We start from the raw sequence: 288,358 nt of genomic DNA on the forward strand, positions 1-288,358 counted from the left end.
GGCTGGCACTGTGGCATAGTGGGTTAGCCCACTGCTTAGGATGTTGGCATCCCATGTTGGAGTGCTGAGAAAGAGCTGAGGATCGCCCAACTACTTGGCACCCTGCCAGGCTTGTGGGAGTCCCAGAGAGTGTTCTAGGCTCCTGGCTTCAGCCTGGACCACCCTAGCCAGGGAAGCCATGTGGGGAGTGAACCCATGCATAGAAGATGTCTCTCCTCTCCCTCTGTTACCCTGTCTTCCAAACAAATAAAATAAATCTTAGAGAGACAGACAGAGAGATAGAGAGGGAGAGGGCGAGGGAGGGAGGAGGAAATAAACAGCGACAGAGAGGCAGGAAAGAAAGATGAAGACAGGAAGAGAGGGAGGAGGGGAAGGGAAGGTGGGAAGGAAGGCAGGAGGCAGAGACGTCAGGTACACAGCACAGCTCCAACCACAGTTTCCTCCTCAGAGGCGTAAGCCGGGAAAGTGCAAGACTACGCAATCCATATGCATTCACTGTGCAAACTGTGAGGCTATATAAAGTAACAGTGGCATTACCACATCAGGGTTGCACCGTTGTTCCCATATGGAATGCACAGGGAATATCACTGACAAGTCCAGAAGAGCCATATGCAGTGCTCAGTGTCACTTCCAAGTACAAAACACAAATACAAGAGGCAACACACTCACAGCGCGTCGCGCACCAAATGATCAAGCAATTTACTGAAGATTAGCATCTAAGAAACAAATACTCTACAAATACCATATGCATGTATTAATGATTTTTTTTTTTTACTTTGGTGCTAAAAGTATTCAGAGAATTTTCTGTCCTGGGGCTGTTGGAAGTGAAGTGAAAGGGAAATGATGGAACCATTCTGCTCGCAGGGACGTGTGAGAGGTCATGGAGTCTTATTTTTAAACAGGGAAACTGAAGCCCAGAAATGTCCAGGTGCTGGCCCAGGATTACAAAGCCCGTGGACTTCCTGGCTCTCGGCAGACCAGGCCCACAACTAAGGTGCACTGATGAGCTCCTCTGTACTAAAACACACGCACACGTGTACACACAAACACACGTATACGCACATACACACGCACACACACACATACACTTCACAATCTGGCTCGGCACCTTTGCCGCTCAGCCCCCACAGAGATGCCCAACTCGGGCTGATGAGCAAGACCACCCAACACCACCACCCACGTGTGCCTGGGGTGAGTTCCCTGCCTCTAGCTCCTGCTTCCCCTAGATTCTCTGGGGAACAGAAAGAGACAGTGAACTTAAAAGAAAAACAAACACCTCTTCAAGGGAGTCATAAGAGAGCCCCAAAGTATTTAATTCTAAAACAGGCTCCACGTAGAATGCCTTGGAGGGGATGTTTTGTTCTTATCCACCCACTTAAGGCAACACCCCAAAGTGTGCCTGGCCTCAGGCACCATTGCCACCGGGCAGAGAGACTGCACCCCTCGGGATCATGTACCTCTGCTGTCACAGAGAATGGCTCCCGCCCCAGCACCCTGGGAAGGTAGGGAATCACCCAGAGAGACTTCCACACCTGTAGTGACACGTGAACCAGCACCTTGAAGGGAACGCGGCCAATCACTCAACTCCTACTTTTTTCTGCAACAGAACTATGGGACCTTTCTCTGTCCTGAAATGTCAAACATCCAGACAGCTCCTTAGCGAATTAAAAAAACAGTGTAACAACTCTTTCTCCCTGAATATCTTTTCCATTTCAAGGCAGACACAGATCCAGCCTACATGATCCCCTCAAAGCCAGGATTAGAACAGGAATTCAGTTTGTTCAACTTGAACGATCACACCAGAAAGCCTCCAGCTTGGACTAGCGGGAAGGGAGAGGTTGTTGATGCTTAAAATATTTCCAAAACAGATAATTTGCACATCAATCACAGAAGCACCAGGCTTTCTACAGATTGCTGAGATGTGAGCTCCCAGATAAGGCTTAAGAGGACTTGTTAGTAAGTTTAAAATCATTCCCCAACCATCAAATTTAATAATTCAATATTCAACATTGTTCATACAGTCCTGAACAGTGCCATTAACCAGACATATAAAAGGACTCTGCTTCCAGATTAATTACTTTAATTCCATCCCTGGCTCCATCAACCCCCACTCTCCCATCGATCCAATTACAGTGGAAATCACCCCATGTTATTTTAACTTTCAATAAAACTTATTTTAAAATAGATTAAATGTAGTATATAGGAATATCATTATGAACCAAGCTATTCACTAGCCATGTTTTCTTTTGTTGTCAGTTTCCTAAAAATGCATAATCACTATACCTAGAGTCATAGCAGTTACATGATTACAGAATGTACCCACTGTATCACCGGTACAATGCAGCAGCTGCACAAAGCAAATTTAATATCATTCATCAGTAAGGAGACACTCATCAGTTTACCTGACAGTGGTACTACAAAAAGACGTACAGCTTCGGCTCAGAATTTTCGCGAAGGATGGCTGCCCCATCTCTTTTGGACTTAGTACACAGGATCTTCAAAAGTTGATGAAAAAATGCATACTAGGAAAACACAATACAGAGATTTCAGAAATGTTTTGCACCAAAATGAACTTACAAACTTTGTGTAGGAACCTCATATAGGGTCTGTTACACCTAGGATTCTTTAAAATCAAAGTCCTCAAGGCAACAGTGAAATTAAGGGTCTGCTTTTAGCTACTTGGAAAAAATCCAGCCATGGGATAGATGATGGCAACCCTGTTGGAGTCACCATGTGAAAGGCAGACGCTTGAGCAGCCAGAGGCTCCTTCACTAAAAGGCAGGTGCTAACGCCTTCCCCAGGTCGGGACTGATAGACCACCAGGCCAATCCTGCTGAGGGTCTCCTTGAAGAATTATTGAGCAGTAATCATTGGCTGCTGGGCATGGAGGACTGGCAGCTAGAAAACTGCTCTGAAATAAGGTGCGGGAAGTGAGCTGTTGTGGATGAACCTCGTTTCCCACTCCCCACCCCAACCATGTTCACCATCTCCCTGTACCAGGACCAGTTTCTCACAGCTCTGCCCTTGTTTCTGCATGTTGCTATAATACTCAGCTCCTCATTTCCATCAACCACAATGGGTTAGGCAGGAATAGTTCTTAAATTCACCAAATTTCTGGATGGAAGATAACGTTAGCTTCAAACGATGTTTACATCATGAGCACCTTGTATATCAAGTACATGTACATCCTAGGGATCAGCACCATGGCCATCACCTGTAGCTTGGTAGTCACAGGGCCTCAAGAAGCAGAATCCAACTGCATCAGGACCCCCACGATGACTTACATGTACATCAAAATGTAAGAAGCACTGACATAGTTATTTTTAAGATGCTAGAAACAAAGAGATGAATCAAACCCAACATAGTATCTTTTTTCCTTTAGTCCTTAGAATTTGCCAACTTGAATTTCATATATATGTTAGAAAGTCTTGGGGCTAACCAAGTCAAGACCTGGGAAATTTTTCTCACATCTCCAAATCATCACTTGCTTTGGATTAGAAAATATAAGAATAGGAGCCAAGAAGTCCAAGTACTAAGTCTTTCTCTTGCGTATTTGTGTGTCCTTGGGTAATTCAGTCCACTCTGTGTACCTTCCATGTTTGACACTGTTCTGGGTTCCTGGGATTCAACACTGGAAGACAGAGACATGGTGTCTTGGCTGCAGTTTTCTAACTAAATGAAACAGACTTTTAGGGAAAAAGTGGCACAGATATAGAAAACTTCATGGTAATTTCACAGAACTGTAAGTAAGCAGTTTGTGCCACACAGAGCAGGAAATGTGGGGAGTGTTGGGGAGATAGCCAGGATTATCTGTGTATCTTTTTTGGAAGTCTGGTCCCTGGACTACCTCAAGCATTTGGGAATGGAAACAAAAGGGGACCTGAATTTTAGAATATCTCTCTGGAATTGAAGGAAAGGGCAGATCTAAGAGAGAAAAGGCTGAACACAGGCTATCCAAGGAGAGGGTATTAAAGTGCCCAGTGAAGAGACAACACGACCCTGAAGTTCTAGGAGACGTAGATAGAGCTATAGGACAAAACTGCCAGAAGCTTGTGTGTGCCTGATTGTATACATGTACATGTGTGCATATGTGTATATATTGTGTATGTGCATACACATATTCACTAAATCCCTGTGTACATGTGTGTACATCTGTGCCTATGAATATTAAACACACATAGAACTCATTAAATGTCAATAATGAAAAGAAAAATGGGAGAGAACACTGCAGGATAAGAATGCGCTTCTCACTGGCTGCGTAGCTGGACAGGAGAGTAGAACCTTAGAACCCTTTACTTCCTGGATCCGGAGTCGAAAGGAAGCCCAGCTTAAATACACTGATGTTCTTTCAGCTTCAGGATGGTTCCCTACCCACAGTCTGAGAGTGAGCAGGTCAAAGAACAACAGATCTGAGCAGGGGCTGATGTCATGGCATAGCGGGTGACGCCTGTGGTGCCGGCATCCCACACGGGTGCCAGTCCAGTTCCCACTGCTCCATTTCCCATCCAGCGCTACGTTGATCACCTGGGAAGGCAGCAGAAGATGGCCCAAGTGCTTGGAGTGCTGCATCTACATGGGAGACAGAAGAAGCTCCTGGCTCCTGGCCTCACCCCATCCCAGTCCTGGCTGTTGCAGCCATTTGGGGAGTGCATCAGAGGATGAAATATATTCTCTCTCTCTCGCTCTCTCTCTCGCTCTCGCTCTCGCTCTCTCTCTCCCTCACACACACAGCCTAATGCAACAGCTGTCCAAGAGGAACAGATGGGAGCGGTGGGGAATCAGAGCTCTGAGTGAGCCAGCCCGAGTTGAGAAGAAGCAAACAAGGCAGTCAGGTAGAGAAGGTAACCATGTAACGACCGCAACTTCAACCCGGGGAGCAAAGGCAAGAGTCATCCCCGCAGAGGGAATTCACAATTAACGTCGAGGCCAGAGGTTGTTAGGGATTAGCTGAAGGAGGAAAATGACTTGAACTCGTTTTGCTAACCACCGATGAAACGATGAAACTGGTGGGAGCCGACTCCCAGAGTCACCTGCAGGCCGGTGGACTTTCTCCTCCTCCCTCTGCCTTTGTCTTCCCGCACATCTTGACACCAGTGGGGCTTCCAGCAGCCCTGGAGAGCTGGCGGGACCACATGGGATGTCGGGGGAGACCCAGCGCTGGACTTGGGTTCCTGCTCAGTCACTACAAGCTGTCGGACTAGGAACTCACTTGGTACTGAGCCTCATTTTCCTCGTTTGTAAAACGGAGGTAATTATAGGATGTCTATCATAGGCTTGTTCTGATATTTTTATGAGATATAAATACTACTCAGCCCATTTGTGGCAATAACGTGAGCTATTCCATCAGTGATAGATATTATCAAAAACATAGGAATCAGAATCAGAATAGCAATAGCTTACATCTAGAAGTTACCTGCATTAGGTGAGTGTTTTATACCTACGAGCTCTGTTAGTGGTTACCCCTTTTATTGCCAATGGCCCTGAAGTACAAAGAGGTTAAGCAGCTGCCCAAGGATTCCAGCCATCAGCACTTCACCTGCAGACTCTGGGCTCCAAAACGTATTACAAGGGGCCAGCATTGTGGTACAGTAGCTTAAGGCCCCCTGTGAAATGATCACCCCGTATGAGGGCTGAGCTCGAGTCCCGGCTGCTCCACTTCTCAGGCATCTCCCTGCAAATGCGCCTGGGGAAGCAGCCAGAGATGGCCCCAGTGCGTGGGCCCCTGCACTCATGGGGGAAACCCAGATGAAGTTTCTGGCTCCCAGCTTTAGCCTCGCCAGCCCCATCTGTTGTGGCTGTTTGAGGAGAGAACCAGCAGATGGAAGATCTCTTTCTTACTACGATTTCTCTCTGTCATGTCACCTTTTGTTCTGTCCTTAATCTAAGCTAACTTAGCGTTTGAATTAATTACTTATAACTGAACTCCACACTTTCAGATAAATCTCAAATAAAATAAAATCCACTACAAGAAGGGTCCTTGAAGCAAATATGCAAAATATGTAAAACGTCGGCATTTTATAGACAATACTGAAATTTGACAATAGTGACATGCGTTCTTTATTCATATCAGATTCATGGTGAGAAAGGCGTCTTTGTGACACAATTCATACATTTTTCAACTTACAGTATTTGTTATTCTGGTAAATATTAGGGAATGGGACATGAGGAAGGGAGCCAACTGCTATCAAGTAGGCATGAAGCTTCGCCCTACAGAAACTGACAAGCAGCAGGTATGGGTCCTGCAGCCAGGGGGTCTAACTGGAGTTCGTAAGAATAAGATTCTGAGGGCGGGCATTTAGCACAACTGTTCAGACTCTGCTCGGAACACCCACATCACATCTTGGAGTGCCTGAGTTCAAATCCTAGCTCCATTCCAATTCTAGCTTCCTGCTAATGAGCACCCCGGGAGGCAGCAGGTGTTGGCTCCAAGTGGTTAAGTCCCTGCCATCCATGTGGGAGACCCGGATTAAGTTCCAGGCTCCTGGCTGAGACCTGGCCCAACCCAGCAGTTGTGAGCATTGGGGAGGAAACCAGCAGAAGAAGATCTCTCTGTCTCTGTCTCTCTCCTTCTCTCTCTCTCTCTCTCTCTGTCTGCCATACAAATAAATAAATAAATGCACATTTATGCTGAAGTAGAAGTCTGATATCACAGGCTTTGGATTTCACTCAGAGCTGGTTGAGCACTCACTGATTTGGGAAGCGAGGCACAGGCTCTGCTGGCACGTGGCACATGTTGTAAGATCCCTGCTAAAAGTAAATATTAAAATAATATTATAGTAAAGGGTTAAAAAAAGTTTGGCTGCTGACAGTAGCCATTCCTTGGGATAACTGTGTCTCCACCTGCCTGCAAAATAACCTTGGGAAACTGCTCTGTGTAACTGTCTCACGCGATAACACTTGCAGGAGTCCGGAAAAGAGTTGCAATAAGGTTCTGTGACCATTGTATAAACTTACCCCTTCCCTCGCTAAAATCGCAACAAGAGTTTGCCCTTCAAAATAGCCAATCACCAAACGCCCCGCATACATATGTTAATCAGGTGGCTATTGTCTTTAAAAACTGCTGTAACCCCTGCTAGGGGCTCTCGCTCTCTCGACTGCCTGTGGTGCTGGGGAGCCCATTTGCGCAAACGTTTTATTAAATATCCTCTTGCTTTTGCATCTTCTGGTAGGGAGGTTGGGTTTTTGGGCAACCACCCGAGCGCGTTGGATTCCCAGATTTGGGGTCCTTCAATGTCTTGGGACTGAACGTGCTGCATCACTTAGAAGTCCCTTCAACTGGCCCCTCGCCTACAAGAAGCCACTCGTCTTCCCCACAAGAGTTTGCCCCAGACCACAACATAGGCAAAGGGGCAGAGGAGGGGTCAACTCCATATAAAGAGCCACTTGACCCCAAACTGCCTTTAGTCCAACAATTCCAAGTAAAGAATTCTCCTCAAGCTACTTCTCCCCCAGCCTCAGTGTGAACAAAGAGCACCTCTCAGGTGCAAGTGGTGATTTCCTAAGATGGAGCCACTGAGGTTCAATGTCAGAACCTCAGGCAATACTTCCCAATATTGATTCCAATACTATTTCCCAATAATTTCCCAATATTGACTCAAAAATAATGACTGCAGCCCCCCCAGCTAAGACTGGCCTGGTGCTGTCTTGACACTCACGCACTCACCCTTAGCCTGCATCTCCAGCTCTTACAGGTGTCACAGCTGTGCAGTCCTGTTTCCCAGGGCTGCTCTGTCTTGCCATCCACCCCAAGGAGACCCTATCCCTTCACTGAGCCTTCCTCTAGGTCCCCTTGATTCCAGCCCATGAGGAATAGCCAGGGTATGGTTGAAGCAAGACTGCGGGAATGCAACGCACCAGTGCCCTGGACCTCCACCAGCACGGCTATCACCAGTCTGGGTCCTGGCAAGGCAGGGCTGCTGGGGAGGGAGGGGCAGCCTGGTCTCTGCCCTGTGGCGCCCTGTGTCTCCTGCAGTGATTGCCAGTGCTGACTCTGCTGAGGCTGCAGAAGGAAGTGGGGCCAGAGTTATGGAGAGTGATTGATTGAAATTCAAGGCACTTTGCAGAATGATTTGTTTGACATTCCCAGTAGGAAACTCTTGTTTGTTGAACTTATTATTCATTCATGTATTCATGAAAAAAATACAATAAATGCATAATCTCTGCATAGTGCCTCAATGATCACATTGAAATGAACTCGGAGCTTTGCAGCGCTAAGCAAGGTCTTTAGTTTGCTACAGAACAGTTTTACATTGCAATATCATTAACTGTGTCTAGAGTTTACATTATGCTTATAAATCAGCAAGGGAAATTTAACCTGCATTGTAATTTAAGGTTATACAGAGAATCAGACATTAAAAATGCATATGCATAATAACAGCTCCTTATGTGACTTTTTTTTTTTTTTTTTGGTTTTCCTCCTACTGAGTGATTTAACAATTACCATGTTGAGATGTAACTGAGTCTGCTCAGCTAGTGTTTGTGTTTTGACTTTTTGACAACGAGAATATAAGCCAGAGGAAATGCAAACTGATTTCCAACATCCGTGGGTAACCTGGGAAAATGGATCTTTAAATAACCTACTAGGGAAGGGGAAAACATGCTACATTATTTGGAAAACAAGTGCCATTAACTGCTGTGCTTTGAACAACAGCTATGACTGCGCCGAAAACATGAGGTCATGGTGCATTCTCAGTCAGGACCTCACATGCTTCCACTTACAGAGGCTCCACTGATGGTCTCTGGCCTTCCTCCTGAAAGCGAGTGCAGGGACACAATCAGGGACCATCAGAGCACAGTGACATCTTCCCAGACGTCAGCGTTCCTGCCAGTCATGAAAAGACAAACAGGAATTCAAGAACCTCATCTTTTCTTGCTTCTGAATTTTTCCCGTATTGATCTCTTTGATTCTTAAATGCTCTCAATCAAAGCTTGTCTTATTTCATTCAGAATATTAAAAGGAAAATAAAGAGAACAAACAGGGGCAGGTATTTAGCCCAGCTGTTAAGACACTGGTTAAGATGACTGCAAGTGGCCGGCGCCGCGGCTCACTAGGCTAATCCTCCACCTGCTGTGCTGGCCTACCGGGTTCTAGTCCCAGTTGGGGTGCTGGATTCTGTCCCGGTTGCTCCTCTTCCAGTCCAGCTCTCTGCTATGGCCCGGGAGTGCAGTGGAGGATGGCCCAAGTGCTTGGGCCCTGCACTCGCATCGGAGACCAGAAGCACCTGGCTCCTGATCAGTGCAGTGCGCCGGCCGCGGCGGCCATTGAGGGGTGAACCAATGGAAAAAGAAGACCTTTCTCTCTGTTTCTCTCTTACTGTCCACTCTGCCTGTCAAAAAAAAAAAAAAAAAATGACAGCAAGCACATCAGATGCCTGGATTTGCATTTCCTACTCCACCTCCTGACTCCAGCTGCCTGCTAATGCAGACCCTGGAAGACAGCACTGATGGCTCAAGTCGCTGGGTCTCTGCCACCCATTTGGAGTTCTTGGCTCCCAGCTCTAGCCCTGGCCCAACCCTGGACATTGTGGGACTTCGAGGAGTAAACCAGCACACAGAAGATCTCTCTCTCTCGATAAATAAATAAAAACAATTTAATTCATCTGACCTTTATCCTGCTCATATGGTTACATTCATCTGCAGATATCATGCCTCACTCTATTTTAAGGTTAAAAGAAGCCACAAAAAGAAAACCATCATTCTGAAGGCCACTGACCCATACGGTTGGTGGAACCCAAGACCTTGGCCTTGTATTCCACTGCTGTCTCTAGGGCACCTGTAGCACGTCTGCACGTGAAGCCAAGCTAGCTCCTCACACCCTCTCCCAGGCGCCCCTACCCCATCTCTTCATCAACGTTCTCAGAATCTCTCCACTTTGCAAAGTGCTCCCTATTTCATGGTTCTCTCCCACACCTGGTCCCAGCACTATCGTCATACACCGTGTTCGGTCATTATACACCACGTGCTCATCAATAGCATCTTTGGGTCTGCACTTTGTTTTGTCAATTCCAAAGCAACCGATCTCAATCAGTCCTATGATCTCACCTTCTTCCGAACCTACACCAGCAACAAGACTTCTCCCCCTTCAATATCTGCACGTGGCCACACATCAAAGCCCCTGAATATTTTTTTTCAATGTCTAATTCCACGATAGGACTGCGACGCTGATAAACATTGTCCTGTTGCCCATAACCTACTGTTTGCACTCAGAAATCCCTCGCTGAGCCTTCTGCACATTCCTCAAAATGCTCCCCCACCCCCTTCCTTCATGTCTTCGGCCCACACTTGCATTCTTGGCTGTGCCGCCTCTCTTGTCTCCCTCGACAGCGCTGTCTCCTCTCTTCACCCTTCTCGTCTCCTAGACGTCACTTGCCTCACTACGAAAACATCACAAGGTGCTCTGGGAAAAGACAATCAAAGAGGCAAAAGTTCAGCCAAGGCAACACAGAAAGTGAGGTTTTTGTACTTTAAAGCATAAAAAATGAAAAAGGACCATAGAAAATTGGCAAAGATTTTTGAAATGTGAGAGATCTGTAGGTATAAATACTTATGAATAAATTTAAAAGCATAGATGAAACCAAAAACATTTTAGGAAGACAAAAGCAGAAGCAAGAAGGGATTAAAAAGAATGCAAAAGGCACTCCCAAAAATCAAACTCCTTCCTCTATGTCTGTAAAAAAAAAAATCATGTGATGTAGATATTTTCATAGGATATTTAAGACACAATTGTATAAATTCTGTTTCTGAAACTATTCCAGAGTATGCAAAAAGTTTTAAAACTTCCTAAATAAAGTACACATGATCGTAACTCAGATATTACAATCATGAAAAAATTAGAATTTTAAAACAGCATTAATTAACTTCAATTAAGGATACAAATACAAAAATTAAAATCAGAATGTTAGTGAAATTATCCAAAAAATGTATTAAATGAGAAGTAGGTTCCAAAAACTCAGTGCAGTCATTAGCAGCACAATTCCGTACAATAACAGAATTAAAACAGGACGAGAACATCAGCAGTGCAGAAGTCACTGGTACCGGTTCTGATTCCCTCACCAGAAATACATGGAGAACGGGACACATCGCAGGAAGCAGGTGTTGTCAGACGCTGGGTAACAGCACATGTCTGTGACCACCAAGGGAGGCAACACAAGGTGGCCACAGCGGCCCCACCTCTGACAAGGGCCTTCTGGACATGGGTTTGGAAGGCGGGACACAAGCACACTGCACTTGGCAAGCACTCTGAGCCTCACCAAGCCATAAGACAGAGAGCTCTGGGGGCCTGTGATGCGAACACTTCCCAAGGTCACACAGGGCTGAGACGGCCAAGGTCTTAGACGCTGCAGTGAAGGGGCCTCAGATAAAGTCCAGAATAACAAACAAAAAATCTACACTCTTTAAAGGAAAATGAGCAAGTCTAGAAATTCAACCAAATGACCAACATATGATTAAAAGAAAAAAAAATTAAGAAAATGTTGCAGGGGCTGGTGCGTGGTGTGGTAGGTTAGGTCTCCGCCTGTGGTACCAGCATCCCATGTGGGTGCCAGTTTAAGTCCCGGCTGCTCCACTTCCCATCCAGCTCCCCGTTAATGCACCTCGGAGGTTAGTGGAAGATGATGCAAGTCCGTGGGCCCCTGCACCTGAGTGGAAGACCCAGAAGAAGGTCCCAGCTCCTGACCTCTGATTGGCCCATCTCTGCCGTTGCAGTCATTTGAGGAGTGGATCAGCACATGAAGTCTGTGTGTGTGTGTGTGTGTGTGTGTCTGTAACTCTGACTCTCAAATAAATAATCTTTATTAAAAAAAAAAGTGCTGCACACCTGAGAAAGCAGGAAAACGTGACAAATAACCAGGGAGCAATCATTCAAGAAAAAAATAGAAACAGAGCCACAGTGCCAGACATGATGGAATTATCACACAAAGATGTTAAAATAGCTAAACAGACTCAAGGATTTAAAAAAAACATAAAGAAGAGGAACATGGACATTATAGAATGAAATGACTAAATGAAGTTATAGATGGGAAAAGGATGCTACTGGGAATGAAAAACTCAGTAGGATTAGCATCACTGTGGGCACCATATAAGGAAAGATTCATAATTGGCTACTGAGGGCCAGAGCCAGGGCCAGCACTGTGGTGTAAAGAGTTAAAATGCCACTTGGGGCCAGTGCTGTGGCATAGCAGGTTAACACCCTGGCTTGAAGTACTGGCATCCCATAAGGGGGCCGGGTTTGAGTCCCAGCTGCTCCTCTTCCCACCCAGCTCTCTGCTATGGCCTGGGAAAGCAGTAGAAGATGGCCCAAGTCCTTGGGTCCCTGCACTCACATGGGAGACCCGGAAGAAGCTCCTGGCTTTGGATCAGCACAGCTCCGGCAGTTGTGGGCATCTGGGGAGTGAACCATCAGACAGAAGACCTCTCTGTGTGTGTAACTCTGACTTTCAAATAAAATCTTAAAAAAAAAAAAAAAAAAAGAGTTAAGCTGCCACCTACAACATCAGCATCCCATATGGATTATGGTTTGTGTCCCAGCTGCCCCATTTCCAATGGAGCTCCCTGCTAATGTACCAGGAAAGCAATGGAAACTGGCTAAGGTCTTGGACCCTGGCCACCCACATGGAAGACGAGAATAAACGCCTCAGCTCCAGGCTTTGGCCTGGCCCTGCCAAGGTTCTTACGGCCATTTGGGGAATGAACCAGCAACTAGAAGGTGTCTCGGTGTTTCTCTCTCTCTCTCTCTCTGACTCTGCCTTTCAAGTAAATACATCTTTAAAAAAAAAAAAAAAAAAAAAAAGGCCAGGGCGAATCATACACTGTCTTCAAGAAAGTCATGCATAGGTAGAAAATGAGAGAATGGAAACAAATATGTGAAATCAACAAAATTAAAACATATAGCTACGATGGCTATAATAATATTAGACAGGGGCCGGCGCTGTGGTGCAGTAGGTTAATCCTCCTCCGCCTGTGGAGCCGGCATCCCTTATGGGCGCTGGTTCTAGTCCCGGCTGCTCCTCCTGGGGAAAACAGTGGAGGATGGCCCAAGTGCTTGGGCTGCTGCACCCATGTGAGAGACCCGGAGGAGGCTCCCAACTCCTGTCTTCACCCTGGCCCAGCCCCGGCCATACCAGCCATTTGAGCAGTTAACCAGCAGATGGAGGACCTTTCTGTCTGTCTCTCCCTCTCACTGTCTATGACTCTGCCTCTCAAATACATTTTTTTAAAAATCTTAAAAAATAAATAATATTAGACAAAATTTTCAGGACTAAGAATATCACTAGGGACAAGTAAGGGCATTTCATAATGATAAAGTAGACAAAAATCAAGAGACCCTAACCATGCTGAACTTTCTCTTGATCTCATTTCTCCTGAGATGTATTTCTATGATGCACCCCCTGTGAGATGTGCCTCCCCAGCTCCCCTACAGGAACCAAGGACAGAGCATCCCACTGCTCTGAGTGGCGCCAGCAGCCAGCCTTCTGCTGTAGCCAGCTTCAGGTTTAACGGAAGCAAGCAGCCTGGTGCCAGGGCACGCTCCCTTCCCAAGGCATCCACATGAGGTGACCTGACGTGGCACTCCGAGAAGACTGTCACATCTTCACAACACCCCAAAGGGTCAGCACTGCAACTCAGCGTCTCCCTTCTCCTCCTTCTCTTCCCTCCCAAGCACACGCCCTAATAACCCTGAATGCTGCTCTCATCAGAGCCAGCCAAACCCAAATCAGCACAAGGCCCTCTTTCCTGTTGCCCCATTGTTTTCCTTTATGACAATGTGTGAGTGATAGCAAGAATAATAATAATTTGGCATTTACTTAATGTCTGCTTAAATAGACTATATGCTAACTACAGATTCTGTTTGATTTAAAATTCTCCTATTTCATAAGCATTTCTGAACTAATTTTTAATAACACATTAAAATATCATTTATCTTTTAAAAAAAGACTGATTGATTGATTGATTGATCTGAAAAGCAGAGTTACATAGAGAAAGAGAGAACAAAATATCTTCGATCTGCTGGTTCACTCCCCAGATGGCTACAACGACTGGGGCTGGCCAGGCTGAACCCAAGTGCATCATCCAAGAACTCCATCCAGATCTCCCTCGTGAATGGTAGACACCCACGCACGTGGGCTATCTTCTGTTGCATTCTCAGACAACATTAGCCGGAGCGGAATCAGAAGTGGAGCATCTGGATTTGAAACAGAGCTCAGATGTGCCGTTGTTAGGGTGGTGGGTTTACCCACTGTGCTACAACACCAACCTCAATGTCATTTACTGTGATGCCGAAAATTTCCAGTGCTTCCTTAAGTTTTGTGCCTAAGGTAAATATTTCCTTTCACCTCATCCCAGTCTCAACTCTAGCAGCAATCACATGATTTTGCTATTATTATATTCCCAAGTGAATAACTTAACTGCAAGGCTTTTCACTGCAATGTTGCTTATTGAATTTTAAAAATGTAAAAATTAATCAATCACAGAAGGTTTAAATTATGATACATCCATGATCTGTAATACATATTGATGAGTTAAAAACAAATTGAGGCCAGCACCGTGGCTCACTAGGCTAATCCTCCACCTGTGGCGCCAGTACTCCAGGTTCTAGTGCCGGTTGGGGCGCCAGATTCTGTCCGGGTTGCCCCTCTTCCAGTCCAGCTCTCTGCTGTGGCCCAGGAAGGCAGTGGAGGATGGCCCAAGTGCTTGGGCCCTGCACTCGCATGGGAGACCAGGAGGAAGCACCTGGCTCCTGGCTTCGGATCAGCGCAGCGCCAGCCGTGGTGGCCATTTGGGGGGTGAACCAACGGAGGGAAGACCTTTCTCTCTGCTTCTCTCTCACTGTCTAACTCTTCCTGTCAAAAAAAAAAAAAATTGAAGGATAATTTATATAGCCTGACCTCATTTGCTCCTTTATGGACACCCGTCTAGATCTACAGTACATTGCAAAGTAGGAAAGCTTACAGTTACTTTTAGGCAAGTGTGTAGAACTGTATTTGAATATTAGAGGTAATTCTGAATTGTTTAAATTTTCAAAGTGTTTAACATATATATTACTGGGTGAAGCTACTGAAAACATTTTCTTAAGGGTCAGCATCATAGTCAAGCAGGTTAAGCTGGGACGCTGGCATCCCTTAAGAGTGCTGGTTCCAGTACTGGCTGCTCCACTTCTGATTCAGCTCCCTGCTAATGTACCTGGGAAGACAGCAAAAGATGGCCCAAGTGCTTGGGCCCTGGACTCCCGTGAGTTACACCCTGATGGAGTTCGAGGCTCCTGGCTTTGGCCTGGTCCAGCCCCCACAATTGGCATTTGGGGAGTGAACCAACAGATGAAAGATATCTCTGTCTATGCCTTTCAAATAGATAAATAAATATTTTTAAAAACACACAAAAAAGTTCTTTAAAACAGATTTACTTCCTCCTGGAAGTCTAACAAGAATACTTTGAATGCCACGTGACCCATGAGCCTCCTCAGCATGTGGGAGAGAAGTCGACCTCTATTGACCTGCATGGTGCATCGTGAGCATCAACTGATTGACATCCATTGCATTCTGTTTCGCCCGCCAGGACAAAGGCAGCTCTGAGGCTGAGGTCAATAGCTCTCATTCTAATACCCTATTACCTTGCCAATCATAGGGCTCAACGCTATTCTACCTGGAGCTGTAGATGGCCATTCTAGAACTGTAGGGTCATGGGGCTGGCACTGTGACATAATGGGTACAGCCGCCACCTGCAGTGTTGGCATCCCATAGGGCGCCAGTTCAAGTCCTGGCTGCTCCACTTCCAATCCAGCTCTTGCTTTGGCCTGGGAAAGCAGCAGAAGATGGCTCAAGTACTTGAACCCCTGCACCCTCTTGGGAGACGTGGAAGAAGCTCCTGGCTCCTGGCTTCAGATCGGCCCAGCTCTAGGCATTGCAGCCATCGGGGGAGTGAACCAGCAGATCAAAGACTCTCTCTCTCTTTCTCTCTCTCTCTCTCTCTCTCTCTCTCTCTGCCTCTGCATCTCTGTAATTCTGTCTTTCAAATAAATAAATAAATCTTTTTAAAAAAGGAATGTGAGGTCACCTTGGTCTTTCTCATTCTATTAGTATACAGCCTACAAATCTTTATCTGGGACTTCTCTTACACACGTCTCTATATTCATGCAAGAAACTATACTGAACACTTAGTGTAGCCAACATTATAAAAAGCAAGTAAGGGCCACACTTAGATAGTCTGCAGGTTACCTTTCCTTTCCATAGAAGTTTCTATGCACCAATTGTAGTTTAAGCTAAAATAGACATAATATCACGGGATACTAACTTAACACCCACTTTAAGAGGAAACAACTACAAAAAGAAACAACTATGTGGCAATCACTACTAATTGCAACATTCTCCAGAAAGTCTGGCATCAGATTAAACAGGCAACAAAGCAATGACAGGCTTTGGTGAGGTGCCTTCTCCTAACTCCTGACTCTGGGGACAGCTCAACAAGTTCTTTGAGGGCCAGAATGCCCAGGGGAGTCCATGGGTTGGGCTATGATGATTTAAAAAACAAGGCTACAAAAGCCCATGGAGATAAGCCCTGATGTTTCTTTTTCTGCATCCCCTGCCGTTTCTGTGTATATGGAGTTACAGCACCACATGCTTCATAAAAATTGATTTGTGTTTAGATTCAGTCAACTGAATTGAGTAGGTCAAACATGAGTTCCAATTCCTGAATGCAGAGACATTCAATATAAGTCAAAGTCTTACTATAATATTACTTGTTGAAGCCATTTGGAGAGCAACTACATTTAAAATTTCATGACTTCCATGATTGCATTCAGATGTAGAATCTAATGCTCTTACCTACAGACTGAAAACCATTAGCATTCTAACATTTGGACTGGAGAATGAGAAACAGGAAGAGTACATTTAAAAAAAAAAAGTAAGCAGGGATTTTTTTTAATCCAGCATCTGAACATAATACATTTTAAAAGATTGCTTTAGCTTTAACTTCCAGCTAAAAGTGATCGTCGTTATTGAATGCACCTATTAAAAATGAAGGTGATGCCTCTCCACGCAGGTTAGATGAACAATGGCTACCGAGGAGGAAAGTGATACTCACAACCTGCTGGCTCACACGAAGTGAACAGGCTTCAAATTCTTTCTCCTTTTAGAAAACAAAACATAGCTCTTGAAATTTACCATTTATTCATTATGTATCTATCATCACTTACAACCCCTCAAATAAGCCAAATTTCTTTGTGCATGTTACATGTCTCTCCTGCAGGTCAGTGGCAATGTCAATGGTAAGTAAACATATCATTCAAGCAGAGAGAGGCAGCCAGCCCCCAGCATGCCATGGAATAGCCAAGGCCAAGGTCAGCTTGGGACCCCTCACATCCGGTGTCAGCTCAGAGCAATGCCGGCTCATGGTCATAAGAGTCAGAATACCACCAGGCTGGAAGACAGAGGAATCGTGCCAAAAATAAATGCAGGATTCATCCACAGACTGCTGAAAACTCAGACGTTTGTCAGCAAATAAAAAGGCAGACTACAAAGATAATGCTTTGGATGAATCCTGTTTTGTGGGACAGTATCTTTTTTTTTTTTTATTTGACAGATAGAGTTAGACAGTGAGAGAGAAAGACAGGGAAAAAGGTCTTCCTTGATAGAGTTAGACAGTGAGAGAGAAAGACAGGGAAAAAGGTCTTCCTTCCGTTGGTTCACCCCCAAATGGCTGCTACACTAGAAGAACAGCCAGGACTAGAACCCAGTGCCCATATGGGATGCTGGTGCTGCAAGTGGAGGATTAACCAAGTGAGCCACGGCACCGGCCCATGGGAGAGTATCTTAAATGACTTAAACAAGGCCTGGGGTTTGAGTTGTTTTGCTTCCAGAGAACACAAAGTAACAACTGAGATACAGAAACTCCACCCATTGGGAAGATAACAAATTCAGCAAACCAACTTCTAAGTAACACAGCTCAGAAAACGTTTCTAAGGTTTTGTTCCCTGCCTCCCTCCCAGTGGAACCCTGAGGAGTAAGGAGTCCCACCCACCATGTCCCCAGAAACTAATTCTGAAGGTAAAACAACAGGCAGATTCTCCAACAGCAGCCCACTCCCCCACCCCTGCCCCGTTCGGGATTGGCTGCGAAAACACCACACAGCGAAGGCGTTGGCATCAGAACATGGGCTTGGGATGTTCACCTTCCTGTACTTCAGCCAGGTATCGACCTTCCTCGGACTTCAGGGCCCTTATCAGAAAAAGGTCACAAGGGGCCGACGCTGTGGCGTAGTACGTTAAGCCTCCACCTGCAGCACTGGCATCCCATACGGGCACCACTTTGAGTCCCGGCTGCTCCTCTTCTGATCCAGCTTATGGCCTGGGAAAGCAGCAGAAAACGGCCCAAGTCTTTGGGCCCCTGCACCCACGTGGGAGACCCAGAAGAAGCTCCAGGCTCCTGATCAGCCCAGTTCCAGCTATGGCAGCCCTTTGGGGAGTGAACCAGTAGATAGAGACCTCTCTGTGTCTCTCCCTTTGCCTGTCAAATAAATTTGTTAAAAGTCTTTGAAAAAAAAAAAAAAAAAGGTCAGCACCTTGTCCTCCCCATTTGAGGATCAAATGACAGGTCTGCAAAGTACCGTACGAAACGTGATGGCATCAGGCAGAGGCGCGCTCGGGGCACGAACTCTGTCCTGTGATTTCCTTTGTGTGTGATCATCTCTCTTTGTAGTTTAGGCATATTTTCTATATCGTAGGGGCTCCTGCCGGGTCTGCCGCACTCGGAAGGTTTCACGAGAACTGATCAGCCTCACTGATTACTAAAATCCTGAACCAGCAAGGTGTGCAGTCATCAATGACACAGTTAGGTCATACATACATCGCAGAGACCAAATCAAGTTCACTTTTCTAAGTAAACAAATAATTGAGTAAAACCACTGGGGCAGGTTGAAAGAAATTGCTGTTCAATATGATGTGGATCAAAGAAACTCAGCTTTTGCAATTTTTATATTTTCTGCAGAAACATACATATCAGTCCATTAGTGTCGGGCTTCTTAATGTTTTATTTTGGGGATTTTTTTTCAAGTATCCTTTTCTTACAAAATTCTGATTTAAGCTCGCTGCTTATAGAATCCCAGTGACAGCTGTAAAATATTGAAACTCTCCATCTATCAGAAAGATAATAAATACCGCCAATAAATTCATAAATAATACAACCCTGAAAACATTTCTATAAATCTCTTCCTACCCACATTCTCACTGAACCGTCAACTTGCTTCCCCAAGGCATTTCAAAGAGTGGCCAAGGTATTAAAAATGAAAAGTGTAGCAAAGTAAGCAAAAAGAAGACAGCTGATTCCTCCAGGAAAAAAAAAAAAAGGGTGTCAGCACTTAGCGAAACCTGTATACCCATGCAAGCACAGAAACTTCTACAGATCCTGGACTTTATAAAGACTGACAGGAGGTGGAAAAGCACAAGTTAACCACTCGCACCTCCTCGTTACAAGCGGTTTGGCGGATGAAAGATGCGCTCTTGGCAGAACAGCAAAAAGACCTTACCTGGCCTGACACCCAAAGTCGATGGGACACGAGGGGCCACAGCACACCGCTAACAGGATGTGCTTCCTGCCTCAAAACTGGTGCAGAGGGCAGGAGCTGACTGCACACAGCAACAGTGTAACGGCAGGCTCTGCCGGCTGCTTTATGGGGTAATTGTTCGGGAATAGGTCTCTAGACTAGCTACATAATTTCTCGCAGGGATGCTATATCATCCCAGGGCTTCAGTTCTATTCACCTGGAAAATGTAATCTACAAAGAGAGGGAAAGCGACTGCAAGAGCAAGACCATGATGTCTCTACAAGGCGAAAACGCCCGCAGTAAAGAACGACACACTGATTTAAGTGCTGCTGTCAACATTTGCTTCCCGTAGGCTCCAAGGACCAATACACTCCTGCAGGAAGCAAATTTGGGTCTTACAGACAGACGAGGCTCCTAGAACTGATCATTCAGTCAAGTCCCCAGGAACTCTTAACACATTTCATATTTTTCAATTTGAAAGAATGTACTACTTATCTCGAAACCTCCTATCTCCCAGAAATGTAATCCATCAACAAAGATATCCCATCAGCAAAAAAAAAAAAAAAAAAAAAAAAAGTGGAATTCAATGTCTTCTTAGTTCCTGTTGCCTTCCCAGGGTTCTATACATTGATGTATGTCAAGTCTCACTGCCCATATAAAAAAGCATCCCTCGGCGGTTCTATTCTCACCCTTCATGGTAAATGACTCGGTCAAATGTTGCTGAGTCAAGCTCTCAAACTCTACCGGCTCTGATAACCAGCATCACGCGTTTCCTCCCCAGATAGTGTGTGTTCAGAGAGCGGGTCTATGATAAATGCCCTGGAGAGATGGACATAAAAATCCAGATGGGCTTTAGCTCTGGTTACAAGCTCTGATATATGGGTAAATTCACAGTTCTCACCATGTCCTCTGATACCATCACTTGCAATGTGACGCTTGTTTTAATGTTATAAACTGTCCTGGCGCTCTTCACCAACGACTCAGGCAAGACCAGAGCTAGACGGAACCTTAAAGAAATCATTGCTCTTTACAACTGACATGCGTGCCTGCTCTACCCATTTCTATCACCATTCAAAACGTGGAGGCCACTAGAAGCAAACAACAGTGAAAAACTACACACACGAGTAGAAATGGAAAGAAGCGGATTAATCGCAGGCGCCTAGTCTGGGTCATCAGAAGCTGGTGTGGCCCAGCCAAACGGTCCAGCCCCAGCGGACCTGGGAAGCATCCACCTGGCTCACGCCCCAGCCTCTGCTCCCACCTGGTTGGGACACTCTCCTAGGCCCCTGGATGCAACAGTGACGCCGAATGCTTGCTCTCAGAGACTCTCGAATTTATTAACAGGGAGGAGATAAAGTGCAAATCCTTAGAAAACAAGGATCTTCAGGGCGGGGCATCAGAGGAGTCAGGGAACACTGGAGAAGGGAAACCTGACCCCTCCCCGAGTCCTGGCAGGGTAGGAAGAGTGGAGCCAGTCGCCAGCACAAAGGAACTCAGAGCGCTTCCATGCAGGTCTGGCTCACACCTGCAAACCTACCCTCACACTACGTTCTCCTGCCAGGACCCCTTCCCCAGCACCCAGCAAGCTCCTCCCACATCCACTGCAAGGCCAATCTTTTACCAGTGCTTCCTGGGGCCCCTGCCTCCTCTTATCCTTGGCCCCTAGCCCCCTGCCCAAGCAGGGTCCACTGCTCCCTGGGCTGGCCCCTGTGCCCCTAGCTCCCCGCACAGGTCTTTCATCACCCTGAGATGCATGCTGGCTGCCTCTCTGGGGGAATTCTCTGGGTGTGTTTCTCCACACAGACATTACCCAATGTTAGCACAGAGTCAACTACCCCTATGTTCAGGAAGGAAAATCAAATGAGGGGTAGAGGGGCTCATGCTTCCTTCCTACCTCCTGCACCCTTCTTTTTTTTTTTTTTTTTTTTTTTTTTTTGACAGGCAGAGTGGACAGTGAGAGAGAGAGAGACAGAGAGAAAGGTCTTCCTTTTGCCCTTGGTTCACCCTCCAATGGCTGCCACGGCCGGCACACTGCAGCCGGCGCATCGCGCTTATCCGAAGCCAGGAGCCAGGTGCTTCTCCTGGTCTCCCATGCAGGTGCAGGGCCCAAGCACTTGGGCCATCCTCCACTGCATTCCTGGGCCACAGCAGAGAGCTGGCCTGGAAGAGGGGCAACCGGGACAGAATCCGGCGCCCCGACCGGGACTAGAACCCGGTGTGCCGGCGCCGCAAGGTGGAGGATTAGCCTATTGAGCCACGGCACCGGCCCCTACCTGCGCCCTTCTAACTGCAAAAAGACTGAAGATGGTACCTGTATCCTCGGCCAGCCCAGAGCACTCCATCCCTTCCTGCTCACACCGAGCAGGCAAGCACTCACGGCCCAGCCAGTTCGTGTCATACGATCTGTGAAGGTTCCTGCCTTGGACGATTGGTGCGGGATTCAAACAAGGTCATTGGCTGCAATGGGTGGGCAAATTGCTGCTTGCTGACACAAACCCTGGGAACGCTGCAGCACCAGCACGTTGTGCTGGTCTAATAGAGCAGGAGCTGGAGCCCCTTGTTCCCACTCTGATGTCCTCTGAGCAGGTGCATCACCAGGTTCAGCCATGGCAGCAGCCTGGCCAGCACAGAGAGGGGCCTCCCCGCCCACCACCATGCACAGGCAAGGAAACGCACCTCTGTGTGTCTAGGGGAGCCATGGGACCTCCCTGGCCGGGCCCCAGTGTTGTGTAGACCATCTCACTACTGGCAGCAGACTCCAGCCCTCAGACAGCTGACTTCTCAGACATGGCAGTACGGAACTCACTGGGTAGACACGCTCACTTAAAGCCCTCCCTTCAAAGCCAAGTTCCTGCTCAAAGCATTCATGCCAAAACTCTCTTTATGGGCTCTGCTCAGTGAATCAATTACTTAAAACCACTCCATTTGTTTCTCCCTATGATTTTGCAAGAACAAAGATGCCCTTCACCAGTCACAAAGGATGAAACTGAACTCAAAACCCTTTGGTTTTAGACTTGAACAAAGTCCCAGAGGACACGGTTATGGGCCATTTCCTTGGAATGGGACACACATGAAGCACGCTCATCACCTGACAGTGCCCTCTCTACCTGCCAACCACTTCTCCCAAGACAACCTCAGTAAACCACTAGGGCCCTGTGGCGAGTGAACCAGCAGATGGAAGACCTCGCTCTCCCTCCCTCCTCTCTCTCTCTCTCTCTCTCTCTCTCTCTCTCTGTAACTCTTTCAAATAAATAACTAAAATCTTTAAATTAAATAAAGCAAGAAGTGCAGGTAAAAGTCCCTTGTGCCTAATCAATCAGATGTCCTCCTTTATCTTTCTACTCTCAAATCTGAACACAACCACGTAACCAGGTTTTAAGGGTCCCTGTAATGGGTTCTGTGGTATATACCGCGTAAGTGGAACATTCACGTTTCTTTAGAACAGATGCAGTTCATGTGGCTGTTGTCCTCAGAGGAGAAATTCTCAGGCATCTGGGATCCTTCAGAGACAGGGGCCGCTCTCAGGAAGTTGACGAGAGAGCAACGAGCACCCTAAATGTCTGCGTAGAGTCCCTTTGCTCAGAAATCCTGCTGGCTGGTGCTGCATACCAGAAACACCATGCACATCTTCACTGGCTCACCAGTGAGTGTAAAATCTCCTAGGTGCCAGCCACTGCCCTTGTCCGTGAAGACACCATGATCCCTGCCATCACGGGTCTCAGACTCAAGCAAAGAGATATTGAGCTTAGGACAGATTGACATTACCGCGAGAACAAAGAATGAAATGGAAAATGAAGGGTGTTAGGACCACTGTCCATCCATTTGCAATAAAACTAGATTTCTATCTCACATTAGACACAAAATCAACAGGTAAGACCTTTCAGTAAAACTGTAAAGTAATATCTGGAGAAACTTAAAGTGGGAAGTAATTTCTTAATCAGGACACAAACCAAAATCCATATCACATCTGACCACATAATAGTGAAAAGCTTGTGCAAACAACCATAAACATCAAGTCACAGATGGAGAGAAGGCACACAGGCAACAAAGAATTTGTATCCTGCATAAAGCATTCCTATATACTAAAGAGGAAAAAACACGAAAAGCCAAATTTTTTAAATGGGCAAAGAATATGAACAGCAATTCAAAGACAAAGTCTGGATAGCCAACAACTTCTGAAAATAAATTCAACTCTTGGAGTCAGGACTGTGGCACAGAAGGCAAAGCCTCCGCCTATGGCACTGGCATCCCGGTTCATGTACCAGCTGTTCGTCTTCCCATCCAGCTCTCTGCCTATGGCCTGAGAAAGCAGTAGAAGAGGGCACAGGTGATTGGCTCCCCTACCTGCTTGAGAGACCCCAAAGAATCTCCTGGCTCCTGGCTTCAGAGCGGGCCAGCTCTGGTCATTGCAGCCATATGGGGAGTGAATCAGGCGATGGAAGACCTCTCTCTCTGTCTCTCCATCTCTCTGTCTATAACTCTTCCTGTCAAATAAATAATTTTTTAAAAAAAGAAATTTAAATCCTAGAATTACAAGGAATATGTAAATTATAACAATGTGACACAATGATGTACCCATCCAATTGGCAAACAGTTTCAAGTCAGACAAGATCAAATGTTGATGAAGAAGGGAACAAAAAGATTTGGAAAGGGGAGATTGGTACCAGAGAGTGATCTGGAGATACCCAGCAAACTTACAGATATTGAGCTCTTGCTCTGTCCTGCTGGAAAACTTAGATTTAAGCACAAGGACATCTGTAATTATGTTATTGACAGCATTTTGCTTCAGTTGGGGAACAAATGAAATGCTTATTAACAGGTGACCAAAAAGTCCATGGAAAATGCATACAATAACAAAACTGTGCATGGATTTCAACTTTTTGCACCTAAATGAATTTATCTTTTAATTCCCCTTTCCAGGGCATACTCAATAATGGAAAACCACAGCGGCTAAAATGAATAAACTGGGGCCATTTTAACATGGAGACACATTATGGTGAAAATAAAACTAAGTCACAAAAAATACAGAATAACATAGTTTAAAAGTCTGCCAGTGGGCCAGAGCTGTGGTGCAATGAGTAAAGCCGCCATCTGCAGTGCTGGCATCCTATGTGGATGCCAGTTGGAGTCCCGGCTGCTCCACTTCCGATCCAGCTCTCTGCTATAGCCTGGGAAAGCAGTAGAAGATGGCCCAAGTCTTTGGAACCCTACAACCACGTGGGAGACCTGAAAGTAGCTCCTGGCTCCTGGCTTTGGATCAGCACAGCTCTGACCGTTGCAGACATCCGGGGAGTGAACCAGCGGATAAAAGATATCTCTCTCTCTCTCTGCCTCTCCCCCTCTCCCTCTTTAACTCAGACTTTCACACAAATAAACAAAAATATTTTTAAAAAATCTGCAAGCATATACCAAAACTTATAGAGAAATGCATTTAAGAAAAAAAATTTTTAAACTGAAATCAAAGACATTCAAATTCATGATGGTAGTTATTTCTGTGTTAGGGACAAGGGGGAAAGGGTAGGAAGAAGGCATATGACTTTTACAGTTATCATAAATTTAGTCTAGAGCTTTAATTGGCTTTATTTCTGGATTTCTAGATCTAGATTCTAGAACTGGCCAACATTCTAGAGTGAGATGTTCTGAAGCACACAGCAGGGGTGATGGGATTTATAGGAAGAAACCAAACAGAACAGAAAGCAGCTTGGTCATTTCAAACTGGTTTTTGTTATAGGCTGAAAACCCAGGGGATGTGCTCACCCCGCACAGGCTCAGGGTGACGAGCCTCCACTCTCACCTTGGGCTTTCGTTTCTTTATAAAATAGCTGGAGCCTGGAAACTTCAAGATACGCAGACAGGTTAGCCTCCACACTTCACGACACAGGTGAAATAGCTCGCTTTTAAGTGAAAGCAAAAACAAAATAAAATGACATGAAATGTATGCCCTTGTACTAAGGCAAAATTAGAGAACATGGGTTCCTACCACTTATCCCGAATATAGTACTTTCCAAAACCAGGCCATGCTCTTCCCACTTCTGACTTCTTCCTGCCCCGGTCCCAGAGCAGCTCTCTTGCCATCCCCACAGTTGTTGGCAGCTGGGTGCTGACCACAGGCCAGACCCTCTGCCATTGCCACTGCCCACAGACCACGTCAATCTGTGGAGAGGACTTTGTTCAGGAAAAGGCTGGAAGCAGGACCGGAATTGGTCCACTATACTCAGCCTTGTAACCAGCAGGGGATTCTCTGACACAAGGCACTGGCCATTGTTGTCTTTCAGGGTCTTTGTAATCCCCCCTTTGTTGCATTTAAGAAATAAACAAAAAGAGGCAAGGAATGATCTCTCCCAGAGAGGATGGCCATCACCAGTGTGGGCTAGCCATGGAACATTAACACAAACAAACCTAAACAACTGCTTCCACTTCTTCTGTCCAGAAGTGTTTTTCAATCCAAGCTTATTTTTTCTTTTTTTAAAGATTTATTTATTTATTTATTTATTTGACAAGTAGAACTACAGACAATCAGAGAGAGAGACAGAGAGAAAGGTCTTCCCTCCATTGGTTCACTCCCCAAATGGCTGTAACGGCCGGAGCTATGCCAATCCGAAGCCAGGAGCCAGGTGCTTCCTCCTGGTCTCCCATGCGGGTGCAGGGCCCAAGCACTTGGCTCATCCTCCACTGCACTCCTGGGCCACAGTAGAGAGCTGGACTGGAAGAGGAGCAACCGGGACTAGAACCTGGCGCCCATATGGGATGCCGGCACCGCAGGTGGAGGTTTAACCAAGTGAGCCACGCATCGGGCCCTCCAATCTTAATTTTTTCAAAAGTGGCTTACTTTATTCACTTTAATTTCCATAGCTACTAAGTTCATGTCTTAAGCACTTCATGTCACTTTCTTGGTAAAATGATACTACCCTTTTAAAGGCAAGGAATACAACACAACTTTTTCCCACACTGACCAATAAAACCTATAGATTTAAACAAGAATTATTGTTTTACTATATTTTCATGTTATATATCATATCTTTCAAAGATAATTTTTAATGCACAAGGAGTATTAAGATAGCTGTACATGTTAACATGTATCCATGGATATTCCAGTCTTTTTATAGTCTGATGTCCCATTTTTCACTACTTTTATTTTGATCAGCAAGAACTGTACTTCCCAAACTTTCATATGCATAGCAATCACCTGGGGGATCTTGTTAAAATGCAGATTGTAATTTCAGCAGGTCCGGGGTGGGGCTAGAGACACTGATTGCTAACGAGCTCCCAGAGATGCTGATGCAGCGCCTTCCACAGCACAAAGCTCCATCACAGTTTTCAAGGGGGGGAGGGGGGAGAGTCGCAGTTTCAGACTCCTTGCATATTTGAAATGGCACTCTGTTGTCTATACATATGAGTAAACTCTTTCCTGGGAAAAGACTATTGGAAAAGCAGGCTTTTTCTTCAAATCTCTTAGGGAGTACTTTGAATCCTATGGAATACAGCACTTTTTTTTTCCTGCCTGGAAATGTACAGGAAGTTATTTTAAACCCTATAATTTGAAAAACTTTCCATAATAAATTTAAATTTGTTTCCATATTCATTTAATGTGGTAAAAATACACTGAACACCTTTAATTTGAAATTAAGAACTTTTTTCAAGCTTACAAAAAAAATCTTTTCTATAAATACATTCACAGAACTCAAACATGTATAAAGAACTCAAGGACCCAGAGAATGAGAAGATAAGCCACAAACTGAGAGAAAATAACTTGCAAAAGAAATATCTAACCTAGGACAATTATCCTAAATATTCATAAAGCTTTTAAAACTCAACAAGAAATCAAACATTGTGACCAAAAAATGGGCCAAAGATTTCAATATTTCACCAAGGAAAATATGCAGATGGGAAATAAGGAAATATAAGAACGCTTCACATCAAAGAACAATAGGGAATTGCAAATCAAAGCAATAATGAACTACCACTATACATCTATTACAAAGCTGGAAACCAAAAATGTTGACAACACCAAATGCTGGAAGGTTATGGAGAAACAGGAACTCTTACACAGCTGGTGCAAACACATGTGCTACAAGCTATTTTGGAAGACGGTCTGCCAATTCTTACAAACTAAATATACTTTTATCATAAAATTCATTAATCTCACTACTTATTATTTATCCAAATGTGTTTAAAACATGTAATACTCAAAGCCCAGAACACAGATGTTGACAGCAATTTTATTCATAATTACAGAAACTCAGAAGCTTCTAATATTTCAATAGGTGAATGAATAAATAAATCAAATATGGAAGATGATTCAATTTTTTATTATTTTTATTGAATAACGGAATATTATTCAACATGAGATATCAAACCACGAACACTGAAAGAAAATGAGGCATCAAACCATGCAACAACACAGATGAAACTTAACTGAATAACCCTGAATGAAAGAACTCACTATGAAGACTACATACATACCATTCAACTATATGACACTGCAAAATGCAAAAACTGTGGAGACAGCAAAAGGATCTGTGTCTGCCAGGCATCCAGGTTGTGGGAGGGATGAAGTTAGCAAAACAGAAATGACGTTATGGTAGAAAAACTGTTCTGTATAATACTGTAACGGTGGACACATATATTTATACATTTGTCAAAACTCATATCCATACAACACTATAAGTGAACCCTAATGCAAACTGTAGATTATGGGTGATAATGATATGTCAGTATTGGTTCACTGATTCTAACGAATGTACCATTCTGGTATGGGACAATGGTAGGGGAAGATATGTGTGGGGAGCGAGGGAGTGTAGATGCAAACTCTCTATACTTTATGTTCAATTTTGCTATTAACATTAAACTACTCTAAAGATAGTCTATGTGTTTTTTAAAAGAATTAAAGAGGAGAAAGAACAATGTCTCACAGAATAGCAAATATCAGCAAAGAATTAGACAACTTAAAAAATTTAGAGTTGAAAAGTATAATAACTGAAATGAAAAATTCACTAGGTGAGTTAAACAGTAGATGCAAAATAGCAGAGACCAAACCAACAAACTTGAAGATATACTGGTAGGGATTATCTAGCCTAATTAATGGGAAAAAGAAAGCAGAAAAATGAATGGAACATGTGAGATCTTTAAGAAGCCATCCAGCACACCAACATGGGCCCACAGAAGTCTTAGAGAGGAGAGAAAGAAAAAGACAGACAGAACACAGGAAGAAATAATCGCTAAAACGCTTCCCAAACTTGACGTAAAATATTGATACAACCCAAGAAACTTAAATCAAAATAAACCCAAGGATACCAATACCCAGACATATCACAACTAACTTTTTTTTTTTTTTTGACAGGCAGAGTGGACAGTGGGAGAGAGAGATAGAGAGAAAGGTCTTCCTTTTGCTGTTGGTTCACCCTCCAATGGCCACCGCGGCTGGCACACTGCGGCCGGCACACCACGCTGATCTGAAGGCAGGAGCCAGGTGCTTCTCCTGGTCTCCCATGGGGTGCAGGGCCCAAGCACTTGGGCCATCCTCCACTGCACTCCTGGGCCACAGCAGAGAGCTGGCCTGGAACAGGGGCAACTGGGACAGAATCCGGTGTCCCGACCGGGACTAGAACCCGGTGTGCTGGTGCCGCAAGGCAGAGGATTAGCCTATTGAGCCGCAGCGCCGGCCACAACTAACTCTTGAAGACAAAGCATGAAAGCAGTACAAGAAAATGGCTCATGACATCCATGGAGATTCTGTAAGATTAATGGCTGATTTCTTCCAAAATCTATGGATGTCTCAAGACAGTGCGTTGACAAGATAGGTGTGCTTAAAGAAAGACTTGCTGATCACAAATTCTGTGTCCAGAAAATCTACCCTTCAAAAATTAAAGAGAAATTAAAATACCCCAAATAAGCAGATACTGAGAGAAATTAACTACTCTGATTATAAGAAACACTAAAGGGATTCCTTTAAGCTAAATGAAAGGACACAGTGTAGCAACTTCAATCAACACAAATAAAGGGCATTGACATTATGGGGGCAAGTTTAAATGTATTTTTTAACATTATTCTTCCATTTGATTTATAGGACAACTATATAAGACAATAAAAATGAAACTATCTTTATGGGCTTACAATATGCAAAGATACAATTTGTTTGACAATGATCACACAGTGAAGTGGGTAAAGAATGGAGTTACACTAGAGCAAGGTTTGGTGTATGACTAAAATTTACTTGGTATTAAGGGGCTGCCATTGGGGTATAAGGGGTTAAGCTGGTATCCCAGTGGGGCACCGGTCTGCATCCCAGCTGCTCCACTTCTAACCCAGCTTCCTGCTATGATGTCTGTGAGAGCAGCAGAAGATGGCCCAAATTCTTAGACCCCTGTCACCCACGTGGGAGACCCAGAAGAAGCTCCTGGCTCCTGGCTTCAACCTGGTCCAGCCCCAGACTTTACAGCCATTTGGAGAAGTGAAGCAGCAGTAGGAAGATCTCTTTCCTTCTCTCTTTCTCTCTGTAACTCTGCCTTTCAAAAAAATTATATAAATCTTTAACTTAGTATTATTACAAACTAGAATGTTTTCCATTAAGATATTTATTTTAATCCCACTGCAACCACTAAGAAAATAACTCAAAAAATATAGTAAGAGAAATAACAAGGCAATTTTGATCCTGGAAGTATTACACCCAGAGTTTCACCCATACCTGATTAAGATAATTTAGAAGATGATATTTGTAACTTTTGAGCTGATGATAATTAGATGATATTAAGCAAAGTTGAGACTCTCAGGATTACATCAGCATGGGGTGCATGGATTTTTCATATGAGAAATTACAAGAATTTGGGGGGTAGGGAAAGGAACCTAACAGCAAACTGCACTGGGTTGAATGGTGGTTCCTTAGAAAGTATGTCCAGGCCCTGATACCTTGAACCTATGTATGTTAGGTTACTTAAAAAAAGGAGCTACATAAAAGTAATCAAGGATGTTGATATGAGATCATAGTGGATCATCCAAGGGGCCCCTAAGTCGTAAGATAAACATCTGTGTAAAGAACGGAGGAAGAATGTGAGGTACAATGGGAGACCAGAATGATACGGCCATGAGTCAAGAATTGCTGAGTTGTGCATTGGAAGAGGGAAGGAACCAATCATCACTTAGAGCCAAAGGGAGCATGACCCTTCTGGATCTCACTCTTCTGCTCTCCAGAGCTGTGATAATGAATTTATGTTCTTTTCAGGACAAATTTGTAGCAGTTTGTTTCAGCTGCTATAAGAAAGTGTTATACACTCTGGTCAAAATGCAGAGATTGGCATAATGGATTTTAAAAACACACACACACACACATTTAGGGTCAAAGACACGAATGATTTGAAAATAAAAGGGTACAGGAGCTGGCACTGTGGCATAGTAGGCTAAGCCTCTGTCTGCAGCACCAGCATTCCACATGGGTACCTGTTCTACTCCTGACCGCTACTCTTCTAATCCAGCTCCCTGCAAATTCACCTGGGAAGTAGTGGAAGATGGCCCAAGTCCTGGGCCCCTGCAAGAACCCAAGTGAGAGATCCAGAAGACACTCCGGGCTCCTGGTTTTGGATTGGCCCAGCCCAGCCACTGCGGACATTTGAAGAGTGAACCAGCAGATGGAAGATCTCTCTCTCTCTCTCTGTCTCTCCCCCTCTGTGTCTGTTACTCTGCCTCTCAATAAATAAATCTAAAAAAAATAAATAAATAAAGGGGTGGTAAACAATACTATATAACAAGAACCAAGACAGATAGAGATTATATTGTAATATCAAGCAAAATACGCTTTAAAAAAATAATTCTTCAGAGACAAAAAAGACATTTTCTAATGATAAAATGCATAGTCATCAATAATTTATGTTATAAATCAATGTGCCTTACAATAGAAACCCAAAATACATGCAGTAAGACAGACAGAATTAAAGAAAAAAACAGAGTTGAGGAGTAATAATTGCAGGCTTTGATACTCCAGTTTCAATAATGGATACAGCAACTGGACAGACCAAGAAATTGGATCATATTAAAACATCACTCTAGGAAAGAAGTGGTCATCAAAGAAGGAGCTACTTTTCTCCAAAGGGAGGAGAGAACTTCCACTTTGCTTCTGGCCTTCTCTAAATACTGACGGAGTTTGTGGACTCAAAAGGCAGCCTAAGCAGCTCATGTCAAGCGCCTCAGGTGATCACTGATGTCATACATAAGAGTGCTAATTGTTAAATTAACAAGAGTCACTGTGCACTAACTTCCCATGCAACACCTCTGTCCTCAAAGAATTGTATTATAATTATGTCGAAGTACTTGCAAAAGATGTATCATTCTTGGGTGCTTCTTTAATGGTAATCAAGTTTTGAAAAAAAGAAAAAAATAAGATGTGAAATTAATTTTTCAAGATGCAATGCCTTTGAACAGCCCTTGTCTCAACTGCTGAGGAACAGGTTTTTGTTGTTGTTGTTGTTTTAATTTGAATTGCTAAACCCTTTACTTAGTGTAGGGTTGGTCTTCTGTGTATAAAGTTAATTGAAAATAGACCTTAGTGGAGAATGGGACTGGGGTTGGGAGAGGGAGGAGGAGGGAGTGGGAGTGGGGGTAGGGAGGCAGGTATGGTGGGAAGAATCACTATATTCCTAAAGTTGTACTTATGAAATACATGAAGTCTGTATTCATTAAAAACATCACTAGAAACCAGTTAGACCGTCGACATCTACACACACCACCCAACAACAGCAGACAAACACTCATCTCAAGAGCATGTGGAGCGCCGTCAGCATAGACCACACACTTGGTTATTCAAAAACCTAAATACATCGAAAATAATTGAAGTTATGCAAATATTATTTGACCAAACTGGAGTTAAATGGAAACCAGCAACAGAAGAAAAATTAGGGGAGTCGGAAATATAAGGAGGCCAGAACTGTGAGGCAGTGGGTTAAGCTGCTGTCTGCAATGCTAGCATTCTGAATGGATGCCAGTTCGAGTCCCAGCTGCTCCACTTCCCATCCAGCTCTCTACTAATGTGCCTGGGAAAGCAGCAGAAGATGGCCCAATTCCCTGGGCCCCTGAACCCACATGGGAGATATAGAGGATGCTCCTGGCTCCTGGCTTCAGCCTTGCCCAGACTGGCTGTTGCAGCCATTTATAGAGTGAACCAGCAGATGTGTAATTCTGACTTTTTAAAATAAATAAAAAAATCTTTAAAAATAAAGAAATATATGTAAACAAAACAGCACACTCCTAAATAACCAAGGGATCAAAGGAGAAAGCACAAAAGAAACTAGGAAATACTTTGAGACTAGTGAAATCAAAAACACAATACACCAAAACTTACAGGGCATGACTACAACAGCATTTAAAAGTACATTTATAGCTGTAATTACCTATATTGAAAAATAGTAGGGGCAAGTGTTTGGCCTGGTGGTTAAGGCACTCATTAAGACACCCATGTCACAGATTAGAGTGCTGGAGTCCAATTCTTGGCTCTGGTTCCCAAATTAGGTTTCCTGCTAATGCAGACCCTGGAAGCAGCTGGTTATGGCTCAAGTAATTCAGTCCCTGCCGCCCTGTGGGAGACACGGAGTGGGTCCCTAGGTCCCAGCTCCCTGACCATTGCAGATATTGAGAAAGTGAACCTGTAGATTAGAGTTCTCTCTGTCTCATCTCTTTCTCTCTCTCTCCCTACCTTCCTCCCTCCTTGTTCCTTTCTCTCTCACTCTCCACCCCTCAAATAATAAAGAATAACTACATTACTGAAATGATAATTTGGAAATACCTACTGCACAGGTTGCTCCTAGCTTTTGCGGCTTCTCCTTGGATTTCCCCCCACGTATTTCTCAAGGTATTCAGGGTACCTGCACTCGTTAATTTATCCTTCCTCAATCTTTCAAGCACCACAACTACCTTGAGCTGTAGGATGGTTATAATCTCTAGCTTACACAGAGAACTTCGCTAACTTTCCCAAGGTCAAAGAGTTTACAACAGAGATACAGCAAGAGAAAGTTGGGAAGTCTGGAGAGGAGATGAAGTCAGAGAAAAGACCTGATTCTTGATTTCTGAGTTTCAAAACGAATACTAGCCCCAGGCAAACCATCGTCTACAGCCTACAGGTTTTGTATGGCTCATGAGCTAAGAATGTTTTTTGAATTTTTGAACTTTTTTTTTTAAATCCATAGAAAGCTGTTATGTGATTGATGAAAATTACATGAAACCATTGTCGGGCCTGTGATGTTGACAGAACACAAGATGAACGTCCTCACTGTGCCACACAGCAATTCCGTGGCTCAGCAGTGGCCAAGTTCTATTGTTATTTTCTGAACACAGGGTTCAGCCTGAATGGGAACCACCTTGAGCTATGATAATCGGACACTGAATGGCTTTTGAAATCGGTTTTGTTGAAGACTTGATAATATTCGCGTCTTTACAGCTTCTCTTGGCGTTTCTAGCTCTGGCTGTGACAGTGTAGATGGTACGGGATTAACCTCCCCACTGAGCCAGCCGTGAAAGCGGCACAGTTTATTAAAAAATGGTTTGCAGGCATTAGAGAGCAGCCGACGCAGGCCGCGTGGAAGGGCTGTGTGTTCCTTCAGAAGAGGGAAATACAGAAATTGAACTCAGTATTCACCTCGGCTGTTTTTCACCTGAGCACATTTCCCAGGTTACAGAGTCGGGGGATAAAGGGAGCCCATGCAAAAGCAGAGGTGCAAGTCTGAACAGGCCAAGAGGCTAAAATGCAAGAGCAAAGGGTCACGGAGTAGAGGGGCCCAGAGCTGGATGACGACTAAGCTGTATGTGCACAGGGTTACACTACACAAGAGGCCACAGGCTGCGCTCAGAGCGGAGCGGCCTCCTGGTGCAGGGGAGACAGGGCTTGGAGATCAAGGCCCCACCTCATTATGGGAGCTGGAATTCCTGCAAACCCACAGACTCACCTCTGAGGCATGAGGACCATATCCAAAGATCAAGGTAGAAGTGTGAGCCCTAACAAACAGCTATTTCTAGGATCCAAGGGATTTGTCACACTCACACCTCTGCAAAAAAATGAACCTCCTTCGGCCCACTTTATGACACTGCACTGTGTAGACTCTCCGTTACCATCCATGTCTTCTTTGCAAACGGACACGGAGTGGAAGAGAGGTGTGCAACAGACCCCCACCAGCGCGTGAGCCAGCCCCAGAATGCCACTGTGATGACACAGCCCCGGCCCCACCTCTCTCCTCTCCCAACTCAGCGAAAAGCCAAGGACTACGCAAACCTAAGTGCATGGTACAATTTATTGCCTGTTCTGCTATTTGGAAACATGCATTTATCTGGCTAATCCCCACTTTTCAAGAATTCTCTTTTCTTTAAGGGGAGACAAGGTAATATTATTCTTGAACATAATTTCTTCTTGGGCTGCAGCAGGAGTCTCTCTCGCTCACAGACAAACCTAAGAAGTGGCCTGGAGACCAATGAATAATTTTCCCATTGATTTGCCTTAAACAGATGTTGATTAAGCTAACTTGGATTCAGCACATATTTATGGAAGGTGCACTCCTTGTTCTGCAGCCCGCAACATGTGAAGGATTCCCCATGTCTTCAATCATTCTCATCAAAACAAACACTCGGCAGCCTCGGAGAGAACCTGTTGTAAGGAAGTACTTTTTTCTCAAGATCGCAGGCAGGCAGACAGGAAATACCCAAGCAAAGAGCAGGATGGAAGAGCATCCCTGATAAGAGCAGCAAAGCTCCGTATCCCCAGTTTTCCCCTCTTGTCCGCCCCTCTGGTGGTATGCAACCCCTCCTGACATCATCCCTCAATGACCCGGGACAGAAAGCGATCACATTTCCATCTGGACTTCATGAACTTGGGCTCTCAGCACCTTACTCGTGGCTTTTCTCATCTGTCCAGAGTTAGCCCAGCTCTTTTGAGTGGCCACCTGATCTTTAGCACCCAGCATCATCTTCCTCCTGCAACCACGGCCTTCCAAAGCATTTACTCCATGACACGATCTCCCTTTGGGGAAGTCGGGTCCTGCTTAATTCTCCAGAGGTGAGGCTTGACTTTCCCTTGTGTCTCATTATGTTAAAATGTATATTCCTCTCTCTCAGCCTTAGCGCCATCTTCTCAGAAGCCTCCACGCCATGACAGCCGAGCAAAGGAAGAAGCGAATGCACAAACTGGACTGCAAACGAGGAGGCAGAGGCACAAGCAAACTGCTGGCCCGTGTGCCCACGATGGCCAAGGACCCAGAAATCAGAGATGCTGGAGGCCGGGGATGCTGCTCCAAGTTGTTGGCCTGCCTGCTACTGTCTGCATCTTGTCTCTCAAAGGATCTGAAGCTCCCATCACTGCCAGACCACTGAAGCCACCTCTGAGGGCCCCGCCTTGCTGACACCCAACAGCTCCTGATGGCCCTCAGTGGGAGACGTTCTGCCCTCGTTCTGTCCTCAGCTGTGGCGGAGTGTAACACATGGAGAATAAATCATCTCTTCTGCTGCCTTAAAAAAATGCACATTCCATGATAAATGATCCAACCTGCCAGTGTGGAGTCAGATCTTTGCTTCAACCTGGTGATGTTCCTTGATCCAGAGCCAGCGCGGTTCTATTGCACTCCCTGTACCTGGTATAGTAATGTGGGAAAACATCTTAGTTGCTAACGCCGTTATGACAAATTAGCACAAATGTAATAGCTTGAAACAACACAAATATGTGCTCTTGCAGATCTATGGATGTGCGAAATCTGAAAGAGGTCCCACTGAGCTACAATCAAGGTGTCCACTTAGCTGTACTCCTTCTAGATGTTCTATGGGGGAATAAGTCCTCACTTCCTCCAGCTCATCCAGGCTGCCTGCATGTCATGGGTTGTGGCCCCTTCGTCTTCAAGGCCAGCACTGACCAGTCAAGGCTTTCTCAGCTCACATCACTTGGACTCTGTCCCCCTTCCCCTCTTTACCTGCAAGAACCCATCTCAAATAATCTTCTCATCTCAAAGTCAGCTGATCAGCCATCCTAACTCCATCTGCAACTTAAAGGTCCCCTTGCCAGCTAACACAACACAGTCACAAGTCCCAGGCGTAGGATGTGGGCATTTCAGGAGGGCCCTTTTGCTGCCTACAGTAGAAGGTGGGAGGTCACGGAGAGATTCAGCTGGAGAAAGACCAAAGAGTATGCAAAACAGTTTCACAAGGCCATCAGTTCTCCAAAGACAGTAATGGTCTGCTGTTGTTCTAAAACCGAAACGCCTCATTTTCCTGGACAATGCCTCCATCCTGAGTATGAAGGACTGAGGCCCTGGCTTTGCAGATGGCAACGTCTACATTTCTGCAACACAGCGATCGTTAATCTACTGGCTATGCTCAGATATCATCCATGTGACACCCAAGTTGCAGCATGAGAGCCACTCACTCACAGTTAAGGAGACCAAGGCCGGAAGACGAGATGTAACTCACCAGGACTTCCACACTGAGTCACGTCCCTCCACTCCCAGTTCAGGGCTCTGCTCTTACACAAGGCTACATCCCAGTGACTGGGAGCTCTTCTTCATACCTCTCTTACCATAAGCATTAGGGAGAGGCTGAGTACAGAACCTATCCCTTTAGAAAATGAAGAAAAAACCCAGACGTCTAAATATTTACTGTTGTAAGGAAACTGCAACACAGCCCAGTTCCCAACATTCCTGTGCAAGACAACATCTACTGGCTGACCCCACTGTTATCCCAAACCCCCTGTTAGACCAGAAGTTACAAAACAGAAATAATCATTTTTCCCTAGCATTCAACAGGAGACAGGAACCCTGCGAGGGGGAAGGGAAGGGTACTGAGCAGTCAGACCCAGTCACCTTCCTTTTGATTCCTACTTGGACACAAGAGCTTTTCTGTTTATTGTTCTGTCCCAGGCCTGAGAAGAGTGCTACAAGCACATGTAAGTATTTACTGAATAAATAAAAACATGGTTGAAGGATGCCGTAAGTTACAGGAGCCATTTAGCTGCTACAGAGGGAAGGTCAGAAAGGTTTGGCAACGGCATCCCTGACGTCACTGTGTCACTGAATTGACCCCAGTAGTTGCCCCCTCCAAGCTTCTCCTTTGGTGATCAACTCTACTCCATACTTGCCGCATGTCCAATTTTCTGTTTCTCGCAGCCAAAACATTCTTTGTCAATAAAGTCACTTTGTATTCTGTAATTCTGTAAACTGGGCATATAAAAACAGACCCCTAAGGTGTGAGGAAAAATTTATGGGATGGTGGATATACCCAATGACAGGAATGACAGTGTTCCATATCCTTGAGGAAGTTCAAGCAGCCATTTTTTAAAACCAAGTGCTTTTAATGACATCAGCATTTTAAAGAACAAAGACTACAACAAGTGCTGAATTCTAATTTATGATATGCATGCTGAAGCCGCTATACAGAAGTACACAGATATCTGAAAATTACCTTGAAATGCATCAAAAACTAGGCCATGAATTAAAAGAATCGCATAAAGGATAGTAGATAGATGATAAAGCAAGGACAATAGAACATTAGAGATAGAGGGTGAGTATAAAGGTACTCACCCTCAAACGTGTTCAACTTTTCTGTCCACTTGAAAATGTTTGTAATGGCCTCGTTTATAAATGTAAGTGTCAGATCCGGAGGAAATGATGGTTGTGAAATGTATATTTATCCGAGACAAAGTAATTCTCTGCTTGGGAATGAGAGGAAGTGGCTGGTGGACATCTCCTGCCTGTGACAATCCGAGCAGTAATCCACACATAATGAAATTCTCAATGGCAATATCTTTTCAAACTTGACAAAATTAGTACTAAATTTTCCTGGAAGAATGAACAGACAATAATAGTTAACTGTTAAGGGGGAGAAAGGGGTAATAATGGCAAATCCATTCAGCTATGTATTAAATAGAAGAGTAATGAGAAAGCATTTATCCTGATTGAAATACAATACACTCCATTTCTGGAACTACTATATCGTTATGGTTTGAACAAGATTTGGCTCTCCAAACTCACACAAATGTTTAAACCCCAAAGTCTTATGTTAACAGTCAATGGATTAAGGGTGGAGTCTTGATCCAATTATGTGTCTGGGAGGTGGGCCCAGGGGGAGTTCTTTTGGTCACTGGGAGCTTTCCCGAAGAAGGGAGTTCTCAACAGAGCACTGATCAGATTCAAACACCGAGCTTCCTCTGTCGCCCTGCTTGCTGGCTTGCCGTGTGGTCAACCCCTCCACCCTGCTCTTGCCTCACCAGATGCCTGAGCCCACAGGGCCACCTGCAAGTGGACTGTGAACCTTCAAACTCTAAACCAAAATAAGCCTTCTCTCCCTCCCCAAATGCTCAGATATCACAGTTTAAGTACCAAAAAGCTCACTAATAAATACATATTTTTTAAACTCCTAGAAATAGTAGATGAAAAGTAACTAACTTATTAAAAAGATTTTATTTAATTTGAAAGTCAGAGTTACAGAGAGAGAGGGAGAGACAGAAACAGAGATCTTCCATCTGCTGCTTTACTCCCGAGATGGTCACCAGCAGCCAGTGCTGGGCCAGGCTGAAGTCAGGAGTCAGGAGCTTCTTCAAGATTTCCTAGGTGAGTGAGAGGGGCCCAAACACAGGGACCATCATTGGCTGTTTTTTCACAGGCTACCAGCAGAGAGCTGGATGGGAAGTACAAAAGCAGGAACACAAACCAGAGCCCATAGGGAATACTGGTGTTGTAGGCGGTGACTTAACCCACCCACTACACCACAACTCCGGTCTCCCAGTCAACATGGTTTAAGGGCATAACTGAGATATAAAAACTAAAAGAAGTCTACAGAATCCAGAACCCCAGACCTCAACGAGGAAGCTCTAGCAGACCACACCCCATCTGACATAGAACAACATTTGACTATGACAGAGAGTGAGAGGCACCTAGAACTTAAACAATTCCATTAAGAAAATACTGCACCAAATAGTTAGAAAACAGAGTAGCTTCACGAAAAAGACACAGATGATCACCTAGACAAATCATCTCCAGAGTATCTGACATGATTGATCAGAAACACACAACGGTTGATCTTGACCCCCACATGGGTTTGTTTATATATTATACTTGAGCATCAAGTACTAACATATGGTATATACATACCATAAAAGCTTGCCCAGAATTGTAAACCTAAGCTAAGAGCTTGTGTTTGTGTTTGTGTGTGTGTGCATGTTTTTGGCATGTGTATGTGTCCTACGGTGCACTGCCTAGAGCCCATCCTGGGATGCTCACACCCTCCTCCCCAGCTTTGGAATCCCTTGGTCTATGTGAACGTACGCTACACAGAGTAAGGATGGGATGGCTAAAAACCGCCACACCCTTCCTTCGACCCCTGGCTGATGACCGAATTCCTTTCACTTCTTTCATTGCAGCCTGCAGCATAAATAACTTCCAGTTCCCTTTCTGAGAACACATTTAATTACACAAAGTGGAGACACAGCATGAAGGCAACAGCTAACCCAGTGGGAAACAGACCAGAAAGCAAAGCAGAGGAGAGGGACAGAAGTGCTGAGGCCCCCGGGAAGCAAACAGCCCTCTCTTGGGAACATAAAGCCACTTATTCATGCAGGTTTTATAGCACACACTTGACAAAACTGGAAAACATTCCAGCTACTACAAGGCTTTTGTCAAATACAGTATTTAGCAATCGGTACACCTTCCTTCTCCGAACAAACAATAAGTCACAGGGTATTCCCACCATTGATCCACAAGGCGAGCTCAGTGCACCCCAGGGGGCTGTTGGACCAGCTCCCTACCCCGCACCTCTGATCAGTGGAAATCAGCCTCAAACAAAGGAAGAAGTTTTTGGCCAAGAACTTCCGGGTATTCAGTTGCTGTCACAAACACAGCTTTGTTTTTTCTAATTCTGGAGATTTCCACGTTTCCAATCCTCCTTAATCACAAAAGCAATCTTTTCAGAAAATATTATTGGATTCTTTCAAATCTACACTATTATGTCTGCTCTTTCCTAATCATCTTATATTCTTGAAGACATAGAACTTCGAGTTTTGAGGAAATGTCTTGTATAAGATCGAAATAAAATCCTAACAATGCTTCCTGGCCTTTCAAGAAAACTAAATCCGAGACAGACAAGTGAGAAAAGGGGTTGAGTGAGGACAGGGGCGGCGATATTGCTGAGCTGTGTGTGAAAGTTCACACTCACTGCCTCAGGGGCCGTCCTAAAGCAATATTCCCACTGCCCAGACATGGCCGTGTGCTAGAGTTAGGGTTCCAGGCTCTCTACCAAGCTTCCTCACCACTGGATCACATGTATGTGTAGGTTGAACACCAGCCACAGGCTAAGATTTTCAAACACCAGCCACAGGCTAAGATTTTCAGTCTCCTCCTTAAAAAGAAAGAATTGTTGAGAGCACCAGCTTTGCAAAAAGTGGAGAGTAGAACCCTTTGTGTACCACAAGGCTTAATATTTTAATTACTGATGGACAAACTTAACAAAAAATGAATTTTATGTTCTTAACCCAAAGAGAGCAAATATGTTTGGGCATCTTTTTTTTTTTTTCTAAGATTTACTTTATTTATTTGGTAGACAGAGTTAGAGAGAGGTAGAGACAGAGAGAGGTCTTCCAACCACTGGTTCACTCCCCAGATGGCTGTGCCGATCCGAAGCCAGGAGCCAGGAGCTTCTTCCAGGTTTCTCATGTGGGTGCAGGGGCCCAAGGACTTGGGCCATCTTCTACTGTTTTCCCAGTCCATTGCAGAGAGCTGGATTGGAAGAGGAGCAGCTGGGACTTGAACTATTACCCATAGGGGATGCCGGCACTTCAGGCCAGGGCTTTAGCCCGCTGCGCCACCGTGCTGGCCCCTGGGCATCTTTGTGCTGTGTTCAGGACCCTGATGATGAGCACCAACCCCAGCATAAGAACACAATAATGTGCTCCAGACCTATGGGACAGTCGGATCAGCCCAGACACGCGGGCTTCTCAAATTCATGTTTACTTTCTGTCTTGTTTTAATCCCTTTCCTCGCAAGCGGCTTTCACCTTTCATGCTTCTCTTGTTAGGAATCTCCTGTGGCCGCGTGCCTAAATAGCTCTTTTATCCATGTGAAACCCTCACTGCCTAACTGAAATAGCTTAGAAAAGAAGCCATCTTCCCGGTTGCCCCTCTTCCAGGCCAGCTCTCTGCTGTGGCCAGGGAGTGCAGTGGAGGATGGCCCAAGCGTTTGGGCTCTGCACCCCATGGGAGACCAGGAGAAGCACCTGGCTCCTGCCATCGGAACAGCGTGGTGTGCCGGCCGCAGTGCGCTACCGCGGCGGCCATTGGAGGGTGAACCAACGGCAAAAGGAAGACCTTTCTCTCTGTCTCTCTCTCACTGTCCACTCTGCCTGTCAAAAAAAAAAAAAAAGAAAAAGAAAAAGAAAAGAAAAGAAGCCATCTTATTATAAGAAGTATGTACAGGCCTCATAGGAGGATTGGAGAGATGCTGCCATTAACAGTACGAGGAGCTGCTAATTCAGTTCTTTATCAAACTCCTGGCTACATCCAGCTTTTTCTGGTAACAAACTGTGAGTGTGAGGTAGGTAAACATAACTTACAGCTCACACTCAGAGAATTCCTGTAACCACAGAGTGCATCGGCATCTTGATTGGAAGAGGGGGAAAAAAAAAAAAACACTCCAAGCCAAAATCTCTTGTCTAGCTCAGTTAAGTCCACGAAGGTACTGAAAAGTGAATTCACGCCCATACTGAGTAGACCTGGTTCCACTTGGAGATTAATAGACACTCGGAATTCCAATTATTTATCACAGTCTGCTATTCAAGCCCACTGGCACTATCTCTACCTCATTTCATTCTGACTTGGAATTTCAGTTTGTCAAGAATTCCTAAGTCTGTGTACAATGCCAGAAAGTAAGAATGGCTGCAATTTAACCCCTAAAATGGACATCCTTAAACCAAAGACACAAAAAGCAGCATATACAACCAACCAGAAATAGTCACGTCCCCTTGAATCCAAGGTGAAAGTCATTTTTCAGCTGCCTGAATTACCAAGAAAGTAACTCCTATTCTTCCCTTATTTTCACTTTACAGGCTTGACCTCAAATTGTGTGGCACTGATGTCAAACTGCATGATGTCACACCACAGAGATGTAACTTGAAATGCAAGTCTCACAGCAACAAGCAAAGAAAAGCAAAAACAAAGCAAGCTGTTGCTATTCTCTCCCAGGCTTTCTAGAACATATGCTTAGTTAGAGATTAAAAGTCCAGACAACCCCTGTCAGTGGTAGAACTTTGTCCTCTAGGGAATTTCCAGAGAACCAAAAATAACCCTGTGACAGATCAAAAAAATAGAACCAGTTTGCAAAATCCTACAGTAGACAAGAAAGCATCAGATGTTAACAGCATCACTGAGGTGCACAGGTTCTGAGGACTCAAACTCCTGAATTTTGACAAGTGAATGTTGACAAGTCTTCTGTTCTCTGTAGTACTGTACTATGTCCCTAACAAAATACCTAAATAAAATACTTCACATTCTTCACTTTTGGAACCCTGGATTTTGGAGGGGATCAGGCACCCCTTGGTCGTAGGGAAGCAGATTCTCTGGGCAGCACCTGTTCACAGAGACAGGGACTTGGCCACAGAACACAGGGATTGTCCCCTGGAAACCACACACTGGCCTCTAAAATGGCTTCATGGCCATATTTTGTTTGATAACAAGACTTGAAACTGTTCCGCAGAGTCTTTGGTTCTTCCCTCACTGAAGAACTATTGGCCACCTCTCCTTTCTGCACGGCGACAATGAATAAATTAAGTATGACAGAACCACAGGTGGAGCCAGATAGGTCCAGGAAAGCAATGCGGCTGTATCTCAGGAAGCTGGGCCGTCCAGTGCTCAAACACCTGCCTCTGTGTGCCACAAGGCCACAGGCACCCCGCCACTGGCTCAGTGAACCCAGCAGGGTCTTTGCTCCTGGAAGAGAGATCATGTTGTGCAGGAAAAGCCAACACAAGGCCAAGGTCTCGGGAGTGAAAAGGATGCCTTCTCTGAGTGCTAGACAAGGTGGCTTACACACATCTGAGCAACCCGCAGAAACAGGCTGGCTCCTGAAAGGGGGGGCGGGGAGCCACAGACAAGACCAGCAAATTCCAATTTCATGAATCGGATGCTAGAGAATCAATGCATTTTCTCTTTCTTCTGTGGACCACTGTAGAAGTGACTGCAGGAGTTTTGACCTGGGGCTCTCACAGCACAACAGGAGCTTGGAATCCCAGCATTGCTCTCTCCTCTGCCACACCCTCAGGACAGCTCTGCCACGCACGCTGTTAGGTCGTGCTTATGTCACGACCCTGTTCCTCGTCTTCCCTACAACTTTAATAAGTAGATTCTTGCCTATTCATTTCTCACATGGCAGAATCGAATAGCTTCATGAGAGTCGCCAAGGAAAGGATCCCCTGGTTACTAACCACAATGCCTCCGATGCAGCTCATCTCCCATGAATGGGTACAGAGTCAAACTTTATTGAATCAACATCAGTCTCAGGCAAGTCAACATAAGAGGTGGTCATTGAGGTCCAGGCCTACCATTTGACTTTGAAAGAGATTCACTCCTGGTGTAGTACAGAGAAATTATAGCCATGAATATTATATATGCTCTGCCTTTTAAGGAGCAAACAACTCAAATGAGAGCCAATGGCAGCTACTTTTGAAAACCTTACTCTCTGCCGGTTTTTCAACCTCCGACAAAAATCCTATCCCGTCATGCAGCTTACACACACATCTCGCCTGCCCGCTCCATGACAACTGTTGTCAAATTTCTCTCCTCTTGGAATTCGCTTCATGGCCCATCGAGGTACAAAAGCTCAGGACTCCACTGGCTGCAGTTTAACTCCACTTCCACCCATGACTGGTGGGGGATGGAAGGCAGCCCTTGGTGCAGTCACGGAAGGTTTGCACTTTTCTGTTGCAAAAACAGGACAAGGCTGTTGTGTCTGCTCCTAGCCCCATACATGCCAGGAAGCAAGGCCACAGCAGCCAGGCACCTCCCAGCACAGGCACATCTGGCACTCGGGGAGCCCTCCACAAGCATCAGCGTGGCTGCTCCTCCAAGGTGCTACAGAGCTCTGTTGGCTTGATGGGGGTGTCCGAGGGTCGCTCTGACTTCCTCTGGGAAGCTGAGCTGCAAGCTCCACCTTGAACCCTGACTAGCTGCTAGCACTGCATTGCTTGCTGGTTAAAGTTGCTTCTCAGTCACTTCCGCACTCACATCCTCTTCCTCCTGTTCTTTCTCTGAGCTGTAACAGTCAGGCAAGTTAAGAGGGTGCAAGATTTTCCTGAGAAACTCAGCGCTTCACGTATCAAGGACTAACCAAGTGTGCACAGCTGTGGCACACAATTTTTACAATGAACCACTGAACAGGGAGAACAGAATCGTGGTGGAAAGAGGTTACTGCCACACAGCACACAGCAAGCTCTTCCGGGGGTGTTTGTGGAGCTCGTGGGGTAAAGCAGATGTGGGCAGACATCATTCAACCCACTGAGGGCATGACTGGAGCAGACAGGAGGTGGAGCGTCGCAGTCCCTCTGACGTGGCTTCAGTACTGAGCTGAGAAATCAAGCTTGTCCTTGGCCAAGTGCCTGTGCTGCTGAGCGCTTCAAACGGGGACCGGAAGCTACGCCCTGAGCTCTCCAAGCCTTGGGTCTTTAATCTACTCCACCGGTTCTCAGCTTGCAGACAGGAAATTGTGGGACTTCTCAGACTACACAGTCACGTGGGCTGCTACCTCATAGTGAATACACACACACACACACTCACACACAGCCCAATACCACACACACATAGCCCAATGCCTGATAATGAATACACACACCCTAGTACTGCACACACACACAGATACCTCATAACAAATACACTCACCCTAATCCTTGATGGATATATATACTTCCGAATCCTATAATGAATACACAAACCCCAATACCTGATGAGTACACACACCCCAATACTCAGTACCACATATACATACATACACACACACACAGAGATACCTCATAACAAATACACTCATCCCAATACTTGATAATGGATACATATACTCTCCAATCCTATAATGAATACACAAACCCCAATACCTGATGAGTACACACACCCCAATACCACACATACACACACACCCCAAAACTCAGTACCACATATACATACATACACACATACACACACAAATGTACTTCAAAAAGTTCATGGACAAGTTGAATCAAAAGTTTATTCTTAGGCAAAAATTTTGAAGCCTGTGTCTGTGTGTGTATATATAAAATAACTATATTTTTTCCCCTTCTCTTGGAAACCTTGACTAATACATCCCAGAATAGATTTAACATTTTAATATTTACTGTCAAGAAGGATTAGGAATACAGAGTGAGACAGAACTTACAGAAACACAGTAAAATTATACATGAAGTTGACTGTCATTTTCCAGAAACCAAAAAAACCTTCAAGACAGAATGGAAAGAAAGAAAATATTTGCAACAATAATTTTAAAACGTGATTTTGGAAGGAGATACGCATTTTTCTGCAGTGACGTGAGGACTCATGTTGGCATATAGTGACTTCTACAGATTAATTATAACAGGGGCCAGTGTTGTGGCCTAGCAGATAAAGCCACCACCTGCAGTGCCGGCATCCCATATGGCTGCTCCATTTCTAATCCAACTCTCTGCTGTGGCCTGGGAAGGCAGTGGAAGATGGCCCAAGTCCTTGGGTCCCTGCACCTGTGTGGGAGACCCAGAAGAAGCTCCTGGATCCTGGCTTTGGATTGGTGCAACTTCAACCATTGCAGCCAATTGAGAGTGAACCACCAGATGGAAGACCTCGATCTCTCTGCCTCTCCTTCTCTGTGAAACTCTGACTTTCAAATAAATAAATAAAACTTAAAAAAATAATTATAACAAAGTCTATCCTTACACTTCATTTCCTACCAACAAATATTTAAAACAGTGCCAACTTTTGACTAGGAACTACCGTGCAAGTTAGCATCTTAATAGGACCTGGCTAGTAACTTTAACTTAACACAGAGAACTAAGTTAATCAGACTACCAAGTTCAAGACAGAATCATCAAGTCTTGCTATTTTTTATATTTTTATCATCTTTCTCAGTCTGAACTCCACTCCCTCTACCCATTAGAAACCATTCTTACATGTTTAGCATTGTTCTTGGATTTGTAAGTATATATATTTGTAAGTATATATTACTGCATTTATGTTCTAAATTTTCTAAGTATGCAGCACAGACCTTCTTTTATTTTTTTCTCCAGATACTGCCTGAAAGACCTAGCCACATAACCTTAGCCTTAACTTGTTACCTCTGTGAGTATCCACACGATCTATTCCCTACAGACGCCTAGAGTACCTACCACCATACAAATACTGCTTAGCCAAATATTCCTACACCTGCCCCCTAGAACAAGAGTCCCCCCAGGAGAGGCGTGGAGGGAGTGGGTCACAGGACTGGCACATGCTCACTGAAGCCAAGTAGAACCAGACTGTTCCCAGGTTAACTCTCGGAGTCCATAGGTTCTGCTTCACTCACTTCTCTGTTGCTTTCCTTGGTTTTAGAAGGCTTCCTCTTGTTAGATACCAATCCCTTCTCTGTCTTTGACTCCTCAAATAACTTCTTCCAATCTGTTCCAATCTGTTGGTTAGGTTTATTTATGATACATTTCATTGAACAGAAATTCCCTATTTTTCATGTAGCCAAATTCATCATTTTTATCTTATGTCTTACATTTTGGATGCCTTATTTAACAAATATTCCACAACACAGAATTACTGAAGTACTTTCTGATATATTTTTATTCACTCTAACCTTTTATCATATATAAACCTTTAATCAATATGAATCATGTATCTGAAAACCAACTACACTTTTCGATACAATGGCCTATTTCCCCAATATCATTTAATACAGAAATAACCCTTATCTGCTAGATCCACTTCTATCAGGGGTCAGGTGCCTGTGTCAACATGGACTTAGTTGTAAGCACTCAATTCTGCTGTTTAGATGGCATTGTTGTAATCTTCCGTTTCATGGCTGAGATTTTTCTGAAATAAACAGCTACATGCTGGAGTACGTGTATGTGTGTGTGTTCATGTGTGTATTAGTTGCTAGATTCAGCTAGCTAACAGTTGTATAAGGAGTTTTGGATCTATGTTCCTAAGAACTATAGGAAAGTGTTTTCTATTTATAGCAGTTAAAATCCCTCTGGTTGGGGCTGGTGTTGTGGCATTGTGGGTAAAGCCACTGTCTGCAGAACCAGCATCCCATATGGGTGCCTATTTGAGTCCCAGCTGCAACCCTTCCAATCCAGCTCCCTGCTAATGCACCTGGGAAAGCAGATGACCCAGGTGTTTGGAACTCCACACCTATGTGGGAGACCTAAGCAAAACTCCAGTCTACTGGCTCCTGGCTTAGGACTGGGCCAGCCCCAGCCCACTGCAGTCATCGCAGGAGGCAACCAGCAAACAGAAGACTTCTCTTCCTCTTCTTTTGCCTCTCCTTCTCTGTAACTCTGCTTTTCAAATGAAATAATTATTTTTAAAAATCCCACTAGTTTTCCCCAGCCTACAGAACACCAACTCTGTAGCGAGCATACACCCCTTGATGGCAGTGGGGAGTAGGTCCCTGATTTAGACCACTGATGCAGTCCTAGGATTTCAACCCTCCTCTGCCAGCGACTGCTCTAGGAATCCCTGTGTGACCCAGTTCTGGCCAGCGACACACATGTTCTAGAACTCCTCTTCCACGCTACATCAATGACCTCAAGCAGGAAAAGTCTTACCCCTCCTTCTTGCTTTCCTAGGGACTCTGGTTTAAATGGTGAGGCTCTAAGTCACCACACTGAGTAACACCCACAAAGATTTTTTTAAAAGCCCCAACAAAAATTATAGAGAAAAAAGAAAGAAATTGGATAAACTGGATTCCTGTGGCATCACTGAGCAAATGAACCAATTTTGTCAACTTTAATAATGTCTGTATGTGAGAAAATTAACCACTATTTGTTTAAGCATGGCTGAATTTCTTGCAATTTGAAGCTAAAATCTTGCTAAATTATACATTCTCTGTATTACTGTGGGCTTACCCAGAACATATCCAAAGGAAAAGATTCAAGATGTGAAAGTCTTATATAAATATTAGCAACGTACAATGATAAATGAAAAAGGTAATATATCAAGATCAAATTAGGCTTACTCTAGTAATACATGGCAGATTTCACATTTGAAAATCAATGTAATTCACTACACCAAAAGATTAAATTAGAAAAATCAGATGATCATCGCAGTAGATGCAGGAAAATGATTTTATTAAATTAAGCATTTATTCATGACAAAAATTGCTACAATCCTAGAAACAGATGAGAACAGCTTAGCATCTGAGATGATGTCTGTGGCTGCTACAGCAAACTTCACACTAACAGTCAAACCGTGAAGGACACCTCTCTGAGAGAAGACAAGAGCTGGGTGCCTGCTGTCCCATGTCTAATCACCACCGTCCACGGAGACCATTCCGGCGGGTCCGGTCCAGTACAGGAACTAGCTCCCCTTCTCCCTCCTCCTTCTATGGTAGAATTGTCTTAAGCGCGTCCTCTACATGCATTTAGAACCACATCAGACCCTGCTTGGATTTTTGCTTTAAACTCAAGAACAGAAAGAACACCTACTGTCCTTCCCCACGTTTGTAGGTGTTCTTCTGCTTCTGATGCTACGCAGCTCATCCTGTTCACTGCTGCTGTTTTCTCTTCCTTTCAACACTCCAATGAAGGAACTGAAAGCCTTTTGGGCGAGTCCTCCAAATTCCTTTTTCTTTTCAAGATTCCATTGGCTATTCAGTGTGCCTTGCCATTCTCTAACTCTCTCTCTCTCTCTCTCTCTCTCTCTCTCTCACACACACACACAGCTGGAATGTTTTAATTATTGTAATGACTCTGTAGACTGCCTGGAGGAATGTTGACATCACAACAATATTGAATCCATACATACACTATCGTTTTCCATTTATACAGATTTTCTTGTTTGTTTTTCATAAATATTTGCAGACAGTCGCATACAAATCTTGCTTGTTTATCTTCAACTTTTCGTCCTGCATCTGATTCTTATTTGATACATAAATTCTCAATGATAAACTTCAACTTCCAGCACTCATGAATAAAGACTTTGGCAGGCTTACTTTTCCTGTCGCCTCTTCCCCTCCTCTACTCCAGCTCTTGTTCCTTGTTTCACTTCAGCATCACTGGGAAAACAGCACTGTATCATGTCCGTTAGCATACTCACATCTGTTTTAGACACAGTCCTCTAGACAGACAGCAAAACCCAGGAGGCACTGCTCCGGTGCACAAAGACTTTTCCTTCAGAACCCCAGCCTGACTTTCAAAACCATAGCCTTGTCATTTTGCAGGATGGCTTGGCTGAATGAAAAATCTCTCTTTTTTTTTTATTTGAAAATGTTGAATGTGTATTTTCCATTACAAGTTGTTGAAAAATCCAAGTCTAAACCTGTTTTGTTTTTCTCAGATAAGTGATTTGATCCTTTTATTTGACTTCTCAGAGAATTTAAAAATCAACATCAATTCTAGGAATTTTCTACTTTAAAACTGACAGTTTAGGCCGGCGCCGCGGCTCACTAGGCTAATCCTCCGCCTTGCGGCGCCGGCACACCGGGTTCTAGTCCCAGTTGCCCCTCTTCCAGGCCAGCTCTCTGCGTGGCCAGGGAGTACAGTGGAGGATGGCCCAAGTGCTTGGGCCCTGCACCCCATGGGAGACCAGGAGAAGCACCTGGCTCCTGCCATCGGATCAGCACGGTGCATCGCCCGCAGCGCGCCAACCGCGGCAGCCATTGGAGGGTGAACCAACGGCAAAGGAAGACCTTTCTCTTTGTCTCTCTTTCACTGTCCACTCTGCCTGTCAAAAAAAAAAAAAAAAAAAAAAGAAACTGACAGTTTAATAAGGTCAATTTTTATGGTACATAGAATGAACTTTTAGTATACTGATTCAATTATACTGATCTTAGAAAAACTTCCTGAATGACAAAGTTTTTGAAAATCTAAATCTTTATCACATTAATAATTACTAAAATTTTATTGGTTTTCTTAGTCTTATGGTTAGTTCATTCTTTGATTTCTATATGTCTAAGTTCTATCAACAGAAAGACTTTGCATCTAGTTTTGTGCTTCTTCATGATTAAGTGGAATTATAACAGAAGACAACGTAGGCCATAAAAATGTCGGGTTCACCATTTTGGGCTTCTTCAAAGTCTCCAATTATGCTCATATTGTATCCTTTTTAACTGTCATTTAGAGTTATTTTCTATTTAAGTGTTTTTAATTTATTTTCTATCTAGTTTAGAACTATTTTCTATTTAATCTCTTCCCATTTACACTTAATTTTGCTAGGTTTTCTTGTTTATCGTTTTTACACACCTCTCATAGCTTCTCCAACATTTATTGCTTTTTGTGCTTCTCCCACTTTTGTCATAATTTTCATGACTACAGTTTTTGTTTCAAATAATCTATTTGGTTGGTCTTTAACTCTTCTTCCCATTTCTTCAGATAGCTAAGCCCTTCAGAATCTGAAACATGCTGCACGTATAGTCTCAATTTCATAACAATGTGCATCTGAACTTCCAGGTGGACTCTAGCGAGCAGCCATTGATCCCTGCGCACGGCTGATGCTTCCCATGCGTCCTGGGTGCCTGGCAGGTCCTCATCTCCTCAGGGTCACCTGAGCCTCAGCATCCCACTGCGATCTGCTCTTTCTGAGTTCACGTTTTCTCCATCAAGCTTATTTTCTGAAGGCTGGTTTTATTAATGTCACTTAAAAGTGCACAGATGCATCAGAGCATTCTGCAGTTAAAATTACTTAAGGGAAAAAAAAAAGAACTTTTTTTGTTCTATGCTGGGGAAAAAAGACAAGAAAATTGCAGTATTTTTCTATTCCTTTGTTTGCACTCAGAGCACAGCCCTTTGAAGGTTTAAACATCCAGCCTCCCACATCACAGAACCTGTTTGGTTGGACCACCTGGATCAAGTTCCCTGGTTAGTGACCAGGACCCATCCCTAGGGCGGGGATATCATCTCATGCTTTCTTTTGGGATATCCACAACCCCACTCACCTCCGTGTTGGACCTGTACTGATGTCCTTTAATTTATTGGAGCACAGTAATACATTTAAGTTGATTTGTTATGCATTTTCCAAGGTTGCAAAATATTTTGTAGTAGAAAGGCTTTCACTGCGTTTAGATAGACAAAATACCAGCTATTGCATTTTTATTGGCTATTAAATTCTATTCATTAACATTTTACTTAGACTTTATCATCTAGTCTCATAAGTAAAAGAGGTTTATAATCTAATTTTTTATACTTTCATTTGGCCTGTAACCAAGTTTATGGTAGCTTCTAAATGAGTGAGGTGACTTTAATTTTTTTCTATTTTCTAGAACAATCTGTATACAGTCCAGAGATATTCTATTACTCCCATTTTTGGTGAAAACTCTCCTATTAAAATATTCTGGGTGTGAGACTTTTTTGGCAGAAGCCCTTTAATATCCACTGTTAACTTTTAAAGGACTATTGTTCTATTCACACACAAATTTTGACATTTCCAGAATTCATCCATTTCAACTATGCTTCTAATTATATGCATGTATTTCTTAGTAGTATTTGTATTTTAAATCCCGTGTCATCTGTAACCACTGGCATTTTTTACATGTTTTATCTCCTCCTCTCTTCTTGTCTAAGGTTGATCAGTCTTGGTAGAGGTTTACCCTGCATCAGTCTTTTCATAATGGCTCTTGATTTTGTTTTCTTTTGGAGAAAGTTAATGACCTCCAGAAATTTTGGTTAGAAAGATGCCTTACATAGCCTTAAGTTCAAAATATCATCAGGCAACTCAAGAATTTATTTACATCTAGGTAGAGCTCAAGACCAGCAAAGTGTCTTTCCTGTGACCAGCATTTTCATTTGCCAGCCCTCTTGCCCCAAACCATATCACCCAAACCATATCTTTGTCACCCGTTGTTCAGATGGACAAACCACAGGGACACTCAAGCTATCTGGGCTGCTCATCCAACAGCTGTGTTTCAGCAGCCACCACCTCATGACAGACGGCGTCATCCCTATTATAAATCACATTCCCTAAGAAAACAAAAACACCACGGCTACTTCCATGGATCACAGTGTATCCTGCAGGCGAATTTCCTGTCCTTGTTTTTTTTTTCCTTGTTTTAAAAAAAGGAAAGACAGAAAAAAAAAAGCCGAGTGAATTTGATGGGGTGTAACTAGGTAGCTAGTTTAGGTCTACATGAGCTTAAAGTCCCTGCACGCCCCCAGTGTCACCCAATCCCTCTCCCTGTCAATCAAAACACTCCCTTTCCCAGAATGCACCTGCTTCATCCTGGATCTAAAGAAGGGAACTTCATGAAAACATTGTTATTCAGCTCCATGTGGAACTTGTGGAGGTATCAGAATTCCCAGGTGGCTTCACACATGTAGGGGTACCACTCTCCACCTCATAAAAGGGGCCAACAAGTGGCGGAAGCTCCGTCCTTCTCTTTCACCATGGACCATGGCTGGAGGTGCTACACACGTGCTCTGTCTCTCCCTCTCCCTCACCCCTTCTTCCACCAGGTAATAATCGTCTAGCCAACTCATGATGGATGTTTCTCTGTGTGGGACAGCCCCCATTTGTACCTGAGTGTATCCTTTGTCTCTCGCTGTTAAATAAATCCTGTTCCTATTTGTATACCTTCTATGTGGCTGCACTTAGAAATCTTACCTTTGTGTCAAGTAAAATTAGTACTTTCATACCCATTCCTGAAATTTTTCATAAGAGCAAAGAAACTAAACTTAGAACCATAGGATTTAATGTTAGAAGTGACCACAGCAATCAGGTATAGTTCATTGCCCTCAGTGTCGAAGTCCAAGACCAGAGAGGTGATTAAGCAGTGAGCAGGAGTTACTAAGAGTTCTGATCACAGCCCCAGAATACACGGAAGCTCTATTCCTTACTAAAATGTGCTAGAAAAGGAGCAGAATTACTAGAAACCACAAACTCTATGGTGATCGTAGTGACTAAGGGAGTGTGGCAAATAGCAAAGGTAACAGAGGAAACAGAATTTAGAGGAAGAATCCGCAGAAATATGAATATGACAACACTACGTTACCATATGATAAAAAATGGTAACTGACTTTTTCATGTCATTTTACAAATCTAGGCCAATGTTCCCATTTCTGTTTTATGACTTACCTTGGGATTATTGTTCCGAGTGTTAAAACAACAGGATGTTTACCTCTGAGTGATCTTTGCAATTTTGGAGAACAGGATACCAGAAAGAAGGCAAAGGGAAACTGGCATCAGCATTTCTTTTATTAGGTAATGCTCTCTTGTGCCAGTGGTTCCTGTCCATCCCATTTACAGGCTAGATGAAGGAAGAGAAAATGTAATGCAATTTAATTGAAACTCACAGCCTAATCATCAATGGCCTTTACACTCTGAAACCAGCGCTACTGCCCACATGCTAAATGCAATTATGAAATTTGATTTCCTATATGTAGGAGGCTATGTAACTGTTTTAATTGACACTGATATATATTTCTAATAACTTCTGTATAAATTAAAAATCAATGCCAATTTCAACTCTGTGGGCAATTTTTTTATGAAGAGATAAAAATTTCACAGGAGTAGAACATGGGCACACGGCAAAACAACACAGAAAACAACAGGGAGATGGATCCAAAATGACCAAATAGTGAGAAGCCACAGTGACAACAGGCACAGAAAGATACCAGAAAAACAAAAAGTGGGCCAGCATCGTGGCATAGAGGGTGAAGCCACCGCTTATGGTGCCAGCATCCCATATGGGCACCGATTCAAGTCCTGGCTGCCCCACTTCTGATCCAGCTCCTTGCTGATGCGCCTGGGAGGGCAGCAGAAGAAGGCCCAAGTCCTTGGACCCCTGCACCTACATGGGAGATCCAGAAAAAGCTCCTTGATGCAAGCTTCAGACTGGCCCAGCTTTAGCTGCAGCTGCCATTTGGGGAGTGAACCAGCAGATGGAAGATCTCTCTCTCTCTCTAACTCTACCTTTCAAATAAATTTTAAAAATCTTTTTTTTAAAGGAAGGGCCATATTCTCAGGGAACCAATTCAGATAAACACTCAGGAGAGAATGGACGTAACAGAAAAAAAACACTCTACGGGGCAGCGAGGATAGTCACCAGCTGCATGCTACCAGCTGGCTAGGAAACACCATCTTATCAGGGTAAGGTAAGAGGGGGCTGCCACAGACCCTGCCACTGGTGGCTTTGTCTGAGGGGGGATTCTCTTGTCCCCGCTGGCTCCGAACAGCCTGAGGAACTGGCAGGCATCTGGGTGAACACCTTTCTTTGTGAAGGGAGGCCACATTGCCTCTCTCCCCTCCCTGACCAAAGCACCAGACTCAATTTGCTGTGATTGTGGAGTCACAGAGAAATCTTGCTCTGTCTCAGGGAATGGTGGGCAATCCTATTATTGATGAAGGTCACCAGGGGTGGGGCAGCTTGAAGAGAGGAGCACAGATCCCTTGCACTCTCTGACTGTGGGAGTTCTAAGCATAAACCAATGAGAAGGTTGTGGCTGTGGCTGGGTTGCTGCTGACAGCAGACTTGGAGCTCCCTGCACACTAGGGAAGGGAACACACTGTGAAGTAGGTCAGTGCACTTGATCATGCCCGTGCTGGGGGGTTCAGTCCACTGCCACTGTGAGCTCACTCTAGGGAGTTAGTCAACTGGTTTACCCTGGCAGAGAAGGGCAGGGACTATGAACATACTAGCCAGCTGCAACACTCCTTCCACCTATGGACTGTAACCAGAGGTGCTCCACTATGCCCGTTTGGACATCCCTCCAGACTTCAGCCCCACCCACAAACAGTGGCCGGAGATCCCTGAGCCCACCCAGCAGACACCTCTGAAACTCAAGGGCAAGCATTAGGTGCTCACTGATGTGAAACACATTTGCAGAAACAAAGTCTTCAATCAACAACAAAAAACCCACCCTCCAGAGGCTGGAGATCGAAACAAGTAATTCCCCAAATGCATGAAAACCAATGTAGAGGCCGGCGCCGCGGCTCACTAGGCTAATCCTCCACCTGCGGCGCCGGCACACCGGGTTCTAGTCCTGGTCGGGGTGCCAGATTCTGTCCCGGTTGCTCCTCTTCCAGTCCAGCTCTCTGCTGTGACCCAGGAGGGCAGTGGAGGATGGCCCAAGTGCTTGGGCCCTGCACCCCATGGGAGACCAGGAGAAGCACCTGGCTCCTGGCTTCGGATCAGCGCGGTGTGCTGGCCGCAGCGGCCATTGAGGGGTGAACCAACAGAAAAAGGAAGACCTTTCTCTCTGTCTCTCTCTCAGTGTCCACTCTGCCTGTCCCAAAAAAAAAAAAAAAAAAACAATGTAGAAACCCAAGAAACATGTAAGGAGAGCAATAGGACTCCCTAACAAGAATAGAGGAATATATTAATATTAGGCTGTGAAGCAGAGGAGTTTGACAACATGGCTGAAAAGTAACTCAAAAGAATGACTGCAAGGTTACACAGAGAATAGTTAAAGGAAAGAAGAAGCCAATATACAAGATGGATGAGAAATTCTGCAGAGATAAGAGATGCTGAAGAAAAATCCAACACATTTTAGACAGGAAGTAACAAATAAGTCAAATAAAAAGCACAGTGGAAGGCACTCACAGCACACTTGGTGAGGCAGAAGAAAGAATATCTCATGTAGAAGACACGTCTTTTCAAATATCTCAATCAGACCAAAAGAAGTAAAACACTTAGAAACACTGAAAACAGCACTCAGGATCTATGGTATACCAATATGCAACCAAATACATGAGTCCTTGGAGTTCCTGAAGGTATGGGAACAAAGAAAAGAATGAGTTAGAAAACCTATTTAATGAAATCATAGCAGAAAATTTCCCCAATTTGGAGAAAGACGTGAGAATCCAAAAGAACCCCAAGAAGGCATGATCAGAAAAGATCCTCACCATAACACATTATCGTCAAACTATCAGAAGTAAAACATAAAGAGAATAACCTAATATGTGTGAGAGAAATGCCAGATCACCTTAAAAGGATATTCCTCAGATTAATACCAGATTTCTCAATAGAAACCCTTCAAGCCAAGAGAGAACAGAGAAATATAGTTCAAGCCCAAAAAGAACAATCTGCCAACCCAGAATACTTTACACTGCGATGCTCTCATTCATGAATTGAGGTGAAATAAGACTTTCCAACACAAGAAAAACTGAAATAATTCATCATCAACTAACCAGCTTTACAAATGATACTTAAAGGTTATACTACAAACAGAAACAGAGGAACATTCAGCATCATGAAAGAATGTGAAGGCAGAAAACTACCTAGTAAAATTAGAAAGGAAATTCAAAATAAACAATAGGAATTTTTATGGGAAAATGATTAGGAAAAGTCATTTTTTATCAATGATACCCTTCAATGTAAATGAACTAAATTCTCTAATTAAGAGATACAGACTGGCTGAATGGATAAGAGAAAACAAGACATCTATATACTGCCTACAAGAAACACATTTCACCAATAAAGATAAACACAGACTGCAAGTGAAAGGATAGAAAAGGATATTCCATGAAAATGGAAATAAAAAACTAGCAGGAGTTCTCATATCAGATAAAAGAGACTTTAAGGAAACAACTGTTAAAAGAGACAAAGAAGGTCATTCTGTAATGATTAACAGATAAATTCAACAAGAAAATGTGACTATAATAGAGGTATATGCACCCAATGCCAGGGCCCCAGTTTTATAAAACAAATGTCAATGGACCTAAAAGGAGACAGACGTACAATACCATAATGGGAGACTTCAACCCCACACTTTCATCAATGGAGAAGTCACCCAGACCCAAAAATGAAAAAAAATAAAGAAATAAACAATTAACAAAGAAACAACAGAGCTAATCAACTCTAACAACCATATGGGCGTAATAAACATCTACAGAACATTTCCTCCCACGGCTGCAGAAGAGCTGCAGAAGACACATTCTTTTCATCAGTACACAGAGCATTCTCTACGCCAGATCACACACTAGATCACAAAATAAGCTTCAACAAATACAAAACAGTGAAATCATAGCATGTATCTTGTGCTACCACAATGAAATGAAGCTAGAAATTAACAACAAAAGAAATTCAAGACATGCTCCTGAATGAATAAACCAAAAGAGAAATAAAAAATTCCTTGAAATGAATGCAAATAAACACACAACATATTAAAACTTATGGGCACCAATAAAAGCAGTGTTAAATGGAAAGTCTTTAGTAAGTGCCTAAGTCAAAAAAGCTGGAAATGTATCAAATCAGTGATATAATAATGCATTTCTAGAAAAACAGGAATAAATCAAACCCAAAATTTGTGGAAGGTAAAAAATAATAAAAACTAGAGAAAAAAAACAAACAAAATAGAAATTTTAAAAAAATCAGTGAAATTGGAGTGGTTTTTTTGAAAAATAAACAAAATTGATCAACCATTCGCCAAACAAACCCAAAAAGGCAGAGGGAAGAAGACCCAAACTAATAAAATCAAAGATGGAAAAGTGGGTATTACAACTGATACTACAGAAATGCAAAGAACAATTAGTAAGTATTACAGCTACATATCAACAAACCAGAAAATGTGGAAGAAATGGATAGATTTCTAGACACAAAAAATCTACCAAAATTGTGTCATGAAGACATAAAAAACCCAAAAAGACCAATAACCAAGACTAAGATTAGATCAGTAATAAAGAGACTCCCAGAAAAAAAGGCCAGGACCAGATAGTTTCAACGCTGAATGCCAACAAACTTTTAAGAAAGAACTAATCCCAACTCTTCTTAAAATATTCAAGACAATTGAAAGGAAGTCAACTTTTCCAAACTCATTCTATGAGACCAGCATTACCTTAATTCCAAAACCAGAAAAAGAAATACCCAAAAAAAAAGAAACCTATAGATCAACATCCCTGATGAGCATAGATGAAAAAATCCTCAACAAAATCCAACATCAAAAAGATTATCAACCCCAGTCAAGTAGGAGTTATCCCAGGGATGCAGGAATGATTCAACATACACAAATCAATAAACATGACACATCCCATCAGCAAAATGAAGGATTACCACAATAGATGCAGATAAGGCATTTGATAAAATGCAGTACTCTTTCATGATAAAAGAAATTTTTAAATGAGATTTTAAGAGGATCATACCACCACACAATCAAGACAATTTATAATAACCCCACAGTCAGTATCATATTGAATATGGGAAATCTGGAAGCATTTCTACTAACATCTGAACTGGAAAAGGATGCACACTTCCAACATCATTTATGCAATATATTTCTAGAAGTTTTAGCCAGAGCCATTAGGCATGAAAAAGAAATCAGAGGTAGACAAATTATAAAGTAGGAAGTCAATTTGTGGATAACAGTATCCTTTACATAGAGGAACCAAAGGACACCATTGAGAGATGTTTGGAACTCAGAATTTGGCAAAGTTGTAAGACAAAAATCAGCATCCAAAAATCACTAACATTTGTATACACTAGCAATTCTCTGGCTGAGAAAGAACATTCAAAATAGCTGTAAGAAATGTAACTACATTGGAATAAATTTAACCAAGGATGTGAAAGATCTCTACAATGAAAATTACAAAACATTAATAAAGGAAATAGAAGAAGGCATGAAATTTAAAAATCTTCCACGTTCATGGATTGGAAGAATTAGTACCATCAAAGTGTCTTATTACTCAAAGCAATTTGCAGACATGATTCTTAACATGATGCCAAGGACATTCTTCCCAGCTCTAGAACAAACTATCCTTAAACTCACAGGAAAACACAAAAGACTCTGAAAAGCCCCAACATTCTTAAACAATAAAAACAAAGCTGGAGGCATCACAATACCAAAGTTTAAGGCATACTACAGGGCAGTTACAATCAAAACAGCCTCGCACTGGCATAAAATACACATGCAGACCAATAGAACAAAATAAAAACCTAGATATAGATATTAACACATGCATTTGCAATCATCTAATCTTTGACAAATGAGTTAAAATCACTCCCTTTATAAAGGACAAACTCTTCAACAAATGGTGTTGGGAAAACTGGATGTCCAAATGCAGAAGTTTGAAGCGAGATCCCTACCTTACACCCTATACACAACTCAATTCAAAATGAATGAAAGAACTAAATCTACGGCCTGATACCATTAAATTACTACAGGAACAAATAGGGGAAATGTTACAAGATGCTGGCCTAGGCAAAGACTTCTTGGATATAACCCCAGAAGCACAGGCAATAAAAGCAAAAATATACAAATGTATTATGAAGCTTCTATACAGCAAAGGAAACACTGAACAAAGTAAAAAGGCAACTGACAGAGTGGGAGAAAATATTTGCAAACCATGCATCCAATAAAGGATTAATATCCAGAATATATAAGGAGCTCAAGAAATTCCACAATAAAACAATAAACAGCACAGATAATAAATGGGCAAAAGGTGTGAACAGGCATATTTCAAAGGATGAAATACAAATAGAACAGACAAGTGAAAATATGTTCACGATCACTAGTCATAAGGAAAATGCAAATAAAAACCACACTGAGGTTTCACCTCACTCCAGTTAGAATGGCATTCATACAGAAATGAACAAACAAATGCTGCTGGCAAGGATGTGAGGGAAAAGTACTCTCATATATTACTGGTGGGAATGCATATTGGTACAACCATTATGAAAAACAGTACAAAAAATCCTCAGAAAACTAAAAATAGATCTACCATATGACCCAGCTATCCCACTCCTAGGAACAGCAGCTCAATTCACAGCTGATAAAATATGGAATCAACCTAGATGTCTGTCAACTGGTTACTGGAAAAAAGAAATGTGGGATATGTACACAATGGAATATTTCTCAGATCTAAGAAAGAATGAAATCCTGACACTTCCAACAAAATGTATACAACTGTGCTAAGTGAAATAAGCCAGACCCATAATGACAAATATCACAGTTTCTATTATTTATCTTTATATGGTGTATAAAAATTGTGTGGATATTTGGTAAAGACTTATAAATATTGCTTCGCTGAATCATACCATGTAGCAGATAATACAGTCTTCTGTAATGTTTTATTTTTGTGTGTTGGTTATGAATGTGATCAGAGGACAAAGAAACACATTTAGCTATATGCTTAATGTACATTTCTTTGTGTGTATATTGTATTTCAATAAAATATAGAAAATAAATAAATAAATCTGACCTAGTAGTCAACTGCTCCAAACCAGAAACTGTCCTTATCCTACAGAGCGTACCCTTCCCATTGAACAAACTTGCCAAATCATACAATCGCTTCAGAATTTTGGGAGAGTCCCAACGTGTTATGGCCCCTCAGTCACTTCAATATTTCCTCTACTTCCACCCTCCACATAAACCACCTGCACATTTCTCCCTTCTCTTTTCTTGAGACCCAACACAGCTGAGGATCAAGGCAGAGTCCTCACTGGAGTCAGACTGGGTACCTGTATTCAGACCACCACACGCTGGGAGACCAAACCATAGACACCAACTCGGGTTCCAGTGGCCAGGCTCTGAGTAGAAACCTCAAGTCCATGGAAGGCTATGCATGTTCAGGAATGAAGCACAGCATGGAGTGACTGGTGAGAGGGCTGTTGGGGCTATTCTGACTTGCCATAGGCAACTGTGGGTAACCAGCTCAAGTATGCCTTCCATCGGTGATGGGGACAGCACTGTTCTGTGGCAGTTGGTATTTCAGAGCACTGGGCAAACTGAAAACAAAGCACTCCACAGCAGACAAGCAGCCCCTCTCTCCTGCGTTCACTTAAGCTTTTCCTTCCCAAACTGCTGGCTGGAATTTACCAGGACTTCACAGACAGCAAACGCTGCAGCTTGGGAAAGCTGTCAGAGCTATTATTCTCCTTTTCTGTTGCACATTGATTCCATCTGAGACTGAACATATCAGCAATTATTCCTGTCAAATCAAGACTTAAACTTCCTATACAATTGTGAAAGTATCCCCTGTTGTCATCAGGCCATCTGGAGTGCGGCTGGCTTTGCGAATCCCCGCATGTACACAATCAGACCCAGGGATCATCTACAGTGCGATCACTTCAAGGTTTCTTTTCCAGGGATCCAAGCCAGGAAGCAGTCCTCATAATGAGAACTAGAAAAATGAGAACTGTGCACTGTGTTAAAAGAGATAAGGAACGGAAGTGAGCTGTGCAGCATTCAGCCGGGATGGGAAAAGCGACACAAGGCTGATCTGTGATCCAATGTGTATAATATATATTTGTTTAGATATACGTGTGTGTACATAAAAACCAGAAGACCGTAAGCTCAGATCACAATGTGATATGACATGCTTTATTTTCACTTGCACATATTTTCCCAGGTTTCCATAACTGTGGATCACTTCTGTTATAAAAGCACTGTTTTACGCTAGCGTGAGAAGCGCTAAGGATGAATATGGAACACAAGTCTCTGCACAGAGACCCAGAACACCCAAGCTTACATGTGCAATGGTGTGTACGTAAACAGGCACGGGGCTCCGGAAGATTGAGCTGAGCCTGTGAAAACACAGAGCCTGCATCGCAGCCCCGGAATATTTATATACACTCACCGAGATATTTATATACACAGCCCCAGACTTCCTCTGCTGTGCGCTGGCCATGTACACAGCCCTGGTGGCCTCGGCCGAGTCTGCTTTACAACACTGCTGCTGAAGACCTTAACCTCACTCTGACATATAAATTCCAGCGGCAATGAATTATCATATGGGGACTCTTCCCCAGTAACAGCTCAGAAAACAAAAAGCCACCAAACTTTTCCAAACGCCATTATTTTTTAAGAGAAATGAGGAGCCAAGGGAGAAGAGGGGGCGGTTGAAAAACAAATAAAAAACCTATTCCCTTCTTCCAAGCCAAAAGCACTAAATCGTTACTGCCTTATAAATCTCTACCAATTTGTGCTCCATGTAAATCTCCAACGGGAGTTCTCCTAGTCCACCCTCCCTTAGAAAGTGGTTGCCAGGATGTTTATAGAATCGTTACTGGTAGGTTTTCCTCTCAGCTGCAGCTCCAGCCTTTTGGGGATGCAAAAATGTATTTCCAGAGGCAGGAAGCTTTTTCATAGAGAGAGAAAAAAAAAAAAAAGAAAAGACAAGTTCAAACCATAATTATATTCTCACAAAGAAATTGAGAAATGGGATTTTTTTTTTTTTGGTAGATCAATGGCTTTATCCAAGCAACAGCTCATGAATAAATCTTTTTAAAGATCTAAAATGTGACACAAGCTCATTATTAAAAAATATTCAAATAAGTATAAAGAGTGAAGGGGGAAATGTCATACGGTATTCTGAACCAGAGCTGCATTCCCGATGATACATCTTTTTATTTTGCTTAATTATTGGGAAAGGCCGTTTTTGGTTAAAGTGAGATCTGTCAGATCACTTTTCCTGCAGATATTTTAACTGTAACCAAATAATGCAACACTAATCTGTAAGAGTTTTTCTGTAATAGATGTTTTTCCTCGGTAAATCAATGCAAAGGCTAATTGGGGTGGAAGGTGACTATCTCTCGTGGTTATAAATACATTTGCATTGCTATCAATCTTTTCCACCACTGATGTTAAACGAGGCTGAACAACCTAGAGAGGGAAAAAAAAAAAATTGAGGTTCAATATTAGCCTGAAGTAAATGCTGCCATCAAGTGGTCACATAGAGAGTTGTCGTCAAGAACAATAAAGTTGTCAACTCAATTACAGACATCTTTAAAACCTGGAATCAATCTTATTCATAGTTTGATGTAGATTTTTGTTCTAAACACAGGCCAAAAGAAACATATGGCATCTTTCTACAGTGCCCTTCTGCTAAAAATGTGGCCCCAGAGCATAACAAAGCAAACAAAATTACAACCAAACTCTACAAGGAAATATTTCCAGAGTCCCTTGTTACTGCGTAACATGTCCTCACCAATAAGTCTAACTACCGCAAAGATGTATTTTGGTTGCATTAGCCTTCTACTTTGTAATGTTAAGTCGCTGGACTCCGTCTTCTGTTTAATTGGCATTTAGTAACAGTACATATTTATGGAGTACAGTGTCCACTACGTGTGATGATGGCACAGGGTAAGTATCATCGCCATCATTTCCCACTTCTCAGCATTTGGAGCCTTGGAGCTCCCCTCTCTGGTTCTGCATGAAGCACACGCTGCCGTGGGCCGGAGTCACCCTCCTGTGCTGTGGAACACTAGAACGTCAATCTCACAGCCCCCGGAACTTTGATCCCTGCCATCCTGGGTCCCTGTACTCCCCACACCACCCTTTCTAGCCCCTAATAATCGCTAATCTGCTGCCCTCCTCCTATTTTCTGATATTAAAACGCTGTTTTATGGAGCAGTCCTAACACCGGTATGTGCCAACTTCATTGTGAGCACTTCAACGGTTCACCTCTTAGCACCAACTTGGAAGCAGATGAAATGCATTTCAGGGATGACAAACAGCTGCGCGGGAAGGTAGCCTCAACTCTCACATATCAGACACTGGGAGATACAGGCTTCAAACTCTGAAGATTGGACTCCCTGTCCCTAAGATTAACTGTAATACTAACATTTCCATTTGTCATGGCATGGAAGAAAAGTATGCTATAGAAGTTATAAAATGTGAATTTTTAATCAACAGATTTCAACAATATGTATCAAAAGCTAATTATTTTTATTTACATTATTTGCATAATGGAAGATGCCAAAAAAGCATTAAGTATAAGTTAGGATGAATCCCAAAGATACTGTAAATGGTGTAGGGAAATTACATGATCAATAAGAATTTTAAATATGTACTCCATAATTAATAGAATTTTGGAAGTAGGAGCAAGTTCTAAAGTTTCCAAATTTGGATAAAACCTGTGGTATAAAACATTTCAAAATCTAGTCAACAGATTGCCTACAACAAAATAGCAAAAAGTACTGATTTTAAAGATGTATTTATTTGTTTTGTTTATTTGAGAAGTAGAGTTACAGAGAGAGGGAGAGACAGAGAGAAAGGTCTTCCATCCTCTGGTTCACTCCCCAAATGGCTGCAACGGCCAGAGCCAGGCTGATATGGAGCCAGGATCTAGGAGCCAGGAGCTTCTTCCAGGTCTCCCATGTGGCTGCAGGGCCCAAGGACTTGGGCATCTTCCACTGCTTTCCTATGCCACAGCAGCAAGCTGGATGGGAAGAGGAGCAGCCGGGACACGAATTGGCGCCCATATGGGATGCATACAGGTGGGAACAGCCTATTACACCACAGCATGGGCCCCATGAAGCACTTATCTGAAAAATGAGATTCTTAGAACTTATCTTGAACCTACTAAGTCAGAATTTCAAGGGAGAACAGGACTAGCAATTTGAACTTTTTAAAAAATCCTGTGGATAACTTCCATGGCCTTACAGTTTAAGAATCATTGCATTTTAGTAAACAAGAGACTAACAAAAACTGCGTTTCTTAAGATCCCAAATGAGAATGAAGATCAAAAGGAGAGGCAGCCTTCCTGCCCTCTAGTCCAAAATTCATTGTCCTGAACTGGAAATTATTTCCCATTGCAGTTCTCAGAATCCTTGTATCATGACTGGGAGCGAGCAGCTACACACACAGTAGCGGCACTTGCTGAAGTCTATCTTACGGTCTTTAACAAAGAAACAGAAGAGGTGCAATGTCAATGAGATGCTGGGGTTCTGACTATCTGGCTGTTCTTTTATTATTATTCATCAACATTCAAACTAATAACCTGACTTCCTATTAAGGGCAGCAATGCAATGATCTCTCTGCTCCTTTTTTTATTTACTAGGAAATCAACCCCCCTAAAAAAAAGTCCAGATAAATGTAAATGTGGCAGACTGTCCGCCTGAAGAAAGGCCTGATAATTCCGGGTGTCACTGGATGCATGTTCTTTTACAATATCGCTTGGCTACCTTGCAACTGGACTAGTGCCCTGACTTCCTTTCCCTTAGAACGCAGAAGTGATGCTGTCGGTCTTTCCAGCGCCAGCTCTCAGTGGCCCTGCAGCTTCTCACTCTCCTGGAACAAGACCACCATTCGATGGAGACCCCCAGGATGGAAGCCTCGCCCATTCATTCAAACTGTTTCAGCCATGCCCGCTGAGCCACCAGCTGAGCACAGCCGCATGAATGAACCCAGATGTGATACGCACGAGTGCCCATTCCACAGAAGTTAAGTTGCCGCTGATGTAAGTCACCAAGTTTTGCAGTGGTTTGTTACAAAACAATAGCTAATTCATATGCTAAGGAATAACCCTAAGTCTAAACCACGGTATATGAAGACACAACCACAGTGCCGAACCACAACTGCTGTCAAGTGCAGAGAAAGTAGCAAGGGCAGGGAGGGTTCTGTGAGAGACGCAAGGCTGCCCAGGCCTGGAGCCGAGCCAGACACTGTTCACGGGCAATGGGACATACCAAGGTGGAGAGAATCACCCTCCGCCTGAACGGGCCAACTGGGCCTCACCACAGGCTGTGAGCCCCTCAATACACCTGGCAGTATCCACCGAATGGCAGATACTGCCAGGCTAGCAAAGAATCCACAGTTTCTCTCCAGGAGAGCTGCCGTGGGCCAAAGTGCTGGATACGTTAGCAGCAGCAGGCAGTCCTGCCAAGAAGCCAGGGGGAACCACGACCACAAGAGCACCAGGGTGGCTGTGTCTGGGTGTGAGTCCCAGCTTCTTCCCAAACTGCACCCGGGGAGGCAGCAGATGGTGGCTCACATAGGCGGGGCTGTGTGGGAGAATCAAACTGCCTGAGCTCTGGGCTTGCTGCTGGGGCCCAGCACAGCTCCAGCTGTCGCAGGCACATGGGAAGTGAACCAGTGGATAAAAGATGGATTCCCCGCGGCAAAAATACACTCGTGGCCTCACAATGTGCCAAAGAGACTTCTTGCTAACTCAGAGATGATCTAGATTCCTAGGGAAGAACATTAGGAAGATTCTACTCATCAAGCCACGGTCTGGGAGTGGGCTTTTAGCATCAGGGTTAAGACGCCCACATTCCAGATCTGAGTGTCGGGGTTCGACGCTCTGCTTCCTCGGAGGCTGCAAGTGATTGCCCGAGTAGTCAGGTTTCTGCAACCTGTGTGGATGGCATTTCCAGCTCTTGGCTTGGGCCCTAATGTTTCAGGCATTTGGTGAGTGAATCAGGAGAAGGGACTACTGTCTCACTCCATTTGTCTGTATATATTTGTGTGTATATACAAATATATGACATATATACTTATGAATGTATATATGCATAAAGGAATTAAAGTCATGATCCTAAATCCATACTGTCTGATACAGTCTACATAATTCTTCCCTATACTGTACTTCAAATAACTGATTTAGGTATGCATAAGAAACAAATAATAGTCATAAAAAGAAATGAACTTGAAGAATTTATGAACACCAGAAACCTAAAGAAAAGAATATGGTAATGAGAAAGACAAAAATAAATAAGATTGTAACACAAATCAGGCCCATGACAAAAAAAATCTATTGGCACATTACACTATACCAAATAAAATACAACCCAAATTTTTACAAATATGCAAATTCATTAGTACAGTAAGTTAATCCTAAAAAGAAGGGGAGGGAAGCAAATCATTAATTTCTTAGTTACTTCAAATTCTGATGAAATAAATCTAATGAGAGAAAAATATTCCATTTAAATCCCAATATTAAGTAAAAATGACAGCAGCAGAAAGGTGAACAAAGATAAACCGGAATTCAGGAAAAAAGGAAGATCTTAGTAGAAAACATGAGCATGTGCTGTAAGTGCCCAGCATAGTAGAGTTCAGCTGACATACATAAAATTTTAATAAACAGATGAATAAGTAAATGTAGTTACATTTACCTGATCATGAGCCCCTCGGATTACTCCTAGTCGAGCCATAGCATTTAAAAAGTGGACTCACTTTCATCTTTCCATAAAAATGGATCCACCAGGTTTTGGAGCAGACCTTAAGCTAATTAAAGAAAAAAAGGATAAATCATTGTAATAAAATTAATACATAATATTCACTCTACCTCCTGACTTGATCAGGCATATCGAACCAAACCTTTAACATGTATATACAAGATGCAAGAGTAGCTGGAGACGCTATTTCACCTGTGAACTCCTAGGACGACTGAGAGCAATGGTGTACGTCAAGGTCAAGTGGCTACTCGGAGAGCAGAAGCAGAAACATCAAAGAACAAGGCGCTGAACCCTGAAGTAGCTCTTTAGTAGGTGTGCAGGCGTGCTCTGGGCCAACAACTCACTGTGGAGCCACTGACTATAAACAGAATCACCTGTGCCTTAACTTCATGTGGCTCAACACACCGAAATGAGAAGGCCAGCGTCACGGCGTGTCGGCAAGTTCCAGGGCCCGGCCTACCACAGAATAGAACTAGGATGTGTTTGGTGTGAAATCCTAAGGAAAGTGGCAAACAATGAACATCATGAAAACCCAGAATGCCCTTGGGTGCCCAAATTTCTGACACATCTCACGGTAGACCAAGAGTGAGAGAATTCAAGGGCTTCAAAAAGCTATGAAGTTTGGAGGTAGCAGAAGGTAAAGCTGGAGGTAGCAGAAACAACAATTGTCCATTTCAGAGTTAGGGAGGATGCTTGTGGTTGTGGTTCTTGTTTGGAAGACACCAGTCTGTCTCTCAAAACATACTGTCCTGATACAGTTGAGGGTGATAAAAATGACACCTAGGATAGATGGCCCCTGGTCCCACAGAGGCATTTTCACAGAAATGGACACTCTCAACAGCACACTGGTCACTTCCCCGGCCAGACAGGGCTTGCCCAGATTTCTGGCCCAAATAAGCTTTCAAGGATGTGTTCAACTGTAGGGTAGGAGAGGGCCTTGCCAGTGGAGGCTGATGTTGGATAATCTTGCTAACGGAGGTGAACAGGGGCCTAATGTTCTTTTGTTGCAGAAAAATAAAGCAATATGCATGTCTTACACTTGAGTGTCATAGAACAACAATGCTGCCACATTTGTTTTACCTTCTCATGGTCAGCAAAGCCTCCCCTCAGCACAAATGTACTAAATTCAACTGTTATCCCTAATTCTGTTCAGACTTGAGTGTCCTGTCCCGTGGGACATCAACTAGGGCCGAGCACCTAGAAGGAGAAATGAAGGGACAGGAGACACAAAGATGGCACCAAGACAAGGGTCCTGATCAAGCTGCAATTTTTAGTTTTCAACCACACACTTATATATCATAAAGGCAGGGTGTCGGGCGGGGGAAGGAGGGGCATTTAGGAGGGCAGGACATCAGGCGGGGGAAGGAGGGGGAGCTTATCTTGTAGCTGCAATGCTTGTGCAAGTAGGGGAAAGGTTACAAGGTCTTAAGGCAGAAGGTCACACAAGGTTGCGTTATCAGTACTCTCCAGCCTGGGCTGTCTAGCCCTGCCTCAGTAGTTTTCCACTAAGAGGCCACATGCTGCGTGGTCCCTGACACTTGAGGACTGCAAAAAGTCCTTCAAAACCTTATTTTGTGCCAAAATTAACTTATCTTCTAATTCCATGTTTCCATGAACTTACTGAAGTCCCTTTGTACTTTCCTCAAAACATGGCTCTTGTACACATTTAAACCAAGTTGAGCATTATCCTGATCTAGGAGCCATCAACAGATAAAATCTATGTGAGAATGGGTCAGGAGCCCAAGTTCAAGGCCAACCACCAACACTTGGCATTAACTTGCTAAGCCTGAAAATCAACTTGGTGGCTAACAGTATCCCAGCACAGTCACCAGTAGGCATTGTGCCTTCTGAGTCAGTTCTGTCATTGGCCCAGACAGAACTGGCCCCTGATCAGGGTAGTTTAAAATTGTCTGGGGCAAAACATTGTAGCGGTGCAGGCAAAGATACTCTCTTCTGGTCGGCATTCCTTGTGGGTAGCTGAAAAACAGTCCCAGAATAATATCCTATTCTCCCAAGCCTGTCAATGTTATACGAGAAAGGAGAATGGGTAGATATCATGAAGAGTCTTGAGATGGGATTATCCCAGATGTTCCGGGGGTGCCCAAGTCATCCCAACGTGTCTCTCCAAAGACAGGGGATCAGAGGAAAGCAAAGTGAAGGTGACTGTGGAAGCAGAAATTGGAGTGACACTGTGGTGAACCAAAGAATATAGTAACCCCTGGAAGCTGAAGCAAGAAGGGACAGGTTCTCCCTGGAATCTTCCAAGACAAATCAGCCCTGCCAGCATCCGGATTTCAGCGCAGTAAAAACTGATTTCAGACTGCTGATCTCCAGAAATGTAAAATAACAAACCAGTGTTACTTGAAACCACAAATTCTGCACTGGTTTCTTACAGCAGCAGTAGGGAACTGATACACACCCCTCCTTTCCCATATTCACCTGGAGTCTTTGATCGTTGACATTCTGCTTGTCCATACAGCTGACCCCAGACTGAACATGGGCTAACATAGTTTGATTTTCTTATTCGGATTTTGGAATTCCTGCCTTTCAGGCTAGGAAGAGAACAGAAACCCATCCACAAAGATCATAGTGAAAATGTGGAGTCCCGTGTGCCCCAGGCTTTCTCACACACACGTACTATCTTGTGTCATCCTCTCTCGAAACCTGAAAGAGATGTAGGAGGTGGCCAACATTTGGCAGGAGGGGAAGCAGGTGCATCCTTCCTCAAACTGCGTGGTCTCCACAAAGCTTTTCCCCCCTCCCCTCTCCTCCCCGCAATGGGGTCAGGTGGTATCAGCGGGGCCCTCTCACAATCCCAGCACCCCCTAAGCTCTGCGAACAGCAACTGGTAGCCCTGCTTCTTCATCAGGCCCACCACAAAGGCAGGAACTGGTTCTTCTCTACATCTCCGGACGCATGGCCAGTAGGTCACTGGAGCTCCATATATGTTTGGTAAATGTAGAACTAAGTAAGCACAAAGTGTTCTCATTAAGAAAGGCTGAAAGATAAAGGCTACATGTGATGGCTCGGGCACCAGTCCAAACACTCCCATCCTCCCACAATGTGTGTGACCCCATTCAAGCTCCTCGTTGAGGAACAAGCCTCAGTGACATACTGCACATTCAGGGAATCGAGCTTCGCTGAATCCGAACCCCAGCTGTTTTCATCAAACACTGCAGATAAATTGAAAATTACATAAATGTCTTCTAAACAATCCCATGGAGTTCTCTGTGTTTAAGGAGAAACATACTATTTCTAGAGTAAATATGCTATTTCTTATAACCTGCCTTGTTGATATTGTTTTCAGTCACTAATTTCAGATTCAGGGTGAGGGAATCCAGGCACGTTTCACAGCGCTGCAGAATCCAACCCATTTCCACTGAATGGAACACACGAGAACGCCCCCGGATCCGGTCGGCAAAGCAAGCTCTCCAACACCAGGCTTTACTGACTACCCAAATGAACAGGAATCGGTTCTTCAACCCGATAGTTTGCCTAAAAGTCTCTCTTAGGTAGGTTTGACCTTTATATTACAACTTTGATTTTGCTGTAAGCTCTTACATTTATATTACTGCTTAACACGCGCTCTTCATAGAGATCTACCCTAACAATGTCTAACTGTATTTATTCATGCTGAGCAGTCTGCTTAACTACTAGCCTAAAATGCAGTACAGCTGCCCGAGAAATCATAATGCCTGTTATTTCAGAACCATGAAGGTCAGACCAGTTCCATGCAAAGGGAAATGAAATGTTTTGTGTCTTTAGGCTGTGGAGTCTGATTTCACATATTTCCTCACTGCTGATGGTAGAGCTGTCCGCGGTTCCTCGTTTGACTGTTTTCACCATTGTTCTCTCCAGCCCTCTCTCCCCCTTTTTTTTTCTTTGTTAAACTGTGCAAGGTTACTTTTAATTCTCCACAAACTACAGGAATTATGTAACACATGCAGCCTTTAAAATTTTCAGTTAAAAGGAGGCTTTTTTAGAACCAGAAAGCAAAAAGAATTCTACTAATGAAATAGTGTTACAAACTTCTTTAGTCAGGTAATTAATCACTTAGGTTAAATAAATTGTTTATTATCCATACTATTTTTAATTAATTAATTACTTGAAAGACAGAGTGACCGGGGGGGGGGGGTATCTTCAAGGCTCTGGTTCAATGCCCAGATGGCTGCAATGATCAGGGCTGAGCCAATCCCGGTCTCCCACTGGAGTGGCAGAGATGTAAACATTTGAGCCATCATCACAGACCCCCAGAACGTGCATTAGCAGGGAGTTAAACTCCGATATGGGATGCAGGCATCCCAAGCAGCATCCTACCCACTGCACATACACCTGCCCCTCTGTGTGCTGTTTTGAAGAGTCAGACAACCACATGGATATTGCCTACTGTTGGCTTCCTTTTAAACTTGCACACAGTGGCAGCGTAAGCTAGCCTTGGAGCAGGTGGCTCCTTCCCAATGCAGCCTTATGGCCTTGTGGCAAAATATTGGGCTCTGGAGTCAGAAAGGTTTGGATCAGAAACTTAATTCTACCAGTCTTTGGCTAAGAGAACTCAGGCAAGTTGCCTAACTTTTATTTTGCATTCAACCAAAGGAGCACCTACTATTTTTTTTTATTATCACTCCTAGCTTATGAAGTTTCAGCAAAGTGAGTGTAGATACAACTGAAACATTTCCAAGTGTTTAATTCACTGACAATCCAGGTACCAAAAGCATGCCAGGAGCTCCACAATGCAGCTAAGAGAAGATGATATACAAGACCAGGCACTATGTTTGGGGCCAAACCAAAGCACAGTAAAAAAAAAAAGAACAGAGCAAACTGAGATCAGGTTGGGACAAGTATCAATACGAGAGGAGTCTAAACTTGTTGAGGAGACACAGCAACAAGTAAAAAACCCAGCTACATTCAAACACAGGCAGTTAAGGAGCTTTACAATAATCCACTGGTTTTCAATCACCGCTGTCTAATTCATGGTTATGTTTGGTATCAGTGAGCAGTAAGCAGGTGAAGCTATGTCTGACCTCCTAAGAACATCACATGCATCTTAGCTATGGCTGTCCCATATAGCACCTTCTTACGATGGATGTGCTCCAGTACCACAGGACAATGTTCTCCAACATGCATCTTACAGCTGCAGTGGGCTGAACAATAGCACCCAAAATATAATTCACCCAGATCCTGTGACTGTGACCTTATTTTAAACAACGGGTTCTTTATTATTTTTTGACAGGCAGTTAGACAGTGAGAGAGAGACACACACACAAAGAGAGTCAGAGAGAAAGGTCTTCCTTCCGTTGGCCCACTCCCCAATGGCCGCCACGGCCAGCGCTGCGCACTGATCCGAAGCCAGGAGCCAGGTGCTTCCTCCTGGTCTCCCATGCGGGTGCAAGGACCCTTGGGCCATCCTCCACTGCCCTCCCGAGCCACAGCAGAGAGCTGGACTGGAAGAGGAGCAACCAGGACTAGTACCTGGCGCCCCAACCGGGACTAGAACCCGGGGTGCCAGCACTGCAGGCGGAGGATTAGCCAAGGTAGCCATAGCGCCGGCCTAAACAACTGGTTCTTGGCAGATGCATTTAAGTTACAGATCTCAAGATGATTTCCTCCCGATTAACCAGGTAGATTTGAAATACAGTGTTACATTCAACATTCATTCTTTCCTTGTTTCAGAAACAACAGGAGATGACAAAGGCGATAGAACAGAAAGCCCTATGAAGACAAAGGCACTTGGGGCGGGCGCTGTGGCATAATGGGCTAAAGCCTCTGGCTGCGGTGTCATCATCCCACAAGGGCTCCAGTTCGAGTCCCGGCTGCTCCTCTTCAGATCCAGCTCTGTGTTATGGCCTGGGAAAGCAGTGGAGGACAGCCAAAGTGCTTGGGCCCTTGTAACTATGTAGGAGACCTGGAGGAAGCTCCTGGCTCCTGGCTCCTGGCTTCAGATCAGCCCAGCTCTATCTGTTGAGACCAGAGGATGGGAGACTTTTCTCAAAGTCTGTAACTTTACCTCTTAAATAAAACAATAATTAAAAAAAAGACAGAAGTACAAAAATAGGACTGAACAAGCTGGAAACTTGACCAGTCCTAGAAGGGAGTCAAAGTATTTATTCATTCATTCAGCAGCTAAGTTGAGGAGGGTCCAGAGTTGGCGGAGCATGGTCCGATCACATGATACACGCTGCAGCAGAAGGAGGTATTCCTGCAACTCGGAGGCCATCCGAACACCGCGGGCTTACAGCCGCCCTGTGGGCATCACTACTAACTCCAGGAAGAACACAGGATTGCTACGATCGCAGGAACCAGCTCAGAGAAGAGTCACTGGCAGGACGTTGATGGCTATCGCGGTGAAAGCCGGTGCCGGGCACACAGTGCATCCCTCCCTGGGCTTCTTCACCGTGCATGTACATTTCTGGCACTTGCCCTTGGCCTTGGGAATGAAATGGAAATAAATTCCGAGGCCAGTGTTGCAGACTCACGGTCTCACCCTATGTGGAAATCATGTGTCCGTTCTAGAAGATGACCAACAGTGAGAGAGCCACGCCCTGTGCCAAGGAGCAGCTTTCTCATCTGGCCACTGGAGATTTCTACTTAATGCAGCACAGCCCAGGCTCTGCTCTTTGAAACAAACACAAAATGTTAATGTGAAGCAAGGTCAGAAATGGGAAATCTGAATGTGAACGCACGCACAGCCCCAGGGATGAACCAAGTGTTCAGGAGTTTGCCAAGTGTGTTAGACCACATTGGGGGGTGGGGGGGAGAGGGAAGCTGAGAGAAGCCAAAGAATCAGGGCAATCTGCAGCATCACAGGGAGGTCACCAGGTGAGGGTGACGCCAACAACTCCTGATCTGCATGGAGAGCACTTTAGAGTCCCTACAGGGGCCAGTGCTGTCACATGGTGGGTAAAACCACCACCTGCAGGGCCAGCATCCCATATGGCCACCAGTTCAGCTCTCTGCTATGGCCTGGGAACACGGAAGATGACCCAAGTCCTTGGGCCCCTACACCCGTGTGGGAGACCTGGAAGAAGGTCCTAGCTCCTAGCTTCAGATCGGCCCAGCTCCAGCCACTGTGGCCATTTGGGAGCGCATCTGGGGATTGTGGCCATCTGGGGAGTGAACCAGGGCATGGAAGAACTCTCCCTCTGCCTCTGCCTCTCTGTAACTCTCTGCCTTTCAAAGAAATAAATAAATCTTTAAAGAGAGTGAGAGAGAGAGTCCCTATAGCCATTTGACAACAAAGTACAGCAAAGACATGGGGCTAAGGAAGGAAAGCATGGACACATTCAAAGAAAAACCCTCCTGTTGGGGTGAGCGGACAGAAGAGAACAGTCAGCGATTCTTAGTAAGATAAGGGGGGACAGCCGGCACCTCGGCTCACTAGGCTAATCCTCCACCTGTGGCGCCAGCACCCCGGGTTCTAGTCCCGGTTGGGGCACCGGATTCTGTCCCGGTTGCCCCTCTTCCAGGCCAGCTCTCTGCTGTGGCCCGGGAGTGCAGTGGAGGATGGCCCAAGTGCTTGGGCCCTGCACCCCATGGGAGACCAGGAGAAGCACCTGGCTCCTGGCTTTGGATCAGCGCGATGCGCCAGCCACAGCGCACCAGCTGCAGTGGCCATTGGAGGGTGAACCAAGAGCAAAAGGAAGACCTTTCTCTCTGTCTCTCTCTCTCTCACTGTCCACTCTGCCTGTCAAAAAAAAAAAAAAAGCTAAGGGGGGACATCAAATCGGTGCACAAGAAATCCCAAGACACAGGGACTTCCAGTGTGACCTCAAAATATACTCCACTAAATAGCAAAGCATCTGACCTGCAAAAAAAAGGGGGGCTTTCTTTTTCATTTGCAAGGCCTACAAAGACAACTCATGAACCCAGCTCGCTCTTAGAACTATTCCATCACACTCAGTCTTCAAGAAATTGCAGGCACACGACACTAGCTCTGGAAGCCTATGCTGTCCATCCCTGTGTTGCCCTGAGTGGAGGAAATGGAGAAAAGTAAAATGGAAAAGAGAAAATACTGTGTGAGTAACAGAGGAAACAAATGGAAGAATATAATAGGCAAAACAGTTTCCAAATAAGCATAACTGCTGTTGCTTAAAAAGCAAACAAAGCTAATGAAGCAGAAATTCGCTAAAATCAGAAAGAATTGTCATGAAATAAAAGATTGGAAAGGCATACTGTGCCCCCCTGAAGTTGTACAAAACATTCAACCCCAACATTCCGAAGATGCACTTAAAAAGCTGCTATGCAAAAGATCTTCACACAATCCCACAAGGAACTGAGCTCACTTGCATGAAAACTTGGTTGTCAGACGAAAGGGAACCAGTTTCAGCAGGATAGAAGACAAAGGGTGGTGCAGGCGTTTAGGCCCAGCTAAGCTATTTTTTCATAAACAACATAAATTGTTAAACATGAGGAGACCAAGAGTAATTGAAGGAACAGTAAAGCACTGGTGGAGCAAACTGATTCCACTTAAATATAAAAGCTGCTGAAAAGGCAGTGAAGAAATGAAATATAAATGTTATAAATCAGGAATACGTGAAAAACAGTCTAATAAATACTGACAGAATGAAGGGAAAGCATGGTGTACGGAAGATAAGCACATTGATTTTTCTAATTTTGCAAGGCAGATTATCCCTGGATTGTATAAAGTTGTAAATTAAGCAGCAGAGATAATCTGATTTTCGAGTACAAAGGGAAACACTCAAAGACACTCACTCAGGCAACTTAAAACAATATGCTCACCTGTTACAGAAGAGACTGGTAGATTGTAATGACTTCAAATCTCCACATTGTGTTCCAGGATTGTTTTTGTTTTAACTGAAAAAAAAATTTACTTAAGGATTACATCCAAAAATCGATCTATTCAGGGGCAGGCATTTCTCCTAGCAGTAAGCTAGCACTTAGGCCTGTATCCCACACAGCAGTGCCCCTGGCTTAAGTTCGGGCTCTGCTCCCGAGTTCAGTTTCCTGCTAATTCGCACCCCGGAGACAGAGGAAACACACCCTGGACTGAGCCCCTGTGGGAGATGCATACTGAGTCCCTAGCTCCCTGCTTCAATGTGCCCTCCCCTCCCCCCACCCCGCCCCAGCCATCGCAGGCATTTGGGGAGTGAACCAATGAGTGGGAGCTCGCTCTCTGTCTTCTAAAAACTAAATTTAAAAAAAAACACTCAAACATAGGTGACAAGTTTAACATATATTACAAAACCCTGATCATTTTAAAATCTGAATAAATAAATCAAGTGGACAGAATCAAGTCCAATAATAGAGACAGACAATGGGGATTTGATACTTGTAAAAGCTGTATTTTAGAACAGCACAAGGAGGTCTATTGGCAACAGGAGTGCTGGAGAAAGCCAGCAGCCATCTGGAATGGATCAACTCACATCCCTGCCTCACTCCTACTAAAATAAACCCCAGATTACATTTCAAAACATCGTAAGTACACATATCCTTGGCTCAGCAACTCTGATTCTAGGGATTTTTCAACTTATATATTTGCAATCAAGTAATGCATGCATTAATACAGAACAATTTCTAGGACCCATTTTTAAAGTAAAAATCAAGAATACAAAATCCAGCAATTTGTATTTACATAGAGATATATAATGTTTGTTTGTGTGTGTGTGTGTGTGTACACTTCTCTCCCCTTATTGCTGCTTCTTTGTCAAATACCACACTTATATATTTGCAGGTCATTTTTTCCTCACTCAATACTTACAATGTCTCACAACTTAGTACAAATTAAGTGGCTACCAATTGCAAACTAAAATATCAAATTTTCCAAAACAAAATTTAAAAGGGTATCATGATGTCACTGACAACCGTGCTGAAACTTGTGACCTGCTCAGAAACTCTTAACAAATATGGAAGAAGAAAAGGTAATAAACCATTTGTGTGTAATCCTGTTTGGGCTTGATGAGCTTTCTCATTATTAAAAGTCATGACTTCATACTCCAACAGTATTTTTCACTTTGTGTTGCTATATGGGGGCAAACTGTTGACATCTTTACTTAATATATACTAAACTGATCTTCTGTATATAAAGAGAATTGAAAAATGAATCTTGATGTGAATGGAAGGGGAGAGGGAGCGGGGAAGGGGAGGGTTGCGGGTGGGAGGGAAGTTATGGGAGGGGGGAGCCATTGTAATCCATAAGCTGTACTTTGGAAATTTATATTCATTAAATAAAAGTTTAATAAAATAAAAAAAGTCATGACTTCAATGAAACTCGAGAGGCTTTTGGTCATTATATTTTCACGTAACTGTAAGCCCCATTCTATCTCCTTAGCTCCTTGGACTCCAATTACACATATATTAGACCTCTTGCTTTTGTCCAATGGGTGCCTGAAGCTCTCATTCTTACGTTTCAATCTTCTCCCTCACGTTCTCTGGAGAACTTCTATTGCTCCAGCCTCAAGTTCCCTGACCTTTGTCCACCATGTCCTTCCTGCTGTTACACTTGTGAATTTTTAATGTAGATACTGTAGCTTGCAGTATGGAATTTCTACTTGGTTATTTTTGATAGTTCAGTTTATATTGTGAGCTTTTCTATTGTGTCACTTATTGCAAGCATATTTGTCTTCATATCCTTGAGTATAATTTAACAGCCACTCTAAAATTCTTCTCATTTTCAACTTGGGCCATTTCAGGTTGGGTTTTCACGGACTAGCTCTTCTTTTGAGCTACATTTTTCTGCTCCTTAATATATTGAATAGTTTTGGGTCATATCCTTAATATATTCAACAGTTTTGGGTCATATCGTGCACATGTGGATGCCTAGTTGTGGAGCACCTACAGTATGTTCTATTCCTCTCAAGATGAACATTAGAGCATTAGTTAACTTGCTCAATTGCTTGATTGAATAGGTAGGTTGTATTCAAACTTCAAATTGTACCTTTTGATCTCATTTATTTTACCCCTAGCTGGAACCTGTCCCTCATGCATATGGCTAGGGGAATACCTATAGAATAGACTTGTCAGAGATTCTGCACAGAAGTTGGGCATCCTCTCTGGCATTTCACAAAAAAAAAAAAAAAAAAAAAAAGGTAGCACAGGTTTTCTATTTGAATCCTAGCTGAACCAGATACTAGCTGCTGCCATCTCTCAGGTTCAAAGTCTCATGTTGGCGATCTTACAGTATATCCTTGCTTTCTTTTACACTTCAGGGCCAGAGTTTATTTTCTATGGTTGGAGCAGGTTTTGTAGGAGTTCACTCAGCCGTATCAAAAACAGAACTCCAGAATTCATGCTTGAAACGCAAAGGTTTAAACTGAATGTCAAAAAGTTAAAATGATAACTCCTTCTAATAATTTTACAAAACTGACTTGTTTTGCCAGCATCCTGTAAAACCAAAGAGAAAAATTTCAGATCCTGCCATCGCACAATTTTGTTACAGATAAAAATATTAATTCCCTGTTTGATTTACAGGTACTTTGAATTTGTTAACCTAAATCTGCTAAAAATAAAGATTTTTAAAATTTCTGCTTCATGTTTAAAACTAAGACTCATACAAATTATCAAAAATTTAAAAAGTCACTCTTGGTTATAAAATTATGGTTTACATTTTATTCAAATTTATTGTGAATGGCTTCTTCCCAGCATCAGCGACCCCCAGATAAGGCAAAGCTCCTGCACTTCCAGGTCCATCTGGTATACCCAACCTGTGCCATTTATGAAGAAATCTGGGAAATCCACAGAACAGCGGTGTTTTAGATCCAACGCATACCCCCTTTGGTCCGGTCCTTGAGTGTTGGTTTGTCCCTTGATGCTTCTCCCACACCCAAAGCCTGGATTTGATCTCTTCTGTCTGTCAACATCGACCTCCAGTGTGTGGTTGGCACCTCTGACATGACACCTGGAGGTCCCGGATTCCTGCCGGTCGACAATTGTGTAGCTCCCTGCTCTAAGTGTGGGCTCCACCTGTGATGGGCTTCTAATGAAAAGAATATTGCAAAACCTAGGGATATAATTCTCATGATTAAGTTATAAATTTTTGTGACTGTCTTGTTGGCAGATTTGATTGTCTTCATAGGTGTAAGCCTTGTGGTACAATGGGTTAAACCATCATTTGGGACCCCCATATTCCATATTGGATACAAATAAATAAATCAATCTTTTTTTAAAAAAGTACTTATTTGAAAGGTGGCGTGACAGGGAGAGAGGAGAGACAGGAAGAAGGATCTTCCATCTTGCATCTTTCACTTGTTCTACTTTCCAAACAGCTGCAAAGCCAAGAGCCAGGAACTTCATCTGGGTCTCCTATGTGGGTAACAGGGGCCCAAACACTTGAGCCATCTCCTGCTGCTTTCCTAGGTGTGTTAGCAGGGTGCCGGATCAGAGGTGGAACAGGTGGGACTCGAACCAGAGCCCATAAGGGATGCTGGTGCTGCAGGCAGCAGCTTAACCGTAGTGCCACAGGACCAGCCCCATAAACAAATCTTTTAAGAACTTTTTACAAGTTTATTTTGGTATAAAAATAACTGCAATTCATGTATGTGAGGGAACTTCAAAACATTCATAAAAAAAGCATATTATGAATAAACCATGCATGATTGCAAAACATTTTTGAACCAAAATAAACATTTGATTTCATTTTTCCATGAACTTTTTGGAGTACTGTCAAACTTAGGAAGGATAGCGTTAGAAAAAGGTCTGCTTCATTAAATTCTTTTTCTGACTTTATGCTTCAACGTGTTCACATTTCAGGCAGGGTGAGAATGAAGGAGAGTGGTTCCACATGGATTTTTAAAAACTGTTTCCTATTCTGTTTTCCAGCAGGCAAAACTGTCAGAAAATGACATGTACCTTCACGACTTGGAGTCTCTCGCTGAATAAAGGGAACCGAAGCAGGATTCACTTTCCCCGCCCCGAGGTAAAAATCCAGGTCTCCAGGTTCAAAGCAAAGATGCAGAAGTCAGGAAACCCAAAAGAGCGACTGCATTCAATGCACCTCCCCGGTACCCTGCCAGGAGACAGGCAGCGTTGTGCTCCTGCCACGGCGCCTAACGCAGCCGAGCGTTCCCGAAGCAAACTTTTCCTTTCCAGCTGGAGACCTCTCCTAGAGAGAAACTCCCTTCCTTGACTTCAAACATGATCACGGGATCACTGCCTGGAGTTTAGGCTGTGTTCCCAGGGGACGATCCTGTCTCATTTTCCCTTTCAGGCAGATTGTGAGGTAGAAAGATCAGCCATCAGTGGGACTTGTCTGCTCTCAGTGATGGTGGGGACGATCCACCGTGTCTTCAGAAAATGCAGACAAGTTTTAGGCCCTGCTCAAATCTGAAGGCAGAGCTTGAAGCCTCACTGACGCTGGAGAGAGCGATTTCCACGCTGTGTTAAGCGCACAGATGGCTTCCAGATACAGAGAAGGCACAGTAAGAAGTAAGGAATACTCCCTCCCTGACTCCCCACTCAGATGGTAGAGCTGTTAGACAAACACACCCTCCTTCTTCCGTCCTCTCTCTCCCCTTCTCCCTCCTCCCAAACACACACACACACACACATGCATGCTAGTAGAACAGAAAAGAAAGATTTAGATTCTGACAATGTCCTCATCTTAAGGAACCCAATAGAGGGGCACAGATCATGTAAGAGCCAATTTACCCCGCAGAATCCTTAAAAGGCTAGCTTTTGGGGACACCAGGCAAGGAGGGATCTTGAGTGGAAAAACAGAGTAAAAAGAGAGGTGACTTATATGGCAGGAGGTGTTGAAAGAACACCCGAGACTCGTTAAGTTTAGCGATGTTTAGTTTAGAAAGAAAACGGTTTTAGAATGGGGAAGCATTCCAAACCAAACATGATTCTGAAGGGTAAGGTAATTTTTATAACCACAGAGACAGGCGAGGATATACCGAGGTGACCCGACTGGTGCCATTTAGAATATGCTTCATGTGGGTAGAATCTGGCAGTTTGTCAGACTGGAATTGGCTGACAGTTTTGCTGCTCTAACTGGAGGAGCCTCTGTTGCTTAGTTACGGGGTTATACTGTCAGGTTCCATCCTTATTTGTTTGTGTATCAAGCAACATTATAGCCCACTGTATACCACGGCACTTGGGGTCAATTTTTTTTTTTTTTTTTTTGGACAGGCAGAGTTAGACAGTGAGAGAGACAGAGAGAAAGGTCTTCCTTCCGTTGGTTCACCCCCCAAATGACCACCAAGGCTGGCACGCTGCTCCCATCTGAAGCCAGGAACCAGGTGTCTCCTGGTCTCCCATGCGGGTGCAGGGCCCAAGCACTTGGGCCATCCTCCACTGCACTCCTGGGCCACAGCAGAGAGCTGGACCGGAAGAGGAGCAACTGGGACAGAATCCGGCGCCCCAACTGGGACCAGAACCCGGGGTGCCGGCGCTGCAGGCGGAGGATCAGCCAAGTGAGCAGCAGCGTACGTACTCCAAGGGGTCAATTTTTTTTACTCAAGTATGGAGGGCAATTTAGGCCAAGTTCATCTCATTATAACGTGGAGAGATGATCCCTCTCTCACCACCACATAAACAATACTAGGAGCCAACCAAACATCCTTCCATGGGAGATAGGGAATCTCAGCAGATATTAAATAAGATCTCAAATAAAAGACACTTATATTCCAAAGACATTTATAGTCCAATGCACAAGAATGTTGTAGAAAAAAGGCCTCCCTCCTTCCCACCCCAGAGTAAAGGCCAGGCGGTCTTAATACTCAAATAGGTTCAAGTAAAAGAAAAGGTATTTTATGTGAATAGTAACCAAAAAGGAGCTGGAATGAATACAGTCATATTAGATGAAGTACATTTTAAGACAGAAAATATTAAAAGGGATAAGGCAAAATTTTATATAATGATAAAAAGATCAGTCTTCAACAACATAAAACAATTATAAACATAAGAGATGTACTCAAGCATAGTTTTTTAATAATATGCATTTTCATGATGTCGCACATGTAAAATCCTTTACATTAAAATTTAAATTTATCTTTGGGGCCAGCGCTGTGGCACAGTGGGTTAAAGCCCTGGCCTGAAGTGCCGGCATCCCCTATGGGTGCCAGTTCTAGTCCCGGCTGCTCCTCTTCCTATCCAGCTCTCTGCTATGTCCTTGGAAAGCAGTAGAAGATGGCCCAAATCCTTGGGCCCCTGCACCCACTTGGGAGACCAGGAAGAAGCTCCTGGCCCCTGATTTCAGATCGTCACAGCTCCGGCCGTTGCAGCTATCTGGGGAGTCAACCAGCAGATGGAAGACCTCTCTCTGTGTCTCTACTTCTCTCTGTAACTCTGTCAAATAAATAAAATAAATCTTCAAAAAACAATAAATAAATTTCTTTGAATTCATTTTCCCTGAATTTTTTGAAGTACCTTATTTACGTGCCTAACAATAGATATCCGAAATATGTGAAGCAAAAATCGACAACTGTAGAATACTCCTCCCAACACTTTCTACTCAAGTGCTCATGGAACATCCATTAGGATAAAGCAAGTTAGACTACAAAGCAAGTCTGAACAGATTTAAAAAAACTGAAATCAAAACAAAGCATATGCTCTGACCACAATGAAGTGAAATTGGAAATAGAAAGAAGGAAATTGGGATAATTCCTAACTATTCAGACATTAAACAACATATCCACAAATAACTAATGGGTTAAGAATAAATCACAGCCTCAACTTCTTAAAATTAGGAATAAAAGCAAGGATATCACTACCTAGCTTATAGAAATAACACACCATCCCAGAGACTACTAAGAGCATTTATACGCCAATAAGTTAGATAACCTAGATGAAACGGTCCAATTGTTAGAAATATAACCTACCAGACTGAAAAGGAAAGAGAAATTTTGAAAAGGCCAGTAACAAGTACATTATTTTTTATTAATCAAAAGGAAAAAAAAGAAAATAAGCAAAGTTTCAAGCAAAAAAAAAAATGTTCTAGGACCAGATGACTTCACTGGTGAACTCTACCAAACATTCAAAGAAGAATCAACACCAATCTTTGTCAAACTCTTCCAAAAAATAAAAAAGAAGGCAACACTCATCGACTGACACTACGAGGTTGGATGAAGATATCTCAGGACAAGCACAAATCACAACGATTCAGAGATCTTCAACAAAATACTAGACAAGCTAAATCTAACAGCATACTAATGGGATTATGTATCACGATCAGCGCTAAAGCCAATAGCATACTGAAGACTGGCTCAGCACATAAAATCAGTCCTTGTAATACGTCACATCAATAATGAAGGGGAAGTACATAATCATCTCAGTCAAAAAAGCATCAATGACACCCCAAATGCTTTCTTCATAAACATAAAACCCTTAACCAACTAGAAATTACAGGGTATTTCTTCAAGTAACCCAACACTGACTGGCATGCTACAGAAATCTTTTCCCAAGCATGAAGAACAAGGCAAGGGGGTGGCTGTATGGTTAAGACACTGTTGGTTGAAACACCCACATTCCGCATGGGAGAGCCTGGGTTTGAGTCCCAGCTCCGCTCTGTATTGCAGCCTCCTGCTGACACACACCTTGGGAGGCAGCAGGTGATAGTCTGAGCACTTGGGTCCCTGCCACCTTCGGAGACCTGGATTGAAATCCTGGCTCCCAGCTTCGGCCTGGCCCAAGGGCGGTCACTGCAGGCATCTGGGAGCGAGCCAGCAGATGGGAGCTCCCTCTGTTTCTGTTTCTCTCTCCTTCACTGTCACTGTCCCTCTCACTCTCTTTCTCTCAAGTAAGTTGGAAAATAAATTACTTTTTAAAGGACAAGATAAGGCTGTATGCCCCCCACCCCCTTCTATTCAACATTATACTGGAAGTCCTAGGCAGGTCAAATAGGCAACAAAAAGAAATGAAATAGGAGTAAAACTCACCCGGAGTGGAAATGAAGGAAGGTATAAAATTATTCAGCAACATGATCTCATACACAGAAAATCCTAAATAATCCACCAACAAAAGAAAAGAAAAACTACTAGAGCTATTATTACATGAGTGCTACAAAACTGTATAACACAATCAAGAACTGATAATATAACCCAGAGAATGAGTGCAAAGTTTGCAAATTATAACAGAGTAAGGTCAGTTATCTAAAATAATTTAAAGAATCTTTACAACTCAACAAAAATGACAAATGATCCAATCCAAAAACGAGCAAAGGACTCAATAAACATTTTTCCAAATGCTCTGCCCCACCACACACACGCACAAATGGACAATAAACACACAAATATGTGTTTGATGTTATTAGTCAGCAGAGAAATGACACCGAAACTACAGAAGCACTATGATGTATATAATAAAGGGAAGTTATTTTTAAAAATAGAAAATAATAATAAGCATTGGCAAACGTGTGGAGAAATTAAAATCCTCATGCGTTGCTGCTGGGATTATAAAACAGTGACTCACTGTGGGAAAATGTGGCAGTCTGAGAAACTGTTAAACAATGTCATTACATGGCCACATTCTACTCTCCAAGAACTGAGAACATGGGTTCACACAAACACTTGCACAAATTTGTTAACAGTGTCACTATTCATAACAGCCAAAAAAAAAAAAAAAAAAAAAAAAAACCACACATACACACCAAATATCTCTGAACAGAAAAATGGATCAATACAATATGGTGAATTTATACATGCCTGAACTCTGAGAACGTGCCAGTTCAAAGTCTCTAGTTTCTTTTTTTTTTTTTTTTTTGACAGGCAGAGTGGATAGTGAGAGAGAGAGAGACAGAGAGAAAGGTCTTCCTTTTTGCCGTTGGTTCACCCTCCAATGGCTGCTGCGGCCGGCGCATCGCGCTGATCCAAAGCCAGGAGCCAGGTGCTTCTCCTGGTCTCCCATGCAGGTGCAGGGCCCAAGCACTTGGGCCATCCTCCACTGCCTTCCTGGACCATAGCAGAGAGCTGGCCTGGAAGAGGGGCAACCGGGATAGAATCTGGCGCCCCGACCGGGACTAGAACCAGGTGTGCCGGCGCCGCAAGGTGGAGGATTAGCCTGTTAAGCCACAGCACCGGCCCAAAGTCTCTAGTTTCAATGTCATTCCATTGACACAAATGTCCACAAAATCAAAGTAGATTAGCAGCTGCTGAGGACTAGGGTGTAGGGGCCATGGGGAATGGCTGCTTCATGGGTACAGGGATTCTTGTCGGGGTGATGCAAATGTTCTGGGCTTGTCATGCCGTATAACACTGTGCAACGTATGTCATGTCACTGATTGCACACTTTACAATGGCTAAATGGTACATTTTTGCAAGATTAGTTGGATCTCAATAGTGGACAGATAATGGTAGGGAATGGGAAGAAGCAGGCCAGTGCCCAAGTGCTCTGAAATGGAGGAAGCCTGTAAGAGTTCACCCAGTTCAAGGATTTCTTGAAATTCAAGACAATTTTTGCAGTGATAAAATGCCCAGAAGGAAAAACCCCATCAGATTTGCGGTGGAGCAGTATTGCCGATTTGCATTCATGGTCTCTTTGGCCCCCTGAACGTAATGTCTCCATTTCCATCACTCACACTTTATTCACTGTGAGAGCACAAAGGAAGGAAGAGCTAAGCAAACTCTGACGCCTCCCCCGGAGGAGGAAATTGAAGTGGTCATTTACCTACGTGGGTGAATGGAAATGGAAACTTAACATGTCAGCCAGCAAGAGACATAGACCTTAACTAGCTAAAACGTAAACTTTGTTTTGCTCTGAAATAAAATGAAAATTAAAGCTATTTTTAACCAATAATAAATATGCAATGAACTAATATCAACTCATTTTGCTATTCTACCTAATTATTTTTCATTATTGTTTTCCATTAACCAAAATCAGTTAGCAGCAATGGAATTTTATGCATTTCTCTTGTTGTCATTTTGGTTAACATGTGACCTGGGAAGACTTTATCCCATGTGTACAAGCCTCACAAGGTAAATACACAAGAATAGCAACTTCTGATTTACACGTATCTGAAAATGAAGTGCATTAGCAGTGAATTTGGATCTTGAGATAACCAGATTTCCACATCTGTGCCAGAAACGAGAGGATGAGTAACACAGAGCACTGAAGAACTGTCAGCTAGATGGAAAACGCACTCTATTACCAAGTTCTCTCTTTTTTTTTTAAGATTTGTTTATATATTTGAAAGGCACAGTATAGACAGAGAGAGGCAGAGGCAGAGAGAGAGGTCTCCCATCCACTGGTTCACTCCCCAAATGACCACAATGGTCGGAGCAGAGCTGACCCAAAGCCAGGAGCCAGGAGCTTTTTCTGGGTGCAGGGGCCCAAGGACTTGGGCCATCTTCCACTGCTTTCCCAGGCCATGGCAGAGAGCTGGATCAGAAGAGGAACAGCCAGGACTCAAACTAGTGCCCATATGGGATACTGGCACTGCAGGCGATGGCTTTACCAGCTATATCATGGCGTGAGCCCCTACCAAGTACTCTATAGGAGTCATTTGCTTGTGGAACATTTTGTATATAAAGCTACATTCCAAAAGATTTTTATTCATTTTACAGAAAATACAAAATATTTCTTTTGCCTTAACACATTTATACCTCAATGCTTTTTATGTCAGTAACTTTATACATTGCCTCAAGAAAAACCAAAAGCCATGGGTAGCAAATACGTTCATGAAACTAAGCAAGACATCAATCTTAGTTTTTGACATTTCTGAGAGCCACCCCCAGTCTCTTGAGTGTCATTTTCCCCCAGGCAAACTTGGGAGTGGCAGCCTCTGGGGCTCACAAACACGCCAACCCATCAGGCAGCAGAGCCAAATACAGAACAATGCTCTGAGCACCCCCTCGGATGATCTCCACACACCCCACGCCTGAGCAGCCCGGGCTGCTTCCCACTGTCCTGAGTCCCTACAGGAGAGCAGGTGCAGGCTGGGCCGGGAAGGCCAGGCAGTGCCGGTGCCGCCTCCGATTTGGGCCCTGGAATATTCTCTGGCAACATGGTAGCTCTTCTCTCCAGAAGCTGCGCTGGGAGGCTGGGAGAGACAGAAGGCTGACCGGATGGAAGAGCAGGACCAAGGGTGAGGCATGGCTTTGTGTACGGATCTGAGGGAGGAGGCCACTCAGGACCTCGAACACTGGTTACTAAGACAGCCTCCTCCCTTCCTGGGTAGGGCACAGCCCGTGAGGAAGCTGCAGGCCGGGAGATGCCTGCACCATTCCTTCATGGAGATGCGATGGAGGCGGGAAGGTTAGGTGAAAGAGGGGGTAGGGATGGGTCCCGGGATGAGGGACCCACTGCCGAGGCCACTGTGTGGAGATGGAGGAAGGGAGGGAAGCCACAACATCCCCTACCCAGTGGCTCCAAGCCATGCCCCTCAGCAGCCTTTTCTGTTGTCCATAAAATAAATTCCACTTCCCCACTGATCGGGAGCTCACCACAAACACCCTCCTTGCCGAGAGTCCAGAGACGGCACACCTGTGCCTCAGCTCTTCATGCATTTCACCTTCTCGGGCGGCTCCACTCCCCTGCGATGCCTAACCAAGCGCAGGCCAGTGAGCACTGGCACTCACTGAGCACCTGCTGGGCGTCAGCAACCCATTCCTCCCCAGGAAACGGGTTTTAATGATTTCCCTCTAGAAATGAGGGACCGTGGCTTGGAGAGTGTGGCCAAGGTCAGGCAGTCAGTAGCTGTCCCAACATTGACTCAAACACAAGTTCACAGGCCTGCAAATTCAGCTCTGCCCTCACTCCCACCCTGGGGCCCTTCACCCACAACAGCACCTTTAGGGTGCCCTAATCCCCTAGCTGTGGAGATTCAATTACCCTAAACCACGGACAATAAACTCCTTCTGCAAGGAACCTAAAACTCAAAGCCATTTTTCTCCTAAAATGTGCACACAGGAGTCTCAACCTCCTGAGCCAGGAGGCCCTCCTGAGGACGAACTCCGCCCAGGTGCATCGCCTTGACCGTGGCTGTCTGCTAGTCCAGGTGCCAGGCTTGTTCTATTCTGATGGAAATCTCTGACAGATGATTAAGTACAGAGAATATACAGTATGTAGCCTTCTGCTTTCTCAAGCACTACAGAGGAAATAAATGAAATCTGTCATATTATTTAGGGCACCACCTTGCTAACTTTTTTAAGAGAACCACACTTTTTTCCTGGAACGCCAATGCAAGAGTCAGGCACATGGGAGGAGAGGAGGGCACTCCAGCAGAGTAACAGATCAAGGGGCTGTGGAGGAAGGGGCTTAGGGACAAAGGCTGACACAATACCTGGGCGAGCGCTGTCCCTGGAGGAGGGCCGCGGTGCGCCACTGACGCCGAGACCCCAGCCTTGGCTGATCCGCTGCCGTCGGGCGCACAGGCATCAGTGATTGCTCACATTCCCAGCGCCCCTGTGGCTGAGCTGTTTTAGAAGGAACCACGGGAGTGATGTCACTGATTCCCAGAGCTCACGTGTCGACCGAAAGTTCTCTTGAATTAAGAAGGGGTTACCAGGGGTGGCGTTGCGGTGCACTGGGCTAAACCACCTCTGAGCCAGCTGCCTGCTAATGCACCTGGCAAAGCAGTGGAAGATGGCTTGGGCCCCTGCACTCATGTGGGAGACCTGGGAGAAACTCCTGACTCCTGGCTTCTGCTGACCCAGCCCTGGCTCTTTTGTGCATTTGAGGAATGAACCAGAGGATGGAAGAACTCTCTTTCCCTTTCAGCCTTCATGTGAATAAAATAAATCTTTTTTTTTTTTTTTTTCAAAAACAGAACTGATTATTTGTTCACAGCTTAGGGCTTTCGTCAGAGAAGTCTTTCCTTTCTTAGATATTAAAAGTAAGTGCTTTGAATTCTCAGACTTCCCGCCTTCAGTAACTTCCCTCAGCTCAACCTGCACAGAGACACTAAGGGGCTGTGTTGAGGTTCATTAAGGAGGCTCGATTTTCAGCTGGTGTTGATACAGCTTAAGCACTCCATGTTCCTGAGCAGGCAAAGTAGCTCTAATGGCTGAGTATTTCTAATTTTCTGAAAAATGTCCAACACGTGATACTTAAGGAATCCTGACAAACTCAGTATCAAGTGCAGAACAAAATACAAGAAAGAAATGATTGATTCCTATGCAAATGATGCTCAAAATGACTTGCAAGCCCGATTGGTGATGCCTAGACAGCACTCTCCTCAGACCCTGGCGGAGACACGGTCGCTGGGTTCAAGTGATGTCTGCAGTGAACAACGATGAAGGTAAAAATACAACACGAAAATGACAAAAATCACAGAAGTGGTAGTTGCACGCATGTGTCATCAGCTTAGAGATGACCATGTGATTCACTAAGCAACGAAAGAAGTCTTCACCCTCATACGCAGATAAGAACTTTGAACAAGGCTTGTATAAAAACAGGGCACAATAAACACCATGAAGCCATGGATCCTGTTCTAATGAAGTTTCCTACTCAAATACATCTAGGGAAATAACACTGCAATGACACTCAAGGCACCCATGACAAAAAGCATGATAAATAGTTTGGACAAATTTACAAAACCAGGGCAAACAAAAACAGAGAAACTGAGATCCTATTATGCAAATGCATCCCAAGATGCCAGACCACACAGATAAAGTCAGATTGGTAGGGCACAACCCATTCCCTGACACAGGTGTTCAGAATGAGACTCAGGGAGTGATAGAAGACTCCAATTGTCCAGACACCTGCAGCTCTTATTCTACTAAAGCCAGAACATCTAACAGTTCTTTATAAGCCAAAGATCACATCCCAGAAAATACAGAAAGCAAAAACTGAAGTTACTGTTCTGGGTCCCAGAAAGGACCAGCAAGAGAAATTGATGTATAGAGCCTAAGTGTCAGGCACCTTGAGAGAAGATGGGTATCACATCTCAAAAAGCATCTTGAAGCAAAGGAAATCAAGACTCTGATTCCAATTATGCAATTTAAAATGATCCTGAAAAGGAACAAAAGGAGCGAGCTTTGCAAAAGAGAAATTAGAGTGTCTCTTCTCTCTGAAAAACTCAGCTTTCACAAGATACATACTAGAGCTGAAAAACAGTGTAGCAAAAAGAACAGGAGAAACAATACAATCCTAAGCTTTCCAATTAGCCTGTGGTATTTTTTAAAGCCAAATAGAGGAGAGTTTTTAAATTGTATGCAGAGGCAAACGTTAGAGAAGGGTTGAAGGCTAACAAAAAGGATGCAAAGTTCAGCTTTATTTTTTCTCCTATTGTCCTTTTAAAACCAAGTATAATCTTTAAGCTAAAGCTGGAAATTGCCAGAATAAAATACCCCTAACAGGTACAGGTATTTTAAAACACCAAACTAAGTTCCCAGACCTGCACACATTTACAGAGAGATCTTGTGGGTGGCAAGAGGAGAACAGAGCAACAGCCAGAAAAAGGAATTCCTAAATTTAAAAAAGGTGAATTACACAGCTACAGACTGGTAAGTGTTGATCCCAAATAAAATGTTTAGTCAAAAGCAATTTCTAAGTATTAGAAATACAAATGGCAATCTTCAGAAAAAAAGACGGGTTTACCAACAGAAGTCCTCACGAACTAAGTCAAGTTCCTTGTTTGATGAGATGAGGACAGAGCAAGGAGACAGACTAAGTGGCTGACCTGGATTTCGGCAAGGTGTCTGATGAAAACCTAACCATGCGCAAGATTCATCATCATCCATCAAAACTCCCAGACGTCGGGCACTGATTGGTTCAGTGGGTTGAGGTGGACCTTGACGTGGGACTACAGTGGCTTAATAGGGGGCTTAGTCATTTTTGCCAATGCAAGTATAGAATTAAGGATTTTTAATCTATCAGTGTTGTTAACTAAGGTAAGACAGCCAGCATGCAATGTGTTAGAATTAGTGTCCAAATATTTTAAACAGGTGGAAGTGGCAGCAACATTTAGCAGGCCTTATCCTTGTGTGGAAGAACAGAAGCACCGTATGAGAAAGCAAGGAGTTGCTCAATTACTTTGTTAGCAGGGTAATGGTAAAAGGAACCTTGAACTGAGAGCTATTATAACATCACTGTCAATACTCAGACCACATGGAGGGTAGGCACCGTCTCCAACTTGAGGTGAGAAGGCTGAGGCCATGGCCAGTAACTTACATAGTTTCTCCCTCAAACATCTCAATTTTTCCACGGTGGACAAGAACAGAGGTTGGCAAACCATCACTGTAGACTGGATCCCGCTCATCTATCCCATGAGCTAAGAAGGATGTTGATGTTTTAAAATGGCTCAAAATATCAAAAGAATACAGTTCAGAACACAGAAAAATTATATGAAATTCAGTGTCCACAAATAAAAATTTTATTGGAACACAGCCATGCTCATCTGTTTACATATTATGTATGGCTGCTTTCATGCTACAAAAGCAGAGTGGAAGAGTTGTGACAGAGACCACATGTGGCACTTCGATTGCTTCTCACTGCTGTTCAACACCATAAACCTCAGTAATGGTAACTTAACAGTATTTCAAGTGACACACATATTGTCATAGATATTTTATTATTATTTTTTATTACTAGTGCATATTCATCATGTCAAAAAGTAAAGAAAAGTGAACTTTGAGTGTTGCGCATTTAAGGCACAGTGGAGTGTGGATCTTTTTGTTACACAATTACATGGCAAAGCATTGTATTTATTATGCAATGATACTTCAGCTGTGCTAAAATAGATTTCAACATTGGCAGAATAAGCACTCATCACAATATTCCTAGCTCACAGGAAAGCAACAGTCAGAGCAGTTAGAAAATGAAAATACCTCATCACAGGAGAATTTATTCACACACACAAAAACATCATTAAGGGTGTAATCAAAGTTAACTTTCCAAGCGGCTTGTTAGCCAAGGGAGGAATGCTGCTTACTGACAGGTGAGTCAGGGTTAACTGAATTGTTTGACAGCAGCTTGTCAGCAAGAACCATTGGCTGGGAGGCCTGAGGACATGGAGGTGTCACCAACAGTCAACTAAAAATACGGAAAATGAGTTTGCCTGTGCTTGGCTTTTGATGACTCAACAGAGGTTACCCAGTCTTATCTGAGAAGTCAATGCTAAGGCTGCAGTGACCCAAGAATTAGCTTTTGAGAACAGTCTGCACGGAACAATTACAGGTACGAAAATTTTCAGAGAAGTTGAGGAAAACACCAATTCATTAGAACCTGAAGTGGAATCTGCTACGATGTACTGTAACGGATGATGGCAAAGATATATATGGATTAAAACAGCAGCTTAGTTTTGACAGACTGTGAAAACAGATGTGTAAGGTTGATGGCTGCACATCAACAGGTACTTGTTTATCAGCAGGGACTTTGTGGAAAACATTTCAATCAAGTTAACGGAACTAATAAACTCAATGGTGAATCTCATCCCCTCTACAGGTTTATTAAATATTGCCAGAACAGCCTGCACAACTACATAGCAGTTTGATGGCAGTGGAGTTTAGATGCAACTTTTTGAGCTCAGAACAAGACTGAAATGTCTCTTAATGAAAGAATGGCCTTCAATGACCATTAACGAACACCTTTAGAAATTAGCTGATACTGAAGGCTTGATAATGTATGTCTCTTTAAAAATTTGAGGCTATAATCACAAGGCTAAACAGCACATGTATGTTCAACTTACAATGCAACAAAATCATTTTAAGGGCAACTGATGTTGTTTAAATCACAAGTCATGTCAAGCTGGCTTACATACTTCCATGCTGTCAAGTTAAAAGAAGACCTACACTCACACATATTTCCAGTGACTATATTTTCTACATCCAACTACAATTCCAGCTGCACTTATGAACCTCAATCCAAGTACACAGAAAGTTTCCATATTTCAAAACCTATCCAGCTGTACAATCAAGAAGCATCCACCTAACCCTGAACAGGAAATGACTAACCTATAACGTGAGGATATGCTAAAGAGTAAATACCAAGAGCAGAACCTAATAGAATTCTACAAATACACTGCAAATGATGACTCGGCTCAAAAGCACATGCTTAAGAACTGACAGTATTTGGTGGTATCTATCTGTGTGAAAACATATTTTCAATGATGAATTATGTAAAATCACATTGCAGTTAATAGATGAACATTTGCAATCAATTTTACTTAATTAAGTAAAATATTACTCCTTCAAAATAATTCTGTTCTCATCATTAGTAGTCCTGCATTACAAGACAAATTTAAATTCAGTTTGAATGCATCAGCAGAGTATTTGTGGGAACTTGTTTTCCCTAAGTGTAAACCCTTCCATCCTCATACTGTTAATATCATAGGAACCCTGTCTTCCTGGTAACAGCATCTGGGCCCACTAAGCCTGACCTGCACCCCCAAAAATGTCTGGCAGCCCCAGACTAGAAAACAGCAGCAGCATTTTCCCCTTCAAAGAACGGCACAACACCACTATGACCAACTGTTCCAGCAAAGTTATTTTCATATCCCATCAAGATTACCTAGCATTCTTCTCTAATCTTGTCTTTGGTTATAATCCATGAATTCTTATGAAGTAAATTTCCTAAGAGCGCTACTATGGGTGTGCATTAGAACTGGGCAGCCAGCACCATGGCTCACTAGGCTAATCCTCCGCCTGTGGCGCCGGCACCCCGGGGTTCTAGTCCCGGTCGGGGCGCTGGATTCTGTCCCAGTTGCTCCTCTTCCAGTCCAGCTCTCTGCTGTGGCCAGGGAGGGCAGTGGAGGATGGCCCAGGTGCTTGGGCCCTGCACCCGCATGGGAGACCAGGGGGAAGCAACTGACTCCTGGTTTCGGATCAGCGCGCCGGCCATAGCAGCCATTTTTGGGGTGAACCAATGGAAGGAAGACATTTCTGTCTCTAACTCTGCCTGTCAAAAAAAAAAGGGGGGGGGGGCAGAGAAGAAACCAGATACACTGAATAACAGTGAAACTTTGTCATTCCACTTCTTTGTACTCTGGTCAGAAAAAAAAAATCACTGCTTTTTAACTCTGTTAACCCAATTCTATCACCAGAACCCTGGAAAGCTAAACAAAAAAGCACACCAAGCAGGGATCTTTATAACTTTTCACCTAAGCACAAAACACGTTTCAAATTTACACATTCACCACATAAATGATTTCATATAATGTATTAATACTTAGAAAATTCCCAATATTTTCTATTTAAAATAAGGTTCAGCATTTTGATACATTTTTTCCCAGCACAAAAGTGAAAAGCCATTGATTTTGCCTCTAGTAGTTCACTATCTTTCTCACAACAGTGTCTTCATTTCCTTCTGCTTAATCCTCTTTCTCACTCATTTCTCAGGGTGATCAAAGTGGACGTAGGTTTGAGGGCCAGCCACCAAGAGACCAGCACTCCCTTGTCCACAGCAATGAGCACAGGGTAGGCAGCAAGTGAAGAAATGGGGAAATAAAGGCAGTCCTGGGATTCTGCTGCAACTGTTGAGGAAAATGGCCCTTTGTCTGTGCTGAGGTTACTAAGAGGGTACAGTGGGAGTCTCAAGCCATCACAAAAGGGGAGTGTGCCTGAAATAAGACAGCGGGGTGAACAAAAGACCAAGAGATATGCACCTTCCCGCTCTCAACACCAGCATGAAGCACACAGAATCCAGTGCTAGCACTGCACCTGGCAGTTAAGCAAGCTCATCTGCACTACTCCTGCTTAAGCCAGGCTGCTGTTCTGTCACTTGTAATTCACTCAGGCTGCAAGCCCAATCCTAAGGGAGGTTTTCCCAGAGAGGGCCTTTCAATGGTACGCATAATCTCCAGATCCTCCGCCCGCCTCTCACGGACTGCAGCGGTTACTGGATCCACTGCTCCTGGGCCGGGTGCTTGCTGCTGTACCTCCTCTTACCTGTAGCACACTTCAGCAAGCTGAGCGCCACTAACGCCATTTTGTAGAACCTCTTACAGCCCCTAGCGCGGTGACAACCTGAGGAACACTGTCGGCAATGGTTTCCAGTCATTCCTGAAGCTGGATTAATAATGCTAAATTTCTGAGAACATAGTCTGATTCCACTTTCATGGAGGAATAAACAATTCTTTTTTTCTTAGTTTATTAGAAGAGATTATTGTTAGTCAATTGCTGTACTAAGTAGTTCAGAGAAGTATTAAAAAAAGTTTAAAGACAAAGAAAGCTTAGATCCTTCCTGGTGTGTGCTCTTTACAACTACGTCCAACAAAGAAAACAAAAACAACAAATGAAAAGTATATCCTTTTAGTTCTGCTTCTCACATACAACAGATGGGATTCGTCTTAAATTACTGAGTGGCATTATTTTACCCATGACTAGAGGAAAGGGGAAAAAGCAAGTTTAAAAAAACTACCTTTATTTTTTATTTCTTTTTTTTTTTTTCAGTTACATATTTTTAAACAGGGATGTGTTTCATTATTCAGACATTCAGGCAATGTTGACTTCATTAGTGTTGACAGAAAAGAAGCATAAAAATGCAAAACATTGTTGGCTTAACCTGAACATACCTGCATTACCTATTATTGACCAGTTTGTGCTGCCGAAAGACTGACTCCTTGGCATTAAAATGGAGCACTTAAAAATATTGCTAAAAAGCAAATGTCTACACACTGGTCATTGCAGCAAATAAGGGTATTTATACTTTTAAAATATTTTAAGTCCATAATTGGATTAATATACACACCTTCTTATGTATAAGGAGTTCAGATCATATAAACACTGTACAGTCCAAAAAACCTTACTGAGGATAAAACTAAATAGGCTTATGATAAGAAATACACATATCGCATGTATTTACAAATATCATAGACACACACATTTGGTCAAATACTGTAAAGAAAGAAGTGGTTTCACATTATAATGGCCAAAACATCCATCTACCTTGCTCCAAGCAAACAAAAATAAAAACTCAGTATACAGCTCCTGTAGTTTAAGTTATCATGACAGTATATAAATAGGATGAAACTGCTGACCAAATTATACAGCAAATGTTTTCGAGGCTGAGTGCAGGTCTTTGAAATCAAGAAAAGGTCATTCGTCGGCATCAGAGCAACAAGATACACAACGTCCTGATTGGTGATGGGTGCCTAATTCTTCAAAAACAACGCACTGAACTTCTGGCTAAAAAGAAAAATAAATTACAAAGTATAATTAAATCCATGTAAATGTAATAGTAAAGTAAAAATTGTGGATTTCTTTTCCTTTAATACGCATTTTAAATGTTACCTTGAGACAATAAAAATAAATACGCACACCTGGAGACATGCGCTTAGAGACAAAGAGAGCAGGCGACAATTTATAAATGAAGGGTGCACACGAGACTTGAGCAATGTAATTATCTTTCCAGCCAGATGTATTGTTTTAACCCTTCTTGAAAATCCTGGCTAGGACAAAAGTACACCTGTGTCTTTATGGCTTAAAACAAAGCAGACTTGAAAGGTGGAATGGGCTTCCTTCTTCACAGAACTGTCACTCTACTCATATGCAGGCACTTCGAAAGACTGCAAAAGACTAGGAGCCAAGCACCTGACCCATCCTCTCCACGCGTTCTTCAACCACGGAAACCTCGCTAAGCAATAGGAGCATTCCGGGGAACCAGCAGAGCTGAACGCAAGACACCAACACGCACAGAGGGCAATCGAGGGACCCAGTTTTTATTGCTGGGGGCCTTTGTATCAAAGAGAAAAATAACCGATAACAGACACGGCCGCCTGCACGGCCACATCTCTGGGCAGGGCAGGGGAGGTCCGGCGCTAGGCCAGGCTCAGCCTCACTCGGTGGGGCCGCATGCTCAGGTCTTCTCCATAGTGTAGCTTGTGTTTTTCTGAAAACTTCAACACACATCACATCTCCAAGTATTCACTTCTTGCTGTCTGACACACACTATTATCTGGAAGCATAAAGATAACATTTTACAAATATTTTGCGTTTGAAAAAAGACTCAATCTTGCCGCTTCTGCCACAGGGGGCTGCGCACGGCCCAGGGCGCGCTCTCTGGACCCAGGGCGCTCTCTCAGGACCCAGGGCACTCTCTCAGGACCCAGGGCGCTCTCTCTGGGCCACGGGCGCTCTCCTCCAGACCCAGGGCACTCTCTCTGGGCCGCGGGCGCTCTCCTGTGGACCCAGGGCACTCTTCTGTAGACAGGGCGCTCTCTCCAGACCCAAGGCGCTCTCTCTGGGCCGCGGGTGCTCTCTCTCCGGACCCAGGGCGCTCTCCTGCGGACCACGGGCGGTGCCTGCACCGGGACTTCACAGAGGGCATCAGTCTGACCTGCGAGGGATGCAGGTGTCACAACACAGGAGCAGCTGGGCTTGTCTGCTGTGCCGTCCTCAGGGAGGAAGCCCTCTGTGAGGGGCTCCTACCGAAGCCATAAAGCCCAGATCCAGGACACACCTGGCCTGTGAAGAAAGTTCCGCACGAGCGCATCTGGACACCACCTCACTGGTCCGCTCCACTCACCGATGGGCAAAGCGCTCGTGTTTCCACAAAACTTTAAAGCTTCCATAAAATTAGAAAAAAAAAAAAAATGGATGTAAGACAAGCACAAAGTGAAGTCTGGGATAGGACGCCTCCGTCTCCAGGAGTGAGTCTTGAGAACCGTGGGCACTGCAGCGATGATTCCGTCAGACCAGACGGCGGGGAGACGGGTCCGCGGCCAGGGTCACTTGTGGCGCTGGATGGTTTTCCTTTTCCTTCGTTTGAAGAAACAGCAGCACCTGCAGGGGAGGGAGACAGTCCTTTTATTACAGAAGCACGGGGGCGGCACGGGGTCTGGGCAAATCTACCGCGTTCACGTCCAGGGCCACCCAAAGCAGCAGGCTAGGGCAAGGCACCCAGCACACAGCCGGCTGATTAGTACTGTTAGAGTCCATGAGCATGCGTCTCGGTTAGCGCAAAACATCCTACCTACCACCCGAGGCAAACATGAAATTCAGACGGAAGCAGCCTAAGTCTGGGCACCAGCTGACCCAGCCTGTCCCTAGGAGGCTCAGGAACTGCTCCTGGGCCAGTGCCTCCGCACTGCCAGACAGGCTACTCCACTGTGAACTGCTGAAACCACAGGGAGAGGCAGCCATGACCCTAATGCCGGGGGAGGAGGCGCTACTTCCACTGAAAACCCGCGCAGTTTCTAAACATACAGAGAGCGCCAAAGTGTACCTGCCAACAGCCATCTTTCATCACATTTACAGACAAGAAGTGAGACAGGGCCTGCACCTGCGGGATCAACCACCCTAGCAGCAACCTCCTCAGACACGGCTTCCGCACTGAGCATGCACGAAGGCTTCCCGTGGACAGGGCACCCCAGGCAGCAAGCCCAGTGCCTGTTCCCACGGCATTGGCACTGCCAGGGCTCTGAGTCATCCAGCAGCAACCTTGGGGTGAGGAATACGTGGGCAACCGTGAAGCTCCATGAACTTCACCTCGCCAAGGTACACACCAGAAAACTGCAGTCACCACCCAGGCCAGGCCCACGAGCCGAGCTACCGCTGTACACGGGACTCCAGGCACGACCGATTAGTCCTGATGTTTAACTGTCAGCTACCTAACACAAGAGTGCGCCCAAGAGTTCATGGAAGAACAAAGTTAAAGGATAAGCTTATTTTGGTGCATAAGGATTTTGAAGTCCAAGCACAAACTTTTCATAATACACATCTCCCATGAACTTTCTGAGGTTCGTACTCTCCCCAGTACATAGGTTTTCTTCAATGAAAAAGCAAAGCAAAACATTACTCAAGAGAAATTACTGAGATAAAAAAACTTTAAAATGAACTTTTCAATTAAAAATCCAAAAGAGAAACAAGAAAACAAAACAAAGAAAACAAAACAAGGAAACAAGAAAAGAGAACAAAACAAGAAAAACTGTTAAATTAAAGAAACATCAACTAGCTGGAATTTTAAGTGTAAGAACCTGGTCACAGTATAGTGAAAATTCATTATTAAAGTTACTGAATAATTCTCTCTGTTCCTCTACATTATCTCTTGCCTTTTCAAATTCCAGTTTGTTCTCTTAAAATTTTTCTACTAAAAAGATGTTTTATGTTCTATTAAAGGCATGGAAAATGTATGCTGTAAAAAAACTATGCTTGGATCTCAAAAATTCTTGTAGCAAAATAAACTTACCTTTTAATTCATGCAAATGTAATTTTTAGACTGTGTTTGAATTTAAAGGGACTCGATCATTAAGAATGACTTCTAAATTTTCTTCAGTTTCACATAAACAGTTGGCATGGCTTTCTGTGTTCAGTAATATCTATGCTATTGAAGGAAAGGCTATTTAGGAAATGGTAAGAACTCAATTATCAGAACTGAAAGCCAGACTGGAAAGCTAAACTAAGCAACTTTTGTTGTGGGATATGGAGGCCTTGAGCCTGTACATGTCTGACTACAGTATTTGCAAATTCAAGGGTGCCTGCTATTACAGTGACTACCACCAGAGGGTAGCATTGGTTTAGGCACTATGAATTCACACAAATAAGACAACAAATTCTCTCCAAATATGTACTTAGTAAATTGATAATTAACCTTGCAGCTAATATAATGCATTTTTTAAAAAAACATTTACTTGAAAGGTAGAGTTACAGAGAGAGAGAGAGAGAGAGAGAGAGAGAGAGGAGAGAGGAGAGAGGGAGAGACAGAGAAAGATCTTCCATCTGCTAGTTCATTCACCAAATAGCCCCAACAGCCAGGGCTGAGCTATGCTGAAGCCAAGAACCAGGAACTCCATCCAGGTCTCCCACGTGGGTGCAAGGGCCCAAGCACTTGGGCCATCTTCCTCTGCAATCCCAGGTGCATTAGTAGGAAGCTGGATTGGAATTGGAGCAGCTGGGACAAAGACTGGTGCCCCTATGAGGCTCTAGCATTGCAGGCCACGACTTAACCCACTGTGCCACCATATCAGCCCTGCCGCTAATTTAAGATGAGATTAACTACCAAAACAAATAATGTATGGTCTCAGTGATCAATTAGTACAGTCTCCCATTAACTGTCCTGTCCTGAGCACTCCATCTGCAACTGCTGCTCCCACACAGCTGCTGCGTCCCACTGCTGTCTTTGTTTACTCCTCTCACTTCTTGCCACACTGAAATTCTTCTACTCTACAGCCACAAACCCTCATGAAGCGTCACCACATGGGGACTTCCGTGCCCGTGTGAGGCTTGTTTGCAATAATAAATGGCTTGCGCCAGACACTAACAGGGCCTGGATGGCACTGGCAGGCAGCACTGCCCTGAACACATGGCTGCTCGTCAGTCCCCCACTTCCCTAGCTCCATCGGGGCCTCCGTGCTGGATGCCCAGGGCTGAGTACTGCGCACACGGAGTGAACCCAAGCCTTCAGTTTACCTGAGGGCAAGTGAGCGTGCAGAAAAGCACAATGTAATTTTACACCGGTACAACTTGGGGGGCAAAAAAAGGCCCTCAACAGTTACTGATCCTAACTCCTGTAAATGATAGCAGGGCTTCCAGGAACAAGCACACACAGCGGTTCACACACTGTGTGCAAGTTATCAATAAATCCAATCAGCTGGTCTGAGAAAATGATGGCCACTTACAAAAATGTTCAATACCTTGCTACTCACGACGTAGTGGCCTGGTTTTCTGACAAGCTAGTTCATACTCATGTGACGTCTCTTCAATCCAGCCTACTGACATGACCCTGGGGAAAGCAATTACACTCACCAGATACTGAAGTCATGTTCTTGTCTACACATCTTTTCTTGTGGCTCTTTCTCTATTATTCCTTTCATGGCTCCAGGGAGCCAATGTGCTCTCCCGAGTCAGGTCCTCACTTCGACAAGATCTTTCAGTAGCTAGTCTAGAGGTCATGAGCTAAGTGTCTATCCCAGAATCCTCTGAGAATAAATGTTACATTCTGTTCTTGTTGAACCCTAAGGTCGTTTCTTTAAGTACTGTTAGGCAGGAAACAGGAAACCATAACCAAAGTCTTGAACCATGCAGACAACACTCACGTTAAGGGCCAAGACGGCTAAGGCCATTTTGCCTTTATTCAGTATCTTTTTCTTCACCTGTGATCTGACACCCTCCTGCATATGTCACACTGGCTCACGCCTCAACTGAGAGACTCTGGGGCCTCCCCAACCCTCCCTTCTCAGATCTCCACAACCCAGCCTCTCCGGCCAGCCGACGAGTACAAAGAGAACACGCTTCTGTGACATCTAATCTTTAATTCTTTGACAAAGCATTTTCCTCTTAAAATGTACACCAGAAATACAATTTCGTATCTCTGGATTTTGACTTTAAGAATGAGTAAGGAAGAGCAAGATCAGCCACCTACCTACACCAGGTGGGGACCTGTGAACCCACCTCATCACCAGCTTCCTCCCCTCAAGTCTCAAAAGGACCAGCAGTTTTGCCGTCTTCTCACGCCGGCTTAGCTTAGAGCTTTCCAACTTGACCTCTAGCACTGCTGACAGCCTCCTAACAGACTTCCAGTCTCCTACATCTCTCCATCTGCCATCCAAACTGAAATGCAGTCACATCCTTTTCCTCTCACATCTCATCAACTGTTTTCCTACAGCTAAAGCACTGAGTCCACACAGCTATTAAAAATCTGGCTCCCAACCTACTTCCTCTCAGTGGCATCCTCCATTAGACTTCCTTGCCAGACAGCCCACACTACAGTCGAGAGAAGGAGAAGAGAACAGGAGGAGGAGGCAATGGCAGCAGGAGGGAGGGAGGGAGGGAAAGAAACAGAAACCAGCCAAAGTACCTGGGGCTTGTGCTGTGGTACAGCAGGTCAAGCCGCTGCCTGTGACACAGGCGTCCCGCACCGGAGCACCAGCTCACCTTGCTCTTTCTTACTAACGTGCCTGGGAAGGCAGAAGACGGCCCATGTGGTTGGGCCCCTCCAGCAACACGGGACCTGGATGCAGTTCTAGGCTCCTGGCTTCAGTCTGGCCAAGCCGTAGCCACGGCAGCCATTTGGAGAGTGAACTAGCAGATGGAAGATAGACTCTCTCTCTGTCTCATCCTCTCTCTGTTACTCTGCCTTTTAAATAAAAAAAAAAAAAAATCTTAAAAAAAAAAGTAAACTGGCGCCATGGCTGTGGCACAGTAGGTTAGGAACAGGTTACAACTGCGGCACCCAGGATGGCTCCCAGCTTCAGCCCGGCCCATTTTGGGAATGGATCAGTAGTACATGGGAGCTCTCTCTAGGTCTCTGTCCCTGCTTCTCTGTCTCTCACATAAGTAAACAAAAATCTTAAATAAATAAACTAAAGGAAGCTTTGTTACCTAAATTTCTAGAAAGAATGATGTTAGTACTATCATTTCTATAACTTGTTTTGAAATAAAATTTTCAGCTACTGTGAACAAAAAAGACAAAATCTCATTATTAATGAAGGGGCCATTCTACACATGGGGAAGAGAATATTTTCCATCATCTGGAAACTAAATATAACCTTACTTCAAAAGGTTCATGGAGGGGCCAGCACTATGGCATAGCGGGTGAAGCCGCCGCCTGCAGTGCCAGAATCCCATATAGGCACCAGTTTGAGTACCAGTGCTCCACTTCCAATCCAACTCGCTGCTATGGCCTGGAAAAGTAGTAGAAGAGGGACAAAGTCCTTGGGCCCCTGCACCCACATGGGAGACCCAGTGGAAGCTCCTGGCTCCTCGCTTGAGATCAGCACAGCTCCGGACAATGCAGCCAGTTGGGAAGTGAACCAGCGGATGGAAGACCTCTCTCTCTGCCTCTCCTTCTCTCTCTGTGTATCTCTGACTTTCAAATAAATAAATAAATCTTTTAAAAAAAAGTTCATGGAAAATGGAATTATAAGTTTATTTTGATGTAAAATGTTTTTGAAATACATGTTTATGAGGGGTCTCCAGACTTCACAGAAAATGTAATTTTTAAATATTTATGTAATTGAAAGGCAGTTACAGAGAAGGAAAGGAATCCTTGGGGAGAGACCTTCCATCTGCTGGTTCATTCTCCAAATGGCATCCAGAGTTGAGATAGGCTGAAGCCAGGACCCTAGAACTCCATCCTGGTCTCTTACGTGGGAGGGGCCTCAAGCACTTGGGCCATCCTCCAGTGCCTTTCTAGGTTCATCAGGGAGCAGCTGGATCAGAAATGGGGCAGCCGAGACTTGAAAGGGCACTCATATGGAATGACAGAATTGGCTTAATCTACTGTGCCATGATGCTAGTCCCAGAAAATGCATATTACAAAAAAAAAAAAAAAAAAAAACTATGCATGGATTTTGCACTAAAATAAACTTATCCTCTAATTCTACTTTTCCATGAACTTTTTGAAGTACGCTAATATTTACTCTAGTGAGGAACTAGTCTTAAAAACTTGAGGATACTGGCCGGCGCCGTGGCTCAACAGGCTAATCCTCCGCCTAGCGGCGCCAGCACACCAGGTTCTAGTCCCGGTCGGGGCGCCGGATTCTGTCCCAGTTACCCCTCTTCCAGGCCAGCTCTCTGCTATGGCCTGGGAGTGCAGTGGAGGATGGCCCAAGTGCTTGGGCCCTGCACCCCATGGGAGACCAGGAGATGCACCTGGTTCCTGCCTTCAGATCAGCGCGGTGCGCCGGCCGCAGCGGCCATTGGAAGGTGAACCAATGGAAAAGGAAGACCTTTCTCTCTGTCTCTCTCTCTCTCACTGTCCACACTCTGCCTGTCAAAACAAAACAAAACAAAACAAAACTTGAGGATACTAAAGTATCTATCAGAGAATATTTATTTTTTTAAAGATTTTATTCCTTTATTTGTAAGGTAGAGTTACAAGAAGAAAAAGATAAAGAGATCTTCCCTCTGCTGGTTTACTCCACAAATGGCCACAATGGTGGGGCTGGGCCAGGAGGAAACCAGGAGCCACGAACTCCATTCTGGTCTCCCACATAGGTGGCAGGGGTCCACGTACTTGGGCCACCTTCTGCTACTTTCCACAAGCACATTAGCAGGAAGCTAAATGGGCAGTGGAACAGCTGGGACTCAAACCAGCTCTCCTTTGGGATGCCAGTAGTGCAGGTGGCAGCTGAACCCACTGTGCCACAACAGTGGCCCCGCGTATGTTCTAATTAACGGGTGACCTATCAGAGATGGTGGCCAGCCAGGGCTATGGAGAGCTCAAGGGGAAAGAAGTGCCAAAGGACAATGCTGAGCACGTCCACTGGTGGCAGACCCGAGAGCAACAGAGGCGACTCAGAGAAAAGTCTTTGAGTCATAGACTAAAAGGAACACAATGATGAACTTTTAGGAGTGTTCCTAATGTTCCTAAATAATCGCTCTAAGATACAGCCTCAGTCATAAAATTCACACTTTAAATTATACAAGCCCGTGCTGTTCCACATACTCAGTATCTAACTTCAAAACCTTCGTATCACCTGTAGAGAAAGTCTACGATTTCCTAGCAGTCACTCCCAGCGTCCTCTCCTGCCAGCATCACTCATCTGCGTTTTGTGCCTCTGTATTCGCGTATTCTGGACATCTCATCCACATGGAATCACATAACATTTGTGTCTGCGTCTTTCATTTACCCTAACATTCTCAATTTCACTTCGGATAATCTATGGAATATAGGGACCAGAATGGAGACTGAGGCTGGGAAAGCCAGGCAGGGCTGCACTCTGTCACAGTGGGCCTTGGTGCTATACCAGGCAGGAGAGGTTCATCCCTACACAAACAGCCTTCCCATCCTCCACCACTTACAAATAGAGATACAAACCCATAAAAATACTTACCCACACCCACCCCAACTGCACACAACTATGCCATTCTCCAAAGCCACCGCCACAAAACATTCTCTGATCACCTGGGCCATGTGGGAATCTTTATCCTTGCAAATTCTAACAGGTTTGGTTAATACCTGTTTGGTAGTATCTATGGTATGCTGGGAGATGCTAATGATCTGCAGCCTCCCCTGTTGGTTTGTATCTACTTAAGAGCAAGGGCTCTATGAGATATTTCTGAGTATCTCATATGGATGGATTCTGAATGAGCAGATGGATGAATGTAGTAGTCTGGACTGAGGGTAATCTTGAAAAGGAGGTGAGCACAGCACAGCCAGTGAAAACACAGGATACTGGCAGGGAATGGGAGGAACATGGAAGGGAGACGGCACCGGCAGGTGGGCACAAGGAAACAAGGAGGCGTTTGCTAAGTGCTACTGAGAACTGCCAGGCACCAGGCAGAACACCGGAGCTTTGTCACACCTCACTTCCTGTTCTCAACAACTTACTGAGGAAGGCCACAAAGACGTGCAGAAGCGACATTCGACAACCGATGTTGGGCACAAAGAGCACATGCTTTCAGAGCCGTCTAGGACTGCACTGAGACTTACAAGAACACACAAGCCACTCTGCCTTATTCTTCAATTAAAAACACACAAGTACATAGCTGACTGATGATACAGGTGCTTCAAAAACCTTGTGGGAATGGAACTAAAAGGTAAGTTCATCTTGGTGCAAAAAGTTTGGAAACCTATGCATAGCTTTTTCCTAACATACATTTTCCAAGAACTTTCTGAAGCACCCTTATTCTCAAATATACTAAGTCACATCATCAATAAATTCTACAGTGAAAACTGACTTAAATGGATCCTTGTTCACTGCTCTTCAAGAAGCATCCACAAAAGTTTCCTCATTTTGCACTGAACAAATAAGCATTATTTGGGAAATTACAGCTAAGGTTCCTTTTCAATCTGAGCAAGAGGTTTCAAAATTGACTATCAAGGCAACTTCCTTTATGCCAAGGTTGACTGAAAAGTTGTTCTGAAACTGACAGAAGTATTTTAAACACTGTAACACAACTAAAAACATATGTCAAAAATTAATCTACATTCAATATTACTTCTACTAATATTATTTTCCCTAAAATCTATAATTAACATAAGCTATTTGGATGGTGATTTTTTTATGTTTCTTCTATATTTTATCATAAAATGTTATCAGTGTTGTACTTAATGGCAATGATAATTGGTTAGTAAATGAAATATTGTTTTAGTGATACTACAGAGGAGTGGACTGCTGTACGTTCTTAATAATAAACAGGAAAAAAGAAAACTTAACTCAAAAATATGTTTCTGTTTAAAATAACAAACAAAAACCCTGTGTTACAAAACAAATGCACAAGCAGGATTGGCATATTATCTACTCGGTTAGAAAATGTCCCCAAATCTACAGCATTTTAAGCAAAAAAAGTTGCAGCAGGCAAAACGGCTCCTTAATTACGTCTTGCTTTTCAGACTAATGTTAATGACATCAAATACATTTAGTAACTTTTACCAATTATAATTTTTATGTTGAATGGTTTGTTTTTAAAAGCCACAAAATGATGCTGTGTCTTTGAAATGAAAATCAACGGAGCTATTTCTGCCTGCCTACACTTGAAAACTCACCACATGTTCAACACTTTCTGGCAGCTATACACAAAAACAAAAGAAAGCAAAACACAAGAAAACAAAGAGAGAGACAAAGAGAGAGAGAGATCATCAGAAACAGCCCATATTGAAATTATTACATTGTTTTTCATGCTTAATTTTTTCCAAGCAACATAATTTGAATTTTTAAAAATTAAATTTAAACTAATATTTAACCATGCAGCATTGTATAAGATTAGCAATTATTCTTATGTTTATGGGGGAACAATTATCATCAACAACACAGCAAGAACTTTCATGCACTAATACTCCTAAGAGATCAAAAGCTAAACTATGCTGTTAATTCTAAACAAGAATTTGAACCCAGGTCTAAAATAACTCTTTGTATTGTTAAAGTAGTAACTGAAACAGAACTAGTTAGTCATTACAACAATTCAGCACACTACTTTGTTTTGCATGCAACGATTTCATGAAAAAAAAAAAAAATTCCTGCAATAATTTTAAGTGACCAGAAATCTGAAACATGCGCAGTTTAAGTAGAAAACATTAGTAAAAAAAGCAAAACATACTTAGTTTCATCCATCACTTCTACTTCTGTAGGGGCTGTGATGGGCGCATTTGAACGTCCAGCAGTAGGGTCATCTGTATTTAACTCTCCGTTTGTAGAACTTACAACCTGTAAAGAAAAGGAATTGTACATATATAGGTACACACATTACACACATACATATACAAACTAAGTCAGAGGATATACAATAATAAACAAAATTAAATATTTAAATTAGAGAGTTAATATAATCAATACAAAATAATTAGTAGGTAGTTGTTCATAACTGAATATAATAATAGTGCTAATATGTACTTTTTGACTTACTTCCTTTCTTGGAATTTCTGTCTTTTGTCCCCTCTCCTAGTTTTTACAGGCAACGCTCCTACTTGCTTCTCAGCCAGCTCTCCTCTGTGTACCCTCCTATGTCGCTTTCTTGCCACATCATGAACTAGTTCCCTGGAAACTGTAAGGTTGCTCCTCCCGAGTGATGCTTCACTTGCAGCTACGTCATGCTCAGGTCTCCATTTCATACTGCTCACCTAAACCAATGGCAATGTGCTCCTCTGCCCAGTTTTTCAAGAACTCATTGTGATTCCTCTTTGACTGTAACTGCACATCTAAACCATCAGCAGGTCAGTTAAATTTTCATATCTAATCAGTTTCCATCTCTGTTATTACTAAATCCAGGTCACCACAAATCTTCAGTAAGTAACAACGACAAACTATCAATTCCAACTTTCACCTGCTGCCCTGCCTCTATTCCAAAATGTATTTTCCACACAGCAACCAGGGTGCTCCTTTGGGTATAATTCCCTGCTTAATGCCTTCCAGCTATTGGTTTCCATTTCATTTACAGTAACAATTCACACTCCCAACTCCAAATGACAAAGCCCCTAATGCCTGCCAACCTCTCTGACATGCTTCACCTCCCCCTCAGGGCACCAACCTCTATCCCATACATCAAGCATCTTCTCACCTTATGGCCTTGGCAGTCTATATCAAAATCCTCAAGGAAAACTGAACTAAAAGTTAAGTTTCCTTGGGTGCAAAATACTAGGAATCTTGAAACAACTCATGGAAAATGTAAATTATGAAAAATATGCATGGATTTCAATTTTTTTGCATCAAAATTTTTTTAAAAAAATTGAATTATTCGAAAAGTCAGCATTAAAGAGAAGGAGATGCAGCATCCCATGTGGGTGCCAGTTCAGGTGCTGGCTGATCCAGTTCCCTGATAACACATCTGGGAAAAGCAGCTAAAGATGGTCCAAGCGCTTGGGCCCCTGCCACTCACATGGGAGACCCTGATAAACTTCCTGGCTTTGGCCTAGCCCAGCCTTGGCTGTTGCAGCCATTTGGGGAATGAACCAGCAATGGAAGATCTCTCCTTCTGCTCTCACTCTCTCTATAGCTCTTTCAAATAAATAAATCTTTTTTTTTTTTTTTTTTAAGAAAATGTTACTTTTCCCATGGTTTCTATGCCAGTTAAAGCTCTAGCACCTTCCCAGAATCCAGGCTCCAAATCTAAGGAGTCTTTTTAAATTTTTTAATATTTATTTATTTGTTTGACAGAGTTACAGAGGAGAGTCAGAGGCAGAGAGAGAAGGAGGAAGGAAGGGAGAGACAGAGGAAGCGAGTGGGCGGGCATCTTTCATCTATGACTTCACTCCCCAAATGCCTGCAACAACCAGGGCTGTGCCAGGCCCAAGCCAGGAACTTCATCTGGGTCTCTCACATGGGTATAGGAGTCCAAGGAGCTGGGGTCTCTTCCGCTGCCTTCCCAGGAGTTTTAGCAAAGAACTGGATTGGAAGTGGAGCAGCCAGGACCCAAACTGGCTTCCCTATGGGATATTGGCACTGCCAGTGGCAGCTTAACCTGCCTATGCCACAGCACTGGCCTCCAAAAACAGTCTTTGATGCTGTCTGCTATAGTTGATATAAGAACTGGCCACCAAACTCATACAGCAGCTTAATCCTCAAAATCATAAATTAATGATACCAAGAGGACAGAAAATCCAGTGTCAGTGTTTCAAGGAAGGTTCTCTGGGAAGAAATTAAAGTTAGGTCAGCTGAATAGAGTGGCCCCCCAATTGAGTCCTGGTGGATTTAAAAGGAGGGATAAACCAGGAAAGCACAGAGACAGAAACATCTGCTATCTCTTGCCCTACGATGCCCTGTGGGCCTCAGGATTCTATTAGCAAGAACACCATCACCCGAGTGCCAGCCAGTGAGGCCTGCCTGATCCTGGACTGAGAACCCTCAGAACCCGAACAACAGCAAACATCCTCTCTTTATGAAGTCGGCCTGCCTCGGGCATTTCATTATAGAAATGAAGAGCTAATATAACTCCCCCACCTTTTTCTACAAGAAAAAAGGTTACTATCACGAAGGCATGGACACCAAAGTCAGAGAGCTAACTACTAGACCTGTGAGTATTATTTACAGAGCGTCATGTATCTTCATTCAAAAGTTCTTAGCAGGCACTGTTCCGGGCCCCCGGAACACCAGAGTAAACATGACAAACATCCTGTGCTTGAGGACCTGGTGATATTCTAGTATGAACCAACAGGCCACTCTCCCCCGTCCAAAGGAAAGCAACTGGAAAACTAGAAACTAACCAGTGTATTTGGGAAATTCAGGAATTATGAAAATCCAGTTTGCTATCTCTACATGGAATATCAACTTCGAAATGAACCCTGTATTCATCCCTACAGCTGAAGACATGCCAAACTGTTTATCAACTACAGAGGCAACCCAGGGAAAGCTCACTTAATCTAAGCCCGCCTCCCTGTCTGAGGGGCCTCATGTTCCCACTTCTGTCATTTTACTGACTCTGAGTGAACTGGTCTCTCTATGTTTCTCTCTCTTTCTGGTAACATTTAAAAACAATTATTTTTTGTAATTCTTCAGCATAATTTAGGTCTTTGCTCTTTCCTAGCTCTCGCCGGCACAGTGCCTCTACAAGAGAGAGGCAAAGCAGCTCCCAGAGCAGCTCCTGCCACCGTCCCCTCAGGGGGACGTTCAGCATTTCAGTTCTCGCAGGGTCTCTGGCCCTCAATGGCTGAAGGTCTCTGGCCCTCAATGGCTCCAACATGTTTTCCCTGTAGGCAGCTAACCGAAAACTGAAAACCCAGGTACTCTACATTCCAACCACGAGATCTACATATTTTTCAACAATATTAACTACCTAAACTTTGTAGTTGGATAATTCGTTCACAGAGGAAGCCTTTTCATGCTGGCTTGGATAAACTTTCTATTGCTGAAATGTTGCAAGTCTCATTGTAACTGCCAGACCAAAGCAGACCAGGAGAAGCAGCATCTTTACTTTGTAATATTTTGCAGAGTTCCCAAAATTCCTTCCCCCTTCCCAGACCAAGCAGGGGCCAGAGTGGCAGAGTGAGAACAAGACAGACCTGGTAACAAAGACCCCGCACTACTGTTACCCTCCCTCAAGTCTGCCAGCTCCACACCATGATGTGAGTGTGGTATGGCATTAAAACTGTGTCACCTAAAATGAGTGGTCGCTTTGTAAAGGAGAAATGAAAACGTCTTATTGTAAATAATATGTCACTATACTCCTGGAAGTCTAAATACATCAATCAAGCAAATACAGTCGGCCCTTCTTACCTAGGGGTTTCCCATCCATGGATTTAACTGATAAAAGATTCAGGAAAAAAAAATCTCTGTGCATATTGAGTGTGCAGACTTTTTTCTTGTTATTCCCTAAATAACACAGTGTTGTTAACTGCAGCATTTACACTGTATTAGGTATTGAAGTAACCTAGAGAAAACCTAAAAGTTGATGGAGGGTGTACAGAGCTTACACACAAGCACTTCACTATCTGTGAGACGTGAGTGTGTGCAGTTGGATCCCTGGGCCGTGTGCTGGGGTGGGGCACTCTGGAACAGAAATAGAGGAATAACTGCAAATATCAATTGTTTTTATAAGTCATGCTCTAAAGAATGCTGCTTCTTTTGTGATATTCCTAAAACTCCAACTTGACCTAGGATAAGGCAATCTCTGAAATAGTGGTTATTCATCAGGATCATTCCTTTAATGAAAGGATATGAAAAATGACAGATAATCTGAGGTTTCACATTTGAAAATTATCAGTCAGGTGTTTTACACGATTCGTGCTGCTCTTGAAAAAATTTCTTTTGACATTTCCAATTTGTCAAGAAACTCAGCAGTTCTTATTTTAACAAGTAAAAAAAGGAAGGAAAAAAAAAAAAGCAGCCAGGCTCCAGTTATCTGATCAGAGTTGAAGATGAGGGACTGGGAACACAGCCCACAGGTAAGGGAGGGAGATACCCAGTAGTTCATGTAACAGATGCTTGTCCAATCTAATTTTGCAATAATTCCCTCTCGCAGACTTTTGACTAAACATAAAACACAGCATCTTTGTAGTCAATAGATTTTAAAGGCTAATTAGCATATTTTCCGGATTTAATGAATTCACACAAATCAGGTGACTACCTTCCTAGTCTCTATTTGATTTCCTGTGAGTGTAACAACCTAGGCATAGCAGAGGCTCCATTAAGTCACCAGATCTCTAACTCTTCCATAAATACACTGGAAACATTAAAACATCATGCATTTTATTTACATACTCAGCTCTTTCTCAAAGAGATCTATATGAAAGCACGTTAACAAATGAGATAGAGTTGAAAGAGTAATTTTCACAATTTACTGGACCTGTGCCATGGTACCAAGGTACTTTATGAAATAAACTTTCTTAAACATTCCACAGATGATAGCAAGAGTTATTTAACTGATGTTCTTGATATTCCAGAAGATGACCCTAAGCACAGAGATTAACCCAGATGGATGTTCAACTGAACTTCCGTGTATAGAAGAACTGATTAGAATTCTGTTTTCTTTGAGCATTCCAATCCTTGAAGACGGGAATCTAATGCTATCATAAAAGAGTATCAAAACAAACTCACAATACTGATCTCTCCCTGGGCAAGGAATTTCCTAAAGTACACTGAAGGAAGTGGACCGGAAATCATTTCTGCAGTAACGGCAAGCAGCTACACTCCTTCCACAACCTCTCTTCTGCACATTACAGCACCCCCAGAAGAGTAGGAACAATAGGATGTACCCATTTTGTTCCTTGTTAGTAACTCGTCAGTTTCCAGAGACTGGACAGAGAAGACTACAGGCAGTTCTAGAAATGGTCTGGAAAAGTCAGCATTCACAGTGGGCACGACCGTGGGAACTGATACAGATGTGGCCTCCATCAGTACACCTCTATGAACCACATACTCTCCTTACCACTCAAGATACTTGTCTAATCCTTTTCCTAATAACACCACCTGTATTTGTATTTCTGATGCTCTCCTGCATAAAATATCACACTGTGTGCTACAACAGCTAACGATATCCTTTGGTTTCCCCAACAGTGCCTGGCAGCACCTGTCTTGCACAACCTGCGACTGCCCTTTTTGCCCTCCTGCCACTCACTCTCAGTCACGTGATGCCCTAGATTCACACCACAGGCTGCCCAAACTCACGAGATCTCCCAACAACAAGCAGGTGTGCAAGGTGCCATGCACAACCGTTCTTCAGTAGCGTCTGTAATAACTGCCCCCTTCCCTCTGCCTCCGGAGCTGCCGCTCAGCTTCATGGATCAGACCTGCAGTGGGCACTGAGTTCAGCCGCCGTGTGCTGCAGGGGAGTGCGCAGCTGCGATGGAATGAGAGGTTACACTGTCTGCTTCCAGCGCGATCCCAAAACCAAATTTTGGATATACTGATTTGCTAGGCAGAAATACACCAAAAAGGAGAACAACTGAACTCTTCCTTTCTCCTCAGCCCCTACAGACAACTGAACTCTACCTTCCGATGATTCTTCACGCCTTTTCACCTCTCTTCATCTCCACCACCCATCCTTCCTCCCCAGCTCCAGGCCCGAGACTCTGCCACACTCTCTCCCTCCAGTCCAGTCTATAGCACAGTCCTCACAAACGTTAAACCAATCAAGTCTGCCTCCTAATTCTCTTGGTGGCTCCACAATATCCTCAGCACAAAGTCCAAATTTAATAACAAGACCTACTGGATCCTTCATGACCTGCACCCTGCCTGGTGCTCAGTGCCATTTCTCAGCACACACCGGCATTCCTGAATTCCACCTTGTGCGTGCTCTCTTCCCTGCCTGGGACACTCCTCTCTGGTCTCCTGTCTTCTTCACTGATCACTATCTATAGATTCTTCAAGCCTCAATTTAGAGAACACTTTTTCCAGGAAATCTTGATCCTTTAAACCCTGCTTAGGTTCTCTTCCTGTAGATTCTCCTAGCACCCTGTGCAATCCCCACTTATCCTGGTGCCTGTCTATCAGCCTTCTCTACTGATAAAAAGCACCATGAAAAGAGTCATTAAAGCTCTCTGTTCTTTCATTTAAAGAACCGACAACACTGCATCTTGCTCCTGGTAAACTTTTAACATATAGATAATTGCTCAATAACGAATGGCTAAGAATCTTAATGTGGTGTTTCTAAGTTTCTCAGGCAATTTGTCAGCATTGATTCTAAAGGGAACCACAGAGGGGCACACACAATGCCCCTAGGTTTTTCCAAAACACAATCACTCATTCAAATATCATTCTTAGTCTTCTAGTGGGAAAGATCAACAGATGTGTAGCTGTATCCTTCCGGCTAATGAATTAACATGATTTCACTACAGAGATAAAATTAAATTAGAAAGATTCCATTTGGCAATGCCTTCTTTTGGCTATGTCTGTATACTTTACTTACCAGAGATGAAGAAAAACATTAGACAGACTCTTTAAAATTTGCAAAAGCAATAAATTCTACTTATCTAGCACTTCATAAGGACCAGGCTCTAAGCTAATGCTTCTTTAAAACACTGAGTTTTCACAAACCACAGTTTAATGATAAATCATCTAAAACACAGGACTTTAATTCCAATCTGACCGTGGAGCTTATGCTCTGAAGCACAGCCTCACTGACTGGGCAGTCTGTGTGTGCTCTGCTAGCTCTGCAAAGGCAAGGAGTTCAAATCCAAACTCTGCTTCTCAGCTGCTACTCAAAGCTCAGGTGAAATCACAAACACCTGAGGACCTCGTGTAGTCTGAAAGGGCAAGAGATTTCATCCTGCACGTCAACTCCAACTAGCCTGCAATGCTTTCTAGTGCTGGACTGAGAGAAAAATCAGGTCCACAGAAAGAAGGAAACAACACATGAGGGACAGACACATGCCACAGGCACACAGAGCCTCACTGCAGGCATCTGCAGGTTCTGTATCTGAGGATCACAGATCTGCATCACACCTTACTAACCGCTAGCTACCTATTTTGATAATATGCCCTTAATATTTGTTGAGAATATTTTTAATTGCCATATAAAGTATCAGTATCTATTTCCTGCAAAGCCAATGCTTGGAGTCCTTTAACAGGCAAATTGCTCTAATTCTTTCATGATGTAATAAGGTCGTTTATCTCTCATTTTTATCATACATGTAAAATGATAGAACATACTGTTTTCCTTTGTTCTGTTTTAACTATAGTATTCAATTATAATCACATTAGCTCACATTTCAGCTAATTTTCTTTCCTTTTATTAGTTTAAATTTGTAATTTCATTAGTTAAATTATACAAGAGTTATAATTTCTCACGTAACTCTGAAAGTATGTAGGATATAAATTATAAATGAATTCAGTCCTTATTTTGAATTGGTACAAGATTCACGCATGATCCTACTTAGTAAATTTTTCATGAAAATAAAACTATTTTAATATCCATCAGATCAAGTCAGTTAATATTTTGAGATAGTTTTATGAACTCAATGAAGAGTATACAATTTCTTATTTTACATATACATTTATTCTATGTACTATTGCAATTCTAGTAAGTAAACTGATCACTTCTTTGCATGTTAGAATGAAATGAGATGTGACCTCCACAGGCAGAAAAGTGTGGGAGAGAAACTGGAAGAAATTAACAAAGTCCAAATACGTCTGTGGACACAATCTGAACAGACCACGAAGGACTGAGTGATGAGCCAATAACCATTATTCACCCTTTGACAATCCAAAGGGAGCCAAGGATGCCCCTTTAGGAATCACAGAAGAGGAAGAAGTTAAGGAAGTACACTTGAGTTAAAGCTACAGAAGTGGTAGGAAGGCTTTCTAATACAGTGCCTAAACAGCTGCACATTTCCCTGAGCGCTGAGCAGAACATTCGAAAGAATAGTGTGCATACAAACTCAGAATCACAGAAATGTGTACAGATAGACAATCAGTTTGTGTTGTGCAAATTACATACAACTTGCTCCATTTGCTTGTCCAATGATAGAAATTGAGTTGATCAAAAATTTCACAGTTCAGGAACCCTTATTTCTGGGTCTTTTACCCTAGACTTTTAAGAACTATTCAAATACCTCCATTACTCATTACTAAACACTCTATACACTATAAATTCTGTAAAAATACCTGGCTATGCATTTTAAATTATCTCTAAAATTTAATGGTGGGAAAAAAATGTGTGCTCTTAAGACTTAACTGCAAACTGATGTTTTAGTAACTGAAGCAAGAAATAACATCTAAAATATAGAATCCATTGGTACATACCAAGAAAAATGCAAATTTGATAAAATAATGAAAAATTTTTCAAGTGAAATTATATGGAGGAAAAATCAAAATGATTCTAAAATGAAATGGACTGAGGTAACACTTGTAATCTCAACAACTTTAACCCAGCATTCATATTATCTTAAACTGACATTTTAAAAGACATGAGACACAGTCATCTTTCCCTGTTTCTACAATACACACATATAATTAAAATTTAAGGTCATAGGAGGGCAAAATATAGCACCTGTGCCCGGGGGTATAAAAAAAAGGAAAAGAGGAAATCATAAATAAAGGAATGCTCTAAACTTGTGTGAAAGGTCCACAAACTGTATCGAGGAGAATTTAATAAATACTTATAACAGAAATTATTCTTTATCCAGTATCTTCTACAACAATTAACATGCCATTAAAAACGGAAAGGCATTTGGCTTAACACCTCTGTCCCACAACAGAATGTCTGGACTCAATGCCTGGCTCCAGCTCCTAACTCCATCCACTTCCTACCAAGGCAGACTTTGGAAAGCAGTGGTGATGGCTCAAGTAACAACAGAGATCCCGCCACCCACTTAGAAGATGTGGATTAAGTTTCAAGTTCCTGGCTCTACCCTATCCCTAGTCACAGCCCTTGCCCAGCCCCAGCCACTGCAAGCATTTGGGCACTGAATCAGTGATGGGAGTTCTCTCTCTCTCTCTCTGTCTCACTCTTTCAAATTAAAAAAAAAAAAAATTAATACCATTACAAAAATTAAGATCATGTTATCTGACTGAATCAGGAAGTAAGTTCTGAGTACTGAAGATAAAAAATAAATATCTACTTAACTGACTTGAGACTGAAAAAGGTAAAATCAATGTGAGGGAAAACATATAATTACTTAAGGCATTAAAAACTGAGTTTATTATTAAAAAAATCAAATTTAACATTTTTAAGTAATACAGTTTGTTTTTCTAATTTATTATGAATATGACTTAAATACTACTGCATATACTTGCAAAAAATAAACAAAGGCAAAATCTTAGTATTTCTGGTGGTCTTTCTCGACCATGTTAACTTTGTTTTCTAGTTAAATAACAAAAGAATAGAATTATAGATAGAGTTCAGCAACGAGCTTTCCATTAGGATATGAAATCATGCCACGAGTTCCAAAAAAAGGGTTAGTTGTATAAATTTGGGGAATAAGCACTCATGCAAAAATCAGAAAATACCTGTACCGAGCCACCATGTCTGTCTGCTGCAAGGTGAGCTCTCACATGGTGGGGATTGGCCTGCTGGGAGTCCCAAGCTGCCCTGGGGTCTGCCGACTGCCATGTGTTTCATGCATGTGGCATGCATGGAAGAAGAAAAACCCAATATGTTAAACAGCTCATCCTCACAATGTGAAAAACAAATGTATAAAAGGAAAGTTAAGATAATCTTACTATTCTGAATCATCAGTGTAGTTATCTTTGCAAATGGAATGTGGAGAGACTTCAGTTAAACTGTTAAACTAGGCAATGATCAACAAAAACAAAATTGAACCTCAAAATTTTAGAACTAAAAGGACTCTAGAGATCTCAGACTCTGTGCTCCAATTCTATAAATGATGTTAACAAACAACCAGGCAGCTAAAGAGGGAGTGCCCAAGACAGCACTCCAAACAAATCAGGAACACCCTGAAAGGCCATGCACATACCTCCCCACGATAGAGGTTCCACTGGCTTTCTGATGAGGGGCTATTTCATCAAGGTAAAACAGACCTTAAATAGCTGTACTTGAGATTCTAGAAAAATGTTCTCTCTCACTTAATACCCTGTTTCTGATTGTGCCAGCCAACTGAAAAAACAGCAAAAACTCTTTGAAAACTGTGAAGTACTATAAACAGAATAATAGGAGAACATGTCAATTTTTTTAAAAAGTGGCAATCCTACTTATAAATCTCTTTGCTTTCTTAATCTCTTCTTATCAGGTTCAAGTTAAGGAATCCATTTTTATGAACAAGTTTAATGTGGACAGCGTTAACAAAAAAATGGTTTGCTTCTACAAAAGCTGCTTTACAGGTGCTATTTCATTTTCAGATGGACAGTCTAACTCGAATTTTACTGATGAAGCCATTCAGACTTCCCTAAGCTCAAGAGCTAGCAAAGTGCAACCCTGGATTCCAACTCAGAGTCTACTACTCTTGCAATAATACCACCTAGCTCCTCATCACAATTACTCATTTCTTAAAGCTTTCAGTGACCTTGGCTTTCTTTTGCAACCAAAGCCAAGAAAATCTTGCCACTAAGTGCCAAGCCCTTTGGGCTATACTGAGTCCAGGTATGGGCAAGTAGCCAGAGCAACTTTCCGAGGGAGAGAATAAATGTTCTGCCACCAAGTTTTCTAAATTAAATTGTAGAATGCAAAATCACATACTCAGCGGCATAAACTAGGTCACCAAAACAATTATAGTTCTATGATATATTTACTTTAAACTCTCCAGTACTTAGAAGATACGTAACTTACACTGAAATAAATTAGAAGAAATCAAATCTAAACAAGATGAAAGAATGAAAACAACGGTAACACTGAGACAAATATCTAGCACAATAGGCAACTGGAGCCATGGAACTCTAAAAATATACTAAAAACTATGCAACTTGTCATTAAAATGAACAGGTACATCCATGCAGCATTTCACATACAACAAAAGAATCCCCTGAACTTCAGCCACTAACTCTGGATTATCAACTGTTGATCTGGGGGCCTTACAAAGGCATCAATCATTTGAAAGAATTTTTTTTTCCCCCCTTTGGGATTGTAAACGATGTGTATCTCATAGAACTTAACCTAATTACTGAATCACAGATATTTAAGGAGAGTTTTTTTCCAAATACTACACTTTTCTATCATGATGAGAATCTGTATATCCAGATCTCAAATTCCAAATATAAATCTATCTTAAAGAATTTCTTGCAGTTCTGTGTGTGTATATTTGTGTGTATGTGTGAGTCTGTGTTCGTGTGTGTGCATGGGTGTATAGGTTTGTGAGTTTCAGAGTATGTGGGGATTTACACAAATAAATTAAGGATCCCACCCTCAGTAAGCCTCCTGTCTTGCTCACAACACAAGTCTGAAACATCTAAAGTTAAAAATTTTACATGTTAATAAAACATGGGGCCAGTGCTGTGGTGTAGCGGGTAAAGCTGCTGCCTGAAGTGCTGGCATCCCATATGGGCACCAGTTCGATACCCCGCTGCTCCACTTCCGATCCAGCTCTCTGCTATGCTCTGGGAAAGCAGTAGACGTCCTTGGGCCCCTGCACCCACGTGGGAGACCCAGAAGAAGCTCCTGGCTCCTGGCTTTGGATTGGCGCAGCTCCAGCCATTGCGGCCAACTTGGGGGGAGTGAACCGGTGGATGGAAGACCTCTCTCTCTCTCTCTGCCTCTCCTTCTCTCTTTGTGTAACTCTGACTTTCAAGTAAATAAATAAATCTTTAAAAAATATTTAATACAACAATGTGTTTTTCTTACTAACAGCTCAAGTCAAGGAATTTAGAGAAAATAATCGATTTTCTTTAAAGTGCAATCAAGAAATGAACTCTGGCTTATAGAACACAAGCTTTTAAGTCTAGACTGCTGGGCCATTTCTTTCTATAGCCAGCTTCATATCAGAGTGCTTCAAGACATCAACTAACTATATTTTATATATAAAATAATTTACTCATGAAACACTTAAGCTTCCAATATTGCTAAGTCAAATTTTTTAAAGTAATCATTTGATACTGACTATCATTTACAGAATATGGTAAACTATTCCCTAAAATGCAGCATTTTATTTTGCTATGGTTCTAAACAAGTGATGTTCTTTCCTCTAATTCTTGTCTTAATCCTCAACTGAAATTTGATGGAATAAAACATGTCAGAGTTAAAAAGCACAACATACTACCCTTCTTCAAAAAGATGCAGGGGGCCGGCACTGTCGCATAGACGGTAAAGCCGACACCTGCAGTGCCAGCATCCCATATGGGTGCCTGTTCGAGTCCCAGCTGCTTTACTTTCAATCGAGCTCTCTGCTATGGCCAGGGAAGTGGAAGAATTCCCAAGTCACTGGGAAGTCTCAAGTGGAAGCAGTGGAAGACTACCCAAGTCCTTGGGCCCCTGCACCCACGTGGAAGACACGGAAGAAGCTCCTGGCTTCGGAATGGCCCAGCTCTGGCCGTTGCAGTCATTTGGGGAGTGAACCAGCAGAAGGAAGACTTCTCTCTCTCTCTCTCTCTCTCTCTTTCTCTCTCTCTCTCTCTCCTTTCTCTCTTTCTCTGCCACCTTCTCTGTGTAACTCTTTCAAATAAATAAATCTTAAAAAAACAAGCTAAAAAGAAGTAGGACTGAAAATTCATGTATATTTAAACTTGGGATGATAGTAAAAATTTTTAGTCAAAGATGGCTTCAAGAAACTCACACTTTATTTAAAAAAAAAAAAGAATCACCACTCAAAAACGTAACAGCTTTCCACCCAAGAAACAGAAGCTTTCACTTTCCACTGGTCTCTGTCTACTGCAAGTTTATTCTGCTCTCTCTGCGCCTGCTCTGTGCGTCAACCACACTGTACTCATTTGCTATTCCTCAAACTCCACATTTAAACTCTGTTTCACACTGCATACTATTTACTCTCACCAAAATGCCTTTATTCCTTAAAATGCCTTTAAAAATTCTACTCAGCCTTCAGGCTTATCTCAAAAGCTACCTTTTTCAGAAACTCTTTACAGATGCCCCCAAGGCAATTTATGAGCATGTTCCATATGAGATGGCTGGCTTACTGAGCTTTGAAATACAGAAGTTTGAGCATTTATTTCAGTAATCATGATGACAATAATAGCAGCCACAAGAGGTGAGAGTTACTGAAAGCTTGCTAAACACTAGGAATCAACTTGCCTGCCTTATTTCCAAATTACAGACAGGAAATTGAGGCTTTGAGAAATTAATATGCCCAGGGTCCCACCTATCCATGTATATCTGATTCCAAAGATTGAGTGAATTTTAACTACAATATTGCTCTTAGTCACTTATTAAAAAATAACTTCATATAGGTTATACCATCTTCGTCTGTTCTGCATTCCTACAACACATGGAAAAATAGCTTTTAGATGGTAGGAACTCAGTAAATAATTTGTTAAATTAAACTAGACTATAGTTAAAAAGATCAAGTGCTGTTAAAATTCATTTCAATAGCATATACAAATATCTTCACCCTAACAGGACACCAAACATTGCATAAAGTTTAAACTAACTTATGCCATTAGTCAGGAATTTATGATTAAAGATTTTAATGTATTATTAAACTAATAAATTGTGAAATTAGAAAAAATTATGTATGATCTATTTTAACTACTGAAGAAAACTAAGTGGTTTACTCTTGGGACAAGTTAGCATATTCCATATCTAAGAAGGGCATCAAACCTGGTTTTTGGATTGCTGCATCTTGTCTCTGTGCTGATGTGCTTCCCTGTTAGACGACAGAGCAGGATCCTGCTGAACTGCACCCACTGGAGTAGGCTACAATGAAATAAGAATGAGCATCAATTCATTCTACTTAACATTGCTTAATTAATATCATTTAGCTGGGACTGGCATTTTGGCTTAGTGGGCAAAGCCACTTCCTGCAATACCAACATCCTCTTTAGGCATTGGTTTGTGTCCCAGTTGTTCCATTTCCAATCCAACTCCCTAATAACCTAGAAAAGTAGCCAAAGATGGCCCTAGTGCTTAAGCCCCTGCCAACCACATGGAAGACCCAAATGAAGCTTCTGGCTTTAGCCTAGCCCAGACCCGGCCTTTCAGGCCATTTGGGGAGCGCACCAGCAGATGGAAGGTACCGCTCTCTCTCACTTTCTCTCGATGGAAGGTATCCCTCTCTCTCATCTCTCTAGCTCTGCCTTTCAAATAAAATAAATAAACATCTAAAAATAGGGCTGGCACAGTGGCACAGTAGGTTAAAGCCGTGTCCTACAGTGCCAGAATCCCATATGGGCACCAGTCTGAATCCCAAGTGTTCCACTTCTGAGCCAACTCCCTGCTAATATGCCTTGGAAAGCAATGGAAAATGGTCCGGACCTTGGGACCCTGAACCCACGTGGGAGACCTGGAAAAAGCTCCTGGCTCCTGGCTTTGGCCTGGCCCAAAAGTCCCATTCTCCATTAAGATTAATTTTAAATTAACTTTATACACAGAAGACCAACTCTAAACTAAGTAAAGATTTCAACAACTTGCACACAAACACATATATACACACACACACACACAGACACCTATTTGGGAACAAGTTTTACAGTTAATTCTAATACAACTTGCTGAGGACAGAAGTCCTGCATGGGAAGAAAGTGCACAGTGACTCCTGTTGTTAATTTAACAATGAACACTTTTATGTATGATGTCATTGATCACCCAAGGCTCTTGACACAAGCTGCCAAGGCTATGGAAACTTTCTGAATCCACAATCTCTGTCAGTATTAGTCAACGCAATAGCAAAGTGGAAGTTCTCCCCTCCCTTCAGAGAAAACTAAATACATCATTCTTTGATGGACACTTCTATCCACTGGTGTCTCTCTCACAGAGATCCTTGATATAGGACATTTTTTTGCCACAGTGTCTTAGCTTCCCATGCTAGAAGAACTCTCATGAGATTTTCAGCCAGACCAGAATGCCTTAAGGGCTGATTCTGAGGTCAGCATGCTATTTAAAGCATATTCTATGAGTCTGTGGAGTGAAATCCTTCCCATGTTGGAACATCCTCTCCTTTTTAATTCTATCTATTATTATTACCAATATTTGATTTTATTTATATGATCCTTTTAATACTTAATCTGATCTATATGATCACTTTAACAATTAATATGGTCATTGTAACACTTAAGATGGTGTTTTTAACACCCAGCTTAAAGAGATTTGGGATCTCATGGCAAGTTTTAAACTGCACCCTTAGAAGTCCATAGGAATCTATGCAGAACTACACAGCTTAACAGTTACAAACTTCCTCCTCCCTCTCTTATTCCCACTCTTAATTTTTACTGAGACCTATTTTCAATTGACGTTATACACATATGATTAACTCCGTGTTAAGTAAAGAGGTCAACAAATAGTATAAAGGAAAAAAATAGTTGTTCCTTGACAGTGAGACAAGGGCTTTTCAAGTCATTGCTTATCAAAGTGTCAATTTCACTTCTACAGATTTCCTTTTAGGTGCTGTATTAGTTATCACAGATCAGGGAGAACATATGGTATTTGTCCCTTGGGGATTGGATTATTTCACTAAGTCTGATGTTTTCCAGATTCAACTACTTTGTTGCAAATGATTGGATTTCATCAAATGATCGGATTTCATTTTTTTTTCCTGTGAAGTATTCCATAGAGTATAAATCCCATAATTTCTTTATCTAGTCTTCAGTTGACAGGCATTTAGGTTGATTCCATGTCTTAGCTATTGTGAGTTGAGCTGCAATAAACATGGGGGTGCAGATAACACTTTTATTTGCTGATTTCATTTCCCTTGGGTAAATTCCCAGGAGTGGGATGGCTGGGATATATGGTTGGTCAATATTCAGATTTCTGAGGTATCTCCAAACTGTCTTCCATAGTAGTTTTATCAGTTTCCATTCCCACCAACAGTGGACTAGTGTACCTTTTCCCCCACATCCTTGTCAGCATTTGTTGTTTATTGATTCCTGTATGAAAGCCATTCTAACCAGCGTGAGGTGAAAACTCATTGTGGTTTTGATTTGCATTTCCTGCCGGCTAGTGTTCCTGAACATTTTTTCATGTCTCTGTTTGCCATTTGAATTTACTATTAGTAAAATATGTTTACGCCCTTGGCCCATTTCTTAACTGGTTTGATTGTTTTGTTGTTGTGGAGTTTCTTGAGCTCCTTATATATTTTGGTTATTAATCCTTTATCAGTTACATAGTTTGCAAATAATTTCTCCCATTCTGACGGTGCCTATTCACTTTCCTGAGTGTTTATTTTGAAGTAAAGAATTTTTGGGGGGCCAGTGCTGTGGCGCAGGGGGTTAAAGCCCTGACCTGAAGTGCCGGCATCACATATGGGCGCCAGTTCTAGTCCCAGTTGTTCCACTTCCAATCCAGCTCTCTGCTATGGCCTGGGAAAGCAGTAGAAGATGGCCCAAGCCCTTGGGCCCCTGTACCCACGTGGGAGGCATGGAAGAAGCTCCTGGCTCCTGGCTTCAAATCGGCACAGCTCTGGCCATTGCAGCCATCTGGGGAATGAACCCAGCGGATGGAAGACCTCGCTCTCTGTAACTCTTTCAAATACATAAAATAAATCTTAAAAAATTTTCTCAATTTGATGTAATGATATTCGTTACTTTTGGCTTTGACTGCCTGTGCCTCTGGGAACTTTTCCAAGAACTCTTTGTGCCAATGTCTTGCAGAGTTTCTCAATGTTCTTTAATAATTTGATGGTATCAGGTCATAGATTTAGGTCTTTAATCCATTTTGAGTGGATTTTTGTGTAAGGTGTAAACTAGGGGTTGTGCTTCATGTGGAAATCCAGTTATCCCAGTGGCACTTGCTGAAGAGGCAGTCCTTCCTCTAAGGATTGGCCTTAGTTCCTTGGTCAACTATAAGCTGGTTATAGATGCTTGGATTGATTTCTGGCATTTCTATTCTGTTCCAATGCTCTATCCATCTGTATCTGTACCAGTGACAGGATGTTTTGATTGTAACTGCCTTGTAGTATGCCTTGATATCCGGTATTGTGATGCCTCTGGATTTGTTTCTCTTTAATAACATTGCATTAGCTATTTGAGGTCTCCTGTGTTTCCAAATGAATTTCAGCATCATTTTGTTCTAGATCTGAGAATGTCTTTGCTATTACGACTGCTATCATATTGACTCTGTAACTGCTTTTAGAACAATAAACATTTTGAGATACTGATTCTTCCAATCCATGAACACAGAAGATTTTTCCATTTTTTTTGTATATTCTATTTCTTTCTTTAATGTTTTGTAATTCTCATTGTAGGGATCTTTGATATCCTTGGTTAAATTTATTCCAAGTTATTTAATTTTTTTCTTGTAGATATTTTGAATGAGATTGATCTTAAAAGTTCTTTCATACTGGCAGCACCGCAGCTTTACTACGCTAATCCTCCACCTGCAGCGCCGGGGTTCTAGTTCTAGAACACCTATGGGGTTCTAGTTCCGGTTGGGGCGCCGGATTCTGTCCTGGTCGCTCCTCTTCCAGTTAGCTCTCTGCTGTGGCCCGGGAAGGCAGTGGAGGATGGCCCAAGTGCTTGGGCCCCTGCACCCGCATGGGAGACAAGGAGGAAGCACCTGACTCCTTGGCTTCGGATCGGCGCAGCGCGCCAGCCGTGGCAGCCATTTGGGGGGGTTAACCAATGGAAAAAGGAAGACCTTTTTCTCTGTCTCTCTCACTGTCTAACTCTGACTGTCAAAAAAAAAAAAAAAAACAAAAACCCTTCTTTCAAAGCCGTACCATTGTCTGTATATACAAAGGCTGTTGATTTCTGTGTATAGATTTTATATCCTGCTAATTTACCAAACTCTTCTATGAGTTTCAATAGTCTCATGGCGGAGTCTTTTGGATTCCATATATATATATATATATACACATATATATATATATATATATAAAATCATGTCATCCACAAATAGGGATAGTTAGAGTTCCTCTTTTAGAATTTGTATCCTTTGCTACTTTTTTCTTGCCTAATGGCTCTAATTAAAACTTCTAGGACTATATTGAATAGCAACGGTGAGAATGGGCATCCTTGTCTGGTTCTGGATCTCAGTGGGAATGCTTCCAATTTTTCCCCATTCAATAGGATACTGGGTGTGGGTTTGTCATAACTGCCTTGATTGTGTTGTGGAATGTTCATTCTACACCCAATTTGCTTAGAGTTATCATCGTAAAAGATGGTATCAAGTACTTTCTCTACATCTATTGATGTAATCATATGGTTTTTGTTCTTCAGTTTGTTAATGTGATATATCACATTGACTGATCTGCAAATGGTGAACCATCCCTGCATACGAAGGATGCATTCTACTTGGTCCAGGATAATTATCTTTCTCATGTATTTTTTTATTCAATCGGCTAGAATTCTGTTGAGGATTTTTTCATTTATGTTCATCAGGCAAATTGGTCTGTAATTCTCTTACTCTGTTGCATCTTTTCCAGCTTTGAGAATTCAGGTGATGCTGGCTTTGTAGAAAGAATTTGGGTGGATTCCCTCCTTTTCAACTGTTTTGAATAATTTGAGAAGAACTGGGGTTAGTTCTCCTTTAAATGTCTCCTAGAATTCAGCAGTGAAGCCACCCAGTCCTGAATTTTCCTTTGTTGGGAGGGTCTTTATTACTGATTCAATTTCTGTCTTGGTAATGAGTCTGTTTAGTTTTTCTATGTCTGCATGGCTCAATTTAAATAGGTTGCAGGTTTCCCACTTTGTTGGCATACAGCTCTGTGTAGTAATTTCTGATGATTCTTTTTATTTCTGTGTTGTCTGTTGTTACATTTCTTTTTCATCTCATTTTATTTACTTGGGTTTTCTCTCTCCTTTTTCTGATTAGCTGGGACAATGGTGTGTCAATTTTCTTTATTTTTTCGAAAACCAGATCTTCATTTCCTGATCTTTTGTATTGTTTTCATGGTTTCAATTTTATTGATTTCTTCTCTAATTTCAATTATTTCTTTCCTCCTACTAGTTTTGGGTTTGGTTTGCTGTTGTTTTTCTAGATCCTTGAGATGCTTTGATAGCTCATTTATTTGGTGCCTTGCCAATTTCTTGATGTGGGCACCAACTGCTAAAACTTTCCTCTTAACACTGCTTTTGCTATATCCCATAAATTTTGATATGTTGTACTTTCATCTTCATTTATTTCTAGAAATTCTTTGATTTCTCTTTTGATTTCTTCTATGACCCACTGTTCATTCAGGAGCATTTTGTTCAGTCTCCATGTGTGTGCATATGTTCTAGATTCTTGAGTTATTGATTTCCAGCTTTATTCCATTGTGGTCCAAGAAGATGCATGGTATGACTGCTATTTTTCTGAATATGCTGAGACTTGCTTTATGGGATAGCATGTGGTCTATCCTACAGAAAATCCCATGCACTAGTAAGAAGAATGTGTATTTTGCAAATATAGGATGAAAAATGCTGCAGATATCTGCAAGGTCCATTTGGTCTATAGTGTCATTTAAATCTGCTGTTTCCTTGCTGATTTTCTGTCTAGTTGATCTGTACATGGCTGAACATGGGGTATTGAAATCCCCCAATACTACTGTATTTGAGTCTGTCTCCTTTTATTCCTTAACATTTCTTTTAAATAGCCTGGTGCCCTATTATTAAGTGTACATATATTTATAATAGCTACATATTCCTGTTGAATTGATCCCTTAATCATTACATAGTGCCCTTTTTTGTCTCTTTTAACAGTTTTGTATTAAAGTCTGTTTTGTCTGATATTAGGATGATACACCAGCTCTTTTCTGGTTCCTGTTGGCATGGAATATCTTTCTTCATCCTTTCACTCTGAGTCTGTGTGCATCTTTGTTGGTGAGGTGTGTTTCTTGTAGGCAGAGAATAGGCGGGTTTTTTAATCCATTCTGCCAGTCTGTGTCTTTTAACTGGACAGCTAGGGCTATTTACATTCAATGTGGCTACTAGTAACTAACGATTTTGCCCTGCCATTTTTCCATAAATATTCCTAATTTTTACTTTGGATTTCCTTTGTACTTTTCCGGGAGATTTCCTTCCTTTACCTTCTTTGATAGTAATGACCATGTTTCTGTATTTCTGTGTGCAGCAAGGCTAGGTGTGTAGTGACAAATTCTTTCACTTTCTATTTGTCATGAAAGGTCTTTATTTCACCTTCATTCATAAATGACAGCTTTGCAGGGTATAGTATTTGGGGTTTACAGTTTTTTTTCCTCTCAAGGCTTGGAATATATCTCACCATTCTCTCCTTGCCTATAGAGTTTCTAATAAGAATTCCACTGTGAGTCTCAATGGAGATGCTCTGAAAGTAATGTGGCACTTTTCTCGTGCACATTTTTGAATCTTTTCTTTATGTTTTACTGTGGAAAGTTTGATTACAATATGTCATGGTGAAGATCTTTTCTGCTCATGTCTATTAGGAGTTCTATGTGCTTGCAGTACTTGGATGTTCCTCTCTCCAAATCAGATAAATTTTCAGTTATTATTTCACTAAAAAGGCCTTCTAACCCTTTCTCTCTTTCCACACCTTCAGGAAATCTTAGAATCCATATGCTGGGTCTTTTGATAGTATCATGCACATTAGCAACAGTGTTTTTTAAGCTTTCTAATTTCTTCTTGTGTTTGGTCTGACTGCATAATTTCCTGTGCTTTGTCTTCTAAGTCGGATATTCTTTCTTCCACTTCACCAATTCAGCTGTCAAGACTTTCCACTCATTTTTTAAATTGTTCTACTGAATTCTTCACATTCAAGATTTCATTCTGATTTCTCTTTAAGATCTCAACCTTGTGGGAGAAATTTTCTTTCATGTCATGTATGGATTTGATTAGTTCGTGTATTTGCTTCTGATTACTTCTAAGTAATCCTATGATCAATTCTGTGAATTCCATTTCTGGCATTTCTTCAATTTCATCATCTTCACAATCTAGTATTGAAGTGTTGTGTTCTTTTGGGGGCATCATGTTGTCTTCCTTATTCTTGTTTTTTTTTTTTTTTTTACAGGCAGAGTGGACAGTGAGAGAGAGAGACAGAGAGAAAGGTCTTCCTTTTGCCGTTGGTTCACCCTCCAATGGCCGCCGCGGCCGGTGTGCTGCGGCCAGCACACCGCACCTATCCGAAGGCAGGAGCCAGGTGCTTCTCCTCGTCTCCCATGCGGGTGCAGGGCCCAAGCACTTAGGCCATCTTCCACTGCACTCCCTGGCCACAGCAGAGAGCTGGCCTGGAAGAGGGGTAACCGGGACAGAATCCGGTGCCCCGACCGGGACTAGAACCTGGTGTGCCGGCACAGCAAGGTGGAGGATTAGCCTATTGAGCCTCGGCGCCGGCCCTTATTCTTGTTTCTTAAGTCGGTGCATTTGTTACTTGCCATTTGGGGAAATACTCGTTGGTTTCTTTTTTTTTATCGCTGTGCTGCCTTTTATCTTTGGAAAATGTCTGTGTGGATTAGTGGAGTGTCTGCTGTCAGGGAATACCTTAGAGGTTGTAGTAGGTGTGGCCAAGAAGCTCGACTCAGTGTTCCAGGGTGAAGGGCAAGTCTGAGGTGACATACCCAGGTTTGGTGTGATAAATCTCCACTAAACCTTTTTTTTTTTTTTTTTAATCAGAGGGGAGGTTTTTATTGTCTGTTGGTGTACACTCAGCTGAGCTCCTCTCCACAAAGGAGACCAGCGCCTGGGTTCATCCGCTCTGCCAATAGGACCACATAAAGCATCTATGCAATCCTCAGTGTAAGTTCAGATCCCCAGCAATGTCTCTCACCAGGTAAGCAGGGAGCCCTTATTGTGTGCAGCCTTCCACACTGAAAGCCCAAAGTCCCAGCCACATCCTCAGCCCTGCCACGCAGCCTCAGTGTTTTCACAGTCCCTGTACCCCAGCCCCCTGTCTTTTCTCCCCACCAGACTCAGGAGTCGCCACTTGGTTGGTTGTGAGGTGCAGATAAAAGCTGGCACAGCTGTTACATATGTCCAAAATGGCACCTGCTCTCTGTTAGCTTGTTACAGGATGCAGCTGCAGGGTGACCAGGGAGAGAGAAAAGTAGCCCCTCCCCTTTGATTTTTCTCCTCTAGTTTTCCAGGTACACTATACCCCACGGAGCTCCAACCTGGGCTCCCTCTAAGCACTTCCTGCAGCTCTTTCACCAGCAGCTTAGGCTGCTGCAGTCTGTTCTCACCTCACTCTCCAATGCAGGGGAGGCTCTAGGCTGCTGAAGAGTTGTGCATGTCCTCCTCCTCCATGTAGGTCCACTGTGTCCTAATTTGCGTAGAGTTTCCTCTGCTGTTTTCTCTCTAACTCTTCCTGAGACTGCACTTTTCCACTTTTTTTAAACTCTCTTCTAGACATGGGCAGTAAGTTCCTTCCCTACTCTGCCATCTTAATCCCCTCCTCCGGACAATCTCTGTCACTCAAATAAATTAATTACATGTATGTAATTTAAATTTCATCAAAATATTGAAGTGATAATGAGAATACTATCCACAAAGAGTACATCTGATATTAAATCAGGATGAAAAGTTCTGAAAAGCAAAAAGTCCAAATGTAGGACTGTTACACAATTCAAATAACAGTAGTAGGTTACTAGCTTAAGAAACATCCTAAAAAAGGAAATAAATTCTTGTAAAGAATTATTTGTTCTCAACTGTATACAGTTGAAGGATATGCACTGTAGAAAGATAAACACTACAAATAATCAATTATGGGGGCCAGTGCTATGGCACAGCGGGTTAAAGACCCAGCCTGCAACACCGGCATCCCATATGCGTGCTAATTCGAGACCTGGCTATTCCACTTCTAATCCAGCTCCCTGATAATGATAATGGACCAAGCTCCTGCCTCTTGGCTTTGGATCAGTTCAGCTCTGGCCATTGTGGCCAGGCTATTTGGGGAGTGACCCAGCAGATGGAAGATCTCACTCCCTCTCTGTCTCTACCTCTCTCTGTAAATCCTTCAAATAAATAAAATAAATCTTTTAAAAAATAATCAATTATACAGCACGAAATACTCACCAACTGTTTACCAATCCAGTCATATTCATAATCAAACATGTATCCTTTTCGATCGAACAAATCAGTAAAAAGCTTTCTTAAGTAGTCATAGTCTGGCTTTTCAAAGAAGTCTAGCCTTCTTACATAACGAAGATATGTTGCCATTTCTTCTAGAAAGAATATCAAAATTATTCTGCATATTTTTCTATAGCACCCAGTAATAAAACTATTTCAATCGCTCAAAGTACAATGGACTAGAAAATCATGAAGAAGTAACAAAATTCTATCACAATTTAAAATTTTCTGTTTATAACAAGATAAAAAGGGGGAAAGGAAACAGAGACAAAAGAAGACTAAGAGGTTTAGTGTAACAACCTCTACTTTTGTTTCATTTTATTAGGAAAGTTTAGAAAGTCTTTATAATATTATTTTCAAGAGAAACCTTGGATAACTGTGTCAGAGATTCAATCAACAGTTTAGTGATATATGACTTAATCACAGAACACTGTACAGCAAAACTTCATAGTTGGTATTCTCTAGCAAGTATTTTAAGCTATTCAAAGCAATTTACTGAATACAGTATTACTTCAGATGGGGACTGGCCAACATTATTAAAACATGTAATTTGCCTATGTTAATAACATCTTAGAAAGCAAACATCTCTGTGGTCTACGCACCAAATTCTGATGTATTTTAAATCATGATTTAAACTTATTTTTTTAAAGTATGATAAGAAGTATTTACAAATCTAAACAATGAAAATGAGCAACTCTGGTTTTCTGCTCAGAAGTGCATGTCAGTGGGCAATAGCCATTACCTGGGAAATTGTCACACAGCGCTTCTATCGGGGTGGCTCGTTTAGTATCTCCAATTTTCTGATACCTCTCTTTTAATGTGTCAGCCTAAAATAGAAAATTGTGAATGAGGTCATCTGATAATTGTTTAGTTGGAGGAAAGGACCTTAATATATATGAGCATTTTCTGAAATTCATTTAAAAAGAACACAAAAAGTTACCTTTAAGCCTTGCCAAGGAAGACTGCCTCTCAGAAAATACATGAACATATGGCCTAAAGCTTCTAAATCGTCTCTTCTACTTTGTTCTGAAATGCAAGAGAAACGGAAACTTGACTTTTCTCTAGGAGTTAAGGATATAAGAATGGAGAATTGATTCTTTCATTGCATATAAATTTATAAAAGTTTCATACGTAAATATATATTACAGGTTTAGTGCCTATAAGTGATGCAATTGTGTCCAAACTATATTACATTCACTTATTACATTAGTCTTTATATTAAAATTACTGTGCATGTTTCAAATACACCATTGTGAATTTTTAGATATTATTAAAAATTATATATCTGCTTAGATACCTATTTTTTAAAAAAAGATTAATTTATTTGAAAGAATTACACAGAGAGAAGGAGAGGCAGAGAAAGAGAGAGAGAGAGAGAGAGAGAGAGAGAGAGAGAGAGAGAGGTCTTCCATCTGGTGGTTCACTCCCCAATTGGCTGCAACGGCTGGAACTGTACATATCTGAAGCCAGGAGCCAAGAGCTTCTTCCGGGTCTCCCACGCGGGTGCAGGAGCCCAGGGCCTTGGGCCATCTTCTACTGCTTTCCCTGGCCATAGCAAAGAGCTGGATCCAAAGTGGAGCAGTCAGGTCTTGAACCAGTGCCCATATGGGATGCTGGCACTGCAGGTGGTGGCTTTACCCGCTATGCCACAGCACCGGCTTAGATACTTATTAATGGAAATACGGGCTGAAGGGACAAGGGCTCTGCAGCCAAACACAGTCCCATTTCTCCACGTTGAAGATTTAGAACATAGCATAGTAAGAGCTTCTGAGATGCACTAGAATTCAAGATATCTAACTTTATTTAACACTGTATTTTCTAAACGCATATGAGCACAACCCACATAGTCTCCATTAACACTAAATCCAAATGGTAGTCTGTGAAATACATTTTTTTTTTTGACAGGCAGAGTGGATAGTGAGAGAGAGAGACAGAGAGAAAGGTCTTCCTTTTTGCCGTTGGTTCACCCTCCAATGGCCGCTGCGGGCGGTGCACTGTGCCGATCCGAAGCCAGGAGCCAGGTGCTTTTCCTGGTCTCCCATGCGGGTGCAGGGCCCAAGCACCTGGGCCATCCTCCACTGCCTTCCCGGGCCATAGCAGAGAGCTGGCCTGGAAGAGGGGCAACCGGGATAGAATCCGGCGCCGCAACCAGGACTAGAACCTGGTGTGCCGGCGCCGCAAGGCGGAGGATTAGCCTGTTGAGCCACGGCACCGGCCCTGTGAAATACATTTTAAGAAACACTTGCAGCACATCACCTTGCCTTAATAATCTCAGAGATTCCAAGGTGACTGAGTAGGGAAAAGACATGACTGAATAGGGAAAAGACGTGCTGATTCTGACCAGAGGACTGCAGGAAAACAAAAAAACAAAAAACAGGAAGTGCATTCCCAGGGGAGAGCTGGAGAGAAGTTTGCCATGGAAATTCTAGAGAAAGAAGGGAACATCGTGGAGCAGTGTGGATGCACAACACTGAGCAGGGACACTGTCCACAACTCCCACAGCTGCAGACTGGAGAAGACGCCAGGTTCTGAGAGTGAGGTGATGCAAGCGGCAGCAGCCAGCGCCACTCCTGATGCTTCATATGGGAGAGCCTTGAGGAACACACTGTCTTTCAGTCCAGCCCAGAACCACAATGGGGTCCCCTGATCCAGCAAAGAAAAAGCACATTTCCTTCTCCCCACCCCCCAACAATGGCACCCAGCAACCAAAGGGGAGAAGGTGCATTTTTGACACAAGTAGAGGCTGTAGCAGGTCTCGCATGAATGACCAAGGGATTTTGCATTTCCCACTGCCTTTGAATGGGCTGGAAGGGTTTGACGGGGGGCTGGGTACCAATTTAGGGTTGTGAGGTGCCCCTAACTTCTCAATGTACTTCATGGTTTGGGGCTCCAACTGCCAAAGAGGAGCACCCACAGGCATCTGGCTCTCTCTGGGACAGGGCAGGCTGGTGGAGCGCAGAGGGGATCCTCTGTACCCTGTGACTGTGGGAACTGTGCAACTGTACAATGCAGTATGGCATCTACCTGAGTCTCTGAGCAATCCCTGTGTCTGGTGTCAGAGGCTCAGAGCTCCCTGATTGCCTGGGGTGGCTAACTGCAGAGGTATCTGTGCTTACACTGAGGACTGTACAGATTATTTGATTCATGCTTCAGGGTGGACGAGGGCTGTAGCCACTATGGGCTAACCCCAGGTATTGATCACCTTGGAAGAGAGGAGATGAGGCTATTATTACGGCAATAGATGTGATGATACCCTCCCTCTGCTGACAACAGAGCAGATCTATCATACCCTTGGATTCTCACCCCAACTCTGAGCACTGACCCCTTTCCTGGACACACCCACAACACGCCTCTGGGTATCCAGTGAAAGAGCAGACACTCCACTAAGCCACAGAAGCATAGGGCAAAGATAAAACCCAACAGTAGAGAAAATCAACAAGTGCTTCTACAAATTCCTAAAAATAAACAGAAATAGAAGAAACAAGAACAAGGAAAACAACATGACCCCTGCAAAAGAACACAACAACCCTTCAATATTAGAATATGCAGACAAAGAGACAGATGAAATGCCTGAGAACAAATTCAAAAGAATTATCATAGGATTATGCAGAAGCAATGAGAAGCAAATTCATGAGTTAATTAAAGATATCTATACATGACATGGAGGAAAAATTTTCCCATGAGATTGAGACTGTGAAGAGAAATCAAACTGAAATATTAGAAATGAGGAATTCAATATGTCAAATAAAAAATGCAGTGGAAAGCCTTAACTTGGTGGGGCAGAAAAAATAATATCTGAGCTAGAAGACAAATCTTTGGAAACATGTCAGTCACACCAAAACACAGAAGAAATGAGACAAATTAAAAACAGTGTAGGCATTGCTTTTGGGCCTTTTTGCTAAGATCAAGTGTAAAAACAGTGTTGGCAATTTATGGGATACGGTCAAATAACTAATACACAGGTCTTGGGGAGTTTCTGAAGGCATGGAAAGAGAGAATGAATTAGAAGGCCTATTCAGTGAAATAATAACAGAAAATTTCACTAATTTGGAGAAACAAAGAGACAGCCAAGTGTAGGAAGAACACAGAACTCCTAATAGACATGATCAGAAAAGATCTTCACCATGACACACTGTAGTTAAACTTTCAACAGCTAAATATAAAGAAAAGATTCTACAACGTGCATGAGAGAAAAGACAGATTACCTTCAGAGGATCTCCAATTAGACTCAGAGGTGACTTTTCATCAAAAACCCTATAGGTTAGGAGAGAATGGAGAGACATAGTCCAAGTCTTAAAAGAAAAAAATTGTTAACCCAGTATACTGTACCTTGCAATACCTCTCATTTATGAATGAAGATAAATAAAGAACTCCCATAAAAAACAGAAATTGAAAGAATTTGCTATCACTGGTCCAGTCTTACAAATGATGTTTAAAGATGTGCTACACACAAAAACACACACAGTCATCATTATAAAAGAAAAAAAATGAAAGCAGAAAATTTCCCAGTAAAAGTACAAAGGAAACCCAAAGCAATCAATCAATAGGAATATTTATGGGAAAATAGCAGGGCTACATCAATACTTATCAATAGGAACCTTGAATGTAAATTGCCTAAATTCTCCAATTAAAGGATACAGCCTGGTTGAATGGGTTAAAAAACAAGACCCATCTATTTGCTGCCTACAAGAAACACATCTCACGAACAAATATACACACAGACTGAAAGTGAAAGGATGGAAAAATATATTCCATGATAATAGAAAGCAACAATGATCAGCTGTAGCCATCCTAATATCAGACAAAATAGACCTGAACACAAATATTATTAAAAGAGACAAAGGGTGCTATGTAATGGTTAAGCAATCAATTCAAATGGAAGATATAACTACAATAAATGTACATTCACCCAATGCCAGGGCACCTGGCTATTTCAAGCAAATGTTTTAATCAATCTAAAGGTAGACACAGACTCAAATACAACAGTAATGGGGGATTTCAATGCCTCATATTCATCAATGAACAGATCAACTAGATATAAAATCTAAAAAAGAAATAACAGAGATAATCTACACTACAGACATAATGGACCTAACTCATATCTACCAAACATTTCATCCCACAATTGAAGAATACACGTTCTTTTCATCAGTGCATAGAACTTCCTCTGGGATACACCATATGCTAGGCCTTCAGCTAGTCTCAGCAAATTTAAAAAAAAAAATTGAAATAATACCATTTATCTTTTGTGACCACAATGGAATTAAGCTGGAAATTAACAACTCAAGAATCTCTAGAAAATATGCAAACACATGGAGAATGAACAATAGGCTCCTGAAAGAACAGTGAGTCATAAAAGAAAGCAAGGCTGGCACCGCGGCGCAATAGGCTAATCCTCCGCCTGCAGCGCCAGCACACCAGGTTCTAGTCCCGGTCAGGGCGCCGGATTCTGTACCAGTTGCCCCTCTTCCAGGCCAGCTCTCTGCTGTGTCCCAGGAGTGCAGTGGAGGATGGTCCAAGTTCTTGGGCCCTGCACCTGCATGGGAGACCAGGAAAAGCACCTGGCTCCTGGCTTCGGATCAGCGAGATGCGCCGGCCGCAGCGGCCATTGGAGGGTGAACCAACAGAAAAAGACCTTTCTCTCTGTCTCTCTCTCTCTCTTACTGTCCACTCTGCCTGTCAAAAAAAAAAAAAAAAGAAAAAAAAAGAAATCAAAAAATTCCTGGAAATGAATGAATATGACAATACAAATGTCAAAATTTATGGAATACAGCGTTATCTGGTTTCCGCGTTCCCCGCACAATGCCTGGTAAAACCACAGAAGCCATGCCTTCTACAGAGCAAGAGTGGCCCCGGCCCCAGGCTTAGCCAGGGTCTGGAACAGAATCTGACTGATAAGTCAGTGGCTCAGCCTGAGGAACAAGATTCCATGCAAGTAACTACAACACAGGCTCAGCTGGGCAAAGCAGCCAAACTTGATGAAGACCCAGTCAGTAAATCAAAACAGAGTCGGAGTGAAAAGAAGGCATGAAAGGCCATGTCCAAACTGGTCTTCAACAGGATACAGGGGTTACTAGAGTCACTCCAGAAATCTAAGAATATCCTCTTTGTTACTGCAAAACCAGATGTCTAGGTAAGTACCCAGCCTCAGATACCTGTATAGTTTTGGGGGAAGCCAAGATTCAGGACCGATCTCACCAAACACAGCTAGCAGTGGATGAGAAATACAAAGCTCAGTGTGAAGCTATCTCAGACCTTCAGGAAAAGACACAGACTACAACGGTACAGGAGGAGAGTGAGGAGGAAGCAGTCGATGAAACAGGTGTACAAGTTAAGGATACAGAATTGATCATGTCACAAGCAAATGTGTCAAGAGCAAAGGCAGTCTGAGCCCTAAAGAACAACAGTAATGATACTATAGATGCTATTATGGAATTAATAATGTAGCCATCTGAAAAACAAGGACCCTTTTTGGTATTTCGAAAGAGTAAATGTTTCTAACATTAAAAACTTATGTATTGTTGGATGTAAAAAATGAAAGAAACTGGAAAGTTATAAATTATTTATCAGTATCTCAAGGACCTAGAAAAAGAACAAACCAAACTCAAAATTAGTAGAAAGAAAGAAAATTGATATATCACTGGCCTAACTAACCAAAAAAAAAAAAAAAAAAAAAAAAGGAGGTAGAAAGAACATTCACATCAATAAAATCAGAGATGAAAAAGGAGATAAGGAGATGCCAACAAATTGGAGAATCTGGAAGAAATTAATAGGCTTACAGACACACATAGTTTACCTTTATTGGGACATGAAGGCACTGAAAATCTAAACAGACCAATGACCAAGAGACTGAATTAGCAAAAAAGACCTTCCCAACAAAGAAAATCCCGGACAAATGGCTTCACTGTTTAATTCTGCCAAATCTTTTTTTCTCTAAAATACTTATTTATTTATTTATTTATTTAATTTATTTACTTAAAAGTTAGAGTTACATGCAGTGAGAAGGAGAGCCAGAGAGAGAGAGAGAGAGAGACAGACAGACAGAGGTCTTCCATCCACTGGTTCACTCCCCAAATGGCTGCAATGGCCAGAGCTGCGCTGATTCAAACCAGGGGCCAGGAGCTTCCTCCAAGTCTCCCACAAAGGTGCAGGGGCCCAAAGACTTGGGCCATCTTCCACTGCTCTCCCAGGCCATAGCAGAGAGCTGGATCGCACGTGGAGCAACCAGGACTCAAACAGGCACCCACATGGGATGCTGGCACTGCAGGCGGCAGCTTTACCCTCTATGTCACAGCACCAGCTGCTCTTCTGCCAAACTTTTAAAGAACTAATTTCAATTCTCAAACTATAAAAAAAGAACTGAAAGGGAAAGAACCCTCCCAAATTCCTTCTATAAAGCCAGCATCACCTTAATTCCTAAACTAGAAAAAGACACAACAAAGAAAGGGACTATAGACCAATAACACTGATGAACACAGATGCAAAAATCCTCAACAAAATACAAGTTAATCAAATCTAACAACACATCAGAAACATCATTCACCTGGACAAGTGGGACTGATCCCTCATGTGCAAGGGTGGTTTAACATATACAAATCAACAAATCTGATATGTAACAACAAACTGAACAGTTGTAGAGAAAACATTTGAAAAAATACAACATTCTTTCATTATGAAACCTTAAGCAAACTGAGTACAGAAGGAATATTCTTCAACACATTCAAGACAATTTATGACAAACCCACAGCTAGCATCATATTGAATAGAGAAAAGTTGGAAGCATTTCAACTAACATTCTGAGCCAGACAAGGATGCCTACTTTCACTATTGCTATTCATTATAGTCCTGGAAGTTTTAGACAGGGCCATGAGGTAAGAAAAAGAAATCAAAGGGATACAAACTGGAAAGAAGGAAGTCAAATTATCCCTATTTGCAGGGGAACCAAAAGATTCCACTAAGAGACTACTGAAACTTAGAAGAGAGTTTGGTGACGTGTAAGATATAAAATCGACACACAAAGATGAACAGCCTTGTATACACAAACAATGCCATGGTTCAGAAAGAACTTGTAAGATCAGTCCCATTCACAATAGCTACAAAAATTTTAAATAACTTGGAATAAATTTAACTAAGGAGGTCAAAGAGCTCCACAGTGAAAATTACAAAACACTGAAGAAATAGAAGACATCAAAAAATAGAAAAAATATCTTCGATGTTCATGGAATGGAAGGATGACTAACATCAAAATGTATATACTATTGAACGCAGTTTACAGATTCAATGAGATCCCAATCAAAATATCAAGGATATTCTTCTCAGATCTAGAAAAAACAATACTAAAATTCATATGCAAACACAAGAGACCCTGAATAGCTAAAGCAATCTTAACAAAAACAAAGCAAGAGGCATCAAAATACCAGATTTCAAGACGTATATAGGGCAGTTATGATCAAAATAGCCTGTTACTGGCACAGAAATAGACATGCAGGTCAATGGAACAGAATACAATCTCCAGAAATCAATCCATGCATCTACAACCAATTAGTCTTTTACAAACGACATAAAATCAATGCCTAGAACAAGTACACTATCTTCAACAAATGGTGCTGAGAAAACTAGATCTCCACATACAAAAATATGAAACAAGATCCTTACCTACAACTTACACAAACATCAACTCAAAACAGATCAAGGTTCTAAATCTATGACCTGACACCATCAAATTACTAGAGGAGAACACTGGGGAACCTCTGCAACACATTGGCATAGGCAAAGACTTCTTGGAAAAGACCCCAGGAGCACAGGCAGGCAAAGCAAAAATAGATAAACAGGATTACATCATGCTGAGAAGCTTCTGCACTGCAAAGGAAAACACTTAACAAAGAGAAGAGGCCACCAACAGAATGGGAGAGAGTATTTCCAAACTATGTAACTGATAAAGGATTAATATCCAGAATCTATGAAGAGTTCAGGAAACTCAACAACAACAAAACAAATAACGTAGTTAAGAAATCAGCAAAGGATTTGAACAGGTATTATTTATTTATTTATTTACAAGTTAAACAGTGAGAGAGAGGAGAGAAAGAAAAAGAGAAAGGTCTTCCTTCCGTTGGTTCACTCCCCAAATGGCTGCTACAGCTGGAGCTACACTGATCCAAATCCAGGAGCCAGGTGCTTCCTCCTGGTCTCCTATGCGGGTGCAGGCGCCCAAGCACTTGGGCCAACCTCCACTGCCCTCCCAGGCCACAGCAGAGAGCTGCACTGGAAGAAGAGCAACCTGGACTAGAACCAGTGTCCATATGGGGTGCTGGCGCCGCAAGCGGAGGACTAACCAAGTGAGCCATGGCGCCGGCCCATTTGAACAGGTATTTTTCAAAAGAGAAAATTCAAATGGCCAACAGACACACGAAAAAATGGTCAGGATCACTGCACATCAGGAAAATGCAAATCAAAATCAGAATGAAGTTTTACCTCACCTCAGTCAGACTGGCTCTCAAACAGAAATCAAAAAACAATACACACTGGTGAGGATTGGAGCAAGAGGTTCTCTAATCCACTATTTGTGGGAATGCAAGGAGTATAGCCATTAGGGAGATGAATGAAATCAGCATATGAAAGAGTTACCTGTATCCCCAGTGTTTACTGCAGATCAATTCCCAATACCTAAGATATGGAATCAACCCAGATGCCCATCAACCAACGACTGGATTGAGAAAATGTGGTATATATACACTATGGAATATTACTCAGCCATATACATACACCACAGAATACTACTCAGCCATAAAAAGAATGAAACCCTGTATTTTGCAACAAAATAGATGTAACTGGAAACGATTATTCTTAGTAAAATAATCCTGTCCCAAAAAGACAAATATCACATGTTTTCCCTAATCTGTGGTAACTATTAGAGTACAAAAAAAGATGTAACATATAATTATTTACACTGCAATCTGCATTAAATTACTCCTGTGAATAAATTCTTGAGAGGAAATAGCTTAAAGTCTGAACAAATGAACTAAATTATTATCGTACAGCCCTACAGGAAATATTTACATGCTACAGTGTCACTGGTTGTATTTCACTGAAAAAAAGTTATGAATGACTAACTGACCAAAAAACTGTATTTGGGCGAAATGGTCATTTATACGTTCAATTACTGTTTATATAGCCATTGTCTATATTCCCACTAAACTAGTCTTTTACTTTCTATTTGTTAAGCTTTTTATTGTAATGTAAACTTAAAACATGTTACCACAAAAACAAAACAAAACAAAACAAAGACAGGTAGAAGGAAGGAGGATATGAGAGAGGGAGGAAGGGAAGGAGGGAAGGAGGGAAGGAGGGAGGAGGGGAATACCGTTATGTTCTTACACTTGCATTCACAAACCATATTGCATCTGTTAAAAATTAATTAAAATTAAAACAAAAAATTGTAAAAGAAACATTTGTGCTTAACACAAATCCCCATACCCCCTCCACTATTAACAAAAAAATGCTACTAGAAAAAAAACTATCATTTTGAAAGTTATTTTTGTTGTTTTAGCAACCAAATGTTGTACAGCACATAACTAAGCAGTAATCACAAACCGTGGCTCAGGAAAATGCTCATAAATATTTGTTGCCTGAGCAATATTTCAACTTTTGCTTATTAAATACTGAAGATTTCTACATGTTTTGAAATAATACAAAAACATTAGCTAACAGTAAGAGTATAATAATGCTTTCACAGGGGCCAGCATTATGTCGTGGCAGGTAAAGCTGCCGCCTGTAACAACGGCATCCCATGTAGATACTGGTTTGTGTCACAGCTGCTCCACCTCCAAACCAGCTCCCTGCTAATCCCTGCAAAGCAGTGAAGATGGTCAAACTGCGTGGGCCCCTGCCACACATGTGGGAAACCCGGATGAAACTCACGGCTCCTGGATTCTCCTGGCTGAGCCCCGGCCATTGCTGGCACTTGGGGAATGAACCAGCAGCTGGCAAACTCCTGCTGGCTGGTGCGGCTGTGAAGGCAGTGGAGGCTGCCTGGGTGCTTACACCCCTGCCACCCATCCTGGAAACCTGAATGGAGTTCCAGGCTCCTGGCTTCTCCTGGCCCAGTTCTGGCTGTCGCAACCATCTGTGGATAGATTTTATCTCTCTCCCTCTTCCTGACATTCTGCCTTTCAAATCAATAAATATCTTTTAGAAAAAGCAGAAATTCACAGTTCATTTTCAATCCACTTCTGGAAGTGCGGATGTGAACTGCTTCAGTGAACTAGTGATGACTTTCAAATGAAATTTCATGTCACTGGGTTCTGAGCATCTTAAAAATTAAAAACCAGGAGGAAAAGAAAGCTAGGCATCAGAAGCAATGGGTGGCAGGCCTATTAATGGCTGATCTGTACAGTGATCTGCCCTCAAGGAGACCCAACAGGCCAGTCCACTGCAGTGCTTTCAATGTGGTAAGCCTGGGCTTCAGCAGAAGTCAGCTTGTGAAGAGCCCTGGCAGCTCTGCCAAGAGTTGGATCACTGGAAATGGACCTGCCCTGGAGTCGAAGGATGCCCAGGTCAGAGACACAGATCTTATTGGCTCTAAGCTGAAAAGCCCTTCACTCAGCCCAGCTTCCAAAGTGACCACTGCAGCTGAGGGGATGGTCAAGTAGGGTCAGCAACATTGCAGGCAGAACTATAAATTTCTTGTTAGAGATGCCACCTGCCTTTACCTGGCCAGCTCTCCTCCCAGGCCAGCCAAGTAATGAAAGTCAACAGAGTGCCTTCCCCTAGGAGGTTCACACCTCCCTTAGATATACCCCATGTGAAGAGATAGATAGGTCTGGGCCTCTTAACTTACAAGGCCTAAAGCCCAACAGATTATTATCAAGCCCCTTCTATCAGGTTCTATTTGCCTCTCAATCAGAAAAATTACTTGTAGCTTAGACAGCACCTTTCTTAGCTCCTCTAATAATGACTCTGTCCTTTGTTCTAGACCCTGTCTAGCACACTTGGGCCTCATTCCTTTGTAATCATAACCTCTACTCTACCACCAATGGCTCTATTCCCAACCTGTGTGTACTGATGGTCCTCTTCCCCACTTAATGCTGTATAATTGTTCAAAACTGGTAAATGCCACTCTTAGGATCACTGGTTACTATCCTCACTCTGTCTTTTATGACCTTGTCTAAATATGAGCAGAGTCGGCAAACTTGGAAGGCTTCCATAGCCTTGGCAACTCATGACGACAGCCTAGGGTGGTTACTGGCGCCATAAACTAGAGTGTCAATTTGTTGGGTCAACAACAGGAGCCACTGTGCACTTGCTCCTCATGTGGGATCTCTGTCCTTAATGTGCTGTACATTTTGATTTAATGCTATAACTAGTACTCAAACAGTATGTTTCACTTTGTGTTTCTATGTGGGTGCAAACTGTTGAAATCTTTATACTAAATTGATCTTCTGTATATAAAGAGAATTGAAAATGAATCTTGATGTGAATGGAAGGGGAGAGGGAGTGGGAGAGGGGAGGGTTGCGGGTGGGAGGGAAGGTATGGGAGGGGGAAGCCATTGTAATCCATAAGCTGTACACTGGAAATTCATATTCATTAAATAAAAGTTAAAAAAAAAAGAGAGATAGATAGGTCTAGGCCACTTAACTTACAAGTCCTAAAGCCACCAGGTTATTATCATCGCATATGTTTCCATCTGTTACAGTTTATTGTCCAAAATTTATTCTTGCTTATTTAAAAAGAAAAGCTACAGGATCCTATCAAGATCTGAGGAGTGGCCGGCACCACAGCTCAATAGGCTAATCCTCCGTCTGCAGTGCTGGAACATCAGGTTCTAGTCCCGGTTGGGGCACTGGATTCTGTCCCGGCTGCCCTTCTTCCAGTCCAGTTCTCTGCTGTGGCCCGGGAGTACAGTGGAGGATGGCCCAAGTGCTTGGGCCCTGCACCCAATGGGAGACCAGGAGAAGCACCTGGCTCTGGGCTTTGGATCAGTGCGGTGGGCTGGCCACAGCGCACCGGCTACAGCGGCCATTGAGGGGTGAAGCAACAAAAAAAGGAAGACCTTTGTCTCTCTCACTGTCTACTCTGCCTGTCAAAAAAAAAAAAAAAAATACAGTGTTTTCTCTTAGAAAAATATACACATCCTAGGATCTTCCAACTAATCTTGATAATATTACTACACAAGATAAAAAAAAAAAATCACACGAAAATTTTTAATCCTGAAACATGAAGAAAACATCAGGGTAGGCATGAGGCCTGGTGGTTAAGATGGCTGTATCCCATAATGGAGTGTCTGGGTTAGAATCCTGGCTTCACCTCCAATTCCAGTTTCCTGCTAATATGTACCCTGGAAGGCAGTAGGTGATGGCTCAAGTACTTGGGTCCCTGCCACTCACAGGTGAGACCTAGATTCCCAGATACTGGCTTCAACTTGGCCCTACTCTGGCTACTGCAGGCATCTGAAGATTGACCCAGCTGAGTGGAAGATACCTCTCTCGCTCTCCCCCATCCCCACCTTTCAAATAAATAAATAAGTAAAAGAAAGTATCAATATGTTCTTCACACTTTCAAAAAACATTTTGAAACTATTAAAATATAATTGTAAAATGTAATGCTTTTAAACTGTGAAAAAGCTGTTTGGGGGAGGAGGGGGCTGGGTCAGCACTGTGGTGTAGCAGATTAAGGAAGCACTGCCTGCATTACCAGCATCTCATGTGGGCACTGGTTCACATCCTGGCTCCTCTTTTTTACATATTTTTATTTTTATTAATTTGACATATAGAGGAATTACAGAGAGAGGCAGAGACAGAGAGAGAAGTCTTCCGTGCACTGGTCCACTCCCCAAGTGGCCACAATAGCCACAGCTGAGCCAGGACCTTCCTCTGGGTCTCCCGCATGGGTGCAGGGGCCATCTTCTTCTGCTTTCCCAGGCCATAGCAGAGAGCTGGATCAGAAGAGGAGAGGCTGAGACTAGAATCAGCGCCCATATGGAATGCCAGAGCTTCAGGCCAGGGCTTTAACCTACTGTGCCATAGCACTGGCCCCCCTCCTTTACTTCTAATCTGGCTCTCTGTTGGTGTGCCTAGGAAAGCAGCTGAGGATGTCGCAAGTGTCTGGGCCCCTGAATCCACATGGGAGACCTGGAGAAAGCTTCTGGCTCCTGGCTTTAGCCTTTTCCAGCCCTGGCCATTGCAGCTATTGGGGGAATGAATCAGCACATCCAAAATCTCTTTGTCTCTCCTTTGCTCTATATAACACTGCTTCTCAAATGAATGAATAAACCTTAAAGGAAAAAAAGCTGTTTGGGCAGCTTAATGAGCAGGCCTCAGGAATGTGGGCAATTAACCGAGAAATAAATTAAATGAATCACATCACTGAACAACAGCACAGAAAAATGGCATTTTAACATTATCATTCTGCAATTCCTTTTCTCCTAGTCAAAAAGCATACCACTTAAAAGCCTGAAATAAGGGCCGGTGCTGTGGCTTCATAGGCTAAGCCTTCATCTATGGCACTGGCATCCCATATGGCACTGGTTTATGTCCCAGCTGCTCCTCTTCTGATCCCGTTCTCTGTTTGTGGCCTAGGAAGGCAGTGCAAGATGGCTCAAGCACTTGGGCCCCTGCACCCAAGTGGAACACCCAGAAGAAACTCCTGGCTCCTGGCTGCACATTGGCTCGGCTCCAACCACCATGGGCTTCTGGAGTGTGAACCAGCAGATGGAAGACCTTTTTCTCTGTCTCTCCCTCGGCCTGTAATTCTACCTCTCAAATAAATAAATAAAATCTTTAAAAAAAAAGCTTGAAATATTCTATTAAGGAACATAAATTCCTTTTAATTTATTTGAGAGGCAGAAAGACAGAAACAGTTCCTCTGCTAGTTCATCCCCCAAATGCTTTCAATAGTCAAGACGGAGCCTGGCTGAACTCAAGAGCCGGGAACTCAGTTCAGGTCTCCAACACGGGTGGCATGAACCCAGCTACTGGAGCCATCACCTGCTGCCATCCAGGACGCATCGTATTAGCAGGAAGCTGGAAACAGGAGAGCTGGGGAGCTGGCATTGTGGCATGGAGGGTTAAGCCACTGCCTGAAGCGCCAGCATCCCACATAAGGGCTGATTCAAGCCTCGGCTGCTCCACTTCAGATCCAGTTCCCTGGGAAAGCAGCAGAACACAGTCCAAAGGTTTGGGTCTCTGCACCCACGTGGGAGTCATGGATGAAACTCCTGGCTCCTGGTTTCAGCCTGACCCAGCTCGGGTCACTGTGGTTATTTGGGGAGTGAATCAGCACATAGAAGATCTCTCTCTGTCTCTCAATCCTTCTCTCTCTGTAATTCTTTCAATAAATAAACATTTAAAAAACAGAGAGAGAGAGGGAAAGGGAGAGAGAGAAAGAGAGAGTGCGCTGGGACTCCAACCCAGGCACTCTGATATGTGAGGCAGCTGTCCCAAGTGGCAGCCTTGTGCCAAATGGTACCCACTGTGCCAAATGGCTGCCCCCAAAAATTAAATTTTTATTTCATGACCATAAACTAGAGAACCATGCAGTATTTACTTAATCTCAAACGACTTCAACAAAAGAAGATATAAAAGGATTCAAAGGAAGAAGATGAAATAAGGTTCAATGCAATAGACAAAAAATATTTTAAAAGAAAAAATAGATTATTTGCTAAGATCTGATAACATTTCAACAGGACAATACTAAGTAAAGCTTCTGTTCAAACAGACTGTGGAAATCCAAAGCTACTGTCCAGATTTCTTCACTGACAGCGGCATGAACAGATTGAAGAAGGGTGTCAAAGTGAGTCACTACACCTGTCTTCTGAATGTACATCACCTAGTACAGATCAATGGGTACCACAGGAATCAAAATGCTGAATTCTACAATACAATTTGACATTATTCTTCCACATTTCCTAAAAAATTAGGAAAATTTTGTCCGTTTTCAATCTGATACAGTTTCAGTCTACAAACAGAAAAGGAGACACAAATGCACACAACACTCTTCTGAACCAATTCTCTATTTTAAAAAGAAGCCGATGAGCGCTCAAGGATGAATACGTGAACGACAGATGGGAGAAGGCTTTAAAAGTAATCACCAAGACTCAGGCAAAGAGTGAAGACAACCATTAGGTATATACAAATTAAAATCACATTAAAAGGTCAGATTTTTCTCTACTCCTTTTTCTTTATCTCTTCCTGACTCCTCATAAACGTAAGTACTCTGAACTCAATACCACAAAAAAATTCATGTTAAAGAATGCCTGAACTCTTCAGCACTCAAACTCAGATCACTTTAGCAAACTCTTATTTCATTATTAATAGGAATTCAAGTATTCAGGCAAAAAACAAAAACAAAAACAAAAACAAAACCAATTTTCTGTTAATATTACCTTTCTTTTCCATCTAAATGGAAACTGAGAAGCAGGGCTTTTATAAATAGGGAAAAGTAAACATTAAATCTTGTGATGGGCCCAGCATTGTGGCACAGTAGGTTAAGCCTCTGTATGAAGCTCCTGGCTACTGGCTTTTGCCTGGGCTTGCCCAGGCTGTTTTAGCCATTTGGAGAAATGAACCAGTAAATGGAAGAAGACCTTTCCCTCTCTGTGTCTCTCCTTCCCTGTAACTCTGAGTTTCAAATATATAAATAAATCTTTTTTTAAAAAAAGTTCTGTTTTCAATATTTGCCAAAGAAACAACTGTTTTGTTCTTAAAAGAGGAATAAAAAGAGAAGACTACAAACATTAAGTACCATTTCCCTTACTCTAAAGGCTTTTCTCAACAAGAACAAATACATCAGACTTGCTTTGCTGCTTCTACAAATAGATTATATTTAACCATTGTTCAGATAAAGAACATTAAGCCATAAGGAAGTTGTGACTTCATGGCTCACAATAAACTAGTGGCAAACCTTTGTTAGTTGTTACAACAAGTCAGTTAACAATTCCCATGCAATGAAAATTTCTCACAGACATTTCATATGCAAATACAGGTGTGCCTGGGTTTACCACAGGGTACACTCCAGAAGGCTACAAACCACCCAACTGCAGTTCAAATCCATCATGAAAGTCTGCCATTGAAAGGTATCCCCCAAAATTATCTGAGTTGTGTTTGATAATTTTAGATGTTGGAAAACATACTTTCCTCAAAGAAAGGCAAATTTGCACTTCTTAAGTGTATTAGAATTCTGAAAAGAAACATGCATAAGCCTACCATCAGGCTGGCTGACAGCAAAGACTACACAGGCAAGTGAGTTCTGAGCGAAAGGCAGGGCAGGGACACGCGATAAACAGTGAATCTGAGGGGAATGGTGGAGAGGGAGCTAAGCTCTAGATTTGGAAAGTGGATGATGTAACTTCTAAGGGCCTATCTAAATCTGCGATGGCACACTGTAGAGACTCTGAGCACAGGTGATGGCTATGTGACTGACTGCGCTTATTTTCCTATCTATTCCTTCAAAGATGTCAGGAACACAACCTAAAAGTAGAAAACTAAGTTTGTACTTCCTCTGACAGGAGCAGTGACCATGACTTAAGAATAAACTACTTCAAATACAATCTAGAAACTTAAAAAACTTTCAATAGGAAAGAATACGGTGTCATAGAAAGAACAACAATCCTTACCTCACTCCAAACGAAAGTTAGTTCTAGATGGGTCACAGACACAAAAGTCAAAGCTCCAAGTAGGAATCCAGCTCTCCTCACTGCCAAAGCACACGCTCTAAGCATCACACTTCCTAGGCAGGTGCTACTGCCCTAGCTAGCCCTATCAGGGAGCTATAGTTGGCAAACAAAAATTTTCTTACACACTAAATTCACTTAAAAGTAGGAACAGTATTATCTCATATTCATCAGCAGAAATAATCCAATGCCTCCCCCTAATGTTATTTCAACATTTCAAGTTCTACAGAAATATACATATAAGTTAATGTAAGGATAGCTGTCATTCATTCACTCTACAGCAACTAACTTTAAAGGAGATTTATTAAAATATAAATGAAAACACATTATAGGTACATGTAATAAATGAAAATTACAAGAGAAGCTATTGTAATCTTCAAAACTTGAACCATAATAAAAAATAAAAAGTCACACTGTCAATGTAACTGCTGAATTCAAGCTTCCATACTTACGAAAGACATACCTACCTTTTCCTAAGTGCGTATTTATGCTCATGTATCTAGCTGTTCCCGTAAGGCTTTTGTGTTCTCTGTATGGTATATGTTTCTTTGTCTCTGGATCAATGTATTCTTTTGCCAAACCAAAATCTATAATATGAATAACTTGCTGGGTTTTATTTCCTGGTCGTCCTATTAAGAAGTTCTCAGGTTTTACATCTCTGTATATCAAGTTCTTTGAATGGACATATTCCATGCGAGAAATCTTGGGTTAAGGGGGGAAAAAAGACAGAGAAATTTTATTTTAGGCTTTGATGAGTGTAAGAAAGCATGACAGAGGCAAGACAGAACTTTCACAATGAAACCAACACTTTAAAAAAAATCAGTAACGGTTTCAACCCTTTAACAGTACATGTTATCAGTCTACAGTTCCCCATATACCCATCCAATTATATTTAAAAAATTTGCCTTTACTATCATGGTTATGACAATTAAACGCTTAGATTTTATGAATTATTTTCCGATCAGCAAGCATGACTCAATCAACAGTTCCAGAGGATGTTGTCTCATGAACTCTAAAAGCTATAACCACACAAAATTTTGAACTCAAAATATAAGCAGACATCTTAGTAAAGTTGCATTATTTTTCATTAGTTCAATAACCCAGCAACATAACAATCATATTATGGAAACTTAAGAGTCTGAACTGTTAAATAAAAATAATTAACACCACCATTCAATATTTCTTTTTTTCCTGTTTATAATGTCTTTTCTTTACTTTTCCTAAGCATTAAGAACACTTAAAAATAACATCTTGAACCTAGAGAAGTTTAGAATCCAAGTATAATAATAACACAGTATATTGTTAGCTGTTTTACAGATTTTCAAATAATATTCATTTGACAAACTGTCACAAAATAGAACATTACAAAAATACAACTGATTCACTTAGAGATAATCATAGTTAATAATCAATTTAAACACAGTGTATTTATAGGCCCTTCTAACCAGTTTATTAACAAACTTCTGATCATGTAGTCTGTAACTTCTATGACCTACAATTTTTTTTTTATATTTATATATTTGAAAGTCAGAGTCACAGAGAAAGAAGGAGAGAGAGAGAGATCGATCTTCCATCTGCTAGTTCACATCACAGAAGGCCTCAACAGCAAGGGCTGGGCCAGGCCCAAGCCAGGAGCCAGGAGCTTCATCCAGGTCTCCCACGTGGATGCAGGGACCCAAGCACCTGGGCCATCTTCCGCTGCTTTCCCGGGCCATTCCCAAGAAGCCGGATCAGAAGAGTGGCCAGAACATACAGGTGCCCATATGGGATGTAGCCACCACTATATGCCACAATGCCAGCCCCTGGCCTTTTAACTGACAATTTTACAAGCATTTTTCAGGTCATGAAGCGTTCTTTTAACATACACTTTTTACGAGCTACATATTATTTTATGGCTATTAATAATTTATCCAAATAACCCTGCTACACCTGCACATTTGGGTTGCTTCCCTTTTTGATTACAGACACCCTTGAACACGAAGTTTCAAGTGCATCTGAGTGCTTCCACAGGATGAACGCATCCACATGGAAGGAACGAGTCAAAGGACAGAAACCGTCTCACGGCTTCCACAGTGTGCTCCTCTTGGCATTCATTTCAAAACTGCCCTCAATTCATTCTCTAAAGTATTTTCCCACAGGTTCCCTGAAATTTAAATAATTTAGTAATGTTCCTTCATTAGTCTGTTTCTTCTTTTTCTGGACCAATACTCTATCATCATGATTAACAATTCATGTTACTCAGCACTCCCTCTGCATCCATCTTCTACACAGAAAACGTGAAAGGAACAGCTGTCATTTAAATATCGACCCTGATCTTCAAGCTATTAAGACGTTAATTTTAATAAAATACACTTGATTCAGTTTCTTTAAGCTATATATACATTTTAGAAAGACAATATGAAGCCGGTGCCATGGCTTAACAGGCTAATCCTCCGCCTTGTGGCACCGGCACACCGGGTTCTAGTCCCGGTTGGGGCGCTGGATTCTATCCCGGTTGCCCCTCTTCCAGGCCAGCTCTCTGCTATGGCCCGGGAAGGCAGTGGAGGATGGCCCAAGCCCTTGGGGCCTGCACCCGCATGGGAGACCAGGAGAAGCACCTGGCTCCTGCCTTTGGATCAGCGCAGTGCGCCGGCCACAGCGGCCATTGGAGGGTGAGCCAACGGCAAAAAGGAAAACCTTTCTCTCTGTCTCTCTCTCTCTCTCACTATCCACTCTGCCTGTCAAAAAAAAAAAAGAGAAAGACAATATGAAAAGCACAAACATCCGTACTAGAGCAAACGGTATGTAAGATAACACCACAAGCCTGTAATCTAAATTTGTAACCAAGGAAGCATACAACTGCTCCAGCGCTCGGACAGCACCGGGCTTTACTTACCAGCTGTATAGCTATCATGAGAACTGTTTTCAGAGAAAACGTCCTGTCGCACAAATCAAACAGGTCTTCTAAACTAGGCCCCAGCAGTTCCAGCACCATGGCGTTGTATTTACCACAAGGGCCAAAATAGTAAACTTGAGGTATACCATCTGGGAGAAAAGAAACAGTTGTTTAGTAGCTTCACCACCGCCCCAGGCAAACAACACACAGAGACTTTTTAATTTTATAGCTCCAAGCTCCAGGGCAGTTATCTGTCCATTCTCCAGAAACACGAGTTCTTCCTGACCACATCTCCTCTGGTGCCACCCCAGCAGCACACACAGACTGAACCACACGATCCACGGTACTTCACCGTCTCTGCACCTGCAGGCTGCTTAGCTTTAGAGGAGACACCTTCGAAACGTTCACCAAAAACGCATATTATAAAAACAACAGACTTTGGAGTATTTCTGCATCAAACTAATCTTTTAGTCCTTTTTATGCTCAAATCTCCATGGCCTAACATGCTTAGCACATAGGGAAGATTCCATTTTAACTGAACAAGTGAGCCACTATCTTAATTAATCCTGTGGAAGGGGTACCACTAATCTCACACCTCACAATTCCCATCTGTTGGTACACACACCCTGTATAAATCCAATCCACACACATGGACATGGGACACAAGCATCCCAATCAGCATCGTAACCAGAGTCACACTGGGTTGGACAGTTGGGATACCAAAGTTAAGAAAACACATGATTAAGATGACTTATCCCAGGAATGTAAAGCTGGGTTACTATTTTAAAATCCACCAATTGAACTCAACATCGTTAACGGAATAAATATAGAAAAACTCTAAGATCATCTTAATAGTTCTAAAGTAAGTATCTAATAAAATGCTCAGCAAATTTGGGACAGAAGGTTCCTAAATCTGATCAAGAAAATCAACCAAGGGGCCAACCCTGTGGAGCAGCAGGTTACGTCATGGCCTACAGTGCCAGCATTACATATGGACGTCGGTTTGAATCCCAGATGCGCCACTTCAGATCCAGCTCCCTGCTAATGAGCCTGGGAAAGCAGAGGAAGACGGTCCAAGTCCTTGGGGCCCTGCACCCATGTGGGAGACCCTGAAGAAGCTCCTAGCTCCTGGCTTTGGCCTGGCCCAAGCCTGGCAGTTGACGCCCTTTGTAGGGGTGACTGGTGGATAGAAGACCTCTCTCTCTGTCTCTCCACTCTCTCTCTGTAATCTTAACTTTCAAATTAAATAAATAAATAAATATTTTTAAAAGAAAATCAACCAAAAAACTAGCCTGGTACAATACGAAATAACTTCCATTTAGGACTGGGAGCAATCATGGACATCCACTTTTGTCTATTCTACTCAAAAGTGTGCTAAAGCAAAAATTGAAGGAGGCTACTGTTTTGCTAAGGCCTGCAGCAGGCCCCAAGAGATTAAAAATCAAAAAGTCACTCATGCTAAAATGCCATGTCATCAAACTGAGACTAAACTGTATATCTGACCTTCCAAGAGAATAAGATGAACAAGAGGTAACTTTCAAATCTCCCAAACAGGGTGAATCTGGTCAGCACAATGAAATACCCTCTGCTTTACCTTCCACAAGGTGTAACCTAAAGCATCCTAAGGTTCACCAGTAAGTTATTTTTCTACTGTTCTGTCTTAGGTCCCCATCATACAAGGAAAGTAGCTTTGAAATGACTGATCTGCTTTTGTTCTTTGTTTCTGCCTTTTTCAGCCCTTTCTCTCTCCATAAAGCTGAACTCTGGCTCAGCCCACAGAAGCACTTAGTCTGTTCTATGGCATGAAGCTTCACCTGATTCTAGAACTGAAAATGAAGCCAAAGAAGATTTCTTTTAAAACCAAACTGTTATAATTTTGTCATTTGACAGATTGCAGTGACGCAAGAAAAACAAAAAACATTCTTGAGAATGAAAAGACTATTACTTCAAGAAAAATTGAAAAGTGTTTGTTACCAATAATTAAATTCAAGCTTTCAAGCAATAATCATAATTATGTACAATTTGAAGATCTTGTCAGATTTCCAATATGTACAAACTTGTACAGACCAAACGGTGGTGCTATTAATTCTTATGATTTAATTTGGAGTAATGAAACATATCAATACTTCAAATATATGTGTAAATCAGTGTGCTAGTATTTCCAAAAGACCAATGCATCCAGTTAGAGAATAATGCATGGCTGAATGAGACATCCAAACACATCTGAATGCAAGTGAGCAGGACTTTTGAGACAGCCCCTAACTAGGCTGCAACTAACCTTAAGAAACCAGCACTTCTCAGGTGATGATACACAATAAAAATGATGTTCATAATTTAAGTTTAATTAGTCAAGGTTCACAAAGCTGTGGGCTAAACCCCGGGTGAGAATATGAAGTAGCCACATTTTTTGGCTATTTACACTACGCGCTTTTCAAAGTCGGGACAAGTTTCCCTATCATTGTATTCAAGCCATGTTGCTTCCTACAACCATCAAGTACTAGAACACACATCACAAGTTAAACAAATTATAGAATACGCACTCTGTGGAATACAATACAGCCCTTAACAATGTTTGGACGTAACTGTAGACAAACTTATTATTCACTTCTTATAACACAGATGATTAAATTTTTGTTGTGGTTTACAACTCTGTCTTACCTTCAAAACAAAATATATCTAATGAGTCATTAATATACATGTGAATAAGAGACCAGAAAGAAAAACTAGAAAGCGGACAGAGATTACTGGAAGCACAGGTGATTTCTGCTTTCACTTCACAACTTTGGGACTTTTTCAAGTTTTTTTGAAGAATATATACCATTTTTTGCAGTTGAGGGAAAACGTACATTTTAAAAACTCTTCTGAGACCGCAAAGAAAAACCTGAGTCAGAAAAAAATACTTAAACTATAATTTTATTTCTCAGGATGAGTTTCACAAGCAAAAGCAAGCTTTTGTTCTTACCCTGGTGAATTTTCAACCATAGACTCATACTCCACCCATGTCCAATTGTTCTAAAATTATTTTTACTGGAGACTGCTATAAAAAGCCATCCATTGTGAATTTGGGAAAGTTAGCTCTGATCACTTCAGTTTTCAGGGATGCTAACCTGCATGTCCAGCTATCAAGAGAAGTGTATTTCCACCACCACAGCTTCAGACTAGTAAAAATAGACAAGTTCACTTTTTTATTTTTTTTTAAGATTATTTTTATTTTTCCGAGAGGAAGAATTACAAACAATGAAAGACAGAAACGTCTTCCATCCACTGGTTCGGTCGATCCAAAGCCAGGAACCTGGAGCCCAAGAGCGTGAGCCATCTTCTACTGCTTTCCCAGGCCATAGCAGAGAACTGGATCATAAGAGGGACAGCCAGGCCTAGAACTTCCACCCATAAGGGATGCCGGAGCCACAGGTGGAGGATTAACCTACTGAGCCATAGCCCGAGTTCACATCTTAAAATACAATCTCTCATTCCCCCAAAACTCACTTCATTAATTTCAAATTTCATTTTTGCATTCAAGCATCAAAACAACAATGATCAGTTGAAGTCACATAACAATAACCCACTGGAGGGTGGTATCTTGTGCCTTGTCTGGAAATACTATAGTTTATTATAGGTGGCGTTAGCTGAGTAGCCCTTTAAAGGAAATATCATGATCCATTTTCAGTTCCTGAACTGTTCATATAAATATTTTCTTATTTTTTAAAGACTTATTTATTTGAAAGTCAGAGTTACACAGAGAGAAAGAGGCAGAGAGAAAGAGGGAGAGGGAGAGAGGGAGAGGGGGAAAGGAAGAGAGGGGGTGGGGGGGGGGGAGAGGGGGAGAGGGGGAGAGGGAGAGGGAGAGGGAGAGGTCTTCCATCTGCTCACTCCCCAACTGGTCACAAGGGCCGGAGCTGCACCGATCCGAAACCAGGAGCAGAAGCTTCCTTCAGGACTTCCCATGCAGGTACATGGGTCCAAGGAATTGGGCCATCCTCTACTGCTTTTCCAGGCCACAACAAAGAGCTGGATCAGAAGTGGAGCAGTCCGGACTTGAACCTGCGCCAACATGGGGTGCTGGCACTGCAGGTGGCGGCTTTACCAGCTACACCACAGCACTGGCCTTTATAAAATGTTAAATTGAGAAGATCTGGAGCAAAACTATTAACATGCAGATTATGAAATTTCTACTCCACAGCTCAGAATAAGAAAATCTAACATCTGATTAGAAATGTTAAGTACAGAAATCATCACAAAGGCTATATTCCTTTTTATTCACATTTTGTGCTATAATAATCTTAACCTTTAGCACAAATGCTTATTACACTCCTAGGTCAGCAGCTCCCAGCACAGTCTGAAGACACAGGTGATGGGAGAGGGAGTGGTCCATGAAACCCTTCCAGGGATCAATGCCACCAAAACTAGTCCACAGGAACACAAAGATGTTATTTACCTTTTCTACTCATTCTCTGAAAAGTGAGTGGTGGAATTTTCCAAAGATTACAGGACATGTGGAGTCGCAAGGGAAAGAATACAGAACATAAAAAATCTATCTGTTTTCTAGTGAGGCAGACATGAAAGAGATTGGTAAACTATGTAAAACAACGCCACCTATCTCAATTATTTTTTTGGTCTTGTTTTCGGAAAGTGCAGTTCATTTTAATTTTAAAATGTCTGGACTACTGTTATTTTAAAAAGAATTAATATAGCAACAGTTTATATTTGTTTTAATTTTGAATATGGTAGATATCAACAGCTGTAATCACAGCAACAAAAGCTGAGATCGCCAAACAGTTTCAGAGTATATAAGGACCCTGACACTCCAAAGTTTGCAACCTGCTGCATCCGTAAGCACCTAAATGAACATACAGGTGTAGTGAGGTACAGACCTGCCAACAGTCTTCCACTAAAACATCACACATCTATTCTGTAGCAACTTTCTCTACTCATTAATCCCAGATAAAAGCAATGAAGTCACTGAAATGCAGAAAAACAATGGTCCTATCTCTGATAATACTAATAACACAACTAAAAATTACCCTCAAATTCAAAGAACATGAAATAATATTATCTGTAAATATGTAAAATTCACATGCCACAAAAACTGAAAATAATTTATTATCATCCTTTTTGGACCTAAATAATTAAGGAAGTAAGTTTTTCTCTAACATCCTTAACCCAAAGTCCCCAAGACACTTAAAAAGCTTACAAACCTTTTCACAATAAGTTACAACACTTAAAGCAAAAATAAATAAGAAATATAAAATTATCACGTGCTTTGTCATCTTTGATACTTTCTATTTCTTACTACTTTATGGAAAATTACAAAAATGATTCAGCATTTAAGAAAACTATACCTGTCATCACTGTTTAGTGATATACTCTATTCAAAAATATGTTTTACTTTAACATTTTACGGGGTTAATCGATGCTGAAAATACAATTACCACCTGACACACAGGATGTGCTACTGCCTGCACTGTACAAGCCAAACTGAAACATCTCTCAGCTAACCCTTCTTTCTTACTGACAATGCACAGCACTTTCTAAATGTACCCGTTCCGTGTACTGGTTTGGATATGGTCCTATGTGTCCCCCAGAAACCCACTTCTGGAAGCTTTGTTCCCCAGTGCAGCCCTGCTCAGGTAATGGAACCTTTAAGGTTTGGTGTAAAGTCCTCAGCTCACTGAGGAGTTATTAATGTGCTGGGGCTGACACTGTGGTACAGAAGCTTAAGTCACAATCTGCAGTGACGGCAACGCATATGGGCACCAGACTGAGTTCCAGCTGCTCCACTGCTAATGCACCTGGGCAATCAAAGAACAACGGCACAAGTGCTTTGGACTCTGCACCAACCTGGGAGACCTGGAAGAAGCTCCTGGCTCCTGGCTTCGGCCTGGCCCAGCCCCAGCCATTGGGAAGTGACCCATTGCACCCACAGTCATTTGGGAAGTGAACCAGCGGATGGAAGATCACAATCTGTGTGTATGTCTATCCCTCTCTCTCAATAAATGTTTTTCAAATAAATAAATCTATTTTTTAAAAATATATTAGGCCGCGGCAGCCATTGGAGGGTGAACCTACGGCAAAAGGAAGATCTTTCTGTCTCTCTCTCACTGTCCACTCTGCCTGTCAAAAATAAAAAAAAATTAAAAAATATATATATATATTAGGCCGGCACCGTGGCTCAACAGGCTAATCCTCCGCCTAGCGGCGCCGGCACATCGGGTTATAGTCCCGCTCAGGGCACCAGATTCTGTCCCGGTTGCCCCTCTTCCAGGCCAGCTCTCTGCTATGGCCCTGGAGTGCAGTGGAGGATGGCCCAGGTGCTTGGACCCTGCACCCCATGGGAGACCAGGAGATGCACCTGGCTCCTGGCTTCGGATCAGCGCGGTGCGCCAGCCGTTCGAGGGTGAACCAACAGCAAAGGAAGACCTTTCTCTCTGTCTCTCTCTCTCACTATCCACTCTGTCAAATAAATAAAAAATATATTAATATGGATCTCACGAGATCCTGGTTAACCCCTGCAAGAATGAGCTACAAAAAGGAGCTTGAGGGGCTGGCGCCATGGTGCAGTGGGTTAATCCTTTGCCTGTGGCGCTGGCATCCCGTATGGGTGCTGGTTCTAGTCCCAGCAGCTCCTCTTCTGATCCAGCTCTCTGGCATGGCCTGGGAAATCAGCAGAAGATGGCTAAGTCCTTGGGCCCCAGCACCTGCAGGGGAGACTGGGAAGAAGCTCCGGGCTCTGGCTTCAAATCAGCACAGCTCCAGATACTGCAGCCATTTGGGAAGTGAACCAAAGGAAGGAAGACTTCTCTCTCTCTCTCTCTTTCTCTCTCCCTCTCACTGTCTGTAACCCTACCTTTCAAATAAAATCTTTATTAAAAAAAAAAAAAAAAAAAAAGAGCTTGGGCCTGAACCTCTCTGCCTTCCATTCTCCCATGTGTTTCCTCTCTTCCTCATGCATTCCAACCATGACACCATCTACTATGCTTTGAATATGATGTGTCCCTTGAACTCACGTAGGGGATTAAAAGTACTATCTTTTTTTTTTTTTTTAAGATTCTATTTACTTATCTAAGAGGTAGAGTTACAGAGAGAAAGGTCTTCAATCCATTGGTTCACCCTCAAAAATGGCCACAGTGATTGGAGGCAGGCTGATCCGAAGCCAGGAGCTTTTTCGAGGTCTCTCACATGGGTGCAGGGGCCCAAGCACTTGGGCCATCTTCCATTGCTTTTGCCAGGCTGTACATAACAGAGAGCTGGATCAGCAGATGAGCAGCCGGGACAATGCTGGAGCCATAGGCAGAGGCTTAGCCTACTATGCCTAAAAGTATTATCTTAATGGTATTAAGCCAAGAGAAACATAAAGGTGGGCCCCTTGGAGAGTGAGTAGAGTGGATTAGGTTATTAGGGTATGGTCTTGGGGACTGAATCCTGATGGCTTTATAAGAGCAGCGAGAATATGAAGACAGGCCACATGCACTGCATATCTCAGCAATGTGACACCCTGTGCCACATCAGGACTCTGCCAGCTATAACAACTATTACTAATAGTGCTCAAAAGTAAATACAACAATGTCCATATACTCCAGAATCACTGGAATTCATTTATTTAGCAGAAAGAACTAACTAGTCTTGGAAAGAATGTGAAAATGGAGATGTCTATAAACCAAATCAAACATACAAGGCACACGTACAAATCAGGAAAGCAGAGGAGTCAACAGGAAGAAGGAAGATGGGCTTTCTAATACCTCTCAGAAGACAAAAGCGTGAAGAAATGTAATTTTAGTAACAGCCACTGCTGCTGTCTTCAAATTATTGTTCAGTACTAAACAGTCCAGGGAACCTTGAAAAGTCAAGCAACCCACTTGAGAAATAATGATTTAACATATGTATGCTCTGAAACAGTATTTTTAACTTTTTATTTTTAACTGATAAGTAAAAACCACACACATTTCTGAGGTTACATGTAATGTCTCAATACATATATACATTGTACAACATTAAAGAAGGTGAACAGAAATATATTCTCGAACATTTAGCATACGTTCTTCGTGAAAACATTCAAAATCCTCTCTTTGAGTTCTATATACACATACAGGTGTATTATAAAGTTGTAAGCACATCACTGTTATCTATGGTTACACTACTGTGGAACAGAACACCAGAACTTCCTTCTCCTAAGTTAGTATCCATTAATCATTTCACCAACCCTGCACCTCCTGTCTCCAGCTTCTGGTACCCACCATTCCACTCAACATTCTATTCTCAAACTGTATGGGATCAATGTTTTGATTCCACACATAAGCATGATCATACGGTACTTGAATATCTTTGCCTGGCTTATTTTACTTAATATAATGACCTCCACATTGTCACAAAAGACAGGTTTTCATCCTTTTATGGCTGAATAATATTCCATTTTGCATATGTATCACATTTTCTTCATTAATCAATTTTTTCACTTAAGTGGTTTCTATTTCTTGGCTATTGTCAATAGTGCTGCAGTAAACATGGGAAATGCACACTTCTCATTGACAAACTGCTTCATTTCCTTTGGCTATATGGCCAGTAACAGGATTACCTGATAAATAACAGTTCTGTTTAGTTTTTTAAGGACTCTCCAGTTTTCCCCAAGAGCTGTACTCAAAGTTCCACCAAGGCCATGCAAGCATCCCCTCTCCTCCAGATCCTTGCTAGCCCTCGTTATCTTCCATCTTCTTGATAATCTGCCTAGAGTGCATGAGATGATACCCTCACCTTGGTTCTCGTTCACTCTGATCAGATTATTTCCCTTGTGCTTTTGAGTTTCTTCTATATCCTGGTTATTAGCCTTGTGTGAGGGATACAGTCTGAAGATATACACCCAGGTTATTAGCCTTGTGTCAGGGGTACAGTCAGAAGATACAGGTATTTTCTCATTCTGTAGGTCGTCTCTTCACTCTGCTGATCATTCTTTTGCTGTGCAGAAACTTTTTTTTTTTTTTAATTTTTTGACAGACGGAGTAGACAGTGAGAGAGACAGAGAGAAAGGTCTTCCTTTGCCATTGGTTCACCCTCCAACGGCCAGCGAGGCTGGCGCACTGCACTGATCCGAAGCCAGGAGCCAGGTGCTTATCCGGGTATCCCAAGCGGGTGCAGGGCCCAAGCACTTGGGCCATCCTCCACTGCACTCCTGGGCCACAGCAGAGAGCGGGCCTGGATGAGGGGCAACCGGAACAGAATCTGGTGCCCCGACCGGGACTAGAACCCGGTGTGCCGGCGCCGCAGGTGGAGGATTAGCCTAGTGAGTAGCGGCGCCAGCCTACTTTTTACTTCTTAGCACTTGCTTCAGCTTGAAGAATTCTCGTTACCGAATGGTGAAGGACAGGTCTGCTGGAAATAAGTTCTCAAAATCTTTGCATAGGAATGACTTTCTCTTTCCTTCCTATCTAAAGGACAGAACTGTTGGGTACAAAATAGTGTTTTCAATATTATTTCTATAGTTACAAATTTGCCAAACACAGTAATTTATGACACAAAATAAAAATTACTTACTTCCTCTGATAAGTGGCCATCTACGACACAAAAAATATTTTAGTTGTTATAATGATAAAGATTCACTAAAAAAGAAATTCCACATAATTAATTAATTATAGAATTTCTCACAATATAGCCTATTTCAGCTATCTGATATCAAGGAAACAATTTAATATAAAGAAACACTGTAGGCCGGCGCCGTGGCTTAACAGGCTAATCCTCCGCCTTGCGGCGCCGGCACACCAGGTTCTAGTCCCGGTTGGGGCGCCGGATTCTATCCCGGTTGCCCCTCTTCCAGGCCAGCTCTCTACTATGACCCGGGAAGGCAGTGGAGGATGGCCCAAGTGCTTGGGCCCTGCACCCGCATGGGAGACCAGGAGAAGCACCTGGCTTCGGATCAGCGTGATGCGCAGGCCACAGCGTCCATTGGAGGGCGAACCAACAGCAAAAAGGAAGATCTTTCTCTCTGTCTCTCTCTCACTATCCACTCTGCCTGTCAAAAAAAAAAAAAAGAAAGAAAAAAGAAACACTGTTCCAAATTACAGATTTTCAATGAAAAATTTCATACAAATTCCACAATATATTTCATGCATTTTCAGGAAACATCAATAATCTTAAATTTTTTTTAATTTTTATTAAGTAAATATAAATTTCCAAAGTACAGTTTATGGATTACAATGGCTTCCCCCCCATAATTTCCCTCCCACTCCTGCCCCTCCCATCTCCCACTCCCTCTCCCATTCCATTCACATCAAGATTCATTTTCAATTATCTTTATATACAGAAGATCAATTTAGTAGATATTAAGTAAAAATTGCGTCAGTTTGTACCCACAAAGAAACACAAAGTGTAAAATACTGTTTCAGTACTAGTTATAGCATTACTTCACATTGGACAACACATTAAGGACAGATCCCACATGAGAAGTAAGTACATAGTGACTCCTGTTGTTGACTTAACAATTTGACACTCATTTATGGCGTCACTAATCTCCCTAGGCTCTAGTCATGAGTTGCCAAGGCTATGGAAGCCTTTTGAGTTCCCCGACTTCGATCTTATTTCGACAGGGTCATAGTCAAAGTGGAAGTTCTCTCCTCCCTTCACAGAAAGGTACCTCCTTACTTTGATGGCCCCGTTCTTTCCACTGGGATCTCACTCGCAGAGACCTTTCATTTAGGTCCTCTTTTTTTTTTCCCCCAGAGTGTCTTGGCTTTCTATGCCTAAAATACTCTCGTGGGCTCTTCAGCCATATCTGAATGCCTTAACGGCTGATTCTGAGGCCAGACTACTATTAAGGACATCTGCCATTCTATGAGTCTGCTGTGTATCCGGCTTCCCATGATGGTTCGTTCTCTCCCTTTTTGATTCTATCAGTTAGTATTAGCAGACACTACTCTTGTTTGTGTGATCCCTTTGACTCTTAGACCTATCAGTGTGATCAATTGTGAACTGAGATTGATCACTTAGACTAGTAAGATGACATTGGTACGTGCAACCTTGAGGGGTTTGTATTGGAATCCCCTGGCATGTTGCTTTTTATTTATTTATTTTTTTCGACAGGCAAAGTATACATAGAGAGAGAGAGACACAGAGAAAGGTCTTCCTTTTGCCATTGGTTCACCCTCCAATGGACATCCTCCATTGCACTCACGGGCCACAGCAGAGAGCTGGCCTGGAAGAGGGGCAACCGGGACAGAATCCGGCGCCCCAACCGGGACTAGAATCTGGTGTGCCGGCGCCGCTAGGCGGAGAATTAACCTGTTGAGCCACGGCGCCGGCCTCGTGGCACATTTCTAACCCCACCATATGGGGCAAAACCAATTCAGCATGTCCCAAACTGTACATCTCCTCCCTCTCTGACCCACTCTTATATTTAACAGGGATCATTTTAAAATTAAACACTTAAGAATAATTGTGTGTTAATTACAGAGTTCAACCGATAGTACTAGAACAAAACAAAACAAAAATACTAAAATAAAGTATTACACTGTACATCAACAATCAGCACAAGGGCTGATCAAGTCACTGTTTCTCATAGTGTCCATTTCACTTTCAACATGTTTCCCCCTTGGTGCTCAGTTAGTTGTCACTGATCAGGAAGAATATATGATATTTCTCCCTTTCGGACTGGTTTAATTCACTCTGAATGATGTTTTTCAGATTCCTCCATCTTGTTGCAAATGACCGGGTTTCACTGATTTTGACTGCTGTATAGTATTCTATAGAGTACATGTCCCATAATTTCTTTATCCAGTCTACTGTTGATGGGCATTTGGGTTGGTTCCAGGTCTTAGCTATTGTGAATTGAGCTGCAATAAACATTAATGTGCAGATGGCTTTTTTGTTTGCCAATTTCATTTCCATTGGGCAAATTTCAAGGAGTGGGATGGCTGGGTTGTATGGTAGGGTTATATTCAGGTTTCTGAGGAATCTCCAGACTGACTTCCATAGTGGCTTAACCAGTTTGCATTCCCACCAACAGTGGGTTAGTGTCCCTTTTTCTCCACATCCTCTCCAGCATCTATTGTTGGTAGATTTCTGACGGTGAGCCATTCTAACCGGGGTGAGGTAAAACCTCATTGCGGATTTAATTTGCATTTCCCTGATGGCTAGTGATCGTGAACATTTTTTCATGTGTCTGTTGGTCATTTGGATTTCCTCTTTTGAAAAATATCTATTGAGGTCCATGGCCCATCTCTTAAGTGGGTTGTTTGTTATGATGTTGTGGGGTTTCGATTTCTTTGTAGATTCTGGTTATCAACCCTTTATCTGTAGCATAGTTTGCAAATATTTTTTCCCATTCTGTCAGTTGCCTCTTCACTCTCCTGTTTCTTTTGCAGTACAGAAACTTCTCAATTCGATGCAATCCCAATAGTTAATTTTGGCTTTGACGGCCTGCGCCTCCAGGGTCTTTTCTAGGAAGTCTTTGCCGGTACCTATATCTTACAGGGTTTCTCCAGTGCTCTCTAAAAATTTGATGGTGTCAGGTCGTAGATTTAAGTCTTTAATCCATATTGAGTGAATTTTTGTGTAAGGAGAAAGGTAGGGTCTTGCTTCATGATTCTGCACGTGGAAATCCAGTTTTCCCAGCACCATTTATTGAATAGATTATCCTTACTCCAGGGAATGGTTTTAAATCAATGATCAAATATAAGTTGGCTGTAGATGTTTGGATTGATTTCTGGTGTTTCTATTCTGTTCCATTGGTCTATCCATCTGTTTCTGTACCAGTACCATGCTGTTTTGAAAACTACTGCCCTGTAGTATGTCCTGAATCTGGTATTGTGATGCCTCCGGCTTTGTTATTGTTGTACAAGATTGCTTTAGCTATTCGAGGTCTTCTGTGTCTCCATATGAATTTCAGCATCATTTTTTCCAGATCTGAGAAGGTCTTCGGTATCTTGACTGGTATTGCATTGAATCTGTAAATTGCTTTTGGGAGAATGGACATTTTGATGATATTGATTCTTCCAATCCATGAGCATGGAAGATTTTTCCATTTTTTGGTATCCTCTTCTATTTCTTGCTTTAAGGTTTTATAATTTTCATCGTAGAGATCTTTAACGTCCTTGGTTAAGTGTATCCCAAGGTATTTGATTGTTTTTGTAGCTATTGTGAATGGGATTGAACTTAGAAGTTCTTCCTCAGCTGTGGCATTGCCTGTGGATACAAAGGCGGTTGATTTTTGTGCATTGATTTTATATCCTGTTACTTTGCCAAACTCTTCTATGAGTTCCAATAGTCTTTTTTTTGTTGTTGTTCTTTTTTATTTTTAACAGGCAGAGTGGACAGTGACAGAGAGAGACAGAGAGAAAGGTCTTCCTTTGCCGTTGGTTCACCCTCCAATGGCCGCCGTGGCCGGCGCGCTGCAGCCGGCGCACCGCGCTGATCCGAAGGCAGGAGCCAGGTGCTTCTCCTGGTCTCCCATGTGGGTGCAGGGCCCAAGCACTTGGGCCATCCTCCACTGCACTCCCATGCCATAGCAGAGAGCTGGCCTGGAAGAGGGGCGACCGGGACAAAATCCGGCGCCCCGAGCGGGACTAGAACACAGTGTGCTGGTGCCGCTAGGCGGATGATTAGCCAATTGAGCCACGGCGCCGGCCCCAATAGTCTCTTAGTAGAGTTCATTGGATCCTCTAAATAAAGAATCATATCATTTGCAAAGAGGGGTAGTTTAAGTTCTTCCTTCCCAATTTGTATCCCTTTAATTTCTTTTTCTTGCCTAATAGCTCTGGCTAAAACTTCCAGAACTATACTGAATAGCAGTGGTCAGAGTGGGCATCCCTGTCTGGTACCAGATCTCAGTGGAAATGCTTCTAAATTTTCCCCATTCAATCGGATGCTGGCCGTGGGTTTTTGATAAATTGCTTTGATTGTATTGAGGAATGTTCCTCCATACCCAGTTTGCTTAGTTTTCATCGTGAAAGTATGTTGAATTTTATCGAATGCTTTCTCTGCGTCTATTGAGAGAATCATATGGTTTTTCTTCCACAGTCTGTTAATGTGGTGTATCACGTTGATTGATTGCGAACATTGAACCATCCCTGCATACCAGGGATAAATCCCACTTGGCCTGGGTGGATGATCTTTCTGATGTGTTATTGCATTCTATTGGCCAGAATTTTATTGACGATTTTTGCATATTTGTTCATCAGGGATATTGGTCTGTAATTCTCTTTCAATGTTGCATCTTTTTCTGGCTTAGGAATTAAGGTGATGCTGGCTTCATAGAAAAAATCTGGGAGGATTCCCTCTTTTTCCATTGTTCTGAATAGTTTGAGAAGAATTGGAGTTTGTTCTTCTTTAAATGTCTGGTAGAATTCAGCAGTGAATCCATCTGGTCCTGGGCTTTTCTTTGTTGGGAGGGCCTTTATTAATGTTTCAATTTCTGTCCCAGTTATGGGTCTGTTTAGGTTTTCTATGTCTTCCTGGTTCAATTTAGGTAGGTTGCATGTGTCCAGGAATCTATCCATTTCTGATAGATTTCCCTGTTTGCTGGCATACAAGTCCTTGTAGTAATTTCTGATGATTCTTTTTATTTCTGTGGTGTCTGTTGCTACGTTTCCTTTTTCATCATTTTATTGATTTGGGTCTTTTCTTTTTTTAGTTAGTTGGGCCAATGGGTGTCAATTTTGTTTATTTTTTCAAAAAAGCAGCTCCTCGTTTGGCTGATTTTTTGTAATTTTTTTGGATTCAATCCTGTTGATTTCTTCTTTGATTTTAATTATTTCCCTTCTTCTACTGGGTTTGGGTTTGGTTTGCTGCAGATTTTCTAGATCCTTGAGATGACTTGAAAGCTCATCTATTTGGTGCCTCTCCAATTTCTTGATGTAGGCACCTATTGATATAAATTTTCCTCTTAACACTGCTTTTGCTGTATCCCATAGGTTTTGGTATGTTGTGCTGTTATCCTCATTTACTTCCAGAACATTTTTGATTTCTCTTTTAATTTCTTCTATGACCCATTGTTCATTCAGGAGCATGTTGTTCAATCTCCATGTGTTTGCACGTGCTCTGGGGATTCCCGAGTTGCTAATTTCCAATTTCATTCCTTTGTGGTCTGAGAAGCTGCATGGTATGATTCTAATTCTCTTGAATTTGCTGAGACTTGCTTTATGGCCTAGTATGTGGTCAATCCTAGAGAAGGTTCCATATACTGCTGAGAAGAATGTAAATGCTTTATGTGTAGGATGAAATGTTCTGTAGATATCTGTTAGATCCATTTGGGCTATAGTGTCGTTTAAATCTACTGTCTCCTTGTTGATCTTCCGTCCTGTTGATCTATCTCTGAGAGTGGAGTATTGAAGTCCCCCAGAACTATTGTATTGGGGTCTAAGGCTCCCTTTAAGTCCCTTAACAAGTCTTTTAAATAAACCGGTGCCCTGTAATTAGGTGCATATACATTGATAATTGTTATATCTTCCTGTTGAATGGATTCCTTAATCATTATATAGTGCCCCTCTTTGTCTCTCCTAATAGTTTTTGTGGTAAAGTTTATGTTGTCCGATATTAAGATGGCTACGCCCGCTCTTTTTTCATTTCTGTTGGCATGGTATATCTTTTTCCAGCCTTTCACTTTCAGTCTGTATGCATCTTTGTTGGAAAGATGTGTTTCTTGTAAGCAACAAATAGATGGGTTTTGTTCCTTAACCCAATCAGCCAATCAGTGTCTTTTAACTGGACAGTTCAGGCCATTAACATTCAATGTGACTATTGAGAAGGAGTAACTTTGCCCTGCCATCTGCCAAACATATTTTCTAACATATGCTTTGAATTCCCTGTGATCTTTTGCTGTGAGGTTTCCTTCCTTTACCTTCTTTCATATTGATGGCCGTGTTTCTGTGTTTCTGTGTATAACACATCTTTAAGCATCTTTTGCAGGGCTGGACAAGTGGTGACAAATTCTTTCAATTTCTGTTTGCTAGGAAAGGTCTTTATTTCACCTTCATTCACAAATGAGAGCTTTGCAGGATATAATATTCTGGGCTGGCAGTTTTTCTCTCTTAGTACCTGGGCTATGTCTCACCATTCCCTTCTAGCTTGTAGGGTTTCTGATTAGATGTCTGCTGTGAGTCTAATTGGAGACCCTCTGAGAGTAATCTGACGTTTCTCTCTTGCACCTTTTAGAATCTTTTCTTTATGTTTCACTGTGGTGCATTTGATTACACCGTGTTGTGGTGAGGATCTCTTTTGGTCATGTTTACTAGGGGTTCTGTGAGCTTCCTGTACTAGGATGTCTCTGTCCTTCTCCAAACCCAGGAAATTCTTTGCTAGTATCTCACTAAAAAGGCCTTCTAATCCTTTCTCTCTCTCCATGCCTTCAGGAACTCATAGAACCCAAATGTTGGGTTTTTTAATAGTATCCTGCAGATACCCAACAATATTTTTTTAGATTTCTAATTTCTTTTTTTTGTTTGTTTGTTTGACTGTATACTTTCCTGTGCTCTGTCTTCTAAGTCCGATATTCTCTCTTCTGTTTCACTGACTCTGTTTTTAAGGCTCTCTAGTGTGTTTGTCATTTGATCTATTGAGTTCTTCATTTCATTTTGATTTCTCTTCACTATCACACTTTCCTGTTCTACTAGTTTCTGCGCTTCATTTTGATTCCTCCTTAAGATTTCATTTTCTCGAAGGAGATTTCTATCCTATCCAGTAAGGAATTCTGTACCTCAAGCATTTGTTTCTGAAAACTTCTAATTGTTCTTATCATGAATTTTTTGAAATCGGTATCTTGCATTTCTTCCATCTCATCATCTTCATAATCTTGGCTGGAGTGTCTTGTTCATTTGGGGGTGTCATAATGTCTTCCTTGTTCTTATTTCCTCGATTTTTGCGTTTGTTGCTTGGCATTGTGGAGATGTCTTTGGATTTTTCTGCCCTCGCTGTGGTCTTTTTTCTTGTTATACTATGACTGTATTAAGTGGACTGTCTGGTTTTGATGGAGCCTTAGAGGCTTGAGATGGGTGTGGCCTGAGAGCTCTGTTTGGTTCCTCAGGGTTAAGGGTGTGCCAAAGGAGACACTCCTATGTTATGCGTGGTAAATCTCTCTCTCTTTCTTTTTTGATTCAAAAAGGAAGCAATTCCACACAGCTGAAGGGAACTGGAGGTAGTTAGCAGGCAAATGATATACCCACAGGAGCCAGAGATAGGAAGCTCTTTCCCAAGGACCACACAGGGAATCTGTGCTGCCCTCAGTGTGGGCTCAAATTCTCCTGCAGTCTCCCACTGGGTTGCCAAGGTTACCAAATTGTAGTGTCTCTGGAGAGTACTCACGTGAATTCCGTGAGTTCTCTCCCCCACCGTCTCTTTTTTCACAGTCTCAGTTCATTAGCACCACACATTCACTAGGTCCTAATCTCCTGTTATTTCACCTCCCCCCAAAGTCAGGTTTTTCTGCTAGGCTGAGGGCCGGTGCAGACCTGAGGTCCCCTGCTTATGACGTATATCCAAAATGGCGCCTGCTCTTTGTCTTGCTTGCCTTTGAGAGGTGAGTGGAGAGAGAGAAACTCGTGTCCGTATCAGTCACTTTTTTTTTTTTTTCCTCTCTCTTCTAGTTAGGCTGGTGAACTTTTTCCCACAGGGTTTCAAGCCTCATTCCCTCTAGTCTCCTCTTTCCGCTTGCCTGCCGGTGTCTCGGGCTATTTAGGTTCAGCTCACCTCGCGTTCCAGCGCTGGTGTGTGGATTCTGCAGCTGGTGTCCTGAACTGTGGGCTCCCATGCTCTCCATGCAGGTCCACTGTGAATCACAAGTTCCTGAAGAGTTTCCTCTGCTGTTTTCTCCTACTCTTCCTTGAACCTGCAGTATCTCCACTTTTATTAAACTGACTCTTCCCGGACTATCAGTGTGCTCCCTTCCTATTCTGCCATCTTGCCGCTCTCAATAACCTTAAAAATTAAAGTCTGTGCTTCTACGGAAAGTAACTGTTTTCAGATGGTCAAACTGTACAGCTCAGAATGCTGTGTTTAAATATAAAAATTTCTGCATATCCCTTTAGTTTACCATTTTTATAAATCTGAACAATTTTTATCATTATATTTTTCTTCCTACTCTATAACTAGTTCTCAAAGTACCTACATAGGATAATACAAACAGGAAATAATTTTTTAATTATTATTTTGTTTGTCCAGAGGTAATTAAAACTCCAAATTGATAACAATCATATATTACATTAAAATATAAAAATGTAACTATAACAGGTATTACAAAACCACAGAAAATTCAGATATCATATATTACAACTTCACATTTAATGAAAGAAAATAATCTATTACCGTCATAAAGGAATTTATTGTTTCAAGTGCTACCCAAAAACCTACAAATCTGCAACTGTCAATCATCTGGCTTAGTTTCAAAGAGAAAAAGACAAACATATCATTCCTAGTGCCCTCAAAGAGTTCAAAATTCAGTGAAGGAAACAAACATAAACAGTAATAATATCCTCTGTGGTAGGAGGAAAACACAGGTCTATTCAAAATAACATGAGATCAGAAGCAGCAGCTGCTTTCCTGAGGAGGAAAGAACAAACCTCGGGAAATACATTACAAAGCAGGTGACATCTAGCTTAAAGGAAGGAATTCATTGTGAAAAGAAGTCTACAATTAAAATCATGGAGATGGACAACAGTAGGATTTAGTAGTAGTAATTTAGTACAACTAAAAAGCAGGTCAGTAGAAAGAAGAAAATTTGGACTTTGTGTTAACTGATCAGCCCCAAAGAGGAAGTGAAGGTAAGGAGGAGGCAAGATGCCCAATGATAAGAGAAGTCAATTCAAAGAAATGTGACAATCAGGATGGCAAGAAGAGAGTGAAGTCCAGAAAGATCTTAAGAGAGAGAAGTCACAGAACGTTCTGACTATACCAAAGGGCCAAAATCAAGACAGATTAACAATGAGTCTCCAACAGGTAATGCAGAGACTACGCAAGCCTTTTTTTTTTTTTTTTTTTTTTTTAATTTATTTGACAGGCAGAGTTATAGACAGTGAGAGAGACAGACAGAGAGAAAGGTCTTCTCTCTATTGCTTCACTCGCCACATGCCAGCGCTGCGCAAATCTGAAGCTAGGAGCCAGGTGCTTCCTCCTGGTCTCCCATGCGGGTGCAGGGGCCCAAGCACCTGGGCCATCCTCCACTGCCCTCCCGGGCCACAGCAGAGAGATGAACTGGAAGAGGAGCAATCAGGACCAGAACCTGGTGCCCATATGGGATGCTGTCGCCACAGGCGGAGGATTAACCAAGTGAGCCACGGCACCAGCCTCTAAGCAAGCCTTTTAACAGAGAAGAAATCAATGGAAAAATAAACAAAAAAGCAGGTGTAGAGTTCACTTCTAGAAATAATAAGTTTCTGATTCCCGAAAGGACATTCATGCATGGCTAGATTTAAGAACAGAGTCAGCAAGCAAATAATTAGAAATTATCTTTATAAAAATAATCACCCCATTCTCTCTTCCCTCTCTCCTATTACAAAAGATCCAGGATTGTAGGATATAAGCTACAAACAAAGGATAGATGCCTGGTTCCTTATTTGTGAGTAGCTATCCCAACCTACCATTACCTGCTTCAGAACTGCTTGTTCATATGCTTATATTTCACATAACATCCCTTTACTTGGTTAAGCACCTCTCGTAATTTGTCACTGAGAGCCAAAATCATTCCTACCCAATCCAGAGGTCCTAGTAGAAAGCGTCCTTGCTTCTCTGTACTTACACTCTCCCCTGAATGTCTCATCCACTCTCTTAGCTTTAAAAAGAATCTATGAAAGCAGGCATTGCAGCAAACCGCAATGCTCTATTTCCCATCCAGCTCCCTGCTAATGCACCTGGGAAAGCAGCAGAAGATGGCCCACGTGCTTGGGCCTCTGCTGGCAGACCTGGAGGAAGCTCCTGGCTCCTGGCTTCAGCCTGGCCCAGCTCTGGCCATGGCAGCCATTTGGAGAACGAATCAGTGGATGGAAGATTTCTCTCTGTCTCTCCTCTCTGTAACTCTAACTTTCAAATAAATAAAAAATAAAATAAAACTTTTAAAAAAAAGAAGCCTTGGGATGTCTACATCGCACACCAAAGCATCTAGGTTCAGTCCCAGTTCCATTCCTGATTCCAGCTTCCTACTAATACACACTCTAGGAGGCAACAGATAATTGCTCAAGTACTTGGGTCTGTGACACCCACACAAGAAACTCTGATTAGGTCCTAGGCTCCTGGCTTTAACCTGGCCCAGCCTGAGCTGTCACAGGTACCTGGGGAATGAATCAGTAGATGGAGGATCTCTGGTATCTCTCTGACCGTTGCTGGGTCTCTTTCTCACTCTACCTTTCAAATAAATTAAATGAATAAATAATCTATGTGCTCTTGACTTGCAAATCTGAATCTTCACTTTATTCAATGAACACTGAATAGATATGATGTAATAAGACTATTCAACATATTAAATACATCAAATATTTGCTGTATGAAGTTATGATAGTACCATATCTATGTAAGAATACTGCAAAAAATACACAGAAAATAGAAAGAAAAGATTATTTTGGTGCCAAAGAAAGTTTAAATCCATGCATATGTTTGGTTTTTTTTACAATACACATTTCCCCTGAACTTTTGGAAAACATCACGTGTATAACAAATTCACTGAACAAGTAAGAGAGTTACATAAAGGCAAACAGAGACATATGGACTAACAGCAAGATCAAAGCCCAAAAAGGCAGAACCAGACAAATTGCTTATTTATTCACAGATATTTCACTAAATAATTCTAAATAAACTGATTTTTAGTTTGTGTTTTTATTATGGCAAATATACTAACAGAATTTACATTTTAACTGCTTAAGGGTACAGTTCAGTGACACTAAGCACATTCACATTATTGTACAACCATCAGCCTAATACATTTCCAGAACCTTTTCATCATTCTATGCTGAAACGCCCATGCATTAACGATGACTCCTCATTTCTCCTGTCTACCTCCTCTCCCTACCAAGTCCCTGGAAATCACCATTCTACTTTCTGCCTCTATGAACCTAATTACTCTAGGTATCTCATATAAGTGGAACTTAAGCACATTTTTCTTTTGTGACTGGCTTACTGCACTTAGTTTAATATCCTCAAGTTTTATCCATATATATAGCATATCTCAAAATTTCCTTCCTTTTGAAGGCTGAATAATATTCCATCATATGTATATACTACTTTTGTTTGCCAATTTTCCTGATAATGGGCAACTGGGTTGCTTCCACCTTTTGGCTATTGTGAACAATACTGCCATGAATATTGGTGTACAATTTTCTGTTGGAATTCTGCTTTCGATCCCCATATACACATATGCAATATTTGAGATTAAATGGTAGTTTAATCTCACAGTTGTTAGTTTCAGGGCCATTGTAATACACGTCTTCTGGAAAGACCACCCATATTTCATTCTTCATACTTGACATCCATGGAGTACAGGGGTGCAATCTACATACAAGGACCACCCAGTAAATACTGATACCTATAACAGTGCAGCACAGCAGCGCTAAAAGATAGATGTCCCATTTGTACTATTACTAACTCTGACAGAATTCTTAAAACAGGAAAGATTAAAATAATACAATGAGCACTTTTGTTATTCAGATCAACAACTCCAGACTGATTTACTCATTCTCATCCAGTTAACTCACTCCATCCTATTTTCACAAGAGATAATTTACTGCTTGAGAAGACAGATGTGTTGTTTCCATCTCCCCAGCAGCCAATCTCCCATCTGGTAACACCTCCGTTTCCCACCAAGCAGCCACTGCTCCCTGTCCACGCAGTTCCTGAGCTCAGCAGCTCTGGGCTGATGTGCAGGTGATCCAGCTCTGAGCAATCCTGCTCAGAGGGATTCAGTCAAGGCAACTGCAGCACACACTACACTGGAGCAACACTCAGTCCTGGAACTTCTGCTGGAAATTTCAGGAAAGAGTGGCTTTTTAACGGCCATACTGCTGCCATGTCCCAGGAAGGAACAACCACAGAGAAGCTTACACAGAAAAAGGAGATCAGACACTCAAGATGAGACAGCATATGAAGCTCTTGCTGTCTCATATGTCTGGCTATTTCCTGAAATTTTCAATAATGAGTCAATAAATCTCACCCAACCCCCCCACAAAGTTACTGGCTTACTTGCTAGTCCTAATGTGTAGGGTTTCACATTCAATTAGTTTCAGCCCATATCCTTTAAATCTTAGTTCTATCAATGATAACTTTAACAACTCCCCAAGGCCTATCTGTATCCAAATTAAAATATCCACTGTGACTATATATAAAAAAAAATCCACTGTAAGAAGTCTATACTGATAAATATATTAATTCAGAATCTCAAAGTTATTGTCCCCAAAATGACTGCCCATCTGGAACATATGGCTTTTGGAAAATTAGAGTACAAAATCAATATCCACACTAACAAATGAACAGCTTCACTGACAAAAATGTGAGCATATTTACAAAAAGATACAGGAAGAAATTCGTTTTTATTAAACCTGCAGAAACAAAATACCTTTACCCGTATTTTATAAAAAATTATACAAAGAAAATCATTACAACTAATAGAATAAGAGTGTAAAGAAACACAGAGCTAATGCAACATACAGTAGAAAAGATTTGTTTTAATTTTTTTTCCAATGGCACAAAATATCACTTAAGAATTTATGCAAAAATATACTTATGTTAATTTGCTACTAGAAGGAATCCTAGAACCTCTCAGAGGTTCTCAGAGCTGCAAGCATTCTTTGGTTAATGGCAATACGACTCCAATCTCTGCTCCTTGGTCACACGGCCTTCTCCTTCTCCGTGTATGCAGAATGCCCATCTGCCCTTCTCTCACTAGCAGAGCTGTGACTGCACTTTTGGTCCACCTGATTGACTCAGGTTAATACCCATCTCAAAGTCCTCCATACAGTCATAGCTGCAAAGTCTCTGGTGCTACGCGGTCACATTTACAGTTTCCAGGGATTCTGATGTAGATATGGGGCCACTGTTCAGCCCACCAAAAATATTTTTAGCGACAGTCCTGCCCAAAAAGCTAAAAATTTGGAAGCTATTTACATCTCATGTCCTCCCGGCAATTATTTTCACAATGTTCTCCATTCATACAAGCAATAGCAAAGAAAAACAACCTCCAATTTCACTGTATTTAAAACAGAATGGCATCATTAAGACTATAGTAAAAAAAAAAATGTGTAGTAAGCAAAAGCCCTAAGAAGTGACTCTTCTCAAACAAATTTAAAATACTATTCCTTGAAACTAAAGAGTTTTTATTCTGACAATTCACTTTATTCCAAAGTTTAACATTAACTTAAGACTTTACCTCCAGATCCTAACTGCTTGTAGAATCTGTATTCCAAATGCAGCTGTGGTGCTCTCGATTTCATGGGCTCCTAATTAAAAGAAAAAAAAAAAAAAGTTACCAAGAGAACTAAGCCCCACTTTAAAATGTATTAAATTCAGGTGTCAACCCTTCTATACTATTCCACTAGGATTCTTTGTATCTTTAAAAGAAGACCAATATAAAAATCAACTAAATGTTCACAGTAAAATAAACTGAGGACATTCATAAACGTACATGAGGTTAAGGAGCTAAGCATGAGGGAATCCCTTATGTTTAAATTTGTGAAGAAAAATACGCTTGTACCTTGGTAACTAAGGAAATGGTGCCAGTAACACTGTATCTGCTGTTCCCAGGAAATCACCAGTGAACTTTTTTTTTTTTTTCAAAGACAGAGTGAGAGAGAAAAAGCTCCCATCTGCTAATTCACTCCCCAAATGCACACAGTACCCCCCAGATAGCCTCCAGGTGACAAAGGCCAGGCCAAAGTGAGAAACCAGAAACCCCATCTTGGTTTCCTATGTGGATGGCAAGAGCCCTAGTACTTGGGCTAGCTTTTGCTGCCTCCTCAGTCACATGAGCAGGATGCTGGATGGGAGGCAGAGCAGCTGGGATTCAAACCAGCATCAGAAGTGGTAGCTTAACCTACTGTGCCTCAACTCTAGTCCATGAAATGCATACGCCTAATGTGAAGGTTCTAGGTTAAAGCGAAGTCACAGAAAACAAAGAACAAAAATGGTGATATGGAAATTCAGATACTAGCAATCATATTTTTTCAAGTTTGTTGTTGTTTTTTTTTTTTTTTTGAGTTGTAACTTACATGCAATGGAACACACAGTTCCTAATTGTCAGATCCATGAGCTCTGTAAACTGCATATGTCCTACAAACACTACAGAGCACAGCTACCACCCCTCCCTCAGAAGTGATGGCTTCTGAATGTAAACACATTTGAATCAGTTCTTCCTGATGTTAGATGCCATCTAAATAATATTATGCAGTATATGTGCAAGGTATCTGGAGCGTAACAAATGGACATGGTTTAAAACTGATCCCAGCCAGGACCGGGAGAAAGGCCACTCAACCTTGCAGGTAGAGGAGTTTGTCTGTAGAGAAATTCTGAATAATTATACAACATTAAGTGGAGGAGAGAGAGGACCATCAGTACACACAGGTTGGGAGTGGAGCCACTGATGTTAGAGTAGAGGCTATGATTATAAAGGAATGAGACCCAAGTGGGCTAGACAGGGTCTAGAACAAAGGACAGTCATTATTAGAGGACCCAAGAAAGGTGCTGTGTAAGCCAAAGATAAGTTCTCCAACTGAGAGACAAATAGAAACTGACATAAGGGGCTTGATAATAATCTGGTGGGCTTCAGGCCTTGTAAATTAAGAGGCCCAGACCTATCTGTCTCTTCACATAGGGTACACCTTAAGGGAGGTGTGAACCTCCTTGGGGAAGGCACCCTGTTGACTTCCATTACCTACCTGGCCTGGGAGGAGAGCTGGCGAGGTTAAGGCAGGTGGCATCTCTAACAGGAAATTTACAGTTCTGCCTGCAATGTTGCTGATCCTACTTGGCCATCCCCTCAGCTGCGGTGGTCACTTTGGAAGTTGGGCTGAGTGAAGGGCTTTTCAGCTTAGAGCCAATAAGATCTGTGGCTCTGACCTGAAGTCCTTCGACTCCAGGGAAGTTCCATTTCCAGTGATCCAACTCTTGGCTGGCAGAGCTGCCAGGGCTCTTCATAAACTGACTTCTGCTGAAGCCCAAGCTTACCATATTGAAAGCCACTGCAGTGGACTGGCCTGTTGGGTCTCCTTGAGGGCAGATCACTGTACAGAACAGCCATTAACAGGCCGGCCACCTATCTTTACATTTCTTATGCCTAGCTTTCTTTTCCTCCTGATTTTTGTTAAAGCAGACCAGAGGATGCAAGTCAAGGGGGTGTTCAAGTCCCATCTCTAATCTTTGTGGCCTGAACTAGAAGTCTGTAGTCACAGGCATGTTCTGATAGTGCTTTTTCTGAGGTAGATAATGCCCATGAGGAAAGCTATGTCCTCGCTTTAAAACTTTCTTTCCCTTTGCGTGGTCTGAAAGGGAGGTCTTGCCTGTTTACTGTCCCCATGGCAAAGTAAATCTAGCGTGAAATTATAATTTAAGCTCTCATTTTGGCTATGCTATTATTACAGAAAATGTTAGCTATCCCTTTTATAAGATCTAAAAATCAAATTGTGCATCTTGGAGAGTCCTTCAGAATAGAATTAGTTTCCTACCTCAAAGAGAATAGAGAAATGAGAGAACAAGTTGGACTTAGAATAGAGAAATAGGGGTGCCAGTCCCAGATCACTTATGGACAATAGCAATATCAAATGAAAACTTAGAAAGCAGTTTCAATCATTAGATAATAACTTAGGAAAACATTTACCAGAAGGTCTAATGCCTTCTATGAATTTTAAGAATCCATCAAACAATCCTCACAAGGGTCCAGAGACACCACCACCACCACCACCACTCCCCCCCCGCCACCATTTCTTCTCTTCTATGAAATCCTTTCATTACCTGGTTAATGCCACTCAGGATCATTGGTTGCTATTCTCACCCTGACTTGTATACTACAGTGTCTATTTAAGTGTTTACAGCAGGTGCTAATGGAACAAACCAAGGCCTTCAGCAACCAGGCGGTCAACCAAATGCTGCTACAGGGATATATTTGGCTACCCACCCAGGAGACAGTGGCTTGAGACATCGCCCCTTGCCAGCGGAGAGTACCTCACCGTCCCCAATCAGCAGGAAGTAGCCAGAGAGATTCATCATCGTCCCCTTTCCTATCATCAAAAGGTCGGGATGGTAGCTTTGGGATCCGCAAGGAGAGAAGGCCTATTCTTCCGGAAATGGAGAGTCCCTACCTGTACTTCCGGGGAAGAAAAGTCCTTGTCAAGGTCCCCACAGGTGCCTAAAGGTCAGCCAATGAGAATCAGACTTGCCTCAACCTTTAACCCCCATGCCCTGTATCTATAAAAGGAGGCCTCCCAACCTCTGACACATGACTTCCCTGGCCCCCGCTCTGTTGGGACCGAGGAACCTCGCCCGGGAGCGGAATCCCAATAAAAGCTTGTGAATTAATTGATTCGTCTGCCTGGCAAGATTTGTTACACGCCGGGCACCTTGCAATATGTTTTACAAATGTGTCTGAGATGCATACAGACACAAAGAAATGAATAGAAGCACAGAGCTCATATGTTATAAATAATATTAAATAGTGAAAATATCTGCAGGAAACAGAAAACTACAACAGGCTACCAAATTTAAGGAAGAACCAACAAGAAAAGATAATATGGTAACAAGAAATTAAAAAAACAACAGAACACTGAAAAATAAATAACTAAATCAGAAACTTAGTTTGCCAGAAGATTAACATAACAGAAGAGAAAGTGTGGGAACTAGAAGGTAGCCACAAAAATTACACATAAATAAAATGAATGATGGTGCCAGCATTGTGTCACAGTAAGTAAGGCCTCCACCTGCAAGGCCAGCATACCACATGGGCATCGCTTTCAGTCTCAGCTGTTCCACTTTCATTCCAGCTCTCTGCTATAGCCTGGAAAAAGCTGCAGAAGATGACCCAAGGGCCAGGGCCCCTGCCCCATGTGGGAGACCTGGAGGAAGCTCCAAACTCCTGGTTTCTGACCTGGCCAAGCCCTGGCCATTGCAGCCATTTGGGGAATGGAACAGTTAATCAAAGGTTTCTCTCTCTCTCTCTCTGATTCTTTCTTGCTCTCTCTATCTGTCTCTCCCTCTCTCTCTCTAATACTGCCTTTCGAATAAATAAATAAATCTTTCTAAAAATAAAAACACAGAACATATATATGAAAAATTACAGGCCGGCGCCGAGGCTCAATAGGCTAATCCTCGGCCTGTGGTGCCGGCACATCAGGTTCTAGTCCCAGTCAGGGCGCCAGATTCCGTTCCGGTCGCCCCTCTTCCAGTCCAGCTCTCTTCTGTGGCCCGGGAGTGCAGTGGAGGATGGCCCAAGTGCTTGTGGCCCTGCACTCGCATGAAAGACCAGGACAAGCACCTGGCTCCTGGCTTCGGATCAGTGCGGTGTGCCGGCTGCAGCACGTTGGCCACAACGGCCATTGGAGGGTGAACCAATGGTAAAGGAAGACCTTTCTCTCTGTCTCTCTCACTGTCCACTCTGTCAAAGAAAAGAAAAGAGAAGAGAAGAGAAGAGAAGAGAAGAGAAGAGAAGAGAAGAGAAGAGAAGAGAAGAGAAAAGAAACAAGAAAAGCAAAGAAACGAAAAGAAAAGAAACGAAACAAGAAAAGCAAAGAAAAAGATTACAGATTTATGACATTACAGACTTATGACAATACAGCAAGAAGGTCTAATATGCATCTCAGGATAACAGTCTCAGGAGAACAGGGGAAAGAAGGTGAGCAGAGGTAGGGACCAAAGAAATAATTTCTATGAATACTGAAGAACTGATGATGATGATAAACCATAGATTGAAGAACAACATGAATCCCAAACAGAATAACTAAAAAGAAATGGATACTAACACACACAGACCAACAGCAGACTTCTGATAAGCAACTAGGAAGTTCTCACTGGGAAACCAATCATCATAAAGATTACTATAAAATAGGAGCCGACGCTGTGGCGCAGTGGGTTAATACCCTGGCCTGAAACACCAGCATCCCATATGGGTGCCGGTTCGAGACCCGGCTGCTCCACTTCCGATCCAGGTCTCTGATATGGCTAGGGAAAACAACAGAAGATGGCCCAAGTCCTTGGGCCCCTGCACCCGCGTGGGAGACTGGGAAGAAGCTCCTGGGTCCTGGCTTCAAATTGGCGAAGCTCCAGCCATTGCGGCTAATTGGGGAGTGAACCAGCAGATGGAAGACCTCTCTCTCTTTCTCTCTCTCTCTGCCTCTCCTCTCTGTGTAACTCTTTCAAATAAATAAATCTTAAAAAAAAGATTACTATAAAATAAAGCAAGATCCTAGTTCTTGACAGGCAAGATAGTATAGCAGTTAACAGCACAGACACTGAAACTAAACTGTACTAGGTATGAATTCAAAAAACACTACTTATTTGCTTAGCTGTGTGATTTTCAGCAAGTTACTTAATGTTTATACTCTTCAGTTCTCTCATCTATAAAATAAGGTTAAAATTTTATCTTTCTCAAAGTATGTATAAAGTAATCAAAACAGTATTATCTGCAAAGGGCTTTATTGCCCACAATTTTTCAGTTAACTACCAAAAGTACATAAACTTAATATGTAATAAAAAGATGCCCACTTTTGCAATCACAAGTGAAATTATGTATCTAACTTATTCAATCAATAATATTCCCCAGATTAAAAATAGAGACCCAGATCTGACTCAAGTGAGTCACTTCAACTTGATTCCAGCACCTTCCTAGTAGTAGAATTTTACTACACTACAATATACTACACTACAACAACAGTCACCTTACGTCCAGGTGACATTTTCATCACTCATGACAACCAGTTACTAAGTAAGTGTAAACAGCAAGATATGAGAGTGGTGGATGAGGTCAAAATCACAAACTACCCTGAAACAAACCTTCAAACTGAACCAGAGTAAAATTAAATAATTGTAAAAATCTTTAAAAGAGATGAAAAAGCTGAAAGCAGTCACAGGAAATCTGCTCTCTGAACACCATGTTATCAAACACTGCCTTCACTTGTACCAACATAGAAAAATTAGATTCCACTGAGAGTATACAAAAGTAATATCTCTAACTCATTACTTTGGTTGCAGGCTGTGCACAAAATTATACGCTAACTTGCAAACACATAAAATTCATTCAAATAAAAACAAAACAGGGAAACAGCAAACTAACAAACTACAGTCCAACAGTTCATGGGAGTTTTCTGAACTTCCAGCGTATGCTTTGGACGACTCTGAGCAGACCATGACTACAGAACACACTGCATCCTCCAATCCTAGTCAGAGCTGACTCACACACAGGACATACTCCCAGGAGTGGAGCGCCTCTCTGCAGGCTCTTCCATCAGTAACAGGATACACCCACTGCCACACTTCCATCCTGGCACTTCCACCCACCCCAGTGCTACACAGTATCTAAACTCAAGACCACTGGCCTAGAATATGGGAAAAGGAAGAATTCCAAAGAAATGAAAGCGAGCAACACCGGTTCAATCCCTGTATCCTGAGCTGCTTTATCAATATTCATACACACTCCCTTTGTCCTGATGTCACACACATGAAGGAAGCTTGTAATTTTCACATGGCTCTCTAAGCAGATCAGACTACAGAAGAACACACTTTATTTTGCCTCATCATAATTAGAAATTTAACTCTTTTCCTGAATACTTACTAAACCCCTGAGCACTTGACTGTGAGCTGATTATTGTGAAAGATTACCATGAATCCACCCATCAGAAACATGGCAGTCCTGGTGGGATCACTCACCCAGACTTTGCGTCATAAAGCCAAGGATCAGCCCTTACAACATTTACTTATCTAGGAAAAGCCCAGCTGGAACCCAAATGTCATCCAGCCAGGCTCTCCCCATGTTACCACAATACCTGCTGTACATCTTTACTTCCCAGTAAAAATAAACAGTAATTATTTCACTGACACTGGGTCTACATTCACAGACATTTAAAACTGAGTAGCAATTTCTTCATTTCATCTCAAAAGGTTTTCTATTCTCCCTCACTTGCCCCTTCCTCTAATGGTGCCTCTTACATGTTAATTCACATCACCCTACTATCTGAGCTTGTAAGGGCACAAACAAGATTGACAAAAGCAGGACAAATGGGAAAATCAAGCCAGCAAGCCAGAAAGAAAATATGTCCCTGAACACGTATATCATATAAAAACAATCCCTGGGCCCGGTTAATCCCACAGATCTCTCTGTTGCACAGCTGCCATGCTGGCCACGGTTAGGACTTCAGAACAATCCCATAGGAGTTCGCTTTCCCTGCTACCCCAACCCATATCCAGGACTTCTGAAGCCCTGGGTGCCAAGCAATGGCCAACCATACCACCAGAAAAAGAAATCAGAGAAAGTTCCTGGAAATATGTTTTTAGAGAAAGCAATCCTAAATCAAAAGGACCACACTGCAGAGTCCAAATGGTTAAATCACAGACAGGTACCGCTTTTTAATTTTCACAAAATTAAAAACGTATCCCTTAATTGAAAAATAATGCCCAAATTCACAAACTGAAGTCTACAATACTGGCCAAGTACAAAGATTGATTTTTTTTTTTTTTTTTTTTTTTTTTTTGATAGGTAGAGTGGATAGTGAGAGAGAGAGAGACAGAGAGAAAGGTCTTCCTTTTTGCCATTGGTTCAACCTCCAATGGCCGCTGCGGCTGGCGCATCTCACTGATCCGAAGGCAGGAGCCAGGTGCTTCTCCTGGTCTCCCATGCAGGTGCAGGGCCCAAGCACTTGGGCCATCCTCCACTGCCTTCCTGGGCCATAGCAGAGAGCTGGCCTGGAAGAGGGGCAACCGGGATAGAATCCGGCGCCCCAACCGGGACTAGAACCCAGTGTGCCAGTGCCACAAGGCGGAGGATTAGCCTGTTAAGCCACAGCGCCGGCCCAAAGATTGATTTTTGTGGCAGAGAAAATCACCAGCATCCTACCTGCATGTGAAGAGCAGAATGATGTTAAGAAGCTAATTAGCAAAACATCAGTTATGCACATCTTTTTCCCTTTTAAGGAAATAACAAGGAAACAATTAAGGAAAAAGAAGAAACATAAACTTACCAGTTTAATTGCCACATATTCATTTGTGTATAAATTTTTCCCTTGAAAAAGAAAGAAAACAAGTCAGATTTTGCCAGTAATCAATTTTTAAAGATACAATATGTAAAATTAGGCTTTTGGAGGAAAAAGCACATAATATATTTAAGTGAAGCATAGGTTTTTGCTTCTAACTATTTAGCAACAATACTCTTTTCTACGGAAATATTTAATTTCATGATCAACTCCGCATTGTTTAGTATTTCATCTAGTTTCAGAGCAGAAAGTGATACTAACAAATACACAGATGGAAAGACACTGATGTTTTTGGACCACTGTATTCAAATAAGAAAGTAATCAATAGTCAAACACATACTAAATGAATTGTGAAACCAAAACTCCCACCTAAAAACAGAAATACGAAATTCCTTTCCCAACCATCATTTCATGTTAACTTCTTCATTATTATGGGATACAATCTTATTAGGGCTCATATTTAATCTAGTACATATAACAAATATGGCATACATTTAAAATAAAATAAAATCATAGAGCCGGCATAGTGGTATAGCATAGCTTAAGCTGCTGCCTGCAACACTGGCATCCCATTCGGTTGCCAGTTCCAGTCCCAGGTACTTCAATTCCCATTCCACTTCCCTGGTTTGAGTTCCAGGACCCTGGCTTCAGCCTGGCCCAGCCCCAGCCGTTGTAGCCATTTGGAGAGTGAACCAGCAGAGCTCTCTCTGTCTCTCCCTCTCTCTGTAACTCTGGCTTTCACCTGGATAAAGAAAACTTCTTGTAAAAAAATAAATAATAATAATAAAGAGAAAACAGTTACTCACTAATGAGCTCTGATAAACTATTTAACCTCTTTGAGGGAAAAAATAATTATTTGTGGCTCATCTCACACCCAAATTAACTGCAAGTATTTTAAGAGTTAAATATATACTATAAAGCAAGAAAAACTTTTTATCATCCCAAGACAGGGAGCACTTTCTGAGTATTACAGGATATAAAAAAGATCCAATTTTTAAACAAATTTGGTTATAAAATATTTTCAACTTCTGGAATGCTGAAAAAATAGACCATATTTCAGAAAGAACAAGTGAATGACAAACCAGAATAGAGATTTAATATCATGAACATGTAAAAGAGTCCCATGAATTATAGTAATCTTTGGCAAAGTTAAATCAACTTCAATGCAGAAAAGTCCAGTGGATCAACATCTGTAGCCTAAGAAGAAAACTATGGGGAATTTTGGAAGCAATAACAACTTAATAAATATATAAATTAATGTGTATCTTTATAAGTATATTCAAAAGAATGAAAAAGAGGAGTAGTACAACTTGGTATTCTGAATTTCTAATATTTTTCCAACACGTATAATATTTTATATTAAATAAAATAGAAAAATGAAATGTTTTTTAAAACTGGAAATAGCTGGCCCTGGTCATAGTGGTGACAGAACACGGGGTGGGCAGCAGCAGCTTTCACACTCGTGTTTCTGCACACGGCAGCTGATGGATGGCAGTAACACCTCCCAGCAGAACCTCAGCCTCACACAATCGCCACCACTAGACAACAGTGTTTCTTCATAGCCGTATCATAACACTTCTCTGAATTTTGTCATTTTGACACAAAAATGAGCAAAAACAGAGTGAAGATAAAAAAATTAAGCATTCTTACTAATGCTAAGGTCTAAAATCTCACAAATTCAATACAGTTGGCACAAAGATAGAACTCCCCACGAGTAGAAAGGGCGGGAAACATAAATCTCTACCCAAGTACTCACCGAACCTATTTAAATATAACAAATAATTAAAGACTGTTTCATACATTTTGTTGATTAGTTCACCATTTAAGCACACCGTCATTTACATTTCCAAAGATCCACTTTGTAGGAAGATTCAGGTATCCCCTAATAAGCTTACAGTGAATAAAGATACTTACAATGAGGAACTTAATATTGAGGAACTGTTATCTAATTAACAAATGAATAATTCTGGTTTTGAGTTCAAAGATGAAATTTCTGTTTCATCAAGACATTATCATCTTTTCATAACTGTTTTGTTTATGTTCATTATTCACAAGTATGCAGGGGAAAAATTCACAAGATGTTACATTAAATATGGACTTCACAAATTCAAATACATCAAATGCTTGTAAAAGTATTATTTTTATAGCTCTTACATAATTTGGTATCTACCTTTTAGGTCACAGCATACAGTACTAAATTCAGTGCCAGCACTGTGGTGTAACAGGTAGAACCCGCCTGCATTGTGGGCATCCCAGACGGACGCCAGTTCAAGTCCCAGCTGCTCTACTTCCAATCCAGTTTCCTGATAATGCACCTGGGAAAGCAGAAGGCTTGAGCCTCTGCACCCACATGGGAGACTCGCAAGACACTCCTGGCTTTGGACTGCCCCAGCTCCAGTCTTGCAGCCATTTGGGAAGTAAACCAGTGGATAAAAGAGCATCTCTCTCTCTACTTCTCCATCTCTCTCTGTAACTCTGTTTTTCAAATAAATAAATAAATAAATTGCTAAATCTTAAAAGCATCTTCTATTTTTGAACATTCAAGATTATGGGAGTCACAGTTATATACATGAACAAAGATTAAACACAAATGTATTTTCATCATTTAGCATAGCCATAGCCTCACACAGTTAGCCTTCAATGAGTGTTTGTTTCACACATAAACAAATGATGCACAAACTATGTGTGTGTATGGTATGGTTGAGAGGGAGGGGGTATGGATGCGGAGGGAATCCCATTCAAACAAGTCTCCAAGAGGTCTGGGTCCAGTTAACCCAAGTTTTAATCCAATTTTAAAAGACATCTCCAGTAGCACATACTGCGACATTGAACTTGAAATGACACTTTCACCTATGTTGTGGTACTGAAGTGATAATCGTGTTCTTCAGAAGCTATGTAAGCTCATATATTTATAGCAGGGTCTCCTAGTTGTCCATCGATACCCACTGCCCCCTTCGTTTTAATGCCCACGTATGAAAATGGCTGCAGCTAGAGGCAGCATTCCCCAGCCTCTCTCTCAGTTCCGCGTGGCCAGGTGATTCAGTTCTGGCCTAGGTGGACTTGAGCTAGACCACTCCCCACTCCCAGGAATGTCTCTTCTTGCCAGCTGCGAGATGGCAGCAACTGGAGTAATCAGGTGGCAGACAGAGACTGAGTCACACATTAAGAATACATAGGTCCCATGGCCGGCACCGTGGCTCACTAGGCTGCTAATCCTCCGCCTGCGGCGCCGGCACACAGGGTTCTAGTCCCGGTTGGGGCGCCGGTTCTGTCCCGGTTGCTCCTCTTCCAGTCCAGCTCTCTGCTGTGGCCCGGAAGGCAGTGGAGGATGGCCTAAGTGCTTGGGCCCTGCACCCGCATGGGAGACCAGGAGGAAGTGCCTGGCTTCTGGTTTCGGATCGGTGCAGCGCACCAGCCGTAGCAGCCATTTGGGGGGTGAATCAACCGAAGGAAGACCTTTCTCTCTGTCTGTCTCTCTCACTGTCTAACTCTGCATGTCAAAAAAATAAAAAAGAATCCAGAAGTCCCAGAAGCCATGAATGTTCTACTTCTGGTCTGTGTTACATTAGAAAAAAATGAACTTTTCAATAACAATCACTATCCTAGGAACTTTTTGTTAGAACTTTAGGTTCTTTACTTAGCTATTTCTTCATGTAAGTTTTATAATACCCTTCAGTTAGAAACAACAGAAAACCTATACACATTAAAATGAAGAACACAGCCAAATCTGCCCATGTATTTGATGTTTTACTGAATGGCCTGCAGAATTCTGAACAAAACAATTCTCCAGTACATACAACAAAATAAGCAGGGTTACGAGCTATACAGCAATAGGAAGAGAAGCAACAAAAATGAGAAGCTGGGCAAACTCTTGAAGCAGAGTTAATTGTGTCCAAATTCATAACGGCTGATTTCAGATATGGCGATTCCTAAATAACATACACCACTCCTGCTCAGCGTTCTCTGGATGATGGCCAGTCAGGTGTAGCACAAGAGGACGTAGAAAAGGCTCAAGTTCCCCAGTTTCACAGGTCTAAAGTGACAGAATGGCACTGCAGGCCACACAGAGTCACAGAGACAACAGCAGGTTTTAGTTAGGGTGGCAGAAAACGGGAGCACCAGGAGGGCTTCAGCAAGGCCTTTACCAGAGTCTCCAGGGCAAGGCAAGGCAGGATACAACAAACAGTGGGGGGCCAGCTAGCTGGACTAACTCAGTGACCAGTGCCCTAAAGAGGTGGTCCCCACCTGCCTGCTGCCTGGTCCTGGAATGATTAGGTCCAAGGAATCATGCCTCTGTGGTGTACTGACCAGGGAGAGGCCATGTGCTGATGAGCTGGTTGGCTGCACATCAAACGTGCACGCAGCATCGTCCTCTACTGTCTCTAGGAACTGGCAGATCCCAGAAGGGGCCAGGTGGTCTAGCCAGAAAGGTTTTTTTAAGACGTCTAAACTTCGTAACAAAGAAAATCATTTAAAATGTATGCCATACACCAGATTCTGTCCCGGTTGCTCCTCTTCCAGGCCAGCTCTCTGCTGTGGCCCGGGAGCGCAGTGGAGGATGGCCCAAGTGCTTGGGCCCTGCACCCACATGGGAGACCAGGAGAAGCACCTGGCTCCTGGCTTCAGATCAGTGCGGCGCGCCAGCCACAACGGCCATTGGAGGGTGAACCAACGGTAAAGGAAGACCTTTCTCTCTGTCTCTCTCTCTCACTGTCCACTCTGTCTGTCAAAAAAAAAAAAAAAAAAACTTAAAAAAATAAATAAAATGTATGCCATAAAACCCTGTTTTTTAGCCATGTTTGGTCTCATTCAGTGCCTGTGAAAAAACACCCCTCAGGGTTCCAGTTAACCAACACTAGAGATACATCTACCACCAACTGTGCAGGCCCTGGCACCAACACATAAGGATCAAATGACACCACAACTACATCAAGTCAACTTTTTAAGAATCGAGTACAGGGCTGGCGCCATGGCTCACTTGGTTAATCCTCCGCCTTGCAGTGCCGGCATCCTATATGGGTGCCGGGTTCTGGTCCCGGTTGCTCCTCTCCCAGTCCAGCTCCCTGCTGTGGCCCGGGAGGGCAGTGGAGGATGGCCCAAGTGCTTGGGCCCTGCACCCACATGGGAGACCAGGAGGAAGCACCTGGCTCCTGGCTTTGGATCAGCACAGCGCCTACTGCAGCGGCCATTTGGGTAGTGAACCAACGGAAGGAAGACCTTTCTCTCTGTCTTTCTCTCTCACTGTCTATAACTCTACCTGTCAAAAAAAAAAAAAAAAAAAAAAAAAAAGAATCAAGTATATATAAAAGTAATAAATACATTAATTTAAACATTACTTAAATTATTGTATTAAATTCTTGCCTTTAAAAAAAAACTAATGTTCAATTTTTTTAACTAATTATGCGTAAGAACCGTTCCAGGGACCAGTGTTGTAGCATTGGCAGGTTAAGCCACTACTTGCAATGACAGCCAACATGGGCAACAGTTCCAAACCCAGTTGCTCCACTTCCAATCCAGCTCCCTGCTAATGGCCTGGGGAAAGCAGTGGAGGATGGCCCAAGTGCACAGGCCCCTGCAACACATGTGGAAGATTCGGAAGAAGCTCCTGTCTCCTGGCTTCAGCCTGGCCCAAATACTCTTTTAAAAAAAAAATTTTATTTTATTTATTTGAAAGTCAGAGTTACACATAGAGAGAAGGAAAGGCAAAGGGGGGGAGGGGTGGGCGTGGCTTCCATTCGACTGGTTCACTCCCCAAATGACTGCAATGGCCAGAGCTGAGCTGATCCGAAGCCAGGAGCCAGGAGCTTCTTCCAAGTGTCCCACGCAGGTGCAGGGGCCCAAGGACTTGGGCCATCTTCTACTGCTTTCCTGGGCCATAGCAGAGAGTTGGATTGGAAGAGGAGCAGCCAGGACTCGAATCAGTGCCCATATGGGATGCCAGCGCTGCAGACTGGGGCTTTAACCCACTATGCCACAGTGCCGGGCCCCCAAATACTCCTAAGAGTATTGTTTTCATTGGCTCTTACATGCTCTGTTATCTACAAGATCAAAGCAGAAAATGCTAACTCCAGGGCCAGCACCCTTGTGGAGAGTTAATCAGCAGATGGAAGATTTCTTTCTCTGTCTCACCCTCTCTCTGTATGTCTGAATTTCAAATAAATAAATAAATCTTTTTAAAAAATAACTGTTCCAGGGCCAGCACTGTGGCATAGCAGTTAAAGCTACCGCCTGGGACACCAGCATCGCATATGGGTGGCAGTTGGAGTCTCAGCTACTCCATTTCTGATCCAGCTCCCTGAAAATGGCCTGGGAAAAGAAGCAGAAGATGGTCCAATTATCTGGGCTCCTGCACCATGGTAGGATACCCAGATGAAACCCCTTGCTCCACCCTGGCTGTCTCAGCCACTTGCAGAGTGAACCAGCTGATAGAAGTCTTCTCTCTCTCTCTCTGTCTCTCCCTCTAACTGTGACTGTCAAATAAATAAAAAAATCTAAAAAAAAACAAAAACAACTGTTTCAACAGTAGATACTAGGTTCCATCTCTCCTAGGGGCATCTGGACATGGGAGAATATTCTAAGTTGTGGGTAGACTTGCCAACTCCTAGCTTCTGCACAAGAGGCTGAACGGCCTTCAAGGTGTGGGACAAACTTCTACTAAAAAAAAAAAAACAACCGGCCGGCGCCGCGGCTCACTAGGCTAATCCTCCGCCTTGCGGCGCCGGCACACCGGGTTCTAGTCCCGGTCGGGGCACCGATCCTGTCCCGGTTGCCCCTCTTCCAGGCCAGCTCTCTGCTGTGGCCAGGGAGTGCAGTGGAGGATGGCCCAAGTACTTAGGCCCTGCACCCCATGGGAGACCAGGAGAAGTACCTAGCTCCTGCCATCGGATCAGCGTGGTGCGCCGGCTGCAGCGGCCATTGGAGGGTGAACCAACGGCAAAAGGAAGACCTTTCTCTCTGTCTCTCTCTCACTGTCCACTCTGCCTGTCAAAAAAAAAAAAAAAAAACCAACCGTTCAGCCCAAATACCAATAGCACCTTTGTTGAAACCTGCTTACATATAAATGAATACCTTCTTATCCAACACTAACCACAAAAAATTTTAGTCTCAGGAATCAAATATTCAAGATAAGTCTACAAAATAAGATTTTAAGAAAAAGAATTTTAAGAATCCAAACCTGCTTTTTTTTTAGTATAGAAAGAATAATGCTTATACTAACTTCTTCTAAACTGAGAAACCACTGTGGACTTTTTACAAAAGCAGTAAAATGACCTGTTAGTCGTCTAAGAATAAGGAAAGAAAGATGATTTAATTAGCTTAACAAGTATATGTATTATAAATATATATGAAACAAGGTGCACATGCAAATGCATATAAATAAATGTATGTGGATATATATAAATCTACATCAAACACTGAAAAATTAGAACAATCTCAAATTGCCATACTATTCCTATCCTGCTTATTCAGGGACTATGAAAGAAATGGTTGTTCTACTGTCTTTCTAGTACTCAGCACTTGCAGTGTCAGTATATGGTACATGTAGTTTCTCATGCTGCCCTAGTTAAAATGGCTCATGAATATGCATGTACATATGTATTTATACACCTATACACAGTTATTTTGAAATAAATAAGTTCTGAATAAAAATCACTAAATTATATGCAGTGTTGGTCTTCTTACATTATCATCTAAACTGAATCCTCTCAATGACCTAGGAAGTGGAAAAAAATCCCATTTTAAAGTTAAGAAAGTTGAGGCTCTGAGTGCTTAAATGACACTAAAACACAGTGGTAGGTAACATATTTCTACTGTTCTGGTGTGTTATTAGTGACTAATCGTGCCTGCACATGACAAACATGGTTTAAATACTGGCTGGATGCTGTTCAAAGTCAGACAACTAGATAATGTGGTTTCTCTAACTCCAAAGTAAGAAACATTTTAAGAAGTTCAAAGTATTTAATTCAATATCCTTCAAAATCAAAATATAGAATGTTCCCCTTTCAAATATATGAGTCCCTACAACGTGTCACAGAGCCTGCCATTGACATCCGGTTACATCTATGCATAAAGTATGTCACTGTCTTTTATTGGCTTGTTTCAAATTAACATTAATTCACATTAAAGATACCAAACTAGCACAAGGAAGGAGTCACTACAAATCAGTGTTTTACAAGATGAAGAAGACAAACAGGTGAGTAGATAAACATACAATTTGGTTTATTTATAGCAGCAGGGTCCAATCTAAAGAAAATTCTGAAGCCAGTTTTGTTTCTCCTTTTACTTCTGAAGTTGGCATTCCTGGTGGTCTACTGGCCAGAGCCCTTCTGGTACCTCAAAACTTAACTCCCCAGAACCATGCCACTCTCTTTATTTCTCTCCAGTAGAGAGGGCAGGAGTTCACAGGCCTAGATTTTGATCCCAAGTCTGTCATTAACCTGCTCTGACTTCTGGCAAAATTTCCCTCTCTGTTCTAATGCCTTACGTGTAGACTTAGAAGGTTTCACTCGACCCGTGCTTCCTGAAGCTGCCAGGTTACAGCGGTCTGAGCCAATACTCTCAGGCCCCTGCCCAAATACAGATCCCTGATCCCCACCGCAGACCTGCGTGGGGATGGGGAAGCTCACAGATAAAATACACTAAAGTTCATCAGTGTAATCTTCATTAACTTTATGCAGTTTCAGTATACTACCTTGACTTTCAGTCATAAACAACCATTTAACAACTGCTCCTGAAGTGAACATTACTAAACGTTTTCATATCTGTAAAAGTAACCAAAAAAAACTTCCTAAAGAACAAACTGCGAAGGTTTCACTGGCAATTATTACAGCCTGCTGGGCTTTTTTAATTGACCTTCTATATTCTGGATGTTTAATCTCAACATAGTAAATATGCCTATATTAGGGAATTCCTTACAAACAAAAATATAAGTGCATGAGAAATTTTCTACATGTGTATTCTTTAAAATCACTACAAATAAACAACTAAATCATTTTCTTAAAAAAAAGAATCTTCCACTTTAAAAAGAAAAGCTTCTAACATATAGAAATAAAATTAACTCACCTAATCGTAATTCTCCAAAATTGCCACATCCGATTTTCTTTCCAACTCTGAAGTTAGGTCCAACCATTAAAACTCCAGAAGAAGAAGAACCAGTTCCTCGAGCACTGTGCCCCGATCGACCACTAGGCCGTGCCATTCTGTCATCTGATTTGTCCTTGTCTTTCTTTTTATTATCCATATCAAGTTTGCGGTACTCCACTTTGAATTCTTGAATCAAGACCAGCACACTGAAATAGGGTATTGTGAGAGCAGGTACATCACTAGGGTGCTGTACCAAGTGGGCAACGTTAACATTCAAACTGCAGTAGGTAGTCAGTTAACTGGAGCGTGTTCATCCCATTCGTGAAAATTTTGCTCAGCTGTCTTTTCAGCAAAACATGTCTTCAAAGTTATCTTTTTAATGACGTGAGGTGCTATTGATAGAGAGCTGGAAAATGAAAAGAATATCAGTCAGCTAAGAAATGCAGAATATGTTTGGAAAAATTAGACAACGTAATAAAATGTTGGGCAATAAATTACTGCTATTTGCTGATGCCCACAGCAAGGGGTGGGCATCAAGCATAGCAGTTAGATGCCACCCGGGATGTCCACACCCACAGCAGTTAGATGCCACCCAGGGTGTCCACACCCACAGCAGAGGGCCTGCGTTTGAGTCCCTGCTCCTCTCCTGATTCCAGCTTCCTTCTCATTTAGACCTTGGGAGGCAGCCAACATCAAAGACCTAGATTGAGTTCCAGACTCCTGACTTTGGCCCATCCTAGCCTCAGCTGATGCAGGTATTTGGGGAGTGAATAAGCAGATATGAGATCTCTACTTTCTCTTTGTTTCTCTCTCTCTAAAATAAATAAATTTAATAAATGTATTTAAAAATTTAAAACACAGTAGTCTTTTAAATTAACCATTATTCTACCAAAGATGTCACTCACACACACACACACACACACACAAAGAAACACAGGGTTTGATTATTTCTTAAAACTAAAGGAATAAACATATACCCACTGTTTCAAAAACTAATAAACATTCACTAATCTAGAACTTTCAACTTAAAATCACCTCAATTAGAAATAAAATACTTGGGGCCATGTTGTGGCACAGAAGGTTAAGCCTCCACCTGAGTGACAGCCTCCCATATGGGCACCAGTTGGAGAACAGGCTGCTCCACTTCCAATCTAGTTCCCTGCTCATGTACCTGGGAAAGCAGTGGAAGATGGCTGGAGTACCTGAGACCCTAAACCCACATGGGAAACCCGGAAGAAGCTATTGGCTCCTTCCTGGCTTCAGATCGGCCCAGCTCTGGCTGTTACAGTGAACCAGCGGATGGAAGACATCTTTCTCTTTCTCTATTTCTATTTCTCTTTCTCTCTTTCTTTCTTCTCTCGCCATATCTCTGCCTTTCACATAAATACATAAATCCTTAAAAAAAAGATACTCAAAAAGTTCCAAAAGTCCAATCTAAAATCTTCAGGGGGCGAGCGCTGTGGCATAGCAGGTTAAGCTGCCGCCTGAAGTGCCAGCATCCCATATGGGCACCAGTTCAAGTCCCGGCTGCTCTACTTCTGATCCAGCTTTCTGCTGTGGCCTAGGAAAGCAGTGGAAGATGGCCCAAGTCCTTGAGTCCCTGGACCTGCATGGGAGACCCAGGAGCAGCTCCTGGCTCCTGACTTCAGACAGGCACAGCTCGGGCCACTGCAGCTATCTGGGGAGTGAACCAGCAGATGGAAAACCTCTCTCTCTGTCTCTGCCTCTCTGTAACTATGCCTTTCAAATAAAATAAATAAATCTTTAAAAAAATAAAATCTTCAATTCAAAACCAGAAAAACAGAATACTTTTTAAAAATTAGTAAAACATTTTAACAAAAGTATCTTCCTCATGTTCACATGTAATAATTTTCAAGGTCTTTTCAAATACACATTCTCACTTGATCTTCATTTCTTCAAATATTTATCATGTTTCACTCTATACAGTAAAGCATCATAGAACTGATAATACAATGCACACTCCTGTTATCCCCCAAGGAAAATATTTTTTATGTAACTTTTGAACTGGGCCTTAAAAAAATGCAATTTCAGAAGACTAAGAAATTCGGAGAGGGCATCAGCCGTATAAGTTAGAGAAATTAGATATGAAATTTTCTAATACACAGATGAAAACACTAAAGTTCAGGAAAATGCTCAAGGCTTGAAGATTCTGCCGCATCCATCTTTCCTGTAGAAAATTTAGCCATAAATCATCACTCAGTTCTGTAGTAATATATAACTTTGCATGGTCTACTTTCGTTTGCTTGAGAGATTTGAGTGGATTTCTATTTTTTGGCCATTAAAGAAGCTCTGACTTCAAAAGTGAGCCACTAATGTAGAAACTAGCATTAATGACAAGGACTTCCTATTTCTGAAATTGGTTAAAAATTTAACCATAACAAGGGTTTTCTACTATTATTTTTAATACTACATTAATATTAATCTAATAATAATCTAAAAGGGTTTTTTGAGTATTTTCTAATTAATATTAAGCAACCCCCAAAATACAATTACAACACAACCTGTTTATGAAGTTTCTGGGTTTTTGCCAAAATCTATTGTGGATGAAACTATGAGCTCCTGTTTACCATATGTAAAACTGAGTGAGATCTCTGCTTCCAACTGTAATAGAGTAACTGATACTGAACAACCCCTCCTGTTGTAGATAACTACACAGCTGGACAAAACTGTTTGCAGGCATCAAAATCTGTTTGCAGGCATCAGATAACAAGCAGTCCAAACTGTGATCCCTGGGAAAAGACACACAGGTGGGTCCCACCTTCACCCAAGCTCAGGATAATTTCCTGACCTCAGCATGAGGCTCAGGCAGCACACACAGACCACAGACCACAGAGTTAAAGCTGTTGGAAAGAGTGGAATTTGCAGGACACAGTACCAAACGTGAGGGTGTTCCAGAGTGGGTGACGATGAGAAGGCAGCAGGCCAGAAAACTGGGTGACATGTGTAAAGGAGAATACTCTGAAACACCCTGCAGATAACGGGTAATGAGATACTGGAGGCTGCACAGGACTGAGGGACTTTATGGTCTGGTGCAGCCTGCTGAGGAGCCTTAAGGAGATCCCAGGCACCCAGCTGAGGCATTACAAAGACCAAGTCTCACAAGTGAGGCCCATGCTCTCAAGTACAGACTACTCCAGACCAGCCTAACTAAAACTGAAAACCAAGCCTACAAAGGATTAAGAATAGCTCCCCATAACTTAACTGTGTCAACATTCTCAAAAATACCAGGACTCTCAATAATGTTGAATTTACAATGTAAGCCATCTAACTGCAAACTGTAGAACACGCAAAGAAGCAATAAATGTGACCCACAGTCAGGAAACAAAGATGTCAAAGGCTCAAGAAACCCCTGATGTTTGAGAAGACAAGATTTCAAAGCTTCTAAATCACAGATGAGTCCCATTAACTGAAGAAAAGCAATACTACAGTAAAAAAATTTTCGAATGATGGATGAAAACATCCCAATTTGGTCAAATATCAGCCTACAAATTGAAGATACTCTAGCAATCCGATCATAAGAGAGAAATGCAAAGAAACTAAAACTAGGCACAACATAGCCAAAACACACACACACAAACACACACACATAAAATCAATCACTGGAAGCAGACCAAAAAGCTTCATGTCATATAGTGAAACTAAACTTTTCATCAGTAATAGTGGTGTCCCACAAGAAAAAAGAAAGGTATTTTTTGAGCAATGAAGGGTACAGGTTAAAAAAAAATTCCAATCCAGAATTATATTTCAAACCTGAAACAAGGTTTGAAACAAATCATTTTCAGATGAAGAGAGCTTAAAAATTAGTCACCAGCAAACCTGCACAAGAAGAAATATTTTTAAATAGTCTTTTAAGTAGAAGTAAATCAGATGAAACCAGGCGGAAATGTGAAATGTCAGGAAGAATGAAGTGCACTGGAAACAGGAAATGTATGGGTATTCTTCTCCTTTAAAATAAATTGCTACTTAAAATATAAATAATGCATTACTGTCACTTATAACTTATGTGGAAGTAAAATATATGACACCCTAAATGTAAATAGTTACACTGTTTTAAGATTACACTGTTTTATATCTATCTAAAAGAGATTTTAGGTATTTACACCACAAAAAAATGACATGTATATGATAATGACTATGGTAAAACATGCACACAGGGCTGGCGCCACACACAGGTTAAGCTGCCACCTGCAATGCTGGCATCCTGCATGAGCATCAGGTCACACGCCAAGAATCCACCTCCAATCCAGCTCCCTACTAATGCACCTGGGAAACCAGCCCAAGATGGCATAAGGGCTTGGGCCCCTGCCACCCATATGGAAGACCTTGAAAGAGTTCCAGGCTCCTGGTCTTGGCCTGGCCCATCCTCAGCCACTGCAGCCATTTGTGGAGTGAACCAGCATATGGAAGATTTCTCTGTGTCACTCCAACATTCAATCAAATAATAAGAAAGTCTTTAAAACTAAAAATACTATACATGACATATACAATTTTTGTCAAAAAATAATTAAGAAAAAGATGAGAAGTTTTGAAAGTCTTATATTTGCCAAGGGTTGATATAGTTCCAAATTAATCCTGAGTAGCCAGTAATAAGCTGAGAATATACACTATAATATTTAGAACAAACCTAATATATAAGTTAAATACAACAGGATTAGCTAAAAAGCCAAGAAAAGAAATGAAACTGAATATTAAACATTATTTGGTTAAAACAAAAGAGAAACAAGACATATGAGAGCAAAAGAGTACTACACTAGACTTAAAAACACACATATACTGCAATAGACCAATTTTTTCCAAAAAAGGCAAAAATTCTCAGACTATATTAAAAAGCAAGACTCAACTTTAAGCTGAAGAAACAACTTCAAAATTAAAGATAGACAGATTGAAGAAAGACTGAAGAAGAAGCTCCTCATTTTAGTCAGGAAAAACCCCACCCACTGCAGCCATATGGGGAGTGAACCAGTGGATGGAAGATCTCTATCTTTGTCTCTCCCTCTCTCTTTCCGTAACTCTGCCTTTTAAATAAATAAATAAATCTTTTTCAAAAAATATAACATCTGGGCCGGCACCGCGGCTCACTAGGCTAATCCTCCACCTGCGGCGCCGGCACTCCAGGTTCTAGTCCCAGTTGGGGCGCAGGATTCTGTTCCGGTTGCTCTTCTTCCAGTCCAGCTCTCTGCTGGGGCCCAGGAAGGCAGTGAGGATGGTCCAAGTGTTTGGGCCCTGCACCTGCATGGGAGACCAGGAAGCACCTGGCTCCTTGCTTCAGATGGGTGCAGCGCGCCGGTTGTAGCGGCCATTTGGGGGGTGAACCAACAGAAGGAAGACCTTTCTGTCTCTCTCTTACTCTTCCTGTCCAAAAAAAAAAGTATAACATCCAAAACTACAAAATAAAATTTTCTTTCAAGGTTCACCTACAAAGATTAAATGCCAGCCATTTCTGAAATAAGGCTCAAATAACTGGAATATTACAAGAATTTTATTTGATCAAAAAAAGCATTCAAAATCATTAATTATAATATAGCTATAAAATCATCAAACATCCGAAAACTAAGCACACTTTTAAATACTTCATTAGTGGAAAACGAAATCAGAAAAAAATTTTAACAGAATAATGAAATACCAGATTTTAAATTTTGTAGAGTGAAACTAAAGCAGTGCCTAGAAGGAAAATAGAAGTTTTAAATGCTTATATTAAAACAGAATTTTTTAGTCAAGCTAGAAAGAGAACAAACTGGACATAAGAGAAAGTACTTTAATACAGCTATTACTAATATTCCATGGGCTTAGGGGAAATATCATCTTAATAAGTGAAAACACAGCAATTCTCAACTGACAAACTGAAAAAAATCAAGTCAACAACTACAAAACAGAGAACCTAAAATAAAAAGAATCACATTTGAAATGAAAATTTTCACTGAATACATTCAGCAGCAAACTGCATAAAGAGGAAGATACCAATGACGCTAAAGGGAAATCCACAGAAACTGTCCAGAGGGCAAAATTAATACAATACAGTAGGAAACAGAACACAATAGAGAAATGAAGCCAAACTGACACTTTGAAAAAAATTCAGTGAAATAGGTAACTTCTTGCAAAAATGATCATGCACAAAAAAATTATATACAAACCATCAGTAACAAGAATGAAAAAAGATATCTAAAAAATATTATGAATAGTAAAAGGATAAAGGACTACTATTAACAACTTTATGCCAATAAAGTCAATGACTTACATGAAAAGCAACCAACTCCAAACAATATGTTCACAGGTGGAATCGATAAGTCAGTCCTAAAATTGATATGGAAATACAGAATCTAGAATAAATCAACAGAAGAAAAACAAAGTCAACAGACTCATACTATCTAATTTCAAGACTTATTAAAGAATTATGGTAATCAAGGCTATGTGGAAGTTCCATAAAAATAGACAAATAGATGAATGAAACAATACAGATTCCAGAAACAGATCCACAGGTATACAACTGATTTTTCATTAAGGCACCAAGTCAATTCAATAGTGTCAAGAAAGCATTTTTAACATGGTGCCAGAATAATCATTTCTCTAACATGGAGAAAATGAATTTGAATGCTAGATCACTGCATGAATGAAAGAATGAATAAACAATCTGAAATGGATTCTAGAGCTAAACACCAAGTCAGAATCATAGAGGATTTCTCTGCGACTCAAAGTAACCAAAAACTTCTCAGTTTTTCATACAAGAAAAAAGAAATAAGTAGAACTTCATGAAAATTAAAAACACCCATTCATCAAAAAATAGCATTAAGACAATTACCAGAAACACTAGAGAATGCAAGTATTGTATGACATAACTACAAGTGTGTATAAATACACTGAAACTGAATGAGACAGGTAATTCATTTTTTTAAAAGATTTGTTTATTTACTTGAAAGTCAGAGTTACACGGGGAGGAGAAGGGAGGGTAGAGGTGGGGAAGGGAGAGAAGTCTTCCAGTCGATGGTTCACTCCCCAATTGGCCACAAGGTCAGAGCTGCACCGACCTGAAGCCAGTAGCCAGGAGTTTCTTCTGGGTCTCCCACATGGGTACAGGGGCCAAAAGCATTTTCTACTGCTTTCCTAGTCCATAGAAGAGAGCTGGATCGGAAGTGGAGCAGCCAGGTCTTGAACCAGTGTCCATATGGGATGCTGGCACTGCAGGCAGTGGCTTTATCCGCTATGCCACAGCGCCAGCCCCAAGGTAATTCCATTTTATAAACATGGAAACAATTGAATATATTTCTCAAATAACTTACACATGAAGCCAATAAGCATATAAAGTAGTAATCAATGTCATTTCTAATAATGCAAGAATAAATTAAAACCATAATGAAACATCATGTCACACCCATCAAAATGGCCAACATTTAGGCCGGCGCCGCGGCTCACTAGGCTAATCCTCCGCCTTGCGGCGCCGGCACACCGGGTTCTAGTCCCGGTCGGGGCACCGATCCTGTCCCGGTTGCCCCTCTTCCAGGCCAGCTCTCTGCTGTGGCCAGGAGTGCAGTGGAGGATGGCCCAAGTGCGGCCATTGGAGGGTGAACCAACGGCAAAAGGAAGACCTTCCTCTCTGTCTCTCTCTCTCACTGTCCACTCTCCCTGTCAAAAAAATAAATAAATAAATAAATAAAAAATTTTAAAAAAAAATGGCCAACATTTAAAAGACTGACAATATCAAATGCTGACAAAAATGAAAAACAACTAGAAAGCTTATAAATGGCTTCATGGGATTATAAAGCCATATGACTGTGGGAAACATTGTGACATGTTCTTAAAAAAGTGAAACATACACCTATGCTACCACCTATTGATGCCATTCTTAGGAATCGCCCCAACAGAATGAAAGACTTGTACACCAATGTTTATAGCAACATTAGTCACAACAGCCAAAAATCAAAAATATTCCAATATCCACTGACAAAATAGATAAGTAAACATTTGTCAAAATCCATCAAACTACATATAAAATCTATGCATTGTATTATATGTAAATTACCCCCTCACTGTGATTTTTCATAACATACTCCAAAACTGAATTTCATACGTCAGAATTCCTGTTTTCCTCACTATACCATCACTATGAAATCTACCTAAAAACATTACTTTCTTTTAAACAGTTAATGAGCAGCATCTTATCTGGCGGATTTTTCATCAGAATCCTGTAGTTTATTTAGAAGGATGTAATTTCCCTTTGGCAAATTTTTGTGTTATCTTCAGCAACTAATTTTTCATTTATGTTTATTTAATGACTCAAGTATCTAAAACACATTCTAACACTTTTTCTGTGAAGTTTGTACCTAAATATGTTTATGCACAGAAATATTTGCAGGTTGATTTGTTTCATACAGGAAGGTCTGAAGATACAAAACAGTCCCACAACAAAGAGACCATTTAAAAGCATATCATACATTGAAAGACTTCAGTGTCCCTCCCTTGACATCCTCCACCCTACATAAACCCTGGAGGGCAAAGGATAGCAAAATGAGTGAGGAGAAAAGTCAAGTATAGAACTCCAACTCCCTTCCTTAAAAGAGGGTCCACAGTAAGGACCCAAGCCTGGAAACAGGAAGAGAGGAGACAGAGGTAGGAAGAAACGATGAATTAACTCAAAATGAAGTCAAAATGCAACAGGGCGTGAGCCTTTGGCCTAGCAGTTAAGACGCCCACATTCCACACTGTAGTGCCTAGGTCAGTGTCCAGCTCTGGTTCCTGGCTCACTTCTTGCTAATGCAGAGCCTGGGAAGCATTGGTGAGGGCTCAAGCACTTGAATTCCTGACTGCCAAGTAACAGTCCTGGATTGAGTTCCCAGCTTCTGGCTTCAACTTGGCCCAGCCACCTTGGGCTCCTGGGGAGTGAACCAGTAAACGGGAGCTCCTCTCCCCTCCCCCTCCCCCTCCCCCTCCCCCTCTGTGTATGTGTGTCTGTGTGTGTGTCTCTCTCTCTTTTTCTTTTTTAATGGTTAGTCAAGGAGTGATTTTAATGCCTGAAAATGCAACTATTTCCCAAACTGGAATATTCTAAAACTTCATGACAAGAAATCAGTGAAAATTGACTAGACTAACCTTCATGAGGGTGAAAAGTATAAATATGACAAAAGTGGTTAGTGAGAAATGACACCATTTCCTGTTGTACTCCATCCAGTTCAACATATACATAAATTTCTAAGAATAGATTTTTTTAAGGTTTTAAAAATACTGTTAACAATTTAATATTTTAAATATTATCTTTTTAAAAGCTTCAAATATTGCTAGCATTTTCCCTATTATAGCACCTATCAAACAATATTACAATTGCCTATATGTTTGTCAATAACAGGAGTCAATCAACTGTAGCCTACAGGATAAATCCAGTCCAATTCCTATTTTTGTACAGACTTCCATCTAAGAATGGACTTTATGTTTTGATATAGTTGTAAAACAGTTATGAGCAGTATTTTGTAACCTTTGGAAATCATAAGAAATTTGAATTTTAGTATCCACAACAAGGGCTGTGCAGAAATGAAGCCATACACACTCACTCCAGATGCTATGCTGCCTTCTTGCTGCATGAGCTGAGCAGCTCAGACAGCATGTGGTGCTCCTATCACCTCCCTCTGCTCCTCAGAGCATCCTCAACTGCAGGGGTACAGGGACAACCTGACAGTTTACAGGCCACACTATCGCCACACCCTGACAAAGTATCATTGTGTTCCTTTTTTATTATCAGTGCATATTCATCATGTCAAAGCCAGAAGAGAAAAGTGGACTTTGTCACACTTTCAAGGCACAGTGGAGGACTGTTATCAAATTACACGGGAAAGCATTGTGTTTATTGCACAATGACACATGCTAAAAATACAATCTACTTGGACATGACCAAATATATTAGTAGTCTATTGCTGAGTAACAAATTACCAACAACACAGAGGTTCAAGACAACACTTTGTTATTACCGCACACTTTCTGAGGATCAGAAGCCTGTGCACAGCTTAGCTGAGTCACTTGCTCAGGTTGTATTCAAGGCCTAGGCTGCATTCCCTTATGAAGGCTCAAATTGGGGGTAGGGGATCCTCTTGCAAGCTCCTGCAGACGGTGGGAAGAATTCAGGCCCTGCAGTGTCCATCTGGGTGCCACCACCCTGTCCTAAGAGTCACATGGAGGCTACTCTGATTTTATAGGCTTTCTTCCGTTCCTCACCAACATGGTCAATTATTTCTTCAAGCCCCTAAAAGGAAGACCTAGCTGCAATTGTCTAAGATTGAGGCTTTCTTTTTTTTAACAGGCAGAGTGGACAGTGAGAGAAGAGAGAGACAGAGAGAAAGGTCTTCCTTTTCCATTGGTTCACCCCCCAATGGCCACTGCGCTGCGCTGATCCACACCGCACTGATCCGAAGCCAGGAGCCAGGTGCTTCTCCTGGTCTCCCATGCGGGTACAGGGCCCAAGTACTTGGGCCATCCTCCACTGCACTCCTGGGCCAGAGCAGAGAGCTGGACTGGTAATGGAGCAACCGGAATAGAATCCAGTGCCCCAACCGGGACTAGAACTTGGGGTGCCGGCACCGCGGGTGGAGGATTAGCCTATTGAGCCACGGTGCCGGCCTAAGATTGCGCTTTAGCTAAGGTAACCTTCTCTTGCACCTAAGACCCAGGTTCTATACTCTGCTGCAATACTCCAAATTTGCAAAGTCTTGGGATCCTTGCTGTCTGCTTCCAGACCATTTCATGCTGCTTGCCTATCATTTTAACAGAGCATAGATTAGACAAGAGAAATCGTAGAAACCCAGTTTAGCTAGCAACTATTTGCGGCCTTGGGCAAGGGACTTAATCTAACCTTACTTTAATAATTACAAATAGCAGGAGTAGGGTAGAAGATTTATAATGGCATTCTCACATTATGCACAGTAGTACAATTTTCCGTTGTATTTGATAACAAGGATTCTATTATATGTCACCTTATTATCCCTGAATGTAGCACACTGCCCACAAGCTAGTATGGTTAAATACATATTATACATCAATAAGTAAGTTCTTTCTATTTTGAACATTTCTAGTAAGTAAGCCCTAGCACAGCTCCCAGAGATTTATGAAGAAATGAAAAACAAAGCAAATCCAAATCCAGAAATATCAACCTAATCCTTCCTTCTCAAACAGGAACTGACAGTCCAGCATCAGCAGTGATGCCGATGTGTGGAGCAGTGGTTAAGCCACCACTTCGCACACCTGCCTCATTTACCTGAGTGCCGGAATTCAGAATCCAGGAATGAGTCCTAGTTCTGTCTTCCTGCAAACACACATCCTGGGAGGCAGGAGGTCCTGGCTCAAGGATGTAGGTCCCTATCACCCCACACAGGAGACCTGGAGGCTTCTGGCTTCAGTCTGCCCCAGTCCCAGCTGTTGCAGGCCCCTGGGAGTGAACTAGAGGATGGAAGATCTGTCCCAGTCTCACTCTCTTTCTGACTTTCATGTAAGTAAAACTAATTAAACAAACAAAAAAAAATTTTTTAAAGTTTAAAGGATCGCTAGATAAGTGAACATATCTAACATGAAAGGCAACTATACTCCCAAAAGGGCGGGGGGGGGGGGGGTGATGAAAACAGCTAGCTCCTCAGAAGCTTTGGAAAGTACAACAGAATAAAGAATAATACATTATGGGCTGGCATTGTAGTACAGAGGATTAGGCCATTGTCTGTAATGCTGGCATCCAATAAGGGCACCAGTTTGAGACCCAGCTGCACCACTCCCAATCCAGATCCCTGCTAACGCACCTGGGGAAGCAGTGTAAAATGCCAAAAGTGCTTGGGAGCCTGGCTCCATGTGGAAAACACAAATGGAGCTTGTGGCCCTGGGTTTGGTCTGGTCCACAATTGGCTACTGCAGCCATTTGGGGAATGATCCAGCAGATGGAAAATCTGTCTCTCTCTCTCTCTCAGATATCTCTTTGCTTGCTGGCTCTTTGTCCCTCTCTCTTTCTCGGTCAGCTTTTCAGATAAAAAATCTGTTTTCCCTTAGCTGGAACAAAAATGGGCTACAGAATGCTAAACAGGAAAGAAAAGTAACCCTGGCATACTGCTTGGTTCTAGAGCTCATCAAAGTATGCTCAATTGAGTCTCAACATTTAGAACGAATCTTACTAAAAAAATCAAGAGGAATGTCATAAAAAAAGAAAATAAATGTTATTGACTTCGACAGTGTTAAAATAACACAACAACTGACAGAAGCTCAACTGTTCCCGCTGCACATGTAAGGTAGAGGGAAGGACAGGGGAAAGAGTAACTGCACCTCAAGCAGTGCAGAGTTAAGGTGAAAACTGACTACAACAAGAAACACAGGGGAGAACTTTAAAGTGTCCACAGTAAGTAACACATGAAGTATACATAATAACTATGAAAACATTTAAAGAAAGATGGAGAACTGGGAATATGAGCTAAAATCTCATCATATTTGATGGAGATTTAAAAGATAAATGCAGGGGCTGGCGCTGTGGGGTAACAGGTAAAGCTGCTACCTGCAGTGCCAGCATCCCATATGCACACTGGTTCAAGTCCCGGCTGCTCCACTTCCGATCCAGTTCCCTGCTAATGTGCCAAGCAGCGGAAGATGGCACCAGTCCTTGGGCGCCTTCATCCACATGGGATACCTGGAAGAAGCTCCAGTTTCCTGGCTTCAGATCGGCCCGGCTCTGGCCTTTTCAGCCATTTGGGTAGTGAACCAGCGGTTGGAAGAGCTCGCTCTCTCCGCCTCTGCCTCTTTGTAACTCTTTCAAATAAATAAATAATTTTTTCTAAAAAATTTTAAAATGGAAAAATTTTAGAAGTATCAAAGAGACAAGTGTATGCATGCTGCTTGGTATCATGAAAGTAACCACCTAAAATATTTAAAATAAATAATTAAAGTTCTTTCATCAACTGAAAAATTCAAAGATTAGCAATATATTGCTTATGTATTTCCACATTTTATTCTCTGTATGTAGGCTTTAGTTTAATAAACATTTTCTAGTATCAACAAACAAGAAGCTTTCATTCTAAAAACCACTGTCAAAGCCAGCATATTTTCAATGATGGGACAGAAACATACTAAGTGTCTCTACAACTCATAGTTTAGATACCCTTAGCATTTTTTGAAGAGATACTCAGTATTTTTCAATAGATTATCCAATGATTATCTGACCCTAAAAAAGTTAAGAACATTGAAAAGAACACTTTTTTTCTTAATCACTGCGTGGTTTTCTAAATAATTCTTAGAAACATCCTAAAAACTAAGTAGCATCTGTATTTATTTAAAAGCCAATCTCCTTCCAAAAAAAAGTATTTAGGGCAATTTACAATGTGTGCACTACAAAAGGACTGGAGAAAGACTTACATAAAGAAACCAGGAAGGAAAAAAAGTATTGCTAGAAATAAAACCATGTAAAGTTAATATACCATATAGTTCAGTACACACACACAAGTTTCTCTCTTTATCTTCTTAGTAGCCAAGCAGAAAATGGAAATACAATCAGTTACAAGATTCAGAGCTTCTGTTGTAGCAACACAAGTTGCTAAAAAGACCCAGGAACAGCCCCAGCAATAGATGACAGCTGGGAACGTGGCCAACAGTAAAAACTGAAAATCTGCCTCAGAAAAGATTCAAGTCAAAAGATACAGGTGGAAAATGGAAAAATACATCTCAATAACATAAAAACTATGCATCCATAGAAACAAACACTCCCAAGAGAAGTCTCACAAAAATATGCCATGCTTAAAGTTTCCTGTAATGCAAAATAATTACTTATACTGCTTAATGATATTCTAATTTTTATGAGAAATTGTTCCTTTAACTGAAAACCTTATTTCTGCTACTACCAAAACTAATAAACAGGTAATAGGATCAATGTGCATAAAGTTACATGAGTAGGCATGAGTAGTAATAAAGCATTTACAACAATATTTGCTTCTATAATTATTCTCAGCTGACTTATTTTAGAAATCTAAATTAAAGACAGGAAAATCATCAAAAGTATGCTTTTTAAAATTACCCCTGAGAATAAACAAATATGAACAATTAATTGCCTTGCTTTCAGAAATAATTATAATTTTGACCTGGTAGCATCCACTGATATAGAAAAAAATGAGCTGCGAAATACAGAGAAAATAAGACGCGCTCTGATGAGGAGAGCAGAAACGCAGGCTGGCATATGTCTCATCCGATGACCACTGATCAATCCACAAAACAGAAAATCAGATTCTTTGATCTGCACAGCCAGTAATGCAGGGTTTTACGGAGCCAACTGACCTCCTTAAGGCTGTGACCAGACAAAACACAGAAAGCAATCTGAGCATGTACCAGTATAGCACATTCCCAAAAAACACCATAAAGACCTCACTGAAATTTTCAAATGCACACCAGTGACAAACTCTAATTTTTTATATGACTAGTAATATTATTCCTGGCTTCCAAAATCCTGTTGCAAAGGAAATGCCGAGTACCCCATAACACTGAGCATCAAGATTTTCTACAGATATCCTTTTCATGGTTACCGCGATATTCAATATTTCTGCAAAAACAAAGTCACAGCAAATGGAAATTGGAGAATCAAATTTTATGTTCAAATGCTACTTGTCAAAGCACTGGATTTCCTGCTGCTTTACTATTCCAAATGAAAAGTCCATTAGTATATGAAATTATTCATGCAGTGTTTCAAATGCTACGTTCAGTCTCTATAAAAAGGTCACTACAATGTACGTCCTCAAACCTCCCTGGAGTGTAAATGAGTAAGGCTGTTCCTAAAGTGGGGGCTGGCCCTTCCAGCACACGCTTCCACAGCACCAAGTGTCCCAGCTACTGCTTCTGGCATTAGCTCAACTGTAGTTGTCTAAGAAAAGAATAAACACTTATTTTTAAAAGCTAAATCATTTACTATAATGTCAAAAATGGAGATCAATTTCTCTAATTACATACTACAGAAGCTTTTCTTAGAAAGATTTTATAACTATCATCGACACATTTTATATTTTCACAACTTGATTTCAGTCATTTCCCTGTGTATTCCTATTAAGATCCAGGAATTTCCAGCTTTTAAAAACTACCACCCAGATCTTTTAGTGTTCTCCAAACTGGGGATCAGGATTCATTAGCGGGAAAGTAAGCGAATATAAAGGGTCTCAAGAGTGTTTTACAAATAGTGTGGAACAGAAAATATGGTGCGCATGTATAATAAAGATAAGTCATACTTAATGATATTTTCATTCTTTAAATGAATGTGTATGTATACATGTATACACACACATACACACACACATACATGGAAGACCCAGAAAAAGCTCCTGGCTGCTGGCTTGGGCCTGACTCAGCCCTGTCTGTTGCAGCCATTGGGAAGCGAACCAGCGGACAGAAGTCTCATTCCTTCTCTCTCACTTTCACTCTCTCTCTCTCCATCTCTCTGTAACTCTGCCTTTCAAATAAATAAATAAATCATGAAAAAATCATTACTCTGGGTTGTGGTCAATAAACATTTCTACAATTTGAAAGCTACTACTATATAGGCCGGCGCCACGGCTCACTAGGCTAATCCTCCACCTGCGGTGCCGGCACCCTAGGTTCTAGTCCCAGTTGGGGCTCCGGTTCTGTCCCGGTTGCTCCTCTTCCAGTCCAGCTCTCTGCTGTGGCCCGGAAGGCAGTGGAGGATGGCCCAGGTGCTTGGGCCCCTGCACCCACATGGGAGACCAGGAGGAAGGTCCTGGCTCCTGGCTTCGGATCGGCACAGCACACCGGCCGCAACACGCCAGCCATAGCAGCCACTTGGGGGGTGAACCAACGGAAAAAGGAAGACCTTTCTCTCTGTCTCTCCCTCTCTCTCTCACTGTCTAACTCTGCCTGTCAAAAATAAATAAATTAATTAATTAATTTAAAAAAAAAGAAAGCTACTATATAATGGCATGGAGTATCAAAACACACTCTTATAATTTGGCATAATTAAGCCAGTTTTTAAATGAGAAACTTCACTAAAATCTAAATTTCCTCAGTAAACATAAATATTACTGGAAGTCTAATTAAATTAATATTCTAATTAATCGAGGTTTGACTGTTCTCCGTAGACAGGATAGAACTGTTTCACAGGTTTTCAAAACACCTTTTGTGTCATCTATTCCCAATTTCTCAATTGAATCTACATTCTCATTGGTGTCTTAATAGGTAGAAGGGAAAGAAATGTTCAATTTAAAAATGGTCAGCCTATTAAGTATTATATTTTAAGATGCACAGATTTCCCTTATCTCCTGTCTTTAAGAATCTGGGCTGGCATGGTTGCACACTGTGTAAAATCACCCACTGAAATGTCGGCATCCCACACGGGCTCAGGTACAGTTCGTTTCCCAGATGTTCCACTTCTGATACAGGTCCCTGGCAATGGCCTGGGAAAAGCGTGGAAGATGGCTCGAGTGTTTGGGCCCCTGCCACTTGTGTGGGAGACCTAGAAGTAGCTCCTGGCTCTTGGCTTTGCCCTGGACCAGCCCTGGCCATTGTAGCCATCTGGGGAGGGAACCAGAAGATGGAAGATCTCTGTATGTGTGTGTGTCTCTCCTATCTAATTCTGACTTTCAGATAAAATAAGTAAGTCTTAAAAAAAGAATGACAGGAATCAAAGCCTGAACAGAGGTCACACTAACTTCACATTACTGAAATCCTCACCACACTAACTTCTACAGCAGGTCATCTCATTTACCCATAACCACAAACTTAACTGCAAACCCTAATCATAACAATAATAGCAAATTTAAACTGTACACCATCAGGGAAAGAAGTTCTGATTCATTCTATTGAGTATTTACCCTGTGCCAGATTTAGCCTAGGTACTAGAAATACAGTAATGAATGTGTCCCTCAAAAATGGTCTCATCAGACTTCATAGCACACCACTTTTTAATGAATATTTTTATACTAATTAAAAACAATATTCCGCAGTAGTACCTTAGGAAAACCAAAGCAGTTCATTTGCAATATTTATGTCTTATAAACCCACTGTAATTAGAATTATCAGACACTGAACTACTGCTCATAGGAAAAACACAAGGGGAGTGGGTTCCTTCCAGTGGCCCTCACCACAAGATTTTCACTAAGCAGGCAATATATAACCATGTTGATGGGTGTGGGTGTGTAGGTGTGTGTGTGTGTTCAAACACTTCACTTAGCATATATTACTGACTCAATAACAATGAACTCACAGCCAACAGCATCCTATCATAAATCCACTGAGCTTATTAAAAATGCATTTTCTTCATAAGACACATCACAGCTCTCTCATTTTTAGGAACACCAGACAGCACTTCAAAATTAAGCCTGGGCCACAGATTTGGAGTTACAAATAAATTTTAGGAAGCAGGCAAATATGGAAATTTCAAATAATGAGGCTGAACTCTAACTGATGAAGAAAATTTTCTCTATAAAAATAGTTTAGGGGCTAAGAAATTTTGGCACAGCGGGTTAATATGCGACACCACCATCCCACATGAACACCAGTTCTAGTCCTGACTGTTCCACTTTCAATCCAGCTCCCTGCTAAGATGCCTAGAAAAGCAGTACAAGATGGTCACGTGTTTGGGTCCCTACCACCAACATGACCAGGTTGGAGTTCCAGGTTCCCAGCTTCCACCTGGCCCAGCTCAACTGTTGAGACCACTTTGAGAGTAAACCAGTGGATGGAAGATCTCTCTCTCTCTCTCTCTCTCTCTCTCTCTCTCTGTTCCAGTGGCTGGCATTTTGGCACAGTGGATTAAGCCACTACTTGTGACACCAATTTGGGTCCAGGCTACTCTGCTTCATACCCAGCTTCTCACTAACACACCTAGCAGGGCAGTAGATGATAACCAAGCACTTGGGCCCCTGGCATCCATGTGGGAGAACCAGTGAAGTTCCAGGCTCCCGGTTTCAGGGGCCCAGCCTTGGCCACTGCTGCTATTTGTGGTGTGAACCAGCAGAGAGAAGGTGTCCCACTCTTCCTCCCTCCCTCCCTCCCTCTCTCTCAGCCACTCTATCTTACAAATAAATAAATTTTTTTAAATAAAAAATATTCCAGCTAACAAATAAATAAGAAATGAGAGAATTAAAGATCACTATTATGCAATTTTTAATGCTTTGATGGAACTAGGCAGGGATCGTCAGTGACTGCTAGCATCACAAGAGAGAAAATATTGAATCTTCTCAACAGAAGGAAAAAAACTGAAAGTGAATCTGTTCAAACTGCTCCAGCTCACTGCCAATTTAGAGGAAAAATAGAGGACAATGCTTTTACTCTTGCACATTAAGATATTTCAATGTTATAATCTGATAATCCTTAAATGCAGGGGTCATATTTTATGGAACTCCGTCTCTTCAGTATCTATTCTACTATGTAGCAGACGGGTGACACCCATTGCAAGTCTGTTGGAGCCGGCGCCGCAGCTTACTAGGCTAATCCTCTGCCTGTGGCACCAGCACCCCAGGTTCTAGTCCCGGTTGGGGCGCCAGATTCTGTCCAGGTTGCTCCTCTTCCAGTCCAGCTCTCTGCTGTGGCCCGGGAAGGCAGTGGAGGATGGCCCAAGTGCTTGGGCCCTGCACCCGCATGGGAGACCAGGAGGAAGCACCTAGCTTCTGGCTTCGGTTGGGCGCAGGGTGCTGGCCGCAACACACTGGCCTTAGCGGCCACTTGGGGGATGAACCAACTGAAAAAGGAAGACCTTTCTCTCTGTCTCTCTCTCACTGTCTGACTCTGCCTGTCAAAAAAAAAAAAAAAAAAAAAAAAAGTGTTGAGTAAGATAATGAAGAACTTAGAAATTCAGGAATGTTAACTTATATATGCTATCTCTTCTCAAATAAAGGAGGAAAATAAAAGATTGGGTGGACAGGCAAGTAATATATAGCCCTAAGAGATACTACAAAAAGGGGAAAAACACCTCACAAATAAAAGCTCATTTATACTGACTTCAACTCTCCAAAGCAGTTATGAAACAGAAAAAAAGTCACTGAAAAATGTGACAAAATGTACATTTTCTTAACTAAATGAAAATATCCCTAAACTCCATCTAAAGACTGCTTATTTTTATTTTTAAATAATTCTAATAAATTTACCCTAGAAATCAAATGAAAAGGGAAAAGTTGAAATGACTCATAAAAATATGGCAGAGAATAGAAAAACAGACATCCCTAATTCATCAGTAAATCTTTAGATATCTCTGCCTGATAATACATTTTATAACTGATGTTCTGAATGAGAACTCTGAATTGGCAGGAAAAGACTTGAATATTTAGAAAACAATACTTTGTAAAGTTTCTCATAAAAAAAACTAAAATAAAAATATATTTTGGTATAAAGGATATACTTCAATCTTCTAATTTATTTTTTCCCTACAATACCTGGTAAATAAGAAAATAAGAAAGTACCTTCAAATAAAGAAATGTACATTCAGAAAAGCCAGGACTGCTACCTTTGTTTGCATAACAAAGATATATATATATATATTTTTTTTTTTTTTTTTTGACAGGCAGAGTGGACAGTGAGAGAGAGAGACAGAGAGAAAGGTCTTCCTTTGCCGTTGGTTCACCCTCCAATGGCCGCCGCGGTAGCGCGCTGCGGCCGGCGCACCGCGCTGTTCCGATGGCAGGAGCCAGGTGCTTTTCCTGGTCTCCCATGGGGTGCAGAGCCCAAGCACTTGGGCCTTCCTCCACTGCACTCCCTGGCCACAGCAGAGAGCTGGCCTGGAAGAGGGGCAACCGGGACAGGATCGGTGCCCCGACCGGGACTAGAACCCGGTGTGCCGGCGCCGCAAGGCGGAGGATTAGCCTGTTGAGCCACGGCGCCGGCCCAAAGATATATTCTTTTGTCTCAGTTACAAGGCTCATTTCCCAAGTTACAAAAGTATGCAACTACAAACAGCCTACTTTAGGCAAAGATCACAAATTTTAATCGTTCATTCATGGGCATTGATTATGAAACTATATGAAACTAATACTCTCATCTCTCATGACAGAAGAGACTTAATAGTGTAACTGAGTGCAAATTATAACCAACCAAGTACCACAACATTCTAGAATGAAATATGCAGCAAGTAACAGAAACAAGCTAAAAGGACAACTACTTCTCCTCAGACGAAATTTCCTCTGCCCACACCAAATCCAGAGAACCTTTCCCCAAAGTATGTCTGACAGTCTGAGGAGAAAAACACAGAAATCTGATCTGAAAGAACTTTAAACACACACACCCTCCTCCCCAAACACACATGAGTAATAGAGTTAAGAGGTTAGTTTTTCTTAGATCAGAGCTGTCTTGCGCTGTGGCAAAGCAGGTAAAGCCACAGCCTGCAGTGCCAGCATCCCATATGGGTGCCCGTTTGAGTCCCACCTGCTCCACTTCTGATCCAGCTCTCTGCTATGGTCTGGAAAAGCAGTGGAAGATGGCCCAAGTCCTTGGAACTCTGAACTCGCGTGGGAGTCCTGGATGAAGCTACTGACCCCTGGCTTGGGAGTGTGTCACTCTTTCAATAAACAAATCTTTAAAAAACATATATATATATATATATATATATATATAGAGAGAGAGAGAGAGAGAGAGAGAGAGAGAGAAAGAGAGAGAGGTCTAGATCTAGATATATTAAAAAAAAAACCTGGCCTGGCGCAGATGTTACAGCATAGCAGATTATGCCAATGCCTACGATGCCAGCATCCCATATGAACATCAGTTCAAATCTACTGCTCTACTTCTGATCCACTTCCCTGCTAATGCGCATGGGAAGGCAGTGGAAGACACCTAAAGTTCTTGGGCCCCTACACCCAGGTGGAAGACCCAGAAGGAATTCCAGGCTCCTGACTTCAACCTGGTCCAGGCACAGCTGGAGCCATTTGGAGGTGAACCAGTAGATGGAAGATTTCTCCCTCTCTCTCTCTATTTCTCTCTCTCTTTCTGTCCCTGACTCTAACTGCCTTTCAAACAGATAAAGCTTAAAAAAAAAAAAAAAAGTCCCATAGTACACTGAAGATTGCTTCTTTTTCATTGAAAAATAAGCTATTCCCCTTAAATCACTAACCATGACAGACCTAGACCAACAAAAACCTATTCAGAATTATACTACTGCCACTGTATGTACTGTCCATAGTATTGTTGGTGTGCAAGTCTTCTACCAAACTGAAGTAACTCAATAATGCCAATTTAAATTTTAGAAACTCCCTGTTATTGGAGCTCTTATACACTGAGATGTGAATCAAAGTGGTAAGCCACTTTAGAAAACAGGCTATGCTGGCAACACAGCCCACTAGGCTAATCCTCCACCTGCGGCACCGGCACCCCAGGTTCTAGTCCTGGTTGGGGTGCCGGATTCTGTCCAGGTTGCTCCTCTTCCAGTCCAGCTCTCTGCTGTGGCCCGGGAAGGCAGTGGAGGACGGCCCAGGTGCTTGGGCCCCTGCACCCGCATGGGAGACCAGGAGGAAGCACCTGGCTTCTGGCTTCCAATCAGTGCAGCATGGGGGCTGCAACGCACTGGCCGTAGTGGCCACTTGGGGGGTGAACCAACCGAAAAAGGAAGACCTTTCTCTCTGTCTCTCTCTCTCTCACTGTCTAACTCTGCCTGTCAAAAAAAAAAGAAAGAAAGAAAAAGAAAACAAGCCGCAACGTCTTATAAACACACACTTCCATATAACCCAATGCTCCCAATTCTATGAACTCATCTGAGAGGAAAAAAAAAAAAAAAGAGACACATGCTGAGACTGAGATAGACAGACACAGACACAGACACACACACACACACACACAATGCAACAGTGCTCAGCAGAAAGCGCCTGACGACATACCAAGCAGGACAGAGGGAACACAAGGCACTCTACAGAAAGACTTAGAGACAGGCTCTAAAGAATAAATGCTATGGGGAAAAGAAGCAATTATAGGAGGGACAAACGGAGCATGGATGCTGACTACAGAGAGCTGCATGGGGGAATTCCAGGTGGTGCTGGGATTGTTTTATGTCTACACTAAGTAACTGTTAGTGGGTATAAATTTGTAAGTAGAAATAGGGAGAAAATTTTATCTAAAGTATAAAAGCATCCTTTAAAAAAAGATTTGTTTTATTGAAAGAGTTACAGAGAGAGCAGGAAAGACACAGAGAGAGAGACTGTTCATCCACTGGTTCACTCTCCAAATGATCTCAATGGCCAGGGCTGAGGCAGGCAGAAGCCAGGAGCCAGAAGTATTATAAAGGTCTCCCACATGGGTGCAGGGGCCCAGGCATTTGGGCTATCTTCCACTACCTTCCTAAACGCATTAGCTGGAAGTAGAACAGCCAGTCGCAAACCGGCACCAATATGAGATGCCAACATCGCAGGGAGCGGCTTAACCCGCTATGCGGCAACACGGGCCCCTATAAACATATTTTAACCCCAAAGTCACAGTTAACTGAAATGCTCAAAAAACAAAGTATTCCTTTGAAATTTTTTGGCCAGCTCACAAATGTATTCAATTTCATCAGTTAAAAAAAAATAATTTGTGAAGTATTTGTACATTTAAGCCTTAGTAACAGGTGCTTTTGTTTATAATTTTACTTGAGGTCAATTTTTTGTTTTTTTGGATTTGTCTCATATATTTGTGACAAAGCAAAATAAACTGGTACCTCAGGAAGCATTTAATTAAGGTTCTTCCCTCTTAGAATTCTAATAAAAAAAAGATGAAATAATGAATCCACCCACTCAACAAATAACTAAAAGAGGTCTTTTATATGCCTAAACAGGAAATACAAAAGGTAAACAAGAAAACCACCCCTGGTATCACAGAACTGAAATAAGCAATAACATAAAGAATGAAGGCGACTCAGGCAGAACCGCACTGCTTTTAGAGCATACAGCAGGCACCTATCACCTAACCATGGAAGTTCTGAATCTCGTCTGAAGCAGAGAAGATGGCTGTCCATGAGGTCCACATGCTCCCATCAGGGTCTGGGCCTCAGAGTGCCTGATGGTTCTGCGAATTCAAAGACACAACTAACACGCAACACCAGTGGTCACCATCTTATCACCCTTCGGGGTTTAAGGATGGAAAGACAGCAAAGAGACTGCGCAAGTAGGACGGTCTCTCTTTACTAGCAGTATTAAGATAACCACCACACTATAGGAAGTCTTTCTTTAGGGAAATCCTGGAACATGCAGATTTACTGTCACCATCCCAGGAGCAGTAAACACATCTGATAAAGAATACCATAACTGTAAGTTACTCTTCCTGGGGAACATAACTTTAAAAGGGAGGGGAAAAAGGGAAGAGAAGTAGAAAGGAAATGAAAAGGACAGAAAAAAAAAAATTAAAAACAGGAGAACCAGAGGCAAAAAAACAAGCCAAAGGAGGTATAAAGATTTTTGCAATGAGGTCTTAAAAACAAATCAAGGAAGTGCAAGGAAACTAAAACAGAGGCATTAGAACCACACCCCTGCTTCTTTCTGTTACAAAAAAAGGAAGCCAGGATATGTAAAAAGAGGACTGCCTGCAGGTGTTTTGCCATGAAGTTACCATGTTCAGAGTTTAGTAAAACTATACAACCCCAAGGACTACAGAGAGCATCTGATGAACACTCAGCTATGCCAAAGTTATTTGAAACTTTTTCCATCTCAAGCATTCTAATTACACAGTGCTTCTGGGAGCACAGTTGGGCCCACAGGACTGAGGTTAAAAACTTAGCACACCCCCCAAAAAAAAAAAAAAAAAAAAAAAAAACAGAAAAGCTTTCAACAACTCTCAAAGCAACACCAATTAAAACAACATGTCTCACAGTATGTATATATTTATAAGTTAAAAGGCGAGGGGAACGCTGTGGCACAGAAGGTGAAGGCACCACCTGTGAGGATGGCATCCCAAATGTGTCCCTGTTGCTCCTCTTCTGATCCAGCTCTCTACTTGTGGCCTGGGAAAGCAGTGGAGGATGGCCCAAGTGCTTGGTTGGCCCCTGCACCCACATGGGAGATCCGGAAGAAGTTCCTGGCTCCTGGCTTCAGACAAGTCCCATTCTGGCCATTGTGGCCTTGTAAAGAGTGAACCAGTGGATGGAAGATACCTCTCTGTCATTCTGACTTGCAAACAAATAGATAAATCTTTAAAAAAAAGAAAAAGCAAACGTAATTTACTGGCATTTTACAGAAACTGCATCTCAGAAATCAAATGCTAAGTAGTTTCTACTCCAGCATCTATTAAGATGCAAGCTGATAGAAGTCCAACAGTCCCTTTGCACCTTTCTCAAGGTCAATCATGTCTTGGAATCCAGACTGTGTAGGGATTCCAACGGGTGACAAAGTATGCACAGGCCCTAGGGAAAGCTGGGATGGCACAGGAGGGTAAGGATAGCAGGCAATCATCAGACATTTGCTATTTCTGCAGTGAAACCTACAAATACATGACAATACAGATAACAATTCACGATAGACTTGGTTTAAAAAAAATTCAGTTGGTAGCAAACATACACAAAAAAATTGGTTTTCAGAGCACGCTGGCTGCTAAAATTTGAATAAAGAATAATAATTATGGAGAACAATAACCATTATTCTGTATCTGTGTGGATATATTTTGGAGATCCCAGAGTAACTCTTAAGTCTTCCATAGGTTCAGATAATACGCCCTTTAAATCTTTACTTTCAGTGTAAAATTTCTCTACCACAAATTGTCACATCAGGGTAGTGTTCAGGAATCTACGGCTTGCAATGCAGAGAACAACTGCCAAATCTAGTTTTGCCACCAAGCAAAACCATGCTTCTTGAATTGAACTTAGTGAAATCATAAAATGGTGTGCCCCCATTCTGTCCCAGGAAAAATGCTGTAACCCTTAGAAATAGCATCTGATGATTCACAAAAAGGACACCAATTTGACACAAATGTCAAGATACAATAACCCATTAAACTTTATTAACACAGTGCACCAATGTGTATAACTGCTGACTATACATGACATGGATACCACACTATAACCAGAACATTCTAGAAATGAGGTAAAATATTCCCACCAAGGGAAAAAAACAGAGACAAGTCTTCATCAGCAACAGTATGTGGGACAGTAAAGCAGAAGTAGTTACACACAACAGCCGTTAAGATCTTCTTTCCTGACACTTCATGAAAAATACAACTATCTCAAAGATACTGTAAGTATGATAAATACAACCTGAAATGAGTAACTTTGGGCTAGCAACACTTTTTACCTTCTTTGAGTTGACAATAACTTTAAAGATAGGCAAATCTTTGTCACTTAGGTCTCTCAGGATTCCTTCTAAATGGTTACATTAATTTACTCTTGGTAAATTTCCCTTTAACAATCTTTCCAAACTTGAGCAACTCTCCAACTCTGGTGCTGCACTTACTAAAAATTGCCACAAAGTAATGAATATACTGGCCTCATTAAGGATGCCAGTATGAAGTAACAAATAGAAGTCACTTCTTTAATGCAGTCCTCTTGCTAATATTTTCTATGTTTCTTCTTTGTCATCTTCACACTTCCATTCCCAATTAAAAAGACAGCTTAAAATTAAAAAAAAAAAAAAAGAGCTAAGACATGTACAATGGGAAGGAGAAATACCCATTTTCTTCTAACTTCGCTGCACACTGGAATATCCTGTGAAAATTCTAAATTAGGTCAATGCCATGATCCTATCCCTAGATTGAAATGTAACTGAGCATGGGTAGTAACCCAACATCCTTTTTTCTTTTTTTAAACATCACAAGGAAATTTTAACATGAAGTCAGCTGAGAACAACTGCTCTCATCTATTACTGTCAGGATCCCCGGCCCCACGGTGAGGACTACCTTTAAAACTATAGTTCTCTGTCACAGAAAAAATAAATAAATAATACTAATTTTTGATTAGAAGTTTCTTAACAAGTGCAAAAAGTAAAAATTCATTTTACTTTATACTCTCATTCCCATATGTTCAAGGTTTTTTTTAGTCATAAAAATAGGCTTAGAAGGGTATAAAGGTACAAAGCAAACACACAATAACACGCAAACACACACTACACACTCCAATCGATCAACTTTCAATAAATTATCAAAAACACTCAGAAGAAAAATTTTACAAGGCTAACTTCATTCTTATACTGTATTAACAGTATTCACTCCTATAGAGATTATTAGCCACAATGCACCCTGACAATCACATGCTGGAAAAACAATTCAGTCAATAATGTACCATTTCTGTAAACAGAAATTGGTGCCACAACATTCCACATCTTTAAAATCCGTACTTTCAGGGTAAGGGGACTCATATCTCAGGTCCATGAAGCAAATATAGAAAACAAAATGGTTTATGAAAGTATGAATCTAGAAATACCAGGTTTTTGTAAAGGCCACCCACAACTGATTCAAGATTCAGGTCCAAAATTATAGTTATTTTTGTCCTCCAAATTAGAACTTTATTAAAAGGACTTGTAGTCATATATTTTTACACCATAAAGTGAGCAGAGTACCATAAATTTCCTCTCTTCTCCCTCTACTGCATTACCTAATGTATCTGCCTGCCCCTTGAAAGGACAGTATTCATCTCTAGAATATAAAATAAGTACTTCATAAAAATAGAAAATAAACATTACACACAGACTGGGTGTAAGAAAAAAATCATTTTTACTTCCCTTTTTACTAAAGGAAATTCTGAGTATAACTTTAATATATCACACTCTAATCCAAAGCCTAGGCTACTACCTGAAGTCAAAATCAAACAAGTTTAAAAAAATAAACAACACAGTTAATGCCTTCAGAATTTTCAGGAGTCCACTACTTTTACAAAATGCCCTCGTCCTAAAAGGTGTCATATGGTCAATTTCAACTTAAAACTTTAAGGTAAGTAATTTTTATAAATTAAATTTTAAAAAGAGAAAACTACAAACTATCAATGCACTGTAAGTTGACTTCATTCAAGATAATATACAGTTAAACAGAATGATATGTTAAATTCTAAATTGGCAGAAAACATCGTCCCCATCAAGATTTCATTTTCTTTCCTCAAAAAATAAATTCAGTTTTCAGATGGTAAGAATCATGCTGAGGGGGCCGGCACTGTGGTACAGCAGGTAAATCCACTGCCTGCAGTGCTGGCATCCCATATTGGCCACCGGTTTGAGTCCTGGCTGCTCCACTTCCCATCCAGCTTCTCTGCTGTGGCCTGGGAAAGCAGTGGAAGATGGCCCAGATCCTTGGGCCCCTACACTGGTGTGGGAGACCCGGGAAGCAGCTCCTGGGTCCTGGCTTTGGATAGGCGCAGCTCTAGCCATTTCGGCCAATTGGGGAGTGAACCAGCAGATGGAAGACCTCTCCCTCCTTCTTTCTCTGTATAACTCTGACTTTTAAATAAATAAATAAATCTTTAAAAAAAAAAAAAAAAGAATCACGCTGAAAACTCGACAACACACAGAAATACAGAAAATACAAAATAAAATCATCCTAAATCTCATATGCACAAGTAACTATCATTAACATAAATATCATTCCAGAAGATGGATGGACTCTGTATATTCACAACCACACATGTATGAATCAATGTGAACACATCCATATATGTGTATATATATGCATATACAGTCCTTTCCTTTACAAATATTGAAGAAACGTAAGAAGAGCTTAAGATAATTTTTTGAAAGTCAGAAACATATACATCATTCCACTCATTCTGCTTATGTACTTCCGTTTAAGCAGGCCAGATTTGAAACAGTGTGTATGCACGTTGGGGCGCCGGATTCTATCCCGGTTGCCCCTCTTCCAGGCCAGCTCTCTGCTATGGCCTGGGAGTGCAGTGGAGGATGGCCCAAGCGCTTGGGCCCTGCACCCGCATGGGAGACCAGGAGAAGCACCTGGCTCCTGGCTTCGGATCAGCGCAGCACCAGCCATAGCAGCCATTTGGGGAGTGAACCAATGGAAGGAGGACCTTTCTCTCTCTCTCTCTCTCTCTCTGTCTATAACTCTACCTGTCAAATAAATATTAAAAAAAAATAGCTTCATGAGATCAATGGGGAAAAAGGCATACTCTTACTACTTAAGAGAACTCATTTTAAAAAGTTAGTAAAAAAAAAAAAAGTGTTTTTTGCTCCAAAAGTACTCAGACCTTAGCATATTTAAGATAGCAATGGGAAGCGGCTAACTCTCTACCCCTGACAGCTGCAGGGTACCTCAAAGTTCAAAGTGCATTCATGTGCATGATTTACTTTCATCCCCAAAACAGATAAAAAGGCCACTACTGATTGCCTAACACCCATTTCCCTCATAATCTTCCTTCCCACAAGTTTTTAAAATATTCTCCCTTCACTATGAAACACAGAGAAAGTGATCCCATCAGCAACTGCAGGAGATCCATCCTAACTAGTAGAAACCAACAAGGGTAACACACCTCCCTTGTCCTAACTACTCAGGAACTGTCTGTGACCTAATTCTAATCAACAAAACACGTAAGGAAAAGTACTCTGGTAGGCTTGACCAAGATGTCCTAGCTTTTGCAAAAAGGGAGAGAGAGAAAGCTCCAGTTCTCCCTCTGGTTGATGCATATCTAGATGGGATCTTACTGCCAGCCTAAGGATGGATCCAACACAGAGGACAGCACAGCCAAGAGAACCAGAGAGCAGCGCTCCCAATTACTGGCTCAGAGCCATCCTATCCAATCTTAATGTTCCACTTCCGAATCTACTGCACATCACTGATTGGACTGTGGTGACACCACCTTAAATAGCATACCCCCACACACTTGGTCTCCTTTATCTGTACTTCTTTGCTTTCCACTTGGGCTGAGTGAGGCAAGACAGGAGAAGAGTGGCTACTGCAAGCTGTTAGGCCATCACGCTTTGCAGCAATCTCAAATGCTCCTGGTACCAATCAAGGGGATGGCATGTCCCCTTTCAGAGAACAATCTAACAGTTCCCCTGAAATCCCCACTTGGGTTGAGGAGATGCTAAAACTATGAGATGGTTCCTCCCCACCCCTCCTGCTATGTAAAAGCTGAAAGGTATCAAACAAAGGCAGATAAGGTACCACCCTGGGGACATGCAAGAACCGCAAAGTGACACCTGACTAAACAAAGCACTCCTGGTATGTTTAGCAAGACCCAAATCCATTTCTTTTTTAAAAGGGGATGCCACTAAATAAACCTCTGAGAGGGAGTGCAAATTAGGAAAGTGAGTATTTTCAAAGCAGATATGCAATTACTATTCATTTACCATGTTGTTATTCATATTATTAATCCATATGTTTAATTAGCTTAAAAAGAAACCACTTCAAAATCTATACACTTTAAGCATTTTACTGCAACTAAAACATAAACAAGTTTTCTCAAGAAGAACCTTACAATCCCAAGTCAAAGCCTCTTCTTCAACTGCGGGTTGACAGATGCAGTTCTACTTTCTTTACCTTGCAAAAACCACAGTCATAGTACATCACCTGGGATTTACAGTTTCTGTTTCTTAACTAGGAGACAACATTTCACAAACACTTGAAAAGCAATCTTATTGTGGAATCTTTTCATGTTAGTTGGGGATTTTTTTTTTTAAAAGATTTATTTATTTTACTCGAAAGTCATAGTTACACCGAGAGACAAGAGGCAGAGAAAGAGAGAGAGGTCTTCCATCCGATGGTTCACTCCCCAAATGGCCACAATGGCCAGAACTGCACTGATCTGAAGTCAGGAGCCAGGAGCTTCTTCCGGGTCTCCCACACAGGTGCAGGGGCCCAAGGACTTGGGCCATCTTCTACTGCTTCCCCAGACCATAGCAGAGAGCTGTATGGGAAGTAGAGCAGCCGGGACTCGAACCAGCATCCATATGGGATGCTGGCACTTCAGGCCAGGGTGTTAACCTGCTGCGCCAGAGCACCCACCAGCCCAGGGGATTTTTTTCTAATCAAGATTATTTCACCCTCATCTGTTTCAACAGTAATCCACCTTAGCTGTTCCCTTGTTTTCAAAGCAGTCAACTCTTCCCAAACACCTTTGATTCTCTGTTAAGTATACTGGTAAGAATAAAATTCAAGAGCGAACTTCAGTAGTGTCCTGCCACTCCGTGTAGCATGGGCATCAGTCAGTGCATTTTACAGAGAGAATGAGGAGTATAATTTGGTGAGAATGCTAAACAGAGGTCAGTTAAGAAAGCCCCGTTCACAGGCTGTTCCCAAGAGTCTTTGCTTATTCTACTCACCATTCAACCCTCCAATAATTCATACAGATCAGCAACTTCTGCAATGAAAAGGAAGATTTACATAAGTGCCTCTTGTTTGCCAGGCACCACACCTTGTCACTTTATATGAATTTTCTCAGTCTAGATAAACAACATGATGGGAGAGTCAGTCTCTCTCTCCACACAGCCCCCACCCCCACTTATCCAAACCCCCTAACGACTGCCTTTTTAAGCAAATGTAACTGTCAGCTAAAACAGTAGCCCCAGTAATACAAAATCATCTAAACAAATTTAAGTAAGCTTGAGTACAGCTTCAAATTTGACATCACTACACTATTGGGGGGGGCACAAAAAAATCTATATTTAAAACCAGTTTCTATCATGAGACCTTACTTAGCTGCACTGAGAGCAACTTAAAAATATGGACATGATTTTGTGAACATGATCTGGCCATCAATTTCACCACCTGAAATAAAGTTATTTAATATATCACTAGTAAAAAAAATGAACAGAAAGCATGTCTTAGCCCTCAACTATATAAACACTTCAAGTTCATTGTTAAAATTATATCTCTAACTCAGATATGAGGCAGGCAGTAGCAGAAAAGAATACTATAACCAATCATTTACTACACTCTTAAGAACAAATCAGTAGCACCTTCCTCAAGTCCTGTAATAGCAAGGAATTCCAAATATTTACAGTTTCTAAATTTCAGCTTTAAGAAGGGAGCTAGATAAAGCATGAACAGCTTACCACTATGTCTCTGAAAGTTCTCTCTCCTCATATCTATCTGTCCTCCCCTCTTCTCTGAGTACTTTCACAGGCTCCCCAAAGTCACTTCATTACACACTTGATCTCTATACACTGAAAATCCCAAGTATGGGACTGAGTGTTTAGCCTGGTGGTTAAAACACCCACATCCCATACAAAGTTCCTGAGTTCTGTTGTTGGCTCCAGCCCCTGACTCTGGCTCTACACCAATGCAGACCCTGGGAGGCAGCAGTGATGGCCCAAGTAACTGGCTTTCCGCAACCCATACAGCAGACTCAGACTGAATTCCCAGCTCCTGGTAACAGCTCCAGACCAACCCTGGCTGATGGGCTCTCTCTCACTCTCTTTCTTTGTCCCTTTACTTCTCTCTCCCTTCTCTCTATCTCTGTTCTCTATCTCTCTGACTCTCATATAAATTGAAAAAACATTTTTTGATTAAAAAGAAAAGGCAATGACTCCTGTGTATGGGTCTTTCCAGCAGATGGGCACAAAGGGAATGCTCTCTGATAGCTGAAGGTACTAGAACTACGTTGTCTGAATTCCTACAATTACAGAGACAAATACCCCAAAAGTGCCACTTCCAAAGAAATTACATCATGAACAGCCAACATTCAAACACACACTAACAAGTAATATCACATAAGCCAACTGCTTTGGAAAAGACAGACGGAGGGAGGGAAGGGAGAGAGGGAGGCAGAGGGAGGGGGGGGGGAGAGAGAGAGGGAGGGAGGGAGGGAAGAAAAGACAGAAGTCTAGAAAAAAGAAGAAAAAAAGAAAAAGAAAAAAAGATCATTGGTGGTTTAAGACTTCAAAGTCGAGGAGAAAAAAAGACCCAACTATGCACTCTGCTGCTTGCAGAATAAATCCTCAACAGGATATTTAAGCTCTAGAAAACTGTTTCCTGCTCTCAAAAATGGGGTTACACCACCACATCACAGAGCTGTCTCAAATGTATCATTTACGGTCTTTATCCAAAGCAGGCACTTAAACTGTAACAGGCAGTATTGTTATGGGGAAGTTCAAGGTAATACAAATTCAGTTATAATGTCCTTCTTGAATGTCCTTCTTGAATGCTAAGAGGGGAATAATTAGTTTAAAAAAAAAATCAAACAGCCTTCCCTGTAACATGATTGTATATACAAGTGGAAGCTGGTGGTGTGCGGAGAGGAGTTAAGATCCAGCTTGGGATGCCCACAAATGTCGTATCAATGGGCTTGAGTTCAAGTCCCAGCTACACTGGAGAGTCCAGCTTTCTGCTAATGTGCACCCAGGGAGACAGCAGGATGGCAAGTAGTTGGGCCTCTGCCACGCACACTGAAATTGGGCCCTGGAATGTGGCTTCCAGGCTGGCCTAGCCCCAGCTCCTATGGGCAAATGAGAAGTGAGACAATGAAAGGAAGATCTCTCTCTCTCAATTTCTCTTGCCCCAACTCCCTGCCCCACCCTCTTCCACCCCCCCCCCACACCTTTCAAGTAAAATAAATAAAATCTTAAAACAAAGTAATGGCATCAGAGTGATATTTTTCTAAGCACTTCTTTGATAATGATTACGTTTAGGGCTACATTACTTTAGGGTCACCTGATATTTAAGATGACCAAAAAACAGGCATATATTTATCTGCTTTCTCATTTTATGTCATTGTTGTAGTTAATTTTTTTCATGGGCAGATTCTTCACATTTCACTTCTATCCATAATAAACCTGACTTTCAAACATTTTAACAGAAATACAACTATCAAGCAACCTGCATTTTGCTATTTAATATTTCACAATTCCTCTACTTAGTGGGATACATCCTTTTGGGAAGACCTCAAATGCTAAGCAGCCATTTGTCTCATTTTGAGAAAAATCTGAACCAATAAAATATACCAGAATAATGGTCTCTTCCCAGCCTGCAGGGGATCATATGGACCAGAGACACAGAGCAGTAACTGGAGAGCTTCCTATTTCTCCCTGAGTCACACTTTTACAGTCAGAATTTATTTCATTTAGAACCAATTACCACATTACCAGACACACCCACATTCACAGACAACCAGAGAAACAGAACACCACCATGCACAAACTGTTCTGGATTAGACACTTCTTTGCATTGCTTTGGTACCATGAGTGACACCAAGTCGGCCCTCTTGCGTTAATGGGTTTCCTTAAACTTACCATCCATATCTGCCTACCTACTACCAGCGCAGAGGCCACATGCTGGGACCTTCACACCCTAACTGACTCATGTATACACACAGATGTTCTGGACTTCCACGGGTCATCTCCACCTACTTCCCCGGCTTCCTCTTCCGAAGACCTCCTGGCCCACCTCAACAGGCCCCACCACACGCAGTGGTGTGCCTTGCTCAGCCTGGTCTCATTACCTAGAAGACTAACCCTCCCAAGCTCCCGCTTTGACTATTTAACTATTTCAAGACCCTAAAAGGGGGTTACCAACTCCACACATGTTCATAAACCTCCAACAGAAAGTGCCCCCAATACGCACACACACACACACACACTCACCGTGCTTAGATGCACCTCTAATAAAACCCACAGGAATGCTGTGTTGTCATACTCTGGGCGTATCTGCTTCTCCCTTGAAGGCAGCTACCTGGTCTCACTCATCTTCGTATTCTATGCACTCTTCCATCCTCACCACATCATAAAAGTCCCTTACATACAGCAAAAGCCTTACTGGATCAAACTATTCCTTGATTCTAACACCAACCTGTTATTTTGAAGCAAGCAATAAATGACTTTCATGTGCTGGGGACTCGGTTAATATTATTATTGCTTGCAAGTATCATGGTGAAAATATCAATAATTACATAATGCATTAATTCTGAAGTTCATGAATGGCAGAAGAGGCCAATGAGAGCAACAAATCAGTAAAGATAATCATCCCTCAATATCATGCCAAAAGTCTTATACATATCAACACTGAAATTAATCTTAATGTCCTGAAGTCTAATAAGAACTACTACCTGATGCCTATTCAGAAATGCAAGCCCACTTAAAGCTAACTGTCTACCCCTTCTGTCACAATTCATGCCAAAGTCATACAAAGTATTTGATAACATCATTCTTCCAATGTCTGAAAACATAATTTTCATCTTTCTTGCAACCATAAAGGCTAACACACAAAATATGAAGACAACTTATATTAGCTCAGGATACAGCTAGAGTACACTACGAAAACCAATGTAACACATCAAGTACATCTCAAAAAAAAAAAAATCTGTATTAAGAATGTCGCAAACCAGATCTGATTTTTTGGCGGAACACCTTTCCTTAAACTGGCCTCACCTCTTTCTAATCCTCAACTACTCGTCACCTTTGTGATACCCGTCCCACTAGCCCAGTCTTCAGAGAAACCCGGAGAACTTTAAAACCCCAATGTTCATTTCAAAAAGTGGCAGATACAGCTCAACCGCTCTTCCTGCCTGTGGCCACAATCACAAAAGAAACACAGCTGGGGACTCGTTTTGCTCCCGTAAGGCAAACAGGCAGGTTCTCACTTGCCCAGCTTTCCAGGGGACGTTCTTCGAGCATCTGAACCCCAGGGCTGCAAAGGCGGCCTGGGTCGGCAGCGCCGGGCCACTGGGCACAGCCCGGGTGCACACGCATCCGCCCGCGCGGCCTCGGCGGCTGTCGCCGTCTCTCCCTCTCCCTCTCTCCCTCTCCCACCCTCCAACTTTCGCCCCCTGCCCCACACGGGCCTGCCCTCCAGGGCGCCGCGGACCGGGGGCCCACACACGGCCGTGCTGCGTCCCTTCCCCGCGTGCGGGGGCAGCCGTGGACGTGCGGCCCGCTCCGGCTGACCACCGCCTCGGCGAAGTTCGGAGCTCCATGACCTGGGTACATCCCAGCCCCCTCCCGAAACAACAATAACAAAAAACACCTCCACGGGAAGTTCGCCTGCGAAGCGCAGGCTGGCCCGGCGGGTCCCCCCCAAGCCCAGCTCCGCAAGCAGCCGCGCCGCCCCCTCGACCCCGGCCCCGCTCGGCCGCCCCCACGCGTCCCCACGCGCGCCGCGCCGCTCGGGCAACTTTTGCAGCCCCGGCCCGGCCCGCCGCCCGCTCCGGAGCCCCCCGGGCCCGCGACCCCCGCCCGCAGGCCCCCGCCGACCCCAGCCCAGCCCGCCGCAGCCGCTAGGCAGGGGGCTTTACCTCAGAGGCGCGGCCGCCAGCCGCGGGCTGGGTCCCGGCGCGGGCGGCGCCCCCGGCCGCCGGCCTCTCGCTCGCTCGCTCGGTCAGCGGCGGCGGCGGCGGGGGCAGCGGCCGCTCATCGCAGCCGCCGGCGGCCGGAGGAGGCGAGCGAGCCACGCAGGGAGGGAGCGAGCGAGCGAGGCAAGGGAAGGCGCGCGACGGGGAGGGGACGCAGCGCCGCTCGGACCCTGGGCCCGCGCTGCCGCCGCTGCCGCCTACCGCCGCCGCTGGCCGGAGAGTCGCCGCCCGGGCCGCTGCTGTCGCCACCGATGCAGCCGGCAATGAATGCACAGCGGCGCCTCGCTTATCCGGAGGTCAAACATCCTTCGGCCTCGGGCATCCGGATCGGCGCCGGACCCGGAAGTGAACGCATGGAAAAAAAAAAAAAAAAGAAAAAAAGGAAAGCGTCTCCTCAGCGGCCGCCGCGGCCCCCGGCAGCCCGCAGCCACGGAAAGAGCCGAGTCCTGCCGAAGATTACACCGGCCTGCCTGATTGGTCGGATCGCGGACCGGAAGGTAGGCGGCGCGCTCATTGGCTGCCGAGGCCAGGCGAGGCCGGACCACGCCCCCCTCGCCACCTTCGCGCGGGCGGTGAGGAGACCCGGGAGCTGAGGCGGGGACGGGCGTGTTTCTCTGAGGGAGGCCGTGGGAGGCGACGCTTGAGGGGGCTTCCCGATGGAGGTGGGCGAACACAGGCCCGCGGTGTAGGGGCGCGGCTAGTGGTTGAGTGAGCCGAGAGCCCTGCGGGCGCCGTGTGCGGTCAGGCGGCCCCGGGGGTGCCGTGGCCGGTCCTGGAGTGGGTCGGAGGGTGACATCACTGGGTTCGCGTCCCCGCCACACACTCGCGCGCGGACACCCGCGGCCGCAGTGGAGGCTGGCGTTTGCGCCTCGGGTGGCGTTCGTGAGCTCAGGTAATGCCCGCAGTGCACCTTGGCGTCGGCTTCGCCTCAGTTTCTCCGGCCGGCGTCGCGAAGCCCCGAGCGCGACCCGGAGTGCGGGGCGCCGGGGTCCGCGGTGCGGCCCGCCCAGCCCCCGCAGCCCGTGCCTTCCGCGCGTGCGGGCTTCGAACCGTGCCCGTGCCGGCGTTGCCAAGGTCTGTGAGCTCCGAGTGCCACGTAGGGCTCCAGACCTTTCCCAGAAGTTCGGCGTTAAGGCGTGCGAGGAGAAAAATCGCACTCCAGAACCAGGCTTTCCTATGCTCTTGTTGGCGCTCGGTGCGTCCGGAAACCTGGGTCTTGTTCGAGAGTCCAGGCAGAAACGGCATGGGAAACGCAATGAAAAGATAATTTCACTCTGGAGCAAAGCAGACTTGAAATGCAGTCCAGGGGGTCTTTTGAGAGTTCATACAGATGCATATTATGGAAAAACTAAGCACGGATTTCCAAAAAATATTTTGCACCGAAATGATCTTATATTCTAATTCCATATTCAAGAAATGTTGAGTTAGCCTTGCATCACTGTCTCCTTCCAAATTCCAAGACTCCAGGGAAGCAAAAGCAACGTTAAAACCAGTGAGGATTTATCTCATCCAGACTGGTGCTGCGATTGGCATGTTACCTTCAAAGCGGTGGCCAGAATGGGAAATTGTTGCATCGGTTTTGTTTTTGTAGTTAACACTGCCATCTTAACTTTTGTCCTCATACTCTTTACCAGACCAGAGGTAGACAAGTTACTGGTATGTGACAAAAATAAATGCATGTTTTTAAAATTAACATTAAAAAAAGGAAGTGACAGCTATCACTTGTTCCTGCTTACCGTACACACCATCACTCTGTAAGAGACTCATAAAGCAGCTAAGACCTGGGATGCATGTTTAGACATGGGAATAATCCTGCAATTTCTGATTCATCCCTGGATGCAATACTGGACAAGAAGTCAAGTTACCCTGTATCCCTTTGTCTGGAATACATGAAACTCTAAATATTGTCAAATACATGAGCATCTAAATATTTTCCTCAACATAACGTTTTATGCTCCCTGGCTCAAAAAACTGATTAGTTTAGATGAAGAACAACCTTCCTATTATGTTTTATATTTATTTATTTATTTGACAGGTAGAGTTGTAGACAGTGAGAGAGAGACAGAGAGAAAGGTCTTCCTTCCATTGGTTCACTCCCCAAATGGCCGCTACAACCAGCACTGTGCTTCCTCCTGGTCTCCCATGCAAGTGCAGGGCCCAAGAACTTGGGCCATCTTCCACTGCCTTCCTGGGCCACAGCAGAGAGCTGGACTGGAAGAGGAGCGACCGGGACTAGTACCCCGTGCCCATATGAGATGGTGGCGCCATAGGTGGAAGATTAACCACTTGAGCCATGGCGCCGGTCCCTATTATGTTTTGGTAAATGGTAAACAAACATGAAAATAATTATATAATCAAGTCACATTTTTACATAGGGATGTGGATAAATGTTTACATTTTTAACACTTTAGTAAAGATTTTTTTGATGTTATTAAAATTTGGCCTAGCAGCCTCTGTAGGTCAAAATTCGTAAGTAACCTAGGTAAGAAATGATAAAATTTTCAGGTCATTCTACTAACTTGTAAGAAAAGGGTGACCGTATGAAGACAACTGACGTTAATGACAGACTAGCCAAACCACAGGCATCTGGACCAAAACTTAGTTTTATGGTATGATTTCTCAACATAAGCTGACAACATACTTTTCCCATGTGCTGCATTACAAATTGAATACAGTTTATTTGTTATGTCACCCTGTATTTCCTAGCTCTGCCATTCTTCAGGTGTTTATAGTCAGAATATTTTTCATTATGATTGCAGCATAAATCTCTGTGTAAATGCTGTCACAGTTTTTGTAGTCCAGTGGAAACTTGGATTTATCAAATTTTCTTGTGACAAAAGCTTTCTTTTCATGTCCTACAAATGCTTTGTTTGGGGGAGAGAATGGTATGTGGATTATGTGGAAAATAAAACTTGCCTTGCTCCCTTCTCCATAAGCAGTAAGTCTTCAAGTGAATGAAAGAAGGCAATGGAATAGTTTGAATAGTTGTTTTTTTTTTGTTTTGTGTTTTTAATTTATTAAACTTTTATTTAATGAATATAAATTTCCAAAGTACAGCTTATGGGTTACAATGGCTTCCCCCCTCCTATAACTTCCCTCCCACCCGCAACCCTCCCCTTTCCCGCTCCCTCTCCCCTTCCAATCACATCAAGATTCATTTTCAATTCTCTTTATATACAGAAGATCAGTTTAGTATATATTAGGTAAAGATTTCTATTTTTTTTTTTTTTAAGATTTATTTTGTTTGAAAGGTAGAGTTACAGAGAGAGGGGGAGAGATCATCTATCTGCTGGTTCACTCTCCAAAAAGGCCACAACAGCCAGAGCTGGACCAGGCTGAAGCAAGGAGCCAGGAGATTCAGCTGGGGCTCCCACGTGGGTACAGGGTCCCAAGTACTTGGGCCATCTTTCACTGCTTTCCCCAGCGCATTAGCAGGGAGTTGGATCAAAAATAGAGCAGCTGGGACTTGAACTGGTATTCATATGGGATGCTGGTGTCATTGGCGATGGCTTAACCCATTATGCCACAATGCTGGCCTCTGATTAGAGTTTTAAAGAGGAAATGATGAAACTAAGGAATTTACTAAATTTTTTTCAAAATAAAAAGAGATGACACATTCACTTTCCTCTTCCAAATGATTTAACTATAATAGTAAACCTCGTGTGTTGATTCACTGGTTGACAGAGGAAAATGCCTGAGACATCTCCAACCTATACTTACTTCTTTTTCAATTTCTCGGTAAGGTCAGGTACCTAGGGGAAAGATGTTATTAAGGAAAGTAAATGATCAAGCAGAAAGACAAAGGATGCAAAAAGAGGCATTTTAAGAGTAGTCAGGGGCTGAGAGGAGAGCAATAGTATTTACTAAGAAAGGAAAATAACCTCTTCTGCAGTTCAGCCCAGAGTCAAAGGAAAGGCTGGGAAGGATTCTGGGAGAAAGCCAGTCTCACAGCAGCTAGATCAGGTTTTCCTGCAGATGTTTACGTGTGTGCAACCAGCAAGAGCCAAGACCCTGATGTAGACTCCTTGGAAGGATGGCTAAAGGATTTTGTAGGTAGGAGAGTGCTCCCCAAATCACAAGCCTTTTCTGAGAACTTTCATTTTCCAATAAGGACATTCAGAAATGCTTAATAAAATGGCACTTTGGGACCCCTTGTCTGAAGTTAACATGGCTTCAACAACAGGAATTTATTTTCTCACAGTTCTGAAAGCTGGAAGGCTGAGATCAGGGTGCCAGCCAGCATGGTCTTAACCTGATGAAGAGCTCTCTTCCTGCCTTCTCTCTCTATCCTCACGTGTGAGGGCATGGACAGTGAACGATTCCTCTTTTTCTCATCTTCACCCCACCATGGGGGTCCCGTCCTCCCAACCTCATCTCAACCTAATTACTACTAAACGGCCGGGTCGCAAACACCATCCTATTAAGGACTTCAACATGAGTTTGGGGAAGACAAAATTCAGTCCATAGCTCTCGGCAAAAGAATACTTTCCCTGTAGAGAATATATTCTCTGTAATTGAAAGAGGAACTAAAGTTGGGATATTCCTGGGGGAAGACAACTTACAGACCGCAATGTTAAAATGTCACAGAGCAAAAGAATACATTTTTCAGAGAAAGGACTTCAATAAAGAAAACTCTACAGAGACAAGCTATAACCATAAAAGTCTAAGAACATCTTGCCAAAAAAGAGTAGCTAAATCTCTAGCTAGACAATTTAATATTTGGTTTTTTCCATTAGCAGTCCTGAATTTTGCCAGCTTTTAAGCAAGATTGGCTATCCAAACAATGTTGCTTGTGATAAATGCAGGAGTTAGTCGAAGCTGTGATCGTGCACGTGTGATGGTTTCAAGAGTAGCTTGCATCTGGGTTATACATAAATGCGAGGTTTGAGGATGATCAAGGTGATTAGTCCCTATTCCATCCCAACACCCTGTCTTCTTTTGCTCCTGGTAAATGCACCTGAGTCTCCCTCAGAAGTTCATCTCAGCTCATGAGCCAAACCTAAGCAAGACACAGTGTATCATCAGCCCCCTCATAGGAATCCTGCAGTCCTTTGGCTGAAGATGTTGATGGCCAAGTATAAGCGCTGGCTGTGAGGTAGACTGCAACCGTTCTGATGTTTTCCCAGTCCCAAGTGCTGGGCATCTCTTTGACTTTCCTTTCCTGATTGAAACTGTAGCCTGGCCTAACCCTGTTCAGTGTAGAGAAAGTATAAAGTTGGTTTGGAAAATTTCTAACTAGTCTCAGTGCAGACTGGATTGTAGTTCTGGATAGGAGCCTACTGCAATGAATTCCCCTCAAACTATCAACTTCAAACATCCTCTACCCCCATGCCACCCCACCCCGACCAGGCTTACTGGATTACTGTGTGCCTCTGCAGCACAGGACGCCGCTGGTGCCAAAGCTTGTCTAAGCCATGTCTGAACTTCATGTGCCCTCTGGACGCTGAACAAAGAACCACCTTGTTGGGGTCAGTCTCTTTGTCTAAATATGTTTCTTTAGTCTCTGTCACGCTTGATCAAGCTCCGTCTTAACTTCATCCCTGTCTCCAGCAAGCAGGACTGCGAAATTCCTGGCGTGTCTTCAGCCTCCCACCGGTTCCCGTTCTGGTATTGATGCCATTTCTGACTGCACAAGGTCACAAGGTCAACAGAAGTTAAAACTGACAGAAAAGAAGAATTGAGTTAGAGCTTTCGCTTCATTTGGTTCTCTCTCTGCTTCTACTCTGGTTAAGACGATGCCACTTTTCAGTTTCTGTCTGTGTTCCTGCCTGATACAAAGTGTTTGGTAGTCTGGACCTCAGTTAGCACAGATGCACAATGTAGTAATACTTCTATCAGCAGAGGGTAGTTGGCCTGGTAAAAACTCCAGTTAGAATGCCCTCATCTCAGAGTGGGTCCTGTGGCACGGCAATTTAAGCCACCACTTGGGACACCCACTTTCTATATTGGAGCTCTGGTTTGAATCCTGCCTCTTCTGTTTCCGATCCAGTCTTCCTGCTGATGCGCAGCATTGGAGGCACTAAGTGATGGCCCAGGTACCTAGGTCCCTGTCACCCACATGGGCATTGCTTTACCTCTTCCCTAAAGGCATTCAGATTTCCTTTGGATCCCATCCTTTTCCATGACCAGGAGCTCTGCCTTCCTGCAGGTATGATATAACATCACAGAGCAAGAGCGAGGGCCACATTGCCTGTACGATGCAGTTGGATACTCTCTTCCCAGCGATGAATTCTCAGCAGAAGGATAAGAGCAGCCCTGCGTACACAGCTCCTGCCACAGAACTGTGGCTGTGTTCTGACTTCCCATGCTGGGTTCTGCCTAGACCAGGTTGTCTAGCTGCCGTCACCTCTGGAAGGTACCGCCACTGCTCCCCTCCCAGGTCCCTCTCACTAAATTCTGTTTTGTCGACTTGGAGTCCTTGCTTTCAGTTCAGCTCACGCTGTCCCTTCGTCTTGTGGTCTGGTGCTAGGTCCGCATGAACACTTGAATTCAGAGCCATGGTTCACAGCCAGTGATGGCAGCAGGCTCACAGCCGCAGTCCCACGTGCCTGGGGAGAGGCGCTCAGCAGGGAGTGTTGTCCCAGCTGTTCTAATGTCCATGTCCTTCCTGCAGCATCCTCTTGAGCTTCCACGGCTCAACTCAGCTTTCCGTCTCGGGCTTCACCCGAACATAATCTCCAACCATCTCACTCTTGTGAGGCTTCCTGACTTCAGGCATGTGTTCTGAGTAACAGAGCTGGTCACACCCTGTGCAAGAGCCACATTTCAGGGCTGCTGTCTCCTGTCACCAGGCAATCCTACCTCTGCTCCTTGCTGAATCCCTGCCAACAGCAGACCAAACCCTTTGGACTATGAACTTGTGCTTTCTATTCTGCCAACTTGGGTGACCTGAGCTAACTGAGAACAAATTTCAACCAAATACAAATGCTTGCTGCTTTTTAGACCTTTTGCTTTAACGCGTGTTAGTGTACATTTATCAATTTTTCTTCATAATAAAAGCCAATATGATCCTGTATCCCGTTTCCTTTATATAGAGCTTGCCTATACTTATCTGATCTTCTTCACTTGTGTCGGTAAAGAGAAGTCAACTTGGTCTCTTTGTAGTGGAATAAATTCTGTGTTATACATTTATAATAGCAGTTGAGGTACTTGGTGAGAGGGCTATACTTGTTTCAACAAACTGCCTAGTGTGCTTAGTGCTGTTTTTGGAGCATTAAAGAGAATCCAGTTGTAGAGTTTTTGGGGCTCAAACTAAAGGTACAGTCCTCAACTTCCTGTTACTCACCTTTAAACCCGACATTAACATCTCAGTGGAAATCTGATGGTGTGGAACAGGCTGCTCTACAGAGTCACTGTCAGGGTTGCACAAAAGAAGCTGACTTGAGAATTCATTTCCAGACATCAGAAGGCCCAACTGTGAATGATTAAATGATTGTAAGTGTTAATTCTTATTAAACTCAACAAGCTAACACATTGACCAAAGTCATAAAACATTTCTGTGGCACATACCAGGATGATGATTGGTAAATAAGGGAAAAGTGAGCATTTTATCCTATACATATAAATTTTCCAAAAGATCATAATTAGGAGTGACTTTGAAACAGTAATTCACATATCTTTAGTGGAGGATATTGTAAGAATAAAAAAAAGTATTGACTTTTCATGTTGTTGGTGTTAGTGTTGACACTATTTTTCTGAGACTGTTGTATTTCTAATGTGAGATCTAGCAAAATGTGTATTATCTATTGTAATTCTGCTCTCCCTATTGAAATAGATAGAAAGAGAGAAACCAACTAAACAGGATAAGAGTCCTGCATTTGAATTGGAAGAATCTTCATGCATCCACAGGTATGTTATGCAGGTATGTCCCAGCCCAGTCTACTGAAGAGGCCCAGAGGCAAGCCCAGCTTACCTGGGAGGAGTCTCTTTAGCCCTCACAGTGCAGACTGCAAAGAAACGAGTGTAACATGGCAGTGTATAAGTTTCCTGTTGCGGCTGAGACGAGTCAGTACTAACGTGTTGCCTTAAGGACAACACAGAGTTACTATCTCATAGATCTCAAGGTCAGAGGTCCAAATCGGTTATCCCTGACCTCATATCTGGGCGTCGGTAGGGCTGTGTGCTATCTAGGGACTCTGGGGGAGAATTCATCTGCTTGCACTCCCCAGTTTCCTGAGGCTTTCTGCATTCCCTGTTCCATCTTCAAAGGCAGCATCACATGCTCCAGATCCTGCTTCCATCATCCCATCCCCTCCTGCCCTCCCTCTTTGATTTCTGAGGACTCTTGTGATTACACGGAGCTCACCAAGATAATCCAGGATAATCTCCCTGTCTGAAAATCTTTAATTTTAACTTGATGTAAAGTCCCCTTTGCTGTGTGAGATAATGTAGTCAGTTTCTGGGGATTATTGTGTGGGCATCTTTGAGGAGCCATTATTCTGCCCATCAGAGGCTCTAAGTCAAATAGAAGCCTTTTGGATCTTTAAAAAAGAGGTAGACTCTAACCCCTGTTGCCGACATAAGGACCTGATACCGACAAATGCCACATGTGGCTTTTAGAATAATTTTATCAGCATTTCCTGGAAGGCTCATGTAATGATAAATGGACTAAAATGCAAGTAAGAACTGCTGAGTACCTGACTCAAAAGTGTCAGGCGTTTTTCTAGGTAACATCTCTGTTAATTTTCCTAGGGAGATATCATTGTCCCCTTTTGCTAGTGCTCAGATCGCTCAGCTAGGAAGTGACAGAGCTAAGATTTATATACAAATATGTCCGACTCCAAGGCCACACATTTACACTGCCTTTCATGATGTGAACGGGAGATCCATTGTCAGGCCACAGCTACCTACAGCAAGGCCACGCCTCCGGGTGAACCTGTTTAGGTAAAGGAAGGAGTAGGACAGGAAGGAGAATTGGAAGAAGAGTGGGGAGGGATCCTAAATTAGAGATTTATACCAAGCTGAACTGGAATGAACTGTAAGGATGTAGATGGGAGATCAATGAAAAGGGGGAAGCCAAAGAAAAACTGGAGAACCTTTATAAAGCACAACTTTAAGGAGTAAACACTCAAGGGAAACACCGTCAGTGAGAATTACTGTGATTGGTAGTCAGATATTTTATCCAAAAGTGAAGTTCCAAACCATGACAGGTGCTTCAAGCCAAAGAACTAATATTTACTTGTGCACAATTGGCTTAGTTATATAATGGATCTTTTCAGCCATATATGTATATATACAGTTATTAATAATTTTTTTTAGCAAATGGCTTTCAACTTTCAACTATTCACAACCCTGGGAACTCTTTTTAACCACTTTACCCTTGAGGACGCAGTGGGAAGTGGCTTGTTTGAAATCAGGTAGTATCTGCTCTGACATGCCCTGATTAGGCTCAGCTTTGAAAAAAGGATGTAAATCTAATGAATGGGTTTGCCATTAATTAGCAAGAGGAGCGTTTGAGAATATAACTATAAACTGTCTTGTCACATAATACTCATTGAAAATGTTTTGGGGAAAAAAGCATTTTCTGTAGCCTTATTTCTACAGAACTCTCAAATTTATGCTTGGATTTAGTCAGATAGTTCTGGTCTCGTGGTTTTGTGCCTCTCCCCCCACCCCCCCACCCACCCCCCCAGCAAATACACCTGGTATAGACTTGTTTTACCAAGCTGTGCATGTCTATTGTGACAACTACTTACTTTTAGGAGCATTATAAACAAATCTCTGTGAAACTTATTAAACACTATAGGAATATATTTTTAAAGAATTATTTATTTTGTTTGAAAGGCAGAGTTACAGAAAGGCAGAGGTAGAGAGAGAGAGAGGGAGAGAAAGAGTGAGAAAGGTCTCCCCCCTTTCTTCTGCACTGATCCAAAGCCAGTAGCTTCTTCTAGGTCTGCCATGTGGGAACAGGGACCGAAGCACTTGGGCCCATCTTCCACTGCTTTCCCAGGCCATAGCAGAGAGCTGGATCAGAAGTGGAGCAGACGGGACTCGCACTGGTACCGTATGTGATGTCGGCACTGCAGGCAACAGCCTCACCCACTGTGCCACAGCACTAGCCTCGTAGGAATGTTTTTAAGGATGATGTTTACTACATCACACCCTATCTTCTCCGTGAAGATCCAGGGAACCAATTTTTGTGAAGTTGTCATAACAGGAAAAACTAAATTTCTTTAAAGCAGCTCATTTGTTTCCGCCTTACAGGTGTCATAAATCACGCAACTATTAGTGGATTTATGTGACTGATTGGAGCCAACTTCTCTTACAGGGGTAGGGAAGCTTCATTCTGCCAAGGGCCATTTGGATATTTATAACATCCTCCGTGGGCCTTACAAAATTATCAACTTAAAAATTAGCTGTAGATGTGTGGAATTTCTTTTCTTTTCTTTTTTTTTTTTTTTTTTTTTTTTGACAGGCAGAGTTAGACAGTGAGAGAGAGAGAGAGAGAGAGAGAAAAGTCTTCCTTCCATTGGTTCACCTCCCAAATGGCCACTAAGGCCAGCTCGCTGCACCAATCCGAAGCCAGGAGCCAGGTGCTTCCTCCTGGTCTCCCATGCGAGTGCAGGGCCCAAGGACTTGGGCCATCCTCCACTGCCTTCCCAGGCCACAACAGAGAGCTGGGCAGGAAGAGGAGCAACCAGGACAGAATCTGGCGCCCCAACCGGGACTAGAACCCGGTGTGCCAACGCCGCAGGTGGAGAATTAGCCAAGTGAGCCGGGGCACTGGCCTGATGTGTGGAATTTCAAATCCAGCCTGTGGTTGCCTTGGCAGCACCAGCCCAAATGACCAGGTGTTCCCCACGTGGCCAGATGTTCCCCACCCCTGCTAGGTGGTCTGTGTACCTGATGACACAATGTCAGTTAACTAGCCCTGATATAATCTCATCTGATCTTTTATTGCCCCCTTTTATTTGAATCTTGTCATGAAATGTATGTTTTTATAAACTACCTTGATTCCTTTGGTTCTATTGAAGCACATGTAGGAAAGATGTGAAAAAAATTAAATTTCTGATTGCTTATTTAGTACATCCAGTGAAAATGGCTGGTCCCCCCCCCCCCCATTTGAAGAGTGTACTTGGATTACTCTGCTACACATGTGACACTCCTGAATTTCACACAAGGGTGGTCCTGAGGGACCCCTCAAGGAGAAATGCATTGTGCAGCAGGCAAAGTTGAGACACGAGGAGGTGAAGGAGAGACCTAACTGGGAATAATGTGCTATTAGATGAAGGTGTTAGGATCAGAGAAAACTGAGAAGCAAGTGATGAGAGGCAATCGTTTGCTTATGAAGCTGTTTTCACTTAGTCATTGCATCTTGCTTCCAAATGTGTAGTAGCAGAGACCTTGTTTATTTAGCAGTAGTTAATGATTCTCCCAAGCAATATCAAGCAGTCACTAGTAACTGAAAAAGAATTACAAGTGTAAAATAGTCATCAACTCATTACATGGGGAAGAAGTAGAATACTCACGATAGCACAGATCATTTATTGAGTGTGTACTATATACCAAGCACTGTGTGAAATATTTTGCTTGCCTTATCTCGTTTAACTTTCAGAATCTCAGAAAGTAGGTGACTGTTCAACCCATTTTGCACATGAGAATGTAAAGGAAACTCAGAGGAGGCCTTCACTGGAGCACAGCGCAATGTGATATGCATCTAGAGGTCTTCCTGGCTTGTGGTGAAGAGATTAGATGATAAGGGCAGCCAGTTAGGAGACTGTTGCAATAGAAAGCACACAATATGGCCCCTAGACCAGAGAGGGTACCAGTAGCCTCCCAGTAGACTAAATGAAGGTTATCAAATGTCCAGTGTAGTCCCCTGTCATTCCAGTCCATGCTTCGGGTAAAGCCAGGGCCTTTTTCTGATGAAGTGATGCTACCCATCTAAGCAGCCTTCCCAGGAAGGGCTGTGGTTTTGTTGTGGGAAGGAAGAGAATATTTCCAACCTCCTCATTCTGCTCCCTTTTCACGAGGGCCACGTCATTTCCCCTATGAGCATGTCCTTAGACCCACTGTGTTGGGGGCCAGGAGGAACGGATGTTGGGGAGATGAGAACTTGGCAGTGGGTTAAGATCCCAACACTTCTTAGTTACCTCTTGACTCCTCCCTTCTGTAAGCCTCCCCCTACTGAATATAGAGCTTTGCTATATAAATAAGAGCCCTGGGGAGTCCAGCAGCCTGGACAGTCTTAAACAGAAAGGTAAGAATCAGCTGAAATCTCTGCCCGGTCTCAAGCCTAAGGGATGAGACTGAAATGGATTTATTGTGAGTTACCAAATCCCTGCCCTCCCCTCCCCCAGAGCAAAATACGTTTCAAGATGACTGAGCATGATGTCGACATTCTGACCTCACCTAATTCCTGCCCTCGTCTTGCCTCAAACAAGTATTCCTCCTTTATGATCTCCTCATTGTGGTCTCGGTAATATGGGTTTCCCATATATCCCTCTACTGTCTGCAGCTAGATTATAGGTTTCGTAGATTCTCTAATGTGGCATGAAACTGCCACCAGACTCTCGGACTAGGCTGAACCAAGATCCGAGGAGGGATGGGGCAGTCATCAAGGGCATTACTGTAAGTCTGTAGCTATCTATACTCTTAATTATGTGTGTGATATAGTATATATAGATACTGCTTGTATATAACAAGCATAGTGTATTACATGGCATATAGAATATATACACAGTATATGTGGATGGTATATAGATGCTGCTTATATATAATATGTATAGTGTATTAATGACCTGCAGGATATATGTACACTGTATATGGGTGGATATGCATGTATTATTCAATAGATAGGTAATTGTTTTGTTGTATGGTGTGTTGGTTTTGTATGTGATCCTCTTCAACACACGCACATGTTTAGTGGTTCTGACTAATCACTCAGGTGAGCAAACAAATTCAGCCACGTTGACCTCAGAGAAACCTCCTGTGCCCACATCCTTTTCCAAGTAAGGTTTGCTGACCTCTGCAAAGTACATGGATTTTTTTTGGTCCGCTTTAATTCCATCTCCTTTTACAAAGTGGGCCTCTGAGGTCATTTTGGCTCCCTTGCTGAAGAGCCTCATGTGCTCCTCATTGGATTGTGATGGCTGTTCGGGAAGGGTACTGGAAGTGAAGCCCCAGAAGTCAAGTGCACCTCTGCCTTGGGAAGCTATGTCGTATCTGAACGTTCTGAAACCTCTTCTACCTTAATCCCACCTGAGCTGTTTAAGATCACCCTTTGGTTCCAAATATTCATGTTGTGAATGCCAAGGACCCACACTCAAACAAAGTCCCAAGGGAAATTGTCCCCTGATCGCTTCACTCACTTTTCCTGTCCTTCTCCCAAAACCACCCAATAGTCTGGAAGCACCTGAGTTGCTCAAGAGTTAGCTCTGTAGCTCTCTTCCAGGTCAGAAGTGGAAGTAGCTTCTTTTTTTTTTTTAATTTTTTTTTTTTATTTTTGACAGGCAGAGTGGACAGTGAGAGAGAGACAGAGAGAAAGGTCTTCCTTTTTGCCGTTGGTTCACCCTCCAATGGCCGCCACGGTAGGCGCGCTGCAGCCGGTGCACCACGCTGATCCGATGGCAGGAGCCAGGGGCTTCTCCTGGTCTCCCATGGGGTGCAGGGCCCAAGGACTTGGGCCATCCTCCACTGCACTCCCTGGCCACAGCAGAGAGCTGGCCTGGAAGAGGAGCAACCGGGACAGAATCCAGAGCCCCAACCGGGACTAGAACCCGGTGTGCCGGCGCCGTAAGGTGGAGGATTAGCCTAGTGAGCCGTGGCGCCGGCCGGAAGTAGCTTCTTGCAGTTACTAATTGCTAGTCAGCACTTCGCCTATCCTGTCCTCCAGAGCTTATGATCTTTTATTTTTGTTGAAAGTCCCCTTGTTAAATCACCTGTGTTGGGAACACCTGCAGTGGTTTCTGTTTTCCTGATGGGCCCTATGGTGCCTGCGGAGAATGCAGCCCCGGGGGCTAAAGTGATCTTCCAAATTGGCTTTATCTTTCTTTTCAGCTGGCAGCTTTGCCTCTGGCACAATTGCTAGTCTCCTCTTTGATTTTCCAGGTTCTCCTCTGGGTAGTTTGCTGCTTAGGTACCTGTTGCCATGTTCGCTGGTTGCTTAGCACTAAGCTACCATTGCTACAGAGGCACATGGTGCTCCATACCTCCTCCAGCACCGGTTTCCCAATCTGTGGTCTGTATGTGTCCCCCAAAGTGCATGAGTTAGAAAACTGAATCCCATGGCAACAGTGCTGAGGGGTGGCACTTTTACGAGGTGATTGGGTCCTGAGGGCTCTCCCTCATGAGTGCGTTTATGCCATTAATGCAGGAGTGAGCCTGTTCCTTTCTCTGCACTCACACGTGCCTTTTACCTTACTCTGTAGAATGTTGCAGCTAGAAGGTCCTTGACTTGGACTTCCCAGCCTCCAGACAGTAACAAAGAAATCTCTTCTTTAATTACCCACTTTCAGGCATTCTGTTAAAGCAACACAAAATAGACTCAGCCACAGTCCAAACCAACTTAGTACTTCTTGCCAAACCTAGTGTACTTTTCCTTCTGAAACATGGTCAGGTAGAAAGTATTTTGAAGTCAGATAGAAGACCTACATTTCCTTATCAGTTCCTTCCCTGCTATGTGATGTTGGACAAGCCAACAAATCCATTTGAGCCTCAGGTACCACATCTGTACAATGGAAATAATAATACACCTGCTTCGTAGGATACTCATAAAGATCAGATGGCTCCAACCATGTTGGGCGATTTGTGTAAGACTATATGGAAGTGACTGTACTTTCCTAAGTCATAGATCCCTATCAGACAGACGTTCTGGCCACAGTTCCTCTACTGAACAGTGGTATGATTTCTATCACAAATTAGTTAAGAAGTTCTTTGAAAGTAGACAAGACCATCTTCAGTTTGTCTTCTGAAATTCACAAATGTGAGAGGTCATTCACCCCATCAATATGTGGGTGTCTGGGCTACGCAGGTTAATGTCTAACAACCAGGTCTATGTGGCGGGTCAATGGGATAACTTGCAGACTTTGTTCATTTCCATAGAGTACATCTTCCTGTGTGACGTCAGCCATCTTGCAGACTTCTTTGTTGAACATTTGGCTCTCTAGCATACCACTGGGTAAATCTGCCCTATTGTCTATCATAACAAAACTATATCTGAGTATTAACATAGGTGCCAGAGAAAACTGCAGGTATTGTTCTTAGTCAACATCGACTTTTTATCCTTTATTCTTCAACGGTTAGTAGTAATAGAATGCTCCTTCCGAGAAACCTTTCTCTGAAGAGAGGAGAGAACTTCCACTATGACTATGACCTTGTCTAAATAAGATCGAAGTTGGCAAACTCAAGAGGCTTCCATAGCCTTGGCAACTCATGACAAGAGCCTTGGGTGATTACTGACACCATAAATAAGAGTGTCAATTGTTAAGTCAACAACAGGAGTCACTGTGCACTTACTCTCCATGTAGGATCTCTGTCCTTAATGTGTTGTACTATGTGAATTAACGCTATAACTAGTACTCAAACAGTACTTTATACTTTGTGTTTCTGTGTGGGTGCAAACTGTTGAAATCTTTACTTAATATATACTAAATTGGTCTTCTGTATATAAAGATAATTGAAAATGAATCTTGATGTGAATGGAATGGGAGAGGGAGCAGGAGATGGGTTGGTTGCGGGTGGGAGGGAGGTTATGGGGGGAAAAAGCTGCTATAATCCAAAAGTTGTACTTTGGAAATTTATATTCATTAAATAAAAGTTAAAAAAAGAATGCTCCTTCCTAGAATAATTGCCTTTTTTCACAGAAAAAATCCTAAAACTAAAGCCCTTCCATTATTTTTTCTAGCAGTAAAGTTGCTCTCTGGCGATGAGGATACTATTTAGTTTTAGTGTAATTGACTAAAGAATTTAAAGGCAGGGGCCAGTATTAAGGTGCAGCAAGTTAAGCAACAGCTTGCAATACCTGCATCCCCTATTGAACTGTGGGTTTGCATCACTACTACTCTGCTTCCAGTCTAGCTTCCTGCTGATGTGCCTGGGAAAGCAGTGGAAAATGGCTAAATGCTTGGACCCTCGCTATCCATGTGAGAGACCAGGAGGGAGTTACTGGCTCCTGGCTTCGGCCTGGCCCAGACCTGGCTGTTGTGGTCATTTGGGGAGAAGATCTCTCTCTCTCTCTTTCTCTCTCTCTCCTTCTGTGTCCCTCTATCTCTCTGTCACTCTGCTTTTAAATAAGTACATAAGTTTTTTTTTTTAAAAAAAAGAATTTAAAGGCTTTAGAGTGTATTTTGGAAAGTTTAACAAGCAATACAATGAGTGCTAAAAGTCTAAATCATAATAAAATGTACAAAGCCAATGAGATTTGTGCCAACGACAAAACATACTTTTAACATGTATTTTTAAAATGTTAACTAAGACCTCTGCATCTTGGATATTAAAATGTTCCTGTGCATTTGCTGTTTGTTGCATAGCTGACAGTTCTCTTATGGGTGATTCTGTAACAGGCTGAGCACCGTGGAGAGATTGTGTTGGCAGCATGCCCACTGCTCCTATTGGGCACATTCTTTTGAGAATGGATCTAGTTTCCATTGACTGTTAGAGGTGGAGTGCCAGGAGAGTCCTCAACAACCGAGGCCATTACCAAATGGTAAGCCTTTTAGGTTTTTAATTTCTGGTCTGCTTATGGGCTGGAATTGACTCTACAGCATTTTTATATATTGTTTTCTTGGTGTTGTTTCAGGAACCTTCTAGACCCTATACCTCCCCCAGATCAGACTTAGATCCTGAAACACATTTCTGTAAACTAGGAATTAGTGAGATCAGTGCCTCAAAACTAAGCCCCAAATGGAAATTATATTACCACGTTGCAGCACAAGCGGCATCATCAGTGATGTAACAAGGCCATTTGGTGTATTCTGTCAGGCGTAGCTTTATTGTGTGTGTGATCTGAGCAGCTCAGTGTATTCAACTACTGGAGAGAAAAGGAAACATGGGGAAAATTCCCACAGCCATTAGGAAGCAGAGGCAAATCACTACAGAAGCCAACGGAATGTTTAGTAACATCGACTGATGAGTAGCATCATCCTTAAGGAACTGCTCGTAGCAGCAAGTATATTTTGACTCTAAAGATAGCACGCTCCCACTTCTCCCACAGTAGCAGCAGAAGTTCAGCTAGAAGTCTTGAAGAAAAGCGTCTGTATTCTGAAAATTCTTCAGGTTCTTTTGAGTTATTTATACTTAAACAGGAAAAATTGGTAGTGAGCTTACTGCACTATTTTTTTGAATCACAAAAGGATGTTTATAAATGATCTTAAGGGGACCACACCACTGTTGGAATGTTGTGAAAAAAAGAGAAAAGCACGTTAAAACCTCTCTAGCATCATTCCCCATTACTTGTCAACTTCTAAAGAAATAATTAGATTATTTTTATTATATGCATGCAAATTAACATTATGATCAACATCTATTTAGAGCCACAGTTTGGATATGGTTTGTCCCCTAAAGTTTCATGGGCTGCAGATGGGTCCCTTGTGTGGGGATATTAAGAGGTGGTGGCACCTGTAAGATGTGGGGCCTAGTGGGAGTCCTTGGGAGCACTGTCATTAGAAGGGATTAAGATAGCTCTCTGCTGTGGCCAGGGAGTGCAGTGGAGGATGGCCCAAGTCCTTGGGCCCTGCACCCCATGGGAGACCAGGAGAAGCACCTGGCTCCTGCCATCGGATCAGCGCGGTGCGCCGGCCGCAGCGCACCTACCGTGGCGGCCATTGGAGGGTGAACCAACGGCAAAAAGGAAGACCTTTCTCTCTGTCTCTCTCTCTCTCACTGTCCACTCTGCCTGTCAAAAATGAAAAAAAAAAAAAAAAAGATAGTCCTCTTGGGACCTTAAACCATTTCACACAAGAGCCCCCTATTATGAAAGAGCCCCTTCCTACAAGCAGTGAAGACTCCAGTTGGGGCACCTACATCTCGTATCTTAGTGCCTGGGTTCAAATCCTAGGCCTGCTCCACTCCTTTGCCTGCTAATGTGTACCCTGGGAAATAACAGGCGATGACTCCAGTACTTGCGTCCCTGCCACCCAGTTTAGACCCCTGGACTGATTCTGGTTTCCTGGCTTGGACCTGACACCGCTCAACTGTTGCAGGCCTTTGGGAATGAATCAATAGATGGAAGCTCTCTCCAGCATGCGCTCTCCTCTCTCTGTCTCTCCCTCTCTCTCTCCCTCTCTTTCCCTCTCCCTGTCTTTCAAGTAAATAAAAGTAAATACACAAAAATACATGAATAAGAGTCCTTCCCTTCCCAGCCTTCTTGTTTTGCCATGAGATCTCTCCCCTTCCTCTGCCACGAGGTCCTCACCTACAAAACTGTGCGGTAAATAATCCACTTTTCTTTGTAAGTATCCAGCTTCAGGTATTTTGCTGTAGTAACAGAAAATGGACTAATGCATTCAAGAGTAAACTTTTTAAGTTCTAGGAAGCCTAACTTTCTATTCTGAATGAAAGGACCCCATATCTTCTGCTGTTACTTTTCTAGTGATACCCAAGAAACCTCTCTCTCTCTGTCTCTCTCTCTCTCTCTCTCTCTGCCTCTCCTCTCTTGGTGTAACTCTGACTTTTGAGAGGTCTTCCATCCGATGGTTCACTCCCCAATTGGCTGTGATGGCCAGAGCTGTGCCGATCCGAAGCCAGGAGCCAGGAGCTTCTTCCTGGTCTCCCACATGGGTACAGGGGCCCAAGGACTTGGGCCATCCTCTACTGCTATCCCAGGCCACAGCAGAGAACTGGATTGGAAGAGGAACAGCTGGGACTACAACCAGCACCCACATAGGATGCCGGTGCTTCAGGCCAGGGTGTTAACCTGCTGCGCCACAGCACCGGCCCAAGTGCCATGTATTATACAAAATGGCATAAGGGTATTCACTAGATATTTGTTCAATTAATTTTTTAAAAGAACTAATAGAGAAATGCTACTCTAGGTAATACTCATATAGTCAGTAGTGTGCTAGATTGTCACCTTCAGAGAAACTACATGAGATTTACGCATTTGTTATCAATGCTACGGTTGCAAAAAAAAAAAAAAAAAAAAAAAAAAAAAAAAAAAAAAAAAAAACAGAAACCCTAAATCAAAACCTAGCTTATGTACTAAAAGGAATTTATTAGCTCACATAACTAAAAAGTTTGGTAGTATGTAAGGCCACAGGTATAATTTTTTTTGGAGATTTATTTATTTATTTGAAAGGCAGAGTTGGTGCAGGGGATGGAGGAGAGACACAGAGAGATCTTCCATCTGCTGGTTCACTCCTCAAATGGCTGCAACAGCCGAAGTTGGGCCAGGTCAAAGCCAGGAGCCAGGAGCTTCTTCCAGGTCTCCCCCATTGGTGCAGGGGCCCAAGGACATGGGCCATTTTCCAGAGCTTCCGCAGGTGCATTAGCAGGGAGCTAAATCCGAAGTGGAGCAGCCAGGACTCAAACTGGTGCCATGTGGGATGTCATTGCTACAGGCAGAGGGTTAACCTGCTATGCCAGAGTGCCAGCCCCCGCAGGTACAATTTTATCATTGCTCTGGGTGAATTTCTCATCGTTTCTCTCAGATTTTCCCTCCATTATATGTCAAACTCAATTTCATCTGTAGTAGAACAATGGCTAGAGTCATTCCCAGGCCCGCATCAGCAGATCACACAGTATGTAAGGACAGACCATGTGTCATAGTAGACATCTCGGATGACTTAGCGTATATTCCAGACGATTCCCCAAAATGCTTCACTTTATAGTTTAGTTTAAATTGGATCATGTGCTCATGAGATGGAGTAACTTGCTTGAATCCACCAAAGCCAACTCTTCGGGCTGGATTGGGCATAATCCCTGCCAAACTACCCATGGCTGGGAGTCATAGTCTATGAATATGGGCGACCACCATGAGTCCAGTAGACATACTGTTAGTTCCAATCATGTTCTAAGAGTTTAATTGCCCGGGAGTAGCTTAAAACTAGTTCCTAATTGTAAAGCTTGAGTTCTTTCTACTCTAAATTGTATCAGGTGTTTGGAAAAGCTACTAGAAAGTGTAAAAGATCACCCTTGTCCCAGTTTTGGAAAACTAAAAGTGAAATCTTGTCCTAGGAAAAAGTCTGATTTAAGTGAAATATGCTGGGATGGGCACTGTGGCACAACAGATTAAGCAGCTGCTACTGAGCCCACATCCCATGCTGGAAGGCTTGTTCAAGGTCTCGGCTGCTCCCCTTCTGATCCAGCTTCCTGCTGAAGCATCCTTGAAGGCAGCAGATGAGGGTTCAAGGACCTGGGTTCCTGCAACTCACATGAGAAATCCAGATGGAATTCTCAGATCCTGGCTTCAGCCAGAGCTAACTCTGACTATTTGGGACATTTGAGGAGTAAACCAGCAGATGGAAGATATCTATGCCTTTCACGCAGATGAAAAATAAACAAACATTTAAAAAATAAATAAATACAATACCTTCTCTTCCATACCCCTGTCCTACAACCACTGTTCCCACCTAGTGCTCTCATACTCCTAAGACAGTGATCTATGTTCCAAAATTTTCTCTTAATTTTCACTGGGTTGCTATTCCTTTAGGTATGAGATAAAACAATTCACTATTAATAATAGAAATGTATCACCAATCCCAGGGATATTTGCAAGTTATATCATGACTGTAGTAGGGCACAACCCCAACCACTCCTGCCCCCGAGACCCTTTCCTGTAAGAATTTCAAGGGGAGGAGATACTAAGAAGTAGGTGCTATCATTTGAGCATCACCCAGAAGTTCATTTGTGAATTTACACAGCAGCATTGGAAGGTGGGTGCTGGTGGAATGTGGTAATATCCTGGGGTTGGAGCCCTCATGAATGGGTGTTCCTTTCTGTGTGAGTTCTCAGCAGGCTAGGTTAGTTACTTAGTGAATTCAGGTTGTGAGACCACCCAGTTCTTTCTCTTTTCCATGCTTCTGTTTCCCTTCCCTTCCTATCAGGAGTGGAAGCAGCATGAGGCCATCACCAGAAGCCATGCAGTTGCCAGCTCCATGCTCTTGAACCTCTCAGCTTCCAGAACGGTGAGCCAACAAAATTCTTCCCTCGTCAGTTACCCAGCTGTAGGTATTTCAAGGTAAGAGCAGAACATGGACTTAAAATAGGTGAGAATTTTGTTGCAAACCTTCCCTAAGCCCCTGAGATCAGCCTCTGAAAGTGTTCCTTCCCATTGCCTCCATGAATACGATGGCTGGCCTTGCCAAACTGGGTTTTCCCAGAGCATCTTTGTCCTAGAGAATTGCCATTGGCTAATCCTCCTCTTTTCCCATCTTCACATATTTTCAAGCTACTTTTTGTGTTTAAAGGTCATTTTTGATTGATGTTTCTTATATGATGAATGTTGCATTTTCAGATTGTTTTTTTCTCTGCTGTACTAAAGAATAATTATCCTCATTTTAAAATGATTTCTGAATTCAAATTGCTTTTGAATCTGATTCTATTCCGAACCCTGCCCCACCATTCTACAACACCAAGGCACTGGATTTCACTTACTTAAGGCCTTTAAACACACAAGAACTGACAATAGGGATGAGGGGGAGAAAGAAAACGAAAAGCTCAGAATTCCCAAAAACCCTAGAAATTCATCTTTCTAAGAACAACAGCACTCTGGAAAATTTATTCATCAGAATGTCCATGGGCTTCTTCATATCAAGCCAGCCCCAGTTGAATTCTAAATTCAGAAACATTGTGTTGGAGCTAAGTGTAGCATGTTTCTTAGCTCTCAAGAACACAAGGAAAAAGGACAGATACGGTATCTCAAACCGCCAGCGTGTGTGGGCCAGAACTAGTCTGGTGTGGTAAGAGCTGGGTGGTGGTGTAAGACACTTGAGTGAGCCAGAATCAGGCCACGGGCTCGTGGCTGCCTATCCTTGCTTTAACGCCTGCCGGCTGGCGCGAAATCCATAAGCAACTGTTGTACAGTCCAAAGCTTTACCAAGGCCTTCCCTGGCACTGCAGTCATAAACATGTTTGCCACTTAGCTGCCTGCAAATGAGAGACACTGCTTCCCGCCCACCACCCACGCGGAGAAATACTGCTCTTTGAATCTCCTGAGTGGCTCAGCCACTACACAATCAACCCCCACACAGTAACTGCTAAAGTGCTTATTATGTCTGCCTGAGAATCTGATATGTTAAATTCTGTTGTTTTTCCTAATCAAAAGCAACATTATACATATGCACAGACATTTTTCTAAGTAGAATTGAAAAGGACTTAGTGATCTTCACAAGACAGTATCAAAATTATTGAAATTTTGAGTAATTTTTATTGTTAGCAGATTGAGATTTCTTTTGGGGGGAGGGAAACGCTGTTACTATGAAAACCGGGGAATTTCAGATGTGGGTGGCAATTCACTTGGACATATTCATTTAAGCAAAATGAACTAACTTATGAGAGTGACTCTGTCTGCCAGCACTTTAAGAGCACCCGGACACTCGTGTGGGGTGGGCGGGGGGGCAGATACAGTGGTGCCAGTAAGAGCTGCAGCTCACTGCTTCAGGCTGAAGCTGAAGTATTCACCCCGCCCACTCAAGCACAGACAAGGGCAGCCTGAAGCAGAGAATTCAAACTGGGGGGAGAAAATGGCAGAATATCTCATGAGGCGGAAGTTTGGAGTAGAAGCTGAGCCTTTTCAAATTCGTACAGAAAGGCAGGTGAACACCACTGCATCTTTCCGTGAGTCATGTGTGCAAGCAGGGTTATTGGTTCTCGTTAAGTCCCAAAGCATCTGTCTCAGGGCTGGTGTCTTCGCCCCTGCAACAGTGCAGTGCTATTTTTAGATCAGAGTTTCCTTCATAAAGGTATGCTGAACTCATCCTCTGCACCTCCCATGGCATTGACATTTTCTGAGCACCTCCAGTTAGTCTTGGTGCTGAGTGCAGACCATGACAAGATAATAAGGGCGAGAAAGAGCCCTGCACTTAAGAAGCTACGTCTAGTGTGAAAACAGGCATTTAAACAGACAGTAGCATCTGGCAGAATAAATTCTATACTGGCAACATGGACCCCAGGAAACACTGTCCAACAAAGATGATTTCATAGGCTGGAGTAAACACCGGTATTGAGGTTGGAGGGATGGTTAAATGGGGCAGTGTTCAAGTGGTCAGTTTCTAGATTAATGTTCTACTGCAATAACTCTCAGTTCTCTATGCAGCCTTGTAAATTAGGGTGTGGGGAATGAATCCTCAAACAGTGAAGCTCTACTTCCTGCACTCAGGACCCCAAAGTCCCTGCTATGCTCTGCTTAAAGACCAGCAATTCATTCAGTTAGAAAGGATTTAAGGACTCCTGGTTTGACTCCCATAGAAGTGCTAGCTTGTGACAGAATGGGCAGGTTGGCAGTGGGTAGGAGGTGATAGAGGTGCAGGACGCAGACCCATTAACTGAGCACCATCTGATAAAAGAAACACAGTTGTGTACATGGAGCACCTTATGTAGCATCTCATTTAAACCTATGGTGGGGCCGGCGCTGTGGCCTAAAGCACCGGCATCCCATATGGGCACCGGTGCTAGTCCCAGCTGCTCCTCCTCCAATCCAGCTCTCTGCTTTGGACTGGGAAAGCAGTAGAAGATGGCCCAAGTCCTTGGGCCCCTGCACCCACATGGGAGACCACGAATAAGCTCCTGGTTCTTGGCTTCAGATCAGCACAGCTCCAGCCATTGCAGCCATCTGGGGAGTGAACCAGCTGATGGAAGATTTCTCTCTCTCTGTCTCTACCTCACTCTATAACTCTGTCTTTCAAATAAATAAAATAAATATTTAAAAAAAATAAACCTATGGTGAACATGGTGGTGCACAACCTCTCTGGGATCACACAGATATTGTCAGAGCTGAGCCTGTAGCAGTTTCCCCGACTGCGAAGGTGGGACGGCCTCATTCTACCATACCAGTTCAGGCAGAGTTACTGTGAGAGAGGATGATTCTCCATGCTGTTTCTTGAAATTTTTTTAATATTTTATTTTGAGAGATAGAATTACAGAGAGAGGAAGAAACAGAAAGAAAGGTCTTCCATCCACTGGTTCACTCCTCAAATAGCTGCAACAGCCGGAGCTGAGTCAATCCAAAGCCAGAAGCCAGGAGCTTCTTCCAGATCTCCCACATGGATGCAAGGGCCCAAGCACTTAAGCCATCTTCCACTGCTTTCCCAGACCACTAACAGAGAACTGGATTAGAAGAGAGGCAGCTGGGACATGAACCAGCACCCATATGGGATGCAAACACCACAGACGGAGGCTTAGTCTAATACTCCATAGCACCAGCCCCCTCCATGCTGTTTCTTAAGCTCAGTGGTAGGTACATTTGGATCACTATTTAGCATTTCTTTAAACCTTTCATATTATTGGGACTTTATTCAATATTTGCCAAAACAATTTTTTAAATGAAATTGAGTGGGAATTCTGGATGAGCCAAAACTGTATAATGGGATGCTTCTGAATTTGAAAGAGGAAAAAGTTGGCAGAGCATCATTTGGCATCAGCAGCCTCCCACCAGGAATATCAAATGTATTCTCATAGAAGAAACACTGTGCTAGGAAATACAGAAGCAATCAGCCAGAGAGCCCCAGGCGAATTCCACAGCAGAAATGGGGCACCAGGCGCCCATTGGGGAGTCAGGAAAGCACCCAAGACTCTGGTGCAGAAGAGGGCCAGGCAAGAAATCTAGCAGTGTCACTGAGGTCCTGGAGGTAGCTGAGGCTCTTGTCATGAGAACTGGCTTCTCAGAAACCAGGAGGCTGGGTCTAAGAAAAGGGCAGAAGTTATTCTAGAATTAAACCATACGGGGCATCCCAGCCATAGCAAGAGCTCCTCCATGCACAGACCTCTCTCAAAGTTGAGCTAGATTTTCAGTTGTTTCTAGGGGTGGTGAGCCTACAACGGAAATAGTTGGAGAAGGGATAAGGACGGTACCAAGAGTATAGGGCAATCGAGAGAGGAGAGTATCGGGATGATGACTAACACCAGCTGAGAAAAGTAATATGTATGCAGGATAGCTGTTGTTTTTTCCTGCCCTCCTGGCATTTTGGGACCCTCCCTGTCCCCTGGGAATATAGGCAAAGCGCAATGTGAAAGTGTCTTTCTCTTACCGGAGCCCAGAGTCCTCACTAGGTAAGTTGGACTTTGGCTCCCAGAATTGGAAATCTTAAACTCAGAGAGGAAAGGAAAGGAAAGAACTGACGCTGTTTCATTCCCGAGCTGGGACTTCAGTGGACACCTAGTTGGCCACAGCTGTTCTCATTCCGGACCTTTTTGAAATTTGCATGTTCAGTACCCCCTGGATCCTGGAATATCTCCATCCTGTCCGGGTGTTGTTTCATTTAAATTAGCCAACTTAGTTTCTGTTGCTTGTAATCAAATATCATAAGTGACTACTCTTGACAAGGTCAACGAGATTCTGATTTTCTTCAGAGTCCGCCTCCCCAAAAGTGCAGTCCGAGTCAGTGTCCTTGAGTTTGCAATATAGGAAGCCCCCAAAGAGCCGCTGTCATCTGCAGCGTCCTATTTTCCTCCGGGAGCCGACCAAATCAGGCAGATTCTTCCATCTTCACAGCTCCTCACTCTTGGTTCTAGAGCTAACGAATATGTTTTCCTAAGCTTAAAGCACAACCCAGTTCTCTATGATTTGTCTGAAATTTAGAACATTGCTGTGTTGATAGAATAGGTAAATAGTGCCTTTCATGTTCAGTGTCTAAAAGAAACGTCAGATCTAAACTAAGTACATTTTCATGGAAACATCTTTTGATGTATTGAAATCAAGTGAAAATACTGTGGACAGGTAAATATTTTTACTTTAAATTAGATCAGGCTCATATGACCACTCTGTTATAACTGTAACCAAGATGATGACACTTTTCTTAATCAAAAAGCTAAAGAGGAAAATAATAATTTTTAAGTCCAAGGTGGCAAGGCTTTTGTAAAGCATACCATTTAGGAATTTACAAACATGTATAGATATTTGATTCAATCTTAACATTTTTGTTTCAAAAACCCGGAGAGCCATAGATGGGGAAGACAAAGCAGTGAGCCTTAAACTACAAAGAGGTAACTGAAGCTGTTCATAGCCATTTTTACTGGCAATCGATGTGGTATTGATTTTCTATTCTTGCCACTCTTGCAGAAACGTCCTTGGCTGGAAACGCAACCTAAGCTAGGAAGTATTAGCAAACAAAAAATTTCCAACCTAAGGAAAGAGTAAAAGAGCAGCAGAGAGGGTAGAAGTCTGGATATGTGTACCCATACGTACTTCAGAGATGGAAGATAACCACGTGCTGTCAGCTGACTCTGCAGATCAGAAGATGGTGCCCCCTCGATCCAGGCTTAGAGGAGGCCCCACAGCAAAGCCCAGGTCTTGCTCTGTTCCATCTCTAAAGGCGAGATCTGCATCCTAGCTGATCAGCAGTGCTGCTAGTTAGATGAGGGAGAGCTGGGTGACAGCTTTAGGATCTGCCTGGGTTCGCATCACCAGGACTGCAGAATCTGCTCAACGTGCTTGCCGTGTGGACTGGGTCGATAGCTTACCTGAGTCCGTGAGGAAAAGCAGAGTCTCATTCAAAGTTAAAAGGAATTGATCAAATTGGAAAATTTTAAGACCATTGTGCATTAAAAATCAGGCCATTTCAAAAGCCCTGGAGAAATTTGTTCCAGAATGGAGTGCTGTAATTTCTTTCAAAATGGAACATCTTGGGGCCCATTTTCAGTAATTCACAGGTGAAGATCAAATTCCACATTTTCTAACCGGAAAGGTGCCTTCCAAATAAAGGAACGTCAAATCACAGCTTTATTTGACAAGTATATATATTTTTTAGTAATTAGAACAGATTTAATACAGTTCACAGGTACAACTCTAAAATATAATGGTGCGTCCCTTATAATTTCAGTAGCTTTGAGCAATTCAATGAAAATAACTTTCAAAGAACAAATCTAAGCTTCCCTGATTTTTTTTTTTTTTTTGGACAGGCAGAGTGGACAGTGAGAGAGACAGAGAGAAAGGTCTTCCTTTGCCGTTGGTTCACCCTCCAATAGTCGCCGCAGATGGCGTGCTGCGGCCGGCGCGCCGCGCTGATCCGATGACAAGAGCCAGTGCTTCTCCTGGTCTCCCATGGGGTGCAGGGCCCAAGCACTTGGGCCATCCTCCACTGCACTCCCTGGCCACAGCAGAGAACTGGCCTGGAAGAGGGGCAACCGGGACAGAATCGGTGCCCCGACCGGGACTAGAACCCGGTGTGCCAGCGCCGCAAGGTGGAGGATTAGCCTGTTGAGCCGCGGTGCCAGCCTAAGCTTCCCTGATTTTACAGAACTGTTTTTCATTGCAATTAGTCAAATCCAATAGTTACGTGCATGCACACACACACACACAAACCTATAAGATGAGCTGTGTCTGCTTCTAAATCACAAAAGTGGCTTTAACAGGAAGAATCCTCAAAAAGTCTATAAAAATGTTTCCTATGAAAACTTTACATGTGGATTTCAAACTTTCTACACCAAAATAAACTTATATTTTAAAAAATAAATTTATTTATTTATCTGAAAGTCAGTTACACAGAGAGAAGAAAAGACAGGCAGAGAGAGATCTTTGATCCGCTGATTCGCTCCCCAGGTGGCTGCAATCAATGGCCAGGGCTGTGCCAGGCTGAAGCCAGGAGCCAGGAACTTCATCAGGGTCTTTCACATGGATGACATGAACCCAATACTTGGACCATCTTTCACTACTTTCCCAGGCCAGTAGCAGAGAGCTGGATCAGAAGTAGAGCAGCCAGGACTCGGACCAATACAAATATGGGATGTCAGCATGGTAGGCGGAGGCTTTATCTGCTAGCTACAATGCTGGTCCCTAAATTTATCTTTTAACTCTGTTTTCCCACAGACCTTTTGAAGTATCTTCCTACATCTACATTTAAATGTTTCTTTTTCTTAATATGTTTTTAAAAATTTATTTTCTGAAGACAATTTATTGTCTGCCAAGCCTAAAAGTCAAAGGAAAACCATAGTTCCTTGGTATCAAGTATACTGACATAGAGCATTTGAATAATTTTCAAAAATAGTAGATGATTTAATTTTCTGGAGCACATTTTGAACATGAATTTCAAAAATATGTGCCTTGCAAAGATGTAAAATTCAGCTTGGCATGTATAGAGTATAGTCCACATCAAAAAGGAGAAGCCCAACAGCGCGGCACCAGAAACCTAAATGTGCAACATCCCTCATGGGTGATTCCATGCATCCCAGAACACTTGGTCAAACCCGTCTTCGTAGACTTCAAGACTGAAGATAGAATGATTTTCTGAAATATTCTTGCAGTAATTTTCTTCTGTCAAAGTATGGAATAAACCCAGTAGCTCTTTTCTCTTTGCCCCACCTCTCTTGTTATCAACAAAAACAAAAGCAATACCTTAAATTTTGTACGAACACATTTTAATTCATGACAGTAACTTTTTTTCATGCTGGTATTTTACAACTTTTAGAATAATGGGGCTGGGAGTTACTTATAGTAACTATGTAGTTACTATTGTTCACCCAATATAACTCTTCACCTATTGATGTGAACCGGTTCTGTCCTAGAGTTAGTGGATTGGTCCTGTTTCCCTTCTCCTCCAACATAACAGAATGATTTCACCACACTTGCCATTCAGTTGAAATTGTTCTTTATTCTCTTTTCACAGTTGCTCATTTAATCTAGGTAGTGAAAGAAAGGCTTATGCAAATCACAGAAGTAAATTGACTTGACTAAAACGTGACTTAAATGTTTTGAGTAGCTTGTGCTCATTAATGTAAACATCAAATGCTTAGTGTAAATTATTTTAAAAGATTTATTCATTTATTTGAAAGGAAGAGTTAGAAGAGGGAGAGACAGAGAGAGAGAGAAAAAGAGAGAGAGAGAGAGATGAGAGAGATGACAGATCATCGATCTGCTGGTTCACTCCCCAGATGGCTGCAATAGCCAGAATTGAGCCTGTACAAAGCCAGGAGTCAGGAACCAGGAGCCAGGAGCTTTTTCCAGGTCTCCTACGTGGATGCAGGGTCCCCAGCTCTGCTGCTTTCCCAGGAACATTAGCAGGGAGTTGGATCAAAAGAAGAGCAGTCAGGATTCAAACCAGTGGCCATATTGGGATGCAAGCATCTCAGGTGGCAACTTTTCCTGCTGTGCCACAACACCAACCCCGTAATTTTTGCAGTATGCTGGAATCCATTGGCACACCTGTAATATAGAAAAGTAGCTGAGAGCTATCGTACAGTTTTCCTGGTAAATCTGCTGTTGGTGTCAGATACCACTGCATGCCCCCAGGTCAGATTTCCCAGACAGTCCCGAGAATACCATCCTATGAAGTTAATACTTACCCCATGGAACTCCAGGTGGCCCAACACTCTTTGTCAGCCATTATTTGCTACTAAGAACTCTGAATGGTAAGACATGGATAAGAGGAGTGAGTGCAGAAAACTCCAAAGTACAGACCCAGATAGAAATGCCAGGAATCTGGGATTGGTTTATTTGGTACGTTTAGGCTGAAAGACAATAGCATCAATGTAGTATTATGGCATGCTACTATGAAATTCTAGCCTTTCACATTGAATTTGAATATTGCTCCTGGCCGCCTAGAACACATATCCATTGAAGAAAAGACTCTGGGCAACCTCCTGGTTGAGGTCCTAAGACAGCATTCAGAGGATGCAGAGAGTGATCGTGTGTCCAGTTGCTCCTGGATATTTTGTGCTTCTTATCCCAGTATGGTTTCCCTTGGCATCCCTTTAATTCTCAGGAATCTCCTGGTGATATGGTTTGAATATGATTTGACGCTTGAACTTATACAGCAGTTTATATCCCGAAGTCCTAGGCTAACAGTGAAAACCTAATTCAGTGGCAGTGTTTGGAGGTAAGCCCTGTATGAGGAAATTGGATTGAACTCCCATGGTTAAATCCCAGCAGCTTTGTAAGAGACCACACAGACACATGACGCCCATGCTCCCTTTTGCTGTTTGACACTCGACCAACTCCAGACTCTGCCAGCAAGAATGCCAGCACCCAGAGCCTGAGTCGGGGGGCCTGCCAGGTCTTGGGCTGTGAACCTCCCATACTGGAGCCAGAAGAAGCCTCTTCCCCTTTTAAATAGCCAGTGTCAGGTGTTCCATTATGGCAGGAAAAGCTGACTAATACACCTGTTGGAAACAATAAATCCTAAACAGAGGAGCTCAAGGATAGTTGGAGGAGTAGCCACTTCAGTTGGTAACAGAAGTTAGTGAATGGCAACAGACTCCTATGGCAGCACTTTTAAAATGCAAATTAACACACACACACAGATTTTTATAGCTTGAACTTGCCAGTCTAAAATTGCCAAAAATGAAACTCAAAATTGGATACAGTAGGCTGATGAGTAAGTCAACTGAATCCCACGCTTCTCCAGGTCTCTTGTGTGAAAATTAGAGCAGTTATTGAAAAAGAGTGGAGCTGGGGCGGGCTTGTGGTGCAGCAGATTAAGTGGGTGCCTGTGACACTACATCTCGTGTGAGTGCTGGTTCAAGTTCCCTCTCACCCATGTGGAAGACCCAGATGGAGTTCTAGAATTCTGACTTTGGCCTGACCCAGCCCAAGTTGTAGCCATTTGGGGAGCACTGAAGCCATTTGGGGAGCAAACCAGCAGATGGAAGATCTCTCTCTCTCTCTCCTCTCTCTCTCATGCTGCCTTTCAAATAAAGAAAAAAAATTTTTTTTCTTTTTTTAAAGATTGGATCTACAAGAATTGGAGTAGGGGTGTTTGAAGGAATGGAAGGAATCAAAGCGTAGCTCCTCCCTCCCCCCAACCACCCCTGTCCCTTCCTTGAAGACCTTGTAATGCCTTTACCTGAGGAAGTTATCAAATAAGGGAAATCTGAGCCCATGGCCCGACCCTACCAGTGCTGATTGCCTCCAGGCCTATAGTTGGAGTCCCTGGAGTACAGCCCGTGGAAGTCCTGCTCATTCAGTGCAGCAGCGACAGTGCCACCCTAACAGATTCCTGGCTCTTCTGTTGGTTCTCAGACCTCCGTGCGTTTATAGACATCTACTGAGCGAAGGCTGCATACACCTGGGGAAGCACCTTGCAGCAACGGTGTGGTAACAAGCACGGACCGAAGCTTCTTTCTAAACTCCCACGAAGGGAGCTACAGCTGTTTACCAGAGAAACCGTACACTGGGAAGGGGAAATACCCAGGGATGATTGGACGCTGGCTCTGAGCTACCCCTAATTCCAGGGGATAGGGGTAGATTATTAGTGTGAATCACCAGTTAGAACAAAGACTCAGAGATCAATCAGTGGATAGAGTTGTGACCCACAGAGGGCTGGATTCCTGACCCACCTCATTGTTATTTTCCTGATTCCTAAATGTAGTGTTGGTATAGGAAACCTCAAAGGACCAGAGCCCCACAATGAATTCCTAACCCCTGTAGTACCAGTTTGCGTCTGCTTTCCCAGCTTAATTATTAACAGTACTCCTTTTTTTTAATATCAAAAATACTATGCTTTTGATGATAAATTACACGACCACCCTAGATATTATGGTAGAATGGACCAAGGAAAATTCTAGAACTTATCCTCCCTGTCAAAAGCCAAACCATGTAATAGGGAGAAGATTGGAAGAGGCAGGGATGAAATACAACGTTAATGTCACTTTAGCAGACATAAAAGATACACACGCGCCTTATTTTCCTATGCAGAATCCACCCAATCAAAATGTTGCATAAATACCCTTGTCCAGTTGATTATTATAAACTTACTCTATTTTTCAAATTAGAGTGGAAAGTTCAGTAGATTTTCTTTACTGGAGCCAATAAAAACCATTGTTGGTTTGAATCTGTATCTGACAAGTGCTATTTCAAAAAAATAAAAAGAGGTTATCAAGAGACGTTTATTTATTTATTTATTTATTTTGACAGGCAGAGTGAGAGAGAAAGACAGAGAGGAAGGTCTTCCTTTTCCATTGATTCACCCTCCAATGGCCGCTGCGGCTGGCGCACCGCACTGATCCAAGGCCAGGAGCCAGGTGTTTCTCCTGGTCTCCCATGCGGGTGCAGAGCCCAAGGACTTGGACCATCCTCCACTGCGCTCCCGGGCCAAAGCAGTGAGCTGGATAGGAAGAGGAGCGACCGGGACAGAATCTGGCGCCCCGACCAGGACTAGAACCCGGTGTGCCGGCGCCGGAGGCGGAGGATTAGCCTATTGAGCTGCGGCGCCGCCCAAGAGACGTTTATTACAATGCAGCATGAACAGCAGTGTGTTTGTCTTGTCTCAGGATTCTAACAACTCTTGAGTTCTGTGCCGCACTTTGTTCCATACGGTACTTGGTGGTTTCACCATTTCCAGGCATCGTGCTGGCCAACTACATTATTGCATCGTGATGGCAATATCCAGAATAGAAAATAGCAGTGAGTTCAGATGGGCCTCTCACCTGTCTGAGATGTTCTTTCCAATGCAAAGAACAAGTTACTGCAGCTTGTTACAATAGCATTAAGGAAAGCTGTGTAACACTGGATGGGACTCACTGGATTTTAGGAGCATCGTATACCATGGGTGTGCTGCTTTGACTCTTTTACAGAGTAATCCAAATGACTGTAAGTTTTGAGTCCTGGAACTAGAAAAGGCAAGGTAGATCCAAACAGCTCTGTTACTTGACTTTAATGAATCCAACAAAATTCAAAGTTCCTGTAGCTCATTGGAATGCCCTCTAAGCCCTGTGGAAATTCCAACAAAGGAATCACAGCAGAGGCCCTAGGGCATTTGAGCAGAAGCACATCTATTTTGCCAAGTAATAATTCCTCTTTTGAGAAACCGCTTTTGCTTGTTATTGGGTCCTGGTAGAGAAGGAATGAGAGAGATTTGCAATAATTTGGAGACAATCTTGTGCTTTTTGACAAGCTTATGAAACAATGCTCACCAACAAATAAAACCTCTGCACGGCCTCAGGGGTATGGGTTTCTCCTTACCAAAGCTGGCCAGGCTAGTGACACGGCTGAAAGTCCAGTTTCACACCTACAGTAAGCAGACATGAATTTGCGATGTGAATTCAACTACAGGGGCCACTGAAAGGCAGATTTCAGGCTGATCAGGCTGACTACATTTCTTGCTGGAAGGGCAAGGTTTGCCATCACTGTAACAGAGTGCTTTTGGATTCCTTTTCCTGACTACCTTATACTCAAAGGCACCATTTCTTAAGTAGTAAACTCTCTTGCAAAATACTACTTTTGATCAGTTTACTTTTCTATAAAAAAGGTTTATTTGTTTATTTGGAAGGCAAAGATATTCCATCTACTGGTGGACTCCTCAATGTCACAATGGCCAGGGCTGAGCCAGGCCATAGGAACTGGAACTCCATCTGGGTCTCCCACTTGAGTGGCAGGGTGCCAAGTACCTGGGCCATCATACACTGTTTTTCCAGGCACACTAGCAGGAATGCTGGGTCAGAAATGAAGCAGCTGGGTGGGGGCCGGTGCCATGGCTCAGCTGGTTAATCCTCCGCCTGTGGCACTGGCATCCCATATGGGCACGGGGTACTAGTCCCGGTTGCTCCTCTTCCAGTCCAGCTCTCTGCTGTGGCCTGGGAGGGCAGTGGAGGATGGCCCAAGTGCTTAGGCCCCTGCACCTGCATGGGAGACCAGGAGGAAGCACCTGGCTCCTGGCTTTGGATCGGCATAGCTCTGGCCATTGTGGCCATTTGGGGAGTGAACCAATGGAAAAAAGGCCTTTTTCTCTTTCTCTCTCTCACTGTCTAAATAAAAATTTAAAAAAAAAAAGAAAAAAAAAAAAAAAGAAATGGAGCAGCTGGGCATTGAAGCAGCACTTAGCAACACATGTAGTGGCTTAACCTGCTGCACCACAACGGCGGTCCCTGATTTTACTTTGCAGTGAAATATGACAGTGTAGCCAAGGACTGCTTAAAAATAGGGATACTTTCCATGAATTGTGTCTTTAGGTGATTTCATCATTCTGCTAACATGTGCCTACATAAAATAAGATGTTGTGACATCAGTAGAAAGTAAAATCTTATGAGATAACCCCTGCATGTATTAGCTGTCATTGCCCGAAACATTGTCAGTTATAGACTGTTCATTAACATTGATGCCAATAGAATCACAGATGTCATATGTCCCGTTACTTGAAAGCAGTTTCCCTGCATAGAATGGCAGGGGCCCACTAAATACTCAAGTAGGTTTATTAGAAGATAATGTCTTGCCAATTTGGGGTGCTACCCTGAAGGTACAGCATGTGCTATGAACTTGAGACAAATATTTGGGTCTGCTGATCCTACAATGTCTTAGTCAGTTTGGGCTGATATAACAGAATACTTCAATTAGGTAATTTTCTAAGAAACAGAAATTTATTTCTCACAGTTGTGGAAGCTGTGAAGGCCAAGATCAAGGTGCTGGCAGGCTCAGTGTCTGGCCAGGGCTTTCGCTGCTTCACAGATGTTGCCTTCTTGCTACATCCCCCAGGGGGTGGGCAACGGGGCAAGGCAAACTCTTTTGTGAGGGCACTAATCCAATCCCACTCAGGGGGGCTCTGCCTTCGTGGTCTAATGACCTCCCAAAGGCCTCATCTCATTACCACCCCCTTGAGGGTTATATTCCAGCTCATGAATATTGGAGAGATACAACATTGAGACTGTAGCAATCTTTTATGAGCCAAGAAAAAAATGAGTGGAACTTCTTTAGGTCCTGTTGATCTGGAATTCTCATATTCAAAAATTTCTGCCACATAATAAATGACAGCTCCACTGAAGTAGAAGCAAGCAACAGCCTCTACCAGCAATTTGATTCTTCACACTATTGGGAAAAAGGTTAAGAAGGGGATTATGATCATGTCTGCCACATATAAGGTGTGTTACCTACATTATGGAATCATATATTCATATATGCACAGTATTGGAAATTGTTAAAAATTTATTTTCATTTTATTTGAAAGGCAGAGTAGGCCGGTGCCACGGCTCACTAGGCTAATCCTCCACCTGCGGCACCAGCACTCTAGGTTCTAGTCCCAGTTGGGGCACTGGATTCTGTCCCGGTTGCTCCTTTTCCAGTCCAGCTCTCTGCTGTGGCCTGAGAAGGCAGTGGAGGATGGCCCAAGTGCTTGGGCCCTGCACCCACATGGGAGACCAAGGGGAAGCACCTGGCTCCTGGCTTTGGATCGGCGCAGCGCCAGCCGTAGTGGCCATTTGGGGGGGTGAACCAACAGAAAAGGAAGACCTTTCTCTCTGTCTCTTTCTCACTGTTTAACTCTGCCTGTCAAAAAAAAAAAAAAAAAAAGGCCGGCGCCGTGGCTCAACAGGCTAATCCTCCACCTTGCGGCGCCGGCACACCGGGTTCTAGTCCCGGTCGGGGCACTGATCCTGTCCCGGTTGCCCCTCTTCCAGGCCAGTTGCCAGGGCTGGGCTAGACTGAACCCGGGAGCCCAGGATTGCTCTGGGTTTCCCACGTGGGTGGCAAGGACCCAAGTCTTTGCATTGTTGCCTGCTGCCTCCCAGAGTTTGTTTCGGCAGGAAGCTGGAATGGGAAAAGCAACTGGGAGTCAAACTGGCGCATTTTAAAATGGGATGCAGGTGCCCAAGCAGCATCATAGCCACTGTGCTGAGTGCTTGCTCCCGTGATTATGACAATGTTTTTAGTGTAAGGCCATAAGGTATCTTGTTGTAAGAAATCCAATCAATATATAATAACAATCAATATATAACAATTTTTAACAGATACCAGTAAAGTTTCTTAAAAGAAGGGACATCTCTTGCTAATTTACATAAAAGCAGCATGTAGACCCCTGGAATCCCAGTTGCCCAGCTGCTGTGACTTTGCTGCTACAGCCGGCGTGAGGCTGCACACACATACACGGCAGAGCGATCTGGGACACCAGGTACTCATGCGCACAAACCTTGTACCTGGTTGGGTTCTTCTTTCTGTGTACAACCTTGGGATTCCAACAAAAGCATTCTGGGGCTTGGCTCTCCTTTCTCATCTGGAGAAATGTGCTTAGAGGAGGGTGGGGACTGAGGAATTGTCACCATGAATGATCATCCCACGTCACCTCGTATTTCTCAAGAAAGCTCTGTGAGGGACAGGGTCGTGGTCATATTGTCTGCAAGTATATTTCCAGGAGCGTGACAGTGGGATATCTGGCTTATGGAACAAGGGATTACACAATGGGAGATTTTGCCCAGTTATCTGCCCAAGATGCTAGAAGCCCTCACCCCACCTAAAGAAAAAAAGCAATCAAATAATCAACTATCTAACGTCACTATAATGAATATGTGGCATATTTATAGAAATTATTAAGTCAATCTACAAGGAAAATCAAAGGAAATCGTCTTTTAAAATCCATTATTTGATGAAAGCAGCCTTGTTTCAGTACACACAATTTCAGTGTTGTAAAATAACTCTGACAATCTCTCAGGACTCACTGAAATGAGAGTCAGCTTTTCTGGGCAGAAGAACATGTCATACTGACAAGCGCAGTGAAGGTTGATTGTGGTATTTCCGCAGGACACTGGAAATGACTCAGATCATTTCCTGCATTCATTCTCATGAGCTATTCCCTTGTCTAGACTCTGTTCGAGGGATCAGGGTATGCGGCACAGGTTGCCTGCAGAAGCCTGGAAGGAGGCCGGGGCTGAGCAGGGCAAGGTGAAGTGTTTTCCTTAAGCAGCCAGAAGCAGCACAAAGAGCTGAGAAGAAATGGTGATGGGAAAGGGATGCCAAACACGGGAAAAGCTGTTGATGAGGTCGGGGATGGGAGAGCAAGGATAGATCGCAATGTGGAGAGGTCGGGAGGAAAGCTCTCAGCACCGAGCCCACAAAGGGTGTCAGAGTACCAGCAGTCCAGAAACTGTTAAGAGCCACGCTGTCTGTTGGAAATGTCCTGAGCCCAAGGTGGGAGGCTAAGGTCCAAATGACAGCTCGCAGTGGTGAAGCATCTGGATGTCAGCCCAGGCGGCAGGTGCTGAGGACCAGGTCATTCATGGAAGCAAGAGGGCGGTCGCCCGCATCTGTGTCCGTGACATCCTTGCTGGGAGGCAAAGCTTTGCTGCTGAGTGATGTCTCCCGCCTTCCTTGCTGGGTCGCGGGTCTACTGTTGCCTGTGAAGAAGAAAGGTGATCCCCTCTGCTTCGTCCGATTACACGGGGGCTCTCAACACCTCTTCCTCTTTGGTTTGGACACGGAACTGGGCTGCTTACATGTAAGCACCAACCAATGCATTTCCCTTTATATGTGCAAGAAATAGGAAATTGTTCTCTGACACAGGACAGAGCTATCATTGGTTCATATGGTTGAAAACTTTCTCTTTAAAATCCTCAAGAAAAATAAGGACAGTAGTTTTTGTGGGCAATGCAAAATTCCAACAAATTCCAAGGGAAGAACAAGGAACCAATCCTTAGACCTGTTAGAAAAACTATGTGGTAACTTGAATCAACTGAATGTGTTATCTGAATGTTTCTAAACTAAACACTCTAAACAAAATTCAGGAACAGTTTTATATAAATGCTCTCAAACCTTAAAGCCAAACTTCTTTCCTATAAAGTGATTTCTGAATTCCAAAAGAGTTCCCATCTTTCTAGGAAGTCGTCAATTTCCAAAGACCTTTTAAATTCTTTTTTTTTTTTTTTTTTTCATTTTTTTTTTTTTATTTATTTATTTTTGACAGGCAGAGTGGACAGTGAGAGAGAGAGACAGAGAGAAAGGTCTTCCTTTTGCCGTTGGTTCACCCTCCAATGGCCGCCGCGGTAGCGCGCTGCGGCCGGCGCACCGCGCTGTTCCGATGGCAGGAGCCAGGTGCTTCTCCTGGTCTCCCATGGGGTGCAGGACCCAAGCACTTGGGCCATCCTCCACTGCACTCCCTAGCCACAGCAGAGAGCTGGCCTGGAAGAGGGGCAACCGGGACAGGATCGGTGCCCCGACCGGGACTAGAACCCGGTGTGCCGGCGCCGTAAGGCGGAGGATTAGCCTGTTGAGCCACGGCGCCGGCAAGACCTTTTAAATTCTAATCACTTAATCCTTGGTTAACTCTACATTGTTAGGTTTGATTCCCTATTTATGTGCTCTGATTTTATCTTTTTAAAAACATATCCTCATTAAGTAGTTACCTGTAGCTGAAGGTAACACGTATAGTAAAACAAAAAATAAAGCAATAATTTTTTTTGGAAGATTTATTTACTTATTTGAAAGGCAGAGTGACAGAGACAGAGGGAGAATCAGAAAGAGACACAGAGATCTTCCATCCACTGATTAACTCCCTGAAGGCCACTACAGCTGGGGCTGGTCCAGGTCAAAGCCAGGAGCCAGGAACACCTTCTGATTCTCCTACTTGGGTGACAGGAACTCAGAAACTTGAGCCATCATCAACTGCCTCCCAGGTGCATTAACAGGAAGCTGGACTGGAAACAGAGAAGCCAAGACTCAAACCTGCGTTCTGATACAGGATGCACGTATTCCAACTGGCGGCTTAACCATTGCACCACAATGCCCATGTTTATTAAATCTTATTAAAGGATAATTTTATTAAAATGTCATGTGCAAAAAAAGTATTACCTACTTATAAACATATGCCAAATTGCAAAAGACACAAATTATTTTCAACATAACAAAAATTAATATTTTAATCAGTTGATATCTAATGTCACTGGACAAAAGAGACAAACATTCTTGCCTTCATGTAACTTAATTAAGGTCAACTACAGCTACTTCTTTCCATGTTCCTCATATTTATGAGCTCCCCAATCTTGTCAGTCTATTGTCTTCCAATTGTATGATTTCCCAAATTTGTTCTTTTCTTTCTGATCCTCTGACCACTGGATTAGCTTAGATGTTCACTATTGCTTTTAATATTTATTTCCAGCTAACTCATGCATGGTGTTAAAGGCATTCAGTGGTGAAACATGCCTCACAACCACACCTATTTGTCCTCCTTCTCGTCTTCCCAGAGAGAACCACTCTCACCAAGTTGCTGTGCATCTTGATGGATATCCAGTGCAAACATAAGTGTCCATTTGTGGCTGGCGCCGCGGCTCAATAGGCTAATCCTCCACCTGCGGCGCCAGCACACCGGGTTCTAGTCCCAGTCAGGGCACCGGATTCTGTCCCGGTTGCTCCCCTTCCAGGCCAGCTCTCTGCTGTGACCCGGGAGTGCAGTGGAGGATGGCCCAAGTGCTTGGGCCCTGCACCCCATGGGAGACCAGGACAAGCACCTGGCTCCTGCCTTCGGTCAGCGCGGTGCGCTGGCTGCAGCGCGCCGGCTGCAGCAGCCATTGGAGGGTAAACCAACGGCAAAGGAAGACTTTTCTCTCTGTCTCTCTCTCTCTCTCACTGTCCACTCCGCCTGTTAAAAAAAAAGTGTCCGTTTGTATTTTACACACAGAGTAGCATACTATGCTTTCTATTGTGTATTTTCCTTTTTCAAATTAATGTATTTGAGAGAGTTTTCTACATCAGCCTCATCTGTTTCAATAGATGCATGGCTAATGAATATATAGCAATCCACAATTTACTAAGAGTCCACTACTGTATTCAGCAGGTTAGCTTAGGTTACCTTGGAGAAGCAAATAGCCCATAAATCTCAGCAGTTTGTTTCTTGCTTACAGAATGTCTGTTGAGGTTCTGGGCAACTGTCCAGGGCAAATGCCTTCCCTGTGGCTACTCAGTGATCATTTGTTAGTGGTTCTGTCATCCCATGGCTGTACCATCTGGAACAAGTGGCCTCCTGAGTGAGAGCAGCAGAGAGAGAAGGAGCTTTGGCATAGAAGTAGACCCACAATGCTTCAGCCCAACACACACACACACACATACACACACACTCACACATACACACACTCACACATACACATACACACACTCACACATACACTCACACATAATCACACACACATACACACACTCACACATACACACACTTACACGCACTCAACACACACACACACACCTTCCAACGCATTCACCAGAATGGCTCTGTGGCTTCTCCTAACAGTGACGAAAGTAGGACAGTAAAAAGCTCCTGCGTGCCTGATGGAATGGAGATCTTGCCTTGTCAGATTTTAACAAACAAAAATGGTGCGTTTTTATGGGGTACTGTGTGATGTTTCATTACATTTGTATATTATGTAACCTTCAGCCAGGGAAAATATATATTTCCTTTCAAGCATTGAACGTTTCTTCATAGCAACAGCATCTACAATTCTGTCTTACAGGTTTTTTTTAAAGTAGAGAAATCCACAGTACAGTGCTTGCCTCTAGTGATCCTGCCGTGCAAAAGAGTCCCAGGATTCATACTCCTGTCCAGCTCTAACCTAGTACCAATCAACCAAGCTTTCCCGTCCCGCATTCTCTCTGCTTGACCTCTCCAGCCTCTACTAACCACCATTATGTTTTTAACTGCCAAGAGATCACCTATTGGTTTAGAGACCATTTGTGAATGAGATGTATGAATATCTGTATTTCTGTGCTTGGGCTTATTTCACTTTATGTAATGACTTCTGACTCGTTATGTTGTTGCAAATGAAGATTTCACCCTTTTGTATGGCTGAGCAATACTGCGTTGTGCGTGCATACCACGTCTGCTTTATCCATTCATCAGTGGATGTGCCCTTAGGTTGTTTCCGTTTTTTGGCTACTGTGACTTGCGCTTTAATAAACGTGGGAGTGCAGATGTCTCTTGGACACATGAATTGCATTTCCCTTGCACATATAGCTAGCAGTGGGATTGCTGGATCGTACGTTAGTGCTTTGTTCGTTTTCTGAGGGCCTCCATTCTATTTTCTACCTTCCCACCAACAGTGTACAAGGGTTCCCTTTTCGACACAGCCTCATCAGCACTTGCTATCTTTTGCCTTGATGAAAAGAGCCAGTCAGTGGAGTCAAGTGATCTCATTGTGGTCTTGATTCACATTTTCCAAATGATTGGTGTTGAGCATTTTTAATATACATGTTGGCCACTTGTAAATCTTCCTTTAAGAAATTTCTGTTAAGAGTTGCCCATTTTTTACTTGGATTATCTGGGGGTTTTTTGTTGTGGTGATTTTTTTTTCTTTGCTGTTGAGTAGCTTGACATCTTTATATATTATTATTGATATTAACCCCTGTCAGATACATGGCTTGCAAATATTTTCTCCCATTATGTAGGTGTTCTCTTTATTCCATTGATTGTTTCCTTTTCTGTGCAAAATCTCTTTAGTTTGATGAAATATGTTTATTTGTGCTTTTACTTCCTGCTCCTTTGGGCCTGATCTACAAAATTCTTGTCCATTCCAACATCCTGAACTATTTTCCCTACGTTTTCTTCTAGTGGTCTCAGAGTTCCAGGTTTCACATTTAGCTTTTAAATCCACTTTGACCTGACTTTTCTAAAGGGTGAATGATAAGGGCCTAGATTCAATCTTCTGCGTGTGAACATTCTTTCCCAGCACCATTTATTAAAGGTACTATCCTTTTCCTAACGCTTGCTCTTAGCATCTTTGTCAAAGACTATACCAGAAAGCCGTATTAGTCTGAAGCTCTTTGAGGCAGCACCTCACATACCTTTTGGGTATTCAATAAGCACGTGTAGCTAGCACTTGCATTAACAGAGAATCCACAGCATTGATAACACACTCCACTAGTGAACAGCTTTTTGCAAGTACAGAATAGGTCACTCAAAAAGCCCCAAGTCAGTTCTGAATCGTCACACTATTTTCTGGAAAAGCAAATGTGGAAGAATGAATGGCAAATATCTGAAGAGTCATTTTCATACTGTTTTGGTTCATCATCATGTAAGCTAGAGAGACTGTCAGATTGCCAACAAGAAAGAAGAATAGTAGCAGTGTGGTTCACAACAGCCAAAAGGTGGAAGAACCTAAGTGGCCATCAAGAGATGAATGGATACACAAAATACATCATACACACACACACACACACACTGGAATATTGTTCATTCTTACAATGGAGGGAGGGGCTCCCGTTGTGGCACAGCAGGTTAAGCCACTGTTCGTGACACTGGCGTCACATACGGGTGGGCCAATTCAAGTCCCTTCTGCTCCACTGCTGATTCACCTCACTGCTAATGCATCTGGGAAGGGAGTGGAAGATGGCCCAGGTAGTTGGAGCCCTTGCCTGCCATGTGGGATACGAGGAGGGCCTTCCTGACTCCTGGCTTTGGCCCCACCCCATCCCAGCTGTTGTGGCCATTTGAGGAGTGAATCAGTAGATGCAACACCTCTCTCAGTTTCTGTTGTTCTGACTTTCAAGTAAATAAATATTTTGTTTAAATGGAGGGAATTCTGACCCATGCTACAACATGGATAAACCTTGAGGACGTTATGCAAAGTGGAGTAAACCTGTCACAAAATGGACGAATACTGTATGATTCCACTTCTGTAAGGAACCTAGAATGGTTAAATTCACAGAGACAGAAAGCAGAACAGTGTATAGCGGGTGTGGAGTTTCAGTTTTGCAAGATGAAGAGTTCTAGAGATGGATGATTGCACAATGGTGTGAATATATCTAATACCACTGAATGAATGAGACACTTAAAATGGCTATAATGATAAATTTTATGTGGGGTATGTTTTACCACAATAAAAGAAAAAGAAAAGTGAGTGAGTAAAACTCTTTACAAAATGATAACAAAAATCTCTGAGAAAATCTTGCATAACTCTGATTCGTTAAAGAACTTTTTGGCAGTTGACTTGACAGTAATGAACCAAGAGGCCAGAATGTGGGACGGCACAGCCCTATAAATGTTCACATCTCCCATGAGGATGCAGAGTATGGGAGAAGTGGAAAACTGAACAAGGAACCAAATTCTATAAATGAGTCAAATGGGAAATTTCCCCCTATGTGAGTTAGCACTCCTAGCCTATATTTAGCGTCTAGGTATCCAACATACACCAGCCCAGCTCACAGCAGATGGCTTACAGAAATGAGAGTGACAGTTAGCTAAGAAGGGGAATGCAGCTATCCCATGGGCTGTTCAACTGTTCAAGTCTGCCAGAGCAGCACATTCCTTCCCCGTAGGAAATCTGCGTGGGAAAGCACATTACAATCAGAAGCTATTTAGCAAACACGGAATGAGAGAAAGGGTGGCAATGGTAAAGAGAAGAGGAAGAATTGTAAAGTTTAAATGCCTGGTGACATCATCCTATAGTAATGTGATTTATCAGCCTCCACAGTGGGGTCCCCTGCCACAGGGCCCACATAAAACTGTCTCAGGGTGCAAGCATCTACCCTACACTGGAGAGGCATGGGGATGACCAGGGTTTCTGTCTGACTTCTTTTTCTAGGCATTCAGGCTGACTAACCAACTTTTATTGACCTATTTTCTCTTTATAACAATAATGGCATCATTTAATGTTGTCACCAGCTGTACTGGGATTAAGGAGACATTTTGCTTCTGTCCGTTATGTTGGCATTTCTAGGGACTGCATGTCTGTGCCCACCCCCAGATGCCTGATAGCTTTTGGAAGTGGGACCTTTGGGAGGTAATCAGATTTCGATGAGGTCACAAGGGTGGAGCCCTCATGTTAGAATTCATGCCCTTATAAAAAGTGAAAGAAACATGGCTGCCCTCTGCTTGCACCCACCCAAGAAGGCCATTGAAGGGCAGGACCAGGAAGCCACCCTTCACCAAGGAGTCAACCATGCTGGCACTCTGATCTCACGCTGCCAGTCTCAGAGCCATGAGAAGGAAGTGTTTAACCTACCCAGTCTGGGGTGCTTGTTACAGCAATCCAAAGAAAAACAGCATTTTAAAAAATACACTTCTTTGAAAACTTTTATTTAATTCTTTGAGAGGTGAGAGAGACATAGACATACTTACACATGTAGACAGAGAGAGAGAGAGAGAGAGAGAGAGTGCTCCCATCCAGTGGGTCACTCACCAAATGCTTGCCAAGCTGAAACTGGGCCAGGCCCAAAGTCAGGAGGTGCAGAACACAATCCAGGTCTCCCGAATGGGTGGCAGGAACTTAAGCTGTCACCATTTCTTCCCAGGGTCTGCATTGGCAGGAAGCTAAAATCAGGAGGCAAAGCCGGAAATCAAAGCCAGGTGTTCCCATGTAAGCTGTGAATACCTTAACCTCCCATCTAAGTACTACCCAGGCCCGACCCTGCTTGGCTTCTGAGATCAGATGAATCAGGGTGGTAGGGCCATAGGTGAGTGTCTTAGTCTCTAGGCTAAAAGCCCACCCCCTGCTACCTCTGTTGTATAGGACTGTATGTTTGGCTTAATTTATAGCAACAATTATTTTACTTTTATTAGTATTAGTTTCTCATGTTTAACTTCTGAACCTTTCCTATGTTCACCTTGCTCTCTCTTTTTTTTTTAATTTTTGAGAGGCAGAGTGGACAGTGAGAGAGAGAGACAGAGAGAAAGGTCTTCCTTTGCCGTTGGTTCACCCTCCAATGGCCGCCGCGGCTGGTGCACCACGCTGATCCGAAGCCAGGAGCCAGGTGTTTCTCCTGGTCTCCCATGGGGTGCAGGGCCCAAGCACTTGGGCCATCCTCCACTGCCTTCCCGGGCCATAGCAGAGAGCTGGCCTGGAAGAGGGGCAACCAGGACAGAATCCGGCGCCCCGACCGGGACTAGAACCCGGTGTGCTGGCACCGCAGGTGGAGGATTAGCCTATTGAGCTGCGGTGCCGGCCCACCTTGCTCTCTTGACATATTTTTATTATTTAATAGTTTTTTTCATTAGTTCGTTCATTTTGGTACATCCTTTGGTGTATTGTGCACTGAGGTCCCAAGAATCTTAAACTAACCTGGGCCTGGGGGCCGGCACTGTGGTTAAAGACGCGGCCTGCAGTGCCAGCACACCGGGTTCTAGTCCCGGTCGGGGTGCCGGATTCTGTCCTGGCTGAATTCCAGGCCAGCTCTCTGCTGTGGCCCGGGAGTGCAGTGGAGGATGGCCCAAGTGCTTGGGCCCTGCACCCGCATGGGAGACCAGAAGAAGCTCCTGGCTCCTGGCTTCAGATCAGCTCAGCTCTGGCTGTTGCCATCATTTGGGGAGTGAACCAGCGGTTGGAGATATATATATATATATATATATATATATATATATATATATATATATATAAACTGGGCCTATCATGGAGAGACCTAAATTCCTGAAAGAGAGCTCTGACTTGGACCAAGGACCAAGAAATGCATTCTTTGTCTCAACTCTGGAGGAGGCTGCCACAAATTGGGTTTTACTCAGGCATCTATTCCGGCTTGAAAAGCCATTTTAACTTGCTGCGTCTTACTTTTTGCTGGGTACTTAGAGAAGTGCATTAACACTTTCAAATCTCTAGAGAACATTTAGGCATAGTGTCCCATCAAGGAGAAAGAAGCCAGTGGTGTCTTTAGTGTGAAATGGCATTTCATTTATTACTTTTAGCTCCCAAATTTCAATTTACCTCCCCCTTTTATTATGGCTAGTCCACCATGCATGCAAATAGGAAGGGATATTGGTGTGTATTGTGCAGAGTTAATTAACTTTGGGTTTTTAACCATAAAAACAACTTTTTCATATAAAACCAATATTTAAATTTCCCCAAAAATAGAAAATAAAGAAAATATACACAAACAGAAATATACTATGCAGAAGACATAATCCTATTCTCAATCACATTTAACAGTTGATTAAATAGCCTGTCAATCAATAAATAAATAGCCTTTAAAAATGTTTTATCTCTGGTTGTATCCCTTTTCAAACTTTGTTATATATAATAAATACTTTTTCATATATTCAGTCATACATACAATACATATCTGTCGGTAGCTTGTTATTTTTACATATATGGTGAACCTATTTCTATGTTGGTGCATAACAGACTGATATCTCTATTTTTAACAAAAAACATTTCCATGGTATTTTCTGGTACATGTGCCACATTTATCTATATATATCTCAGAGAATAGACATATAGATTGTTTCCAGATTTTTTTACTCTTATAAATAACTGTGCCATGAATATCTTCATACCTACACTTTCTGTAATTCATTCCTTAGGATAAATTTCTAACAATGTAACTTATTCCAATAATTCTAATTCTTATTTCTAGGCTATAGAAAGGTTGTTCTGATTTCCTTGCTGAATACAGGCACTGATTTTCCCACACCTTCATCAATACTAGGGATTATTACTCTCATTTCTTCTCGCCAGCTGTGACAGCTTGGTAGCATCTGGGTATTGGGCAATTCCCACACCTCACACCTTGCCTTACGTCTCCCTATTTTTGCTCATCACTGAGAGAGGAAAGAGCATATCTGGAAGGGAACCAGAGCACCAGCCCTTTTATTTGCGAATATCATACGACTTGCAAACTTGGTTTGAGCCCTTGGAATTTTCCTCATTCTAATCATTTATTATTGTGCCAAGGACAAAGTAAAATAGGCTCTTCCCTTTAAATATCTCTCACACCTAGACTTCCATTGCCATAGTTTAGGATATCTTTATTCTACCCATTCTACAAGGCTTAGTTTAAATACTACATCTTTCCTGATCACATCACCGAGACTTTGCCTTAAACTCAAGTATGCAATATTATCTTTTTTCCCTTATGTTTTTTCTTACTTATTTTTTGAGAGTAAGGCAGAGAGTAAGTGGCGAGGAGCTCCCACCTGCTGGTTCACCCCTCATTTGCCTGCAACAGCCACAACTAGGGCAGGTCAAAGCCAGGGGCCGGGAACTCTATTCAGGTCTCCTGTGTGAGTTGTAAGGACTCAATGATTTGAGTCATTGCTGCTGCCTCCTAGGATCCACAGTAGCAGAAAGCTGGAATCAGGAGCCAGGCGCTCCAGTGTGGGGCACGGACTTCCTAACCTGCATCTTAACCGCTAGGCCAAATGCCCACCCCAGGAAGCGCTCTCTTTTAAATGTACGGATACCTAACTACATAGTTCTTAGGTCTCTTTATGTCTTTGCAAATACGGTGTCTTTCTTTCCTTCACCCTTGGCCCCTCTATACCATGCCTATTCACAGGTGTTCCAGGTGAAAGCACACCTCCAGTGACCCCAGTCCCTCCTTAGTAACCTTTCTTCCACATTAGGAAGACTAATAATCTCCTGCTAAGCCATTTGCTCCTCAGTACTATCAAACAGGGTCTGCTCCACCTGCTTCAGCTGTACCCCTCCCAATTTTGAACAATCTTCCTAAAATGCTGGAAGTGCCAGGTTTGTGGAGTTTTGCTTCTTTTGAAAAGCAAACCCAAGGGAAGACACTGGCCTAGTAGGTAACGCATACCTGCATCCCACATCGGAAACCTTACTTCTGTTCCTTACTCTGGCTCCTGGCTCCAGCTTACTGTGCAGACCCTGAAAGGCAGTAGTGATGACTCAGAGGTTGGTTCCTGCCGCTCACATGGGAGACCTGAGTGGAGTTTCTGACTCCTAGCATTTGTGGGAGTGAAATCTAGTGGATGGGAGCTCTCTCTCTCGCTCTCTCTCTCTTTCTCTCTGTCTTTCTCTACCGCTTAAAAAAATTCAATGCTTGCTTTGGCAACACATATACTGACAAATATCAAATCTAATAATATACGTCCTTGCTTAGAATATCTCTGTTATTAAAAAGAAATGGCCAGCCGGCGCCGCGGCTCACTAGGCTCATCCTCCGCCTGCAGCGCCGGCACCCGGGGTTCTAGTCCTGGTCAGGGCGCCGGATTCTGTCCTGGTTGCTCCTCTTCCAGTCCAGTTCTCTGCTGTGTCCCAGGAGTGCAGTGGAGGATGGCCCAAGTGTTTGGGCCCTGCACCCCATGGGAGAGCAGGATAAGCACCTGGCTCCTGGCTTTGGATCAGCGCAGTGCGCTGGCCGCAGCGGCCATTGGAGGGTGAACCAGCGGCCATTGGAAGGTGAACCAACGGTAAAGGAAGACCTTTCTCTCTGTCTCTCTCTCTCACTATTGACTCTGCCTGTCAAAAAAAAAAAAAAAAAAGAAAAAGAAAAAGAAATGGCCAAAACTCTTCTCATGGTTAAGAAGGATCACTCTTCCCTCAACCTCATCTTGCACTTGCTTTTCTGTACTCCTGACACACCAACCATTTCTCACTGCATAGGCGTGACGTGCTCTTATCCATACTCTTGGCTAAAATTCCTGCTATGCAGATCTGTCTTTCCCTGGACCCCTCTCACTCATCTTCCCTACCTAAAGCCTTTAGATTGGGTCCCTCTGTTGTATGATCTTACAGCACTCTGCTTTAATCATGGCACATATTACAAAAGTAATTAATTATTAGCATAGTTGCTTAAGAGACCTCTTCTCCACCACACTATATACTTCATGAGATAAAAGACTGTGTCTATTTTAAAATTTATTTATTCTTACAGATAGAAAGAGAGCTCCCATGCACTGGTTGACTCCCCAGATGCTTGTAACAGCTGGGGCTGGGCTGGGCCAGAGCTGGTACCTGGGAATGCAATCCTAGTCTTTCACAAATGTTGCAGGAATTCAGGAACTTAGCCATCACCACTGTTTCCCAGGGTCTACATTAGCAGGACATCAGGAGCCAGAGGTCGAAATTGAATCCGGGTACTCCCTTGTGGAATATGGATATTTTAAGTGCTGGGCTAAATGCCTCCACCTACACTGTCTGTTCCATACTTCTTTGTGTTCCTAGCGCCTGACCCAGTGCCTGGCAAATACAGGCCCTCAATAAATGTTTATTTAATGGACTGTACTGAGATGAAAGAAGGAAAGAGTTTATGCAGATGTCAGTTTGCAGGCCTTAAGATGACAGGTGATAAAACTGCTTTGCAATCACTTTCTTCTTAGTAAAGTATGAGATAAGAACACCTCAGAGTGACTACAAATCTGGAGGTGGAAGAGGGTTATCAGATTTTCAGCATAATGGGACACATTTTGTAACAGTCATGGCAAAGAATTGGAGCATTGGATAAGTAACATAAGTAGCCTTTCAGGTCATGTGAAGGTCAAGGTTGACAGTCCGGAGAATACAGCAACATGAACTCCCTTAGTGGAGAACTCTCGTCATCAGGTGCCTGCTGGGCTTGGTAAAGGCAGACGAATGGATTCCCTTGGGGGCAGTAACATTCTGTCAAGGGGAAGACAGAGGAACACCTGGGACAGGACTGTAGGCATTGGGAAGGGACTGTAGGATTTGGGGAAGAGAATATGCAGGTGTTGCATGACTGTAACTAAACTGTAAAAAAGGAAGTGACCTCAAGGGGTTGTCAGGACAAAGAAAACAGCTCAGCGGACTGGAAATTCAAGGCGGTATTAAGAAGCCGCGGTGAGGGTACCGTTCGAGAAGAACGGGACAAGGTCCATTTTGAACGGAGCGGATTAGCATGGCGGACCGACCCTGTGTGTATCACAAGGAGCATCCCTCTCCGGAGGAGCTGGGCTCCCCAAGTACAGTGACCTGCAGACTTTAAAGCCCAGAGTCGGGGCCTCCGAGCTACCCTGCAGGCAGACGAGGTGTTCAGAGCCCTAAAAGCCCCCCTTCGCCAGGCAGCAGGAAAAGAACGGGAGAACCTGTTCCCCCGCAGCACCAGTCAGAGAGGACCCAAGTGATCCCCGGAGTTGGGAGCAAGGGAGGCAGCAAAGCAGAGACTGCGGAGCCCTGCGAACGCCGGGGATGAGCACGCGGTTCCTGCCAGAGCAAGTGCAATGAACGGTGCCGAGGAAGCTTCGGAAGGAAGTCTGCCTCCGTGATGGCTTTACCAAACCTGGAACACAGAACAGCCGAACTTGAAGAAGCGGCGTGAGCCCATTGATCAGTACGCGGAGAGGGAAAGGACACGTTTTGAAGAACACAACTGCAGCAGCAGCCCGAGGAAGACCCCCGGGGGCCCGCACACCACCCCACCGCGCCCGCCAGCAGCGCTCACAAGGCCGGCCCTGCGGGTCGGAGCACCTGCTGTCTAACGGGGTAATGAGCGTAAGCGTCCACGGACCAAGACTCTTGGCAGACAGTCTCCCCATGTGACCACTGTTGGGATTATCCCAAAGGGCCAGGCTGTGCTCGGGACACCCAAGTGACAGACCACCAAGAGGAATTCTGCCATCGTTACGCCATTCTGTTTGACAGCTGTGGCAATGCAGGCTCTGGTCTCCAATAAGAAACCTGTACTGGAGCTCAAAGCAAAGTTTGTCTCTGCCCCTCAACTATGAGCCATACAAAGGAAAGCTGAAACCAAGGGGGCAATGGAAAGAAACAATTCTCCCAGTGAACAGGGAAGCAGAGTTAGCTTCCACAAGAAAACTTGCAGACAACCACACCCCCAGACTAGGGAAGAGCAGTGGCAGAAATATGAGCAAGAGTAAAAAGAAAGAAAACAAAACCTTTGGGAGCTTGAAGGAGCCTCAGGATGGCTAAAGAGTAATAATTTTGAACATCCTGGAATTATTCCTTTATTCGGAATTTATTTCCTCCTGTAAATATTTTTATACCGTCTTCCAAGTGATAATCAAAACATCTTTTTTTTTTTTACTGTTACTTGATTCATAACCTCTGTAGTGTCCAGGAATTCTTTGTGTGCTGTACTTCTTTTTTTTTTTTTTTGACAGGCAGAGTGGATAGTGAGAGAGAGAGAGACAGAGAAAGGTCTTCCTTTTTGCCGTTGGTTCACCCTCCAATGGCCGCTGCGGCCGGCGCATTGTGCTGATCCGAAGCCAGGAGCCAGGTGCTTCTCCTGGTCTCCCATGCGGGTGCAGGGCCCAAGGACTTGGGCCATCCTCCACTGCACTCCCGGGCCATAGCAGAGAGCTGGCCTGGAAGAGGGGCAACCAGGATAGAATCCGGCGCTCCGACCGGGACTAGAACCCGGTATGCCGGCGCCGCAAGGCAGAGGATTAGCCTGTTAAGCCACGGCACCGGCCTGTGTGCTGTACTTCTGAAAAGACATCACCGTCATACAACTCAGAGACTTTGCAATGGTTTGTACCCAAGTTCCTGTAGAACTCAGTTTCCTAATAGGACCCATCCCAGAGATTCTTAGAGCAGATTTTGAATGTCAGGTTCCCCCTGCCGGTTCTCATATTAACCCGACTGCAATCCTCTGGGCATTTATCTGAGGGCAGCTAGTTGCAGCCCAAGCTCCAGCAGAATCAGTGAATACAGGAGGAGAATGAAGAGCCACCTCTTTATTCCGTAGTCTAGAGAATCTAGTAATCTTATTTTTTAAAATTTTTTTTTCTTTATTTTTTTTGACAGGCAAAGTTAGTGAGAGAGAGAGAGAAAGGTCTTCCTTCACTCCCTAAATGGCCACTTCGGCCGGAGCGCAGCGCCCATTCGAAGCCAGGAGCCAGGTGCTTCCTCCTGGTCTCCCATGCGGGTGCAGGGCCCAAGGACCTGGGCCATCCTCCACTGCCTTCCCGGGCCACAGCAGAGAACTGGACTGGAAGAGGGGCAACCGGGACAGAATCTGGCACCCCAACCGGGACTAGAACCCAGGGTGCCGATGCCGCAGGCAGAAGATTAGCCAAGTGAGCCGTGGCGCTGCCCGAGAATCTAGTAATCTTAATGCAACTGGGCCAATTTGTTTGGTTATGGCATCAATATTTTATCTACATAAAAAATATCTTGTTTTAAGCCTATATGCATCTTTGTTCAAATCATCGCATATGTTTCCATCTGTTACAGTTTATTGTCCAAAATTTATTCTTGCTTATTTAAAAAGAAAAGCTACAGGATCCTATCAAGATCTGAGGAGTGGCCGGCACCACAGCTCAATCGGCTAATCCTCTGCCTGCAGCGCCAGCACACTGGGTTCTAGTCCCGGTCGGAGCGCCGGATTCTGTCCTGGTTGCCCCTCTTCCAGTCCAGCTCTCTGCTGTGGCCCAAGAGTGCAGCGGAGGATGGCCCAAGTGCTTGGGCCCTGCACCCCATGGGAGACCAGGAGAAGCACCTGGCTCCTGGCTTTGGATCAGCGCGGTGCGCAGGCCGCAGCGCACCAGCCGTGGCGGCCATTGGAGGGTGAACCAATGGCAAAGGAAGACCTTTTCTCTGTCTTTCTCTCTCACTGTCCACTCTGCCTGTCAAAAAATAAATAAATAAAAATAAATAATAAAAAGATCTGAGGAGTACCGCTCTAAGGTTTATTGTGCCCTGTCAACCTCACATCTTCCTCACTTTATAGCCAAAGTAGATTGCTTATACTATATCTTTGTTCTGCCGAAGTAGAGTTTCTTAGCTTTGTACTCTCAACATTTCATAAAAAGAATTTTTTCTCACACAAAAAAACGAGAAGAAACTAGGATAAGAGGAAGCTGTGGTCACAGGACGGAATGGTTAAATTAGTCATTTTGAAGGTGGACTATTTTCCGTCGTTTTGAGTTCCCAGAAATGACCATGGAAGTGGGTGGTTGAGGTGGGATAATGGAGGTCATGGGGCATGTGAGATGCAAAGGTCAGGTATACTGCTCAGGATCCGGACTCACCTAAGGCTGACCTAGTTTCAGACAGCTCAGCGCCGAACCCTTCAGGGAAGAGAAGGGGACATGACCAGGGTACTAGAAATATGGCTGTGGAGGTTGCTGTAGTTGAAACTCTGAAAGGTTAAGAGGCTTGCTGAGAGCTCACACTTGAGAAAATGAGAGATGAGCGCTAGTGTTTGCAGAGGAAAGAGGGAACTCAGACCATTAAAAGGACAGGAAAACACGGCCAGTTGGGAAAGAGCAAAACTGACGCACGGAATTCAAAGTAAAGAAGGTGATAGCAGTTGGACTGTGTCTCGAATAGTGCCGCCTATACAAGATAATTTGGAAAAAAAGAAGAGGGTTATGTGAGGATCATGCTTGATGATGAATGAGATTTTGACAACCTATGGGAAACTGTAAATACAAGACATCAAAAGTATTATTGTGGTTTTACTCTTCTTTCAGATATCCTGAGGAATATACAGCTATCAGGCGATCGAAGACAGGGCTTATCAGCTCTTTTTCACATTAAAATGCCTTTCCTACTTCTAATTATGCGAGGGTTTTCAGATGACTGCATCTCCTGTGGATATAGGCTGGTGATTGGGTTCTGTTCTATTCCTCATCTCATTTTTTTAATTAAAAAAATTGTGGTTTTTTTAAAGATTTATTTATTTATTTGAAAGGCAGACACACACATGTGTACACACAAAGAGAGACAGAGAGAGAGCTTCCATACTCACCAAATGGCCACAATGTTTGGGCCTGGACCAGGCTGAGCCCAGAAGCCAGGCACTTCTGGGTCTCTCATGAGGATGAAGGGGCCAAGCACTTGGGCCATCTTCACTGCTTTCCCAGCCACTTTAGCAGGAAGCTGGATTGGAAGTGGAGCAGCCAGGACTTGAACCAGTGCTGCATGGGATGCCGACACTGCAAGGGGAGATTTAATCTTCTGTGCCACAGTGCCAGCCCAATTTTGTTTTTAAGGTTTAAGTTATTCTCATGGGACTGTTGAAATTCAGCTGCTTTCCAAGGTGTTGGTGCTGTGGCAATGGGGAGAAAGTCGCTGCCTACAAAACCAGCGTCCCATATGGGTGCCAGTTAGTGTCCCGGCTGCTCCACTTCTGATGCAGCTCCCTGGATGGCTCAAGTGTTTGGGCCCCTTCACTCACATAAGAGACTCAAAGATCTCCTGACTCTTGGCTTCTGGCAGGCCCAGACCTGGCCTTTGCGGCCATTTGGGGAGTGAACCAGTGGGTAGAAGATTTGTCTCTCTCTCTCTCCCTCCCTCTCTCTACCTCTGCCCTTCAAATAAATAAATAAAATACAACAGCACTTTCAATATTTAGATTAATGGTTTCTCCTTGATATGCACACTTGCCTTGATTGATTTTTTACTACATGAGTGTGATCTGGCTTAGAACCTGTAACATGCTGTGAAATATTTACTCAGATTTCATCAATACTTTTTCAGAATAGAAGTGGAGTAAGTTGTCAATCATTCTATCACTAGAGATAATATTTTAAACTGTGCATAAAAAGGAGTTTAATTTCAGAATGTATACTGCATGCACTTTATAATATTATTTAGGAAAGCAAATATATATATATACACACACATATATATATACAAATATATATAATACACACACACAATAGCCGTCTGTCCATGACCAATATTTGTTAAAAGTCTGCTGTTAGGTAGATACCACGCTACATGCTTCGAATCTAGTAGTGCACAAGGCAGGAATAGTGCTACTTCCCAAAGATTGCATTCTCTGGAGAAAAGTCAGTGTAAACAGATACAGACACGTAAGAGAGGATTTATTATGGGAACTGGCTCGTGCAGCTTTGGAGACTGAAAAGTCCCACAATGTCCATCTGTACTTAAAGAACCAGAGAAACTTGTAATGTGATTCAACTCAAGTACCGAGACCTGAGAACCAGGTGGAGGCTGCTAACCTAAGTCCTGGAGCTCAAAACCTGAAAACCTCAAGTTTTGAGTTCCAAGGGCAGAAGACGATGCTCCAGCTCCAAACGAAAAACACATTTGCCCTTCCTCTGCATGTTTGTTGTATGTGGGCCCTCAGCAGATTGGTTGGTGCCCACTCACAGCAGTGAGGGTAGATCTTCATTCAGTCTTCTGATGCTAATCTTCCAGAAACACCCACACAGGCACACCTAGGAATAATATTTTACCAGCTGTCTGGATATCCATAACCCAGTTAACTTGACACACAAAATTAACTGTTACAGATTTCTCACTAGAAAAGGCAGAAGTGCCATTGAATGAAAAAAGTCAAGCAAAGCATCTTGGCTCCTTCATCTCTTGCAATCAACTTCAGAATTTTAAAGTTTGCTTTAATTTTTTTAAAAGATTTATTTATTTGTTTGAAAGTCGGAGTTATACAGAGAGAGGAGAAGCAGAGAGAGAGAGAGAGAGAGAGAGAGAGAGAGATGTCTTCCATCTGTTAGTTCACTCCCCAGATGGCCGCAACGGCTGGAGCTGCACCAATCCGAAGCCAGGAGCCAGGAGCCTCTTCCGGGTCTTCAATGTGGGTGTGGAGGCCCAAGGACTTGGGCCATCTTCTTCTGCTTTCCCAGGCCATAGCAGAGAGCTGGATGGGAAGTGGAGCCGCTGGATCTCGAACCAGCACCCATATGGGATGCCGGCACTTCAGGCCAGGGCGTTAATCTGCTGCACCACAGCTCCGGCCCCCTAAAGTTTGTTTTAAAACAGTAAAGGCTCAAATAGAGACCATGTATGTTCCTTGCCCTTTTCTCGCATTCATAAGAATTGCTGCTTTTTTTTTTTTTTAATCTTGGGCATTCTAATAGCCTTTGAATTTAAAAAAATAGGTTTATAAAGCACAAAAACAAAACATAGAGGCTGGTCCTGTGCTGTAGTAGGTTAAGCCTCTGCCTGTAGCACCGGCATCCCATATGGGCACTGGTTCATATCCCAGCTACTCCTCTTTTGATTTAGCTCTCTGCTTATGGCCTGGGAAAGCAGTGAAAGATGACCCAACTGCTTGGGCCCCTGCACCCAGGTGGCAGTCCCAGAAGAAACTCTCGGCTCCTGGCTTCGGATCAGCCCAGCTTCAGCCATTGCGGCTATCTGGGAAGTGAACCAGAGGATGGAAGACCTTTTTGTCTCTCCCTCTCTCAGTCTGTAACCATGTCACTCAAATAAATGAATAAATCTTTAAAAAAGAAATCAAAACAAAAAACAACAACAAAATATGTAGACCAATAGAATAGAGAATCCAAAAAAACTCTGTACGTAAACAGATGCCTTGTGACTTGTGATGGCACTGCATACATATTGATAAACTCATCAAGCGTTAAAAATATCTTAAGTGGTGCTGGTGTTGCAGTGCACTGGGTTAAACCACTGATTGCAATTCTGGCATCCCCTTTGGGAATGCCAGTTCAAGTCCCTGCTGCTCTGCTTCTGATCCAGCTTCCTGCTAATGCACCTGGGTAGGCAATGGAGAATGACCCAAGTGCTTGGGCTGTTACCACCCATGAGGGAGACCAAGATGGAGTTCCTGGCCTGACCGTCAGGGCAATTTGGGGAATGAACCAGCAGGTGGAAGATCTCCATCTCTCTCTACCTCTTCCTTTTCCTCTGTCCCTTTTCCTTTCAAATAAATAAATCTTTTTTAAAAATCTTAAGCAAAAATGAAAATAATACACCAACACTGATGAACACCTGAGTTTTACCACACAGTACACAGTAGCGTACCAGTTGTTCATTGCTGACTGGAAGCTGTGGGCTGCTAAAGCTGCTTGCTGTCCCAAGAAAGTGTCACCACTTCAGGAGCCCACAGAAAGGTCAACATTCGAAATTCAAAACTCATTTCTACTGACAGTGTAGGGCTTTTGTGCCCATAATAAAGTCAAAAAGCTGAAACTTTGTAGGTTGGAGAGCATCTATGTGATTAATCATTGACACAAGTGCCAAGACTACCCTGTGGGGAGAGGAAAGTCTTTAATAAATGATGCTGGGAAAGCTGGAGAGCCACATCCACAATAATCTTTTATATGACTTGCAAACATTAATTTCGAAAGGATTGAAGACCTAAATGTAGGGTCTGAACCCATAAATCTCCTAGAAAAAGACAGAGAAAATGCTCCTTGACCCTGGTCTTGGTCATGACTGTTAGATGTGACCCCACAAGCAACAAAAACAGAAACAAGAAATATAAATAAGCTAAAAAAAACTAGTGGGACTGCATCAATGCAAAAGTTTCTGCGCAGCAAAGGAAATAACCCACAACAAAAGGCAGCCTGCAGAATGGTAAAAAATATTGACGTGCCGTATTTCTGATAAAAAGTTCATTTGACAATGTGAGGAATTCATACGACTCAATACCAAAACAAGAGCAAAAAACAAGTAACCAAATTTAAAAGGACATTTGAATTGGCATTTTTAGAAAGAGGACATATGAATGACCAACACACATAGGCAGAGGTTATCAACAGCATTAACCAGCAGAGAAATGCAAATGTAAAACACAATAAGATATCACTTCTCAACAGTTAAGATGGCTATTATGAAAAATACAGCAAAAAAGAAACAGCAAATTCTAGCAAGGGTATGGAAAAAATGTATTGTTAGTGGGAATAAAAATTGGCATACCCTTTATTAAAAATAATGTGGGGGACGGCACCATGGTGCACTAGGTTGATCCTCCGCCTGTGGCGCCGGCATCCCGTATGGGTGCCGGGTTATAGTCCTGGTTGCTGTTCTTCCAGTCCAACTCTCTGCTGTGGCCCGGGAGGGCAGTGGAGGATGGCCCAAGTGCTTGGGCCTCTGCACCTACGTGGGAAACCCGGAGGAGGCACCTGGCTCCTGGCTTTGGATCGCCGCAGCTCCGGCCTTTGCAGCCATTTGGGGAGTGAACCGTCAGAGGGAGGACCTTTTTCTCTGTCTCTCCCTCTCACTGTTTGTGACTCTACCTGTCTAATAAATAAATTAAAATATTTTAAAAAATAATATGGCATTTCTTAAAAAAACCCTAAAAGTAGAATTACCATATGACCAGCAATTCTGCTTCTTGATAAATATCCAGAGGAAACGAATTCAGTATTTGGAAGAGTTAGCTGCACTCCCATGTTCATCACAGCATTATTGACAATAGCCACCATGTGGAAATAGCTTGTGTCCATCAACAGATGATTGAGGGTGTGCATTGGGCCTAAGAGTTAAGATGCCCACATCTCATACTGGGGTACCTAAGTTCAATACCTGATCTGCTTCTAACTCTAGATTCCTACTCACGCAAATTCTGGCAGGTGGCAATGATAACCCAACTGGCACCCATGAGGGAGACCTGGATTGAATTCCTGGCCTAGTCCTGGACATTTCAGACTTTTTTTTTTTTCTGATTTATTTATTTATTCGAAAGGCAGTTACAAAGAGAGGGAGGAAGATGGGGCTGGCGCTCTGTCGCAGCAGGTTAAAGCCCTGGCCTGAAGCGCCAGCATCCCATATGGGCTCCAGTTCTAGTCCCATCTGCTCCTCCAGCTCTCTGCTATGGTCTGGGAAAGCAGTGGAGGATGACCCAAGTCCTTGGGCCCCTGCACCCATGTGGGAGACCTGAAAGAAGCTCCTGGCTCCTGGCTTTGGATTGGCGCAACTCCGACTGTTGCAGCCATCTGGGGAGTTAACCAGTGGATGGAAGTCCTCTTTCTCTGTCTCTACCTCTTTCTGTAACTCTGTCTTTCAAATAAATAAAATAAATCTTTAAAAAATGAGAGAGAGAGAGAGGAAGACACAGAGAGAAAGAGAGAGAGAGACAGAGAGATTCCGTCTACTGATTCACTCCCCAAGTGGCCACAACATCTGGAGCTCGCAGGTCCAAAGCCAGGAGCTTCTTCCAGATCTCCCGTGTGGGTAGCAGGGCCCATGAACTTAGGCCGTCTTCCTCTGCTGTCTTTGCAGGTACATTAGGAGGGAGCTGGATCAGAAGTGGAGCAGCCTGGACTTGAACCTGTGTCCATATGGGTTGTGAGCAGCACAGGCAGCTGCTTTACCCACTAAGCCATAATGCTGGCTCCTATTGCAGGCATTTGAGGAAGGAACCAGCAAATGGGAGCTGTCTCTGTCTGCCTCTTCTCTGTGACTCTCTGCCACTCAAATTAATAAATAATAATAATGTCTGGGTGGATAAAGTTCATGGAGGGTGTGTGTTTTGAAAAAAATTGTGCATGGGTTTCAAGTTTTTTTCACCAAAATACACATTATGGAAACATATATTATGAAAAAATTATGTATGCATGGGTTTCTAAGTATTTTTCACCAAAATAAATTTTTCTTTTAATTCCATTTTTTGTCACACTTTTTGAAGTACCCTTTTGTACAATAGAATATTATTCAGCTATGAAGAGAAGGAAATCTTACCATTTGCAACAACATGGATGAAGCTGAAGGACATTAGGCCAAGTGAAATAAGCAGACACAGAAAGACAAATATAGTGCCATCTCATTCTAATGTGGAATCTAAAAAACTTGATCTAGAAACAGAGAGAACGGTATTGGGGCTGGAGGACTTGGAGAAATGGGGAGATGTTGGCCAAAGTATGCAAACTTCTACTTATGAGAGGAACAAATTCTAGCTATCTAAAGTGCACCATGGGTGGTGATAGATATGTTAATTAATACTTATAAGGACATATTTATAGCACCAATTAAGAAATCTAAAGATTTGAGGCCAAATCCCATGATCTACCTATTTATGCCTGATCATGACCGATTTGAGCATTAATTTCTGCAAAGAAAGAAAGCAAGGACTGAGTTTGACCACCAGAATATTTAAGTGGGCTCAAAATCTTGGTTAAAACTACTGCAATGGGCTGGCGCCATGGTTCACTAGGCTAATCCTCCGCCTACAGCGCTGGCACCCCGGGTTCTAGTCCTGGTTGGGGCACCAGATTCTGTCCCAGTTGCTCCTCTTCCAGTCCAGCTCTCTGTTGTGGCCCGGGAGTGCAGTGGAGGATGGCCCAAGTGCTTGGGCCCTGCACCCGCATGGGAGACCAGGAGGAAGCTTCTGGCTCCTGGCTTCGGATCGGCGTGGCGCAGCGCACCGGCTGCTATGCGCCGGCCATGGTGGTGGCCACTTGGGGAGTGAACCAACGGAAAAAGAAAGACCTTTCTCTCTGTCTCTCTCTCTCTCACTGTCTAACTCTGCCTATCCACTATAATTCAAAGCCACTATAATTCAAAAGTTGTACTTTGGAAATTTTATTAAATAAAAGTAAAAAAAAAATAAAATAAAACTACTGCAAGCAATGCTCACATATATTGCCTTTAAACCACATACTTAAAGAATAGTTAGTGGAAAAATCCATATCAAACTCTCCCTGGTGATGATAACTGGAGAGAAATAGCTTTCCTACCGATGTATTATGTATTTTTTCCTAGATTCTGAAATGACTCACTAATTCTCATAGAGGAAGCAGATCTAAATGAAAAACAGGCAAATACTTGGAATACATAAGAACAACTTTGTGTACATGGAACATTCTATAAAGAACAAAAGACTAATAATAATTAACAGTTAAAATAGATATCTGTAAGTCTTTTGCTCATGCATTACATCTCAACAGGGCTTAAAAATTAAATTCACTCAATACTAAAACTATATGGATCATAATTTAATATTCAAGATGTTGTAGGCTCTTTGAGTTTGTCATGAGCATCATTTACTGTAGAAATGCAGAAGTGTCAGATGATAAAATGGTCGGTACTCGTGATTTCGTGATACATTGTGAACGGGTGGTACAAACTATAAATCAAGATGACTGCTCTTTTTTCAAGTAAGAGTGAATTATCGCTTCAGCCTAGTAACTGATACAGTGTGTGAACTGGGTGATTTTTAAAACTGTAAAGAGATTACTGAAAGATATATACATGACAATATGTATGCTTTCTTGAAGGGCAATCTCAAACTCGAAATATGCTGAATCAAAGCACGACTATAAATAGAGAATAATCGACAGCATTGTATTTGGCCTTTAGAAGGAGATCACCGATGAATGAAGGTTGGACAGAACAGCAAGTGTTTAAATGGAAAACAGGGAGGCATGGATCATGGCAGGGTTATGGCATTGGCAATTAGCTAATGTCAATGGTACACTTAAGAAGTACTGTGCACGACAGCTCATAAATCACAGCCGGCCATCATTAATAATCCACGACAGGAGGGAAAAGACAAAGAAAGGGAAGAAGAGAATGGTAGGCGGGAGCACTCAGTAACAAAGTACACCTGAAGTGTCCTATAATTAGAAGTATTTCTACCATCAGAGGACCCAGGAAAAGCTTTCTCATGAACAGTTCAGCAAATAACCATGGAGTTGATAAACATTTCATTACGTATGTGCTTTTTCACTTATTCTACTTCATTTTAATTGTATGTATGTGTGCTTTTTAAAGGCATACAGTGTAATGGGGTTGATTTGTGACATCCTATTGGTTTCTGCAGATATTATAATTCCAAACAAAACGACAGCACACATATTACCACCTAGTTTGTGTTGGAAATTCTTAACTAGACAATTTCCCCATGGATGTATATAGTAATAATCATTACTCTCGTGTTACCCATGTACCAACAACTGAACACTCTTCCAATACCCACTCCATGTTTCCAGTCACTGTTGCTATCCTTATCTTATCAGTGAGGCCAAAGTTCAAAGTGAGAAGTGCAGCCTGCTCATTTTTAAGCACTGACTATTGATAATTACAATATGGTGTGATAACTGGAATGCTAGGGAAAGCAGGAGGTGGTATCACGGAGGTAATGACTTTGGAGGTCAAAGCAAGTTTCCTGCAGGAAGTGACATGTCATATGAGACCTAAGGGTTTGGTGAGAGTGGAGTGGCGAATCTGATTCAAGCTGAGGGAATGTCAGGTGGAAACCCTGAAAAGTGAGAGGGAGCGTGGCAATGTAGACAATGAAAAGCCTTTAATCTATATGGAGTGTAGAATCTGAGTATGAGTGGTGACAGATAAAGGTTAGTCTGCAGAGATAAGCAGAGAGCTAATGAGTCACATAGGTCTGGGGCCAACGGAGAGGCAGTCATTTTAGCAGGAAAACGTTATGATCAGGTCTAGAGCCATTACAGTGATGCAGGTGAGAGATGCTGAAGATGTTTTAATGGTAGTTCTAGTAGTTGAAGCATCAAATGACGATTACATAGAATTGAAGGGGATGGAAAGAAGTTGAAGATGGAATTGAAAGTATTGAGTGTTGATTACAAATTGCTACAGAAATTTAGTATTATGGAACTTCCACATCTAGAGAGTAAATATTCAATAAATATTTCAGGAATGAATGAATGAAACAAATGCAACCAAAATTTACTTTCTTTTACAAACGTGACTTGGGAGCAGAGTTCTCAACTCTGTTTTGCTATATTGATATTTTTAAAACATTCATTTATTTATTTGAAAGGCATAGTTACAAAGAGGGAGAGAGAGAGAGAGAGAGAGAGAGAGCGAGAGACAGGCAGGTCTTCCATCCACGGGTTCATTCCCC

The 288,358-nt window shown here is 42.8% G+C and overlaps 1 protein-coding gene and 1 pseudogene across 12 annotated transcripts; one reads left to right on the forward strand and one right to left on the reverse strand.

Annotated features, from left to right (window-relative positions):
- Positions 1 to 91,726: 91,726 nt before the first annotated feature.
- On the reverse strand, positions 91,727 to 226,786 carry CSNK1G3 (casein kinase 1 gamma 3). 12 transcript variants are annotated; one of them, XM_062189244.1, is made up of 16 exons: positions 226,651 to 226,785; positions 221,489 to 221,526; positions 197,602 to 197,683; positions 191,325 to 191,751; positions 182,253 to 182,293; positions 174,467 to 174,536; positions 151,150 to 151,298; positions 148,742 to 148,976; positions 131,549 to 131,634; positions 131,351 to 131,435; positions 130,555 to 130,703; positions 121,262 to 121,357; positions 117,052 to 117,147; positions 107,273 to 107,379; positions 106,722 to 106,745; positions 91,727 to 98,074 (listed from the first exon to the last, which is right to left on the reverse strand). In XM_062189244.1, exons 4-16 carry the CDS (start codon positions 191,500 to 191,502, stop codon positions 98,020 to 98,022), a joined length of 1,371 nt encoding a protein of 456 aa, XP_062045228.1. In that variant the 5' UTR covers positions 191,503 to 191,751; positions 197,602 to 197,683; positions 221,489 to 221,526; positions 226,651 to 226,785; the 3' UTR covers positions 91,727 to 98,019. The 12 variants fall into 12 exon arrangements, with proteins under 12 accessions (XP_062045228.1, XP_062045229.1, XP_062045235.1 ...); XM_062189245.1 differs by lacking the exon at positions 226,651 to 226,785 and adding an exon at positions 226,393 to 226,409; XM_062189250.1 differs by having other exon boundaries at positions 91,728 to 98,074; positions 130,555 to 130,700.
- LOC133758607 (nascent polypeptide-associated complex subunit alpha-like) lies at positions 136,411 to 136,998 on the forward strand (annotated as a pseudogene).
- Positions 226,787 to 288,358: the final 61,572 nt, after the last annotated feature.

The sequence above is a fragment of the Lepus europaeus genome, chromosome 4 (assembly GCF_033115175.1).
Source record: "Lepus europaeus isolate LE1 chromosome 4, mLepTim1.pri, whole genome shotgun sequence".
Taxonomy (NCBI): Eukaryota; Metazoa; Chordata; class Mammalia; order Lagomorpha; family Leporidae; genus Lepus; species Lepus europaeus.

Bases quoted from the DNA above. Each gene is read 5' to 3' on its own strand.
- CSNK1G3 (XM_062189248.1), bottom strand. From the start codon at position 191,502: ATGGATAATAAAAAGAAAGACAAGGACAAATCAGATGACAGAATGGCA. The intron at 131,436-131,548 runs GTAACTTTTTGT...TTTCTATTTTAG, and splicing joins TTCCTTGGCAAGGCTTAAAG to GCTGACACATTAAAAGAGAG. The intron at 98,075-106,721 runs GTGAGTTTTCAA...CCTCCCCTGCAG, and splicing joins CAGAAAGTGTTGAACATGTG to GTGCTGCTGTTTCTTCAAAC.